The sequence below is a fragment of the Sceloporus occidentalis genome, unplaced genomic scaffold (assembly GCF_023333645.1).
Source record: "Sceloporus occidentalis isolate IW3139 unplaced genomic scaffold, rSceOcc1.0.p SCAF_29, whole genome shotgun sequence".
NCBI lineage: Eukaryota > Metazoa > Chordata > Lepidosauria > Squamata > Phrynosomatidae > Sceloporus > Sceloporus occidentalis.
Genome location: NW_028317009.1, coordinates 9253858 through 9542215, shown reverse-complemented (window position 1 = coordinate 9542215; position 288358 = coordinate 9253858). Strand labels below are relative to the sequence as shown.

General features: G+C 45.9%; 1 protein-coding gene and 3 pseudogenes across 1 annotated transcript; all 4 read left to right on the top strand.

The window, feature by feature from the left end:
* Window positions 1-54538: 54538 nt before the first annotated feature.
* LOC149299310 (zinc finger protein 507-like) lies at window positions 54539-59495 on the top strand (annotated as a pseudogene).
* Window positions 59496-64457: 4962 nt separating this feature from the next.
* LOC149299309 (protein C-mannosyl-transferase DPY19L3-like) lies at window positions 64458-81621 on the top strand. The gene is made up of 18 exons (XM_089486333.1): window positions 64458-64542; window positions 64764-64888; window positions 65229-65319; window positions 65773-65894; window positions 67178-67323; window positions 67585-67708; window positions 71511-71645; window positions 71953-72084; window positions 72603-72704; window positions 73027-73097; window positions 73269-73427; window positions 74405-74524; window positions 75004-75115; window positions 75947-76003; window positions 76995-77077; window positions 77902-78034; window positions 81190-81348; window positions 81451-81621. The coding sequence occupies exons 1-18, from the start codon at window positions 64458-64460 to the stop codon at window positions 81619-81621; spliced, it is 2127 nt and encodes a 708-aa protein (XP_089342459.1).
* Window positions 81622-102025: 20404 nt separating this feature from the next.
* LOC149299308 (neural-cadherin-like) lies at window positions 102026-174084 on the top strand (annotated as a pseudogene).
* A 43455-nt stretch (window positions 174085-217539) lies between these two features.
* Window positions 217540-253968, top strand: LOC149299307 (neural-cadherin-like; annotated as a pseudogene).
* Window positions 253969-288358: the final 34390 nt, after the last annotated feature.

Sequence of the window (288358 nt, the reverse complement as noted above, 5' to 3'; positions counted from 1 at the left end):
CGACTCCCATCACGCACCGAATTAGATACGGCACGTAAGCTTTTTTTTTATGCTTGAAAGACTCCTTCCAACACCATTTACATGGCATTAAAGGTAAATGAGAATAAGTCGTTTAAAGAGCATACTTTCCAATTAAAAAGTATGATGAGCTCATCAAAAAAATGATGCTCCCAGAACAAAAAAAATTACTCTTAAAATGCCATTGGGCATAAATTGTTTCTTTACGCCGCTAAAGAACTATCCCATTACAAAATATATATATATATATATATGGACCAGCATAAAGGATGTAGAACGCACCAATCTTAACTGGTGCCGGGGCTGGTTTTAAATGAAAGACAAGGGGTTAAAGCCTTTATTGTTAACGTCATGGTCCCTTTAGCACCTGTATTGGACGAGCATTTAGCGCCATGCCCCACGCCGATGTCCGTTCAGACCCTGGTGTCTAAATTCGGGAGAAGGACTGCAAGTCGGCGAGACTCCGTGATGAGTGATAGGCCGACAGGTGCGTATTAATTGAATCTAAACACAGACATAATGTTTGCGGGATGACAGATCGGACCTCGGCTGTTCATTCACTCATCCTGTCTAACCGTTCGGCAGCTCCCAGATAATGGACATTCACTCTAAACATTTATAGTTAATGAGAAATAATACATTTCCTGGCAGATGATAACCAGCTTAGGGAGTTTGAGGAATGGAGGAACTACTTGTTCTACCCAATCCGGGGATCATTTATTGCCTGCAGTGTATTCTCGCTGACAGCTTACAGCTAAACACGGGGCAGCACGTTTGCAAAGAGTAACGTTCCTCCAGACGCCGTTCCTGAACGCTCCTCATCGAGAACAGGGCTGAAAATTGACGGGCACCCGGCCAAACCGGACGCTGCCCTCCCATTCCTTCACCCCCAACATGCCATTAGGAGACGTCAAGGAGTCTGCTTCCCGGATCAAGCCGACACGGCTGCCCATACACTATATACTGTATATGATGGAGACATAAAGGCATCGCTCTCTCCGGCAAGGGTTTAAATGTGGCTGTGATGTCATAACTCAACACGCTTGGCCTCTCCGAACACGTGCGCTGCCACCGAGGAGGCTACTCCCCGGCTAGATCATGGAGGGTAGATGATGACCTTTATAGTTATTATACTGACCTTCTTTGCTTGAGCAGGGGCCCCTGAAAATGATTGCTTTGGTTGCTTATTCCCATTCGTCTACTAATTGTTGTTGCTTTAAAGCCACCATCCCCAAAATAGAACTCAAAAATTCATAAAAAAGACACCGTATTCTTAATTTCCCTTTTTTTACCGGTGGACTTTAAGGGGTCACGGACTGCCTAAACAAACCCTACACGTCTTGGGGAAAAGGAACTCCAATTAACCTGAAAAGATTGGGGATTTTTCCTCTATAACCATCCCCAACTCAGCTTGGAGATTTCTAGGTTAGTGAGATGCATGGACGACAAAATAATCCCCCCTCCCGAAAAAAAGAAAAAATTATCATAACTATCGACACCACCAACATCAAGTATGTGAATGTATTCATAGCCTCCCGCCGCCGTGGCCTTACAGACGCTTTACCCAGCATTATAATGGCTTGCTGAATCGCGCACGGTGGGAGATGGCATCCACGTTGCAAAAAATAAAAAAACAAAATAGCAAACGAAAAGGCAGAGAATTCACATTTCTGCATAAAAATCCCAGTCCGCGTCCCCGAAGTGGGGCAGCGGCTAATTGAAAGCCTGCCTTCCTGCTTGCCGTATAAAACGTTCGGTTTGGCTGAGAGATACTGCCGCGCTATAATGTTTTAATGAAAACCTAAAAAACTATCCACAAGACTGTGATAGATATGCAGACACAGGTGTCTCCGGTGTGCCCTTCTGCAAGAAGACTGATCCGTATAATCCCGCTTTTTATCTACATTATAAATTCTCTCGGCTATTTTGAATGTATTAAGTTCGTTCTCTTAAAGCCGTCTCAGAGATCCATTGCGTAAATTGGGTCCCAAACCCACAAACTTCCCGTACCCCTCTCCGCCGCATTTTGTCCCTTCGCTTTCCTTCAGCTGCCGAGGCTCGCATTCATTCTGCTCTGATGGCGTCGTTGATTTTGAAGCAGTAAATTATCACTGCTGCTAACGTTCAAAGAGAACAAGGAAACGTGCAATTTATGGACACTTCGACTCATTGTTAATCTGAAAATGAGGTTATTTGTATCATTTCGGGCATTGGCTGTAAGGTATGAGGGGCATTACGGTATCAAACATATATTAACAGGCACACAAATTGCTCTCGCTCCCTCTTCCTCCTCCTCCTCCTCTCTTCCTCTCTCTCTCTCTCTCTCTCTCTCTCTCTCCTCTCTCATGAAGCTTGATTCCTTATAAGTATTTATCCATGTGCCGAGTGGCGTGTTCCTCCTCGACTCCCATGCCATGAGTTTAGTAAAGGTTTGAAACGCCAGGTACTCCATCACACATCACAAGAAAAGAGCAGCGCCAAGGACCAGAAGCCGCCATGTCTTCATCTTCATGCAATGTCCCGGGGGGTCCACTTGGCCAGAGATTTATATTTGATCTGGAAATTTCCCAAACTTTTAATTTCAGGGTATCAACAAAACAATTTAATTAGGTTTTAGACTGTTAGTAATACTAGTTATAAACTAGCCTCAGGTCCCTGTTTGGTAAAGAGGATAATATGCCTGAAGTAGAGACCTAGATTGTCTCCAAAGCTTGCAATCTATTTATTTTCTGTTAGCCAAACAAATAATCATGTTTACCAAAATTGCGCTTTGTGTTAAATTACCGGCACTGGAAAGGGTTACAGGTGACAAATGGACTGTTCTTTAAAGAGACCCAGCATCGTTTTATCCCGCAGTCTGTACCCCGAATAGCTCTGCCGACCAAAGCGGGGTCCTGCTGTGAGTTGCTGTACGTCTCTCTCCTTTCTGTCTGTTTCATTCTTGCACTCAGGGGCTCGGTGACAAGCGGCAAAATGTGAAATGCACCTGGGAGCGGGCTGGATACCTGTCACCGGACCGGGAGAAAACAAACCGACCGTCGCGACCTTATGTCTCGCAAACTCCCTGTTTCTATTAGGTGCTGCCTGGAACATAGATTGAAGAATTACCCCCCCCCCAAAAAAAATGACACAGGGATCTCACGGAAGGTGCGGAGGGGACTGCGGCACGGCTGGGTTATTACAATTTTAATCAGATCTGGTCCCAGCAGAATCTACCGAACGGGGCGACTTGTTTCTATAGATCACAGTAAATAAAGAGTGTTGGGAAAGAACATTCTACCCCCAGCGGGAGAAATGGCCGGCCACTAATGGGGAGCTTGGCCACCGGCGAGTCATTCCTCGTAAAGCAGCGTATAATAAGCACAGAAACGGGCTAGATTACTTTATTTTCAGCCAGGATATAATGTGGGATTTTCTCCATTTGTCTGAAGCTTGTTTTCATGTGACGGAGGTCACGGCTTGACCTCTTCAGTCTTTAGGTAACCGGCGCCTGATACCTTGTAAGAACAGGGGCAATAGATTTCAGGAATTTGGTTCATTTACTCATCTGGTTCAATGAGCCTCTTTGGAAATTCCTTTTTGGTGTTCAAAAAAAAGCAAAAATCTTTTTTTTTTCCTAACCAGAAAAAGAGATTTGTGGAGGGAGAGAGTGAAGCCCACAAGCTCTTCATCAAAAATGTTTCACTTTGATCTATCCTCTTTTCCCGTCGGCCTTAAGATTGAAACACGAAGACAAATCCAGAAATGAATCATTAAATTTGTTAAACAAATTCTGGGTTTCTGAGAATCCGTGCAATGTGAATCTGAAATGCGCGTGGATAGAGTCGGAGTGTTTTGGCACATTTCAAGGAGCGGTATTACTGAAACTCATCAAACCATGAACCACACAGCGTGGTGGCTGGACGCCAAAGGTTAGCGGATGCGTTGACTTCTAACCAACTCCATAAAGGAATGAAAATCCATGTAACAATTCTTCTAGATCTGTACACTTGGATTGATTTTTTTCCCCCTATGTATTTATTATTCTTAGAAACATAATATTAGAGAAAGTGGAAAAAAATTATAATAAAATAAAAAGTAGGACCCCTTACTGAGCAGATCTAACCTAAAGCAAGGAGGCAAGATTGGTTGTTAGCCAAAAGAGTCACTTGGGCAAGAGCCGCATAGGAAATCAGAAGATATCTCCCCAAAAAAACACAACAATACTATAAATAATATAAACCATAAAAATAAATAATATTTTAAGAAAAGGTTTATGGTGATGGACTGATATTATTTATTTTATTTTTTTAATTAAATAAAAAAATAGAAATGACAGTTTGTTGAGCAGCCATACCGATGTTCTCATTTATTTGTTTCCTTCTGCTTTTTCAATTCATGACCTGCATTACTGATGGGGGATCATCCTAAAAAGGGTAACATTAGCCATCCAGTATCTTGTACAATTAAAATCCTGGCAGGCTGACGACTGTATATCTTATCTCATTTCACGCTAAATGAGAAAAGGGGTGCACTGATTAAACAAATACTATCAAGTCATAGTACACTAATTAAGGGACATGGAGTAAATAATCACTTTGTTTCAACGAAAAGTCACACAAAAAGTAAACGTATTGATTTGGTTGGGTCAATGGATGTCAGTAATCTTTAAAGCGTCCGTTTCCTGCAGCGTGTAGCAGAGCTGCAGCCTGCATATTGTACCGTGAGGGGGAAAGTCACATGCTCTATGCAGTGCTGATATAGTAGTACTCAAGACAATTAAAAGGCGGCTTTTCTGAATTTAACACTTTTATAACTAAATGCAGTGTTATAAACATCATTCCTGGTACTGTTTGCCAGTAAAAAAAAAAAATCCTCAATCACAAAACTTTTTTTTTTGCTGACACTCAATTATCACGCACAAAAGCAGCAACTGATAAGACGTTGCCTTTGAAAATGGAAGAGTAAACATTTATTGGCTCTATACACTAAAAGTCAGGCAGTTAGTCGGTTTAAGGATTAACTAGACTGGAATGATGGCAAATGCTTTCACATGCCAGAAATTACAAAGCAATTTGTACATTTACTAACTCATCAATGTGACATTTGTGTGTTACAGGTGAGGGCATGCGTGTTGAGTGACAGCTTGGTTGTTCTCGCCTGTAATACGCAAAAGCATTTAAAAAACAAACTGAGGCTCCCCTAACACCTCAGCCCTGTATTTGGTGGGTGAGATTGGGGTAAATAAAGAATAAACTTTGATGGGCTATAGGGCCTTTCTTTACCTCCCCTCATCTTCCAACCTGTGCTCACCGTTGGGGAGCTTAAAGTGTGTTTTTCATTTTTTTTAAATATGATATAAAAGAATATTCCGAGTTCTTGCCTTTTTTCTTTATTATACAAGAGAGGAGTGGAAGTGGGATGGAAGAAATATCCTTTATGAGAAAATGTATATGCAAAACCATAATGTCAGCTTTCGAAAGAAAATGTCCTCTGCGGTGCCGAGCTCCTTCTTTCTATACCTCCCCAGCAGACTGAGAGCAGCAAAGACAAAGAGTAGAACAATAAAGCAGGGAGCAATGAAAGAGCTTCGAGCAGAAACTATCATGTTGGCAGATAAATTCTACCCACAATTATTCATTCCCAGCTTCCTGACACGTAGATTAATGAGTTTGATAACCAAGGCTTCCAAGACATAGAATTCAACCAAGCGTCTTCCTCCCTAACTACAAGGAGCACCTCACTCTATTGACTTAAAAACACATAATAAAAATCGATACGTGTGCAGCGGTCATCAACATTTTTGCACTAAGTCAAAAAATAAATAAATAATAATAATAATAAAAATCTGGCAGTTAACGAGGGCTGATTCTTCCTGTGCTAGGAATACCCCTGAGGTGTGCGAGTCCTGCAGTAATTATCTGCGTCTGCTCCAGAAACATAAGCTAAGAGGGAACTGCAAAACGCAGACGCTGCCAGTTTTACCGCTCTAGATGATTTTTGGCCCTTTTGTCGGACAAACGCTCTTTTTCATCATAGTTACAAACAGATGCGGGTGTACAGGTGGCCCTCAGACGCGAATATCAGAAATGAGAATTACCAGCATTCCAAACCTCCTAAAACAGTGGGGGGTTTTTTTTTTTTTTTTTTAATTATCTGACTTTACAGCTTTAAAGAGCTCGTTTTCCATCACCCTATGCATGACGTTGTTTTTAACATTTACAATATTTCACTTTACCTGCCTGTTTCCAAAGGATAAGGAAAGGTCTACGTGAACAAAAAAAAATTATAAAATTAAAAAAATGTAAAAAAATGTTAACAAAAAAATAAATAAAAAAATACATTAAAAAAAAAAGGCCTGTAAAGCAAGAAAATTTGAATTATATAGTTATGGAAGTAAAGGAAAAAAAAGTTTCTTAGCAAAATAAATGGAGAGAGTGTAACCGTTTATTATTGTTCAAGCGCGCCTAGCACAGCGAAAATGTTTCTTCTTGATTAGTAAGCATCTTTAAGCTGCTTTTATTATACACCTGCATAAGCGGGGGCCTGGCCAGCTGTTCCAGATCTATTTCTTTTATTTGTACAGAGGCTGGCAGATTATACATTAGAGAAACGGAAAGATATCCCAATCTTAAAAGCGGTGCTTTGCATGCAGACCTCAACGCGCTCTTATTACAACAGCCCTGTTATTGCAAAGATGTCGATAACAATGGGTTTATTGACAAAGTATATCATTTTTACACGGTTTCAAATTCGCGTTGGGGAGAAAGGAAAATATCCAGGACGACCCTGTGACCCCGTCCAACAGTCTTCTTTTATTATCTTAAATAATACACGGCTATGTCCGCCTTGGTTTTCTTTTAGCGATTAATTAGCCGAAGCCTGTAGGTCGTCTTTGAAGACTTTTTATGGCCTTTAACATTTTGTCCGAGGTCCAGTGGTATTGGGTCTGCTAAGTAGTGAAAAAAATCCTCCCAAACTAACCCAAAATCCATGAATTTGTTTCTTTTGCACTCCTTGAATCCTAATAAAAGATGGCAAAAGGGGAAAACATTCTTAAGAATATAAGAGTCATCATCTCGGAACTTTACATTTCAGTTTCGTGTTGTTCATGAATAGCTTGCGTTCCAATCTCTGAACGTTTCGTCTACTTGTGCCACTGACTGCGTTACAAAAAGTGCCTGATGGGCAGAAAATCATATTTTACATTTAAAAAGCTCTGCAAGAGCTATACCATAAAGTATGAACCGGAAAACGTGTATGTTAATCAAAAGATTCTTTTTAGGGACTGTGTCCTCCTTTCTCCCCCACTTAAGACTCTCTTGGTGGCAACGGACATGGGAATGCCACTGACCCTCGAACTGGACCCTTTAACAATGATACAGCTGAATAATTCAAGGGGCTTCTTATTTCTCTAAGGGTCCCAAGCCGCATGGTGGACGATGAGCGTCTCACAGTATCCCTACTGTGTCGTCTCGTATAAAGCCCAGCAATGTTAAGGAACATATGTGTTTACCTTATGCCATAGACGCTACATGGCCAGCAATCCAGCTGGCTTTGGGGGAAAACTGGGATTACTGATAGTTTTTATATGAAAGGATAATGAATCTATAAGCCGAGGTGCCCTTCAGGGAAATGTATTGGATAAATGTCTTGTGAATCGCCTGACTGTCATTACAACCACGAAATGATAATGAACCATGAAAGGAATATAATTCCATATTCAGATGACAGCATTAAGGCCTTCATAAGCAAACTGAAATATTTATTACTAAAAATGTATCCTATCTTTTGCCTGAGATCGAGAAGAAGAAAAAAAACTAAATAAAAACAAATGAACAAAACATTTATAATAAAAATAGATTGGATGCCGAGGTAAAATCTGGTTGGCTGATTTTATTGCTCATTATTAAACCTTAGCAAAACAATTATTTTTTTCTTTTCATTAGGAAGACACCCAAATTAAAACTATGCCCCGAAGCTCAAATGTTTACAGTAGTGATTAAAACCAGGATATTGTGATGCATAGGGGGACCTGACAAAGGCATAATCAAATTAATTCATATTGTTCAATCTTTCTCTGACAAATATTTTCACAATGAAATCTTGGAAACAAAGACTCTTATTCCGGATGTATCAATAGAAATATTGTTGAGGCTGCATTCTACAGAAGGGAGCAGTCGACGCTGAATTTAATATTAAAGATACACTTAATCGCGATAATTGTTGGGAAAAAGGACTGCTTACTTGTTAAAATGCTGGTGCACAATTTAAATTCAAGAATAAAGATGCATTCTGTTTTCAGATCTGAAGCATTGAAGTGAGATTTATACAAGATGTTTGATCAGGAACCTACTAAAGCCCTTTAATGTTCTGCTACTTTAAACTGAAATACCCGTATTAACTGAAGTCTGGAGCAAGCAAACATATTGTATGCTGACCCGTTTGTTCAAGTAAAGCGAATTAAAGATGAACATATACGGGTGAAGCTAATGGCTTTTATCATAAAGATGGCGACAGTTTGGAGGATGGGCCTCACTCATCTAGCTATTTTTTTTTAAAAAAAGGAAGCTGGTCAACCTAGAATCAACTGGACTGGAAACTTGAATTAAGTTGCATGCCTTTGTGAGCTAAAATACTTGTATACAGTATGTGAGTTACAGGTGAGGACTTGCGAGTGGAATAACAACTTGCATGTCCTTGCCTGCAACACTCAAAAGCATAAAAAAAACTGGGGCACCACCAGACACTTTGTAAACAAAGGAGGTCCAATCACTACACCCCCTTCTCTGACCCTGTATTTTGTGGGTGGTGTGGGGTAAATAGGGAATTACCTGTGAGGCAATATAGGGCCAATCCATACACTCCCCTCACCCCCCAACCTGTGCTCATTAAATGTACAGTCCTGTGAAAGTGTTTGCACTTTTCCCGATTTCAGATCATCAAAAATGTTTATTAGACAAAGAACTCGTGTAAACACAAAATGCAGTTTTTACAAAGTTTTTATGTATATAGAAGGAAAAATGCTATCCAACTGTACATAGCCTCCTTAGTTACTAAATCAACCAGTTAACTGCAATTTTAAAAGCAGTTAAAAGCAGTCCATGATGCCATATCTAAAGAAAACTGTTGACCAAAAAGATAGGGCCATCAAGGGCCAAATCTTGATGGCCCCATATTCTGTGGACTGATTAGTCAAAAGTGGAACTTTCTGGCAGACATGGGTCCCGTGACAGCTGACGTAAAGCTAAAACAGTGTTCCACAATAAGAATATCCTACCATCAGTCACACGTGGTGGTGGTGGTGGTAGTGTGATGGTCTGGGTGATTAATAATTGATGGAACCATGAATTCTGCTCTACCTGAAAGTTCTGAAGGAGAATGTTTGTGACCTAAAGCTCGAGAGCAGTTGGGTTCTGCAGCAGGACAATTATCTGAAGCACACAAGTCAGGCCATCTCTAAACGGCTGATAAGAAACAAAATGAAGATTTTGGAGGCCGAGTCAAAGTCCTTGTCTGAACCCGATTGAGATGCTGCGACAGCACCTTAAAAAGGCAGTTCATGCTCGAAAACCCTCTAATGTGGCTGAAAACAATTCTGCCAAGAAAAGCAGCCAAAATTCCTCCACAGCGATGGAAAAGGCTCATTGTCAGATGTCAAACGTTTGATTGCAGTGGTTACTGCCAAGGGGGGCACAACCAGTTATTAGGTGTAGGGGGGGGGGGACTACTTTTTAACAGGTTTTGAAAAATAAATGAAATGATCGTTTAAAAGCTGCATTTTGTGTTTTTTCACGTTGTCCTTGTCTCATATTAAAGTTAGTTGGGTGTGACACATAAGAAGAAATCGAGAAAGGGCAAATACTTTTTCACGCCACTGTATGGGATACATGGATCAGGTACTTTCCTGAATGCCTCCATCCTCTGCCCATTGGTGGGGTTAAAGTATAACTTGCCCCCTGGAGAGGCATGGAGCCCACTGACCTGTGCATTAAGGTGTGATCTCCATTAGCTATTCCTGCGAACGATACAATATATCTGAACGCCAGCTCTGCAAATAATATGCCCAATGTACACCCCCCCCAACCCTCTAGGAATTGCATATTTTTGATATTTTGGCTCATCTCTCCTGAATATTAAAGTGAAATAATCATAAGCAAAAGAGCTGATACATATGAAGCATGTGCCTTGACCTTACTTTCACCTTATGGAGGATGAGGCGTATAGAATTCATTTAGTATACGAGCATCAAAAAGCATTTATCCTAAACACATTCTCCTTCCATCCCTCCCCACCAAAAAAAAAAATAGGGCTTTGAAGTGAATGAAAAATTAGATATTCAACTGACCACTATCAATTCTGCATTAAATTAATTAGAGTTTTGCATAGGAGACAAGCATGTAGATTTCACACAGTGGGTGTCATTTATCTTGAGCCGTACAATACACAAGGAGCTTAAAAGGCCAGGCCTGTTCCCACCCTGAAGTCTAACGCCCATCATACTTCGTGAACTACAAATGATTAACTTCAAATTATTCGAGAGATTACAGACACTTCGGCTTGAATGAAATTCGTAGGAACCACCGAAGAACAGATCTGGTGCCGTTTGTCAAAATCTAGCCAGACTATAAGTGACACGATGGCAGATAAATAGCCTGGTATCCTAACCATGAGTATGGAAATCTGGGTCTTCAAACTCTTTGGTTCTCTAATTTCTATCTGTCTTTAATTGTCTGCGGTAGATTAGCATTTTCACACAGCTGACGCTGGAAGATTTATTGGACTCTTATGACTCGTCCAATAGATGGGAACTGGTTTCGACAGAAGCCCTTAGAGTTTATGGTATATCTGGAAGAGCGTGTTTACATGGAGGAGGGAGAATAGTCTATGTCATGCCGTTTGCTACTTTAACATTGTGCTGACAACACGTTTATTGCGCTGTATGACAGCAATCTATCCCCGAGAATCTTCCGACAAGGCGCTTGTCAAAAAACAAACAAATAGATAATGCTAAACATCATTAAGAAGTCACGGGGAACTCATCAGCGGCATCAGAAATGGTCTTCAGCCAGTCTTTGTTGTTTGTTTTGATGACACGTGGTCATCCAAGCACAATTTTAGCTTTTTATCTGCGGTGTTATTATTATTAGCATTATTCAGTCTACAACAAAAGCCGTCTCAACAAAAGCCCTTTTTATGATATGTCCTATATGGCCCATAGCGCTTACAAGCTCTCTGCTCAAGGGCTGTATGTCTATTTAATTAGAGTCTTCTGCTCTTGGAACCAATATCAGACATGCATGGGATAGGCATCCGGTTCCTGAATCTAAGACGAGACCAATGCCAGTTACAATGTTATTGACAAATAACCAGCCAAAGTTCTAACATTGACTAAACCCCTTTATCGTTACGGATGACTGGCATACCTGTGAACTTGTGGGCTTCAGCTACCCTTGCAGGACGCGGCCACAACTACCTACGTTCCTGCTGACATCGCGGGGAAAAAAAGGGTAAATGGGCAGGGAGAGGGGCGAGTCAGGACCCCGCGACCCAGAGGATTTGTGTGTTGACCCGGAGAACCGGACAAGTGGCCAAACCCGGAGAGTTCCCAGGTATGAGGAATAGTTGAACGCTCAACCATTAAGTAGACAACTTCATGTCCACCAAACCAACATATGGGTTACAGGTACTACCCCCAAATCTACCCCCCCCCCCAACATCGCTGATCTGCAGATGTGTGGAGCAGGAACAGATATATAGAGAACTGTGGTCTTTCTCTTTCTCTTCCCATTCATTGCTGCCATAATGACAATTTAAACCCCTGAAACATTTTAATGACAGCGCACGATCAGCGATTATGTCTCCAGCTTTCAGTCTGCTTTTAAGGTGTCAGCTGTGGATAAAACAGCAGCGGAGCACCGCAGGAGGTAGGTTACCACTGAGTAATTGGCTTTCACGCCCTCTTAGGATTACGAGTTTATATACCCATAATTCAGTTTATCATTTCCACCCAAGAAATGCCTATTACGGTTACCGTAAAAAGATAAATATCTATTTTTTTTTTCCTTTTTATTTTATCTTTACCATAATGTTAATAATTTTAAATGGGCAGTCGCATAAAAGATTAAAGGCAGTGTAAACGTTTCCAAATAAGCATTCAGAATGGGTCAAAATAGTCTATATTCCCAGATGCCATAATTAGCAGAATTCTAGTAATAAAATAATAGAATTGGGATAATGACGCTCCATACAAGACCGAATAAGAGGCCACTCATTCCTTGTTGAGTGCATGCTCTTAGGCACAGAGTAATATGAATTAACTGGATACATGTTGGGGGGCATTTTATTGCCTATGCTAAGGGCCATTTCTAGTTTTAATTGAGCTCTGGCTTCTACCCCTAGGTTTAGAGAACTTTGCTGTATGCGTTGCACCTAAATCTGCATATTTATTATTTTTCTTAATATACCTCCAGGTGCAAACAAATCTTTAATGAGGATTTAGTGGCTTTTATGGTCTTTTATTGCCCCCAAATCGTTCCGATGTCGCGTCATCAGGCAATGTGAGCTTATATGAGCAATATGCTTGTCCGAGTCCATGCCAACTGCTGGACCGATAGCCATGGCGTCCTATGTCAGACCCAGAGCGGGTGCCAAGAGCTCAGGGCCAGTGTGTAATAAAGGATCCTCCGCCTCGGAAGCCCTTTCTGTCCGAGGGACGCACTAAATAACCTTGGCACGCATGCAAAATATTTCCTGAATAAATACGTACGTGTGGTTAAAAATGTAATAAAATAAACTATATTCTGTAAACAGCATTAACTACAGGAAAGTGGAGTTCATCAATGGGGCCGTTAGGCTTCCTGAAAGCCATTTCCATGCGCAATGCGGGGTGTTTGCTGAAGTCGGCTATCGCCAGAGGATTAAAGAAGACTCTCTGAAACATAAGGTGCTAAAAACATCGACTCTTTCTTTTAAATGCTGTATATAAAAAAATATTCAAAGAGGCCAGTTATGAAGGTCACCCCCCCTCAATTCAGGGCATTGTCACCTTAGTTATGCTAAAGAAGAAACTAGGCTGACGAGGTGCTAACTTTGGGGGTTCATTTATTAACCTGCCAGTTGCAGTTGAGCTTGAACATTTAATAATGTACACAAACATGATAGCCCGGCGCCTTTTTACCTAGGTCTAACACCTATCACAGGTCAGTCTGGGTTATCCCTCACACTTCCATACTTATTGTGTATTGCAACACGGTGACAATTATTGCAATTGTGTGTGTGAGCATAGATATGTAATTGTGTGTGTGAGCATAGATATGTAATTGTGTGTGTGAGCATAGATATGTAATTGTGTGCGTGAGCATAGATATGTAATTGTGTGTGTGAGCATAGATATGTAATTGTGTGTGTGAGCATAGATATGTAATTGTGTGTGTGAGCATAGATATGTAATTGTGTGTGTGAGCATAGATATGTAATTGTGTGTGTGAGCATAGATATGTAATTGTGTGTGTGAGCATAGATATGTAATTGTGTGTGTGAGCATAGATATGTAATTGTGTGTGTGAGCATAGATATGTAATTGTGTGTGTGAGCATAGATATGTAATTGTGTGTCCAAAGCACTCACAAGCTGTTTGGGGCAAAAGTGTCACTGTGGTGCTTGGTGAAGCTGGGATGCCCCGGGGCAATTTTTGCACCAGGGCCATGTGTTTTTTTTTCGTTACCCCCTACCCCTATATCTAAAAAGTATTTCAGTTGTCTATTGTCATGGCCCACGTGTGTATCGGGGAGAGATTTTATCTGCAAATGGACGTAATGTTATAAAAAATATATATATTAGTGAAGAAAGAACACCTAAATTACACTTATGATCCAAATACGATTTGATGATGGCACCCTCCGTGATCTGGAACGACACACACAGCACACGGCATGTAGTATAACAGTCTTTGCTTGTATTGCCCACAATGCCTCACTCCAGAAAGCAGCTAAATGATTACCCCAAAGTGTGCCAGATGAACTGGAAAAAAGTCTATTCAAACAAAGCTCATTACGCTCGATACCTCCAGGGCTATGAAAAATTAAGAGGCTGGCGAATACACTCTCGGTGGGGAAAAAGAAAAGTATATACGGCTGGGGGGGGAAGATAGGCGTCATTTCAATACATTTTACTAGAGAAGGTAAAATCTGTAATTAAGATAAGTGCAGAACGTCTTAATTAGGGATTGAAGTGCTCTAGAAAAATACATGTACTGTGTCTAATTTGAAGAATTTCGTCTCCCTTTTTTTTTATTTGGACCCCGTTTAAATCCACTTTACAGAACCATTATTATTAATTAATATTTTTATATAGCGCCATTATATTCCGTGGCGATGTACAATGAGTTCTTTGATCCATTGGGCACAGATAAATCACATCCACATGTACCATCAGGAAAAGTTGTGGTTGTGCTTATAATATGTAGTGTTGATAAAATAATATTTATAATATAATGTTTATAATATTAGAACTCAAGCTCAGTGACATTTCGCAATAATAGGGGAGAAGGCTTAGAAAGGGGACCATTTCCGCCATAATGCTCTAGTAACGCCAGTCGTGGAAGAAATAAGATTACCGATACATCGTATCATGAGATAATAGATAAATACCCTTCAGAATACAGCGATTTTCCTTGGCACTCTTGGTGGTGTTTGGGCTATTGCTGTTCAGTTTCATAGAACTGTTTAAAGTTTACTCTCATTGAGATTTATTTGTGCAACTACTTACACATAGCTCTCTACAGACTGCACAATAAATGTACAAAAAATGTAAAAAAAACAATTCCTGTGCATGTATAAAGAAATGATTGACTCCTAAGCAAATATTTACTGGAACTTAACATATATATATAATATAAATATTTATTTGTGCCAGCAGATGCAATAATTCTAAAAGATATATTATTATTATTATTATTTATTATTATTATTATTATTATTATTATTATTATATCAATATAAATATTATATCAATATTCATAATATTATTAAAATTATTTTTATTAATATTATTGTTATATCAATATTCATAATATTATTAATATTATTGTTATTAATATTATTGTTATATCAATATTCATAATATTATGATTAAAAATGAAGGTGTGAGGGAGAAGTCGGGGCATTGTTCAGCTGTTGCGAAATCCGGATCATGCAGATCAGTTGCCACGTCACGGGTTACATGTCCTTCGTATGTGCCCATGTTGCATGTCGATTTAATATTTGTCACAAGAGCTTTCCAATCAGCGACAAGGCTTTAGAAAAGTACAGATACTATCCTGCGATTCCTCCCCTGCACCTTTATATTATTTAATATTTTAAATCAAGAATATTCCCCTTGTAGATTTTTGGAATGATTGACCACAGAGGTGATTTGTGTTTGTACCGGATATAGAAGAATGGATAATACATTCTACTCTCACACATTTTGGGGGTATAGAATGAGTTTATTATTAAATGTATTAATGTATTCATGTTGGATACATTATTAATGAGTAGTTAACTCTTAGCAAAATAACAAAATAAGTAACCATTGTACAGCACTGTTGAATATGATGGCGCTATATGAAACAATACAAAATATTACCACTACTACTACTAAATAATAATAATAATAATACTTGTATTATTATTATTATTATTATTATTAACCTTCTTATGGGTCTTGCTGTTATGTTTGTTGCATGGCGTTTCAGATATAAAACTACAAAATTATCAGAGCACATGGTGATGTCAAGGGCATCGTCGGTTACGCAACTAAAAAGGATCTGCTAATAAAAATTCAGGGTGACTGGTTACTACAAGCACAAATCTTTTATTTATGTATTTATTTTTAAGGTGAATTTTCCTAGGTTATTTTGGAAAAAAAAATATAAAAAAAAAATATAAAAAATAAAGATTTCCATTAAAGTCCAGATCTGGAATCCAGCCAGTTTTAGGATATCTGTAATTACCGCGTAATCGTGCAATTAGCGTGTGTATCCCTCGGCAACGTTCAAGCGTCTTCCCAGCCCATAAGGACTGGAGCTGGACATCTCAGCTCTGGATGATCATTCATCTTGGATCTTGCACAAATGTAATTTTATTTATATTTAGTTTTTTTTCATGAATTAATGTTTTATAATATTATTAAGATTAATTACGAGCATTGAAATAAAACATTGAATATCCCTGGAATGGCGGATTATTAATGAACTGGGAATGTGACCTGAGATTCCAAAGATTAATTCGTTTTCTCTGGTGATTATGCAAATCAGCGGCAGTTGAACGAGCCGCTGGTCCTTTTATCGGGCGTCATCGCACGTTCTTCTTCACCCAAACCTGAAACCAATGAAGGGCTGGAGGTACAGATACATTATATGGATTGTAAACTTGGTCTGAATATGTATTGTTTGAACCATTCCTCAGCTCATGGAGATTTAAAAAGATAACCGATGTCTAAGAGATGCTGAGGTCAGACATACCTCTTATGACATCACACTGCTGTGACTACCGTAAAACTGTACCCGAAAAGCTACCCCGTGTCATCGATCTGCCTTGGTCTAGCGGAAATCATCACTACCCATAATTTATTACATACCTACGGAAAGCAGAAGCGGGTATTTACTAAAGAGGGCATTTTTTGCTACATTTTCAGTTGACTTAACTGAAGAGCTTCTCCTGCAGGAATAACTTGGGTGGCCCCATATACTGATACCTATAAAGGATATTTCTTAAAAGCCACCTTATTGATTTATCTATACATTATGCAAGACAAACTTTTCTTAAAGGAGAAGCTCACCGGGTCGGCCCTTTTTATATACATAATGATTTTAAGAAGCTGAAACCGCAGGTCTCTTTAATCTCCTGCTTTGGTAAATAAGCCCCGTAAAAAGATATTAATTCAAACAAGTATCGTTGCTATCTGTATATTACTAGACACCTAGTTCTTTTTTTTCCATGAAAAATGATGAAGCCCATCTGCTTATAGAAATAAAAAAATGGAGAATAAAAGTTTAAAATGTTAAAACAATTAAACGGTTTTATGTTATCTACGCACCAAAGCGCGTTGCCAAAACGGAATCAATCCCGTGGCTATTAATTTGATCATAATATCAGCATATGGCCGGCAGAAAGCCCAATTAGCTTTTAACACTCTCTATCCTACAAGCCTTTGTCTGAAGTTTTCATGGCTCTGGAATTATCACAGGGAAATTCGCAACAACTTTTTTGTTTGAGTGTCATAAAAACGTTACCGTGAAGCTCAGCCAGGCTGTTAAGAAGAAGCTCCGGCTTTTTGATACCACAGTCGACAAATGTTTTCCCGCATGCATAAAAACATGCAGAAACGATAAAAAAAAAAAAGAGAGAGAGTACGAAAGATTAAAAACAAGCTCGGAATCGTCGAATCATTGATGGGTCGAGGCATTTAAAAGGCTGATGTGAAAACGCATGTATTATGGCATAATGGGCGTCTTTATTTTGCCGGTAGAGACGTGATCGAGAGATGTTCGGTATATAAATATAAAACGTATAATTTAATTGGTGGTTTTATTTTTTCCATAATTTATTGGTGAATATCTTTTGTTATTATAAATATAATAACGTGGCCAGAGGGTCAGGTGGCTTTTAATGACTCCGGCGCTGATGTCCTGGTTTGGCCGTGGCCCGCTTAGTTTCATGAATGAAACGTATAGGAATATGAATGAGAGCACTGGGTATGGTGGAGTTTCCATTGGCTTCATCATAGCAGATGGGTTGCGCATACACACGTCCTCATGGTCACAAAATGAAAAGTGACTTAAACTGGTAAGTAAGCCATGCTTCCAATGGCTTACTTTAATGCCCCTGGAGCCTGTGGCAAAATACCCTAAACACCCAAAAGTACTTGAGTACTTGAGAAGGCTTTTTGGGGTATATGCCGTTGTTTTGAGGGGCTGCTCCTTACTCACTAAAAAAGTGTCTTGAGTAAGCACCAGACTTTCACCCACATACCTAGCCACAAAAAGGAAAAGAAAATATGCTAAAGCACCGAAATTCTAAAAATAATATAAATTGGCTTTTTGACATGATATAGTTATCTCTTATTGTTTGGGTTTTTTTTGGGAAGGTCTTTCTTTTTGCAGTCACTGACTGGCACACACAGAGTTAACCTCAGAGTTTCACCTATCCGGCAATGAGATGCCCATTTGCATGCGTTCACCCAAATCTCTGTCCTTCGCTCAATCTGACATTTGCACAAATGACCAGAATTATTCTGTGTTGCCCTCTTCAATATCACTGCCCTGTGCCAAGCATTAAAGACGGCTTTTATGTTCTTCTTTTTTATATCGCACCAGTGCAAATGATTCATGTTTTATGCAAATGGCGATCATATAAATTGATGATCATTTTACATCTTTGATAAAAAATTATAACTGCTTGATTACCATCTCATATAAAATACAATGCTCTGCAGAATTATGTAACGTCTCCCTCCCGCGTTTCATGCTAATCACGGAGAGGTTTGACAGTCGCTTGGAAGGGCGGCAAAAGGGGCGACAGGCGAGGCCGTCGGCAGACGTATCCAAGGGACAAAGCAAATAGGGCAGAGTGAAAGGGCAGATTCTAAGTCATAACTGTCAGATTTGCCTGGTTTTGGATGAATAGGCAGAACATGGGGGTCTCTGCATGAATACATGTGTTCTGGGGGTCTCATGATGAATAAGGGTTATTTTGGGCTGAATATGCAGAGATTTGGGGCAGATGGGCCAATACTCAGGGTCACCCAGTTGGAAGCAGACTTCTCCATGCTCATCCGCACCTCCAAGTAGGTTTTGTTTCCTTAGAGTATGTTTCAGATGTAATTCCTGCTTGAATGCAGGTCGCCCAGCAAATGTATGTAAATTTTATCTGCTGGAATGCCACGCGATGTAATAACACCTTAATGAAAATGGAAGAAACTCAAGATGGAAGAAAATGCTGAAAATGTGCACAATGACACATTGAGAAAGGGACATAAGTCCAAACTTTAAGAACCCCCCGATAAGCATTGTTTCCCAGCTCACTAGGATGATCTACAGAATTCTAGAACTCTGGCTTTTAATGCATATGAAGAACAGAATGTTTGTCTTGCATCGTTACTGGCTCCAATGAATTCAAATATCTTTTGAACTTCATTTTTTTTTTTTGACCAGGGCTTAGTTTTTGTTTTTCTTAATATTTGCATGGTATATAACCAGAGAACGCAATTGCACAGAAAACATTAGAGGTTACATTTATTTCTTTTTTTGTAGCACTTTAAGAAGCCAAGACCTTGCCCAAGTCACTTAGATGGACTTACATGGTGGGATCATTAGACCTTTTCAGATAGTTCTCGCTGTTACATTTTAACATACTCCTCTATGCTTCTACCTCCTGCATTCTGTTGAGCTGAAGGTCATGCTCTTTCTTAGATCACAGAGAGATATTACCAAGTTGCGGAATGTTCTATGGAGCATCAATATGGAGCTTTTTGTCGGGGACCAGCAAGGTTTCCTGATTCCACGAAGCTGGGAAAGGTGGCAACAAAGAGGTTTTATCTGCTAGACGCTCGCAACGGGAGATACTTGAAAATGAAGCTTTTAATTTAAGAAGAAAGATGACCTCAATGCCTTGAATGAAATATGATGTCACCAATAATTCATCCAGTAGCAGTGAAGCATTGACTACCCCTTCGAATTTGACCAATTGCATTCCAAATCCTTAGACAAATGAGTCCTTTTGTGATCGTGAATTAGTATACCCCCATTTTCTCCACGTTCAGCAAATTTGCACATTTAAATTCACATTTATCACAAAATGTAAACTTGAAAATAAAATAGGACTGCGTGATGGATTAATGACCTAACTAAAGCCCGGAAAGCACCGCAGTCTCTTCATATATGTTTCCAACAGCCCAGAACTGTCTCGACTTATGAAATAGATAACTCACAACTTGAATGCGATTATTGTCACTCGAGGATCTGTCTTGGTCTTTAAGTGACGGCACGTCGGGGGGATAAAAAAACCAAAAAACTAAAGAAACTGACCTCACACCACATAAATTGCGATAATGTTTTATGAATCTGATAAAAGCATGCATGGGAAAATACAATGTGGCTTTTTTCTAAATCGCCTCCTGTATTTATTGGGAAAATTAAATTAGAGCAGTCCGGACGCAGTATTTATGTGACTGCAAAAGTGAATCATCGACTTTTACTATTAGCGCAAACATCGCGGTGAAATGGAACCACCTGTATTTTTAAGATGAAATTACATTATAAAGGAGTGCGGCGTGAAGTCAGCATCAGGATGACATCCGAGAATATTCTGAGTTCTATTTATCAAGGACGCGAGCAAACGGCAAACCGAAGGCACTTGCACTGCTCTAGGCCTGGAACGTGTCATGTAAATGGTGTTGTTTAAGAAGTCCAGAGCCTTAAAGAGACAGTTTAATGTCTCCGGCAACTGCATTATAGAAGAATGCAACCAATGCACGGTGAGTACTTTAATATGCATTCTTCAAAACGTAAAAAAGTGTTTAAAAGACTAAGCCGACGTAGATGGGTCAGCCCTGTTGCTGCCCTTCCTGTCGGTGTTCTGACAGTTCTTGCCACTGATTGGCCGATTGAAGCATCCAATCAGTGGCAGGAATGCACTCCCACTGAGATCAATAGGAATGTTTGCGGCACATACGTACAGGGGTCTGAAGTAGTATATACAGTGCCGGGAGACGTGTTATCTCCCATACACAAAATAGCCGAGGAATGGGGTAAATGCATACGGGGCAATCTGCAGGATCCCCCATTCAGTCGCAAAAGCAACACCATGAAAACTTAAAGGGCCCACGCAGCTATAAAGTGCATAGGATGGCTGGAGTGTCTCTTTAGGAACCTAGAAAAGCCAAATTCACCCTTCCATGAATGGAGTACAATACCCCCTTTACATGACTTCCGTTACCATTGTAATTCAGCTTCCTGGGTTAGGCTTTAAGAAGACAACGTTGGCCCCTTTAAGGATTTAAACCACAAGTACGTCTCGCCTGCATTCACAAACTGCGATCTGACTCAGTGTTGCGGCAATAAAAGCAATATTGAAAATTCCAACATTTGGATAATTGGCTAAATCCAAATAGAAGATGTAACAAAACAATTGATTTTTTTTTTCTTCCAGTTAGGTAATTTTGGTTTAATAGACTTTCCTCGATGTTATAATCATATATATGACTGAATTTAGTTCATGTGTTAGACAGAAACACAAACACCAGTAATTTGAGTGCTACTTCACCAGGCGTCTGTAACTGCTGAAAAATAACGATACAATTACACTTTGCTGGGTTTAAACAAAGGGCTTCCAATGAAAGAACACACAAGACTTAACCCTCTTAATACCATTCAATAAAAGTAGTCTCCTGCTAAGACGGACAATATAAAAAATACAAACATTACTCACCTGGCAGAAAATTGCTACAGAACGAGCACGTTTCATATTATAATTATTGTTTTATATAGCGCCATCATATTCCGTAGCACTGTACAATGGGTAGACAGGACATAACAAGTAGTATATAACATTACAGTTTGATGTACAGAAACAGGAGAGGAGGTCCTGCTTACAATCTGGATAGGGGCCAGAACAGTTTCTTTGGCAAATTAAATTAGTAATAGAGTAATAATTCACGTTATTGCAGATTTTATGAAATTTGACAATTCTGAAAACGAGACCAGGCCCACGCGAGACGGGCGAAAACAAAGCAAGAAGCTAAGAATTTTCATCCAAAATTCACCGGTTCCTACATTCACACTCTCTGAATGGCTACCTACCTTCTCTGCCAACCACTTCCGCTTCCATGTCTTGCATCTTCCTGTTCATCATCTTCTTGATCTTCTCTTTTCTCTCTTCTTCCTTTATCTGCATCTGCAAGGACATGAGCTCCCAGCGAACTTCTGTCAAAATGACTTTCGGTGACATCTTCTACCTTGATCGCCATTTTGTGCAACAATAACCTTGTGAGAACTTCTGCCAAAATGTATTGGATTTAATGGTCTGGGGAGAGGATGTCAACGGAAGCTTCATCATTTTGTTGGGAAGTCATGTCCGTGGAAATGTGGATAAATAATTCTTATAATTTTTATTATTTTATTGTTATATATATATATATATATATATATATATATATATATATATATATATATAGCACCATCGTATTCTGCAGTGCTGTACAGTGGGTAAACAGGACATAATAAGTAGTAAATAACAAAACTATTTGACAGAAACAACAGGTAAGGAGGGCCCTGCTCAAACAGGCTTACAATCTAGAGGATAAACAAAAGAGAAAAAAACGAGAAGATGAAGAACAAGAAGATACGAGACACAGAAGCGGAGCTACAAGACACAGAAGCGGAAGTGGTCGACAGAAAAGGTAGGGAGACCTTCAGAGAGTGTGGGAGAGTGGAGTGAACGAGCCTGGGAGCTCATGTCCTTGGAGATGCAGATAAGGAAAGAAGAGAGAAGGAATAGAGATGATTAAGAAGATAATAAAAAACATACAAGACACAGAAGCAGAAGGGGTCGACAGAGAAGGTAGGAAGACCTTCAGAGAGTGTGAGAGAGTGGAGTGAAAGAGCCTGTGAATTTCAGGTGAAAATTTGTCTCCTCTTGCTTCATTTTCGTCTGTTTGGAAGAATGCGTGTAGAATGTATAAAACATGCAACGCTCACATTTAAAATATATATTGTAGATGCATGTAGTGTACTGCAGTTTACCATGTTTGGAATTGTGATGTCAATATGTTTCACCTTCCTTGTTTAATTTGTCGTCGTGATGACAGCAGCCTGAATTCAGCATCGAGAAACTTTATTGTCATCGTTTCATCATAGCAGCAGCACCGATGCACGGCTCAGTGAAATTGATAGGGTCCTCCTCATGCACCATAACGGTTCCAAAGGAAAAGGTTTAAACACACTCTTACACTAAATTCAGAAATTCTGTAAGAAAAAAAATATAGGATTGTATTATTTTATTGATATCAAACATATGTTGATATAAATCATTTCTTTCAATTTTAATTGGAAATTAAAGGGAATTATTGGTCGCAGAACTAAAAACTAGTTGAGTGGGGGGGGGGAGTGATGTGAGGTTTTTTAAAAAATTAGCCAAAACAAAAATACACCATAGAAAATGGTGGCCGTAGAACAAGAAAGGACCAATCACTGGTCGGCAAGCAACAAGTATATTTCTAAAAAGGGGGTGAAATGAAGACAACCGAATCGCCATCTGCATGGCTAAAAGTTTTAAAGTTCTCTCGCGGTTATACGAAATCCCTCAAAACCCAACCTCATCTCAAGGCCTGTCATAAGAATTATTCCACCTTCCTGATTCTGTTAATGCGATGCGAATGAATATTTTGAAATTCCAAATATACTGCAGCAATGAAGCCATTCACGGGGGTATAAAGACTTTCGAGCATCATTCATAAAATCCAGAGAACAAAATAAAAATGAATACTGTAGATCACGCAGGGCTTCTTTTTTTTTTAAATAAAACATCTGAAACTTCGACGAATGAACAAATTACATTCTATTTCTTTTCTTCTAATATAATCTTCAAACATGTAACTCAACCCGCGTGGCAAACATTGGGAACAGCTAAGCCAATTCCATTAATGTATACTTACAAAGCCCAGGGGAAGTGTTATGAATGGCTCCATTTTGAGGTATTAATTTAGATTTGCTGCCTTTCTTTAACATACATGATTTTTAAATTTACATTTAATACGTTTTGAATTGGCGAACAAAAGTTTGTTTAGAAACAGAGACGCGGTTGATGAAGTATCGAGAAGAAAGTTTCGGCGTCGCAGAAGAACCAATTGCTGCTACACTTTTATTTCATCATCATGACAATATGCTCGTTAAATGAAATGCGCTCACAATCCCATCCTAGACGAACATGTTTATTTTTAAAGATGTCTTAAGATATGCTGGAAACTTTCAAACCCAGCTAGATTGCTACAGGTTACCCCAGCATGCACACTCAAGGTCAACGTACATTCGCAAGCGTCTACAATTCTTATTAAGGTTTGCGGCTACGGAAGAAGCTCAAGGAGAACACAAGGGCTACTTGTTTGCCCTTTGATCCGCCCTAGCTAGCCTTTTTCATTACAAGATATACAAGATGCAACTTCCTACCTGCATGCCAGGTATTAAAGGTGCTGTTCCACCGAGACACTCCCAGCCCCCTTTAAACTAATAGACCTTTGAGCAAATGCCCCTTCTGTGATGTCAGGGCATTGCAGAGGGAACAAATTAAGAGGCCCGGCAGAAAGGTTTTGAACGAGAAACTACAGAAAAAAAGTATTTTAAAACAGGAATACGTAATATTCAAAATATTTGGGAGAGTTTGGGGAAAAAACATCCCAGTGGAACAGCACCTTTAATTAAACGCAAGGGCATTTAATGCAGTTATGTATATGGGGGACAGAATGTCATAAACCCTGTGCTTGTGGTGAGAGTTTTTCTATTCGATTTACTATTTGCACTTGTTTTATTATCGTTAAGTTGCAACATTTAAATAAAATAAAGATAATATAAAATAAAGATAATATAAAATAAAGATAATATAAAATAAGAGCTGAACTTAAGGGTTCTGCTGAAGAACCTTAAAATAAATAAGTCAAATTAAAAAGGTATAAAACAAACGTTCCAAGGGAATAGCTTCATTATATGCTTTTTAATTCCTCCCGCCGCCTCGATATCAAATTAAAACTTAAATATTAAAATATAGAGATAATATATATAGATATAAAAAAGAGATTATGCTTTAATGAAAAATTCACCCCGAATGTATGAATTGAACCAAAATAAAAAAAAAATCTATTTTTTTTTTCTATTAATTAAAAAGGCAGGTTTTTAAAATTCCTTTTTAAAATGTTTAATGTGGCTTGAGCTGGAACAAAATTCTTCTCGCCCATAGGAGGAATAATTGAAAATTGTACTATATTGTGCAGGCCTTCTGCTGACTCACAAATAAAAAAAAAAAATAATAATAAAAAAAAAGGTGAGAAAGCTATTAATAATAAAATTATATGTACGTATTAAAGCGCGTATTTACACCTATGTTATAAAGCAACGTTGCTAACGCACATGGGGTTATTATTATTTTCATTCCTGAGTTCATTCTTCACCACCTGAAGGGGCTGTTATGTTTTCTGGTTTCTCCGGCAACACAGAAGGTGTGGGGGGGGGGGGGGGAGTATATTTCTGCAAAGCTGAACGGCAATTAAAATCGCTGCATGTATGGCTCTGTCGCGGACCACAAAGTCTTTATAGTACACTTTTTTCTACGGTCTCTAAAAAAGAGCATGGCAAACGCGTAGGACGATAGAATGGCAGGTATCAGATTGTATCGAACGCCAACGATGCTACAGGATTCCATGTGGAAGCTGATGTACTAAGACGACTTGTATCGATACATTCTATTGTCTCGTGTTCCATCGCACTTGACGGTCAAATGAATTTGTCCACTCCTGTAGACAACAGATTAAATGCCAATCATAAATCATTGTAATGTTCTTATAAAGACATGAGATAAATGGAGATATTAAATGGGGACAGGGCTTGGACTGTTGTAGGAGAAAAAGGTGTCCCTGGGATAGTTAGCTATATCATTGGATACCAGACAATTCTCTAATTAGGAAAAAAATAAATAAAAAAATAATAATAATAATCAGAAACAAAAAGTTCACAAGAATGGAGATTTTTTTCTTAATTAAAGGAGGGTTTTTATATATATTTGGTAAATGTATAGTTTTATACGTGACCTACCCGCCAACCCCAAAGTGCGTGTATTTTTTTGGGGCGCTTAGTTCAGTATCAGCCAGTAACTAAGAAGCCTACTGGCCCCAAATATGAAGAAACACAGAAGACTCAAACTTGAGATTTTTTTTTCCATTAATTAACCTCTTTTTTGGAAAATGAATATTTTATTTGTAGTTTTTTGACAATCACAGCTAAAAATTATAACACGTCAATCTTACTGTAAAAAAAAGTACACACTAGACTATATATATATATATATATATATATATATATATATATATATATATAAATAAAACTTACCGAACGCCATGGAAACGCAAACTGCGTGTTCGCCTGTTATCGTTTGTTTTTACGAATAACAGCGGGATTTGTGGGACTTTACACACGCAGTCAGGTATATCTCCTCGGGCATCAGGAGGTTAGCGAAACGTTTACAGGAGACCCGATCCAATTATATTAATTAAAATGACTGAAAACAACAATAATTCACTGTCTGCAAAACATCCGAGAAACGAACGCTCCTAAACTTGTATAAAAAAACAAAAACCCCAGATGCTGCAGATTCCGATAAAAAAAAAAAAAAAAAAAAATGTAATTTAAGGCAATAAATATATCTGGAAAAGTACTAAAATAATAGATATTGTTCCTTAAGTAGAACCCACAAGATCACAATAAAATAAGTCTATTTTTTGCAACTTTTAATAATGGATCATATTTTATTTAGAATGTTTTTAATGGTAAATGATCCGAATATTCCACATTCTATAGAATTTTGCGTTTACGGAGATCAGACAATAAGATTTTTTATTATTTTTTTTTTACCTTTTTAATAGCGAGAAGCAGAATTCAAACAGTCTGTAAGATTGGCTTTAAAAGTCATCCAAACTTATTAGCATGGAAAGGCCACAATCTGAAGATCCTATAATTTCAATGATGATCATTTTGAAGCAGATTTACGGCAGACAATCCTGAGATCCTTGGGCTACGGCTGTATTTTCTCATCGTGTAATTTAATATTCTTTAAGGTTATTTTTGCAGATAAAAAAAAATAAATATATATAGCATCTCAAAGTCCGTCATTAAATACTTTAATAAGCGCAATAAATACGTTTTACAGTAGGAATAAATCTAAAAACAAAACACGACACAAATTGTTAATCTTGTACGTTTCTCCATTAATTGCAAAAACACAGGCATATGCTTTATACACAGATATTTGCGGGGATATAAGCATAATAAATAGGTTTTACCACCCATATTAATCTTAATAGTTACAAGCTGTTAATCCTATATATCAGATAATAATTTGTAATAAATAATTGTTTACTATCTTGATATCTGTGCGTCTTGGGTTTTGGCAATATGCAATAAAGGAATGTAATTTTAAATAATTTGATTGTAAGACTGCTGGGAAAATATTGTAAGGTATGATTAACGGAAGGCAAATTTTGTTTACGAATTGTGAGGATGTGGTTTAATATGAACACCCTTTCATTATTACTGCAATAAATAATTTAAAAGTTAAGTTTAGTCTCAAGCAATAATAAGGAATATTTAGAAGGCAAATATAAATGTAATTAGAGGAATATTTCACATTCTTTCATTTCTGTGCATAGGGAAGTACAGAGATCAATGACATAAAAGTAAAAATGGAACGTACAGAAACGTTTGCTTCCGAGGCGTACGATCCCTGGGAGTGGGCTGGAGGAAAGAAAAAAAAAAAACTACTTCTTTTTTTTTTATTTATTTATTATTTTTTTTTTATTAAATTCTTAATATTTTCTTTTTAAGTTCTGTCTTGAGGGTGCAGAAAGGCATTGGTCAGTATCCCATTGTAGAGGGCTGTGGAATATGATGTCGCTATATAAAACAATAAATAATAATAATATAGGGATAATGAACAAAACATTTCCAAAACATGTTTTTTTCCCCTAATAGAATGATGTGCTAAAATTTTATAATGGGTCTTATTTCAAATTAAACACAGTTCATATTTTAAAAAGTGAAAGGGGGAATGGACCATATTCTTAACATCAGAATGTCTGCATAAAGACTCTTACTGGTGTGTGTGTGTGTGTATATATATATATATAATTCTTTTTTTATAAATTTTTCATTCACATGCGAAAAAAAGTTTACCTCCTAGAATGGTCCAAAGAATATATACATAATTTTTTGATATTTTAATTAATTTTTGCTATGTGCAAGGGTGGGGCATACAGCTTTAATTTGGTATATGCCTGTTTTAGTTATATTTATTTTATACAGGAATTTAGTTCTTTAAGTTTAAAAGAAAAAAAATAATTCTTACATTAACTTGTAGTATGAAATATTTATGCCCTGAAACTGAAATATTTTAAACGCTGTCCTTTTTTTTTTTTTTTTAGCACAGAAAACTAGAACTCTGGGATACATAAAGTGCTTTGTCTTGAACATTTTATATATATACGCTATATATATATACAACTAGCGAACAGAGCGAGCGAAGGTGCATCTCCTGAAATGAAAAAAGCGACTTTCCTTTAGCCTACAGATGTAAAATGCAATATCAGTCCCTAAGTGGCATTGGTACAACTGTGGAGATCATACAGCCAGATGAAGCACATAAATTTCCCATATGAACAATTGTTTTCATTTTCCTCCCATGCCACAAGATATTATAAGTAGAAAGTAAAACACAAGTAAATATGTTCATTCCACTCTTGTGATCAGTGATAAATGAAGGGCTATTGAGCATGACAAAGGTCACTCCGAGCTCCAGTGAGCTTCCCTCGGACTCATAGCGATCGTCGATGTACCTGCACTCCCACCAACAGGCAGAGAGCGGTACTGCAGCCACGCGTCGGACCTGCAAAAACGAAGCATTAGCACATTTTTTCCCCCTTGATTTTAATGTTTGCTGATGTAAAGCACACAAATTTAGCTTTATTGGAGTATAGTATCCAAAGTATAAGATAACAAAAAAAAACACAAAAACATGTAAATGTGCAGGATCATGACTTTTTGGAGGTAATTATATTCCATTGTGTAAGAACATTACTTTACTAGAACTTTACTGCTTTAATAATTGGAAATTAGTCATTCCTTTCGTTTTCTGGGAGAAAAATAGACTGTATTTGTCCCTTTTGGTATTAGAAAAAAAATGGGTTTCAATAAGACAATTCCACAATCTGGGATATTCCTAATTTTATTTTCATTTAGAGCAAGATCTTCTGATAGGATATCGGGCGTCTCTAGAAGTTTTATGAATTTTTAAAGCGCTTGGATGTCGAATCGATGAACCTCTTTGATGTCTCTAAAGAAAATAGTTGTCTTTTTCCAAAGTCCTGATGAATAGCTTTTCGGCATTATGGATACTGGAAAATGCAGGGCTGTATCAAAAGGTATGGGGCATGAGAGTAGCCTTCACACCGATACGTGACAACTAAACACGATCAAATCCAATAATAATCGTGCAAACACAATCACAATCCCCAAAAAATAAAAGTGCAAATTTTGAAAAAAATTCTTCCAAATCCACCAAGACTTTTGGTTCTTTAAAGACCCAACTTCTACAAATGATACTTCCAATACTTGGGGTACACAACCATTCGCCCTTTGGTCATTTAGGGGTGGACAGCACTGTGCAGAGAAAGGGTTAAAGCTAATTTCCTGTCCGCAAGCTTCAGGGTAATGAGACCGCTTACGGTGTTTGTCCTCAGTTTGGTGACAGCTTGGCGTTTTATGAGTTTAATAAACTAGCAGTAAACAGCCCAGACTGGAGAGAAAATTTTTAAAGTGCAACTGATGTGGACAGGAAGATCGTTGATATTTTTATTGCATTCCACCCCCTCCCCCCCCATTATTCTTTAATAATTCCCATTAGTCTTCATACACTGGGAAATGACATTGTCCATGGGTGGCAGTTTACCTTTACGGCTCACGGTACATTTGCGTCTTCACACTCCCATCGTGTGTATCTGAATAACAAAACGTGTTTTCACCACGCTGGCCAAATGTACGTCCCGGAGTAGATCAATAGGGAGAGGTAGCGGTAAAGCGCCCGTGCTTTCCGAAAAATCATTTGAATCAGAGTTTTAAGCACATCATATAGAAAAAAAATGACAACTTCTGAGTGACCCAATAAACGCAAGAACTGGACCGAAAGTTCTTCTTAGTGAATATCAGAGAGGATCATTGGGTTATTCCCAACGGACGATCATCTGTGACAACCGGGCCGTTACTTTACCGGTCACCGCACTACCGGTGGAGAAGATATTCACAAACGTCCAGACAAATACAGCTATTTAAATGCTATTGGAATGTTAACCGCTTCTGTACTCTATTTAAAAACCAAACCGTACAGCTTAAACTCATGAAAACACTTTCTCGCGGCTTTAACGCTCCTCGCTCTTCGGAATATGTTACGCTCAACAAAACGTTTCGCTTTTATATCCAAGACGCAAAAGCGGGATGGGAGATAAATCATATTTGATCATACGGAGGAAACCTTTCAATAACGGGAACTGGAAGCCAATGATCCTTATTACCGAGGCACTGACAAATGACGACGCTGGGCCCTGGTTATTCATCAAGTAAAGTACGGGATTTCACCAAAGACAAAAAGAGAGCGAGTAATGTCTGACGGTACACCGCGGCGACGGAAAATGAGCTCATGGCTAATTCCTTCGTGTTTTCCATTTATTAATAATGTATTTATTGACTTTAAATTTCTGTCGCAACGTATCCGAGAGCGTAATATCTCAGTATGGTATTTCTTTGTGCTTCTAATTCAGTTGGTTTCTAAGCACCGATCAATTTACTAAAGGGAAAGACCCTCGTCTGCCACGGCTTGCTTGGCTATTCCGTCCCGCTACGTATCAATCACCCCGGCTTGCATTATTTATCGTGGCTGACGTGGGGTGAAGTGTTGGTAACAGGGTTTCGCAGGCCTTAAACGTCCCGCTTGGGATATCAGGAAATAACGTGTCGGAAGAATCGCGGTCTTCGACCGACAAGTTAACGGGAAGTAAAAGCTGGCGGAAGCGAGCTGCTCACTTAAGTGCGAGAGTGAGAAGAGCGTATTGTGTACTAGAATTCTGTGTGTAAAGACTGGCGAGGTCTTCTGTAGCCGTACCGGTACTACGTGAGGGTGGCTTCAAGGATAATATCTTTCTTTTTTTAAAGCATTTAAGGGATATTTTTCTGTCTTTTGTTTACTACAAAGTAAAATGCCAATAAACACAATTGTTTATATGTATATATATATAATTTTATATTATTAGTAGTATTTATTGTTTTATATACTGCCGTCATATTCCACAGTGTGTATATAGATATATATATATATATATGTATGTAGATGTAGATATATATATATATGTAGATGTAGATGGATATATTGTAAGCTGATTTGAGCAGGTTTCTGTATGTCATCTTGTTATGTTGTCCAGTCTATGATTTGTACATCTGATGGCGCTATACAAAACTATAAAGTATTTATATATACATATTTTATATATTAAAAGGGACAGCGTCTTCACTTAGAAAGCCCATCGTTGTCTCCCCTTGCGCATGGTTCAACGCCCCCGTTGCATTGTAATGCAACAGTCTTGCCGCCAAGTGTTACTTTAACAAACTGAGTTAGACATAATGTCCCCAGATATTGTTAAAAAAAATGCCATAAAACATGTACCGCAGTAGCATTGAAGTAAAAAATACATCCTGAAGAGAAAATATTTTTCTACCAGTGGTTATGCCGGAAATGTACACTTCTAGATTAAACATCTAGATTGTAAGCTCTTTTGAGCAGGGCCCTCCTCCCGTGCTGTCTCTGTAAGTCAACTTGTTATGATATATACTACTTGTTATGTCCTGTCTACCCATTGTACAGCGCCACGGAGTATGATGGCGCTATATAAAGCCATACTTAATAGTGATGAAAAGCTTCATCTCCAGTATCTATGTAGGCGTTCGTCTTCCAATGAACCTGTACTATTGTAAGGATATACTGCATATACTGGCCGTTCAATGCCTCCCTCGTAGATGGCTGCAGCGACACGTTGCTGGGTGCGCAATAAGCTGGCTTCGTACCTACCCAGCACTTTACGCGCACGCGCTTCCGCCGCATAAACCCACAAACATAATTACAATGGCAAATGGCAATATTGTTGCACGACGAAAGCCGCTGGGAGTCTATTTATCAACATTTAAGGACCACAACTAGTGCAAACGCGCCGTGCCGGATTACTCCGCGGAATCTTCCCCATCCATCCCAAAGGGACTGGCTCTTCTTGATAAATTAGGTGACATTTTTTTTTTTGCAGTGGCTTCGCCGGCAGGTGATGTTGATAAATGACCCTTTTTACGTTTACAAGAGTTCATTTGCCTAATGATGAAACCCGCATCTATCCCTTTTATCGTATATGTTTTTCCTTAATTGGTAAAATTGCTAGACAGAGTTCTAAAATAGCTGTTTTGTCAAAAAAAAAAAAAAATAATAATAAACAAATATATCTAACGTGTAACCATATAGAACATTCTGTCTACTATTATTTACCAATAATGCGAAAAATGCACTAATATTTATATTTAATGTTATTTGTACATAAACATATATAAAAACAAGGCTTCTCACACTGTTCTATTAGATACTTTCTCAGAATTCTGTCGCTCCAGGTTTCTCCTTACAAGCACCCTGAGGGATTATGAAAAATAAGATGTTTTTTTTTTCCTTCTTTTGTACACTTATTAAGCTCGCAAATATAATGCTATTCTAAAAATGAGAAACTGCAAGCGCTGACAAAAAAACTTGTCATAATACTAAATTATTATATAAATATAAAAGGAGCCCGTCTGTAAAATATTCACTCCCAAGGTGATGATTTGGCCACGTCGCGTGCCGTTCCTGAGAGATCCATAACGCATTTGGATTTGCCGTACGCCGTCACATGAATCAGAGACCTATTGCGGGTTCTTTATGGAGGCAGAATCGAACATGCCTTTAAAAAAAATAACAAAAAAACCGCAAAATAACCTGATTTCCCTGCTTTTGTGATCGTCAGCATAATTTAATGTCTTGGTTATCGCACCACATCATAACAGGGGGGGGGGGCATCCATGCTGCCCTATATAGTTATTTACAATATACAACTAAAGCTATGCAAATACATTTCCCTAAGCCTCTGATTTTATGGCGGAGGTCACCGACGCTTCAAATATTTCCAAATATATTCCCTTCATATTTCTATTATAGTGGCAGTGTTCAACGTATGCACGTAGATCTTCATATAGATCGGGATATTTTGTATCAATGGTTTCTGGCGATATATAATACTTTATGGGAGATGACAGCAAGCCGTATTTTTCCACCCCTGCTACTATCTATACCTCCATGTATAGAATTATTACTGTCTGTAATGATGCCGCTGTTCGTTGGGCACGGGAGTAAATATTTTGGAACGCTCACTTTTTTTTTTTTTTTTTTTAAATAAATGATCTCAATGATGCTTGTAGATTTGGAGAGGATTAAAGGGCAGCTCTAAGAGCTCGACGCTGTGGTTTATTCGAGTGGAAAGGCGGCAGGATAAACGAAGGCTACCTGACTGATCTGTCTGCAGGTAGATCCCTCGCCTGTAAACAGGACGAGGAAACTCAAAGCAAGAGGTCGCCATGAAAACCCAAGCAGCGGGGCCGCCGCCGGACACCTAGAAATGATTCACCAATTCATGTTCTTCTTCAGGGTTATACCCTCAAAGAAAACACATAGAAACATTCAATGTGCCGTCAGACCGGCCCCATTCGGCCCCCATCAAGTCTCACGTTTCTCCTGCTGTAAAGACTGGAACCTTAATCAGTCGCTGGTCTCGTCTTAGATTCAGGAGCCGTACGTCTATCCCATGCGTGTTTAATCCCCTCGCTGTATTACCCTCTACCACGTCTTCTGGCATGCTGCTCGACTTATCCACCACCCTCTCAGTAAAGCTTTGACCAACACGCATGCTTCTGAAGAGGCAGCAGATAGGGAAAGCTACCATGCAATGGCCTTCACAATGCGAATCCTACCAAGAACCCAAACCATAAACCAAAGAGGGCTACAATGTTACAAGGACATGGTTGGCTTTCATCAGTCCTCCATTTGTTGCTCCTATGTATCTTTAGAAAGCCGCGAAGCTACGTTTCTTGTTCCATAGGACGTCCTTCCAGTCCAGTTCCATAGTTAGTTGAATTCATTTAGCGTGCTCCTGGCTTGCTTTTTTTTTTTTTCTTTTCAGATCATCAAATCGCCAACATGAAAGTCTCCATTTTCAAACTTTTGACAGTTAACATCACAAAAGCCGCGCAAATCCCAGGGTTGTAGCTATTCTCCCAGAAGTACTTAACTAACAGCCGAAAATCTGAAGAATCACTTTAATACTTCAATAAAAAATAACCCAATTCAAAACATTTCCAAAGAAACAGCACTCTTTGCTCTAGGCAACCAAATAATGGCTGTACAAAAGTATATACGCTGTCACTTTCGATTAGACGGCTGTGCCCCTGCGCTTTGAATGAGTGGAGAGTCTAGTAATGGGAAGAAGGGATATTAAATTTACCAATATTACGCCCGGCGCAGGGTAATATATATTGGATATGGTATGCAATTTTGAAATTTGTATCATGACTGATCCTGGACATAGCTACGGTGGCATAAATCGGACGATCCACGTGGATTCGTATTGATGGTCATATGAAATAATTTAGAACCTTAAACCCTAAACTGCTGAGACTGGGAAAAAACTCCAAACCCCCCCCCCCCAAACAATAATCTCTGCGGTCATTACAAATAATTAGCCAGGAGACAGGGACACGAAAACATTAAATGAATTACTGTATGCCATTTTTTATTTATTTTTTGTCGGCATCGGTAGTTATGCGTCTGCATCAGTCACGTCCTCGCGGCACGTAACAGGATTCCTTCTCGAAATAAAAAGCTTACGCTTATCATTCTTTATTATGCGACATATCGACCATTTTCATGTGTTGCAAGCGTTTGTCTTTACCTAAAAAAAAAAAAAAAAAAATAGGAAAAAAAAAAATTCATAATAATAATAAAAAAAACAACAATAATAATGCGGTGTTTGTAAAATGACGTTCCGAAGGGATATAAGGAACACACAAAATTACACTTCTCGCTTCTATATTTCACTTTCAAAATATTTAAAACTTTGACAGATACGACATTATGTTTTCATTAAAACAGCTGATTTCGAAACGCTGCTCGGTGTAAAAAAAAAAAAAAAAAACCCGCCATAAACGCTATATGATGAAGTGGCGCTCGCTTAATTAAAGCCATAAATTCAGACAAGCAATATTTGTGCAGGCTCTGGTCTGACCTTTGCCTCGTGCTATCCACCACCGTAGCCGCCGCCGCCGCCGCCGTTTCCCTAACGCGACAACACCAGATGCGGGAGGTTTTAAAGCAAGATCCGAGAGGAACTGGAAGATAAAACGCAGGAAAATGCGCCATCGCTTTGTTGAAGTTTATGATTTATTCAGTTCGTATTTCACCATCTAGTTAAAAAAACAAAAACAAAAAAAAAACCCAAAAAACCTGCAGACTTTACGTCAACTACTCTGGCGCTCTGTAACGTCTAAAAATGGGTGATTCTTCTGGAAACGGCACAAAGTGAATTCACCGGGCGACGCGCGGAGGACCGAAACGCGGTTAATAATAAAATAAAAAATAATAACCCGTTACAGAAAAAAAAAGAGAGAGCAATTAGCTATCCATCTAAAATAATGACCCTATCACGAACATTTGACGGCCGGCCGTTTGCAATAAATAAATGGCTAGTAACAAAAACACCCAGCTCTCTCTCTCTTATCCTTACTAATAGATTTTGGCTCCGGCTAACCCCTTAAATCTATCAGGCTGGCTGTGTGAGCGCGGGGGTATTAATTACTCTGCTTTAATGAAAGGAGTATAGTAATTGTAGCCTGCAGACACAATGCCGAGTGAGTTACACTCTCAGACAAAGGCAGCCACGTTAAACGGACTAGCCTGATATACTATCTACTCGGACCAGACCAAAGTTCCGCGAAACCTTAGCGAAACCTTAGCGCCAAGGCCATATTTTAACTACCTGTGTCAAAGGAGAGGAGAAGACCTGCAAGGGTCCTTATTCTGCGTGGACGTACTGGGTCATGCACTCCAATGCCTCCTGTGTAATATACCATCACTCCTTCTAGATTATGAGCTTGTTTGCCCGGGGCCATCCTGACCTGTAAATGGAGATTGAAGGAAATGGTTAACAAAATGCAAGTCTCCGTTTAAACTATTTAATAGTAGCTCCATATTACATTCTATCAATAACGATCTAACGAGAGGGTTAATATTCTTGGGTCTTCTCACCAAAACCGCCTGATCCTTTCTCTTAGTTTTTCATTATTTAATATATTTTCCAGATTAAGACTATTATGATTTATCGTTTTATATAGCGCCATCCTATTCCGTAGCGCTGTACAATGGGTAGACAGGACATAAGTAGCATATAACAATTTGACTTACAGAAACAGGTGAGGAGGACCCTGCTCAAAGAGCTTACAATCTATTACTGTCTATTACAGGTACAATGTATCGATTCAATTATGTTCAATTGTCATTCGGTTTTTTTTCCTGAACTCCACGTTTCTTAGGGAAATATTAATATTAATATGAGCCGAGTTGGAATTATTTTGCTTCGACTAGATTGTAAACTCGCAAGAGCAGGGCCCTCTTCTCCTTCTGCAAATAGTATTAATAATCCAGATTCCAATAAATTATTGTAACCAGATTCCGTGCATGACTTGCCCATACCCCGGTCATGCCTTCTTACCTCTGAGATGCTCCTTCCAATTCCACGAAAAGGTCCACGCAACGTAGAGCGGTGGAGTATGGGTAAAATATCTTCATAACTCCCCATTTGCCGCTCGATATCGTTCTGCTGTACCTCTACGTTAAACTGCCTTCGCATCAACATCCTCTACGCCCTAAAGTATGTAAGAAAAAAAAAAACATAACACAAAGATTTAACATATCCATATTTCCTTTCTCCTGCTAATGGCAGTTCTTGTTATAAAAGATATACATCAAGCTCCCTATGTCAGTATGTGGACCGTCCTATAAATCAGAGGGAGATATTAGAAGACACAGCCTGTATCCATCATTCCTCCTGATCCTTCTTAATATTCCACATGGAGAGTGGGGAGAAGTGTCAAAGCAGCTAATATTCTTTAACAAATTCAGAGGGACAAGAAAACAATCGAGCTTATTACAGGAAGAGCGTGAACGGGAAAGGCCTCGGAATTTATTTTACTCATAATATTGTGTGTTACATCAGGAAGTATCAACTCTTTATTATTATTATTATGATTATTCTTTAACCATGTGCAAGGCAGATGGGTTCTGTATTCTAAAACTTTAAACCTCGACACAGCTCGTGGGCTAAGATCTGGACATGCAACATTTTGTTTCCATTAATTATATCTAACAAATCATCAAAAGCAGATACTTAATGAACCGGTAATAGAAAGTGCCGTTTATGGGCAGATCAGCCCAATTCTGCCCTTCTAGTCTGTCCGTTTCTCCTGCTGTAGAGACTCGAACCTTAATCGTTGGTCTCGTCTTAGATTCAGGAGCCATTTGCCTATCCTGTGCATGTTTAATCCCCTCACTGTATTACCCTCTACCACGTTGATGTTGATACTGGAAGCCAAAGCAAAAGCCCAGGTTAGGCACCAGTTCTGACAAACCCACTCCATCTGGCCTCGATGTAACCATCATACGAGCCAACGCCATCTGTGCCAATCCACATGGAAGAAGCAAGGCTTTGAGCGTTGGTGGCGGAAACATTTTCTGGAGCCAGGTGCCTGGCTAGGTTGTAGGGGTAGAAGCATAAGGCATAATCAGCTATGACGGTCCTCATATCATGCGCATGGAAAAGTGTCTGCTCAGCTCATGTGCCAGCTCACAGAGCCAGGATGGGGTCCAGCCTGGAACCCGTTTCCAGCTTGACGACGTCTATGATACAAAGCATTCCATTCCTTGCTTTCTCATCCCTTTAACTAACGCACATTTACTTTTTTAGCAATCAAAACGCTTGATGTTCTTTGTTGGCCACTTAGTTACCAACATTAGACAGGTTTAGGATTACCCCCAAGAAGTAAATGTATCAATTTTAGAAACCCCTCCCTTATACCAAACCAAATGAGAACACCTACCGTTAACATTAATGTTTACAGCGAGTCCTGAACGTTTGTTAACTAATATTGAGAACATTGGGAAAAAATTCTTAATTTGGTGTCATTTAATAGAACGGTGTGCTTGGGCGGGCATGTGGTTACCCCACTTCTCTGGCATCAGAAGCTTCTATGCACATATCGAACTATATTTCGCTGACATGAACTTAGTTTACACTTTATTTGCAGATAACGCTAACGGAATCCGACTATTTCATCCGCTTTGTCCGCAGGGAATGCCGAAATTAATTTTTTCTTAACGTCGTACACAAGCGTAGCCCATTTTATTAACAAGCGAGACGGTTTTATCCCCGAGTCCCCACGATTCTTATGCAAGTCAGCAGAGTAACCTAGTACTTCAAACTTCTGAACAATTACTGTCATTTATCAACCAGAATAGCAATAATCTACGAATCGACACCTTTCAGGAGGCAAAGGACCGGCTGGATCTAATGATATGCAAAGACATAGCAATCCACATTTTGAACTGTCTGCTTCCTATCAATACATCTTCAGCTACCTACAATTTGTCAATAGAAGTGTGGAATCCAATGAAGGCTCAGCGGGGAAGATAAATATAAACCGGGAAGAATGGAAACAAAAAAAAGAAAAAAAAAAGTTCACGAATGTTTAAATTTTAAATGATGAAACTTACGGCACTTTGATTTCACATGCAGGAACCTGAATAACAGACCTCATGAAACAATGGTTTATTTAACACTTAGGTAATAATTAAATCAAGGGTTAGCGAGAATGTGTGCGTTCTGGTATTGAATACGTTATATATGAAAATCCCCTAAAAAAATATATGTTGTTATTAATGGTAAGACATCTAATGTGACCAATTCAGAAGATAATTTAATATAGGCTCGCTGCGAACCTTATAACTTTTCAAATTGGGGGTGTGGTTAGAGGCGTGGCTACCAGTTGGGGCTTTACTCACAATTTATGTGACTTTGTGCCCTATTGCTGAGTATTTGTGCAACTGAGTGGGGCATTTAGAAGACAAATAAACGGTTTTATTAATGCCATTTAATTTATGAAGCCGTTTCTATACACATTATTGGGGGTTTTAGGGCGGTAGAACCCTGCAATACCCTCATACCCAGGAAACATTCTGACCCTAGAACAGAGGGCATCAAGGGAGGACAGAGGACACGTTAGGAAAAAGTGGCTTTAGGGGAGGAAAGGGTGTCATTCCTGTGGTTAATCTTGAAAAAGGCAAATGTGTATTGGGTAAACACAGGGTCAGACTGGGAATGAAAAGCAGCCCTGGCAATGGTTGGACACCAGCCCCATATATTTTATTGTATAGTTGAGTTCTTGTGCCCACGAGGCACATCCCTTATACATAATTATCTGAGTCACACTATTTGCTGCTCCCCAAACAGCCACCTTTGATTTCCCCAAACACTTATACATCGATTCAAACACACCCATACTAACACACTTATACATTAATTAACTGATTCATTCATTCATTCACTCGTTCATTCATACTCCTTAATGCACCCCTTATCTCACCTGCAGTTTTTTCTGTTTTGGGGACAGTTAGGCACATTTTGATATTCTGTAATATCTTCTGTGTTTCAGGTCATTCCACGTGTACTAAACGGAGTCACTGGATAGGCTGAAGCTTTATGGTCCAATCCTTACAGCTGATGTTCACCATGTGGGTGAGTTCCATAAACACCTTTTATGTTAACGTTACTTCTCCTACCTTTGGTTAAGGCCGCAGTTCTACTTGTGCTACACTTCAGAAAAATAATTCTTTCGTCATCTCAAGATTTGCCTTGTTCATAATTTTCAGCGGGAACACTTTGTCATGTGGCACAAACACAGGCACCGATAGGCTGTTGCCATAGAAACCGAAAAGGCTTCTTAGAAGAGTCCGCGTCACTTGTATCGGATTAATTGTTTCTACAATACAAATTATTGTGTGGAAAGCTGGAGTGAGGATAGAAGAGGTCCTACCCTTTTAACCGCACATCTAACGATGGTTCGCAAACTGTTGTGTTTCTTATATTTAAGATTAAAGCACTAAAGTATCCTCATTTTACAGATACCCAAGACTTGGGCTTTACTGCACACAGGAGGGGCAATAAAAGTTGGTATTTTGAGTATTATTTCACCCAGGTTCTCGATATGCTGTAAAAGATTTATCTGTTTCCTAAAGTCCACGTCGGGATATCTGATAACGCCGATGGTTGTTGTTATAACTCAGCGCTAACGGTCCTGTGTAAGTGGATACAAGGCCTTGGAGAGCGTGCAAAGAGGCACCCTATAGCAATAATCCTGCGATCTGCTTCCAAATATTTTATTGCAATGTGTTTTTTTGCCGTTGCCTTGTAAAGCAAATGGAAAATTTTAAATATAATTAAAATTCTCGAAATCCCAAAAAATACGTATAACATTCATGGAGGCACCACTCATCTGTTTGCAATTATATACGAAGAACTCATCTACAAAATGTAATTTTTGTTTTAATAACAAATTAAATGACACGTGGGTTTTTACTTTCCCCCTTAAAAAAAAACAAGGGGTCCCACAAGTATGCTTTTGCCACACTGTTGCCGACCACAATCATGTAATCCTGATTTCATTCTGCTTGCCGGAAACAAAGTAAAAAGGTTCCAAGAGGGACCCTTCTGATAACCCTGAGCCCGTGGAGGTTGATCACCGGTAATGCGATTAACAATGCAGGACAATGGAGCCTATAAAATATAAAAAACAAAACATTAAAAAACAAAATGTAAAAATAGTTTAAAAAATAAATAGAAATGTAATAACATTTAAAAATAATAAACATTCTAGTAATGTTACCATGAAGAGTAACCTTCCAAGAAAATGTAAAAGAAATTTTCTCTTAACTTTTTTAGTATGATTTCTTCTGAGGCCACTGACCCAGCATCAGATTTTGATGTTGGTCGGTTCACAGATCTAGTGACGTATCTGTGGCTACTGGTTCCCCTGCCACAAGTAGTCGTGGCGGTGCTGCTGAGGGGCGGGTAGTGCCTAATTGATATAGGCCAGCCATCCTTTGGGTTTGGGTTTCAAGCAGTGATATTACTTCCAAGTGGTGGAAGGTATGGAGTGAAAGGTGTATAAGCTCTGCGACAGCAAGACTGGGTATACTCAAGCCTTCAAGGTATAGGAGGGAAACCAGGTGCGTAGCTAGAAACCACAGGGCCCTGGAGCAAAAATGGCCCCGGCCCCCCAACAACTGGTATGTGCTATCATTGCCTCCAAACAATTTGTCTGTGTCTTCTATGTCCCTTGCCCCCCTTCCAACATACACTCTGGCACACATATTTAGACATCCTTGCTCACACACACAATTAGACATCCATGCTCACACACACAAATTACACATACATGATCTCTCTCACACAATTAGACATCCATGCTCACACACACAAATTACACATACTGTCGTACCTACCCGGCCGGCTGGGGTCCCTCGGCGTCCTTCGCGCCCGTCCTCCTCGTGTGTTGCCGTGCGTGCGGCGCGCACACGAGGGGGCGTGTGTATCGGGCAGGCACGCCTTCCTGCCACTGTCAGTCCTGATCGGGCTGCCGCTACATGTCAGCGGCTATCGAAGAGACGATCCGCCGCTACATGCTCGCGGCGCCCGACCAGTACCTCTTCTGCCTGTGCGGCGCCGCCGCGTCGCTCGCGGCGGCAGCACAGGCAGAGAGGAGATTGTGGTTAGCCGCCGCGGACATGTCGGCGGCGATCGAGTGTTCGATCGCCGCTGCCTGTCCACGGTTGCCGTCTCTTCCTCCCCTGCCTGTGTGGCGCTTCCGCGTCTTTCGCGGAGGTACCACAGGCAGTAGGGTTTGTTTTGGTTCGTTGTCATCGCGACGACGCTTCTCTTGCGCCGGTCGCGATGACGTCATCGTACCTGCTTTCCCGCCATTGGTCCTATTTAAACTTCCTGGTCCTGTGTTTCCTTGCCCGTTCAACGAGTCCAAATCATTGTTCTCGGGGTGTTTGTTTCGCTTGTGCCTTTTGATTGCTATTCTTGTGTACCAGACCTTGGCTATTGTTCCTTGACTACGATCCTGCGCTGCCCGTCCCGACCTTGGCTATTGTTCTTTGACTACGATCCTGCGCTGCCCGTCCCGACCTTGGCTATTGTTGTTTGACTTCGCTCCTGTGCTGCCTGCCTCGATCCCGGCTTGTTTATTGGATTTGCTCGCCATTTCTGCATTGTGGGTCCATCACCTGCGGTGCCTGATTCCGTAACACATACATGATCTCTCTCACACAATTAGACATCCATGCTCATACATACAAACATACATTCCCGCCCCCGCTTACCTCTCACCACTCCTGCAGATTTCAGACACTGACCCCCCACACGCTTCTGTATCCCCATGCCGGTTCAAAATAGTTTAGAAAATGCCCTTCCTGATAAAAGTTAGAAAATGTTTTGTTTTGGGTTTTTTTTTTGTTTTTTTTTACCATATTTTATTTTTTATAGTAAATTAGATGATAGAATCTAAGTAAAGCCCTTTTGTCCTGAAAACAATAAATAACTTGTATGAGTACAGTAAATGAGAAAAATACAGCTAAACAAGGGTACAAAAATATAACCAAAAACAATCCTGGGTTGAAGGGGTTAAACGCTATTTATGTAACGGTGTAGAACAATGTATTTTATTTACAGTTTTTATAAACCCGTTCTACGCATTATTGTAGGAATGTAGAACATTCTGAACTGCTAGAAAAGGGGGGCTGACCGAAGGACGTCATTTTTAATGCCTGCATTGTGTATGTAGAGAGAGGGGATGTGATAGAAACGTTTAAATTCTTGAGGGGGTGGTAGATCAGTGGAACATCCTCCCAGCAGTGAAGGGATTTAAACATGCACAGGATAGACACACGGCTCCTGAATCTAAGACGAGACCAACGACTGATTAAGGTTTGAGTCTTTACAGCAGGAAAAAAACGTGCGGACTAGACGGGCCGGCAGATTCTACGCTTCTGTGTTACCTTTATATCAAGTGCCAGCAGGTGGAGCCAGTGAGCTCTTTCTCTCTTTATTGTTTAATTCACTCAAGCAATGAAAATATTACAGATTCACTTTTTTATTTTTTTTCCCCCATTTTTTTTTTCTACTACTGAAGCTTTCTCTTCGTGCTGAAGTGATATATGTGTCTGCATGATCTCAAAGCCAGGGCAATTTAAAATAGGAATTTATGGGCTCCCTTAATGTATAAGAGGGCATAATTTTGTCAAAGTTTAGCACATATGTAGGCATTTTATGACAGTAATTTACTTCCTCACTCTATAAGTAATATGACTTGCAGATAAAAAACTTAGGTCAAGCATCTCAAAAATTAGATGAATCCCTTCAAAGAGACATAAAATGTAAATAAATAAAAAGCTAAGTTCTAGCTTACTTTGTATGATAGAATTATTCCACCAAATAAATCATAAAAAGTGATGTTTCTGTAAAACAAGGACATTGTGCAATTTTTTGACCTCTCCCCGGTGACATTATTATCACGGTGGCTTTGTGCTGTCTTCACATGGAATAGATTTTATATTTTATTTGTTTTAACTACGCAGCGTGGTAATGAATACAGATTTTCTTAACAATATTCTGATCGCTGTCTAACAAAAGAGCGACCGGGGAGGTGCAGACAGAGTTTGTTTTCAGTGGCACGTTGCATTTTATATGAAACCTCAAATTCTATATCAAAAATGCATTATATGTTTTATTAATGCTTAGGAGACAAAATATTAACATGTGGGTGAGATTGATTTAAGCCTCACTAATTCACTAATCTAGATTTATAAATCTGTACGACTGGGGATCTTTTTTAAAAAAAAAAAAAAAAAAATTATATAAATTAACCCCTGATGATCACATGATGACCTTAACCCCGTTATAGTTAGACGCTATTCCAGCCAGACAAACCACCCTCACCCTCTTTAAACAAAGATTCCTTGAATTATATTCTTAGTAAGAAAAATGAAAAGAAAAATGTAAAAAAAAAAAAAAAAAATGTACAAAAAAATTAAGGAGCAATCGAAACTTTTGCTATGGAAACGTGTTGGATAACGAGTGATTCCAATCCATTAAACGTGGCCTTATTGCCATGGAATGAAGATTCCATCGGTTGCTGCCAGTTTACATACTATAAATTGGACCAAACAGCTGAAGCAATTCATTGGTTGCTATGGTAACTGCACCATTATTGTCACCTTGGACAGGAATGGCACCAAAATTGGCATAGTGTATAAAATAGGATCTTGACGCAAAGTTTGGAAAGTATTTCTCAGGCTATATTGACATATAAACGTGTTATATATATTGGCGTATTGAATCTCATACTTTGCCTGCGGACAGTGCCACCACTGTTGCCGGGATCGTGGCACCCATCAGCCACGCTGGCACATGCCATGAAAGCATATCCAGGATGCTTACTTAGCCTTAAAACGGGTTTGATTTTCATTATTCTTTCCCAGTTCATCCGTACGACGCCTGGAAAAGTATTCGGCCAGCTTGGTGTTCCATGGAGTTCTTTGTCATGTAGAACACTGGGATATTTTATGCGATAGAGTTCCAGCTGGGTTTCAGACGTCCTTCGCGCTCGCTTAGTCTGCTGGCTCAGCGTGAGCGATCTTTATCTCTAAGATTACCTGAAACAGATCATTTACCTAATTCTGAGGCCAACAGTCGCACGTTTCTTGTGCCAAGAAGAGCGCACACAGTTAAAGGAACTCTCGAGCGCGTTCTAAGCGTTGTAAGATTCATAAACTCTGCAGTCAGATTGCTGGAGATAATATTCAGTCTGAGAATCCAATCACGGCACCTTCTCCACTTATTCAGAGTTTGGAAGCAATCAGCTCCGCGTACTGTACAAATCGCACATTGCGGCAGCTGTCCTTGTACAACCTTCCGATGTCATTTTCATTTCTTCTTGCTTTCCTTTCAAAACTTTTTAGCCATCGATTTTTCTCCTCTGCAGATTGGGGGGAAAAAATGCAATTTTATTTCGTTAAAGAGACACTCCAGCCATCATATGCACTTTAATGCATAGCTGAGTACCCCTTTAAATGTAAACACCCCAAATGCATGAAGGGATTTAAGCATTTTATTTTATTTTTATTAGTATATATATATTTATAAAAATACATTAACAAGCTTAAATCCCTATATATATATATATATATATATATATATATTTATTTATTTTATTTCCAATGTGACATTAAACACTGTTTATTTTACTACATAAAAATGTCTAAACATTAAGTAAAAATACAATAAACATAACGGCCATGTGAAAAAAATAACATATTAAAGCTGTGATACAATAGAGAATTTATCGATGCCTTACAAATAATAGAACAATATAGCAAAAAATGCTACTTTATAATTGTTTATACAGTTTTAATAGACAAAGAAGATTCCATCAGTCTCGATCTACAAATATACTCTTGAAATAAAAATAACTTTATATATCTTTTAACAGGTTACAGTCGGTTGAGATGATTTGCTCTCTGGCGGAAAGACTTGACGGGGAGGTTATTATTATAACCAATACTTCAAGGGTTTGATTCGCCCGTGGATGGGAAAATCAGAGAAAATTGGAAAATCTCCAGTCAATCTATGTAATAATACTTCTATATGGGATGTAGCCTGAATGAACACAAATAAAAATCCTTCTGCGTCTTGTTAATAACGTTATTCAGTCATTTAAGAGGCGGCTGGAATACGGCATGCAAAGTATCACTTGGGTTTTATTTACTTTTTTTATATATATATACACTGAAAAATGGAAGAAAATATATTGCATGTAAAAAGCTTTCTGTCTGTGTCAGATCGCTGTGGTTTACTGCGACAGTCATAAGATTTATGTTAATATGGATTAATATAAAAACGCAATATTTTCATGGCTTAAACTGTATTACCAGATGCTACAGACACACACAGACACGCACACATATACTCTATAAATAAATATATATATAAATATAATAATATAGGAAATAATAATAAATATAATATATATATATATAAATATAATAATATAAGAAATAATAATAAATATAATATATATATATATATATATATAAATATATATTTATTTATGGGACTTGCATGATTCTGAACTAAATTGAGCCCACCAGACTGGGACTGAATATGAATTTCAAATATACTTAATAAGTCATATAAAAAATGTAAACAGCGCATATGTCACAACAGATACATTGTATTGACTGAATACCCTGGTAATAAAATTATGACCATTATTATTTCTCCCCTGTACAGCACATTTTGGTTTGTTATTTTTATGGACAGTGCTGAAGCGCATTTACTGTCATTTTACTGCCATCTCAAGGTCATCCTTGGTTTATTTGTGTCTGCAGTTTTTTTTCTTCTTCTTATTCCAGAAAAGGTATATTGGAAGAAAACCGTTATTTCTCCCCATTTCTGTGCCATCTGAGATTTTAATATTGGGCATTTATATTCTTCTCCTTAAGTTGTGGTTGAAAAGAATGTGCTGCAAATTTTTTTTAGGAAAATGTAGTTCTTTTGGGGAAAATAAAAGATTTTTTTTCCCAGTTGCCATTAAAAAGTGACAAAGGGTCAAACAGGCAAAGTCATTTAAAAAGCTACTATTTGAATGTTTGATTTTTGTTTTTATGATAAGTCAGAGCGGTGCAATTTTTTTTTCTGTCCTCTGTCCAATTACTAAAAGATTTCATTATTGAAACATTTGTTAAAAATGGAATTAAATAATTAATGTGATTAGTTTATTATTATTATTATTATTATTATTATAAGATACATAGTTGTCCTTCATCATCTCTGTATAATAAGCATAATGTTGACCAAAATGGACGTGAATAATAATTCTGAATAATATTTCTTTTAGAATTTTCAAATACAGAGACACAGGCAAGAATATTGTAAATAGTTATAAACAGTACGTGATGGTAAATATTTTGTGCTTTTTGGAATTTTTTTGTTTTTTTAATGTTTTTTTTACTTGGAAATTCTTTTTGGATTAATTTCTCAAAAAAAAAAAAAAAAGCATAATATATTAAGCTACTCACTGTATGTTATAAAGAACCCAAGTTTAAGCTGCAATAACCGATCAGCAACTTTATTGCATGATCTGATAATGTAAAGTACCCAGGGCCGGCTGAAGGACTCTTTTGGGTTCCACGTGACCTATGGCTTGGCACCCTCTCATGTGTTTGGCATGGCTAAGCCTAAAAGGCTGTCCTCATGTAGCGGCCAGACTGCCGTGTTGTATCTACCATGCATCTGTGGCACTTTATCTGAGTGCTTGGATGACTAAAATAAATATCACGAGGGCGTAAAGACTTACCTGAGGAATAGAGGTGACGAGCGAGTAAGCTACATCCAGGCCTCACTCGCGTTAGACGTCCACGTGACCGCTATTTGGCACACGCGCAGGCCCATTGTGGGTGCATGTGTGAAAAGCCTTTTACCCGGTTCCACCCCTGCCTGACCTCAGAGATAAGGTACGGAAAGCCTCCGTCTGCATTCTGAGACTGCCCTTGGTGGGTGTCTTTTCCGTGTTGCTCCTGTGAATGCCGTGTAACCCAGTTTGGTGCATTTGACCTTGCTAGCTCTTGGACTTTGTGGTTCCTCATCCGTCTCTGACGTTCTCGGTTTTGGTTCTCACCCAGCGACCTCGCTCCCGTCTTCTGGTTTGGCTCCTTTCGTCTTCCTGCGCTGGCTCTGACCTGGCTTGTTCTGACTCGCCTCCTGCTTCCTGTTTGGCTGCTGACATTCCTGACTCCTGGTTCCAGACTCGGCTCGCTCCCACGACTGGTCCACTTGTTCCTGCGATTCCTTCCTCTGCTACGGGGTCCTACTAGAAATAGAAATGAGATTCACTGTGACTTTACTTTCTTACTTACAGACTAAATAAGGAGCCCGGCTCCAGTTGTGGTAGAAGCAGCGGCAGTAGAGTAGAGTTGGTTTTTGACGGTGAAACAGTTGGTTAACCCGCCGTACTATTATGGTCACCATCGCTTGTTCCGGGTACATTTGTGCATCGGAATGTCTTGCCTGTCCTGTATACATAATACGTTTAAGAACGTTGGCAATTTCAAAATGTAACTGTGGATGGAACGCGTCAGTCAACCTTCGAGGTGTCTCTGCTTGCGGACTGAAGGATCACTAACCGCCGCGGTTCTTGCACCGTCGGCGAGATTTCCCACGTGAACTCTTTCTGCCTCCGCAGAGCCCACTTACACAGAGCATCGCCTTCCGTACGCAGAACTCAGCCAGCTGCTTGGGTTGAAACAATGTAACTATTTTTAAAGCATATAAAAATGATATTATTAAATTCTTGCGCAATCTACACTTTGAAGCCAGAACTCAAAGTAAGTTTAAAACTATATACTTTCATTCCCCAAATCTGGCCAGTGGCCATATGTGCTCATAATTCCGTAACTTAGATGTCTCCTAATTCTTGGGTTTTTTTTATAGTTTGTACCTTCGAAACTCTTCACCTTAACACAGAAGACTGTAGAAAAGCCATAGTACAGAAGAAAAGCCAACTATTCCTCGGCTGCCGGGACCTGCACCGTATCACACAAGCGTCAAGCGCAACCCTAATCGTTCCCGCTTCCGCCTTTCTATAACGCTCAGCCGGCGACCATGTTTCCAACTGATAAGCGCCGACGACGAGACAGAGCTGCGCTTGTACGCCTTTCAAACGCTCTTGGTTCTTAACGGTTAAGGACTGGAGTCGGGAAAAAAACGCCTTTACCCCCCCCCCCTTCCGATTTACTTTATAAAACAGGGCTCTTTAAAAAAAAAAATGATTTCTCTGCCAACAATTTTGAGAATCTTTTTTGGCACGACATGAAAATTACCATGCGGTGCAATTACCCCGAATGCGCGCGGAGATATTTTATGCATATTGTCTTCAAGCGCACCTTAAGGCCAGATTTACTTTTCCGCTGTCACACCTGCCACCGCGTGACATTTAATGAAGAACGCTAGCTACGGGTGACAGCTGGGAATGAAATGCAGGGTAAAAGAGATACCCCAGCATCCCTCCTCGCGCGCCGAGCTCGCTTACATCGGAATAGTTTCACTCATGTCCACATGGAAGCCCCCTATGCATTGTTAGATTGTCACTCATAAATATTATAACCGATTCATTATAGTCTCGGCTTTTCATACCCAACCCTTAATGTCACTCACGTTAGCCAACAAACCATGGCAGGTTTGGATTCGAACGCCTAGCAAGTGTCCATCATTGTCACTGACAAGCATACATTTTTAAAAAATTGTCACTCAAGACCGAATAATTAGCCCACTTCGGCGCACTGATGTGTCACTCATAAAAACCGTAATTAAACGCTAATAATTATTCGGGGTGTCAGTCAGGTTATCAGCCGCCAGGGTAGGTCTTCAGCCTCCCCATCAAAATTTCATCGGGAAAGGGAAACTGTGGAAATGCCTCAAATTGGATCTATTTTGTGTTTTATTGTATTTAAAAGTCTGGATGAGGTAGAGGAGGAAGAAGAGGGGAAAAAAAAACCATGAAGTTTTTTTTGCAGTTCAGAATGAGGGTTACGCGGCGGCAGGCCATGGACGCGATAGTCTGACACCGGGCTTTCCGCCAACGAGAATAATAATCCCATATATCTTTTATTTATGTACGGGTAACTCATGATTTTGTGGCATAAGTCCAAAAAAAAAAAAAAAGGTTTCAAAATCCGCACTTTAATTTGAAAGTTTTTCATACGTTGCGTGTGCGTGCGGCATGTTAGAAAGAGGAACGTCAAACGTGTAAAAAACATGCCTGCCGTTTCCCGGGAAACACATAAAATCTAAATTTTTTTTTTTTTTTTAAACATATGTTTTTAAAGCGAGAGGAAACATTATTTACTGAAATAAACCCCAAACTTTAAACGCAGGAATGTGGCGTGGCCGGTAAATTCATTTCCAGCGGCTTTTACTGGGTTTTTATTTCTTCTCTAAACTTTTTACTTCATTTTTCATCCACTAGAGGATCTTTTTTTGCCCCAGGGGGGTGAGTTGTGTGAGTTAAGCCCCGGCTTGTGGGGGCTGTATGGGGCGGGCAGGAAGGCAGCAGCCGCCGGGGCACAGGGTGTGATCCAGATGTTGAGCAGGGGCTGCATGCCGTCACGCAGCGCTCGGTCCCGGGTTGCGCCGGCCCGGCCAGCACGCACACGCCGGCCTGGATGGCAGCTCTCCCTGTCGAGCCCCCAGTGACGTCACTGGGCCACGGCACACCTGATCTGGACAGCGCGAGTCACGTGATCCATCTCCCGAGCGCCGCCATCTTGAAACGCATTGGGACCGAGGGAGTTCAGGACGCTTTTTTTTTTTTTTAACGCTATTATTTGGATTTATGATTTTTATGGTTGCCATGGTTATGAAGTGAAGCGCGGATTACCTACCCCCCCCCCCCCGTGCCCTGTCATTCAGGGGTGTGTGAGAGGACGGACCGGTAGGTGAGTGCTGCTGGTGTGGCAGGCCGTTTGTTTCTGCTATGCTGGGGGTGTGTGGGGGCCCTGTTCTCAGCTGTTACTTGCCCCATATTGTGGGGGCAGACCCTGGGGTCAGGCTCGGTATTTGGATGTACCAGGCCTCAGCTGCTGCAGAACCTCTTGGAGGGCAGTGCTGTCAGTCACCGGGGAATAAATGGCGTGGGTACCTCATGTTACCTCGGTAATAACTCCAGGGGTAGTTACCGCAGCCTGCAGGATTCTCAGCACTCATCAGAAAGATCATTCACGCCCCAAAGAATGTGCCCGTTAATCTGCAGAACGATGCCGCTGCCAATAATAATAATAATAATGATTTATAATAATAATAATAATAAATTGTTTGACCGTAATAATCACAAAGATATTTTATTTGTTAATATTTTCCGTAGACGCCAAGGGCACTCGGGTTTGTTAATGGCGTTGGGGTCGCAGGGGGTTCCCTTTAGTTCTGATCAGAGCCGGTCGTTGCGTCTGTCATTGGGGCGTCTGTCATTGGGGCAGTTTAATGTCACGTGCCGCAGGTTACCTGACAGCTGCTGTTGGCTGCTCTCCGAATACGATAAGGACGCTCGCTTGTCAAATAGCTGCGCTTCCCGTACTCGATGCAGCTTCAATGGGAGCACGATGCTCTGGCTGGGCCACTAAGCTTACATTCTACTACAGAAATAATAGACGGGCAACCCATTCCACGTGTCCTTAATTTAGCACCCTAAATAACTCCTTCATTGCTATAGTAGATAAAGTCAGTTAAAAGCGAGGGATAGTTTTTTTTTATTTTTCTTTCTTTATTTATTTCCAGACAGAGCGTCGCTGGTTAAATTCTTCACGATGTATTTCCTGTTCGCAGGATACACGTTGTATTCGTACCCTTTCCTTATATTACTGTGAGGTTATAAATATCTCAAAACGCACAATGGGAGGCTTAAAAAAACAAAACAAAACCAAAAAAACCAACTTTTTCTTTTTCTCAGAACAGGAAGAAGTAACATCTTAGAATTCGTGGAAACAGCCACTTATATTCCTCGGGTTTCTGGGTAATAATATCCTAGAAAGTGAATGTAATTATTTACTATATAATATATATATTTATATGTGATAGTCGTCACCACGTCAATAACTTTGCAGAATTTTTTATTTTTTTTTTCGTTTTTTTTTATATATGTAAACCGTTCTTTCTGGTTTAAAACGCTAGAATCGCTGTGAAGTTTCACGAAGAGCGTAACGGGCCGGAATAGCTCTCGAGTCTAACAAGCAGCTCGTCCGCGAGTATCTGCTCGCTTTGCTTTCTAACTGGGAGGGAGCCGAAAATAGATCCCTCCTGACACGCTTTCTTTTTTTTGCGGAAACTCGCTGAAGATGGTTCTCAACAGCTGCTGGAACCTCGAGATCTGACAGTTTCTGTAATGTAGTTAACAGCAAGGCAGAGACGCACATCCAGAGTTTAGTGTTGGAGAAATCGGGCCGCTTTTACTGCTTTATTCAGAAAAAAAAAGAAAAACGGACGGACGATAAGAAGTTCACGTTCCTATCGTTGTATTCCAGATCCTTGTAAACTAATGCCCCTGATTGCCACGCGCATACTCAAATAACCATGGCCGCTTGGTCTTTAAATGACTTCTGTGTTTTAGAATGGTAGCAGAAGGTGCTTGTGCTGCTGGGGGAAGCAATTTTCAGTTGCACAGCTGACTTCCTGTGTGAAGGTGCGCTGGAATTAATAACCCCCCCCCCGTTATATGAAACAGGCAGTGTGAAAGCTTGGCATTACAGCCTGCTTTTTTCTCGTAGGAGAGCACACGTGCCGACAGCCAGGGGTAACAAGGAGCCGGTGAATCGTTGCATGGGTTCGGTTACCGTTCCGCCTCATCGAGCCGCCTGTTATATATGGCTGGCTTAGTCTTAGTTTGTGATAAAGCGCTTCTGTAAACCGCCACAGTTAGCCGTGTGCGATTTACCCGCTCATGCACGTAAATAGCTGTTTAGTGACAGATGATTAGCTTTTAGGTTCTCCTACATTTTATTTATTTATTTATTTTCTGCCCCGTTGCTTAGTTTGTCGCGTCCCGACGACAGGGTCGCTAAAAGAAAGTACACTGAAGGAGAAATCTAAAATAAAAACCCCACCTTTCCAAGCGCAGAGCCTGCAGGCGCGATTCATTAGAATTCCACCCCTGGAATTTCGAGGAGGTAACGCGGTATAATTAAGCGTTTGCCTTTGAGCTACGAGTTAAAATGCAATATTTGTTCTGTAAGGATACAGAAAGCTGGACGTTACCGGCAGTACTTCACTTCCCATTGTACGGCGCTGCGGAATATGATGGTGCCATATGATTATTTTCTATAGCGCCATCATATTCCGCAGAGCTGGACAGTTGGTATTATATAAAAAAAAACAAAAAACACAATAAGTATTATTTAACAGGACAATCAGAAGTAATTACATTTTAACAAAACCTCCTAAAAAAAACCAAATAGTGTGTTTTGCCCCCCCGAAATATAGCCCATGGGGAAGGTATGTTCTGTATGATGTAATAGGCGCGGCGTAGCTAGTGCTAGAATACCACGCGTTACGCATGTATTAGGCGAGATTGTACGTGCTAGTATGTTAAATAATATATATAATAATATTACATTTCCCTGTGTATAGAAGAAGCTGTATAGCGGGACGTTTGCGTCTATAGAAGACCCGAGCGAGATCACAAATGCATATTTATTTTACCATCATAAGACACAAAGCGTTTGTTTTTTAATAATATTATTTTATTATTTATCCTTTTAAATACACAGAAAGCTGTCGAGGTAAGGTCTGCCATGGCGGGGTGTCTGGGCAGTTCGTTATTATTATTATTATTATTGCCTTATATAGCACCATCATATTCCACAGCGCCGTACAACGGGCAAACAACATAACAATTAGAATTCAGAAACGAGCTTATGTTAATCAATAAGAGCGGGGATCTCCTTTCCTAATGTATTCATACCTATTGTACCCCGTAGGTCATGTTACTTATTATTTATCCCTCCCCTTAATTATACTATAAAGCTCTACGTAAATCTATTGGTGCTCGATAAATAAACGGCATTGAACAGCTTGATCCCCCCCCTCCCCCATAAAACAAAAAGTATCCATCGTGATTTTTGATTTGTCGAAGCCGGTGGGTTTCGCGAAACGTTCCATACATTAGGAGATGATCTGATTTAACGTTCTGTCCTTCTTTTTCTCGTAAGGCCCTCTTGGTGGGAACGAGTAAACGGCCCGTGCCGGGTGAAAAAAAAAAGAGAAGTTTAGCCTTTTATGGAATTAACGTTCCAAAGCGGATGATAAGCAGAGTAAACGCGACCGTCCGCAACCTCACATACCACAGGATTGTCAGCGGTTACTTCTGCGGCATCCGTACAGTGAGAGAAAAAAGGAACCGATCTCACACTTTCCTTTCAAATATGACTTTCTGATTACTTCCCCTTGAAATATATATATATATAAAGATAAATATATATATATATATAAAGATAAATATAGATCTATGTATCATATACAGCTATGTAAAGGAACTACAGAAGGATCTTTAGAAGCCAAACGATGTTAGTGGTCTGATTAGACACCCAATTTTTTTTTGTTCCATGTTAAATATCATTTGAATTTATTGTATTATATAGCGCCATCCTATGCCGCCGCGCTGTACGGTGGGTAAAGGTGACATGACAAGTAGTAAATAACATAACAATTTGACTTACAGAAACAAGCTCAAAAGAGCTTACAATCTAGATGATCACATGACTACTAAGTAGTCTGCGTTGGGAGGCGAGTTAAGTGTTTATCGCGTAGCTGTGCCCTGCGAATGTTTTCATTATTTGTTAATAATTTGATTTCTATCCATATTAAAATCCGAGTCTTTTCATTTTATGGTTTTTTTCCCCCCGCCCCCCCCCTCTCGCTAGATAGAATGGAAAATCGAGAAAGCTCGTCGGACATTATGCCAAATGCAGACGTGGCCGTCGTGCAACAAACACCCGAGGCCATCTTTTCCTCCCTTCTCACTGTGGACGGAAAACAAAAACTCAACGAGCCGCTGATTAATGTGATACAGAAGCTGTCCACGATGGTGAGGAACGAGAAAAGCTCCAAAAGCGTCGAAGGGAAGAAGCGCTCTTATCCAGGGGATTCCACATCGCTGGCCGAAGTCCAGGGGAGCTGCTCCGCTCCACCTAAACGCGTTGATTTAGTTGATCCGGGCCCAAAGCGAAGTAAGGGGGACAAGACCGACGACGCCATAGCGGATCACCTGTTACAAAGTAACAGAAAAGTGATGTTTTATCAGTGCAGCCTGTGTAAGTTCATGTCTCCATCTTTTGAGGTGCTCGCCTCTCACGTGAAAAGCCACGGACAGGAGAACGAGGTGGTTCTCATGTGCTCCGAGTGTCGTTTGACCTTTAAAAGCCACGACGACCTGCAAGCGCACATCAGGAAATGTTGCCAAGCAGGGGCCACAACGCCGTCGCAGCTTCAACACCAATCGCAACCTGGCAAGGAGACCTCCGTGTGTCCGGACACTTCCGTTCCGGAGAGGAAGAAATGGTATGCGCACGAAGCCTACGGGTTGTACCGCTGCCTGATTTGTAGGTACACCTGTGGTCAACAGAGAATGTTGAAGACTCACGCCTGGAAACATGCCGGGGAGGTCGATTGCTCCTATCCTATATTTGAGGAAGAGAACGAAGGCGCGAGTTTGCCAGATTCCACGGTAGCCCATACCCCGCAAGGGAGTGAATCTGTATTATCAGAAGACGTGGAAGGTAAGAGTCGCGTTCAGATGGTAGAATGTGAGCCCGTATCCTTGGAAGGAACCCTTAAGGAAGCCGCTATTTTAAGCCAAACTCCAGTTGCCATGACTGAGGTGGTTGTGGTGGAGGAAGCCTTACTGAGCGCAGACCAAGAGAACACGCTCACCGACAGCCTGCTTTCCTCTGCTCAGCAAATCGTTCACAGCGGGCAAAATAAAAAAGGTCACGCGAATGTTATTGTGGAACGATTGCCCGGTGCTGAAGAGACCGTTTCACAGAAGCCTTTATCGATCGCCTCCGAGCTCGGGGTTAAGAAAAAGGCAATGCCCCACGATCCGCCGCTCCCATGCGAGCCGTCGGCTGAGATTTATCATGCCGACAGGAATGCCGTCGAAATCGAAGAGATTGTCGTAGGCTGGGGCAATAGCGTGCAGAACAATGGGGAATTTCCAGCGACCGATGAAAACTCTGCCCCGGCTCGCCGGAGGACCAACTCTGAATGTTTAAGACTGCACTCTTTAGCGGCCGAGGCGCTGGTGACCATGCCGATCAGAATCGTTGAATGTCCCAAATCCAATCTTCGATGTTTCAGGGATCCCGACCCCGTCGACCCGGACACGGGGCAGCAGGAAGACGTTACCAAAGGCGCAACGTGTCCCGCCATGGATTCTTCTAACGTACCCGAAAAAGGTAACGCTTTCTCCCCAAAAATCCTCGACCAGGAGGAAATGTCGACGGTCGAAAGCGAGCTGACGGAGGAACCGATAAAAATGGGCATTAGCACGTCTCTGTTAAAAGTCATCGAAAAGTTAAAGGAGCGGGCGGATCAGAATGCCACCGACGAGGATATCTTAAAAGAGTTACAGGACAACGCTCAAAGCGAGTCCTCGAGTGACCGCTGCCCTGGCGGTAACCTCGTAGAGTACTTACCTCATACTGAGCGGCCTTACCGGTGCCGCCTGTGCCATTACACCAGTGATAATAAAGGCTATATTAAGCAGCATTTGCGGGTTCACCGGCAGAGACAGCCATACCAGTGCCCCATATGTGAGCATATTGCCGACAACAGTAATGACTTGGAAAACCACATGATCAACCATTGCAAGAGCAGGACGTACGAATGCAAGAATTGCACCGAATCGTTCTATTCTAAGGTAAGGACGCGGCTGATTTAAATACAGATATTGTTTTATTTTCGTGCTTCTTCACAGTGTAATCCCGAGCCCTCCTAGTGAGAACCTTGGATGGAGGGTATCGCCCTTCGGCGACCACGTTTATCGCTGATCTCACCCTAACCACGTGAACTCCTTAATGGAAAACAAAGTCCATCAGCGCTAAAGGGTTCTCTATATAAACATTCACCGAGCTATACATTTAGGGGCAGCTTCCTATCCCGTTTGCAAAATTGTACCTTTTACCATTATTAGTTGGGGATCCAGGATTCCCACGCTAAGGCTGGGGCCGTGAAGACGTTAAACCCGCCAGCTGCTCAGAGGAGACACATGGCTGACCTTTGTGATCATGTCATCCAGGAACGCATGGGGTCCACCCTGTCGCCAATAGGTGTTGTTTTGGCTCTTGAAGGACAAACTTTACCGAATCGTTTTCCATTTTTCTTTTCTTCCCGTAGAGCCAGCTGAGAAGCCACGAGAGGGAACATCACGGCCGTCCCGATGACTGCGCGTTAATCGCTTCTGCTGAGGAGCCGCAGGTCTGCAGCGATGCGGAGGAGACGGGCTCCCCGAAAGGTGCGCTCGGTGCTCCCCAAGTCCTGTATCTCGTGTATTGCGTAGCATGGAAATACTATATATATGGATTTCTTGGAAGCTGATATTTTTATTCCCTCCCTTTATTATTATTAATTCCATTTAATTCACTAGCATTCATAAACATGTCCATTTTTGGGGAACTGTGTAAGTAAGTTGGGTGTAAAGTCGAAATGTTGACTGTCCTGCGTATTCATCTGTAACCTGTCAGTCTATGAACGTCTTACGAGGGTCACCATGTGTCAAGATCATGTGCGAGTATTCAGTTGGTTTTTAACCTCTTGGTCCATGGTCTTCGTTGAATAACTTTGGGGTCCCCAATGTAACTAGGGGACCCTATTGCGGTCACATTTCTAAATGTTCTTCTTCTCTATCAAGGCAGTAAATCCTCTGCGCCAAAACTGTACCGATGTGACGTCTGCGGCTACACCAGCTCCACGTACGTCGGTGTTAGGAACCACCGAAGGATTCATACCGCCGTTAAACCCTACCGGTACGGGCTTTCGTTTTATTTTCTATCCTTTTCTGGTGCTGTGTGCTTGGTAACAGTAGATCTTTTTAGTAGGTTAACAACAGATAAGCATTCATGTATTGTTTTATGTTTTGCGTGTTGTTTTCTGAAATGTTTGACAAACTATATGAAGCTCGTGTCGTTCCTCGTGATCTTTACGTATAGTCTGAAAACGATCTGCTTTTAAACGTCCATGGATAACGGATACTCTCCTGCGGGTGTTTTAGTTCCGACTCGCCGTAAGCTCGGAGAGGGTAATCTTAGCTTCTTTCCGTATTTATCTGCTGTCCCACTAGCGCCATCTGATCTGTCTCGCAAACTGACTGCAGCTGGTACTTTATTTTTGTTTCCCAAGATGTCAAGTGTGCAATTTTGCCACTTCAAACATGAACAGTTTGAAGTGTCACATGAGACGCTATCCAGATCAACACCAAGCGGCCGAGCTGGTAGGACCGTACAGGTACGTACGCCGCAACTCCGTGTTCCGCTCCCTACTCGCCGCACGTCTCTCCTGCACCCTCAGACGTGTGCATAGCACCACGCGTGTTCATGGTGGGACCGGCGCGTGACTGCGGGTTAAGCAGCAAAGGCATTCTTTATAGACATAAGAATAAACATAGATGTGTAATCTACACGGTTAAAACCAACCAGGCGTTCTCTGTTTGCTTGAAGAGGTGCGTGCGGTTTGCGTTGTGATCCTAGGTGTAGAAATGTAGTCATTAAGCCCCGTGGTGAGCGTTGCCTGCCTCCAGGTAAGCATCTGTATTCCCCATGGATCGTTTGGGGGCTTCAGCCCTTTGAACCCTGTAGGCCAGGGGTTCTCAAACTGCTGCCCTCCAGCTGCTGCAGGACTACATCTCCCATACTCCTCAGCCAGCCCCTTAGCTGAAGGAGCATTATGGGAGATGTAGTCCTGCAGCACCTGGAGGGCCGCAGTTTGAGAACCCCTGCTGTAGGCTATCTTGGCTCCTGGCTTAACGTTGGGTTCTATGGACGCACTAATGCAACACCTTCTTCTTGAAAAGACCACTTGTTTCTAGATGGTGGCTACAAAGTAACCCACGATCTATACATTATCGAAAAGGAACGTCTGTTAGTTAACCATCCCCCGCTGATCGTTTAACTCTTCTCTGGCAGATGCTCGCTGTGCGGATATGTTTGCAGCCACCCTCCATCTTTGAAGTCTCACATGTGGAAACACGCCAGCGACCAGAACTACAATTACGAACAAGTCAACAAGGCTATCAACGAAGCGATGTCACAGAGTAACCGGTAGGCATCTCGGGTCTTTTAGCAACGTAACGATTACATTTCAAAATAATTGTAGCGCTGTCCGTGATGTCACATCTTGAAGACCTCGCTAAGCCCTCGTAGGCTGAAGGACTTCCGAGCCTCTGCCGCGTGCGCTTCGTAACGGATGCTGCTTTGTCTGCTATGAAGTAAGCAGAACACGTGATCCGACTCAAGCAAAGCAAATACTCCGTGTAAATGTTTAATCGTTTCTTGTATGTTGTTTATTCTTTTTCCAGGGCTCAGGACGAACCTTTAAAGAAGACTTTGCCAGATGATTCCAGCCCTAAAGGAGGCGAGGATCCCGCCGGCGGGTCTGCGGACGAAAGAACGGGTCCGGCAGAAAATCCAAAGGTCGACGCTTCTCAGATTACAGATAAATCGGAGAGCCCCGTCCGGCCCGGCACGGAGTTGTGCGTTCTCTTGTTCTGCTGTTGCGTCTGCGGCTTTGAGTCCACAAGCAAGGAACTTCTCATGGAGCACATGAAATCCCACGAAGGTGAAATCATTAATATAATCCTGAATAAGGCAGAATCCCCGTCGTCAACATAACCACGACACGAAAGGCCCACGCTGTTTTCTGCTTGTTTAATAAGTAAGCGTTATTCCCCAAACGGTTACGGAGAATGTTCCACGTGCGCTTCTGCTTTCACAGCCTCTTAACCATGTAGCAGTCTGACGCTGGGCCAGAGGATCTATAGCTACGTAGCTATTCACGGAGGTCTGTTACCGGTTTCCGCGGAGCGGGGATTGTACTCGGTACTAATAGGTTTGGACACGTTTTGCGTAACGAGGGTCTTTGTGCTTTCGGGGTTTTTTATTATTATTATTATTATTATTATTTAAATGCCCGTGCGATTTCCCAAGAATATTACAGCTTAATTAGATGTAATTTAATAATTGGATTTTTGTTAAGGGTGGCAGCGTTTTTCTCTGCGAGAGGCCTCGTCGTTCGGGTATCCGGGATCTCCGACATGAATTCAGGGGGATCCACCTGTGATCATGTCGGAAGACCCGACTCCTGCTCGTTGATCTTGACGATCATTTAGAATTTCCTTTGTTACATACATACTTTGTGTAACACACAGTGTATAGATACACTTCCCACATTTATTAAGTTATACGGCCTAGAAGAATACCCCCTTTTTCTTAAATACTGCATAAGTTCAAGTATACGCACTTGGCAGATGTTAAGCGGGAGTCCTTGCGTTACTCCGAATAATTTTCTTTGTTTTTTTCTGGCTTTGCAGAAATTCCTGCTCTCGTATATTGGGGATAAGTCCTATTCCTGAGTCTTTCTTTTTTTTTTTTTTTTGCTTTTTTAGGAATAGGAATGTATTTATCATATATTATATATTTTTTATTTAGTTTTTTTTGCTGAAAATCCAGTCCAAGGACGTTTAAAACAATGACTGACGTTGTTGGATGGAAATGCCCTAAGGAACGGGCACTTTGGCTGATCTGTGTCTTAAAAATGCCTTGTACTGTCAAAGGCTACCGACTGCCAATGGCTTTCCTGTTATATGGTATTTATAGCATGTGTGTTTTTTGTATAGTTATCAAGATATATATTTTTTTAGCGTGATGCAAGGTATGTCGTTTTTTCCCCTTATATTTATTATTGGGTATTTATATGTCCAAGTATTCACCTTGGTGCTATGTACGTCAAAAAAAGGAAAGCTCATGGCATATGGGCAGAGGCCGATCGCCGCGCTTCTGCCCTCGCGGAGGGTGGAAACTGTGGCTCCAGTGGCTTAAAACATATCAGATATGCCCTTAACTTATCATATGAGTGCTGACGGGGACCTATCGGGCTTATAATCACGGTGCGCATGGTGGACATAGGAACAAAGATCTCTGTGACCTCAGAACACTTGTTTCTAAAGTTTTTTTTGTTTTTTTTTGATGAAATTGTCTGAATTTGCTATTAAAAGTTTCAGAGCTGACCAATCTGGTGAAGCGACACATAATCGCGCATGCACCTCTATCAGTGATGTGTACGGAGATTTAGGCTGAAGGTGTGCACTTTTAGTTAACCCGCGTAGTGGAAATGGCCCCGCTCGACGCGTTGTTTGCTTTGGCGATACTTCACGAAGAAAGCAGGTATGAAAAAAAGCACCGGGAAGCACGATAACCAAAAATACATCCGCGTGAACGACTTCTGTCTGTACCCAAGTATACTGACGCCAGTGAAATGATACGATGAATGTTACGCTCGTTGATGTCAAATATACGGGAGCGACAGAATCCGAGGTCCCGCCGCGTCCACGTGAGCCCCTGCGCTCCAGGTCCCGCCGCGTGAGTTGGGTCGGTCAACGCAAGACACCCGTCTGTGTAATTATTGGCCAAAAAGTTCTATAATTGGAGCAATCGATGGGAACCTCTCCACGTTTCCAGCTTTAGAAGTACGACCCATGGGCCGAGACAGGAGGCGCGTGACCCGGGGACAGCGCAGTATGGACTCCGGCCGCTCGGTGGACGTTTCTCAGTTATCTGCACAAAGAACTTGGCCTCGGTCTCAATCTTCACCTGCTTTTCTGTCTTGACCAGAAAGTCACAGTTTCACCCCGTAAATAGTCCAGATTTTTACAGTTTTCTCAATTGTGCCTGCTTGACAAACTCGCGTCCGACATGAAAAGGTAACGCCAAATCGCACACATCATCGTCGCCATCGCTTCATGCCGCGTCGGGGGGGTTGGGGGACATATTTTTATTATTTTCTATTATTTTACATAAAAAGGTGGAATTCATATGGTGCTCTGTGATGAAATCTTCATACAGGAATATTTTTCTACTGACCCGGGGGATAACACTACAGCCAAAGCACCCCGACAGCCGGCATGTCCGCGTTTCATGAGTTTGCGAAGCCCCCCCCCCGGCTCTGTTGCCCTCTGCGTTCCTGAAGTAGCCCCCGTACCTTGCTCTGTATGCAGGGGAGGCCCCCGCGGCGCTCTTGAAAATACTGTCAAATGTTTAGAGTAACTTATTTTGCTTTATGAAGTTTGTCACACTGATTTTCAGATTGTATTTTGCTAATAAACACTTTTTAATAAAGCCGAGACACGCGAGGGGTCTTCTCTTCCCGACGACCCCGTGAAACACTTGGATTCTCTCGATGCCTTTCGGTGGTCTGGGATAGCATTCGTTCGCGCGGTAAGAAGAAAAGTCAAACAAGTCAATATATTTTATATATTCATTCATTTTATTAATACATTTTATTAAATATTTAATGATCATGTGACCCGTCGGTCCATCTATAAAGTCAATATATTTTATCCTTTTTTTTTTTTTTTTTTATATACATTTTATTAAACTATATAAAGTCCGTATATAAAGTCAATTTATTTTATATATTTTTTATACATTTCATTCTTGCGGACATAACATTGTTATCTATAGCGCCATCATATTCCGCAGTGGAGTACAACGGGTAGCAAATATTTTAACCCCTACCCTCCGCCACCAGACCCTTTTTTTTTTCTTCTTGGGGGTAGATTTTCTTCGGGCGGGCAGGAGGCTTCATGGGGCAACTACTGGGGCGTTCAGAGAATAATATGATTTATTTACACAATTTATAAACGCAGCTTGGGCCGAGAAGACATTTTAATCCCGCCTCGCGATCTGAGGGGCAGTTTGTGTATTAGGGGCAGGTGGCGGAGGCATGGGGGGGGGGTATATTATAGGACTGGGAGCCATTGATATAATTCTTAGAACTCTCTATTGTCTTCAGCTGTGTTTCTAAACATTATACAGGTTACTGTTTGTAAATATTCCATATAATTATGCTTCAAGCATTCTCAGCTACTGGAAAGGGGTTTGGGACTGGTCATACTGAACAGGGCTACTTGCCAAGTGTACCCCTGGCAGCGCTGGCTTAGTGAGCGGCCTGCGGTTGGGCTATGCAGGTTCCCGGGCACAGGGCCCTGCGTGCGTCCTCCGCCCAGCCCGGTCTGTCTGCCGCGGACTGCCTGCCAACACAGAGTTAGGCCAGGCCGCGGCTTGGGGCCTACATCGGTTGCCAGAGTAACCAAGCGCTGCTTCCGCCGCCCCGACATCGCGCTTCGGGTAGGCCGCAGCCAGCCGCTCGGGAAAACCGGAGCCCCGCCGCGCAGGGAGCCGGAGCCAGGTAATGACACGGGAGTGCAGGCGCGGGAGAGCCGGGGATCCGGGAGGCGCGGGCTGCAGCCCCGGTATTACCGGTAATAGGAGGCCCGGGGTAATGAATGGAGACGGTCCGGCCCCAGGGTAACGGCTGCGGGAATAATCATCATGATCACCGGTAGAGCGCTTCTGCCAGCCCGTTACACCGCATTAATACTCATGCAGTAATAATCATATAATACAGTAATAATAATACAGTAATAACAATCATACAGTAATGCTATAATCATACATTAATAATAATACTCTTACCGTGATAATGATACAGTAATAATTATACAGTATTAATACTCTCACAGTAATGATAATAATAATACAGTAATAATAATCAGTAGACTGCGTCTGCCAGCCCTTTATACAGCAATAATACTCATACAGTAACAATGATACAGCAATAATAATACTTCAGTAATGATACAGTAATAATACGCATTCAGAAACAATAATAATAATTATACAGTAACAATAATGATACGGTAATAATAATACTCATTCAGTAACAATAATGATACAGTAATAATAATACTCATTCAGAAACAATAATAATTATACAGTAACAATAATGATACAGTAATAATAATATTCAGTAATAATAATGATACAGTAATAATACTCATTCAGAAACAATAATAATAATTATTATACAGTAACAATAATGATACAGTAATCATAATAATACTCATTCAGTAACAATAATGATACAGTAATAATACTCATTCAGTAATAATAATGATACAGTAATAATAATACTCATTCAGTAATAATAATGATACAGTAATAATAATAATAATACTCATTCAGAAACAATAATAATAATAATTATACAGTAACAATAATGATACAGTAATAATAATACTCTTTCAGTAATACTAATCATACAATAATAATAATACACAGTGTCTATCCCTATTTTATATGTATATATAATGTATATAGTCACACAGCCATATGTTCGATACCCGTAGAGGTCTCGCTGTGATTCTTCATATATTTATATGACATACATTCTAATTATTATTTATGTCATCATTATACGGTTACTATCATCATTATTACATTAACGGCCGGACAATCCCTGGCACACATTTGCTTTGGCCGCCAATCGGTCCCATGTTCCGTGTGCACAGACGACGTTCGTACACATCCTACACACGCTATGTCCTACACGGGACACACGCTATGTTTAATGGTGGAAGGGGACGGGGAGCGACTCTGAAGAGACCCTGAAGAAGCAGCACTTCACCCGGAGAGTTCCCAGGTATGTTACTAATACATATAGAGACGTGAATCCTCTGATATATCTCCCTCTATAGGAATTAAATTGAAGCATCAAATGCGAGAAGCTTCGCCATAATGACGACGGTGAGACAGAGAAAGCGCGCGGGCGCCGCCGAGTCCAATCACCAGAACGCCAAGCAGGGCGTGAAAGGCATTCCAGGTACGTAGCACGAGCTAGAGCCTCCTGTGTATGCTGTTCACTAATGGAGAATGTAATATCCCCCCTTCCTGCATAGTGAATAAGCCCAAGCGAGAGTGTGTCACCAGTGATGTCATCACACATTGCAGTTCTAGAGTGATGTCACATCTCATACGGTATCCCGTTATAGGGTGAGATGTTCCGTGCTCGTCAGGGTTTTCGTTGTTGCTCTTTCTGTGCAGGTCCGACGTTGTTTCGGATTCTCAGTCATCTTATCGGAGGGACTCTCGCGCTGGCTCTTGGGCTGCTCACCACATACTATGTCTGCACGCTGCACGAAAACGACTTGTGGTTCTCCAGTATTAAGGTAGGACTCGTCTTACCCGTACTGTATGCGTCACTTTCCGATGCAGGTTCTGCCACCTGTGCCAGCGGTGCTTCGCGGAAGGCGTTCTAGATTCACGCATCACAGAGGAAGTAATAGGTATTGTTATAATAGCGAAGGAAACTTCTTGGAATGTGAAAGACGGATGGGGATGGGTTCTAGATGATTCAGACATTAAATACAGAGTCATGTAAGTGTTCCTCCACTCCGCATGCCATGGGGCGTTTATAATAATAATAATACTTTAAGGAGAGAATGCTACCTGCAGTATATCACCCGTTGGAGCTCCTGAAAGTAACAGTCCCTTCTTATGTTTCCCCAGGAAGTGGAGCGGGAGATTTCCTTCAGGACGGAGTGCGGCTTGTATTATTCCTACTACAAACAGATCCTGCGCACCCCATCCATCACACAAGGTGCGGAGTCTTTGCTGGTCACAGATAGATGACACGTTAAGGGTTTTTGTTTACTGTGCAAAATAACATTAGACTATATCCCGCCATAGTCCCGCGGAGTTGAAATCTTTGGAAATTTTCCAACTCTCCCCCCCCCATTCTTTTAATATTTTCTATATTTTTACTTATGCTAACACTAAGTCTGTTCTAAAATGAGCACACGCTCCTGCGTAATGCGGCAGAGCTTCCTGGGGTGAGAGGCCAGAGTCATGGACACGTTAGCATCAGCGACCAGTGGCTAATTGTTATGGTTCATTAAGTTGATGCCCTGCTCTCTCATTATTCTCAGATACCCAGAGGGCAGGTTTTTGGTTACAGTTGAGAGGAGCTGTAAGATTTCATGATGCATAAATCAGAAAGGCTGCCGGTACTAGGGGTCCATTAAGTACAGCATATTATATCATTCTCCCGTAGGTATTACTGATTTGATGTATGACAACAGGACAGAATCCATGAGAACAATTAATATCCTGGAACGGATGAATGTTTACCAAGAGGTTGTCCTCGCTGTGATGTACCGGACCCTGCCCTTCTGGGTAAGTGCGCAGCCATAGTACGAACTGCAAAAATTCCCATTGCCTATTGTCGCTGTAATACCCTTAGGCTGAGAACATATGGAGGTAGATTTGAGTTTGGGAGGGGGGCACTGATGGATTTCTGGGGAGAATCCTTGCCTGCCTGCCTAGCCCCCTCTTAAGCTCATTAGGGGGCACATTGTGACTGGAAAACCCTGTCTGTTCTGCTCTAACCAGACTCTCATGAACTAGCCCGCTATGAGGGCTCCATACGCTAGGAACCGTGGAGATGCCCACCAACAAAAGGAACTGCGTCACTACGGACACCTGTTGTCCCACCACGTCGCTCTTTTGGGGTTACACTATGCTCGTGGTAGGCAACACCATGTGGGCTCATGGTGGTTACGGAGAGAGAGCTCATTTGGGAACCCTGGTTTTATTACAATCTTTAAGACCGGGGTTCACCCTGCTCTGGCCTGGCTATCGCGCAGACTATTCCCGGGGACGTTTTCTGGCAACTTCTCAGGTCCTGAGGTCGGATCATGTCACTTTTGGACCATAACATCCTCGGACCCTGAGCTGTCCATTGGTACCCAGGGATTGATGCCACTCTCTTGGAATCATGCCAAAAATAGTGAGTTTTTGTCGGGGTGGGTATTGCTGGCCATGGAACTGTATGGTGGCGCTGGGCTATCTTGTAGTTGATGGAATTATACTCCTGATCCAGTTACAGTGCCACCGAGGTTCCTGAGAGGCTGTGTTTCCTGCTGTCTTCAACGCTATTTCCACCTGATGATCCAGGTCTTGTATTCCTGGTGACAATGGGCAAAAGGAAGCAACGTTCGGCGGGCACACCCAGTAGGTTGTACGGGTCGGTCCCGTCACTTTGGTGCCACCGGGATGTCCAAATCACCACCAGGACTTACAGACCTGCTGATCGGGGAGATGCAACACTAACAGCGGCAGCTATGGCAGAAGAAATGAGCCGGTGTCGGGAATGGGTAGTAGAGAAGTTCCACAACATACTGCGGAGAAGGTTGGCAATCTACAGAGCCCCTGGTGAAGCAGTCTAGAGGATGGCGAGCGAGATAAAGAGACAGCTCACCCGAGACCCGGATCTACGGAGGAATGCAATGCAGGGAGCTGACGATTACAAGTGGGAAGCTCTGTTGCTGGAATTCAATTAAATTCAAGCCTATGTCGCTACTGCATTTCCTCATTTACAGGGTGTTTATATTTTGTTGTTTTTCAGCCTTTGTTATTAATTTGTATTCTTGTTGTAACAATGTTGCTAAATCTTGCAGAAATACTTGGAGCCGGTTTATTTCTACATTTACACCCTGTTTGGACTGCAGACGGTGCACGTGGTGGCTCTCTATGTAACCAGCTGGCTGCTCAGCGGCACGTGGCTTTCCGGGGCATTAGCAGCGTTATGGTACATTGTTAACAGGTATGTGAGCTGATCCCAAACCCCAACGTTAATTCTCTCTTAGTTTTTGTCGAAGAGGACCTGGGGCTATTTATTTATATGTTTATTCTCCCAGCACATCCATGATTTTGTCTCCAAAGATCTAGTGAATGAGATTTAAAACCAGTAAACCTGCAGCGTTTCTCTCGCCAAACTGTCAGAAGTTTATTAGTGACAATGAGGTGCGTTGCGTGATTGTGTTTCTCTGGATTCACGGCCTGATGTGTTTCTTTTGTTGGACAGGATCGACACGACGAGAGTGGAATTCACAATCCCTCTGCGAGAAAACTGGGCACTGCCATTTTTTGCTGTGCAGATAGCAGGAATTACGTATTTTCTGAAACCGAATTTAACGGCAGCAAAGGAGGTGAGATTAAGACTTGTTCTGTTTTATGCCTGTTTTGTGTGTTTTTTTTCATTCCTGTATCTATAATACATATATTATATGAACAAAAGTACTGGGACACCTGACATTACACCAGTAGAGACTTTGATGACATCGATTTCTAAATACGTAGACATTACTATGAAGTTGGTCCCCCCTTTGCAGCTATAGCGGCTTTCTGTGGGTTAGTATTTGTGAGGTCAGGCACTGATGTTGGATGAGATGCCAAAGGTGTTCAATGGGGGTTGAGGTCAGGGCTTAGTGCGACCGGTCAAGTACTTCTACCCCTAACTCCTCCAACCATGTCTTTACGGACCCTGCTTTGTGCGCTGGGGTGCAGTCATGCCAGAATAGAAAAGGGCCTTCCCCAAACTGTCCCTACAAAGTTGGAAGCAGAGCACTGTCCAAAATGTCTTGGTGTAGTGAAGCATCAGGATTTCCCTGCCATCCTAGGTGACGCTACTGATTGACTCTTCCTCAGTACCTGAGATAGAGAAGGACTCAAACACTTAAAACCCTCTCCCCTCCCAGATAGCCACAGAGTTTTTCCTGCCCTACATCAGGTGCCTCTTCTCAGGCAGTGCGGGTGTTTCACGGGGTCAGGGCGGCTGGCACGCAGTGGTTGTAGAGATGCTCCGGTGTTCCCCGAGCCCAGCGGGATCCATGGCAGCATCCACCATGTCGATCCTCTTACTTCCGGGCGAGAGTGTTACCCACTTTCTGTAGTGCGTTCCTATCCTCGTTTCCGGATGATTTTGAAAACGATGCCGCTGTTGTGTCGTGGAGCTTGATTGCAGATGATTTAAGCGGCTGGGTGAGTAAGATACTGTTGTATTCCGTTCCCGCTGTTTTGTTCTGTATGGTGCTGTTGCATCCTGGATTAACATGTCTGCTCCTGATAACTCGGAGCCCAAGAAAGCTTTACTGAAAACTAAGCATGCAAAATGCTGCCACAAATCCTTATAAGACTCCAGAAAGAAGCGTTGCCCCCCTTGCCTGAAGTCCCTGGCAGACTCCAATGCGACCGGGGGGAAGGAGTTTCTTGCCTGACTGAAAGAGGAGATGCAGTCTATGCCTTTCGTCAGCAAGCTGTCGTCTTTCTGCCTTCGCCTCCCGGCGGTGCATGATCCCACTCTCCTGGTTCACTAGCCGTCCCAGTTTTCGAACTAAGAATTCGATTACCCTGAGGTGGAGGAGGTTTCTTCTGAAGAAGGTGAAGTCCTGGAGGACAGTTCTTTTATTTTTTATTCTTTGACAGATTCTCCTTTCCCAAAGCACCCCGGGACCCTAAGAGCTCGGCATGACGCCACTCCAATTCTGTGGGAGGACGGCTCAAGTTCTTCAGGGACAGCTGGTTCTCCATCACTCCAGACCCCTGGGTGAGGCGCATCATAACAGACAGTTTCTTTTCAGACCTCCAGATCATTTCTTGGTTTCCAACCTTCCTCAGGACCAGGCGAGGCATGCCTTCCTGTTGTCTGCCATCGATCAGTTCGGGGAACTGCAGACACTGGTTCTTGTCCTTCAACCAGAGCAAGGGCAAGGGGTTACATTTCCGGTCTTCCTGGTGCCCAAAGCCTCAGGAAGATTCCGTTTGATTATAGACTTGAGCTTTCTGAACTGCCGGTAATGGCGGCTCACTTCAGGCTTTAAGGGATTTCCGTCATCCCTTACCTAGACGACTGGCTTATCCATGCCCGTTCGGCTCCAGTCCTTCAGTCTCACCTTTTAAGAGTAGACAACACCTTGCAGGAGTTCAGTTTGGATTCTGAATTGGGACAAGTCAAGCACCATTCCCTCTCGGCACGCCATGTTCCTGGGCCTATGTCTGGATTCTCACTCAGGGACGGTCGTTCTTTCACCCTTCAAGATAAGCGACATTTGTTCACTGGTCTGCCAAGTGCTCTCTTCTCACAAGAGCTCTATAAGGACTTGTATGTCTCTGCTGGGCACAGTTCCTCGGTTTCTGGCCCACCCGAGGATTCTCCTCTTCTTCTTTTGCATCGTTGGAACGGGAGCCTGCTCGCCCTCGACAAGGTCACCTGCGTCCCTTCTCATGTCAGAGCTCTCTCACCTGTTGGCTTCGAAGGGACATCCTAGCAGCAGGGAAAATGCGGTCTTTATCGGCCAAGGAAATCCTGGCCACCGACGCAAGCATCAGAGGATGGGGGGCCACTTATCAAGACGGATTCGTTCAAGGCCTCTTGCTGTAAGGCAAGAACATCCTGCTACGCTCCGACAACAACAAGGACGTACCAGGAGCCAGGTTTCTCATATCTCTCCGGATCTCCGTCTGGGTGGAAGCCCGTTCTATTACCCTGACCGCGATTCACTTCAAATGCTCAGTAAACATAGCTCCTGTCCTGGCGAGTAGTCACTGAATCCTGTGGCCTTCGGGTTCATTGTCCTGCAGCGGGGACTGCCCCGTGTCAATCTGATGGCTTCCAGAAACAATGCTCAGTTCCCCATCTTCTTTTCCCTCGATTCATAGGACTGTCCTTTTGGCTGTGGACGCTTTCGCTCAGACCTGGAGTTTCTGGCTCGCCTACGTCTTCCCACCCTTTTCTCTGATCTCTAAAGTTCTGTTGAAGATCAAGAACAACAACGCATCAGTAATTCTGATGGCTCCAAATGGGACTAGACCCATCTGGTATACGGACTTGATCATTCTCAGTTCCCGGACCCCCTGAGACTTCCTGCTCGCAGAGACCTTCTTCATCAGGGCCAGTTTCTCGACCCAAACCCTGGAGAACCTTCCACCTGACGGCCTGGATGTTGAATGGAAGGTTCTGAGAGCTAATGGTTTCTATGTTCCAGTGGCTGACAGTTGGTAATAGGAAAAGGGTTACTTCTCTCAGATGCATTAAGAGCTGGAAGAAGTTTTGCACATGGTGATGTTGGAGAGGTTTTCTTCCTTCCTCTTGTTCCTTCCTCTTGTTCCCCCAGGTTGATTTTTGACTTTTTGCAGGAAGGTTTTGACCGTGGCCTTTAGCCCTCCACGATCAAGGTTCAGATTTCAGCCATCAGTGCTTTGCTGGCATTTGAAATCATCTCGTTACCAGTTGGCATTTTGCTAAAGCCATCGTCCGCTTGCGTCCTCGTCCTGTCACCAAGATGGTTCCCTCGGACCTTAATCTGGTCCTCCGGAGACTCCTGATGCCGCCTTTTGAGTCCCTTTGGTCTGTATACCCCCCTTATTTACCACTCTGCCCCCCAGATATGCCTCATTCCCCCCTATTTGCCAATCTGTCCCCCTGATATGTCTTATACCCCGTGCTCCAGACTCCTTGGTGTCAAGTGGGAGCAGCTGGTGCACGTCTGTGAGATGTGCGCGTACAACTTCTGCCGGGGCTTCTATGACTGAGCACCAGAAGGAGCACCAGCACCAGGACGGTGCTCCAGCACCAGGACGGTGCTCCAGCGGAAGTGTCCGGTAGCAACACAGTATGCGTGTTAGTTTCAGGGGGGCATGAAGCGATACTACACCCTGACGCCAGTAACCCTAGGCTTGCCCCTGTTCTCATGATGGGTGCATGATTGATGGGTGTGACAGTGGGATGGACACAGGGTATGCTGATGGAAGGGTCATAGGGGCCCCAAGATTTCTGATGCCGGCCCCGGAAAAGGAACGTGCAGACGTTGAGGTGCAGGTATGGTGGAGGGCATGGGGAAGCCGTACTGGGAATGGGCGTCCGGATAGTGAGTGCACCGCATGGCCCGCTCCGCTGCTTCATTCCCTGCCTGCTGGTTGATCCACGCTGTTTTATTTCTCCTTTGCTTCCAGAGACTGTCGACTATCGTGGTGTTTGTTTCAACGTTCATCTTCAGCCTCACCTGGCAGTTCAACCAGTTTGTTTTGCTGTTACAAGCAGTGGTGCTGTTCATCGTGGACACGCTAGACCTGGTCCCGTCCACTAAAGTAAGTCCAGGTCATCGGGTCGCTGCTTACGTGATGGGGGGGGGTTAATTTAGCAGGGTGTTATTCATGTAAATTTTTCAGGGCCAGTTTAATTAAATTTGTTTTCTGAGGAGCACCTTATAAAATACAAACGGGGAGAACACGCAGTAAGACAGACTTTAAGAATGTCTGAGAGCGACACCAGCCAGTCAAGAGGTTGTCCCACTCTTTTTCTTTAGATTAATGAAGTCTGTAATTCTAAACTGATATCCCCTACAAACTTGTACTGCCTAGAACCCGGCCCTGATCATTGTTTGCTGCGCTGTAGGTGACCAGACTGTACGTGATCCAGGCCGTCTCCCTTCTCCTGGTCTGCGCCCTGCAGTTTGTCAATACGATGATCCTGGGATCGTTGCTGATCAGCTTCATAGTGTCTGCGATGGTAGCCAGAAGATTTCAGGTAACTCATCGCTAACAAAGCCGTCATAAACATGGGGGGGATGTACACTGTAACGGGTGCACCAAGAGAGCAGTAGGAACTCCCGGAGATCACCCACATGTATCCTCCTGTTGTCCCCGGAATCACTTCCAGCACCAGCCAGCATGCGCACCTTGGAACCCTGCTATGTGTACCCAATAAGTAGACACAACTACCTTGAACTGAGTACAGCAGGAATGGACAGTTTATTGTTGTAAAACATAGACTGATATAGCCAGAGACCTTCATTAACATAAATTAACAGATACATGCATACAACCCAACCTTTAATCCCCAGGCAGCAATCCTACTGATGGGATTAATTAAACAATGGAGTTCCTGCCTGCGCTATCTTTGTGTGACAGCCAGGCTGGAGCCATCTCCGAGTACCTTGGGGCCTTGTATGACGGGTCATTCTGTCACATACACGATGTGGGGAAGAGGAGCCTGGCCTAACTAGGTAATCAAAAAGATAAATTTACGCTTTTCCACGTTTTCAGAGAGGGCTCAGGAACGGGCACCTTCTAAGAAGAATGGGGAATCTCGTCTTCCATGGCGTGTTGGTCCTGTCCCTGACGGGTCTCGTAAATAAGGCTATTAAGGTAAGCGGGCGCAGCGGGGTAGTTTCTGGGGTTCTCTGATATTGTCCTGAAATCGCGGGCTGCCCCCTAAAAGCATTCTGCCGTTTGTTTTATGTTTTGCCAGACGGCAGCCACTAAGGGTTGCGATCGCTTATTTCCTCTGATCACGAGATTAAGTCTACAGAGTCCACGACTCATTTGGGCTCTTTGTGACCTAAGTAAAGAAAGAAAAAGATATTCTTATGCTGAATGTGTGTGTGTTCATTCTCGTTGGTACATGGAGGTGCGCATGAAAGTACATCTTCTTTGTGTCCTTCATGTTTGTCTTTTCTCGTTCCCGCAGAAAATCCTCCATCTGCAATCAGACGAACATATCTTTAAGTTTATTCAAGCAAAGCTGGGCTTCGGAACAAGGTAGATTCACCCCGAGTATGAACTTATAACGTATCTCCTTTATAAGAAGGTTGGATTTATAGAAGGGTGATATTTGGTATTTATACAGGGTCTCAAGGAGACCCCCATGGCTACGAAACCAACTCAGTGCGAGCCCGATCTGACCTGGTATATTATGCTCTCTGTCCTCAGGGATTTTGACGCCAGTCTGTACCTGTGCGAGGAGCCGTTCCGTCTGCTGCCGCTTGATACATTTGAGAGGTTCTCTGACACTCTGATCTTGTACCCTTATATCTTCGTCCTCTTCATCTTAACGATCTCTGCGACAGTCGCCGTGTTTTGCAACCTCAGGTAAGTGATAACCGTCTTGGGTCTCTTTAAATGCTTTGCTCTAGGAATTCTATGGGGGTGATTTTCGCTTCTAAGTACCGTATTTGCTTGATTATAAGACGATGTATTTTTCAGAGCAAATGCTCTGTAAAAAATAACCATCGTCTTATATTCGAGGTCATCTTCTAATCAGACTACAAGACTACAGCGCTGCAGGGGGGCTGGATCCTCCTCTCTGGCGGCCGGTGGAGGTCTGCACGATGCGCACAGACAACCTCCGCTGCTGCGGGCACTTCTGCCGGGGCTTCTGTGACGGAGCACCGGCGTCACCTGACCTTCCGGTGCTCATTCATAGAAGCCCCGGTGGAAGTGCCGGCAGCAGGCTTCCTCACTAGACACCAAGGAATCTGAAGCACGGGGACAAGTCTAGGGATGCACTGGTAATTCGGGGTAGGGTAAGAGTGGCATATGGGGGGTATAAGGGATATCTGGAGGCAGAGTGGCATATAGTGGGTTAAAAGGAATATCAGGGAGGCAGAGTGCCATATAAGGGGGTATAAGGTATATCTGGGGGGCAAATGTGCATAACTGGGGGGCAGGTTGGCAAATAAAAGGAAATAAAAACAAAAAAAAGCATTTTTCTCAATCAAAGTTTTTATTAAATATAAAAATAAATGTTTACATGTGAATTAATATTTACTAGTAAAACTTTTTTCTTATATTCAGGATTTTTCTTTTTTTCCTAAATTAATATTCAAATTGTTTGGGGGGTCGTCTTATGATCGAGCGAGTGCGGTATATAAATATAAAATAGTACGTTATAGTCTATACCATAAAGTATGCCTGTTGTCAGCTAGTAACCATTTAGCTTGCGTTCTCTTTGGTCATTTGTATCCAAGTGGGTCCCCAACGCCGGATGGGAGGCAGGTTTCCTTTTGCCCCTTGACGGTCAGATCGTTTTACTGAAATGCATTCTCTCTCGTATCTGTCATTCACAGTTCCCCAAATTCAACGCAAAACGAAAAAAAGGAAAAAAAAGCGAGTTACGTGAAGCCGGAAGTCGCCTACAATTTAATGCACACCCTTCTGTTTGCGTGTTTGGGCATCAGCACCATGAGGTATTCCGATGATACACTAAAGGTTTTACACAGCTTCAGGCACTTTATAAAATAATAGTAGTAGTTTTTTTTTTTTTTTTTTTTTATTTTGTTTTTTTTGGTTTTGTTGTTTTTATGTATGGATTATATAGTAATTTTATTTATGTTAATTTTATATTATGTTAGAAATTTTGTCCTTGGTTGTTATATGTATATATACTTCTGTGGCATATTTTTCTGTTTGTTTTATTGTCTTAAAAGAAAATGGTAATAAAGATTATATAAAAAAAAATAAAAAAAATAATAGCTTGCCGACAAGACTCCGTCAGCGACGGGACCTGTAAGCTGGTCACACCGGGTACAGGTTTTACCGTAAGCACCCCGGTACTGTAATTCTCGGCATCGCAGGTCCCGGGGGTCTGCCACGGTTTGCTGTATTGTAAGGACAGATGCCGTGATAATAATCATAGCATACAGTAGTAACGGGCTTGTTCTTACAGGATGAAATACCTTTGGACCTCTCACATGTGCGTCTTTGCCTCGTTCGGGCTGGCCAGCGTGGACGTCATGGGAGCGCTGTTGAGATGTTTCAGAGTTTACAGCCCACAAAGGGTTAGTATCCATAAAATGGAACGCTTGGACTTTGCAATGTGTTGCCAGGAAATAATACCCCTACCAGGGCAGCGTCTAGAACAACGCAGGGAACGGACTCCGATATCTCAGACAACCGCAGGGGCATCTGTACACACCGGTGGGGGTATATAGCGCGTAATCAGAATATACGGAAACGCGTCTAACCCCCTGGCACACTGTTAGGGACTTCGGCAGTGCGGATATTCGCCCTGAAGTTTCAGTTTATTGCTTTATCCAGGATTCAAACCTTAGAATGCCGGCTTGTAATTCCAGGCGTATCCACCAGGGGTCAGCGTTCTGTGGCAAAAATAAATTTGTTTTTTTATTTCTTTATGCAAGCATTTAGTTAATAATAAACACGGTATCGTCATGTGGAAGATGTTCACAGTAGACCAAGGGGACAAACTATTCGTCACGACCCTCTAGCTTTATAGACTTGGGCTTATATTTTGGAGATTTAGCTTAAAAGTTCAGCTGGTGAGATCGGCGGCAGCCAGCATCGTGTCTCTCCCTTCTCCTCCTCTACCCTTACAAACTAATCAACAACATCAAGCAAAGTTAGAATATACATTCTCCGGGCTTCTAATAGACATATATTGCTTATTTTATATTGTACACTTAGTTTATATTGTTTTATTTAGTGTACAGACCTGTAACGTGGATACATTTAAAACGTAACCTACCTACGTAAGCCACAGAATCACTCAAGACCAAAAACTGATTAAAATCAAAGTCTTGACTGCAGGATAAACGGGCAGCGCATGATAACTTATTTGACACCTTGGCTGACCTCTAACTCCTATCTTCCAGGCGAACACGCTGAGATACACGCTGTCCGTCATGCTGGTTCTGTACCTGATCTTTAAGGTGAGGAGCCTCTTCTTTCTTCTCTTTGTCCAAAGCGTAATCATTAACCCTTGCACGCCCGTGATTTCCTAACACAAGGGATAATTAAACGATTGCCCTCCTTAATGTAAATCCTGACCAACGTAAGCTGTATCCCTCCATCTGACTGTTTCAAATGAGGTCTGACTGTGAGACTAAGATCCAGATCCCCCGCAGCGCTGCAGGGGACCCGGATCCTCCTGTCTGGTAACCTCAGCTGCTGCCGGCACTTAAACCGGGCATCTATCACCGAGCGCCGGCAAAAGTGCCTGCAGCAGCGGAGGTTGTCTAAGCACATCGCGCAGACCTTCCCCGGCTCCCAGAGAGGAGAATTCCCCGCAGCGCTGCCAGCCAGTAAACGTCTGCTCGATGAACGCAGACAACCCCTGCTACTGCTGGCACTTCCGCCGTAGCTTCTATGTCGCAGCACCGGTGGTACATGACCTTCCATGCTCATAGAAGTTCCGGCTGAACACCCGCTGCCCCACCCCAGACACCAGGGAGTCAGAAGCACTGGTAAGTCGGGGGGGGGGGGGTGTTGTATGGGTGGCATAAGGCTTTTCTGTAGGCAGAGTGCCCCATGATATGCCTTTTAACCCCCTGTATGCCACTCTGCCTCCAGAAATGCTCTTTAACCCCCTATATGCCACTATGCCTCCAGAAATGCCTTATACCACTCCCCTGGTATAGGGGGGTATAAGGCATATTAGGGAGGCAGAGCGGCAAGCCTGGGGGCAGATGTGCATAACTGCGGGGCAGGTTGGCCGATAAAAGGAAATAAAAACAAAAACAATATTTTTCTTAATCATAGCTTTTATTAAATAAAATTCAGTCTTTTTCTTTTTTTCCTTAATTAATATTCAGTTTTTTTTGGGGGGGGGGGGGGGTCGAGCAAATACGGTATTTGAGTGGCATCTGAATCGCGCGAGGATTTAATATTATGTGAACCTGACCGTTTGATGATCTCTTCCAGTTCTGGCCGAGGATAACGGAGGAGCTTTCTGAGCTGAGAGAGTTCTACGACCCGGACACCGTGCAGTTAATGAGCTGGATTAAGTGAGTACCTGGTCATTAGTCCTCGCTTATCGCCCAGAACGTGTCCTTTTTATGATGTGAAAAGTACAGAAGCCGCATCAAACGTGTTCCACCTCTGTGCTGCATTAAAAAGGATTACGGCTTTCCTTCCATCCATCAGATATGCGTTCTTCTGTGTATTTTAAGGAAAACGGCCAAAAACAAGACCCCCAGGTTGGGCAGTTTTCAGATGCAGAATTTTTTAACCCCCAGAAGCCCAGAGACATGACCATCCAGATTTTAGCGGAATTCCTTCCTAAGGTCCTCATAACAAGTATTCTTTACCGGGGTACGGGATGCATGAGCAATGGAGAACTGTAAAAACAAACAAAAAATGCATAGGGAGATCAAACCTGCGCGATTTTAGGCTCTATAATAAGAAGAAATCTTATTATTTTCAGGCCAAACAAACCATCCGTCTCTGATATGAACTAATTATTTTATTAGTGGATTTATGTTACGTCTGGATAATGAACTGGGTGCCAGGGCTGATTTCCTTCGACAGGAATATATCTTTACTTTCTTGGGCATGTTATATATGTAATGAAGAGTTACAGGGTGCCGAGAACTTCACTTTTTGGGGGTCTGGCAGGGGTGGGATCTGCTGCGCCATATACAGAGACCCCCAGTCACCCCCAGAGCAGTTTGTAGTGGGCTCCTTTCTTCACATACCGTTGGAAGTGATTCGGAGATAATATCCCCCCGACCCTCTTTATGTGTTTTTGTATCCTTGTTATAGTTGATTAATAGAAACGGTATATTCCCTGTTTCCAACCGCATGCTAATTAACACTTTGTCTGCCTAAGGTCCAACACCCCTAAGAATGCAGTGTTTGCAGGGAGCATGCAGCTGCTGGCAGGGGTAAAGCTCTGCACCGGGAGAGTGCTGACCAATCACCCCCATTATGAAGACAAGACCCTCCGGGACAGGACGAAGCAGGTACTGGTACTGGGGTCAGTCTGTGTACTTGGGGGATCATTGGGTGATCTTAGTAATAATGTGGCTGTCCGTCTGCCTGGGTATTCCTTTATTTTTCAGTTACACCAGCATTTCTGTACTGGGCACCAGCTTCTTCTGTATTGGGCACCAGTGGTTCTGTATTGGGCACCAGTATTTTTTGTATTGGGCACTAGTATTTTTTGTACTGGGCTCTGGCGTTTCTGTGTTTGGCACCAGCATTTCTGTATTGGGAACCAGTATTTTTTTATTGGGCACCAGTGTTTCTGTACTGGGCACCAGTTTCTTCTGTATTGGGCACCAGTATTTTTTTATTGGGCACCAGCGTTTCTGTACTGGGCACCAGTTTCTTCTGTATTGGGCACCAGTGTTTCTATATTGCGCACCAGCGTTTCTGTACTGGGCACCAGTATTTTTGGCATTGGGCGCTAGTATTTTTTGTACTGGGCGCTAGTATTTTTTGCATTGGGCGCTAGTATTTTTTGTACTGGGCACTAGTATTTTTTGTACTGGGCTCTGGTGTTTCTGTGTTTGGCACCAGTTTTTCTGTATTGGGCGTCAGTGCTTCCCTGCCACCTTAGGTGACGCTACTGATCTGAATGACGTCCAGGGCTTCTGCTCTCTAAATTGTGGCTAGACGAAGCCTTATGTCTAAAAACTTGGGTTGCGGATAATGCCTCTAAACACAGACTGCTTAATATCCCCCTTAAGGGTAAATCCCTGTTCGGTGAAGAACCGGAGTCCCTGTTGGAGAAGACTACAGGGGACAAGCACTGGAAGCCGCAGAGAAAACCAGCTTCCAAGAGAAGGCTTCAGTCCTTTCGGCCATACTTTCCTGGGCAGTCCAGAGGCTATGGTTCCTGATGTCCAGAAAGCGCCCCGGGACCCTAAGAGCTTGGCATGACGCCACTCACATTCCTGTGGGAGGACGGCTCAAGTTCTTCAGGGACAGCTGGTTCTCCATCACTCGAGACCCCTGGGTGAGGCGCATCATAAAAGAAGGGTATCGGTTACAGTTTCTTTTCAGACCTCCAGAGCGTTTACAGGTTTCCCACCATCCTCAGGACCAGGCCCTTGTGTTGTCTGCCATCGATCAGTTCGTAGAACTGCAGGCACTGGTTCCTGTCCCTCAACCGGAGCAAGGACAAGAACTGTCACCTCCGGTATGTCCGATTCCACTCTGGACACCTTATGCCTCCACGACTTCATGGTCTCCACAGACCTGAAAGATGCGTATCTTCACGTTCCTATCATCCATCTCATCAACGGATTCTATGCATAGCCATCTCTCAGGATTCAAGTATACAACTTTTCCAGGTTCACGTCCGTCTGTTTGGTCTGTCAGCAGCTCCCCGGGTCTTCACAAAACTCCTCGCAGTAGTGGCGGCTCACTTCAGGCTTCAAAGGGTTTCTGTCATCCCTTACCTAGACGACTGGCTTATCCATGCCCGTTCGGCTCCTGTTCTTCAGTCTCACCTTTTTAGAGTAGTCAACACCTTGCAGGAGTTCGGTTGGATTCTGAATTGGGACAAGTCAAGCACCATTCCCTCTCGGCACGCCATGTTCCTGGGCCTATGTCTGGATTCTCACTCAGGGACGGTCGTTCTTTCACCCTCCAAGATAGGCGACATTTGTTCACTGGTCTGCCAAGTGCTCTCTTCTCACAAAAGCTCTATAAGGACTTGTATGTCTCTGCTGGGCACAGTTCCTCGGTTTCTGGCCCACCCGAGGATTCTCCTCTTCTTCTTTTGCATCGTTGGAACGGGAGCCTGCTTGCCCTCAACAAGGTCACCTGCGTCCCTTCTCATGTCAGAGCTCTCTCACCTGTTGGCTTCGAAGGGACATCCTAGCAGCAGGGAAAATGTGGTCTTTATCGGCCAAGGAAATCCTGGCCACCGACGCAAGCATCAGAGGATGGGGGGCCACTTATCAAGACGGATTCGTTCAAGGCCTCTGGTCTCCTGCTGTTCGGCTCCTTCCTTCCAACTGCCTGGAGTTGCTTGCGGTGGAAAACGCCTGCGTCATTGGGAACCGCTGCTGTAAGGCAAGAACATACTGCTGCACTCTGACAAACCGGTCGTTAGTGGCGTATATCAACAAGCAAAGAAGTACCAGGGATCCCTTGTCTGCTTCCCATAACTCTCAGGATCTCCTTCTGGTCGGAAGCCCGTTCTACTACCCCGACCGTGATTCACTTCAAGGGCTCATTAAATACTCATGCGGATTTCCTGAGCAGAGCTCCCGTCCTGGGAGGCGAGTGGTCTCTGAATCCTGCAGCCTTCGGGTTCATTGTCCTGGAGTGGGGACTGCCCGATATCGACCTGATGGCTTCCAGGAACAATGCCCAGGTCCCCACCTTCTTTTCCCTCAATCCAAAGAACCGTCCTTTGGCTGTGGACGCTTTCACTCAGATCTAGGCTCACCTACGTCTTTCCACTCTTCTCTGATCTCCAAAGTTTTGCAGAAGATCAAGAACGACCACGCATCAGTAATTCTGATAGCTCCAAACTGGCCAAGGCACACCTGGTATACGGACTTGATCATTCTCAGGACCCCCCTGAGACTTCCTGCTCAGAGAGACCGTCTTCATCAGGGACAGTTTCTCCACCCAAACCCCAAGATCTTCCAGCTGACGGCCTGCATGTTAAACGGAAGATTCTGAGAGCTAAGGGTTTTTATTTCTGTATTTGGCACCAGCGTTTGTGTATCGGGCACCAGCGTTTCTGTATCGGGCACCAGCGTTTGTGTATCGGGCGCCAGCGTTTCTGTATCGGGCACCAGCGTTTGTGTACCGGGCGCCAGCGTTTGTGTATCGGGCGCCAGCGTTTGTGTATCGGGCGCCAGCGTTTGTGTATCGGGCGCCAGCGTTTGTGTATCGGGCACCAGCGTTTGTGTACCGGGCGCCAGCGTTTGTGTATCGGGCGCCAGCGTTTGTGTATCGGGCGCCAGCGTTTGTGTATCGGGCGCCAGCGTTTGTGTATCGGGCGCCAGCGTTTGTGTATCGGGCACCAGCGTTCCTGTACTCGCCTACGTTTGATCTAACATTTGAATAATGTTACTATTAATAATGGAGGGACTTGCTTTCATTCTAATACCGGCCCTTATCATCTAAGTAATCCTCCTCTATATGATCTTAGGTTTACCAGGTCTATGCGAAGAGATCCCCCGCAGACGTTCACAGTATACTGAGATCCTTCGGGACTGACTATGTGATCCTAGAGGACAGTATATGCTATGAAAGACGCCACGGACGGGGCTGCCGCCTGCGTGACTTGTTGGATGTCGATAACGGACACGTAAGAACGATGCTAATAAGAGTGCTTTTGGCTCCTTTTTGTTTGATTTCTCTGTGGTTGTAAAGTGCGGTCACCTTCTCTCCACGGGTTTCTCTGTAACAGATCATGGACGGACCCGGCGATAACGATCCTGATCTGAAGCCCTCCCCTCACCCTCGTTTCTGCGATGAAATTAAGAAAGACCTGGCTTCTTACACCAAGTACTTCACCAGAGTGTTTAAGAACAAAACATTTAATGTCTACAGACTTACGAGACAACCTGTTGTAAAGTAACGCGTGGACCTCGCGTGGAGCAGCGCATGCCCCGGACCCCCGATCCCCGTTTAAACTCTGCAGGGAGGGAAAGGGGTCTTCTGCTGGATCCAAGGTCCTTGGACGTATCTGGGATTCTTTTCCTGCCGTGGCCGGATCTCTTTTTATTGTTTTTTTTATGTGTTTGCGTAGAGAGTGGAGTACCCAGTGAATGTGGACCGTCAGACCTCCAGTATTACGGACACGCCGCAGCCGCCATCTTTTTTTTTGTGGGATTTGAGTGATTTTCCCACCATTCGACATAAGAACATTTGGCAAACCTTTCTTTTTGCCGCTGTGCGTTTCACGAGACATTCCCGGGTAGCAAAGCACGGTTGATGAATTATGATGAACGTTCATGTGATATTTTACAGATCATGAGCATTAACCCTTTGTTCCTGATACATTATGCATTAAATTAAAAGCACGTAAAGGCATTCATTGTATGTTAGTGAACTTATTACCGAAATGTATTAACCATTTATGTACCTGCATACCTCTTGTTTACATATTTTCTGTATTTTTTGTGTATACACTGGATGTAAAGGGTTAGTTACTGACCAGAAATGATGCAGGAGATTTGACCCAATTGGATTAACTCTTTCATAAATGTATAGCAAATTGGAATGCGGGGTGGGCTGCAAGTCTCATCATACACACACACACACACGCACCAGTGTGTGCATTAACCGCATGGTAGCCATTGGCTTGCCCCCGGATCTTAGCTTACTGGTAAACTTTCAAAGGATGATGGGTGTTGTAGTCACAATTGGAAAGTAGGCATTTTTATTCTGATGGCCACAGTGCATTAGAGGTCAGGTTAATTAAGGCAAAATTCTGGTCGCAGGTCCCTTTGAGGACATACACTTCATAGGATTTAGGCTATTTAATATTCCACGTGCTGTTGAAGAGGTTTGGAGAAGCGCCACGATTCCACAGGAGCCCCCCCGAACGCCGCGCGCATCATCAAAAGGGAACCGAAGAGTGCGTCGAGAAATGAGTTTCAGGAGACAAATGTACACCGTTAACCCATTGTGTTATGTGTTATAACAGTATCCATTTTTGTGTTTGTTTACATAATAAATTCTTAAAACTTTTCCCTGTGATCGTTTTTTGGGTATTTATGCAATAATTGCTGGTTTTAACTCCTGTATGCAAGTGTATAGTGTGGCTGCTTCCATCCCCATCGCTGCTGTAGTGTTACAGCGGCTGTGTGTATACCTTCAGGCATCATAACCCCATGGGGAGGAAGAAAGCCCAGTATGAAAGTGTAGTGTTATAGCGGCTGTGTGTGTGTATGTAAGGTTTTAGACCCCGTGATTATGAGTCAGGAGCAGGCAGGCATTATATGTCCATGGGGAGGAAGAAAGCCCAGCTGTCCCGCGGCCTAACAGTTACGTATACCCACCATACACATATAGCAAAGGATCACCGGAGCTGCTTATAAATGTGAACTCCACTCTGTAGGTAGCAACAATGGATATATAAAAAGCTCTCAATGAGAGAGACCGGGAAAACAGAGGAGTGAGTGGGTACTCACTGGATACAAACGTATCACGCTCAATCATGAATGAAAAGAAAGTAGAAAACTCAGCCAGGATAATTCTTTATTTCTGGAAACACCAACAAGTTTCGGTGTGAACAAACGCCCTTATCAAGGGGAAACATGACCCACCATACACAGAAATGCTGGTTCGGGGGCCCCCTTGTATAGAGTGTTATAGTGGCTGTATGTATATGTTAAGGTGTTAGCAGTGCATGTGATTATATTTGAGTCAGGGGCATGAAGGGGGTGTGTCCAGTTGTCTCGTGGCCTAGTGGTTCTGTGTAATGCTGGTGATGCGGGAGATCGCTGGTTCATTTCCCTCTGGAGACTTCTACATAAGTGTTATAAATGGCCACTAAAAAGAAAAAAATAACATATTTTTTTTTTTTTTTTTAAATACGTCTAAAAAGTGAAAGGCTAGGCACCCACCCCGCTCTATCCCCATAATTTCTGATTCAATCACACCTATACGTACACACACACACACGCACACAACTCATACTCTCAAACAGTCGCCAATCATCATGGGGAGTTGAGCCTAAAGCCATCTGCATGGTAGGCAGTGCACCTAGCACTTGCACCACAATTGCAGCAGACTGAACGTGCTCGTCCATAATAGATAAACTCAAATTCACCTACTCTGAAGACTTAGATATACGCGCAGCCGCTATAATAATATATATTTACCAGGAATAGAATCACCATTACGCCACAAGACAACTAGACTTTTTGCTGTTTTGCCATGAAACAAGCTATATATACACATATATTTTACTATATTTTGTACTATTTACCTCTCCATGGACATAAGATGCCTGCCTGCTCCTGACTCACACTGGTACCTCATTTCCTCAATCAAAAGTCTATTTAACCCGGGCGTTTCCCCAGCCTTCCAGCCAGAACTTTGTGTTGGTCCTGTGGAGCAGATGCTCTGGTCTTGAGCTTGACCGGCAAAGGTTTGTGAATTCTGTGATTTTGAAATGAATGCAGCCCTCTAGATCTACCCCCCAGAAGCAGAGATCGTTTCTTTAAGTCTCACATAGTCGGGGTATGCATAGTTTTTTGGTACAAGTTTATTTGCCTGTTTGTTACCTAATGCTGTGAAAGTAATTTCTTTGTTTTACATAAGTTTTTCAGTAGTTTGGTTACTTAAATGGTTAACTTCATACTTTTAGATGCTCTTTCGCAGTATACAGGAGCTCTCAAGGGCCATAATCCTGTTAAAAGCGGTTTTCTATATATATATTTTATTTGAAATGTGTTTGTCAAATATACTTTGAAAATGCAGGGTTTGCCCCCTATTAACACAAGCGGGCCCTCCTCACCTGTGTTTTAAGTCAAATTATGTTACATACGGCTTATACCCTGTCTAGCCATTGTACAGCGCTACTAAATATGATGGCGCTATATAAAACAAATATTGGGGCTGGAACTTACCATGTGCAGCAAAAATGGCCTCATGACGTTTTGGGGTGGTCTCCGATTGTTTCCATGGTTTGTTTTAATTGCCGGCCCCTAACAATGTTTTACTACAAATTGAGGACAAAGAGCCAAATAATCGTTTTACTGAGTTTATTTCAATCTTTAAAGGGTGAAAACAGAAGCGGGAGCTGGGGCTTTGGCACAGGTGAATGCATGCCGGCGGTAAGGCATGAACAGGGGGGGTCACGTGGGTGGGCCGAGTGAGCCCCGTAATGTTAAAATGAAATAAATCCTGTATCCTTATTGGGCCCTCGTAAGGAAATGGAATCCCAGTCCCGGGTGGAGCTCGTTAAATGGAGTCGTTAAAGCTTTGATAGGGGTGCGGTGATCAGACGTTAATTGGAGTCACGCGGGGGTATAAAGGGTAACTAGAGAACTAATGCAAGCTTCTTGTCCCGGCTCTAGGTTTGCAGATCTGTTTGCTGCTGTTCTGGACATCTTCAGACTCGGTCCCAAGGTGAGCGAGGGGATACCACTGGTTAGACTGTAAGCTCTTTGGTCCGCTTTCTCTCCTTTATTTCTGCAGCTTCTCCTGATCAAACCATTGTTGCTTTGGCTGCACAATCCTCAATGTTATCACCGCAAGTCTCTGCCAAAAGCATAGGATGTCTTTCCCGATCATCGCTCTTTCACTGCAGATCCTCGGCGGCCGTGTAAGAGTAGAGTTTAGAGAGAGTCACAAACTTTGGCCCCCACCGTCTCATCTCCTCCTCGTACTCCACGTCCCCCTTGGCTCCGGACGACGCCAGCGTGCTGAGGCTGCCCGCTGGGGAGCCGTCTCCTTCCACGTGATAGACCTTTAAGCTGTCGCATGAAAGCGCTTGCTGGATGTAGGCAGCTTCTTGGAACACGTCGTAGAAGTATCGGCCGAAATCTCCGCTGGTAAAAGAACCGCTCCGCTCCGACGCGTGGAACTTTGACGGCTCCTTCAGGCTGACAGACGTCTCGGAATCGCAGCTTAAGGGACCGTTTCCATGAAGCGCTCCGGTCTTCCTGCAGAAAGCGTGCGCGGCGCTGCTCCGATCACACAGCTGGAGCTCTGTCGCATTGAATGCGTCCTGCAGAGAACATTCACTCGAATTAAAACTGATTGGCAACTCGCTGAGACAGACGAACGAACCAAACGAGCATTCATCCAATTTAACCCGTCCTGCACCAAATCTGTGCTTACCTACTCTGTCCGGAGTCAGAGTAGATAAATGTATTTTCAATGTGGTTAAGGTAATTACGGCGAGAGCGAGAAGGCACCAAGGCCAGCGTGTCTATAAGCCTGCGCATGGGCATGTGATCCTCCGCTTATAATAGCCATCAAAAGGACTTAATGCCTTGGGTTACAAGACAAATACAAGTAGGTAAACCTCCCACCCGCTGCCTAAAATGTCTTGGACCAGGACCATCATTACTCAGTCATGGGTCGGCCCTTTCCATCACTGTACCTGTGACCTCTTGTACGCTCCCAGTTTTTCCTCCCCGGTCCCTTTCCCTCCAATTACTCAATCAATTTATCAACGTTCCAAAGCAGATTTCTTGCATCCAGTATCGGCGCGTTATTATACAGATCTGCAGATATAAAGTTATAATATAAAGACGCAGATATAAAGTTACGATATAAAGAGCCAAATCCTTATCACATTTGTTGCACGAAGTCTGAATTATCCGGGCGATTAAACACGGAACGTCCAGAACACGGCAGAGAACCGAGGGGCATCTAGGGGCGTGCGGGAGGCTTTAAATAACACATAGCAAACAAAAATGGCCGACGGCATTATTACTATTATTATTATTACTTATATACACAATATATACAACGTATCAGCACCAAGAACTTTACACACATGAGAGGGTAACCGGCACGCCGCGGCCCAGCGAGCGAATCAAACCCCAGAACATGGACATAAACTCTGCACAAAGGGTAAACAGCGCCACAGTATTAACCCTCTGTGTGCCACGGCGGCGTGAGGCCCATCGCAAGGCAAACACAATCGTATCGTTAGACATATAAGCGAGCGGCAAACATCTCAGATGCTACATAACAGCATAAAACACAGGGTTTAACCCTTTCGTCCCAGTTTGTATTTTAAAAAAACAAAACTATTTATTGATAAATAAAACCACATGCTTGTCTTGTAAACAAGCCACTCACCGGCCCTCCGTGTCCTTACTGTAACAGTTCAGCCGGAGTCCAAAAAATCCCTCCATGGGGTAGATTTTGGTGTAATAATCCAGACCCCAGAGCTCTGCCGATCTGGAACCAATATTATATTCCAGGGCCTTGGCCTGCTGCTTGATTGAGCAGATAATTCCCCAATTCACCCCAAACAGGCTTTTCTTGGGGGGCAGAAAGTTGACAGCAGCCCCCCCATGCAAACTTGTGGGGTCTTTGGAAATCACTGAACAGCCCAGCAGTCCTGACCCAGGTGGATCAATCAGGGCCGCCCTCTACCTGCAAGATCCACCTCCATTCCTACCAGGAGATCCTGACAGCCTGCGGGGGGCAGACCTCGCAGTAACAATACGTGAATAAACTGTGATATTCATCGGAGGACAGCTACAGGAGCTGTAACAGGGCACCTACCGCAGGGAGAGGGGCAATAATAGTCATTATTATGTATAACGGGGCAATATCTGCACTTTATGCTATAAGATTGGACTATAGCATGTGCTATATAAGGTTTCAGACATGGCGTCTGTTCATCCTCACCCCAGCCTCAGGGGGCACCGGGAAATTAATGGGGTTCATTGTCAACCAACATATTCAATGATGCAATATTAAAAAAAAATAAAAATGATTGTATCGATAACAATAATAATAATATTATTAATAACAATAATAAGAATAGCAAAACTAATAATAATAATAAAATATAACAATACTAACAGTAATAATATGATTAATAAAAATAATAATAGATGCTGGAATGTATTAGGGATATAACACTTTGTGTAATGTATCAACGTCCTCATTACTCGTGCTGCATTTTATTATAGATGAATCATTACAATTGTCTTATTTTTATGACCTCTCAAGTTCTTCTTGACCAGACGGGCTACAGTTCCTTTCATTCAATTGGATGACACCAGCAATAGCCAATAAATCCAGCTACAGACCAAGATCGCAAGCCTCTGTCACCGTCAGCCACAATCTTATACATGACCTCTGTGCTCAGAGAATTATCGGTGAAGACTGGATGGACCGTGATTAACCAATAGAGGGCAAAATGCTTTATTTCACGGGAACCCAAATGGTTAATGCAGCATAAGAATATCTTATGACATCCCAATGTTGTAGACCAACGGCATTGACGCGTTGGCACCTGTGACAGTATATTATCATAATGCTGTAGCAACCTATTCTGCAGCACTGCAGAAAATGCAGGCGATCTGCAATTTGCCTCCGCACACGCAGCGAGAAGACAAGAAAGCTACACTGTGTCTCATCTTCTGTTACTGTAACATCCCGAGAAGATTGTCCCGTGTTCCTCTCCTACTCTACCCACAGATGAGCGCGCCTACGTTCATCCTAGAGAAGACACTCGTGATTAGATGAAGGGACTGGATGTCTTTAAAGGGTTGCAGCAATAATCTTAATTGTCTTGCAGATGTTTCTTCCTTGTAACTATACTGAGGGATGTGCTGGCGTTCTCACCCTGTGACTGCAGAAGACAAACTTCCGGTGTTTTTTTTAAAGTTTTTAGAGGGTGTAAATGTGTTTCTTTGTGAATGCCCTCTGTATCTGTTCTGGCTAGAGGTGTCATCTTCCCAGGGGACCCCTGTGGTGATTCGTGGCCTAAGAGACAAGGACCCCGAGTTATAGGAATTTCATTCCTCTCTTAAGTGGAGGGGTTTCCATCACCTTTACCCCACCATAACTTATTGGCACATCAAAGATGGGACCCAATTCTTGGGGATGGTGTCATATAATCGGTCATATGATCAGAGGGGTGTGTTATTGAAACAGAGTCTGATTTAGGGGCAATGCAGGGACCTCCATGATATACTCTGATCGGAACAACATCATAAGAAACCGTCTGGACTTAAGGACTTAAGGCGAGAGGGGATGCAGAGTGTGGAGATGCAAAGTACAGGCGAGAGGGGATGCAGAGTGTGGAGATGCAAAGTACAGGCGAGAGGGGATGCAGAGTGTGGAGATGCAAAGTACAGGCGAGAGGGGATGCAGAGTGTGTGTGTCTGTGCGCACGAGAGAGAGAGGACGCAGAACATGGGCGAGAGAGGATGCAGAGTGTGAGCAGGGAGACGCAGAGTATGGAGACTCAGAGTGTTTGCGCCGAGGGGACGGGGAGAGTGCGAGGAGGGTCGCCGAGTGTGAGAGCTCCTGAGGAGGGTCGCCAAGTGTGAGAGCTCCTGAGGAGGGACGCAGAGTGTGAGAGCTCCTGAGGAGGGACGCAGAGTGTGAGAGCTCCTGAGGAGGGACGCAGAGTGTGAGAGCTAGTGAGGAGGGACGCCGAGTGTGAGAGCTCCTGAGGAGGGACGCAGAGTTACATAGTATGTCCACACGACGGCGCCAAAGTATAACAAATTCCAACTTAATATTGTTAATGGAACCGTCATGCAAACCAGTGACCAGCAGGGGTCAGCATTTTCATGACATGCAATTATATATGATATATTTGGGCCTTGCTGCCCTCTGGTGGTGATTATTGCACCGAGAGAAGCTTCTGGTAAAAGAAATAGTGAGTGTGTTCTTCATGCAGCATACAGATTATGGAAACAATAACATCACAGGGTAAATCAGACTCCATTAAATATATATGTATTCATAGGTTGTCATGCAGTATATGGTGTAATACAGTACATGATGATGCCAAAGGATAACAAATCCTAACTTCACACCATTTAACCTGACATGTAATTACATAGTATGTCCACACGACGGCGCCAAAGTATAACAAATTCCAACTTAATATTGTTAATGGAACCGTCATGCACACCAGTGACCAGCAGGGGTCAGCATTTTCATGACACACAATTAAATATGATATATTTGGGCAGTGCTGCCCTCTGGTGGGGATGGATGATCATTGCACCGAGAGCAGCTGGTAAATGAAATAGTGAGTGTGTTCTTCATGCAGCATACTGAATATGGAAACAATAACATCACGGGGTAAATCAGACTCCATATAGGTATATAGGTTCATATGAATATATGTATATGTATACATATCATAGGTTCATTGCTGCCCTGTGGTGGGGATGGATAATCATTGCACAGAGAGAAGCTGCTGGTTAATGAAATGCATCTGCAACAAATGCAATAAACGCCACTGCAGGTGACATGAAGGGTCCTGATGTCGGTTTATATTATTATTATCATCTTGTATTTATATAGCGCAAACACTGTATGCAGCGTTTCTTACAATGCATATATTCAAGGGGTCTGACAAGACTAGAAATGACAGACTGAGACAAACCCATGCATTTGGTGGAGAGCCCTGCCCATATTACCTGCCATGGAGAAAGGTTACTTCTCTAGCGAGGTTTCCTGCAGCTGGATGCAGAGGTAGCAGAGTTAAGCTCAGGATCGCCCCTGCCGTTACTCAGATTCTCAGACTACCTCTTTATTAAGGAGGCTCAATGTATCCGTCACATTTCTAGAGACACGTGTAATCTGGTGTAAACCAGTGGAAGTAGTCACACTCCATGTATTGGAAGAATCTGGTCTGCCAAAGCAGCATTTGACTACCATGCGTGAAACAAGAGATCCACGGAATCAACCCCTTCACTGCTGGACGGAACCCCTGCTGTATATTACTGGAGGTGGTGAGTGGGGTTGATGTGGAGATGAGTATCTGACATTCAGTTCTTCATAGACAGTTAAAGTTTAGCAAAGTCTTCAGCCAGCCTCAGCACCTCAGAGAGACAGCCTACATTCTTTCCCGTGGCCTGAGCAGACGTGTCCTTCCCTTTTCCATCCATCAATTCACATACCTGCTGCACCCATTCGCTGGCCTTTAGACCCTTATCTGCCGCTCCCTGCAAATCGACACAACGCACGTTAAAGAAGCCCCAGAAAGCTCGCTGCTTGGCAAGCCCATAAGTCTAATAAATGCCTTATAGTAGAACTCAGAAAAGAGATGAGAATTCAAAGAGATGCGCCTATTACCTGAGGCACCTGACACAAACACGTAATCTTCCCGGCATCGTTATCTACAGTAAAGATAATGGCTGCAGTGTTTGGCGACTGAGACTTCAGGAGTTTCAGGGATTCGTTCACAGCCTGTTTAAAAAAAAACAAAAAGAAGAGCGATAGATCAGAAGACGTCTTGGAGATGAAACCCGACATGCAAAGTGCTGCGAGGCAGCTCTGGAGACTGGTGCTGCAGCCACGCTCGGGGTGACCCTTCCAATCAAGCAGCCCCGCGGTGGCTCGTGTCTGAGCAGTACCTTGGCAGAAGCTCCACTCTCCAGTTGGTTGGGGTTGTTTTCAATCAGCTGTTTGGTCTTTTCCAAAACCTGACAAAATCAAACACAAGCACAAAGAATATTATTATTATTAGGTCTGTGAATTTACCGCGTATGTGTAATAAATACAAAAGCCGCAGCGTAAACCCTATATATATATATATATAACCAGAAAATTCCGGCCCCCCCCACTTAACCGTTTCTGAATGTCGGCTTTGCTGGCACGGTCCAGATCGTCCATGGCTTTCTTCAAGGTTTTTAGCTGCTCTCTGAGCTCATCCTTTTGCCACTGAGAGATGACGGCTGTGGCCAGAGTCTGAAAGAAGAGCAGCAGTGAAGAAGCCCCCCGTTAATCAGAGCACACACCGGCCCATCACCGGTACATCCCCCGCGCCCGTACCTCGCTGAGATCTGCTATTTCTATCTGCACGTCCTTGTTGGGGGAAGTCTGCTGCTTCACTTTGCCCTCCAATGTGGAGAGCGCAGCCTTCAGAGCCTCCTGTTTGCGCACAGCCTGCGATACAGGATCTGGGTTAGCGGGTAGCCATTCCCAGAGCGATCGTAGCGGGGCTCCTGTAGCGTGTGCGTCTTACCGACACGCTCCCGAAATACTCACCTTTACCACCTCGGCCCCTGTGACAGCCACGAAAGGTTTAAGGGCAGCGGTAGCCGAGAGGTACCGTCTCGCTACGCTCGGTATAGGAGTAATATAAATATATATCGGGGGCTCAGGGCGGTTACTCACGTTCCTCCGCAGAACTCCACTGATGTCACAGAACCGGCAGGACCAGAAGGGTTGGCAATCAGAGTCTCCACAGGGATTCCCACCGACACGACGCGTACAGGGTCAGGATACGTCTCGTCAAACACGGCACGCAGGCCCTGGATAGCTTTGGCCTTGGCAAGCGGGCAGTCCAAGGAGTACACAACCTGCACGCAAACACACCGATCAGTGACCGCAAAGGGTAGATGGGCTCGCAGGCCAGGGCCGGAGAGGGCCGTGCGCTCACCTTGTTCTCCTGAATTAACTGGTTTGCTATCTCCTCCGTTTTGCGGATCTCCTGGGTGCTCATCGCACCCTTAGCTGTGAAGTCGAATCTTAGTCTGTCGGGGACAACTAAGGAGCCCCTCTGATCGGCCTCCCCGAGGACGGAGCGCGGAGCAAAGTTCAGAATGTGGGTGGCTGTGTGATTGCTCATCACAGGACGGCGCCTCGATTAGAAGAAGGACAGAGAGCTGTCAGCGTTAACCCGACACTTAAAACACAGAAACAAAAAGCATTCAGCAACGTGCGGACTTCTGCAAAACCCACTGCATTCAATGGAATTTCTCCGTTTCTGACAAATATAATTATTTTTCCCACATTCTCCAAACTGTAGAATAAAGCTATCTGGAATACGGGTTTAGACGGTTCACAGTCTCACTGCTTGCATGGTCGGGACGCTCTTTGTTCATAAGAAACCCGCTGGGGCTTTTGTGAAATAAATATTTGTAATATTTATATTTTTCCACATAAACAAAGCAGCCCCCAAAAGAACCGTCCCCTTTCCACTTTGTATATTGCAGAAATCTTTAACATTGATACATATGTACATATGTTTTATTTATGACAAAACCTTCACTTATCGGCCCCTCTAAAATAATCCGGTAATATTTAGAAAGTTTGGTGCATTTTTAGAGGTTGTATGACTGGTGTTGGACTCCGAAGAGAGAGAGATCCCTTAAGAGATTTAAATCAGATCTATACCATTATAATTAACCCCATAAACAATGTACACGCATGCAAATATAAAAAAAATCAGGTTAATAATTCCATTAAAATATTTAAGGTTTCCCTGGTCAAGCAGCAACAAGATTAGGGCACAAAAATGTGCATTACCCAATGTCATCCACTATATGCCACTATATTCCGCTGCAGCGGAAGTTATCTACGCAAATCATGTAGAGCTCTACACGCTGGCCGGACTAAGCACCGGGGACTCAGAAGCACCGGTAAATTGGGGGGGGCATAACACAGGAGGATCCAGGTCCCCTGCATCGCTGCGAGGGTTCTGGATCTTAGTCTCATAGTCAAACCTATTTGAGGTCTGATTATAAGACGACCCCGATTTTAAGACGAGGGGTGTTTTTCAGAGCATCTGCTCTGGAAAAAACCTCATCTCATAATCGAGAAAATACGGGTAGTTTTTAAAAAAAAAATACAAACTGGGACGAAAGGGTTAATCCCTGTGTTTTATGCTGTTGTGATGAAGCATCTGAGATGTTTGCCGCTCGCTTATATGTCTTTAACAATACGATTGTGTTTGCCTTGCGATGGCACACAGGGGGTTAATAGTGTAGCACTCTTTGTGCAGAGTTAATGTCCATGTTCTGGGGTTTGATTCGCTCGCTGGGCCGCGGCGTGCCGGCTACCCTCCTATGTGTGTAAAGCTCTTGGTGCTGATACGTTGTATATATTGTGTATATAAGTAATAATAATAATAGTAATAATGCCTTCTGCCATTTTTGTTTGCTATGTGTTATTTAAAGCCTCCCGCACGCCCCTAGATGCCCCTCGGTTCTCTGCCGTGTTCCGGACGTTCCGTGTTTAATTGCCCGGATAATTCAGACTTCGTGCAACAAATGTGATAAGGATTTGGCTCTTTATATCGTAACTTTATATCTGCAGATCTGCGTCTTTATATTATAACTTTATATCTGCAGATCTGTGTCTTTATATTATAACTTTATATCAGCAGATCTGTATCTTTATATTATAACTTTATATCTGCAGATCTGCGTCTTTATATTATAACTTTATATCTGCATATCTGTGTCTTTATATTATAACTTTATATCTGTGTCTTTATATTATAACTTTATATCTGCAGATCTGCGTCTTTATATTATAACTTTATATCTGTGTCTTTATATTATAACTTTATATCTGCAGATCTGCGTCTTTATATTATAACTTTATATCTGTGTCTTTATATTATAACTTTATATCTGCAGATCTGTGTCTTTATATTATAACTTTATATCTGCAGATCTGCGTCTTTATATTATAACTTTATATCTGCAGATCTGCGTCTTTATGTTATAACTTTACATCTGCAGATCTGTGTCTTTATATTATAACTTTATATCTGCGTCTTTATATTATAACTTTATATCTGCAGATCTGTGTCTTTATATTATAACTTTATATCTGCAGATCTGTATCTTTATATTATAACTTTATATCTGCAGATCTGCGTCTTTATATTATAACTTTATATCTGCATATCTGTGTCTTTATATTATAACTTTATATCTGCGTCTTTATATTATAACTTTATATCTGCAGATCTGCGTCTTTATATTATAACTTTCTATCTGCAGATCTGCGTCTTTATATTATGACTTTATATCTGCATATCTGTGTCTTTATATTATAACTTTATATCTGCAGATCTGTATCTTTATAACTTTATATCTGCAGATCTGCGACTTTATATTATAACTTTATATCTGCAGATCTGCGTCTTTATATTATAACTTTATATCTACAAATCTGTGTCTTCATATTATAACTTTATATCTGCAGATCTGCGTCTTTATATTATAACTTTATATCTGCAGATCTGCGTCTTTATATTATAACTTTATATCTGCGTCTTTATATTATAAATTTATATCTGCAGATCTGCGTCTTTATATTATAACTTTATATCTGCAGAACTGTGTCTTTATATTATAACTTTATATCTGCAGATCTGCGTCTTTATATTATAACCTTATATCTGCAGATCTGTGTCTTTATATTATAACTTTATATCTGCGTCTTTATATTATAACTTTATATCTGCAGATCTGCGTCTTTATATTATAACCTTATATCTGCAGATCTGTGTCTTTATATTATAACTTTATATCTGCGTCTTTATATTATAACTTTATATCTGCAGATCTGCGTCTTTATATTATAACTTTATATCTGCAGATCTGCGTCTTTATATTATAACTTTATATCTGCGTCTTTATATTATAAATTTATATCTGCAGATCTGCGTCTTTATATTATAACTTTATATCTGCAGAACTGTGTCTTTATATTATAACTTTATATCTGCAGATCTGCGTCTTTATATTATAACCTTATATCTGCAGATCTGTGTCTTTATATTATAACTTTATATCTGCGTCTTTATATTATAACTTTATATCTGCAGATCTGCGTCTTTATATTATAACCTTATATCTGCAGATCTGGGTCTTTATATTATACCTTTATATTTGCGTCTTTATATTATAACTTTTGCATCTTTATGTTGCATCATTGAATATGTTGGTTGACAATGAACCCCATTAATTTTCCGGTGCCCCCTGAGGCTGGGGTGAGGATGAACAGACGCCATGTCTGAAACCTTATATAGCACATGCTATAGTCCAATCTTATAGCATAAAGTGCAGATATTGCCCCGTTACACATCGTTCACATAATAATGATTATTATTGCCCCTCTCCATGCTGTAGGTGCCCTGTTACAGCTCCTGTAGCTGTCCTCCGATGAATATCACGGTTTATTCACGTATTGTTACTGCGAGGTCTGCCCCCCGCAGGCTGTCAGGATCTCCTGGTAGGAATGGAGGTGGATCTTGCAGGTAGAGGGCGGCCCTGATTGATCCACCTGGGTCAGGACTGCTGGGCTGTTCAGTGATTTCCAAAGAGCTGCTTTGATGTTGCCTCTTAATCCACTCTTTCTATTAAGAAATGGAAACCCAAAAGACCCCACAAGTTTGCGTGGGGGGCTGCTGTCAACTTTCTGCCCCCCGAAAAGCCTGTTTGGGGTAAATAGGGGAATTATCTGCTCAAACAAGCAGCAGGCCAAGGCCCTGGAATATAATATTGGTTGCAGATCGGCGGAGCTCTGGGGTCTGGATTATTACACCAAAATCTACCCCATGGAGGGATTGTTTGGACTCCGGCTGAACTGTTACAGTAAGGACACGGAGGGCCGGTGAGTGGCTTGTTGATAAGAAGAGCATCTGGTTTTATTTATCAATAAATAGTTTTGTTTTTTTAAAATACAAACTGGGGCGAAAGGGTTAAACCCTGTGTTTTATGCTGTTGTGATGCAGCATCTGAGATGTTTGCCGCTCGCTTATATGTCTTTAACGATACGATTGTGTTTGCCTTGCGATGGGCCGCACGCCGCTGTGGCACACAGAGGGTTAATACTGTGGCGCTGTTTACCCTTTGTGCAGAGTTTATGTCCATGTTCTGGGGTTTGATTCGCTCGCTGGGCCGCGGCGTGCCGGTTACCCTCCTATGTGTGTAAAGCTCTTGGTGCTGATACGTTGTATATATTGTGTATATAAGTAATAATAATAATAGTAATAATGCCGTCTGCCATTTTTGTTTGCTATGTGTTATTTAAAGCCTCCCGCACGCCCCTAGATGCCCCTCGGTTCTCTGCCGTGTTCTGGACGTTCCGTGTTTAATTGGCCGGATAATTCAGACTTCGTGCAACAAATGTGATAAGGATTTGGCTCTTTATATTATAACTTTATATCTGCAGATCTGTATAATAACGAGCCGATACTGGATGCAAGAAATCCGCTTTGGAATGTTGATAAATTGAGTAATTGGAGGGAAAGGGACCGGGAACGTTCGTGCATCCGGTGACATACCCTGCGTATACTTGGTGGGCCCATGCGCGTAACCGGTACCGTGTATCCTGTGCACACGAGTTAGCATACCCGGTGCCGTGTATCCAGGGCACATACATGCCTCGGAACAGGCTTCTATCCTATGTGTGCCCGGTGCCATGGAACGTGCCGTGTTTCAGTGCACCTACGTGCGTATGCCCAGTGCCATGGAGCCAGGGACATCCCGGTGCCGTGCCTGAGCGATGGAACATGCGTATACCTTACGTGTACCCGGTGCCACTTAACAAGCATATCCCCTGTGCCAGGAAGCTTACACATGCCATGGAGCGTGCAGTGGACCTGTGCGCGTACCCGGTGCCGTGCTTCTGGTTCACGTACGTGCGCATACCTGCTGCCCATTGGACCCGCTCTCCATGGACCCGCTGCCCCTGCGCGCCGACCCGCGGACCCGTTGCCCCTGCGCGCCGACCCGCGGACCCGTTGCCCCTGCGCGCCGACCCGCGGACCCGTTGCCCCTGCGCGCCGACCCGCGGACCCGTTGCCCCTGCGCGCCGACCCGCGGACCCGTTGCCCCTGCGCGCCGACCCGCGGACCCGCTGCCCCTGCGCGCCGACCCGCGGACCCGCTGCCCCTGCGCGCCGACCCGCGGACCCGCTGCCCCTGCGCGCCGACCCGCGGCCCCTGCGCGCCGACCCGCGGACCCGCGGCCCCTGCGCGCCGACCCGCGGACCCGCGGCCCCTGCGCGCCGACCCGCGGACCCGCGGCCCCTGCGCGCCGACCCGCGGCCCCTGCGCGCCGACCCGCGGACCCGCGGCCCCTGCGCGCCGACCCGCGGACCCGCGGCCCCTGCGCGCCGACCCGCGGACCCGCTGCCCCTGGGCGCCGCCCCGCCTACCCGCTGCCCCTGCGCGCCTACCCGTGGTTCACCTGCCCACAGGGCCGCTGCCCCTGCGCGCGTACCCGTTGCCCATGGACCCGCTGCCCCTGCGCGCCTACCCGCTGCCCCTGCGCGCCTACCCGCTGCCCCTGCGCGCCTACCCGCTGCCCCTGCGCGCCTACCCGCTGCGCGCCTACCCGCTGCGCGCCTACCCGCTGCGCGCCTACCCGCTGCCCATGGACCTGCTGCCCCTGCGCGCCTACCTGCAGAGCAGTCCTGGATCTCTAAAGAGCACCTGGGGGCGAGAGAGCTCAGCCTGGGACTGGATGGTGTTTGAGAACTGATAGGTCGCTCTGGGAAAGGAGGTTCAGGTGTTGGGTGGCATTCCCTTCGGCCTTTCCCCCCATCTGAAGCAGAGTGGAATAGAATGGGCGCCTGGTTAGCTGAGCACCCAGTGTCCCTCTCTTCCGTACCACGTGGTGTTCCGCATGGTCTGGAATCTGGGATGGATTCAAAGAGTTGTGAACGTTCTGTGGTGCACATTGCCGGTGGATCCATATGTGGCCGGTCGATCCTGGCTCATGTTTAATACAATCAAGTTACTAGTTTTGGAAACCCTTATGTGTCATCGCAGAGGACGTTATCTTGTTAGACGTTAGCCGCAGAATACACACAGCAGGGATCCTTATTTATGGGTAATGGTTTTTGCATACATATCTTTAAGCGCGATTGATGACATCATCTTTATGAGGCCAGCCCAAAAAATAATTGCAGATGATAAAGATAAGAGCTACGTAGTCATTCTACGTTCCAAGCCTCATGTTCTGGGTAGCAGAACGCCTTTGACGTGCATGCTAAATTTCACGCACTGTATTAACCTCCATAATTGGGATGTCTGTAGATACAAAGTTACGGTTTTCCTTTTCTTGTTTGGGTGAATTTGTGACATTGCTGTCTGCGATAGGCGCTTCTTGGTGATTGCGCTGGAAGGTGGCGCTTCTTGGTGATTGCGCTGGAAGGTGGTGCTTCTTGGTGATTGCGCTGGAAGGTGGCGCTTCTTGGTGATTGCGCTGGAAGGTGGCACTTCTTGGTGATTGCGCTGGAAGGTGGTGTTTCTTGGTGATTGCGCTGGAAGGTGGCACTTCTTGGTGATTGCGCTGGAAGGTGGCGCTTCTTGGTGATTGCGCTGGAAGGTGGCGCTTCTTGGTGATTGCGCTGGAAGGTGGCACTTCTTGGTGATTGCGCTGGAAGGTGGTGTTTCTTGGTGATTGCGCTCCTTGGTGATTACGCTGGAAGGTGGCGCTTCTTGGTGATTGCACTGGAAGGTGGCACTTCTTGGTGATTGTGCTGGAATGTGGCGCTTCTTGGTGATTACGCTAGAAGGTGGCGCTTGGTGATTGCGCTGGAAGGTGGCGCTTCTTGGTGATTACGCTGGAAGGTGGCGCTTCTTGGTGATTGCGCTGGAAGGTGGTGTTTCTTGGTGATTGCGCTCCTTGGTGATTGAGCTGGAAGGTGGTGTTTCTTGGTGATTGCGCTGGAAGGTGGCGCTTCTTGGTGATTACGCTGGAAGGTGGTGCTTCTTGGTGATTACGCTGGAAGGTGGTGCTTCTTGGTGATTACGCTGGAAAGTGGCCCTTCTTGGTGATTGCGCTGGAAGGTGGTGTTTCTTGGTGATTGCGCCAGAAGGTGGGGATTTTTGGAGATTGCGCTTGCATGTAATTCTATAGCAGATGAATCCGAGACCCATTTCTCTTGGTTTCAGTATCTGCTGTATGTGAGCCTGAGCTGGTCCATCTCTGAAAGTATTTAGAGTAACATTTCACATCTCGTTCCCAAATGTAAGATAGTATGTCGCATAAATAACTGACGGGTAGACAGGGGTATCCAAGAGGGTCCTAAATTAGGCTACAGGCCATCCATGCGTTGATGATTGTCTCTGATGCTCTTCTCCCTGGTCGATAGTAAACTGTCTATGAGAGGCGTTTCCATTGACTTTAGGAGAGCCATTAAACAACAAACTATGTACTTGGCAGCAGTGGAACGCGCCTGCTTACTTCATGGATCATACTCCAATGATGCTCCAGCTCGAGACCTGCTTCCCTGCTGCCCTCACCATAATAGATTAGCGACCTACTCGCATTTAAACGCGACAAACCCATTCTCCACCCGTAATCATCAATTCCTCCTTAATGGTTCCCTAGAACTTTAAATGTAATTTTGGATTCCTTTAGCCCCCTACCATATAATTCCTCAGTTCACTTGAACATATGGGGATTTTTTATGTGCATTAGCCTTCTGCATGAAGTACAGATCCTCACGGTGTATGCTCTGCGCCTTCTCTCTGATTAGTATTAATGGCGTAAAGTTTACATTAAATTGTCCCCGTAGTAATAAAAGTCACTTTGTAGCAACGATACCCTGGGGATAGCAACATATTTTTGGCTACGGCTTCCCTGTTCTATTTGCATAGTCTAATAGTTAAGATCATTTTTATGTTCTCTCCGTCACAATGAGAATAAATAAATGAACTCCTATTTCTGCTGCAATCTGTTGCCAATTGTCTAAGATTCATATAATGAGTTACAGAAATACTGCTTCGGTTTTAGAGATGCCCTCAGATGTGCAAAGTCAGAAACCCACTCCAAAAAACAAAAAACTTGCCCCGGAGAACCATTCATCAGCCTGTGTGATCTTAATGGGACAGAGCAAGAGCCAGTGTGATGGAACCTGTTGGCTGCTGGGGTTGTGATGATGTACAAAGAAAAATAGACAAACCCTACGGCTGCTGCGGATCTTCTTTGGAAGCTAAGGTGTCGATGGCAGCAGTAGGGTACAAGTTGGGTTCTTAAGGGTTCCCACTAGTCTCATAGCGATGAGATTGTGATGGTTTACACAAACCAGACAACCCCTACAGCTGCTGCAGATCTTCTTTGGAAGCCAACATGTTGATGGCAGCAATAGGGTACAAGTTGGGTTTCAAATGGTTCCTATTGTCCTACAGCATCTAGCCTGTTGGCTGGTGAGATTATGTGAATGATGTAGACAAACCCTACAGCTGCTGCAGATCTTCTTTGGAAGCTAAGATGTTGATGGCGGCTGTGGACTACAAGTCGGGTTTCTCAGGATCTGCAGCAGTTATGAGCTTTACAAAGAGGATGGTTGATGACGGACAGTTCTGCTTGAGTTTGCATGAGCTCTGAGGTCTTTATGGATACCCCACGTTGACCTCGCCGAGTGGGATTGTAGATTTCATTGCCGTAGATATCATCGGATCTATTTGCACGCAGAGGAAAGATGAGGGTTATCTAAAGCCTGATTTGTGGTCTAAAAGCTGGCAGCCAATCTCAATGTGTAGCCCATTCGGAGAGGTAATAAACTGTAATGCACCTCAATAAATAGTACTTGAGAATAACTCCCCGGGGTATCATACACCAAAGACTGCATCGTACAAATGACATCGTAAGCGGCTTACGGCTCTACGAGTAATTACGTTTGCCACACATTATTTAGCCGAACGCTCACAGATCTTTTTAAGCTCCTATAGAAACAGATGGGCTTTGTCACTCTTCCTCGGAATCGGTCACACTGACAGTTTTAAGAGCCGGCCTCTAGATCTTTCCTTTCATAACTTTAATGGAAAAAATGTTGTGTCCATTAGGTTTCTGCGTAGAAATATCTAATAATGTTTCCAAAGGTCACTTGAAGAATAAAAATGTTACTGGGGGGGAAAAAATGGTCTTAAAGAAAAAAAACCTGACGCGTAACATTTTGAAAACGTTCTAGAACGAAAGAAAACGCCTCAAGTTCCCTTTTTTACGTTACAGGCAGAAAAATATCTTTTTTTTTTTGGATGGGTATTTTTTTAGGTCTCCCCCCCAAAAATTTTTGATGACTTTCTGGTTTGAGGACGTGCGATAATATCACCGATACGCGTAAATATAGAGAAAGGGGGACATTCTCCGATTTAACCTTGTTTACCCAAGTGGCAAAAAGACCGGCGCTGGCACACCGAGAGTTAACACATCGTATATTGTTCCCAATGGAAAGCTCACTGATTTAATTACAGGATGAATCTCAATTCCGCCGTTCTTTGCCTTGTTCTGTGGTAATTCTGAACGTTCTTCGTGCCCCGTCTCACGCATCGCTTAGTATATCAAAGGCTTGTTTTGGTAACTGAAATGCCCCCTCCTCTCCCTTCCCATCACATCCTAGCAGACCCCTTGATGTCTCTGCCACACACACAGAGCGGGCTGAAGGTATCCTTCTCCACCCATAGGGGTGCCCTAAACGCATCCAACTTGACCAAATCTCTGGCTTTCTGCATCAAACTGCCTTCAGCTCCAGGAGGATCGCAGCTGTTGCTGGGTTTTGATACGTTGTATCTTCTCGTTCCCATTTAATCCCCTTTTCCTAGCCTGCTGGGGGTGATGAGGACCCGGCTCAGCGGCTGCCTGCTCTGCATCCTCCTTTCCAGGTGCGCTCTGGTGTCTCTGGTCACCTGGACTGATGAAGGACCTAAACTCAGAAGACCTGTCTTCTCTGGGTCGGTGCAGGAGAACTGGCCCATAGGGACTAAAGTGAATGGGTTAAACATCCCCCTGAACAGGATCAGCCCCCAGCCTTGGTGCTCCGGGGTAACAGGTCGCCGGCTGCATCTGGAGCTGCTCGGGGACAGGGGGTCTCTGTTTGAGGTCTATTTCCACCACAGGTATGCCCAGCTGTCTCTGAAGACCACCCTGGTGCTGGACAGGGAGGAGAGCTCCCGGTATGAGTTCAGGCTGGGGCTGTGCTGCCAGCAGTGCTCCTCTTCGGGGCATGCTGTCAGCGAGCTGGCCGTGCTCACCGTGCACGTGTTGGAGAGAATGATAATGCCCCCCGGTTTGCCCCCGTAAACCGCTCCACGATCAGCCTGGATGAGACGGCGGGGCTGAGGTCCGTGGTGTTCAGAGTCTTTGCCCACGATCCGGATCAAGGTACCAACGCCGAGCTGGTGTACTTCGCCGAGCCCACCAGCGACTACTTCTTCATCGTCCCGAAGACCGGCCAGGTGGTCCTGGTGGGGTCCCTTCTCAACGTCAAGAAGCCCCTCAACCTGACTGTGTATGCCCGGGACCATGGCCAGCCCCCGCAGCGCAGCGCCCCTCTACAGCTGCGGATCTGCCCCAGGGCCAAGACGTTTTCGGTGCCCAGTAAAGAGGAGGCATCTTCAGGCGGAAGAGGGCATCCCCCGTGCCCCAGGCGTTCTATGCCATCTCCATAGCAGAAGACGCCACCCTGGGCTCTGCTGTGAGCGCCCTGGAACCTGGAGAACTCAATGGCTCCTCATTCCAGCCAGTCTCCCCTGGGGACTGTCCCATTGGGGTGAACTGGGAGACCGGCGCCGTGACCCTCTTCAGGACCCTGGACAGAGAGTCCATCGCCAAACACGCTGTCTCTTCAGAGTGCTGGACGGCACCGGTAAGGGGTCCATTTGGAACTCTGGTTTCCCCCTTTCTCTCTGTCTCCCCCTTTCTCTCTGTCTCTCTCTTTCCCCCCTTTCCCTCTCTCTCTGCTTGGAGTGATGCTGTGGGGGTGTTAATGCATATTTCGTTGTGAGGGGTATCGGGGTAATGCAGTTATATGAGGGTCTGGGTTCCCTTTCTGGTTATCTTCACTTATGAGTGATTTATTAACTCTATGGGTGTATTACCTCTATGGGTGTATTACCTCTATGGGTGTATTACCTCTTTGGGTGTATTACCTCTTTGGGTGTATTAACTCTTTGGGTGTATTAACTCTTAGGTTGTATTAATTATTTGGTTGTCTTAACTCTATGGGTGTATTAACTCTATGTGCTTCTCAATGTGTTAGGAGACTGTAAGGGTTAAATACCAGGAGCCCCTCTTACTTTAACCTTTCTCAAAATAAATATGAATTATTACTTCCCAATCTTCATCGGCTAGCTGACAAGTTACCTGCACTATCCAGTGTAAAGTAGTGGGTGCTGGCGTAAACTCCCAACACGGGTGGTAACGTATAATGAGTGATCCTGGCGAGACCCGCTTCTATCAGTGTAATTAACGGAGGTTTCAGGGCTGCTGATCCGGATTAGCGGAGTAACGGGGGTTCTTTCAGGATTATCACTAACACTTTGGATCCACACATTTCAGTTCATATGGTGCTCTGATAATCCTCTTTACTCACAGAGGGGTCTCCTGCCTCATACTCATCTGATACATTATCGGGGCGCTCGCACCTTCTGCGCGCTATACATTCACGCTCGCACCTTCTGCGCACTATACATTCACGCTCGCACCTTCTGCGCGCTATACATTCATGCTCGCACCTTCTGCGCACTATACATTCACGCTCGCACCTTCTGCGCACTATACATTCACGCTCGCACCTTCTGCACACTATACATTCACGCTCGCACCTTCTGCGCGCTATACATGAACGCTCGCACCTTCTGCCCGCTAGACATGAACGCTCGCACCTTCTGCGCGCTATACATTCACGCTCGCACCTTCTGCCCGCTAGACATGGACACTCGCACCCAGGGGCTTAACTAGAATCTGTTAAGGGCCCCCCACCCCCTCACCCCCTCAAAAAAACATGATTTTTACCCAACAATTTTTTTTCAACAAATTCAATTTACATATTGAATCATATCTGTAAAAAAATCAAAGAAAAAAGGGCGCATGTACAAAGGGCATAATCCAGGGGTGTCCAAGTTTTTTCTGCAGTGGGCCACTTCATCAGAATTGTATCCGTGCGCGGGCTGCACTCATTTTTCACTGTGACAAAAAATATGGCCTTTAATAAAATATGCAGATTAAAATAAAGTAAAATGACACAAAACCTTTACTCTTCCTCTCACTGATTTCTGGGCCTTGAAAGTTTTGCGACTACAAATTCAGGATTCCCTAGATTTATTCTAGGGATGAACTAAAATGAAAATTCTGGACCAAAACATTCAGGGTTCACTTAGCCAAAACCGAAAATGACCCCCACCTTTAAAAATAATAATAAAAACTCACATGTTTAATAAAAGTAGGTAACACACAATTGGACAAAATTAGCAATATGACTTGCCATGATAGGAGTGTGATTGCTAACAGGCTATCATACCCAGGCAACCAGTAAATGCTGGTACCTAGGCATGATGGGACTGTGCTTGCTGTGATTGCTGTTAGCAATCACACTCCTATCATGCCAAGTCAGCCAGTACATGCTGGTACAGGGTGGCTGTAAGTGATGTGCAGACCCCATACTGCTGGCAGCATCAATACACAAGGGGGGCAGCTAGCCAGGTTTCAGCATGTACTGGCTGACTTGGCATGATAGGAGTGTGATTGCTAACAGCAATCACAGTCCCATCATGCCTAGGTTCCAGCACTTACACATCCATCCAGTAAATGCTGGAACCTAGGCATTATGGGACTGTGATTGCTGTTAGCAATCACACTCCTATCATGCCAAGTCAGCCAGTACATGCTGGTACAGGGTGGCTGTAAGTGCAGACCCCATACTGCTGGCAGCATCACTACACAAGGGGGGCAGCTGGCCAGGTTTCAGCATGTACTGGCTGACTTGGCATGATAGGAGTGTGATTGCTAACAGCAATCACAGTCCCATAATGCCTAGGTTCCAGCATTTACTGGATGGATGTGTAAGTGCTGGAACCTAGGCATGATGGGACTGTGATTGCTGTTAGCATATAATCATTCATTCACAGATTCATTCCCTCAATCACACACACTCATTCAAACACCCTCCCCACCCCCTTACCTGAACTGCAGCTCCTCGATGCTGCTCACAGACTTCAGCAGGGAACTCTGCCTTCTCTGGTACTGCACAGAGGATGTGATGTAATGTCACGTGAACTCCGCTTCCTCTGTGCAGTCCAGAAGACCCTCCCACAAGTAAGTAGCAGGGCTTGAGGTGCGGCTCGCGTGAGATCGGTTGCCCTGGCTGCCGATCTTACGCGGGCCGCACCGCGGGCCACATGTTGGACGCCCCTGCCTTACTTAAAAAAAAACAAAAACGGAAAAAAGATTTCTGGCGGCCCCTTTGTTTGGGCCCCCCTGCCGCCGGGGCCCGGTTGCAGTAGCGACCCCGGTAGTTCCGCCACTGCTCGCACCTTCTGCTCGCTAGACATGGACGCTCGCACCGTGTGCGCGCTAGACATGCACGCTCGCACCTTCTGCTCCAGGTGTTACTATTGAGCTCCATGCCAGACACTGCTCAGAAAGGATGATAGGGATCAGAGTCCTCCAGCAAGCAGAGCTCTGCCCCAAACTGTATATTAGTTTAGCTCCCGTGGATTAAATGCAGAAAAGTGCACAGGAACCCGCTGGCGACCCACGAATCGCGACTTTCCTCCCATAATAAATAAATCCAAACAGGAGCCGAAACAAACAAAGGATTGCACTTTTCTGTTTGTTTAAGGAAATTGCTTTTTTCTAAGCCGTTTCAGCTGGAAATGCGTTTCCCTTTTGTTTCGGGTTTGTTTATTGATGATTGCCGCTCGAGACGCCGCGTGTACCTTGCGATGCGAAATCATTAACCTTTTCAGAGTGCTGAAAAACCGCAATTACGAATGATGTCAGACGCCCGGTGATGCGGAGCGGGGCGCGCCGGGCGCTAATCACTCTGCATTCAGAAAGGTGTTCACGGCGAGCGTTTCTAGAGAAATGCCACGGATCCCTATCCTTAATTACGGGCTGAGCCTGCGCGGGGCTCGTACCTCGGGAACTGAAATATTTCAAGGCTCTTCTGCACGTCGGAGAAAAGATTCTTCATTTTATGTGAGAAGCGGAGCTGAAGCTTCTCCTTTGGTGGACATGTTTCCTATGAGGTCATGACTCTTTGAAGAGTATTGTTGGGATGTTCCAGATTTATTAACCAAGATGATCCCATCCAGACAAGCCTGGCGGGGGCTGGCGGTCTTGCTAGATGCTTGCTGGGGTCACCTTTGGGGTCTCCGCTGTCATAGGGCACTATGGTTTGGGGCACCAGCTGGCCCTTCATCCGAAAACGTCCCGCGAGGTGCTGTACATGGAGCATTCATGCCGGATCGATGTACGTCCCGGTTTGCGTGGCCAGGTGGGATGTCGCGGCTGGTAGTCCTTCGGTGGCAGCGGTGGGTTTGCTCCAAGTCCGCTTATCCTTCTTGTCAAGTTATCTATGGGGTTCCTTTGGTGTGACAGAGACCCGTACTCCGAGTATCTCCGCCATAGAGATCTTTCTTTCCGCTGAAAGCTCAATTAGGAATTAACCCTTTGTGATCACCCAAGCTCTAGTCGAGACTTAGTGTAGGGAGCAAACAGAACAGCACAGCTATTTATACATAATTAGATCAGGAGTATACTCCCATCACTACCAGACAGCCCGACGCCTCCATAGCGTTCTTTGGTCACCAATGCCCAATGTATATTCCCCAGACCCCACGGCCACGCGAAACTCACCAATTCAGGTATATTTCCCATTAACTGTGTAATGAAACCATTCACCTGGGTAATGCGGATTAGGAAGCAGATGCGACCGCAGAACGAGGTTTATGGATAATTTAAAGCCTTGTCAGGGCCCCTAACCCCACGCATCGCCCGCGGTGTGATTTTCCGCTGGAGACGTTTGCGCAGAAATCGGCTCATTTAAAAGGGAAAGGACGGCTGGATCCGTAGCTCGTGGTGGCCCGGGGGCAATGTGATTTTCTAGATGTATGTAGCCGGAGCCATAGGCGGAAGGCGCCTGTCTGAGCGCAGCACGCCTCGGGTCCCCGCACACCGCTTGTCTGCTCTCGTGAACAACAATAATAATAATTGCTTTGGGGGGCATTTAAATCATTTGGCACTTCTGGGAACTGGATACTGTTACCAAGGATTAACCCATGTGCATACACACAACCTATCCCGTTAGTAGGGACTGCTTTTCAGTACAGAGTGCACATTAATCTTTAAAAAAAGATTTTAACTGCTTGGGTGGGTTAAATCACTTGAATGGTACAAGCTTATAATTAGCTGCTCTACAACACCTGATGTTTGAATAAAGAAGCCTTCAGGGCCAGGACAATGACTGGAGACACTAGGCCGGTATTCTAGGAATACCGGCCTAGCGTCCCTTCGGAACTCCGCCAGGAGCGGCTCTGTACCTCGTTCACCTGGAGCTGACCATGGTGGACGTTAATGACCAGAGCCCAGACAATGGAGCCCTCGCCTTTCCTGGCTGCGGTGTTACCTTCTGCCGGCCCGGGAACACGCGTGTATAAGCTACATGCTATGGATAAAAACGAAGGCATGAGCGGAGAAGTGGAGTATTTCTTATTGGAAGGTAATAATTCCAGAAACAGCATACGAAATGCACAATGTATATGATCCCGACACGTTCCTCTCTCAGATGTGTGCCCTTTCTGGTGGGTATCCCAGAACCTTTTCTGCAAGCCCCCTGTTGGCTTTCCAGGTGGAGAAGACAGATTTGTCGTTGACCGCAGCACAGGTTGGATACGGACAACTAACCAGAGTCTACAGGAAGGTCAGGAGTATCTGCTCAATGTGCAGGCCGCTGATAAGCTTGGGATGAGAGGTTCCCCGGCTGTCGTGTCTGTGATCGCCGGTGTCAGACCCCCACAATTTAAACAAGCTTCGTACACCGTACACGTTCCAGAAAGCGCTGCCCCGGGAAGCACGTAAGTCGCCATTCAACGGTCTCTTTCGTTTTGGAGCCGCAGCCCGCGATGGATTGACCTGTCCTCCGTGTTCTAGGTTGGTGACCGTATCCGCGATATCGCATCAAAGTAATCCCCTGAGCTACAGCATTGTCGCAGATCCCCAAAGCTTGTTCTCCGTGGACCGGATCACTGGCGAGGTGACGCTCATCAGGTGTAGATTTTGAGAGTGACCCGCACCAGTTTCTACTGGGAGTTACCGCTACCGAAAAGCCGACGGACCTGAAGAGCACCGTGCAGGTAGCCCGACAGACGGCGGACGGGGTCTAGGAGTATTTCTCTGTATATGCCGCAATGTACGCTGTTGTGTTGCCCCATATCTCATACATTCGTAGCCAGGTAGTCATTATGTTTTAATGAAGTACGAGATCAGGAAACAGAGCTCCTATAATGTTCTTCCATAATGTTCCTATATATTTTAATTAAAGTGCTGCACAGAGAGGCTCGCTAATGCCTGCACAGATGGTGGGAGACTCTTTCTAGCCCAAAAGGAGATAAAATAGTGGAATTTATGAATATCAGAAAGATGTCGGCTCGTGTGCTGGGACGTGCAACGCTGGCGCACGAGTTTGGGGAGAACGCACCCCGGCAGGAGACGTTTAGTGGCTTGAGATGTCTCCGCGCGCATGATATACATTTGGATGCGTTGCTATGTAATGCAGGTTGAATATTTTTCTCATTGAATATCTTGCAGGTGGCGGTTGAAATCACAGATATTAATGACTGCAAGCCGGAATTTCAGCAGCGAATCTATAGCAAGGATAACGTACCTGAAACAGTGCCTGCGGCAGCCGCTCTCTTACAAGGTTAATGTGATAGTCCTTGCTGGCGTGGGGGGGTCTTATAGCTCTCTACCCGTACGCCCCACGAGATAGAATGCACTTTTCAGGTGATAACTCTCACTTCTTGGTATATTAGGAGATAGCGGCTGAGAAGAGGATCTATTTGTTAATTACTGAAGAGGTAGAATTTTATTATGCGCTTAGAAACCGAGACTGACTCTTCTCCGTTCTGGGACTGGAAAACTTTCATTTTTTAAGACTTTGTCATATTTCTATAGTATAATATATACTATAATATATGGTATAATATATAGTATAATATATAGTATATGGTATAATATATAGTATAATATATGGTATAATATAAAGTATAGTATATGGTATGATATATAGTATAATATAATTATATAGTATTATATATGGTATAATATATAGTATAATATATAGTATTATATATGGTATAATATATAGTATAATATAGCTTTCTGCATCAGTCTGAAAGATGTCACCCATGCGGTGAGATACTCAGAGTATGTATATGTTTGTTTGTGTGTATGTATGTGTGTGTGTGTGTGTATACGTGTGTATACATGTGTGTATATATATGTGTGTATATATATATGGATGTATGTGTGTGTATATATGTTTATGTATGTGTGCGTGTGTATGTATGTGTGTGTGTATATATATGTGTATGTATGTGTGTGTGTGTGTATGTGTGTATATATATTTATGTATGTATGTGTGCGTGTGTATGTATGTATGTGTGTGTGTGTATGTGTGCGTATGTGTGTGTATAAGTGTATAAATGTATTGGGTAAAATGTAATTTTCCCTTTAAGGCTTCAAAATAATTTTCACCCAGTGATATCTGGGAATAAAAAAAGTGAACGTCGAGCGATCAGCAGCAGACTCAATTACAGCCATAATCCCCAAAACCGTACGGCTGTCCTACTATAGGGCTGTGTCAGCTGCCAGCTGTATTGATGTGTAATGATATGGTGTATCAGAGCGCCGCGCATGCTTATTGTTCTTGCTTCTAACCAGTGACAGCCACCGACTGCGACTCCGGTTTGAATGGCGAGGTTTCCTATTATTCTTTGAGCCCCGATTTTGGCATCTCCGAGGAGGGCGTTATCAGCCCCGTCCGGGAGTTGGATTACGAGAGGCCCAACCATCTTTACGAGTTTGTGGTTCTGGCGATAGACCACGGAGAAGACCCAAACACCGGGACAGCCACCGTCCGCATCCGTGTCTCCAACGTGAACGATGAAGCTCCGGAGTTCTCTCAAACCATGTGCAGCTCACGAGACTCTTCTTAGTTAGGGTAGGGCCGACATGTAGGTGGCAAACCTTTCCCCTTCACAGCGTGGAAGTAATGGATCCAAAACCGATTCAAACTTGAGAGGTTTGGGCAATCTTTCCCAAAGATTAATTGTTAAACTTTGGGCAATTTTCTAAGCTTCGCTTCCAAAGGGGAGGGCAATACAATGCTAGGTGATCATTTTAGAAGAGGGATAGTGTTGTCAGGTAATTAACAGCCACTCTATACTGCCCCCCGCAGGCCAGGGTGATGGTGCACGCGCTCCGCGAGGCGTATGAAATGCCGTTTCTGTTGTCCTGTATGTTGCACTCGCTCTACCCGGGGTGCCGTGTATAGCCCTGATTGTCAGAAGGATTGCAGGGCCATTAGTCAGTTTAATGAGCGTGAGATGGTCGTTTAAAGAGAGGCGTCTCGAGGGGCCAAAGTTTGTTTTGTTTTGTCCATTAACGCATCTCGGTGTATTGCCGGAATCCTTTCTTCTCTCCCTTCTTCTCCCCCATCACAAACTTGCACCTTCTGTAACTGATACATTGTTGCCCTACTTGTATTCTTTAAAGCCTCCTTTGTCTTGGGAGACCTTCCCGCGAAGTCACTTAGCTTTACAACTGTCAAAGCTAAAATCAATTTGCTCGTTAGACCGGAGGCAAAGACAGGGGCCTTGGGCTATAATTTGTTGCCGAGCGGCGTTAGCGTCCCTCCAGCCTGGTGCATTAAACGAGGGATTCACAAATAATCTCCTCTCCAGTCTCCTTCAATTTGTAGCCGTGTGATCCGGTGAGAGCAGAAGTCTCGGCGTAATGGCCGTTGGTTACCCTTTTTTCTCATTCAGGGTTTTCTCATTTCATATTTCTTCCGCTTGCACAAATTCATGCAATTTAGTTTTTTTCTTTTTTAACCTATTATTAACGATGACATGTCTGTAATTACTGCGATTCTTTGGAGCGCGATACGTTTTAAAGCCGGGCGTAGAACGTCTATTACGTCTCTGCCGGGGAGAAGGTCACGGTTCGGTCTTTTTTCTTTATGGTGTTAAATATTGTAGCTTCACTCCCATAACCTAATACATTGTAATACATTGCGGTTCATCAGGTCTCTCCCAACGAAGGCTCGAGAGTTTGTCCCAATACGATCCATAAATGAAAGGCGACTGCATAGACTTTATTTTATAACTTCTTTGCCAGGACCGGTGAGGCTGGGATGAGTTTTCGGCTCAGAAGACCTATAGGTTTGGTGTTGGCCGAGCCTCGGGGTAGGAGGTAGCACTGAATGGGTCTCTTGGCAGCGTTTCTCCGTTTTCCAGATACAGAACGTTTGTATCGGAGGAAGCTGCTCCCAACACCCTGGTTGCCACCGTACATGCCTTTGATCCAGATGGAGATCATGTGACTTACAACATTTCGGAAGGAAATAAAGAAGGGAACTTTATTATTGATTCCGAGAAAGGTACGTAGAGCTATATTTTGTATACATCCATAACTAACACCCCCCCCCCAATGCCACCGATGCTTTTTACAGATACCTGATGATTTCTCGCATATTCTGCTACATAAAGAAGAAAATTAGTCATCGAGATAAAATCGAGTTCCTCACCAGAATTCCGTTACAGTAACTATAACTTGAAGTTCCTAAATAGTTGAGTAGGGGGTATCACTTACCCTGGGTTAAGGATTTGTAACAATGAGACTGATTTACCCTCAAATCATTTAACAGGAATAATCCGTCTTGGTTCTAACCTGCTTCCAAAGCATCATGGAGCCGAGTATGTTCTGTATGTGACCGCCACAGATGACACCGCTTCGGGGGGTCCTCACAGCCTCACCAGCACTACTACGGTCGCCGTGAGAGTCGATGACGTCAACCAGAACAAGCCCGTCTTCCATCAGGTACCTCATACATTAAATCAAACTCCAGAAAACCGCTTAGGAGAATCATCCCTTACTGAACGCCAACAAACTAAAGCCGCGTTAGAACTGTCCTTGGCTCCAAGATGTAGCCGGATCCTAAAACAAATGTGTGGATTTAACGTTATTTCCAGTGTGCCCAGTACCGTCACCACGCCGTAGTCCTGGAGAACCGGCCCCCAGGAACGTCTGTGCTGCAGGTGGAGGCGAAAGACGCAGACGTTGGCGTCAACGGTCAAGTGAAGTACGGGATCGTTCATCGCGAGGGCTCTCTTCCTGCATTCAGCATCCATCCGGACACAGGTGCCACAGCCTCCTATACCTTAAAGCCCTTTAAACATTGTATGGAGAGACGGGCTGCGGCACGGTGACCGAGGACACACTTTCCTCCCAGTGTATTTGTGTTCTAGGTTTTTAATATGCTTTTTGCTGGATTGGTGGATACGCTTCTACCCTTCTACCCCAGGGTCAACAGCCAGAGGTGACATCATGGAGCTTCATTTGATTCTGTTAGAACCAGTGGGTCAGATAGGCTCGGCGATGCAGGTTTTAACCATGGTTGTAGGTCAGGTTAATCAGCCAAGCTTTTTTTCTCAAAAGCTTATGAGAAAATGTTCTTCACGTGTTATAGCAGGAATTGCCAGTCACATCGCCTCCGTGCTTTCTTTAACACGTTTCCCACGCAGGAGTCCTGACAACCCTTCAGAGCTTTGATCGGGAGAAGCAGAAAGAGTTCCCCATCGCCATCAAAGCCACAGACCAGGCGGCCGAGCCTCTCATAGGGCTGTGCCAGATCAACATACAGATCCAGGACCAAATTGACAACGACCCCAGCTTTGAGAACAACCACTACGAATGTAATTGAGTCTCCGTGGGTAGAGTATGAGATCTCTACAAGCACCAAGTCCCCATCATGTTCTTCTGTCCTCTTCTAATTATAGCTTTAAGTGGAATTCAGCGTTAAGAGTCTTCCTAGATCTGCTGGTCCACAAGAGCTTGGCCGGCTCGCCCATGGGGTATTTGGGACCCCAGTGGACAACATAGAATTCAAATGTTTTCATTCGTGTCCTAGATTTCCTGAGAGAAGATGCTGCCGTGGGAAGCAGCTTCCTCCGCGTTGCGGCCCGTGATGACGATTATGGCGTGAATGGAACGATCACGTACTCCGTGTCTGGAGAGGAACCAGTGGCCTTCAGCATTAACACCTCTACGGGGTGGCTTTATGTTCGCCAGCCAATATCTCGGGTAACGTAGCAAGCGTTTACATGCCGTGTTTAGAGAACCAACTTACATTTCAACAAGTGATAGTACTCTTAAATGAAAATATCGCGGGGTCACCTTCTGACCCCAGACCCCTTTATACAATATGACTTATAGTAGGATTGTAAACCACTATATATATATATATATATATATATAATGCAGTAATAAGATATGGCGCACTTGTATCTCTCTTTTGTTCCTAATATTAAGTAACCGGTTTAATGTACATGCGGACAAACTACAATGTATCTCTTATGACAGCGAGTAGCTTTGTGTTTGGATATTTCAACTTTATGAGACATCGGATTTTTTGTATGCTGTGGATCTGGATACTGCAGAGAACGGAGCCCCGTTTACTTTTACTTTGCCAAATGACCATCAGAATTATATCTTTACGTTCTCTGTCCCAGATGCATTATTTTACATGTTTCGGCTCAGAAATCTAATTTTCTTCTTGTCACCAAGTCTTTAATAACCCTTCCTATCCCCCCCCCCCCGAACATCAGTTTGGTTATACGTACTTTCTCTTGATAAAGAGGCAGGAATAATGTTTGTTTTTAAATTGATTATAGAGACCCGCGGCGAATGGTGGCTGTAAGATAAAGGTCGTTCTAGACATGTCATTTTTTGCTAGAAGATTTATAAATATGAATTTTTTTATATGTACATAAAATGAATGAATAATTTAAGCATACGAGAGATCGAAACAAAGGAAAAAATAATTAATCTCCTTGCCAAGGACAGACGCGCATGCCCATTCTTATTTTTTATTTATTTTTTTACATTTTTTAAGTAGGCTAATGACATGTAAAATATAAGAGTTGATATTTATAAGATCGCTTTAAATCTGCACAATGAGTTTACATCCAAAAATCCCTCCTGGGAAACGCCGCCAAGTGAAAGTGAGCAGCAACAGCGAATGAATAATCTTTAGCCAACGTTAATGGCTGTCAGAGTTATTTTCATTCCGCGCTTAACTGAGCTAATGTCATGCGCGCCGCCGCAGCACGTACCTCGGGTGCTCGCGGCGGCTCACTCCTCCATGCCGATGACGCCGTGTGGTCACGTCGGGGTCGCAGCTCCGCCCCCGCCGCGACCCGACGTCGGATAGGCGCGCCCGTCACCGCCACCGGCGCGGTAAGGTCACGTCGGTGTCGCGGCTCCACCTCCGCCGCGACCCGACGTCAGCAGGGTAGTCCTGCCTCCACAACCTCGCTCGGGGAAGTGCCGGCACGCCGAGGACGTGCAGGCACATCACCTCCTTTGCCCGCCGGGACCACGGATCGGATGTCTGCCGCGGCCGCTATGACGTCACGCGGCGCACGCCGCGCACGCCACGCCGCGGCCTAACTGTGAGTGCCTTCTCTATTTAAACGCCATTTGTTTTCATTTACGTTACCCGTTCAAAGTGTTTTGCTTTTTGGGTGTGCTGTTTGCCTGTTTTTTGACTACGACTCTGCGCTGCCTGCCTCTGACCCGGACCTGTTTATACCGTTTATGCTTCTGATCTGCCTACCTCGACCTCGGATACGTTTTTGACCTCGCTGTTTTGCCGTTGCCCTTTAACCGGACTGTTTACTGGACTGCGCTACGTCCACATATCTGCATAGTTGGATCCTCCTTCGCTACCTGACCCCGTGACAGCTAAACAGGAGGGACGTATTGGAAATTAGTCCTAGTTAATTCTCCGGCAGGGCATGCTGATCGTATATTGTACAGTTCCTGACAGCAGAATGTAGGACAAATGATTAAAAATACAGATGGGCACGAATGCAGACATACTTATGAATGTCTTACCATTTTTTCTTGTTTAAAACAGCCGGGTGGTCATCAGCAGAGATTGGGAAGGTCGTTGTGCTGGATGAAGATGGGATACAAAACACTATTCCGCCGTCTCTCAAATACCCAGGTGAGTTCCATGGCTCGAATAACACACGCATTTCATGGTCATTAATGCACTTCACTATTGACACGCAATGGGTTATAGGTTGACCATGTCGGCCGGTGGCTGACCAGTTGCTTAAAGAGGTCTCAGAGAAGTTGATGGATATTTATTCATCAATCCAGAGGTAAATTGGAATACTCTATGTCATGACAAGTGTTTGAGATGTCAGACTTTGAACATTCAGGTGGATCACTGCTAAGGTAGGACGATCTTTAGTGCCGGTCTGTAAGGTGTATGAAGGAACTGGATGACACGTCTGGTGTATGAAGGATTGAGCAGATGTGTCTGGTGTATGAGGGAGATAGATGTGTCTGATAAATGACGGAGTGAGAGGACATGTTATATAAGAGAGGAAGTAGACGTGTCTGGTGTATAAGAGAGGGAGAAGACGTGTCTGGTGTATGAGGGAGAGAAAAGATGTGTCTGGTGTATGAGGGAGAGAGAAGACGTGTCTGGTGTATGACGGAGCAAGAAGACGTGTCTGCTGTATGAGGGAGAGAGATGATGTGTCTGGTGTATGAGGAAGCGAGAAGACATCTCTGGTGTATGAGGGAATGGGATGACATGTCTGGTGTATGACGGAGCAAGAAGACATGTCTAGTGTATGAGGGAGAGAGAAGACACGGCTGGTGTATGAGGGAACGGGATGACATGTCTGGTGTATGAGGGATTGAGCAGACGTGTCTAGTGTATGAGGGAGATAGATGTGTCTGATGAATGACGGAGTGAGAGGACATGTCAGTTGTATAAGAGAGGTAGTTGACGTGTGGTGTATAAGAGAGGGAGAAGACATGTCTGGTGTATGAGGTAGAGAAGAGATGTGTCTGGTGTATGAGGGAGAGAAGAGATGTGTCTGGTGTATGAGGGAGAGAAGAGATGTGTCTGGTGTATGAGGGAGAGAAGAGATGTGTCTGGTGTATGAGGGAGAGAAGAGATGTGTCTAGTGTATGAGGGAGAGAAGAGATGTCTAGTGTATGAGGGAGAGAACAGATGTGTCTGGTGTATGAGGGAGCCAAAAGACATGTCTGGTGTATGAGGGAGTGAGCAGTCGTGTCTGGTGTATGAGGGAGTGAGCAGTCGTGTCTGGTGTATGAGGGAGATAACTGAGGTGTCTGGTGTATAAAAGAGGGAGAAGACATGTCTGGTGTATGAAGGAGAGAAGAGATGTCTGGTATATGAGGGAGCGGGATGACATGTCTGTTGTATATGAAAGGGATGGGACAACTCTGGTGTATGAGTAAGCGAGCAGACGTGTCTTTTTAATGAGGGAGAGAGAAGACGTGTCTGGTATATGAGGGAGATAGGTGTGTTTGTTGTATAAGAGAGGGAGAAGGCATGTCTGGTGTATGAGGGAATGAGAAGAAATGTCTGGTGTATGAGGGAGCGAGCTGATGTGTCTCGTGTATGAGGAAGATAACTGAAGTGTCTGGTCTATAAAGGAGAGAGAAGACATGTCTGTTGTATAAGAGAGGGATAAGACGTGTCTGGTGTAAGAGGGAGGAGATGTGTCTGGTGTATGAGGGAGGAGATGTGTCTGGTGTATGAGGGAGAGAGAAGACTTGTCTGGTGTAAAAATGAGAGAACAGATGTGTCTGGTGTATGAGGGAGTGGGATGAAGTGTTGTATAAGAGAGGGAGAAGGGATGTCTGGTGTATGAGGGAGCGAGATTACGAGTCTATTGTATAAGGGAGGGAGAAGACATGTCTACTGAATGAGGGAGAGAGAAGATGGGTCTGGTGTATGAAGGACTGAGAAGCCGTGTCTGGTGCATGAAGGAGAGGGAAGGTGTGTCTGGTGTATGAGGGAGCGAGAAGACATGTCTGGTGTATGAAGGAGCGAGAAGAAGTGTGTCTGGTGTATCAGGCAGAGAGAAGACATGTCTAGTGTATGAGGGAGAGAGAGGATGTGTATGACGGAGAGAGAAGATGTGTTTGGTATATGAGGGAGAGAGAAGACGTGTCTGGTGTGTGAGGGAGAGAGAAGACGTGTCTGGTGTATGAGGGAGAGAGAAGACGTGTCTGGTGTATGAGGGAGTGAGAAGACATGTCTGATGTATGAGGGAGCAAGATAAAGTCTCTGGTGTATGAGGGAGCGAAAAGACATGTATGATATATATATATATTTTTTTTTCCCTCATACACAACACGTCTTCTCCCTCCCTCATAAACCAGACATGTCTTCTCGCTCCCTCATATACCAGACATGTCTTCTCTCTCCCTCATCCACCAGACACATCTGCTTGCTACCTCATACGCCAGATATGTCTTCTCCCTTTCTTATCCAACAGATATGTCTTCTCGCTCCCTCATAAACCAGACACGTCTTCTCACTCCCTCATAAACCAGACACTTCTTTTCGCTCCCTCATACAACAGACACGTCTGCTCTCTCCCTCATATACGAAACATGAATTCTCCCTCTCTCATACACCAGACATGTCTTCTCTCTCCTTTATACACCAGACACTTCAGATCACTCCCTCATACACCAGACACGTCTTCTCTCTCCCTCATACACCAGACACGTCTTTTCTCTCCTTCATTCACCAGACACGTCTTCTCTCTCCCTCTTACACCAGACACGTCTTTTCTCTCCCTCATACACCAGTCACGTCTTTTCTCTCCCTCATACACCAGTCACGTCTTTTCTCTCCCTCATACACCAGACACGTCTTGTCCTTCCCTCATACACCAGTCACGTCTTCTCTCTCCCTCATCCACCAGACATGTCATCTTGCTCCCTCATACACGAGACATGTCTTCTCTCTCCCTCATACACCAGACACGTCTTCCCTCTCCCTCATAGAGCAGACACATATTCTCTCCCCCTCAAACACCAGACACATCTTCTCTCACCCTCATACACCAGACACGTCTTCTCTCTACCTCATACAGCAGACATGCCTTCTCCCTCTCTTATACAATAGGCACGTAATCTCGCACCCTCATGCACCAGGCACGTAATGTCGCACCCTCATACACCAGACATGTCTTCTCACTCCCTCATACACCAGACATGTCTTCTCTCTCTCAAATCCAACAGATACATCTGCTTGCTACCTCATACGCCAGCTATGTCTTCTCCCTTTCTTATACAACAGACATGTCATCTTGCTCCCTCATACACCAGACATGTCTTCTCGCTCCCTCATAAACCAGACACGTCTTCTCTTTCGCTCATACACCAGATACTTCAGCTCACTCCCTCATACATCAGACATGTCTTCTTGCTCCATAAGACATGTCTGGTGTATGAGGGAGCAAGAAGACATGTCTGGTGTATCAGGGTGAGAGAAGACGTGTCTCTTGTATAAGAGAGGGAGAATACATATCTGATATATGAGGGAGCAAGAAGACATGTCTGATATATGAGGGAGAGAGTTGAAGTGTCTGGTATATGAGGGAGAGAGAAGAGGTGTCTGGTGTATGAGAGAAGATGTGTCTGGTGTATGAGGGAACAAACAGACGTGTCTGGTGTATGAGGGAGAGAGACGACATGTCAGGTGTATGAGGGAGTGAGCAGACGTGTCTCTTGTATAAGAGAGGGAGAATACATATCTGATATATGAGGGAGCAAGAAGACATGTCTGATATATGAGGGAGAGAGTTGAAGTGTCTGGTATATGAGGGAGAGAGAAGAGGTGTCTGGTGTATGAGGGAGAGAGAAGACGTGTCTGGTGTATGAGGGAGAGAGAAGACGTGTCTGGTGTATGAGGGAGAGAGAAGACGTGTCTGGTGCATGAGGGAGAAAGAAGACGTGTCTGGTGCATGAGGGAGAAAGAAGACGTGTCTGGTGTATGAGGGAGAGAGACTAAGTGTCTGTTGTATGAGGAAGAGAGAAGATGTGTCTGGTGTATGAGGGAAGATGTGTCTGGTGTATGAGAGAAGACGTTTCTGGTGTATGAGAGAGTCAGCAGACGTGTCTGGTGTATGAGGGAATGAACAGACGTGTCTGGTGTATGAGGGAGAGAGACGACATGTCTGGTGTATGAGGGAGAGAGACGACATGTCTGGTGTATGAGGGAGTGAGCAGACGTGTCTGTTGTATAAGAGAGGGAGAATACATGTGTGATATATGAGGGAGAGAGCTGAAGTGTCTGGTGTATGCAGAGCCGGCCTTAAGTATTCTGGTGCCCTGTGCGGACTACTCTTCCGGAGCCACCCCTATCCCCTTCTCACTGCCCCTCCCCCACTCTGCCCCTTCTCACTGACCCCCCCCCTCTTCCCCTTCTCACTGCCCCCTCCTCTGCCCCTTCTCCCTATCCTTACTTACCTCGTTGCCGGAGTCCTGCGGTGGAAGCGGGAGGCGTCCGTCTTCCCGATCTGCCGCGGTGCGTGCTTCACAGCTGAGCGCCAGAATATTAAGAGTGAGGGGCGCCGAGCGGTCGCTGAAAACGTCACGAGCGACCGCTCGGCGCCTCTGCCAGGACTTAAATTGAAACATCGGTGGTTTTTTTTGTTTGTTTTAACTTTATTTAACATCATCCATGTTAAATAAAGTTAAAAAATACTTTATTTAACATGGAGGATGTTAAATAAAGTTAAAAAAAAAACCAAAACAGAAAAACGATGCTTTAATTTGAGGGAGAGAGAAGACGTGTCTGGTGTATGAGGGAGAGAGAAGACGTGTCTGGTGTATGTGGGAGAGAGAAGACGTGTCTGGTGTATGTGGGAGAGAGAAGGCGTGTCGAGGAAGATAACATTGCGTTGACAGTTTGTTTTCTGTAGGTATTTTTGGTTGAACCAAAACAACGCGACAATCCTAATGACCGAGAGACCTCCGCAGGGAACGTACAACCTCAATATTACGGTTTCTGACGGTGTGTGTGGCCAGATACCTTCTCTACTATCAAAATGTATGTACAAGAGATTGGAAGTGACGCCTTCCGCAGCTCGGTGTCTCTGAGACTCACAAGTAAGTAATAAGTGGTGCGGAGGGGTCTCAGGTAGATTCTTGTAGGACTCCGCTGGGACATTTGATGGGAAGACTGCCTGGTTTGACCATCATAGAGTTTGCACTAGATAAAGAAGTGATGTACAGGTCACCAGAGCTACATATATATGTAACCATTTCCCTGGACTCCTTTACATTGTACCATGAAGACATTAAAATGATGTAGTATCCCTGCATAGGGATGGAAGGAAATGGTGGGACAGGAACGCTCTTGGCATTAAGTGACCCCTGTCCTACTCAGTGCGTAACCCCAATTCCCTTCCCTGCTCCTATCTGGGTAAATACGTTACTATCTCTGCTTCTCAGTCGCAACTTTTTAACCCGCATTTTAGGCATTACAGCAGAGGAAGTCATAGAGAAGGATGAGTTTGGAGTCAGCAGACGTGACCAGCTCCAGGCCGTCCTGGCAGACGTGGCAGCTGCCCATCCCAGCCATATCCACATCTTCAGTGTGGTGAACGCAGAGGATAACGCGACCGACGTGACATTTTCAGTATGCGGAGCTGCCTCCTGCCACAAACCCGAGATCTTACCGAGCTTATTGACAGCCCAGAGAGAGAAGGTATGGACAGAGTGTTTATGGCGTTATTACTGAGTAAGAATAACGTTGGCTGTCTCTTAAAATTAATGATATTACAAAACGCAGAATATTTATCAGTCTCGTGATATCTAGATGTATCCTGTTTGTCTTTCAGAGTTTTGTGGAAATAATTCCCTTGATTTTGAATCTCTGAGGGTACAGCCGGGGGTTTATTACTTTATAACAAAAGTAAAGATCTAAGAGCGATGCGTTTTAATCATCTTTATCTGCGTTTGTTGTGGGAGGGAGATGGTCCTGGGGTGCCTAATGGCAATAGAACTGGGATGGTGTCTAGATAAGTTTTTGGTGCCGTCTTAACTGAGTTTTTTTGTATTCTTCTCAATGACAGATCCGATCAGTTCTGAAGGAAAGGAATTCCCAAGTATCCATTGAGTTCTGTTTGCAGGATGGCGGGTGCACAATCCATGGCGCAGTCAGCAGATCCCCGCCTCTCGTGGATGGAGGTAGCACCTCTTTAGTCTCAATTCCCCAAGTCGGAAACGTGTCCTGCAGATGTCCGGTACAGAAACAATTTTACCAGAACTGTTATTCTCTGCCCCAAAACCCTTGCCTGAATGGTGTGACTTGCACGTCGACTCTCACCGGTTACAGGTAGGCAGATTCTCTAGACCATGTTCCCGTGTGACTTATCCCTTACATCACCAACTTCAGACAGTCTACCTCTGAAACTAAAATATTTCCATTTGTCTTTCTAGGTGCCACTGTTTGACTTCCGTTCCTTGGGCCACGCTGCCAGCAGACTCAGAGGTAACGGCTATGCATGGATTCATCCTATCGGCCACTGCTCGGACAGCCATCTATCGCTGGAGTGCGTAAGCGACAGCACAGATGGATTATTACTACACAGCGGAGCGTCAAGAGACAGGAAGAACTTCATCCCAGTTGGTGAGTATCAGGAAAGGGCCTAGAGAGGAGGAGCATCATCATCAACTAGAGAGCGGAGGCAGAGCACCTTCTCTCCTTTCTATTATATATGGTTATTAAATTATTATATACCACCACCCCCCCCATATGCTTTCATTTGAGCTTTTTAGGAGTAAGAGAAACCTGTATGTTTCTCTGTGCTTTAATTGATTCAAACTGAGAAGAAATCGACAACTAAACCACTTTTATTGAATATCTACACAGTACAATACAGAGTCAAATCACAAGTAACAACAAATCACAAGTCAAAAAGTAACAAGTACAGTGCATTGAGTAACAAATCACAAAGCAAAGAATCACAAGTACAGTGCAATGAGTTACAAATTACAAGGCATAGAGTTACAAATACAATTATGAAGTCATGAGTAACATGAAGTGAAAGTAAAAGTAAGTCTACATTGACAATAATCAGTTGAATTACATTCTTAGTCTGCTCCGGGTCCAGCCGCACTGCTTTTAATGTGGTTTTGTTTCCATTCCCAAAGAGATTACGAGCGGTCAGCTCCTTCTCATCTTCAGACAAGACCTGACCACGCTGCGGCTTGGCTTTCCAGAGCAGGTGAACATTTCAGATGGAGAACGGCATCGGATAGACCTGCACATAAAAGATAAAGTTAATTAACACATCGTGAGCCAGACATGTAATTAATGCAGACACAGGAAAGCTTAAATATTCTCCTTTACTCACAGAAGTAGAATGAAGGCGAATCTTTAAGAGCAAACACAGAGCTGCATTATACTCAACTAACTGACCCTCAGCTAACTCTACATGGAACCAAGACAAGTCACAGCAAATACACAACGATTCGAGTCGCACGCAGTCAAATTTATTTAAGGAAAATGTCAACGTCGGGCAGTCAGGGAAGATGAATTACTGACTTCGGTGCAGGGAGTCAGCCTGACTCTGGATCGCTGCCGCACGGCTTTGATAAATGACAGATGGGAATCGGAGGAAAGCTACTTACAGAGGATCGAACGAGTTGTGAAGTCCACGGAGTCATCATGCAGGACAGAAGGCATGAAGAACATGGACGGCTTGGGCTGGAGATCAGGGCTGACTTTACTGCATTCACAGACAATAAACCAGGATTAATGCCTAGCGGCTGCTCCACTGGGTTTGCAGTCTGCGTGGATGAAGAGAAAGGAAGTGTTGAAGAGTCATGACAATTTTTATGCATGTTTATTATCTGCAGTAGTAAAGCCCCACACCACGTGTTACTGTGACCCGTGTCTGATATGCATGCCATTCTCTGCAGGTTTTGGGAGCCGGATGCCGTTCGGCAGCTCGGACGCGTTAAGCAGTCATCTCCTCGTTCCCACAATCTCCTTCCGCACAAACCCTTTAAAGGCTGTCTCCGCAACGTCGTTCTTAATAAGCAGGTAATGACTTTCTATCACGCAGAGTATCGCTTACCTCTTACGGCAGACGGCCGCTCTGTAGTGGACGTGGGAGCTGCGGATGCATCTGGTAAACTGGATCAGCTTCGGTACTTTGGGGGTCTCTGAGCAGAGGGACGCGGTATAACCAGGTGAGTTAGGATAGTCATGGCCGGTATCACGTAGGACAGAGGTTGGTAATGATTCCTTTAAGACACGAATAAATTAGAAAGTTTTGATTAGTAACGTATATTATTACCAATATTCAGTAACATACAACTTGCAGATATGCAGCCGGACTGCACGAGGAGCCGGGTCAATAGACATTCAAAGGGTAACAAAGGGTAACTAAACTGTAAGAACGCAACCGGTAGCGGGGTCCGTATCAAAGCTTTCCGCCGAGTTATCTGAGCTACTTTGTGCTGACCTGCAGAATGATATCTAATAATTTTCTTTATGGGGTGTGTGTGTTTCCTTTAACACAGGTGTATGATCTAGCAGCCCCACTGGAGGCCGTTAATAGCTCCCCAGGCTGTGCGAGGAAGGGTACAGCTTGCTCATCACCCGTACCCTGCGACTTTCCTTGCGTCAGTGACCCCCGGACCCCCAGCTGTGATTGCCCACCCGCTCACCAGGACTGCGGAAAAGGTACAGGCTTGGCTTTCACCGATGGGCTCACGGGTAATAACTCTACAAGAACATTAAAAAGAGAGACAAACCTGAATTAATTGTTCCACCACCTCGCTGATATCACAATGTCTCCCACTATAAAGTGTGTTTTATATTAAGCCATTTAGAAGAAGTGCTATTTCTCATGCCAATATTTGTTATATTAAAGAGACTCACCTGAACCGGGACATCTTTGTGAATGCCCAGAGTATAGTGTAGATTATTGGAAAATGGGGAGTCGCGATCATCAAGGAATCCATTCGAATGTTTGGGGCCAAAGTTCCGCCAGAAAGGACTCTTCATACATCACATCTGAACGCTCTGCCACCGCCTGGTGCTCTGCGGGGCGATCATTTCTGTATCATAGTGAATAGCGTAATCCGCATTATATACTCATCGTTTTGCAGATGTCCACGAACTTCTTCCATCCTGGAGGCCACATCCGGTACCTGCTCCCTCATTCTCTCCATCCGCAGCGGACACATTTTCAGGCAACGTTAAGAACACGCAACGCCGACAGCATCATCCTGCGTTTGTCTTCTAAGGACCGGAGCGAATCCATCCACCTGCAGGTACCAAATACAGCATGAAGTCCATACCGTGACAGGCGCCATGCTGCACGTTGGGTAGAGTCGCGTCCACATCTGAAGCTCCCGATTCAGAGCAGCCGGTAGATGGGACAGCTTTAGGGTCATTGTATTTCAGCCTGTAGATCATAGCGATGGTTCAGCATGACCCAGGGATCTAACGGCACCGTTTGTTTTGTCGATGTGAGGCATGGGCTTCTAACAGTCTCCTACAATCTCAGAGAGTGGAACAAAGCTGGCTTGGAAAGGATGCAGAACGAGTTCACGCTTCGCTTTAATGGAGGAGGGGAGCACAGAGACGACAGCAGCTCACGGGACCTACAAAGAAATTAAAGTCGTTCCGAGATGCGCGACTCTGGGAAGCATCAACCAATCGGGTTATCAAGGTAAAAAAACAATAGTTACAGATAGTAAGCGTTTACGCTTTCACAACAATGGGCTTCAATAAAACTAAAAGCATTTCTAGTGAATGTAAGAGTAGAAGCCATCTGTAAATCCATGGGGTATAAAGACTCTCCCTGCCCGTCATTACCTGGAATACACCATACGATGCTGAATTCTCACTGTCCCATCATGCGCTGATCTCCAATTCCTTCGGTGTAATCGGGAAGCATAAAGAACGCGAGACTGAACGGCTGCCGCCTGCCCATGGAGTACACGACGGCCTCGCCGGTGTCCGTTATAAGCCGGGAAGGAGTGACCGAAGGCTCCGTCTCCGACGTCTGTAGCAGCAGCCCCTGCAGCCGCGGCTTTGTCTGCGTTGATCTATGGATGAGCCACGAATGCAGGTATCACCCAACGCGTGCTGGGGTCACAAGACTTCAGAAGAGATTAGAGCTTTGGGGTCTTACCTTGTGCTTTCTAAGCATTCCCAGTTAAGCTGCACTCCATACACCGCATTCACTCCTCTCGATTGTTAAACCACCACTCCCATGTGTCGAGGGATAATGAGAATAGTTGTCCTGTATGAAAGAGGAAGAAACATTTTGAAACACTTTACCTGATTTCGTTTTACTGGCTTAAAATGTATCTGATCTTCCGCTGTTATGGTAGATTTAACCCCTTCTCTCCCTGTAACTCCACAAGTGCCCCCCAGGATACCTGCTTACAGAGAACAGCACAGAAGCTCACTGCGTCTACAGGGTATGTGCCAGCCACCCCTGCAAACACGGCACGTGCCACGCTCGCCAGCCAAATTCACCCACCTCTGCGCAGAGGGGTACGTCGGGAGCGGATGTCACGTCTTCAGCCCCGGACTCTGGTTCAGCACTCTTATGGCATCTTGATTTGCCTCCTGACGATCATAGGTAAATTTAACACACCGTCTCCCTCATTACCTCCAATGTAACCCAGGAGGGGGGCTCAGCACCACCTTTATGGGGATCGGTAATTCATTAACCCAAGGGCATTGGTTTATACAGCGCTGGAAGTCCTACCAAGGGTGGATCAGGGCAAGTTAAGATTGGTAGCAACCCTGTTATTCATGATGGATCAAGAAAAAGCATTAAAATATAAAAAATATTCAGTACCTTGCAAGCTTCAAGAGGATAATTCTTGTGTCTCCATTCGCAGCGCTGATCGTCTGAATTCTGTTGTGGTCTCGCTGCAAGAGGAGGAAGACCATAAACCAAGGAGTTTATCACGGATCTGGGCATAGCCAGGACCTTGAGGACACCAGAAAAAAACATCTTCCATTACAACGAAGACCACGTGAGTAAAGCTTTTGTGGGATACAATGTTACATTTTTTATATGTAGTTTGTAGCAAGTTTAAGACTTCGGTCCACTCACCAACTAATACCAACCATGGACAATTACAGGCCAGTAACGGGTGGGAGCTGCTGCTGATCCTGGAATTCTGATACAATCCGTACTCCATACGCCTTAAGCCGCTTCATACACAGCTGAACAGTTAAAGGGATAATTGCCTTGTGTAACGAGATGGAATGTTTTAATTACCTAATCGCACTCAAAATACATTTATGGGGGGGGGGGGTAGGCAAGCACAGATTTGGTGCAGGACGGGTTAAATTGGATGAATGCTCGTTTGGTTCGTTCGTCTGTCTCAGCGAGTTGCAAATCAGTTTTAATTCGAGTGAATGTTCTCTGCAGGACGCATTCAACGCGACAGAGCTCCAGCTGTGTGATCGGAGCAGCGCCGCGCACGCTTTCTGCAGGAAGACCGGAGGGCTTCAAGGAAACGTCCCTTAAGCTGCGATTCCGAGACAACTGTCGGTTCCCCGCGTCTGAGTGGAGCTGTTCTTTTACCAGCGGAGATTTCGGCCGATACTTCTACGACGCGTTCCAAGAAGCTGCCTACATCCAGCAAGCGCTTTCATGCGACAGCTTAAAGGTCTATCACGTGGAAGGAGACAGCTCCCCGGCGGGCAGCCTCAGCACGCTGGCGTCGTCCGGAGCCGAGGGGGACGTGGAGTACGAGGAGGAGATGAGACGGTGGGGGCCAAAGTTTGTGACTCTCTCTAAACTCTACTCTTACACGGACGCCGATGATCTGCAGTGAAAGAGCGATGATCGGGAAAGACATCCTATGCTTTTGGCAGAGACTTGCGGTGATAACATTGAGGATTGTGCACCCAAAGCAACAATGGTTTGATCTGGAGAAGCTGCAGAAATAAAGGAGAGAAAGCAGACCAAAGAGCTTACAGTCTAACCAGTGGTATCCCCTCGCTCACCTTGGGACGGAGTCCACCGAGTCTGAAGATGTCCAGAACAGCAGCAAACAGATCTGCAAACCTAGAGCCGGGACAAGAAGCTTGCATTAGTTCTCTAGTTACCCTTTATACCCCCGCGTGACTCCAATTAACGTCTGATCACCACACCCCTATCAAAGCTTTAACGAGCTCCATTTAACGAGCTCCACCCGGGACTGGGATTCCATTTCCTTACGAGGGCCCAATAAGGATACAGGATTTATTTCATTGTAACATTACAAGGCTCACTCGGCCCACCCACGTGACCCCCCCCCTGTTCATGCCTTACCGCCGGCATGCATTCACCTGTGCCAAAGCCCCAGCTCCCTCTTCTGTTTTCACCCTTTAAAGATTTAAATAAACTCAGTAAAATGATTTGGCTCTTTGTCCTCAATTTGTAGTAAAACATTGTTAGGGGCCGGCGATTAAAACAAACCATGGAAACAATCGGAGACCAGCCCAAAACTTCATGAGGCCATTTTTGCTGCACATGGTAAGTTCCAGCCCCAATATTTGTTTTATATAGCGCCATCATATTTAGTAGCGCTGTACAATGGCTAGACAGGGTATAAGCCGTATGTAACATAATTTGACTTAAAACACAGGTGAGGAGGGCCCGCTTGTGTTAATAGGGGGCAAGCCCTGCATTTTCAAAGTATATTTGACAAACATTTCAAATAAAAAATATATATAGAAAACCGCTTCTAACAGGATTATGGCCCTTGAGAGCTCCTGTATACTGCGAAAGAGCATCTAAAAGTATGACGTTAACCATTTAAGTAACCAAACTACTGAAAAACTTATGTAAAACAAAGAAATTACTTTCACAGCATTAGGTAACAAACAGGCAAATAAACTTGTACCAAAAAACTATGCATACCCTGACTATGTGAGACTTAAAGAAACGATCTCTGCTTCTGGGGGGTAGATCTAGAGGGCTGCATTCATTTCAAAATCACAGAATTCACAAACCTTTGCCGGTCAATCTCCAAGCTCAAGACCAGAGCATCTGCTCCACAGGACCAACACAAAGTTCTGGCTGGAGAAACGCCCGGGTTAAATAGACTTTTGATTGAGGAAATTAGGTGCAGGTGTGAGTCAGGAGCAGGCAGACATCTTATGTCCATGGAGAGGTAAATAGCAAAATATATGTAGATATAGCTTGTTTCATGGCAAAACAGCAAAAAGTCTAGTTGTCTTGTGGCATAATGGTGATTCTATTCCTGGTAAATATATATTATTATAGCGGCTGCGCGTATATCTAAGTCTTCAGAGTAGGTGAATTTGAGTTTATCTATTATGGACGAATGCACTTGGGATGTAGAAATAGTGAGGCAAACTATAGCATTGGGAATGCTGTTCTGCCAGTGACAGCAGACGAGAGGGATTTAGAGTAATAATTACTGATGACTTAAAGGTAAGCAGACAATGCCGTAAAGCGGTGGAAAAAGCAAGCAGGGTGCTGGGTTGTATAACAAGAGGCGTTGGTAGCAGGAAGAGTTTCTGCCTTGTATTGTAAATTATAAATCATCCAAAATGTTATACAAGGAAACATGCTTCTCTACGTATATATTTTGTGCTGTTCCAATAGCATGAGCATCCTGCCATCGTGTACTATTCACCATACATCAACGGGCCCATCAGGAAATACTACTTTACAGAAAGGGTAGTGGATGCATGCAATCACCATACAGGAGAAGTGGTAGATGTTAATACAGTGAAGACATTTAAGCAAGCATGGGATAGGCATAGGGCTAAGCTAGATATAGGATGAGGCCAGATACTAAGGAAAGGATTCAGAGGTTGGGCAGACTGGATGGGCCGAATGCTTCTTATCTGCCGTCACTTTCTATGTTTAACACAGGCAGCCAGAAGGGACCCTTGCGCTCTCTCGGAAACTTTACTAAAGGAGCCAGTCGACGTTGGGTGCTCATTGACTATTAGGTGCCTCAACATCGACATCCCTCACATCACAGTGTAAAAAATACACATCCTAACTGTAAGCAACGTCCACCATCCATTATATTTCCAGAATATGAACTTTACTTCCTAATCACAAATTCACCCGGCTTTTTGCAATCCATTTATTAAATGCAAGGTTTTTTTGTAATATAAATAAAAAAAGGACATATCTCTTACTAATAAAGCTTTTCGACGCGCTGGGATTAGAACCAGCAACCCTTTGGATGGAAGGTTGATCGCTCACCGTTACGCCACACGGCAGTCGCGCAAACGATTCTGTTTCACATTTATATACCGGCTCCGTGATCCAGGCACAGGCAGGCATTATATATCTACGGGGAGCGGGGCCGTTTGTAAGAACCTTGTGGCGTGATGGTTAAGTGGGCTACCTATGGTGTGCTGGGTTGTTGGTTTGATTCCTCAAGGTTGTGTTTGTGGAAAAAAGCTGCTGTGTAAATATATAATTAGCTGTATGCACCAAATATTTTTTTTTTTCAGCACAAAATATCTTTAGATAACGGCATAAAAACAGGTGCCTTATCTCGTGATTCAATTCCCATGAGTCCTGACATACACAAACACGCCATCACACACAAACAGAAACATACTCATACACAACCACACCGACTCATGCGCTCAACCTAAGGCCAACACCACCACCACGGACACCGCTACTGTTAGGGCTCATGGGAATTGAACCAGCAACCTTTTGTATGGTGCATAAGACACCTGACCATTGTGCCACCCGCGTGGCCAAGATTTTCAGCTTTCCGTAGTCCTCTTATACTCACATGCACTCGTTCTAAAACTTATATATAGTTACATAAGTCAAGCTGGGGGAACGAACCGGTAACCTTCTGTATCGGAGGATTTACACCTAACCTTTGCGCCACCACTGAGTTGAAAACTTTGACACCCCACAGATATATTACACTCGCCTGCCGCCCCTACGCACATCTCCTCAGGAACAGGCAGGCTTTATACGCCAAATGGGGAAACAAAGCGCATAACAGCGTTGTGGCATTGTGGTTAGGTGGGACGCCTACAAAGGACAAGGTTTGTGGTTCCATACCTAGGGGTTCTTGTACAGTGTGGTTGTGTAAATATGAACACAGCCACTCTAACCTATACACAGCTCACAAAAGTATTTTGTCTTATATTTTTAGAGCAAATATTTTTAAAAGTCAGGTGTCTTATCGACTGTTTTATACTTTCCACGATTCCTGACTTACACAGCCACTCAAACACACACACACACCAACACCGCAATGTTTATTTGAGCTATCCCTGTACTGTAAGGAGGGAGGAAAAAGGAGAGAGGTGCAGCTTAGTGAATGAGGGGACAAAGGGACTCTGGGGATGATTATGGGGGAGAGGACCTCCCAAGGTTACAGTATGGTCAGAACGATGGAAGACGGCATTAACTCTCACAGTCTTCACTTAGCCAGCGTGGCAAATATTTTATTTTGAGTTGTGGGAGCAGAGGGAGTGATTGCATGCTAGGGGGTGTGGAAGGCCCAAGTTTTGATACAAACATTGCACTGTTACCGGTGTTTAATATATTACTGCACTTGTTTGCGCTTGCACATAAACAATCTCTTATTAAACTATCGGTAGTTGTTTGTTACAAGATGTTTTCCTTACGTTTGTGTGGGGCGGCAGAGCCAGAGTAATCGTCTGCACGGGGAGCCTGAACATTCTAAGCGTAACCTTCAAACAGGGGGCGGAACCCAACTTTGATTGGCGTCAGCTGTCACTCAATTAACACCTGCAGGTTTGCCTTAAAGAAAAGTCCCACAACAAGTTGGAAGATAAACAAGCCCTCAATGAGTTGCCGTGACTCAAATTCAATAGTTTGATGTTATTTTCCTTGTCTCCACTACCATAATGGTGACAATGTAACTATATAGTTGGGGTTAACTGTTCCAGATTTTAAGGGTCGTTTTATATTATGTCCACAAGGCGGCGCTATATGTTCACTTTATAGCCTGATGAAACCCGTGCACATTTTAAGGGCCAACTATGACATTTTTCCATTATTTTTTAAAAGAACTAATGGCTCATCCAATTTCCAATGAGCAGAATTATTTGTAGATATTTAGTTTAAAAGAAAGGGAGCTGAAGGTGGCACAATTAAATACGCTTAATATGCTGAACGTATATATTTTTAAAGGGCTGCCGAAAATGGTTTATGGTCATAAATCTCTACTGTGTAATACATGTGGATACCCAAAAGGGATGACGGGGAAACCTTTAGCACCCAGGATCCTTATTCCTAACTCCGCAATGTAAAACAATAAAGATTTCAAGTGTCCTTTAGTCTCTTAATATCAACAAAATACTGTACGCGCGTATAGAGCGATAAAGTGATTATTATTCATTACTGATATATATAGCACCATCATATTCTGTAGCGCTGTACAATTGGCAGGTGTATCACCTAACAAGGTACTCTCTGTTTAATAAAGAGAGGGCTGGAAGGAGAAGTGCATTTCGCTGTTTATTAGGAAGGGTCCAATCCCGGGGTTTCCTCCAACAAGAAAGGTTGAGCTGGCCCTGTATAATGTATAACTCAATAGGCTAGGAGACTTTGGAGAAATCTCATAGATTTAACTATACATTACACAGACAGGATCTTCCTGCAGCAAAAGCTCACCAGGGATGAGCATTTATAGTGTATTAAAATCTATTACAGAGCCACCCAGCTTTGAATATGAATATATATTGCCCTCAGCACAGAAATCCAAAAGGCAGCTCTGTGCCGCCATATACCTGCAACCTACAGCATCAAACAACAGATAAGTAGCTTAGCAGAACATATTTTGTGTACATGCGTGTGTTCATGCGTGTAAACATGCACCAGGCTATACAGTTAACATATAGCGCCACCTTGTGGACACAATATAAAACGACACGTTAAGCCAAACCTGCAGGTGTTAATTGAATACATTTGAATTTGGGGGTGGAGTTGGGGGTAGATTATATAAGTGGCTGTTTTCCAGGGCTCAGCTTACTTGGTTGCGTGTCTGTGTGCTGTTGGGCTTTAGCTGGCTTTTCTGTTTTGCTTTCTGGCTTTTCTGTTTTGCTTTCTGGCTTTTCTGTTTTGCTTTCTGGCTTTTCTGTTTTGCTTTCTGGCTTTTCTGTTTTGTTTTCTGGCTTTTCTGTTTTGTTTTCTGGCTTTGCTTCTCCCCCACCCCTGCTGTATTTTGACCGCCCCTGCAGGTTGGTGGGTTGATTGGGACATGGAGGAGCTGCTCGCTGGCGTGCGGAAGGCTGCGTTGGAGCATGGCTCTACACTGGAGCCGGTTCGAGGGCCTGGAAAGCCAGTGAAGAGGACTCGTCTGCCGTGTCGGTTGAGTCCTGGAGAGGAGGAGAGGCCCGGCGAGGATCGTGGTGCCGCCTCCGGAGCCGGAGCGCCGGTATTTCCCAGGGAGGCGGCCGGGATTCGGAGGGGAGGCGGCGGACGGCAGGTGACGGTGGGACGTTCCGGAGCTGGTGGAGACCGAGGCCGGACAGGGAGCCAGCTCGCTCCCCAGACATAGGATCCAGTGTCCGGAGCTGCAGGAGAAGGAGCAGTCGTGCTAGGCTTCCGGGGCCTAGAGGAGGCCCGGATCAGGTGTCGTCTGGAGCAGAGTCCCTGGATCTGGAGACAGGGAGGAAGAGGAGCCGGATGGACGGCCGGGTGCATCCTGCATCGCGGTCTGCGTGTGCTGGGAGCAGTCGACCAGAGAAGTACGCGGGGCAGCAGGAGGTGGGGGGGGATGTTGCAGGTGGGGGTCCTGTGAGGGGTCCCCCTTTTCCATGGGGTCGTAAGGGGGGGTGGGTTAAGGTAGGAGGTCGGTGGGTATGTCTGTTTCCCCTGTGGGTAGCGTGTTTGGGCCTTGGCAGTTTTGTGGTATGTCGGGTTCTTCTGCTGATTTAGTGGGGGCAGGGGGTGCTGGCCCAGCGGGTGGTTCTCCCAGGTCTGGTGGGGCGTTGGGGGCGAGCGGTGCATCTGGCCGTTCTCAGCGGGTTAGGTGTTCTCGTTCCCTGTCCCGGCGTAGTTGGTTGGTGCGTCGTTCTTCTCGTGATGGGGGGGGTTTGCAGTGTTAGGGTCGGGGTGTTCAGATGGTGCGGGGTCGTTCTCCTGTGCGTCGGCGGGGGGGGGGTGTTTGGCGGGTATCTCGGGACAGGGCTATGGGGGTGCAGGCTTGGGGGGGTTGTTTCGTTGAGGTGGCGGGAGAGGTCATCGGGTTTGCGGTCTTTGGCAGCACATTCCAGGTGTCTTTCTGTTTCCAGGAGTCAGCGGGATGCTGAGGATCGCCGACAGCCGGCCTTACAGCCTGTGAGCGCGAGTTCGGTGGCAGCCACTCCACAGGTTCCCTCGACGTCAGCACAGGATTCTACGGCCCAGCGGTTCGGTGCAGCCGGGGGATCGGTCGGTGAGTGTCTATTGCAGTTGATTAGCGCGTTGCCCAGGGCGTCAGTGGGTCGGTTCAGGGTTTGTTGCAGGGGCTTTGGTTTTGTTGGAGGCCTGTGGGCAAGGGGCCAGCTTGGCCTCGGGGGTTAGGGGTGCGTGGGAGCCAGGGGCTCCGGTGGCAGGTGGTGCTGGGAGCGTTTGGCTGGTGAGGTACCCCCATCGGTAGGGCCAGACGTAGGGGACGCAGGGGCGTCTGCTGAGGTTGAGGTCGGCGAGGGTGTGGGTGATAAGGGGTCGTTGGCCGGTGTGGTGCCGGATGCGGCGCGGCAGACAGCGTATGTCTCTTGGGTCCATTGGGGGTGCATTTAAAGTCCGACAAGAGGTGGAGGAAAATTCCGAAGACTTTTGGGAAATTGGCTGCGGGCTTTTTGTATTTTGGCGAGTGTTATCGGGGAGAACGTGGGGGTAGTCACAGCCTGTCCAAGTGCTTTAAGCGTGCCGAGGCAGGTGCATGCTCGGGTCAGTCTGGGTCTAAAAGGGAGAACGCCAGTGAACCGCGTCGCGATACTGCCGTGGCTAAGCCGTTACGGTAGGCGGGCGGATGCAGCGTTTCTGCGGGACTTCTTTGTAGATTGTTTGGGGTGCTGCAGGGTATTTGTTTTGACGGTTTTGAGGTGCTCTTGTTTTAGGCGGTTTTTGCTTTGGCCTTTTTCGGGGTGTCGGAATTGGTTAGTCCCACTAAGTCTGTGCAAGGTGGTTTGGCTTTGCGGGATGTCGCGTGTGAGGGTGATTCTGTGGTTATCTGGTTGAGGTCTTCTAAAACGGATGTGTTGCGACGAGGCAAGCCGGTACGGTTGTATGCTTCGCCCTGTGCCGTGCGTGCGGCGTTATTGGGGTGTTCGGCCGGCAAGTGGGGTGTCATTCTTGGTTCATCGGGATTTATCACCAGCATCTCTTTCAGTTTTTGCATGTGATGAGGCTGGGGCTTGGTAATTTGGGTTGGCGTTGGCTGAATTTGGGATGCATTCGTTCCGGATCGGGGCGGCTACGGAGGCGGCACGTTTGGGGTTGGATGGTGGAGTCATCCGGAGAATCGGTCGGTGGGAGTTGGCTTGTTTTCGGATGTTATCAGGCCGTTGCTTTTGTTGAGTTGACTGTGATTTGTTTTGGTTGTTTCTTTCCTCTGCTCGTTATGTTTTTTTCAGTTTTTCCTTTGCAGGGCCTCATTTCATCGTTTGGATCATCGGCCACTCTTTTGTGTACTGGGCCCGACGGAGAGCCGCAGTTAGGCGCAACGGCCTCCACGCTGGGGATGATATGGGCAGGACCGGACTGGGACAAAAAAAAGGCCCGGACATTTCAGACTAAGCAGCCCAGTTTTATGAAAAAACATATGTACATACATACATAATACTTGGTCATTCAACATGGGAAGCCTGAAGCCACAATTTAGTGCGACTAATCCTTGAAATAAATATTAACGAGTAAATAATGCAATACCTTCTTTTCCACTAAATGATTTCAGGGCCTTCCTGTGACATCTTTGCCCCCTAAAACAGCCTGCCTGTTGCATCTTTGCCCCCCCCCTACACATCCATATTATCACACACACACACATTCACTCCTTCACAAATATTTATTCACTAATTCAGATAATCATTCACTCCTTCAGATATTCATTCATACGTTGATACTCATTCATTCACTCACTCCTTCACAGATGCTGATTAATTTACTCACTCAATCTCCCATTCTCCTTCATACAGCCTCCCTCACTTGAACTGATGATGTCCACGGAAGTCTGAGCGGAGCGTACAACCTGTTCTACTCCACAGGGGAAGCAGACGTGCAGCAGGGTCATGTGACGATGGCCAGTCCGGGCCTGGATATGGGGGTGATGTTGAGCGTTTGTTGGAGCTGGTTTGCTTGGTCGGAGATGATTCCGAGATGCAATTGGCGTCATGTGAGGGATAGTGCGGCTATGGAGCGTAGCCGTGGTAAGGTTAGTAAGTTAATGGCGAGTTTTGTGCGTCGGCGTCGCGAGGTGGTGGTTAGACATGTTGCATTGGAGGAGTTTTGCCCTAGTTTTAGTGGTGATGGGGTACATCTATCGGACTTGATTTCTTTAACTTGGCTACTACGGAGGGGATAGAAAAGGCCTTGTTTTTTTTCTTTAGGGGGGAGTCCATCCGGCTTAAGGTGTCAAGGGATGGGCTCTTGGCGGCAGCTTGCCAGGTATCCAGGGGGTTAATTTGGTGGTAAGTGAATTGTTGGTAACATCTGGTGGGAGGTTCTTGGCTGTCGGTGCTGGGAACCTCAGGTCAGGGTGGGGGCATCTGGGTATGTCCCTTAAGTGGTATTTGGTTATGGTACCTGGATTACTTGGCAAGCTTGGTGTGTGCATTGTGTTTATTGTATATATTTACATGTTTGTCTCGAGTCATTGTCCTTGTTAACGCGCCTATGTTTATTGTTTCAGGTTTTGGCGTGACAATGACTCAAATAAAATCGGCTGTGGCCTTTTCTCATCCATATTCAATGGAGTGTGGTGTCATTATTGGGGTTAATGGGGGGTTAAGCCTAGCCCGGAGAATCGAAGCTACAACTTCAACTACAACTTGAAATAATAGGCAAGGTGCGCAGTTCCATCCATTCTTACTGTAGGAACAAAGAAAAAAGTATCTCTCACACAGCTCACAAAAGTATTGTCTTACATATTTAGAGCAAATACTCTTACATAGCGGCATAAAAGTCAGGTGTCTTATCGACCCTTTAAACGTTCCATGATTCCTGACCTACACACAGAGCCGGCCTTAGGCGTTGTGGCGCCCTGTGCGGACTACTTCTCTGGCGCCCCCCCCTCACTACCCCCCCCTCTCTGCCCCTTCAAACTACCCCCCCATGCCCCTTCAAACTACCGCCCCTCAAACTACCCCTCCCCTCTGCCCCTTCAAACTACCCCCCCTGCCCATTCAAACTACACCCCCCCTGTCCCTTCAAACTACACCCCCCCTCTGCCCCTTCAAACTACACCCTCCCTGCCCCTTCAAACTACACCCCCCCCTCTGCCCCTTCAAACTACACCCCCCCCTCTCTGCCCCTTCAAACTACACCCCCCCTCTGCCCCTTCAAACTACACCCCCCCCACTTACCTTGTTGCCGGAGTCCTGCGGTGAGAGCGGGAGGCATCCGTCTTCTCTCTCTGCCGCGGTGCCGGCATTTCATGTTGAGCGCCGGAATAGTCCGGCGCTCAACATGAGATGCCGGCACAGCGACGGAGTCACGGAGAGTAAGGGGCGCCGAGCGGTTGCCGAGAACTTCACGAACAACCGCTCGGCGCCCCTGACCGGGACTTAGATTTAAGCGTCGTTTTTTTTTTAAAACTTTATTTAACATGAATGATGTTAAATAAAGTTTTAAAAAAACACACAAAAAAAAAACCGATGCTTTAATCTAAGTCCCGGTCAGGCGCCCCTGCAACCATGGCGCCCTGTGCGGTCGCACAGGTCGCACACCCCTAAGGCCGGCCCTGCCTACACAGGAACTCTCACATACACACACACCAACACCACAATGTTTATTTGAGCTATTCCTGAACTACAGGGAGAAATGTAAAAGAGGTGCAGCTTAGTGAATGAGGGGACAAAGGGACTCTGGGGATGATTACGGGGGAGAGGACCTCCCAACGTTACAGTATGGTCAGAACGATGGAAGACTGCATTAACTCTCACAGTCTTCACTCAGCCAGTGTGGCAAATATTTTATTTTGAGTTGTGGGAGCAGAGGGAGTGATTGCATGCTAGGGGGTGTGGAAGGCCCAAGTTTTGTTACAGACATTGCACTGTTACCAGTGTTTAATATATTACTGCACTTGTTTGCACTTGCACATAAACAATCTCTTATTAAACTATCGGTAGTTGTTTGTTACAAGATGTTTTCCTTACGTTTGTGTGGGGCGGCAGAGCCAGAGTAATCGTCTGCACGGCGAGCCTAAACATTCTAAACGTAACCTTCAAACAGGGGGCGGAACCAAACTTTGATTGGGGTCAGCTGTCATTCAATTAACACCTGCAGGTTTGCCTTAAAGAAAAGTCCCACATCAGGCTGGAAGATAAACAAGCCCTCATTGAGTTGCCATGACTCAAATTCAATAGTTTGATGTTATTTTCCTTGTCTCCACTACCATAATGGTGACAATGTAACTATATAGTTGGGGTTAACTGCACCGGTCCAGATTTTAGGGGTCGTTTTATATTATGTCCACAAGGCGGCGCTATATGCTCATTTTATAGCCTGATGAAACCCGTGCACATTTTAAGTGCCAACTATGGCATTTTTCCATTATTTTTTTATTTTAAATCTTTATTTTGTTTTGTATATAAAAAAAAAAACAGACACTCACAACATATTAATATAAAGACAAAGAATGGTCAGCACCTTTGTTTACAGATAGTAAAAAGGTGAGCGAAAAACTCTTAACATATGAATTGTCCTTATTTTCAAGTGCTAAACCCTCTAGGGGAAAGATCTGGATCTTAGTCTCATAGTCAGACCTAGTTGAGGTCTGATTATAAGACGACTCTGATTATAAGACGAGGGGTCTTTTTCAGAGCATTTGCTCTGGAAAAAAACTCGTCTTATAATGGAGCAAATACGGTATATCTTACAATACGATGTGTTTTTACAGTGGAAATGTAAAGATATAGCGCCCCAGATATCTGCCCAGTAGTTAACAACTTGCATTTTTCAACATTCTACATGGGGTTAAAAAATTTCCCCCATTGTACCAAAATATTAACAGTTGAGTCGTGTCACATATACCCCCCCCTTTATAATATCTTACAATACGGAAAAGCTTACTGTGGCAATTTAAAAATATAGAGCCCTACATTTTAACCCATTGGTTAAAAACAGACTTTTTTCTATATCAGAAAAGGGGTAAAAAAAATTCCTCCATTGGACCAATACATTTACACTACATGTACCTCATACACCCCCCCCCTCTATAATATCTTACACATAGGGGCAACTCCATGTGTACAATACTAATGGAACCGACAGTGAATTCCATGCAGGTTTGCATCAATATAGAACAAATAAAAATCATAGATGTCAACATGCAAGATAAAAAATATTCTTAGCCCTGGTGAAAGAACAGAAATATCCTGAGCAAGAACCTTGATTTATATGTAGTTGCGCTTCTTCTCCAGCAGAGGGCGACCTAACACTGCCTGCTTTTGGACATAGAACTGCTTCATTATTATTATTATTATTATTTATTATTATTATTGTTATTATTTCTGCAGCGCCTCATACAGTCCATACATTCAAAGGCTGTGACAAATTTAGAATTGACAGACCAAGACAAACAGATACATTTGAAAAAGAGGGACCGTCGTTTCCCTGCATATAAAACACTTTAAAACTGATATTCCTAAAATGGCCCACTGTATAATCTCCAATCACCTTCCCCTACTTCTGTATTCATGTTCCCGGGATGCATTGTTACAAATTGTATTGTATATACAGAACGATACACTCTGCAATCTGCGCATTTGTATAGCAGAGCAATCATCCACCCTCTCAGTCTGGAGGTATCATTAGCGGCTCGGAGATTGTCATAAATGGGACAATTTGCATAAAAAGCCTAAACACAAAGATTCCGCTGTAGCCGCAGATGAAGTATGTGCTTCCCTCATATTAAACCGTTATTATATGATATTATATATTATTATATATCCAATTATATTAAACACAAAGATTCCGCTGTAGCCACTGATGAGGCATGTGCTTCCCTGATATTAAACCGATATTATATATTATTATATATCCAATTATATTAAACACAAAGATTCTGCTCTAGCCGTGGATGAGGCATGTGCTTCCCTCATATTAAACCGTTATTATATGATATTATATATTATTATATATTCAATTATATTAAACACAAAGATTCCGCTGTAGCCGCGGATGAAGTATGTGCTTCCCTCATATTAAACAGTAATAATATCATATATTATATTATTATATATCCAATTATATTAAACACAAAGATTCCGCTGTAGCTGCGGATGAAGCATGTGCTTCCCTCATATTAAACCGTTATTATATGATATTATATATTATTATATATCCAATTATATTAAACACAAAGATTCCACTGTAGCCACGGGTGAAGTATGTGCTTCCCTGATATTAAATCGTTATTATATGATACTATATATTATTATATATCCAATTATATTAAACACAAAGATTCCGCTGTAGCTGCGGATGAAGCATGTGCTTCCCTCATATTAAACCGTTATTATATGATATTATATATTATTATATATCCAATTATATTAAACACAAAGATTCCGCTGTAGCTGCGGATGAAGAATGTGCTTCCCTCATATTAAACTGTTATTATATGATATTATATATTATTATATATCCAATTATATTAAACACAAAGATTCCGCTGTAGCTGCGGATGAAGCATGTGCTTCCCTCATATTAAATCGTTATTATATGATATTATATATTATTATATATCCAATTATATTAAACACAAAGATTCCACTGTAGCCACGGGTGAAGTATGTGCTTCCCTGATATTAAATCGTTATTATATGATATTATATATTATTATATATCCAATTATATTAAGCACAAAGGACAGCAGACAGGAGATGTGCTGCCGGAGAAATGTATCGTCTTCTTTAACACAAAAGCACTTCACTTACTGTGAAGGGGTAATGGGGGTAGGGGTTACTTTGGATGAAAGTACTTATCTTACTGCACGGTGGTCAGCTACAAATGCATGTGTTGCGGTGATTTACGGAGCTCATCCACCAAGCATTGAGCATAACAGGGGGGCATCCAAATGTCACATGATCACCAGCAATAGCGTGCGCTAGGGCTGCAGATAATGTAAGTGAAAGATAAAGAATCTTGTCATTTTGGAGAATTGTAACGATTCAGCTATAATAAAATGCAGCACGAGTAATGAGGATGTTCATGCATTTTTACAAAGTGTTACATCCCTAATACATTCCAGCATCTATTATTATTATTACCGTATTTGCTCAAGTATAAGATGACCCTGATTATAAGACGACCCCCCAAAATCTGAATATTAATTTAGGAAAAAAAGAAAAAGCCTGAATATAAGACGACCCTATAGGAAAAAAGTTTTACCACTAAATGTTAATTCATGTAAACTATGTGAACAATTTTTTGTTAATAAAAGCTATGATTGAGAAAAATATTTTATTTTAATTTCCTTTTCTTACAACCTGCCCCCCCAGTTATGCACATCTGCCCCCAGGCTTGCCACTCTGCCCCAGAAATGCCTTATACCCCCTATATGCCACTGTGCCCCATGATGTGCCTTTAAAACCTCTAAATGCCACTGTGCCCCATGATACGCTTTTTAACCCTCTATATGCCACTGTGCTCCATAACATGCCTTTTGACCCCCTATGTGCCACTCTGCCTCCAGAATTGCCTTATAATTGCCAGAGTGGCATATAGGGGGTTAAAAGGCATATTATGGGGCAGAGTGGCATATAGGGAGGTATAAGGCATTTCAGGAGACAGAGTGGAGTATAGAGGGTTAAAAGGCATTTCTGGAGGCAGAGTGGCATTAAGGGGGTAAAAAGGCATTTCACAGAGCACTCTGCCTCCAGAAATGCCTTATGCCCCCCGTTTAACACTCCCTCCCCCTCCCTCCTCCAAACTTACCGGTGCTTCTGAGTCCCCGGTGCTTAGTCCGGGCAGCGTGTAGAGCTCTACGCGATTGGCGTAGACAACTTCCGCTTGAGCGGAAGACGAGGGGTATTTTTCATAGCATTTGCTCTGGAAAAAACCTCGTCTTATAATCGAGCAAATACGGTACTGTTATTATTATTGTTATTAATAATATTATAACTACTATTAATAATATTATTACTATTAGTATTGTTATATTTTATGATTATTATTATTAGTATTGCTATTATTGTTATTAATGATATTATTATTATTGTTATCGATACAATCATTTATTTTAAAAAAATGTTGCATCATTGAATATGTTGGTTAACAATGAACCCCATTAATTTCCCGGTACCCCCTGAGGCTGGGGTGAGGATGAACAGACGCCATGTCTGAAACCTTATATAGCACATGCTATAGTCCAATCTTATAGCATAAAGTGCAGATATTGCCCCGTTACACATCGTTCACATAATAATGATTATTATTGCCCCTCTCCATGCTGTAGGTGCCCTGTTACAGCTCCTGTAGCTGTCCTCCGATGAATATCACGGTTTATTCACGTATTGTTACTGCGAGGTCTGCCCCCCGCAGGCTGTCAGGATCTCCTGGTAGGAATGGAGGTGGATCTTGCAGGTAGAGGGTGGCCCTGATTGATCCACCTGGGTCAGGACTGCTGGGCTGTTCAGAGATTTCCAAAGAGCTGCTTTGATGTTGCCTCTTAATCCACTCTTTCTATTAGGAAATGGAAACCCAAAAGACCACACAAGTTTGCGTGGGGGCTGCTGTCAACTTTCTGCACCCCGAAAAGCCTGTTTGGGGTCAATTGGGGAATTATCTGCTCAATCGAGCAGCAGGCCAAGGCCCTGGAATATAATATTGGTTGCAGATCGGCGGAGCTCTGGGGTCTGGATTATTACACCAAAATCTACCCCGTGGAGGGATTGTTTGGACTCCGGCTGAACTGTTACAGTAAGGACACGGAGGGCCGGTGAGTGGCTTGTTTACAAGACAAGCATGTGGTTTTATTTATCAATAAATTGTTTTGTTTTTTTTAAAAATACAAACTGGGCTGAAAGGGTTAAACCCTGTGTTTTATGCTGTTGTGATGCAGCATCTGAGATGTTTGCCGCTCGCTTATATGTCTTTAACGATACGATTGTGTTTGCCTTGCGATGGGCCGCACACCGCTGTGGCACACAGAGGGTTAATATTGTAGCGCTGTTTACTGTTTGTGCAGAGTTTATGTCCATGTTCTGGGGTTTGATTCGCTCGCTGGGCCGCGGCGTGCCGGTTCCCCTCTCGTGTGTAAAGCTGATCGTTCCAAGTTCTTGGTGCTGATACGTTGTATATATTGTGTATATAAGTAATAATAATAATAGTAATAATGCCGTCTGCCATTTTTGTTTGCTATGTGTTATTTAAAGCCTCCCGCACGCCCCTAGATGCCCCTCGGTTCTCTGCCGTGTTCTGGACGTTCCGTGTTTGCCCGGATAATTCAGACTTCGTGCAACAAATGTGATATTAATGGCTGTGGGTAGTTGGCTCGGCCACGCGTTACTTTCACTGGATTTGGCTCTTTATATCGTAACTTTATATCTGCAGATCTGTATAATAATGCGCCGATACTGGATGCAAGAAATCCGCTTTGGAATGTTGATAAATTGATTAATTGGAGGGAAAGGGACCGGGGAGGAAAAACTGGGAGCGTACAAGGGGTCACAGATAAAGTGATGGAAAGGGCCGGCCCATGACTGAGTAATGAGGGTCCTGGTCCAAGACATTTTAGGGAGCGGGTGGGAGGTTTACCTACTTGTATTTGTCTTGTAACCCAAGGCATTAAGTCCTTTTGATGGCTATTATAAGCGGAGGATCACATGCCCATGCGCAGGCTTATAGACACGTTGGCCTTGGTGCCTTCTCGCCACTGCCGTAAAGAGAAGGGATGCGTACCCGGTGGCGTGTATTCCCCGTGGGAATCCTACTGCCGTGGAACGTGCGTGCATCCGGTGATATACCCGGTGCCGTGCTTCTGGTTCGCATACGTGCGCATACCCGGGGCTGTGCGTCCGGTGCACATACATGCGTGCCGACCCGCTGCCCCTACACGCCTATCGGCCGACCAGCTACCCCTGCGCGCCTACCCGTTGCCCGCGAACCCCCTGCCCGCAGACCCGCTGACATTGGGCGCCGACCCACTGCCCATAGACCCGCTGCCCATAGACCCGCTGCCACTGTGCGCCTACCTGCTGCCCATGGACCCGCTGCCACTGTGCGCCTACCCGTGGACCCTGTGCCCCTGCGCCTACCCGCAGACCCGCTGCCCCTGCGTGCCAACCCGCGGACCCGCTGCCCCTGCGTGCCAACCCACGGACCCGCTGCCCCTGCGCACCAACCCGCGGACCCGCTGCCCCTGCGCGCCGACCCGCTGGCCCATTGCCCCCACGGACCCGTTGCGCGCCTGCCCGTGGACCCGCCTACCCGCTGCCTGCGGACCCACTGCACGCCTGCCCGCGGACCCGCTGCCCCTGCGCGCCTGCCCGCGGACCCGCTGCCCCTGCGCGCCTGCCCGCGGACCCGCTGCCCCTGCGCGCCTGACCGCGGACCCGCTGCCCCTGCGCGCCTGCCCGCCTACCCGCTGCCCATTTACCCGCTGCGCCCCTGCCTGCGGACCCGCTCCCCCCTGCCCGCGGACCCGCTCCCCCGGCGCGCCTGCGTGCCAACCCACTGGCCCATTGCCCCGGCGTGCCAACCTGCTGCCCCGGCGTGCCAACCTGCTGCCCCGGCGTGCCAACCTGCTGCCCCGGCGTGCCAACCTGCTGCCCCTGCGCGCCTGCCCACTGGCCCATTGCCCCTGCGCGCCTGCCCACTGGCCCATTGCCCCTGCGCGCCTGCCCACTGGCCCATTGCCCCTGCGCGCCTGCCCACTGGCCCATTGCCCCTGCGCGCCTGCCCACTGGCCCATTGCCCCTGCGCGCCTGCCCACTGGCCCATTGCCCCTGTGCGCCTGCCCGTGGACCCGCCTGCCCGCGGACCCGCTGCCCCTGCGCGCCTGCCTGCGGACCCGCCTGCCCGCGGACCCGCTGCCCCTGCTGCGGAGTATGCTCTGCGCCTTCTCTCTGATTAGTATTAATGGCGTAAAGTTTACATTAAATTGTCCCCGTAGTAATAAAAGTCACTTTGTAGCAACGATACCCTGGGGATAGCAGCAGATTTTTGGCTACGGCTTCCCTGTTCTATTTGCATAGTCTAATAGTTAAGATCATTTTTATGTTCTCTCTGTCACAATGAGAATAAGCACCGCGCACGTTATAAATGAACTCCTATCTGCTGTTATCTGTTGCCAATTGTCTAAGATTCATATAATGAGTTACAGAAATACTGCTTCGGTTTTAGAGATGCCCTCAGATGTGCAAAGTCAGAAACCCACTCCAAAAACAACAAAATTGCCCCGGAGAACCATTCATCAGCCTGTGTGATCTTAATGGTACAGAGCAAGAGCCAGTGTGATGGAACCTGTTGGCCGCTGGGGTTGTGATGATGTACAAAGAAAAATAGACAAACCCTACGGCTGCTGCGGATCTTCTTTGGAAGCTAAGGTGTCGATGGCAGCTGTAGGGTTCTAAAGGGTTCCTATTGTTCTAAAGCATTTAGTCTGTTGGCTGGTAAGACTGCGTGAATGATGCAGACAAACCCTATGGGTGCTGTAGATCTTATTTGGAAGCTAAGGTGTCGATGGCAGCAGTAGGGTACAAGTTGGGTTCTTAAGGGTTCCCACTAGTCTCATAGCGATGACATTGTGATGGTTTACACAAACCAGACAACCCCTACAGCTGCTGCAGATCTTCTTTGGAAGCCAACATGTTGATGGCAGCAATAGGGTACAAGTTGGGTTTCAAATGGTTCCTATTGTCCTACAGCATCTAGCCTGTTGGCTGGTGAGATTATGTGAATGATGCAGACAAACCCTACAGCTGCTGTGGATCTTCTTTGGAAGCTAAGAGGTTGATGGCAGCAAAAGGGTATATGTTGGGTTCTAAAGCATTTATCCTGTTGGCTGGTGAGATTATGTGAATGATGTAGACAAACCCTACAGCTGCTGCAGATCTTCTTTGGAAGCTAAGAGGTTGATGGCGCAGTGGGCTACAAGGTTGGGTTCTTAAGGGTTCCTATTGTTCCACCGCATACATGTTGGGTTCTAAAGCATTTATCCTGCTGGCTGTTGAGTTTGTAATGATGTACCAGACAAACCCTACAGCTGCTGTGGATCTTCTTTGGAAGCTAAGATGTAGATGGCGGCTGTGGAGTACAAGTCGGGTTTCTCAGGATCTGCAGCAGTTATGAGCTTTACAAAGAGGATGGTTGATGACGGACAGTTCTGCTTGAGTTTGCATGAGCTCTGAGGTCTTTATGGATACCCCACGTTGACCTCGCCGAGTGGGATTGTAGATTTCATTGCCGTAGATATCATCGGATCTATTTGCACGCAGAGGAAAGATGAGGGTTATCCAAAGCCTGATTTGTGGTCTAAAAGCTGGCAGCCAATCTCAATGTGTAGCCCATCCGGAGAGGTAATAAACTGTAATGCACCTCAATAAATAGTACTTGAGAATAACTCCCCGGGGTATCATACACCAAAGACTGCATCGTACAAATGACATCGTAAGAGGCTTACGGCTCTACGAGTAATTACGTTTGCCACACATTATTTAGCCGAACGCTCGCAGATCTTGTTAAGCTCCTATAGAAGCAGATGGGCTTTGTCACTCTTCCTCGGAATCGGTCACACTGACACTAATGTTTCCAAAGGTCACTTGAAGAATAAAAATGTTACTGGGGGGGAAAAAATGGTCTTAAAGAAAAAAAAACTGCCGTGTAACATTTTAAAAACGTTCTAGAACGAAAGAAAACGCCTCAAGTTCCCTTTTTCACGTTACAGGCAGAAAAATATCTTTTTTTTTTTTTGGATGGGTATTTTTTTTAGGTCTCCCCCCCAAAATTTTTGATGACTTTCTGGTTTGAGGACGTGCGATAATATCACCGATACGCGTAAATATAGAGAAAGGGGGACATTCTCCAATTTAACCTTGTTTACCCAAGTGGCAAAAAGACCGGCGCTGGCACACCGAGAGTTAACACATCGTATATTGTCCCCAATGGAAAGCTCACTGATTTAATTACAGGATGAATCTCAATTCCGCCGTTCTTTGCCTTGTTCTGTGGTAATTCTGAACGTTCTTCGTGCCCCGTCTCACGCATCGCTTAGTATATCAAACGCTTGTTTTGGTAACTGAAATGCCCCCTCCTCTCCCTTCCCATCACATCCTAGCAGACCCCTTGATGTCTCTGCCACACACAGAGCGGGCTGAAGGTCTCCTTCTCCACCCATAGGGGGTGCCCTAAACGCCTCTAACTTGTCCAAATCTCTGGCTTTCTGCATCAAACTGCCTTCAGATCCAGGAGGATCGCAGCTGTTGCTGGGTTTTGATACGCTGTATCTTCTCGTTCCCATTGAATCCCCTTTTCCTAGCCTGCTGGGGGTGATGAGGACCCGGCTCAGCGGCTGCCTGCTCTGCATCCTCCTTTCCAGGTGGGCTCTGGTGTCTCTGGCCACCTGGACTGATGAAGGACCTAAACTCAGAAGACCTGTCTTCTCTGGGTCGGTGCAGGAGAACTGGCCCATAGGGACTAAAGTGAATGGGTTAAACATCCCCCTGAACAGGATCAGCCCCCAGCCTTGGTGCTCCGGGGTAACAGGTCGCCGTCTGCATCTGGAGCTACTCGGGGACAGGGGTCTCTGTTTGAGGTCTATTTCCACCACAGGTATGCCCAGCTGTCTCTGAAGACCACCCAGGTGCTGGACAGGGAGGGAGGAGAGCTCCCGGTATGTGTTCAGGCTAGGGCTGTGACGTTTTCGGTGCCCAGTAAAGAGGAGGCATCTCCGGGCATCTTCAGGCGGAAGAGGGCATCTCCCGTGCCCCAGGCGTTCTATGCCATCTCCATAGCAGAAGACGCCGCCCTGGGCTCTGCTGTGAGCGCCCTGGAACCTGGAGAACTCAATGGCTCCTCATTCCAGCCAGTCTCCCCTGGGGACTGTCCCATTGGGGTGAACTGGGAGACCGGCGCCGTGACACTCTTCAGGACCCTGGACAGAGAGTCCGTCGCCAAACACCGCTGTCTCTTCAGAGTGCTGGACGGCACCGGTAAGGGGTCCATTCGGAACTCTGGTTTCCCCCTTTCTCTCTGTCTCCCCTTTTCTCTCTGTCTCCCCTTTTCTCTCTGTCTCCCCCTTTCTCTGTCTCCCCCTTTCTCTGTCTCCCCCTTTCTCTCTGTCTCCCCCTTTCTCCCTTCTCTCTGTCTCTCTCTTTCCCCCTTTTCCCCCTCTCTCTGATGGAGTGATGCTGTGGGGGTGTTAATGTATATTTCGTTGTGAGGGGTATCGGGGTAATGCAGTTATATGAGGGTCTGGGTTCCCTTTCTGGTGATCTTCACTTATCTGAGTGATTTATTAACTCTTTAGGTGTATTAACTCTTTGGGTGTATTAACTCTTTGGGTGTATTAACTCTTTGGGTGTATTAACTCTTTGGGTGTATTAACTCTTTGGGTGTATTAACTCTTTAGGTGTATTAACTCCTTGGCTGTATTAATTCCTTGGCTGTATTAACTCTTTGGCTGTATTAACTCTTTGGCTGTATTAACTCTTTGGCTGTATTAACTCTTTGGCTGTATTAACTCTTTGGCTGTATTAACTCTTTGGCTGTATTAACTCTTTGGCTGTATTAACTCTATGGGTGTATTAACTCTATGGGTGTATTAACTCTATGGGTGTATTAACTCTATGGGTGTATTAACTCTATGGGTGTATTAACTCTTTGGCTGTATTAATTTGTTGGGTGTATTAACTCCTTGGCTGTATGCAGAACCACAACTCCTATGGTGATCAGACAGTATTTGTTGAGTTCTCTGGCTCCGGATCATGGGAGTTATAGTCCATAACAAAATCAGCTAGCTATTTAACCCAGATGTTTTGTACAGAATGCCACCCCATCTCATTGTCCTAAACACTCTGCATTGGTGACGTGTTTCATGTCTCTCACAGTCACTGCGTGTTAACATGTGCTTCTGAATGTGTTAGGAGACTGTAAGGGTTAAATACCAGGAGCCCCTCTTACTTTAACCTTTCTCAAAATAAATGTGAATTATTACTTCCCAATCTTCATCGGCAAGCTGGCAAGAGTTACCTGCACTATCCAGTGTAAAGTAGTGGGTACTGGCGTAAACTCCCAACACGGGTGGTAACGTATAATGAGTGATCCTGGCGAGACCCGCTTCTATCAGTTTTAAGTGCGTTGGTATTGACTGGCTCCTCTCAGAGATAAGGGGAATGATGCGTTATCAGCTGGGTGACATCACAGCCTTCGCTGCGCAGTTGATCGCGATCACTCTGGAGTTAATGAAAGAAAGTGATTAATATGAGAATGAAGTGTGAGAGATGACGGCATGGAGCGGGACGCCATCCGATATTACGGGAATTAAATATGATGATAGAGCGTCTGCATATCCCGTTCCCTGTAATTAACGGAGGTTCAGGGCTGCTGATCCGGATTAGTGGAGTAACGGGGGTTCTTTCAGGATTATCGCTAACACTTTGGATCCACAGATTTCAGTTCATATGGTGCTCTGATAATCATGGGTGTAGGAAGCCCTAAAAATCTGGGGGGGGACAGCATTTTCCCCCATCAGATCCCCACTTTCTCACACTATCTACTCCCTCTCACACTTTCTTACTATCTACTCCCCTCCCTTCTCACACTATCTACCCTCTCCCTACCCCCCCTTCTCACTAGCTACCCTCCCTTCTCACTAGCTACCCTCCCTTCTCACTAGCTACCCTCTCCCTATCGCCCCCTTCTCACTAGCTACCCTCTCCCTACCCCCCCTTCTCACTAGCTACCCTCTCCCTACCCCCCCTTCTCACTGTCTACCCCAGGGGTGTCCAAGTTTTTTCTGCAGTGGGCCACTTCATCAGAATTGTATACGTGCGCGGGCCGCACTCATTTTTCACTGTGAGAAAATATGGCCTTTAATAAAATATGCAGATTAAAATTAAGTAAATGACACAAAACCTTTACTTTTCCTCTCACTGATTTCTGGGCCTAGAAAGTTTTGTGACTACAAATTCAGGACTCAGGATAATTAAAAATGAAATAGTTCTATTTATTCTAGGGATGCACTAAAATGAAAATTCTGGACCAAAACATTCACGGTTCACTTAGCCAAAACCGAAAATGACCCCCCACCTTTAAAAATAATAATAAAAACTCACATTTTTTATAAAAGTAGGTAACACACCACAATTGGACAAAAAAAATTAGCAATATGACTTGGCATGATAAGAGTGTGATTGCTAACAACAATCACACTCCTATCATACCCAGGCAGCCAGTACATGCTGGTACAGGGTAGCTGTAAGTGATGTGCAGACCCCATACTGCTGGCAGCATCAATACACAAGGGGGGCAGCTAGCTAGGTTTCAGCATGTACTGGCTGACTTGGCATGATAGGAGTGTGATTGCTAACAGCAATCACAGTCCCATCATGCCTAGGTTCCAGCACTTACACATCCAACCAGTAAGTGCTGTAACCTAGGCATGATGGGACTGTGATTGCTGTTAGCAATCACACTCCTATCATGCCAAGTCAGCCAGTACATGCTGGTACACGGTGGCTGTAAGTGATGTGCAGACCCCATACTGCTGGCAGCATCAATACACAAGGGGGGCAGCTAGCTATGTTTCAGCATGTACTGGCTGACTTGATCACAGTCCAATCATGCCTAGGTTCCAGCACTTACACATCCATTCTATCACACACACACTCATTCATTCATATACTCATTCATTCACAGATTCATTCCCTCAATCACGCATACTCATTCAAACACCCTCCCCACCCCCTTACCTGCACTGCAGCTCCTCGATGCCGCTCACAGGCTTCAGCAGAGGGCGCGGCCTCCCTCTACGTTCTCTGGTACTGCACAGAGGAAGCAGGATGTGATGTAATGTCACGTGAACTCTGCTGGGTTCCGGTTCCTCTGTGCAGTACAGAAGACCCTCCCACAGGTAAGTAGCAGGGCTCGAGGTGCGGACCGCGTAAGATCGGTTGCCCTGGCTGCCGATCTTACGCGGGCCGCACCTCGAGGTCTCGCGGGCCGCATTTGCGGCGTTTCTATTGGGGGGGTTCCTACGGCCCTGGGGGGGATTTCTTAATTATCGGTTACTGGGTTACTGGGGGGATCTGTCCCCCCCGTCCCCCCCGGTTCCTACGCCCATGCTGATAATCCTCTTTACTCACAGAGGGGTCTCCTGCCTCATACTCATCTGATACATTATCGCACCTTCTGCGCGCTATACATTCACGCTCGCACCTTCTGCGCGCTATACATTCACGCTCGCACCTTCTGCGCGCTATACATTCACGCTCGCACCTTCTGCGCGCTATACATTCACGCTTGCACTTTCTGCGCGCTATACATTCACGCTTGCACTTTCTGCGCGCTACACATTCACGCTCGCACCTTCTGCGCGCTATACATTCACGCTCGCACCTTCTGCGCACAATACATTCACGCTCGCACCTTCTGCGGGCTATACATTCACGCTCGCACCTTCTGCTCGCTAGACATGGACGCTCGCACCTTCTGCGCGCTATACATGGACGCTCGCACCTTCTGCGCGCTATACATGCACGCTCACACCTTCTGCGCGCTATACATGCACGCTCGCACCTTCTGCTTGCTAGACATGCACGCTCACACCTTCTGCTCGCTAGACATGGACGCTCGTACCTTCTGCCCGCTAGACATGGACGCTCGCACCTTCTGCGCACTATACATGGACGCTCGCACCTTCTGCGCGCTAGACATGGACGCTAGCACCTTCTGCCCGCTAGACATGGACGCTCGCACCTTCTGCCCGCTAGACATGGACGCTCGCACCTTCTGCGCGCTAGACATGGACGCTCGCACCTTCTGTGCGCTAGACATAGACGCTCGCACCTTCTGCGCGCTAGACATGGACGCTCGCACCTTCTGCCTGCTAGACATGGACGCTCGCACCTTCTGCGCGCTAGACATGGACACTCGCACCTTCTGCGCGCTAGACATGGACGCTCGCACCTTCTGCCTGCTAGACATGGACGCTCGCACCTTCTGCCCGCTGGACGTGCACGCTCGCACCTTCTGCTTCAGGTGTTACTATTGAGCTCCATGCCAGACACTGCTCAGAAAGGATGATAGGGATCAGAGTCCTCCAGCAAACAGAGCTCTGCCCCAAACTGTATATTAGTTTCGCTCCCATGGATTAAATGCAGAAAAGTGCACAGGAACCCGCTGGCGACCCACGAATCGCGACTTTCCTCCCATAATAAATAAATCCAAACAGGAGCCGAAACAAACAAAGGATTGCACTTTTCTGTTTGTTTAAGGAAATTGCTTTTTTCGAAGCCGTTTCAGCTGGAAATGCGTTTCCCTTTTGTTTCGGATTTGTTTATTGATGATTGGCGCTTGAGACGCCGCATGTGCCTTGCGATGCGAAATCATTAACCTTTTCAGAGTGCTGAAAAACCGCAATTACGAATGATGTCAGACGCCCGGCGATGCGGAGCGGGGCGTGCCGGGCGCTAATCACTCCACGTTCAGAAAGGTGTTCACGGCGAGCGTTTCTAGAGAAATGCCACGGATCCATATCCTTAATTACGGGCTGAGCCTGCGCGGGGCTCGTACCTCGGGAACTGAAATATTTCAAGGCTCTTTGGCACGTCGGAGAAAAGATTCTTCATTTTATGTGAGAAGCGGAGCTGAAGCTTCTCCTTTGGTGGACATATTTCCTATGAGGTCATGACTCTTTGAAGAGTATTGTTGGGATGTTCCAGATTTATTAACCAAGATGATCCCATCCAGACAAGCCTGGCGGGGGCTGCCGGTCTTGCTAGATTTTTTTTATTTTTTAACCTATTATTAACGATGACATGTCTGTAATTACTGCGATTCTTTGGAGCGCGATACGTTTTAAAGCCGGGCATAGAACGTCTATTACGTCTCTGCCGGGGAGAAGGTCACGGTTCGGTCTTTTTTCTTTATGGCGTAAAATATTGTAGCTTCACTCCCATAACCTAATACATTGTAATACATTGCGGTTCATCAGGTCTCTCCCAACAAAGGCTCGAGAGTTCGTCCCAATACGATCCATAAATGAAAGGCGACTGCATAGACTTCATTCCTTAACTTCTTTGCCAGGGCCGGTGAGAAGACCTATAGGTTTGGTGTTGGCCGAGCCTCGGGGTAGGAGGTAGCACTGAATGGGTCTCTTGGCAGCGTTTCTCTGTGGAGGAACTTGATTATGTACTCCGTTTTCCAGATACAGAACGTTTGTATCGGAGGAAGCTGCTCCCAACACCCTGGTTGCCACCGTACATGCCTTTGATCCAGATGGAGATCATGTGACTTACAACATTTCGGAAGGAAATAAAGAAGGGAGCTTTATTATTGATTGCGAGAAAGGTACGTAGAGCTATATTTTGTATACATCCATAACTAACACCCCCCCCCCCAATGCCACCGATGCTTTTTTACAGATACCTGACGATTTATCGCATATTCTGCTGCATAAAGAAGAAAATAAGTCATCGAGATAAAATCGAGTTCCTCACCAGAATTCCGTCACAGTAACTGTAACTTGAAGTTCCTAAATAGTTGAGTAGGGGGTATCACTTACCCTGGGTTAAGGATTTGTAACAATGGGACTGATTTATCCTCAAACCATTTAACAGGAATAATCCGTCTTGGTTCTAACCTGCTTCCAAAGCATCATGGAGCCGAGTATGTTCTGTATGTGACCGCCACAGATGACAACGCTTCGGGGGGTCCTCACAGCCTCACGAGCACGACTACGGTCGCCGTGAGAGTCGATGACGTCAACCAGAACAAGCCCGTCTTCCATCAGGTACCTCATACATTAAATCAAACTCCAGAAATCCGCTTAGGAGAATAATCCCTTACTGAATGCCAACGAACTAAAGCCGCGTTAGAACTGTCCTTGGCTCCAAGATGTAGTCGGATCCTAACACAAATGTGTGGATTTAACGTTATTTCCAGTGTGCCCAGTACCGTCACCACGCCGTAGTCCTGGAGAAGCAGCCCCCAGGAACGTTTGTGCTGCAGGTGGAGGCGAAAGACGCAGACGTTGGCGTCAACGGTCAAGTGAAGTACGGGATCGTTCATCGCGAGGGCTCTCTTCCTGCATTCAGCATCCATCCGGACACAGGTGCCACCTCCTCCTATACCTTAAAGCCCTTTAAACATTGTATGGAGAGACGGGCTGCGGCACGGTGACCGAGGACACACTTTCCTCCCAGTGTATTTGTGTTCTAGGTTTTTAATATGCTTTTTGCTGGATTGGTGTATACGCTTCTACCCTTCTACCCCAGGGTCAACAGAGGTGACATCTTGGAGCTTCATTTGATTCTGTTAAAACCAGTGGGTCAGATAGGCTCGGCGATGCAGGTTTTAACCATGGGTGTAGGTCAGGTTAATCAGCCAAGCTTTTTTTCTCAAAAGCTTATGAGAAAATGTTCTTCACGTGTTATAGCAGGAATTGCCAGTCACATCGCCTCCGTGCTTTCTTTAACACGTTTCCCACGCAGGAGTCCTGACAACCGTTCAGAGCTTTGATCGGGAGAAGCAGAAAGAGTTCCCAGTCACCATCAAAGCCACAGACCAGGCGGCCGAGCCTCTCATAGGGCTGTGCCAGATCAACATACAGATCCAGGACCAAAATGACAACGACCCCAGCTTTGAGAACAACTACTACGAATGTAATTGAGTCTCCGTGGGTAGAGTATGAGATCTCTACAAGCACCAAGTCCCCATCATGTTCTTCTGTCCTCTTCTAATTATAGCTTTAAGTGGAATTCAGCGTTAAGAGTCTTCCTAGATCTGCTGGTCCACAAGAGCTTGGCCAGCTCGCCTATGGGTTATTTGGGACCCCAGTGGACAACATAGAATTCAAATGTTTTCATTCTTGTCCCAGATTTCCTGAGAGAAGATGCTGCCGTGGGAAGCAGCTTCCTCCGCGTTGCGGCCCGTGATGACGATTATGGCGTGAATGGAACGATCACGTACTCCGTGTCTGGAGAGGAACCAGTGGCCTTCAGCATTAACACCTCTACGGGGTGGCTTTATGTTCGCCAGCCAATATCTGGGGTAACGTAGCAAGCGTTTACATGCCGTGTTTAGAGAACCAACTTACATTTCAACAAGTGATAGTACTCTTAAATGAAAATATCGCGGGGTCACCTTCTGACCCCAGACCCCTTTATACAATATGACTTATAGTAGGATTGTAAGCCACTATATATATAATGCAATAATAAGATATGGCGCACTTGTATCTCTCTTTTGTTCCTAATATTAAGTAACCGGTTTAATGTACATATTGCAAAACTACAATGTATCTCTTATGACAGCGAGTAGCTTTGTGTTTGGATATTTCAACTTTATGCTTTGCAAACACAGCTGGTGGCTTTTTAAGTGGGGTCGTAACGGGGCTTTTTGGATAGTTTTAAGGCATTGTCAAGCTGTCATGTTTGCTTTTTCTGAAATCAAAAGTCTCTACGGCTAGACGATGACATCTGGACACTGATTGGAAGGCCCCCGTGTGAGTCCCCGAGGTTACCGCTAAATGAGACTCTCCATTGCAGAATGCCAGCTGTTTGCTGGGAATCGTCCACTGTCTTTTTTTTCTTGTTTTTTTACGTGCCTCTGGGTAGCTCTGCAATTGGAAATTGGTTGGGCGATAGAATGAAAAACCCTCTAGGACAAGTACCATACAACTAAATAACACTTTGAGTACCAGAGTATGTGAGTGGTGCATGAAACTCCTCAACCATCTGTTACTCACAGCTTTTAAATCAATTGGGAGAGCATTTTTGGGTTTGTTTTTTTTGTCGGGGAGGTTGCTGAATGGAGAAGGTTTAAGTGAATGTAATTCATTTTTTTGTCTTAACCTTTTTTTCCCATCAGAAATCATTAATAACACTAGAGGTCACGGCCGTGGACGGAGGAAATAGAAGCACGCAGGTGGAAGTAGCCGTTCGAATCACAGATGCTCAGAATCAGCCTCTGGTCTGGGAAAAAGAAAGATATATGACCTGGTGATTCCTGAAAATACCATGAGAGATACGCCTGTTGTGGTATGACGTGACCTCTGACCTGGAAACCAGTGGAATTTTTCCACCCGTCGGTGGGAACTGTACAATGCTTCCAGCCATTGGTAGGAGTCATAGAAGGATTCCGCCCATTGGTGTATGATCTCATTTGAATATGGATTTCTCCCTCATGCCCGGCTACCAGGGATCATTCCCATCTAGACATCTGCTTCCCGTTAGGCCTGATATGAAACTAGTGAGAGGGAACGGGGTATGGAGACATCACCACTAAGGAGCCTTAATCACCCTTCTAATGTCTGTCATTTCCGAGTGGACTTCCTGCTGTTGAGGGCTTCTTTTTACTGTAATTCACTGTTAATTACACAATGTTCTGCCATTCCTACAGACCGTTAAAGCTTCCTCACTGCTGGGAGACCCTCGTGTGACGTACAATTTAGAGGAAGGATTGGTCCCGGAGACTAACATGCCCGTTCGTTTCTACCTGACGGTAAATCGAGAAGAAGGCTCTGCCTCCGTTCTTGTAGCTGAACCTTTAGATTATGAAACAACCAGGACATTTATCCTGAAGATCCGAGCTCAGACCGTTGCTGCTGTGCCATTGGCTGCCTTCACTACGGTGTACATTAACATTACAGGTAAAATCTTCGGATATCAATTCTGTGCCTGCGCTGCTAGAACAGCAAATGTGAAGCCGGACTTGTTTATATTGCAGATGTGAATGACAATGTGCCCTTCTTTACGTCGTCCATATATGAGGCCACCGTTACAGAAGGCCTTGAATTGGGAACATTTGTGCTCCAGGTGTCTGCATCTGACCAAGATCTCGGACTGAATGGAGAGGTGAGTTCATACGTGAGACCTCATCACACGCACACTCTGACTCCTATAGCTCTGTGTTCCTAGGTATACTAAATGCGGTACCAACTTATAAAATCTGCACCCATTGACGCATGTTCTTCAGCTATCCCTGGTCCTTCTAGCCATAGCATATATTCCTGTAATTTGCACATGTAAAACAAAGTGCTTTATGGCCATACCAATCCGTAGGACAGGGCCATACCAATCCATAGGGCAGGGCCATACCAATCCGTAGGACAGGTCCATACCAATCCGTAGGACAGGGCCATACCAATCCGTAGGACAGGGGCATATCAGTCTGTAGGAGAGGGGCATACCAATCCGTAGGACAGGGGCATATCAATCTGTAACACAGGGCCATACCAATCTGTAAAACAGGACCATACCAGTCTGTAAGACAGGGCCATACCAATCTGTAGGACAGGGGCATACCAAACTGTAAGACAGGGCCATACCAATCAGCAGGACAGGGTCATACCAATCAGCAGGACAGGGCCATACCGATCCATGGGACAAGGCCATAACATTTCATAGCATAGTGCCATACCTATCAAGAGGACAGGGGTGCATACCAGTTTATAGCACAGGGCCATTACGATTCATGGGACAGGGCAATACTGATTCATAGGATCAGGCCATACTGGTTCAAAGGACAGGGGTGTATACCAATTCATAGCACAGGGCCATACCGATCCATAGGAGAGGGGTGTATACCAGTTCATAGTACAGGGCCATACTGATCCGTGGGACACGGCCATACCAATATCTACACTAGATCAGGGGGTCAGCACGTTAATTAGAGTTACTAATGCCACATAGGGGGGTTTTCTCGCCTGATAACACTGTCTGGTATTAGGGCCAGATTGTTGATTGTCGAGGGGTCACGTGTCAGTTAAAGCCACAAATAAATAATAAAGAGCAGACAGACCTTTTGCTCATCGGATCGCAGCATTTCCTGCCCACCGGCATTACTGTTACGTTAATAATATATGTAGTCCTGGCAGAACGTGTTCAGTAAAAGCTTCCAGGCCTTTGCAACAAAGAGCATTAGTGGTTTTCCATCAGTTCCACCTCATATCAGCAAAGTGTTTTCAAGCCAGCCTGCGCTAACTGTGGTCTGATTGTCTTGCTCCAGATCACCTATTCTATTTTAGAAGATCGCAGCGGAGACCATGCTCTGTTCCACATCGATCCCCAGACGGGAGTCATTTACACAGCTGTCGTGTTTGACCGGGAGACCAAGGGCTCGTATCTCCTAGAAGTTATGTCGTCAGATGGATCAGAGTCTGCTCGACCTGGAAAACATGGGCAACCCAATTCTGGTGAGGATAATATGGGGTTTATTTTGGCACAGTGGCCTTACTGCTCAACCAAAATGCAGCATACATCCCAAGATCTATTCCTAAATAGTTGCCCACAAACATCCCCACCCCAAGGTCCTGCCGAGATACCCATAGCCCTCCCTACCCCAAGGTCTGATCCTGCGAAGTTGCCCACAAACCACCCCAATGTATGTTCACAAAGCAGTGCCCATAGCCCATAGCCCATAAAACCTCAATGCCTCATCCTGCTGAGGTGCTCATAGCCCTTCATACCCCAACGTCTGATCCTGCTGAGATGCCCATAGCCCTTCATACCCCAACGTCTGATCCTGCTGAGATACCCATACCCCTCCATACCCCTCCATACCCCAACGTCTGATCCTGCTGAGATGCCCATAGCCCTTCATACCCCAACGTCTGATCCTGCTGAGATACCTATACCGCTCCATACCCCAACGTCTGATCCTGCTGAGATACCCATACCCCTCCATAGCCCAATGTCTGATCCTGCTGAGATACCCATACCCCTCCATACCCCAAGGTCTGATCCTGCTGAGATATCCATGCCCCTCTTTACCCCAACATCTGATCCTGCTGAGATACCCCAAAGTCTGATCCTGCTGCAGTGCCAGAGGGAGGGTCAATTGTTACGTTGGTAACTCTCAGCCCTGTTACCTCCTCACCTTTTAAATATTTAGGGTTGGGCACACCTTTCAACATGTAAAGAAACCCCGGGATTAACTCATGCAGTTCTGTTCGTATAAAATGACTTTAAGCTGCCAGAAGCTTATGCAAATCATGTAACTTTTTGTGTATTTAAATTAAGTTATGCGCAAAAAATGAAATGTATTCTTTTATGCAATGCTAATGAAATTCACTAATATCATTAATTTATAATGGTGTTCAAAAGGATCTACGTCCTAACGCTCCTCTGAAGAGCAGCACGGTTTGCAAATGAGAACAAATTAACCCCAATAAAATGCGTTATTGGGGCGATTGGGCCAGAAATAATTTTTTTTTTTTTAAATGAGCAATTGACATGGGGAGTTATACTCGTGTTATCCATTGAAACAAATTCCCGTCCACATTCATCTCATCTTCAAGAGATTTGGAATAACGCGGCTGTATAAATTGTTTCCGAGCCGCAGGGTCTGTCCGCGGATTGTCTGCATATTAGTTTTCATTTAACATGCGGGCGGACAGTTTAAGGAATTGCGGCTGACAGAAGTGCCTCTGTGAAGTATTTTAATCTCCTGCCTCTCGTCTCTGCAGGCTCGGCGTACGTGAGCGTTTTCATCAGCGATGTTAATGATAACCAGCCGGCCTTCGCTCAGCGCGCTTACCACGTTAACGTGCAGGAAGACCAGGACGTGGGGTCCATTGCTGCCCTTGTCAGTGCCACTGATCTTGACGAAGGTGAAATAAGTGTGACCGAGTTGTAAGAGAGTTACAGAGCTCTGCCCCCAAAGAGTTATAAATGTAGGAATGTGACCAAGGATAGTTCAGCTGGGTCTAGGAATGTGACCAAGGATAGTTCAGCTGGGTCTAGGAATGTGACCAAGGATAGTTCAACTGATACCCCTAGACCAGGGGTTTCCACCCCTAGTTCTCAAAAGAGTAAAGAATGGTAATAAACTGATTTTTTGTACCAAGAAGAAATTGCTAATCTACATAAAGTCCATGTTACGGAAGTTTGGTGAGCAAAGGAATTATCAGTAACTAGTAATATCTCATTCAGTAATGCGGATCATTCATTTGACTCGACATACAAGTCATTCCGTTTAAAGGGAAGCTGTTTGGTTTGGAAGAAGCTCTCGGAATGTTTGTTTATGTTACAGGGATGAATGCAAAGATCCGCTATCAGATCACAGCTTGGAATAACGGGGGAGCCCTGGATGTAGACCCAGAAACCGGCGCTGTCTTCATTTTCCAGCCACTGAATTACGAGGAGGTGCCGGTCTATGAACTCACTGTGCTGGCGTCGGACGGGAAGTGGGAAGATTATACCACGGTCATGATCAACGTGTTGAACAAAAATGATGAGGCTCCGGTTTTCTCGCAGAACGAGTACCAAGGTCACATAATGGAAGAACTGTCACACTTACCGGTTTTGGTACTGGTACTTTGAACATGTTTCCAGAATTTGTTTGACTTCATCTTCCTTATAACTCTCAGAACAAGGGGGTTAGGGGTATTCTTCAAATGTTCTTGGCCAATAATAACAATACTACTGTGTTTACTCTTTGACGTATGTCAAGCGGAGCAGGTAATGTTTTTACCATAAATGAAACGACAGGAGGAATATTTGCCCAAAAGCCTCTGGATCGCGAGGAACACGCTCTCTGGAGGTTTGTGGTTCTTGCCACAGATGAAGGAGGAGATGGCCTCACAGGATTTGCCGATGTGATCATTTATGTAGATGATGTGAATGACCACGTACCGCATTTCATCTGCGAGAGAAACACCTGCAGTGGAGATGTGCTGGAAAACGCTCCTGCCAACGCGTCCGTCATGGAGATGAGTGCAGTTGAACCAAGGGTTCCAATGCTATTCTGACTTACTCCATCGTTAACAATCCCCTGGATTTGCTTAACCGAAGCATCTTCGGCATAGACTCCACCCCCGGTGTTATTTTTACAGCCCTCGGGAACCTAGACCGTGAAGAGACAGATACTTACTTTCTTCTTATTGAAGTTGAAGATGGCGGAGGAATGAGTTCCACCGGTACGGCAACTATTCATGTTCTAGATATAAACGATCACGCACCGGTGTTCACTCAGGATACGTGGCATGCTACCGTCTGGGAGACAAGTGAAATCAACTCTAACGTCCTTCAGGTGGTGGCAGTAGATGAAGATGACGGAGAAAACGCTTTATTGTCATTTAGCATCGTTGGAGGAGACCCAGGCTACGCATTCACTATTGAAAGCAACCAAAAGGAGAAACACGCGATAATTAAACTTAATAAGAAGCTGGATTATGAGATCCCTGAGGAACGGAGATTTAACCTTACCATCGAGGTCCGGGACTGTGATTTTTCTTCAGTTTCCCACTGCCTGATCCGAATTAAATGGACAGTTTGTTTATGGCGTTCACGCGGAGTCTGATGTCTTCGGTCAGTTTTATGTTGACCAAAGTGGGGCTGTCAAAGTGGTGAAAGCCCTAGACCGGGAGGTGACTTCCCAATACCTCCTGGTCATTGTAGCTTCAGACCGGGGTATCCCAGTTCAAACAGGAAGCGCAACTGTCATTCTAGACCTTCTGGATGTTAACGACAACGGGCCAGCATTGGCTGCTCTGTACAAACCTATTGTTTGGGAAAACATTGTAAGTGAGTAGCCTCAATAGTCTCTTCTCTGCTGTTGTGACCAGTATTGTAGCTATTAATTATATCTTTACGTTCTCTGTCCCAGATGCATTATTTTACATGTTTTGGCTCCAAGTCTTTAATAACCCTTCCTATCCCCCCCCCCCCCCCCGAACATCAGTTTGGTTATACATACGTTCTCTTGATAAAGAGGCAGGAATAATGTTTGTTTTTAAACTGATTATAGAGACCCACGGCGAATGGTGGCTGTAAGATAAAGGTCGTTCTAGACACGTCATTTTTTGCTAGAAGATTTATAAATATGAATTTTATATTTGTACATAAAATGAATAATTTAAGCATACGAGAGATCGAAACAAAGGAAAAAATAATTAATCTCCTTGTCAAGGACAGACACGCAGGCCCACTCTTATTTTTTATTTTTTTTACATTTTTTAAGTAGGCTAATGACATGTAAAATATTGATATTTATTAGATCGCTTTAAATCTGCACAATGAGTTTACATCCAAAAATCCCTCCTGGCAAACGCCGCCAAGTGAAAGTGAGCAGCAACAGTGAACGAATTATCTTTAGGCAACGTTAATGGCTGTCAGTTATTTTCATTCCACGGTTAACTGAGCTAAACAGGAGGGACGTATTGGAAATTAGTCCTCGTTAATTCTCCGGCAGGGCATGCTGATCGTATATTGTACAGTTCCTGACAGCAGAATGTAGGACAAATGATTAAAAATACAGATGGGCACGAATGCAGACATACTTATGAATGTCTTACCATTTTTTCTTGTTTAAAACAGCCGGGTGGTCATCAGCAGAGATTGGGAAGGTCGCTGTGCTGGATGAAGATGAATGGGATACAAAACACTATTCCGCCGTCTCTCAAATACCCAGGTGAGTTCCATTGCTCGAATAACACACGCATTTCATGGTCATTAATGCACTTCACTATTGACACGCAATGGGTTATAGGTTGACCATGTCGGCCGGTGGCTGACCAGTTGCTTAAAGAGGTCTCAGAGAAGTTCACGGATATTTATTCATCAATCCAGAGGTAAATTGGAATACTCTATGTCATGACAAGCGTTTGAGATGTCAGACTTTGATCATTCAGGTGGATCACTGCTAAGGTAGGAAGATCTTTAGTGGCGGTCTATAAGGTGTATGAAGGAACTGGATGACAAGTCTGGTGTATGAAGGATTGAGCAGATGTGTCTGGTGTATGAGGGAGATAGATGTGTCTGATAAATGACGGAGTGAGAGGACATGTTGTATAAGAGAGGAAGTAGACATGTCTGGTGTATAAGAGAGGGAGAAGACGTGTCTGGTGTATGAGGGAGAGAAAAGATGTGTTTGGTGTATGAGGGAGAGAGAAGACGTGTCTGGTGAATGACGGAGCAAGAAGACGTGTCTGCTGTATGAGGGAGAGAGATGATGTGTCTGGTGTATGAGGAAGCGAGAAGACATCTCTGGTGTATAACGGAGCAAGAAGACATGTCTAGTGTATGAGGGAGAGAGAAGACACGTCTGGTGTATGAGGGAACGGGATGACACGTCTGGTGTATGAGGGAGTGGGATGACGTGTTGTATAAGAGAGGGAGAAGGGATGTCTGGTGTATGAGGGAGCGAGATTACGTGACTGATGTGTGAGGGTGCGAGATTACGAGTCTATTGTATAAGGGAGGGAGAAGACATGTCTGCTGTATGAGGGGGAGAGAAGACGTGTCTGGTGTATGAGGGGGTCAGGAGACATGTCTGGTGTATGAAGGACTGAGAAGCCGTGTCTGGTGTATGAGGGAGAGGGAAGACGTGTCTGGTGTATGAGGGAGAGGGAACACGTGTCTGGTGTATAAGGGAGAGGGAAGATGTGTCTGGTGTATGAGGGAGCGAGAAGACATGTCTGGTGTATCAGGAAGCAAGAAGAAGTGTGTCTGGTGTATCAGGCAGAGAGAAGACATGTCTGGTGTATGAGGGAGAGAGAAGATGTGTATGACGGAGAGAGAAGGTGTGTCTGGTGTATGAGGGAGAGAGAAGACGTGTCTGGTGTATGAGGGAGAGAGAAGACGTGTCTGATGTATGAGGGTATGAGAAGACATGTCTGATGTATGAGGGAGCAAGATAAAGTCTTTGGTGTACGAGGGAGCGAAAAGACATGTCTGATGTATGATGGAGCAAGAATACATGTCTGATGTATGAGGGAGTGAGCTGAAGTATCTGGTGTATGAGCGAAAGAGAAGACTTGTCTGGTTTATGAGGGAGTGAGAAGACGAGTCTGGTGTATGAGGGAGAGAGAAGACATGTCTGGTGGATGAAGGAGAGAAGAGGATGTAACTGGTGTATGAGGGAGAGACAAAACGTGTCTAGTGTATGAGGGAGAGAAAATACGTGACTGGTGTATGAGGGAGAGAAAAGACGTGTCTGGTGTAAGAGGGAGAGAGAAGACGTGTCTGGTGAATGAGGGAGAAAGAAGACGTGTCTGGTATATGAGGGAGAGAGAAGACGTGTCTGGTATATGAGGGAGAGAGAAGACGTGTCTGGTGTATGAGGGAGAGAGAAGACGTGTCTGGTGTATGAGGGAGTGATCTGAAGTGTCTGGTGTATAAAGAAGAGAGAAGACAAGTCTGGTGTATGAGAGAGGGAGAATTCATGTTTCGTATATGAGGGAGAGAGCAGACGTGTCTGTTGTATGAGGGAGCGAGAAGACGTGTCTGGTTTATGAGGGAGCAAGAAGACATGTCTGGTGTATGAGGGAGCAAGATGACATGTCTGTTGTATAAGAAAGGGAGAAGACATATCTGGCGTATGAGGTAGCAAGCAGATGTGTCTGGTGGATGAGGGAGAGAGAAGACATGTCTGGTATATGAGGGAGCGAGAAGACATGTCTGGTGTATGAGGGAGCGAGAAGACATGTCTGGTGTAAGAGGGAGAGAGAAGACGTGTCTGGTATATGAGGGAGAGAGAAGACGTGTCTGGTATATGAGGGAGAGAGAAGACGTGTCTGGTGTATGAGGGAGAGAGAAGACGTGTCTGGTGTAAGAGGGAGAGAGAAGACGTGTCTGGTGTATGAGGGAGCGAGAAGACGTGTCTGGTTTATGAGGGAATGAGAAGACGTGTCTGGTTTATGAGGGAGCGAGAAGACATGTCTGGTGTATGAGGGAGCAAGATGACATGTCTGTTGTATATGAAAGGGAGAAGACATATCTGGCGTATGAGGTAGCAAGCAGATGTGTCTGGTGGATGAGGGAGAGAGAAGACATGTCTGGTATATGAGGGAGCGAGAAGACATGTCTGGTGTATGAGGGAGGGAGAAGACATGTCTGGTGTATGAGGGAGGGAGAAGACATGTCTGCTGTATGAGGGAGAGAGAAGACATGTCTGGTGTATAAGGGAGAGAGAAGACGTGACTGGTGTATGAGGGAGCAAGGAGAAATGTCTGGTATATGAGGGAGCAAGGAGACGTGTCTGGTATATGAGGGAACCGGATGACGTGTTTGTTGTAAAGGGGGGGTGAAGAGATGTCTGGTGTATGGGGGAAGCAAGAAGATGTATCTGGTTCATGAGGAAGCGGGATGGTGTGTCTGTTGTATTAGAGAGGAAGAAGTCCTCTGGTGTATGTACATGTCTGGTGTATGAGGGTGCGAGATTACGTACCTGGTGTATGAGGGTGCGAGATTACGTGCCTATTATATAAGAGAGGGAGAAGGCATGTCTGCTGTATGAGGGAGAGAGAAGACATGTCTGGTGTATTAGGGGGAGAGAAGACGTATCTGGTGTATGAGGATGAGAACAGATGTGTCTGGTATATGAGGGAGAGAGAAGACGTGTCTGGTGTATCAGGGAGCGAGGAAACGTGTCTGGTATATGAGGGAGCGAGGAGACGTGTCTGGTATATGAGGGAGCGAGGAGACATGTCTGGTATATGAGGGAGCAATCAGACGTGAATGAGGGAACGAGATGACGTGTTTGTTGTATAAAAGAGGGTGAAAAGATGACTGGTGTATGAGGGAAACGAGAAGATGTATCCGGTGTATGATGGAACGGGATGGCGTGTCTGTTGTATTAGAGAGGAAGAAGACATGTCTGGTGTATGAGGGAGTGAGAAGACACATCTGGTGTATGAGGGTGCGACATTACGTGCCTGGTGTATGAGGGTGCGAGATTACGTGCCTTTTGTATAAGAGAGGGAGAAGACATGTCTGGTGGATGAGGGAGTGAGAAGAAGTTTCTGGTGTATGAGGGAGAGAAGAGGACGTAACTGGTGTATGAGGGAGAGAGAAGACGTGTCTGGTGTATGAGGGGGAGAGAAGACGTGTCTGGTGTTTGAGGAGGAGAGAAGACGTGTCTGGTGTATTAGGGAGCGAGATGACGTGTCTGGCGTATGAGGGTGAGAGAAGACGTGTCTAGTGTATGAGGGTGAGAGAAGACGTGTCTGGTGTATGAGGGATCAAGGTGACATGTCTGTTGTATAAGAGAGGGAGTAGATATGTTTAGTGTATTAGGTAGTGAGAAGACGTGACTGATATATGAGGGAGAGAGAAGACGTGACTGGTGTATGAGGGAGAGAGAAGGCGTGTTTGGTGTAGGAGGGAGCGGGATCATATGTCTGTATTATAAGAGAAGGAGAAGACATGTCTGGTTAACGAGGGAGAGAGAAGATGTGTCTGGTGTATGAGTGAGCGAGCAGACTTGTCTCGTTTGTAATGGCGAGAGAAGACGTGTCTGGTTAATGAGGGAGACAGAAGATGTGTCTGGTGTAGGAGGGACTGAGATGCCATGTCTGGCGTATGAGGGAGAGAGAAGACGTGTCTGGTGTATCAGAGAGTAAAGAGACATGTCTGGTATATGAGGAAGCGATCAGACGTGAATGAGGGAGTGACATGACGTGTTTGTTGCATAAGAGACGGAGAAGACATATCTGGTGTATGAGGGAGCGGGATGAAGTGTTTGTTGTGTAAGAGAGGTTGAAGAGATGTCTGGTGTCTGAGGGAAGCGAGAAGATGTATCTGGTCCATGAGGGAGCAGGATGGCGTGTCTATTGTATAAGAGAGGGAGAAGACATGTCTGTTGTATGAGTGAGAGAGTTGAAGTGTCTGGTGTATACGGGAGAGAAGACGTGTCTGGTGTATGAAGGAGAGAGAAGACATGTTCGGTGTAAGAGAGAGGGAGAATACATGTCTGGCGTATGCGGGAGAGAGAAGACATGTCTGGTGTATGATTGAGCGAGCAGATGTGTCTGGTGTATGAGGGAGAGAGAAGACATGTCTGGTGTATGATTGAGCGAGCAGGTGTGTCTGGTGTATGAGGGAGAGAGAAGACGTGTCTGGTGTATGAGGGAGAGAGAAGACATGCCTGATGTATGAGAGAGAAAAGATTTGTCTGGTGTATGAGGCAGTGAGAAGACATGTCTGGAGTAAGAGGGAGCGGGATGACGTATTTGTTGCATAAGAGAGGGAGAAGACATGTCTGGTGGATGAGGGAGAGAGAAGACATGTCTGGTGTATGAGTCAGCGAGAAGAAACATGTCTGGTGTATGAGGGAGCGGAATGACATGTCTGGTATCTGAGGGAGAGCTGATGTGTCTGGTGTATGAGGGATTGAGAAGATGTGTCTGGTGTATGACGGAGTGACGAGACATGTCTGTTGTATAAGAGAGAGAGGAGACATGTCTGGTGTATGAGGGAGAGAGAAGATGTGTCTGGTGTATGAGTGATCGAGGTGACGTGTCTGGTGTACGAGGGAGTGAGGAGACATGTCTGGTATATTTTTGTTGTATAAGAGAGGGAGAAGACATGTCTGGTGTATGAGTGAGCGAGCGAGCAGACTTGTCTGGTGTATGAGGGAGAGAGAAGATGTGTCTGGTGTATGAGTGATCGAGGTGACGTGTCTGGTGTACGAGGGAGTGAGGAGACATGTCTGGTATATTTTTGTTGTATAAGAGAGGGAGAAGACATGTCTGGTGTATGAGGGAGTGAGAAGACATGTCTGGTGTATGAGGGAGCTAGAAGATGTGTGTGGGGTATGAGGGAGCGGGATGGCGTGTCTGTTGTGTTAAAGAGGAAGAAGACATGTCTGCTGTATGATGGAGACAGAAGGCGTGTCTGGTGTTTGGGGGGAGAGAAGGCATGTCTGGTGTATGAGGGAAAGAGAAGACGTGTCTGGTGTATGAGGGAGAGGGAAGACGTGTCTCGTGCATGAGGGAGAGGGAAGAAGTGTCTCGTGTATGAGGGAGAGGGAAGACGTGTCTCGTGTATGAGGGAGAGAGAAGACATGTCTAATGTATGAGGGAGAGAGAAGACGTGTATGAGGCAGCGAGATGACGTGTCTGTTGTATTAGAGTGGAAGAAGACATGTCTGGTGTATGAGGGAGCGAGATGACGTGTCTGGTGTATGAGGGATCGAGGTGACATGTCTGTTGTATGAGAGAGGGATAAGACATGTCTGGTGGATGAGGGAGTGAGAAGACATGTCTGGTGTATAAGAGAGGTAAAAGACATGTCTGATGTTTGAGGAAGTGAACTGAAGTGTCTGGTGTATGAGGGAACGAGAAGACGTGTCTGGTGTATGACGGAGATTAAAGATGTGTCTGGTGTATGAGGGAGCGAGATGACATGTCTGTTGTATAAGAAAGGGAAAAGACATATCTGGTGTATGAGGTAGCGAGCAGACGTGTCTGGTTTCTGAGGAAGAGAGAAGACGTGTCTGGTGTATGAGGGACTGAGAAGCCGTGTCTGGTGTATGAGGGAGAGAGAAGTGGTGTCTGGTGTATGAGGGAGTGATCAAAAGTGTCTGGTTAATGAAGGAGAGAGAAGACGTGTCTGGTTAATGAGGGTGATGGAAGACATGGCTGGTTAATGAGGGAGACAGAAGACGTGTCTGGTGTATGAGGAACTGAGAAGCTTTGTCTGGTGTATGAGGGAGCGAGAAGACAAGAATGATGTATGAGGGAGCAAGAAGACATGTCTGATGTATGAGGGAGCTGGCTGAAGTGTCTGATGTATGAGGGAGCTGGCTGAAGTGTCTGATGTATGAGGGAGCAGGCTGAAGTGTCTGGTATATGAGGGAGCAAGATGACATGTCTGTATGAGTGAGTGAGGAGACATGTCTGGATTATGAGGGAATGAGAAGACATGTCTGGTGTATGAGGGAGTGAGAAGACATCTCTGGTGTATGAGGGAGAGAGATGATGTGTCTGGTGTATGAGGGAGTGAGAAGACATGTCTGATTCATTAGGGAGGAAGACATTATCTCTGGTGTGTGAGGGAGTAAGAAGACATGTCTGATATATGAGGGAGAAACACAACGTCTCTGGTGTATGTGGGAGCGAGACAACGTGTCTGGTGTATGAGGAAGTTAGAAGATGTGTCTGCTGAAGGAGGAAGATAGAAGACACGTCTGGTGTATGAGTGAAGGAGAAGACGTGTCTGGTGTATGAGGAAGAGAGAAGATGTGTCTGGTGTATGAGGGAGTGAGGAGATTTGTCTGGTGTATGAGAGAGAGAGAGAGACGACGTGTCTGGTGTATGAGGGAGTGAGGAGATGTGTCTGGTGTATGAGGGAGTGAGGAGATGTGTCTGGTGTATGCGAGAGGGAGAATACATGTCAGGTGTATGAGGGAGTGAGAAGACGTGTCTGTTGTATAAGAGAGGGCGAATACATGTCTGATATATGAGGGAGCAAGATGACGTCTGGTGTATGTTGGAGCTTGATGACTTGTCTGTTATGTACGTGAACAACCACATGTGTCAGGTGTATGAGGGAGCAAGAAGACGTGTCTGGTGTATGAGGGAGTGATGAGATGTGTGGTGTATGAGGGAGCGAGAAGAGATGTCTGATGTATGACGAAGAGAGAAGATGCGTCTTGTGTATGAGGGAGCAAGAAGACATGTCTGGTGTATGAGGGAGCGAGCAGACTTGTCTGGTGTATGAGGGAGAAAGAAGACGTGTATGAGTGAGTGAGGAGACATGTCTGGGTTAAGAGGGAGTGAGAAGACATGTCTGATTTATGAGTGAGGAAGACAACGTCTCTGGTATATGAGGGAGTGATGAGATGTGTGGTGTATGAGGGAGCAAGATGAGATGTCTGGTGTATGAGGGAGAGAGAAGACGTGTCTGGTGTATGAGGGAGTGATGAGATGTGTGGTGTATGAGGGAGTGAGAAGAGATGTCTGGTGTATGAGGGAGAGAGAAGACGTGTCTGGTGTATGAGGGATAGAGAAGACATGTCTGGTGTATGAGGGAGAGAGAAGACGTGTCTGGTGTATGAGGGAGAGAGAAGACGTGTCTGGTGTATGAGGGAGAGAGAAGACGTGTCTGGTGTATGAGGGAGAGAGAAGTCGTGTCTGGTGTATGAGGGAGAGAGAAGACGTGTATGTGGAAGCAAGATGACGTGTCTGTTGTATTAGAGTGGAAGAAGACATGTCTGGTGTATGAGGGATCGAGGTGACATGTCTGTTGTATGAGAGAGGGAGAAGACATGTCTGGTGGATGAGGGAGCGAGAAGACATGTCTGGTGTATAAGAGAGCAAGAAGATGTGTCTGGTGTAAGAGGGAGCGAAAAGACATGTCTGATGTTTGAGGAAGTGAACTGAAGTGTCTGGTGTATGAGGGAACGAGAAGACGTGTCTGGTGTATGACGGAGATAAAAGATGTGTCTGGTGTCTGAGGGAGCGAGATGACATGTCTGTTGTATAAGAAAGGGAAAAGACATATCTGGTGTATGAGGTAGCGAGCAGACGTGTCTGGTTAATGAGGGAGATGGAAGACATGGCTGGTTAATGAGGGAGACAGAAGACGTGTCTGGTGTATGAGGAACTGAGAAGCTTTGTCTGGTGGATGAGGGAGCGAGAAGACAAGAATGATGTATGAGGGAGCAAGAAGACATGTCTGATGTATGAGGGAGCTGGCTGAAGTGTCTGATGTATGAGGGAGCGAGTCTGGTATATAAGGGAGCAAGATGACATGTCTGTATGAGTGAGTGAGGAGACATGTCTGGATTATGAGGGAATGAGAACACGTCTGGTGTATGAGGGAGTGAGAAGACATCTCTGGTGTATGAGGGAGAGAGATGATGTGTCTGGTGTATGAGGGAGTGAGAAGACATGTCTGATTCATTAGGGAGGAAGACAACATCTCTGGTGTGTGAGGGAGTAAGAAGACATGTCTGATATATGAGGGAGAAACACAACGTCTCTGGTGTATGTGGGAGCGAGACAACGTGTCTGGTGTATGAGGAAGTTAGAAGATGTGTCTGCTGAAGGAGGAAGATAGAAGACACGTCTGGTGTATGAGTGAAGGAGAAGACGTGTCTGGTGTATGAGGAAGAGAGAAGATGTGTCTGGTGTATGAGGGAGTGAGGAGATTTGTCTGGTGTATGTTGGAGCTTGATGACTTGTCTGTTATGTACGTGAACAACCACATGTGTAAGGTGTATGAGGGAGCAAGAAGACGTGTCTGGTGTATGAGGGAGTGATGAGATGTGTGGTGTATGAGGGAGCGAGAAGAGATGTCTGATGTATGAGGAAGAGAGAAAATGCGTCTTGTGTATGAGGGAGCAAGAAGACATGTCTGGTGTATGAGGGAGCGAGATGACGTGTCTTGTGGATGAGGGAGAGAGAAGACGTGTATGAGTGAGTGAGGAGACATGTCTGGGTTAAGAGGGAGTGAGAAGACATGTCTGATTTATGAGTGAGGAAGACAACGTCTCTGGTATATGAGGGAGTGATGAGATGTGTGGTGTATGAGGGAGCAAGATGAGATGTCTGGTGTATGAGGGAGAGAGAAGACGTGTCTGGTGTATGAGGGAGTGATGAGATGTGTGGTGTATGAGGGAGTGAGAAGAGATGTCTGGTGTATGAGGGAGAGAGAAGACGTGTCTGGTGTATGAGGGATAGAGAAGACATGTCTGGTGTATGAGGGAGAGAGAAGACGTGTCTGGTGTATGAGGGAGAGAGAAGACGTGTCTGGTGTATGAGGGAGAGAGAAGACGTGTCTGGTGTATGAGGGAGAGAGAAGACGTGTCTGGTGTATGTGGGAGTTAGAAGGCATGTCTGAGGAAGATAACATTGCATTGACAGTTTGTGTTCTGTAGGTATTTTTGTTTGAACCAAAACAACGGGACAATCCTAATGACCGAGAGACCTCCGCAGGGAACGTACAACCTCAATATTACGGTTTCTGACGGTGTGTGGCCAGATACCTTCTCTACTATCAAAATTTATGTACAAGAGATTGGAAGTGACGCCTTCCGCAGCTCGGTGTCTCTGAGACTCACAAGTAAGTAATAAGTGGTGCGGAGGGGTCTCAGGTAGATTCTTGTAGGACTCCGCTGGGACATTTGATGGGAAGACTGCCTGGTTTGACCATCATAGAGTTTGCACTAGATAAAGAAGTGATGTACAGGTCACCATAGCTACATATATATGTAACCATTTCCCTGGACTCCTGTACATTGTGCCATAAAGACATTAAAATGATGTAGTATCCCTGCATAGGGATAGAAGGAAATGGTGGGACAGGAACGCTCTTGGCATTAAGTGACCCCTGTCCTACTCAGTGCGTAACCCCAATTCCCTTCCCCGCTCCTATCTGGGTAAATACGTTACTATCTCTGCTTCTCAGTCATAACTTTTTAACCCGCATTTTAGGCATTACAGCAGAGGAATTCATCGAGAAGGATGAGTTTGGAGTCAGCAGACGTGACCAGCTCCAGGCCGTCCTGGCAGACATGGCAGCTGCCCATCCCAGCCATATCCACATCTTCAGTGTGGTGAACGCAGAGGATAACGCGACCGACGTGACTGTGACAGAACCCGCCATCACTGGGGCCCCTGGAGAGGCCTGAGAGCCAGCCTCCTCCCTATCGACTATGGGCCCAGGCCTTGTAGAGACTTCTGTGTGTGGATACAGGGGTTCAGTCTGCTGATGTACCCCATGTTTTAGCACTGGGCATCCTGTGGTAGGAAGAAGGCTGATTGTCTTAGCATTGATGATTGTATAGGTGTGAAGTGTTTCCCCTGTTATTGTGTGAGTTAGCCCTTGTCTTAAGACCCCCTGTAGGTATGACTTGGTGTCACTGCTGCATACCTAATTATCCATTACATAACAGGTAGCTGTTAATCCTGTGAGCTTCTGTTATCCCTGTGTCCTGGCCATTGTCTGTCTTAAGCCAATTATATGTCTATTGTCATTCCACGTCTACGTCGCCAGTTAATGTAATTATTTATGTCTCGTGTCATCCTGTCCTTCCCCCGGATATTGTGTTGCAGGATTTGATCTAATTACTTCCTTCCTGCCATGGTGGATCATGTGATATTTGTCTTGCCCCTTTTCTACTTGTGTATATATAGTTCTGTATTTGGCTTTAATAAATGAGTCCTGCTTTCACCTCAACATGAGTGTTGCCTGATGTTTGGGGTGGGCTGTAGCCACATTGTGTAGCTAAGCTTTGGATAGCCACAGTGCCAATGCGGCTTCGGTGCAGCGACGTCCCTCCTTCTATCTACAACGCTGGTTATGCCCGGTGCTGAAGGGGTTACTTGTTGGTGTCCCGTCAGGAGGAAGCAACGTTTGGCGGGAGTACCCAGTCGGGGTACAGGTCGGTCCCGTCACAAGGGTCTCCTGAGCAAAGTTGGCCCGGGGATGGCCACAAAAGGGCAGGGGAACCTGGGACACAGTCAGGGCTTGGGTCACAGTTAAAATTGCTCACCTGTGTCTTGTCCTTGAGCATGTCTTTTGCTCTCTGTGCCCGCTGTTGGATGACAGCTGCACAGTTCTTCGTGAGTGAATGTGAGTGAATTAATAAAAGAGTCCTGCTTTCACCTCAACATGAGTGTTGCCTGATGTTTGGGGTGGGCTGTAGCCACACTGTGTAGCTAAGCTTCGGATAGCCACAGTGCCAATGCGGCTTCGGTGCAGCGACGTCCCTCCTTCTATCTACAACGCTGGTGCTGAAGGGGTTACTTGTTGGTGTCCTGGCAGGAGGAAGCAACGTTTGGCGGGAGTACCCAGTCGGGGTACAGGTCGGTCCCGTCACAGTGACATTTTCAGTATGCGGAGCTGCCTCCTGCCACAAACCCGAGATCTTACGGAGCTTATTGACAGCCCAGAGAGAGAAGGTATGGACAGAGTGTTTATGGCGTTATTACTGAGTAAGAATAACGTCGGCTGTCTCTTAAAATTAATGATATTACAAAACGCAGAATATTTATCAGTCTCGTGATATCTAGATGTATCCGGTTTGTCTTTCAGAGTTTTGTGGAAATAATTCCCTTGATTTTGAATCTCTGAGGGTGCAGCCGGGGGTTTATTACTTTATAACAAAAGTAAAGATCTAAGAGCGATGCGTTTTAATCATCTTTATCTGCATTTGTTGTGGGAGGGAGCTGGTCCTGGGGTGCCTAATGGCCACAGAACTGGGATGGTGTCTAGATAAGTTTTTGGTGCCGTCTTAACTGAGGTTTTTTGTATTCTTCTCAATGACAGATCCGATCAGTGCTGAAGGAAAGGAATTCCCAAGTATCCATTGATTTCTGTTCACGGATGGGCTGTTTGCAGGATGGCGGGTGCACAATCCATAGCGCAGTCAGCAGATCCCCGCCTCTTATGGATGGAGGTAGCACCTCTTTAGTCTCAATTCCCCAAGTTGGAAACGTGTCCTGCAGATGTCCGGTACAGAAACACTTTTACCAGAACTGTTATTCTCTGCCCCAAAACCCTTGCCTGAATGGTGGGACTTGCACGTCGACTCTCACCGGTTACAGGTAGGCAGATTCTCTGGACCATGTTCCTGTGTGACTTATCCCTTACATCACCAACTTCAGACAGTCTACCTTTGAAACTAAAATATTTCCATTTGTGTTTCTAGGTGCCACTGTTTGACTTCGTTCCTTGGGCCACGCTGCCAGCAGACTCAGGATGAATCCATGCATAGCCATTACCTCTATCGGCCACTGCTCGGACAGCCATCTATCGCTGGAGTTTGTAAGCGACAGCACAGATGGATTATTACTACACAGCGGAGCGTCAAGAGACAGGAAGAACTTCATCCCAGTTGGTGAGTATCAGGAAAGGGCGTAGCGTGGAGGAGCATCATCAACTAGAGAGCAGAGGCAGAGCACCTTCTCTCCCTTATATTTTATACTTATTATGTATGGTTAAGTAATTATATGCGTCCTTTTCAGTTGCTTTAGGAGGAAGATAATGTTGTAGGTTTGTTTTTGTGCTTTAATTGATTCAAACTGAGAAGAAATCGAGAACTAAACCACTTTTATTGAATATCTACACAGTACAATACAGAGTCAAATCACAAGTACAATGCAGAGAGTAACAAGTAAAGTAACAAGGCAAAAAGTAACAAGTACAGTGCAATGAATTACAAATCACAAGGCAAGGAGTAACAAATACAATGAGTTAAAAATCAATGCAAAGAATCACAAGTACAGTGCAATGAGTTACAAATTACAAGGCATAGAGTTACAAATACAATTATGAAGTCACGAGTAACATGAAGTGAGAGTAATAGTAAATCTACATTGACAATCACAATTTAATTACATTCTTAGTCTGCGCCGGGTCCAGCCGCACTGCTGTCAATGTGGTTTTGTTTCCATTCCCAAAGAGATTACGGGCGGCCGGCTCCTTCTCATCTTCAGACAAGACCTGACCACGCTGAGGCTTGGCTTTCCAGAGCAGGTGAACGTTACAGACAGAACGGCATCGGATAGACCTGCGCGTAAAAGATAAAGTTAGTTAATTATCACATCGTGAACCAGACATGTAATTAATGCAGCCACAGGAAAGCTTAAATATTCTCCTTTACTCACAGAAGTAGAATGAAGGCAAATCTTTAAGAGCAGACACAGAGCTGCATTATACTCAACTAACTCTACATGGAATATATAACCAAGACAAGTCACAGCAAATACACAACGATTCTAATCGCACGCAGTCACATTTACTTAAAAGGAAAATGTCAACATCGGGCAGTCAGGGAAGATGAATTACTGACTTCATTTACTTCAGTGCAGGGAGTCAGCCTGACTCTGGATCGCTGTCGCACGGCTTTGATAAAAGACAGAGGGGATCGGAGGAAAGCTACTTACAGAGGATCGAACGAGTTGTGAAGTCCACGGAGTCATCATGCAGGACAGAAGGTACGGAGCACACGGACGGCTTGGGCTGGAGATCAGGGCTGACTTTACAATAAACCGGGATTAATGCCTAGCGGCTGCTCCACTGGGTTTGCAGTCTACCTTGATAACCCGACTGGTTGATGCTTCCCAGAATCGCGCCTCTCGGAGCGACTTTAATTTCTTTGTAGGTCCCGTGAGCTGCGGTTTTCTCTCTGTGCTCCCCTCCTCCATTAAAGCGAAGCGTTAACTCGTTCTGCATCCTTTCCAAGCCAACGTCATTCCACTCCCCAGTCTCTATTTTATGGTCTGGAAGTGTGACTGTGTTGGGACCATCACCGAGATTGTAGCAGACTGTTAGAAGCCCATGCATCACTTCGACAAAACAAACGGTGCCGTTAGATCCCCGGGTCATGCTGAACCATCGCTATGATCGACAGGCTGAAATACAATGACCCTAAAGCTGTCCCATCTACCGGCTGCTCTGAATCGGGAGCTTCAGATGTGGACGCGACTCTACCCAACGTGCAGCATGGCGCGTGTCAAGGTATGGACTTCATGCTGTATTTGGTACCTGCAGGTGGATGGATTCGCTCCGGTCCTTAGAAGACAAACGCAGGATGATGCTGTCGGCGTTGCGTGTTCTTAACGTTGCCTGAAAATGTGTCCGCTGCGGATGGAGAGAATGAGTGAGCAGGTACCGGATGTGGCCTCCAGGATGGAAGAAGTTTGTGGACATCTGCAAAAGGATGAGTATGTAATGCGGATTACGCTATTCACTAAGATACAGAAATGATCGCCCCGCAGAGCACCAGGCGGTGGCAGAGCGTTCAGATGTGATGTATGAAGAGTCCTGTCTGGCGGAGCTTTGGCCCCAAACATTCGAATGGATTTCTTGATGATCGCACCGCGACTCCCCATTTTCCAATAATCTACACTATACTCTGGCCATTCACAAAGATGTCCCGGTTCAGGTGAGTCTCTTTAATATAACAAATATTGGCATGAAAAATAGCACTTCTAAATGGCTTAATATAAAACACTTTATAGTGGGAGACATTCTGATATCAGCAAGGTGGTGGAACCATTCATTCAGGTTTGTCTCTTTTTAATGTTCTTGTAGAGTTATTACCCGCGAGCGCATCGGTGTAAGCCAAGCCTGTACCTTTTTCTGCAGTCCTGGTGAGCGGGTGGGCAATCACAGCTGGGGGTCCAGGGGTCACTGACGCAAGGAGAGTCGCAGGGTGCGGGTGATGAGCAAGCTGTACCCTTCCTCGCACAGCCTGGGGAGCTATTAACGGCCTCCAGTGGGGCTGCTAGATCATACACCTGTGTTAAAGGAAACACACACTGCATCAAGAAAATTATTAGATATCATTCTGCAGGTCAGCACAAAGTAGCTCAGATAACTCGGTGGAAAGCTTTGATACGGACCTACCCGTTACGTTCTTACGGTTCAGTTACCCTTAGAATGTCTATTGACCCGGCTCCTCACACAGTTTGGCTGCATATCTGCGAGTTGTATGTTAGTGAATATTGGTAATAATACACATTACTAATCAAAGAACTTTCTAATTTATTCGTGTCTTATAGGAATCATTACCAACCTCTGTCCTACATGATACCGGCCGCGACTATCCTGCTAACCCACCTGGTTATACCGCATCCCTCTGCTCAGAGATCCCCAAAGTACCGAAGCTGATCCAGTTTACCGGATCCATCCGCAGCTCCCACGTCCACTACAGAGCAGCCGTCTGCAGTAAGAGGTAAGCGATACTCTGCGTGATAGAAAGTCATTACCTGCTTATTAAGAACGACGTTGCGGAGACAGCCTTTAAAGGGTTTGTGCGGAAGGAGATTGTGGGAACGAGGAGATGACTGCTTAACGCCTCCGAGCTGCAGAACGGTATCCGGCTCCCAAAACCTGCAGAGAATGGCATGCATATCGGACACGGGTCACATTAACACGTGGTGTGGGGCTTTACTACTGCAGATAATATTAAACATGCATAAAAACACTTCCTTTCTTTTCAGGAAAAAAACAATAGTTACCAATAAGATAAGCGTTTACGCTTTCACAACAATGGGCTTCAATAAAACTGAAAGCAATTCTAGTGAATGTAAGATTAGAAGCCATCTGTAAATCCATGGGGTATAAAGACTCTCCCTGCCCGTCATTACCTGGAATACACCATACGATCCTGAATTCTCACTGTCCCATCATGCGCTGATCTCCAATTCCTTCTGTGTAATCAGGATGCATAAAGAACGCGAGACTGAACGGCTGCCGCCTGCCCATGGAGTACACGACGGCCTCGCCGGTGTCCGTTATAAGCCGGGAAGGAGTGACCGAAGGCTGAGTGTCCGATGTCTGTAGCAGCGGCCCCTGCAGCCGCGGCTTTGTCTGCGTTGATCTATGGATGAGCCACGAATGCAGGTATCACCCAACGCGTGCTGGGGTCACAAGACTTCAGAAGAGATTAGAGCTTTGGGGTCTTACCTTGTGCTTTCTAAGCATTCCCAGTTAAGCTGCACTCCATACGCCGCATTCACTCCACTCGATTGTTAAACCACCACTCCCATGTGTCGAGGGATAATGAGAATCGTTGTCCTGTATGAAAGAGAAAAACATTTTGAAACACTTTACATGATTTCGTTTTACTGGCTTAAAATGTAGCTGATCTTCCGCTGTTATGGTAGATTTAACCCCTTCTCTCCCTGTAACTCAACAGGTGCCCCCCCAGATACCTGCTTACAGAGAACGGCACAGAGGCTCACTGCGTCTACACGGTATGTGCCAGCCACACCTGCAAACACGGCACGTGCCACGCTCGCCACCCAAATTCACCCACCTCTGCGCAGAGGGGTACGTCGGGAGCGGATGTCACGTCTTCAGCCCTGGACTCTGGATCAGCAATCCTTAGATCATCTTGATTTGCCTCCTGACGATCATAGGTAAATTTAACACACCGTCTCCCTCATTACCTCCCATGTAACCCGGGAGGGGGGCTCAGCACCACCTTTATGGGGATCGGTAATTCATTAACCCAAGGGCATTGGTTTATACAGCGCTGGAAGTCCTACCAAGGGTGGATCAGGGCAAGTTAAGATTGGTAACAACCCTGTTATTCATGATGGATCAAGAAAAAGCATTAAAATATAAGAAATATTCAGTACCTTGCATGCTTCAAGAGGATAATTCTTGTGTCTCCATTCGCAGCGCTGATCGCCGGAATTCTGTTGTGGTCTCGCTGCAAGAGGAGGAAGACCATAAACCAAGGAGTTTATCACGGATCTGGGCATAGCCAGGACCTTGAGGACACCAGAAAAAAACATCTTCCATTACAACGAAGACCACGTGAGTAAAGCGTTTGTGGGATACAATGTTACATTTTATATATTTAGTTTGTAGCAAGTTTAAGACTTTGGTCCACTCACCAGCTGCTGCTGATCCTGGAATTCTGATACAATCCGTACTCCATACGCCTTAAGCCGCTTCATACACAGCTGAAAAGTTAAAGGGATAAAGGCCTTGTGTAACGAGATGGAATGTTTTAATTACCCAAATCACACTCAAAATACATTTATGGGGGGGGGGGGGGATTTTCCATTTTCTGCAGTAGTAGCTCTGACTCCGGACAGAGTAGGGAAGCACAGATTTGGGGCAGGACGGGTTAAATCGGATGACTACTCGTTTGGCAACTCGCTGAGACAGACGAACGAACCAATCAGTTTTAATTCGAGTGAATGTTCTCCGCAGGACGCATTCGACGTGACAGAGCTCCAGCTGTGTGATCGGAGCAGCGCCGCGCATGCTTTCTGCAGGAAGACCGGAGGGCTTCATAGAAACGGTCCCTTAAGCTGCGATTCCGAGACGTCTGTCAGCCTGAAGGAGCCGTCAAAGTTCCTCGCGTCGGAGCGGAGCGGTTCTTTTACCAGCGGAGATTTCGGCCGATACTTCTACGACGCGTTCCAAGAAGCTGCCTACATCCAGCAAGCGCTTTCATGCGACAGCTTAAAGGTCTATCACGTGGAAGGAGACAGCTCCCCGGCGGGCAGCCTCAGCACGCTGGCGTCGTCCGGAGCCGAGGGGGACGTGGAGTACGAGGAGGAGATGAGACGGTGGGGGCCAAAGTTTGTGACTCTCTCTAAACTCTACTCTTACACGGCCGCCGAGGATCTGCAGTGAAAGAGCGATGATCGGGAAAGACATCCTATGCTTTTGGCAGAGACTTGCAGTGATAACATTGAGGATTGTGCAGCCAAAGCAACAATGGTTTGATCTGGAGAAGCTGCAGAAATAAAGGAGAGAAAGCGGACCAAAGAGCTTACAGTCTAACCAGTGGTATCCCCTCGCTCATCTTGGGACGGAGTCCACCGAGTCTGAAGATGTCCAGAACAGCAGCAAACAGATCTGCAAACCTAGAGCCGGGACAAGAAGCTTGCATTAGTTCTCTAGTTACCCTTTATACCCCCCGCGTGACTCCAATTAACGTCTGATCACCGCACCCCTATCAAAGCTTTAACGAGCTCCATTTAACGAGCTCCACCCGGGACTGGGATTCCATTTCCGTACGAGGGCCCAATAAGGATACAGGATTTTTCATTTTAACATTACGGGGCTCACTCGGCCCACCCACGTGACCCCCCCCCTGTTCATGCCTTACCGCCGGCATGCATTCACCTGTGCCAAAGCCCCAGCTCCCTCTTCTGTTTTCACCCTTTAAAGTTTGAAATAAACTCAGTAAAACGATTATTCGGCTCTTTGTCCTCAGTTTGTAGTAAAACATTGTCAGGGGCCGGCGATTAAAACAAAATATGGAGACAATTGGAGACCAGCCCAAAACTTCATGAGGCCAATTTTTCTGCAATTATCTGCACTGGTGGTTATTATTGGGGCAGGCAGGGAGGTATATACAGTGCAGCTGAACAGTGTAAAACCACCCCATCACTATATAGGGGGCTTCAGCTAAGATGGGGGGGTAAATCCCCTGACACAGAGGAGGTGGAAGATAAGTGAAACAGCCCCCCAGCAGAAGTGGTAGAGGCTAATACAGTGAAGGGATCGTAAACGTGTGGGATAGACATACGGCTCCTGAATCTAAGACGAGACTGGACGGGGGCCGAATGGGGCTGATCTACTAATTTATCTGCGTTTCAGGCCAGCGGCTGCTGTTGGTGCAGCAATTCCCATCATGCTGAGCCGCTGAGGGTGCAGCGGGTTGGGTTTAATAAGTAAAGTGTTTGCAGTCCTGGCCTGGTGCATGTAACCCCGTGGCTGCAGCATGTATGTGTAATAAGGGCTCGCTGAGTGTAACCCCGTGGCTGCAGCATGTATGTGTTATAACGGCTCGCTGAGTGTCACCCCGTGGCTGCAGCATGTATGTGTTATAACCCGAATGAGCTCGTCCCTAAAAAATACTTATACTCAAACTCTAATGAGATTAGAACCTGTAACTTTCCGCACGGCGAGTAGCGCAACTTACCTGCGCGCCACACTTCCGATGAATGGATCTGCTCGTCCGTAATACAAATACTCAAATTCGCCCAATGTGAAAACATAATTTCACGTACAGGGCTCAACGGGATTAGAACCAGGACCAACCTGCATGGGATGTAACAAACACTGCCGCTGCGCCACCCTTGCAACAGACAAAGCTGCTCGTCCGTAATACAAATACTCAAATTCGCCCCCCCCCCCTGAAACCATAATTCTACACACTAAGCAGTTAGACACACTAAGCAATAGGCAGTGCACCTTTTAGATTGTGTGCATTATGTTAGATGTTATGTGTATTTGTGCATCACACGCAGGCGTCATATGTTCATGGCGACAAAGAGCTTTCAATCATCCGATGGTGTAATGGTTAGGTGCGCTGCCTGCCATATGTTGCGGTCCCGGTTCGATTCCCTGTAGCTCCGTGGGGAGCATCCAGCCATGCGGTGGTTTGAAGGTTCGGTGTGTTGCGTACTCGATGCTGCGGTCCCAGTCTGGTTTCGCTTGAAGGTTCGGTGTGTTACCTACGAGATGATGCGCTGATAGCTCGCTTCCGTGTGGCTCGGTACAGCTACTGACAATGTCTCTGTGCATACAGTGGTCTTACCCTGAAAAAAAAAAACGTGCGCTGCCGTATTATTATTTTTTTTTTTAGCATTTATAGAAAAAAGCATAAAAGGTGTTGTGTACTACCGACTGGCTCTAACCCCCAATCATCCTGACCCGCACATACGCACAGCACTTTCACACACCACCGAACATACTCATACGTCTTACACACCGCACCGAACATACCCATACGCCTTACACACCGCACCGACCATACCGCACCGCAACCACTCGCCAGGCCTCACGGGGATTTGAACCAGAAACCAAACCGCTTGGTAAGTAAGTACACTTGACACCTGCGCCACCCTTGTGGCAGACCGAATTTGCTCGTCCGTAATACTTATACTTAAATTCACAGAGTCTAAAAACATAACTTAATGTCTCTAGTCGCAGGACTTCCTGGGACTCGAACCCGGAACTCACGGCACAGTGTGTGATACACGCATCACACGCGCCACCTTCGAGATGGAGAAGAGTTGCTCATCCCTAATACAAATACACAAATTCACCCACTGGAAAAACATAATTTCACAAATATCCACCCTAACACGCAGGCCGCACAGGGATTAGAACCAGGAGCCTCACGCATGGTGAGCGATACACCTAACACACGTGCCACACACACGGCTGGATGGCCGCCCTCGTCCCATCCACATATACTCAAATTTACCTACTCCAAAAAACATAAAATAATACTTTATACAGGAATCACAGAGATTAGAACCAGGGGCCAGGAGCACGGTGATGAACACAGCTAAGACATGCGCCACCAGTACCACGGGGCAAAAGGGCCTTGTCTGTTATACAAATACTCAGATTCACCGACTCTGAAAACATAACATTAGTTTATATACAGGATACATGGAGAATAGAACCTGCATCCTCTTGTATGGATGGGGGGGGGGGGGGGGGGGGGTAACGCACCAAACACCGAGACCACCATCTCAACTGGGTCAGGAGGTTTGCCAGTTCCACAAATACTCTGATGTACCCGCTCTAAAAGATTAAGAATAAGATCATACAGCAGACCAGCGGGTGAGAACCAGCAGCCAACCACACGTTAGGCAATCCACTTAACCATCACGCCATTCCACCACACGAGATGGGCGCCCACCGCCTCCACATATACTAATATCTCCCGACTCTAAAAACATTAGAAATAAATCAGCCATGAAGCAAAGCGGGTTAGAAGCACTATACAGTTACCTACGGGAGCGAAGCGGGTTTGAACCATAAACCAGTCGCAGTTTAGGCGATACACCTAACCATTACACCACACCACGACATGGCGTCGGCCGCCCACCTGCTCTACATTTACTCATACGGACCCCCTCTAAAAACATAAGAAGAACATGCAGACGCGCTACACACGTAGATCCAGCTTTCATGGAGATTAGAACCAAAATACTTTTATATGGTTAGCAATGCATACGATGTCTGCCTGCTCCACATATAATCATATGCACCAAGTATAAAATGATACAAATACACAGATCCACTATAACAATCAACACAACCGCACCACACATTCACAGGGACTAAAATTATCATTCACAACATGAATAACGCACCCAACCTTTACGCCACCGCATGAACGGGAGCTCGCCGGCTGCCTGATACACATACATGCACCAAATATAAAATAATTGATTGTCCCCCAAATACTCTTATGTACCCCACTCTAAACACTTAAGAAAAAAAACAGTCAAGCCAACATCAAGTTACCGACAGGAGTTAAGGGGGTTAGAACCAACAACAAGAGAAACGGTAGGTGACGCACCTAACCGTTACACCACGCTGCAGCACGGCTCCTGATCTTCCCCTGCCCCACATATACTCATATATACCCCTCTAAACACATTAAAAGAAAACACACGGACGTGTTGCACACATCAACACGGGTTTCACGGAGATTAGAACCGGTAGCGTTTTGGGTGGTGGGTAACGCACCTAACATCTACACCACCGGCGCAAATTGATAGTTGCTGGCTGCTGTTTCCACAGCACAATACTCTCATGTACCCGCTCTAAAAGATTAGAAATCAGCTCATACAGCAGACCGACGGGTGAGAACCAGCAGCCAGCCACACGTTACACAATTCACTTAACCATCACGCCATTCCATTACTGGAGATGGGCGCCCACCGGCTCCACATATACTAATATCTCCCGACTCTAAAAACATTAGAAATAAATTAGCCACGAAGCGAAGGGGGTTAGAAGCACTATACAGTTACCTACGGGAGAAAAGCGGGTTTGAACCAGAAACCAGTCACAGTTTAGGCGATACACCTAACCGTTACGCCACACCACAACATGGCGTCGGCCGCCCACCTGCTCTACATTTACTCATACGGACCCCGTCTAAAAACATAAGAAGAACATGCAGACGCGCTACACACGTAGATCCAGCTTTCATGGAGTTTAGAACCAAAATACTTTTATATGGTTAGCAATGCATACGATGTCTGCCTGCTCCACATATAATCATATGCACCAAGTATAAAATGATACAAATACACAGATCCACTATAACGATTAGACTTGGGCACCAGGGAGCTCTTCGTGTTCGTCTTCAGGGGGGAAAAAATCTTCGTAAGGCTAGGTTTCCACTTGGGTTTTTGTCCTGCGTTTTTTTCTTGATGAAAAACGCCAGGAAAAACGCCAAGAAAACTGCCACTGCATTTTCCTGCGTTTTGGCGTTTTTTCTGGAGTTTTTTCTGGCGTTTTAGCCTTTCTGTGGAAATTGCTTTTTTTGACCTTAGGCAGTTTTTCCAGCCTTTACAAGTTAGAAGTTTTACCCAGCTAAAAGGGATTCGGATAAATGGCAAGTATCTGCCCTCTCCTGATGTCATTTACTTGGTAGACCCTTTTGTCTCTTTTCTGTGGTTTGTAAGGCATGCTTTATTCCGAATGTCTGCTCCTCTGGGAAGATTGGCCCCAAATGATGGTGCAAATTGTTTGCTGTTGCTTTTGGTGCGCAGGATCCAGTTGATGCGTCGGGTATGTTTGTTTGTAATGGTATGTTTGTTCTAAATGGTGTAAAATTCAATATGAACCAGTCCAGGACTTTGTTTTGTGTGAAACTGTTTGTTTTCAGCCTATTTCTCGTAGGACACACAGATACTGGGTCCATCCTCTGCATTGTAACTGTGGAAAAAACGCCATAAAAAACGCCAAGGCAATAAACCCACATGGCTTTTTCATGGCGTTTTTTCTCTCCCATAGACTTCTATTGGAGAAAAACGCCAAGATTTCCTTGAAAAAACGCCAGAGTGTGAACATGCTGCGATTGTGAAAAACTGCCACAGAGCCCAAAAAAGCAGAAAAACACCAAAGAGGACTGAAAAAACGCCAAACAGAAAAACGCCAAACAGAAAAACGCCAAGTGGAAATGGCATTTTGCGATTTCCTATTGAAGAACAGCTAACATCTGGCTGCAGCGTTTTTTCACTAAAAAAACACCAGGTGGCGCTATTGGCGTTTTTATGGGCGTTTTTAGAAAAAAAAAACCAAGTGGAAACCTAGCCTAACCCCTGCTACGCCGCCGGGAGAAAACAAAGATGAAACGAGCACGAAGAATGTCCACGAATATTCGCCCGAAAAGAAGACAGGAACGTTGTAGTGCTACCCTACCCAGCTATACCTACCTACGTGCACTAGTATACCTAGTTTAGCTAAATTTGATGGGACAGAACTGGAAAAAAGCAGGACTGTCCACAAAAATGTTGGGTGTGTTGGCAGGTATGCGAATGGAAAAATGTGGGACAAGAACTAAAAAATAGCTTAGGGTTAATGTACGGTTATGTTTAAGATTATTAGCAGTGCACTGTTTTGGTTAAGATTATACCCCCGCGTGACTCCAATTAACGTCTGATCACCGCACCCCTATCAAAGCTTTAACGACTCCATTTAACGAATTGAATGACAGCTGACCCCAATCAAAGTTGGGTTCCGCCCCCTGTTTGAAGGTTAAGCTTAGAATGTTCAGGCTCGCCGTGCAGACGATTACTCTGGCTCTGCCGCCCCACACAAACGTAAGGAAAACATCTTGTAACAAACAACTACTGATAGTTTAATAAGAGATTGTTTATGTGCAAGCGCAAACAAGTGCAGTAATATATTAAACACTGGTAACAGTGCAATGTTTGTAACAAAACTTGGGCCTTCCACACCCCCTAGCATGCAATCACTCCCTCTGCTCCCACAACTCAAAATAAAATATTTGCCGCACTGGCTGAGTGAAGACTGTGAGTGTTAATGCCGTCTTCCATCGTTCTGACCATACTGTAACGTTGGGAGGTCCTCTCCCCCGTAATCATCCCAAGAGTCCCTTTGTCCCCTCATTCACTAAGCTGCACCTCTCTCCTTTTTCCTCCCTCCTTACAGTTCAGGGATAGCTCAAATAAACATTGCGGTGTTGGTGTGTGTGTATGTGTTTGAGTGGCTGTGTAAGTCAGGAATCATGGAAAGTATAAAACAGTCGATAAGACACCTGACTTTTAAAAATATTTGCTCTAAAAATATAAGACAAAATACTTTTGTGAGCTGTGTATAGGTTAGAGCGGCTGTGTTCATATTTACACAACCACACAGTACAAGAACCCTTAGGTATGGAACCAGAAACCTTGTCCTTTGTAGGCGTCCCACCTAACCACAACGCCACAACGCTGTTATGTGCTTTGTCTCCCCATTTGGCGTATAAAGCCTGCCTGTTCCTGAGGAGATGTGCGTAGGGGCGGCAGGCGAGTGTAATATATCTGTGGGGTGTCAAAGTTTCCAGCTACCTGGTGGCGCAAAGGTTAGGTGTATATCCTCCGATACAGAAGGTTACTGGTTCGTTCCCCCAGCTTGACTTATGTAAATATATATAAGTTTTAGAACGAGTGCATGTGAGTATAAGAGGACTACGGAAAGCTGAAATTCTTGGCCATGTGGGTGGCACAATGGTCAGGTGTCTTATGCACCATACAAAAGGTTGCTGATTGTTCAATTCCCATGAGCCCTAACAGTAGTGGTGTCTGTGGTGGTGGTGTCAGCCTTAGGTTGAGTGTATGAGTTGGTGTGGTTGTGTATGTTTCTGTTCGTGTGTGACAGCGTATTTGTGTATGTCAGGACTCATGGGAATTGAATCATGAGATAAGGCACCTTTTTTCATGCCGTTATCTAAAGATATTTTGGGCTGAAAAAAAAAAATAATTGGTGCATACAGCTAATTATATATTTACACAGCAGCTTTTTCCAGGAGGAATCAAACCAACAACTTTGAGCATCATAGGCAACCCACTTAACCATCACACCACAAAGTTCTTACAGGGAATCACCCTCCCCGTGGATATATAATGCCTGCCTGTGCCTGGATCACGGAGCCGCTATATAAATGTGAAACAGAATCGTTTGCGCGACTGCCGTGTGGCGTAATGGTAAGCGATCAACCTTCCATCCAAAGGGTTGCTGGTTCTAATCCAAGCACGACAAAAAGCTTTATTAGTAAGAGATATGTCCTATTTATATTACAAAAAAACCTTGCATTTAATAAATGGATTGCAAAAAGCCGGGTGAATTTGTGATTAGGAAGTAAAGTTCATATTCTGGAAATATAATGGATGGTAGACGTTGCTTACAGTCAGGATGTGTATTTTTTACACTGTGATGTGAGGGATGTCGATGTTGAGGCACCTAATAGTCAATGAGCACCCAACGTCGACTGGCTCCTTTAGTAAAGTTTCCGAGAGAGCGCAAGGGTCCCTTCTGGCTGCCTGTGTTAAACATAGAAAGTGACGGCAGATAAGAAGCATTCGGCCCATCCAGTCTGCCCAACCTCTGAATCCTTTCCTTAGTATCTGGCCTCATCCTATATCTAGCTTAGCCCTATGCCTATCCCATGCTTGCTTAAATGTCTTCACTGTATTAACATCTACCACTTCTCCAGTATGGTGATTGCATGCATCCACTACCCTTTCTGTAAAGTAGTATTTCCTGATGGGCCCATTGATGTATGGTGAATAGTACACGATGGCAGGATGCTCATGCTATTGGAACAGCACAAAATATATACGTAGAGAAGCATGTTTCCTTGTATAACATTTTGGATGATTTATAATTTACAATACAAGGCAGAAACTCTTCCTGCTACCAACGCCTCTTGTTATACAACCCAGCACCCTGCTTGCTTTTTCCACCACTTTACGGCATTGTCTGCTTACCTTTAAGTCATCAGTAATTATTACTCTAAATCCCTCTCGTCTGCTGTCACTGGCAGAACAGCATTCCCAATGCTATAGTTTGCCTCACTATTTCTACATCCCAAGTGCATTCGTCCATAATAGATAAACTCAAATTCACCAACTCTGAAGACTTAGATATACGCGCAGCCGCTATAATAATATCTATTTACCAGGAATAGAATCACCATTATGCCACAAGACAACTAGACTTTTTGCTGTTTTGCCATGAAACAAGCTATATCTACATATATTTTGCTATATTTTGTACTGTTTACCTCTCCATGGACATAAGATGTCTGCCTGCTCCTGACTCACACCTGTACCTCATTTCCTCAATCAAAAGTCTATTTAACCCGGGCGTTTCTCCAGCCTTCCAGCCAGAACTTTGTGTTGGTCCTGTGGAGCAGATGCGCTGGTCTTGAGCTTGGAGATTGACCGGCAAAGGTTTGTGAATTCTGTTATTTTGAAATGAATGCAGCCCTCTAGATCTACCCCCCAGAAGCAGAGATCGTTTCTTTCAGTCACAGAGTGTCTCACATAGTCAGGGTATGCATAGTTTTTTGGTACAAGTTTATTTGCCTGTTTGTTACCTAATGCTGTGAAAGTAATTTCTTTGTATTACATAAGTTTTTCAGTAGTTTGGTTACTTAAATGGTTAACTTCATACTTTTAGATGCGCTTTTGCAGTATACAGGAGCTCTCAAGGGCCATAATCCTGTTACAAGCTGTTTTCTATATATATCTTTTATTTGAAATAATGTGTTTGTCAAATATACTTTGAAAATGCAGGGTTTGCCCCCTATTAACACAAGCGGGCCCTCCTCACCTGTGTTTGAAGTCAAATTATGTTACATATGGCTTATACCCTGTCTAGCCATTGTACAGCGCTACTAAATATGATGGTGCTATATAAAACAAATATTGGGGCTGGAACTTACCATGTGCAGCAAAAAATGGCCTCATGAAGTTTTGGGCTGGTCTCCGATTGTTTCCATGGTTTGTTTTAATTGCCGGCCCCTAACAATGTTTTACTACAAATTGAGGACAAAGCCAAATTGTTTTACTGAGTTTATTTCAATCTTTAAAGGGTGAAAACAGAAGAGGGAGCTGGGGCTTTGGCACAGGTGAATGCATGCCGGCGGTAAGGCATGAACAGGGGGGGTCACGTGGGTGGTCCGAGTGAGCCCCGTAATGTTACAATGAAAAATCCTGTATCCTTATTGGGCCCTCGTAAGGAAAAGGCCCCTGGGAATCAGCGTAGCTAAATGGACAGGGAGCATGTATGTGTGTGGGTGAGTGCATGCTCAGGGCATGTCCGTGTTTTGATTGGGGTATGTTAATTGAGGGGTGGGAGACCCTAGGTGATATAAGGTGCCCTCTGGGTGACCCCGGTCACTGTCCTTTTTTACAGACACGGCCAACAGTCTTACCTGCTTCCCTCCCTCCCTATTTCTTGTGTACTAACTTTCTTTCTTTTGTCACAGCTGGCGGTTTGTGTGTCCTTGCCGGTCTGGTTTTGGTAAGTGATGGAGTGTGGATGCTGGTGGAATGGAAGGCTCAATCCTCCCCTAACCTCTGGTGTTTTATTGGACGTGCCCACCGAGCTTGTTGGACGGCTGGTGGTTAGCATTGGTGGTGGGACAGCGAAAGGTAGCTGTCAATTTTGTTTGGACGAGGGGGGAGGTGAGTACCTGTGGTCTGGATTGTGCAGTGTGAGAGGCCGGCAAGGACGGGGTTAATTCGGTTCCTGTGTTGGTTATGTTTTGAATGTTACGGTAATGTGTTATGTATATTTGTATATTTGTATTTATTATTTATCGGTTATTGTATATTATTCTTATTGGTTTATGGTGTTTTGGGCCAACACAGTGTTTTATGGTTTTATAATAAAATTGTGCTGTGGCCTGCTTTATCCAATTTCGGTCTCCATGTCGTTATTTGGTGGGTTAAACTGGTATTGGGTTTACAATGCACGGTACACACTACCTACATACATGGAATCCCAGTCCCGGGTGGAGCTCGTTAAATGGAGCTCGTTAAAGCTTTGATAGGGGTGCGGTGATCAGACGTTAATTGGAGTCACGCGGGGGGTATAAAGGGTAACTAGAGAACTAATGCAAGCTTCTTGTCCCGGCTCTAGGTTTGCAGATCTGTTTGCTGCTGTTCTGGACATCTTCAGACTCGGCGGACTCGGTCCTAAGGTGAGCGAGGGGATACGACTGGTTAGACTGTAAGCTCTTTGGTCCGCTTTCTCTCCTTTATTTCTGCAGCTTCTCCAGATCAAATCATTGTTGCGTTGGGTGCACAATCAATGTTATCACCGCAAGTCTCTGCCAAAAGCATAGGATGTCTTTTCCAATCATCGCTCTTTCACTGCAGATCCTCGGCGTCCGTGTAAGAGTAGAGTTTAGAGAGAGTCACAAACTTTGGCCCCCGCCGTCTCATCTCCTCCTCGTACTCCACGTCCCCCTCTGCTCCGGATGACGCCAGCGTGCTGAGGCTGCCCGCCGGGGAGCCGTCTCCTTCCACGTGATAGACCTTTAAGCTGTCGCATGAAAGCGCTTGCTGGATGTAGGCAGCTTCTTGGAACGCGTCGTAGAAGTATCGGCCGAAATCTCCGCTGGTAAAAGAACCGCTCCGCTCCGACGCGGGGAACTTTGACGGCTCCTTCAGGCTGACAGACGTCTCGGAATCGCAGCTTAAGGGACCGTTTCCTGCAGAAAGCGTGCGCGGCGTTGCTCCGATCACACAGCTGGAGCTCTGTCGCGTTGAATGCGTCCTGCAGAGAACATTCACTCGAATTAAAACGGATTGGTTCGTTCGTCTCAGCAAGTTGCCAAACGAGCATTCAGCCAATTTAACCCGTCCTGAACCAAATCTGTGCTTGCCTACCCCCCCCCCATAAATGTATTTTGAGTGTGATTAGGTAATTAAAACATTCCATCTCGTTACACAAGGCAATTATCCCTTTAACTGTTCAGCTGTGTATGAAGCGGCTTAAGGCGTATGGAGTACGGATTGTATCAGAATTCCAGGATCAGGAGCAGCTCCCACCCGTTACTGGCCTGTAATTGTCCATGGTTGGTATTAGTTGGCGAGTGGACCAAAGTCTTAAACTTGCTACAAACTACATATAAAAAATGTAACATTGTATCCCACAAACTCTTTACTCACGTGGTCTTCGTTGCCGCCGCCTTCTTCGTTGTAATGGAAGATGTTTTTTTCTGGTGTCCTCAAGGTCCTGGCTATGCCCAGATCCGTGATAAACTCCTTGGTTTATGGTCTTCCTCCTCTTGCAGCGAGACCACAACAGAATTCCGACGATCAGCGCTGCGAGTGGAGACACAAGAATTATCCTCTTGAAGCATGCAAGGTACTGAATATTTTTTATATTTTAATGCTTTTTCTTGATCCATCATGAATAAAAGGGTTGTTACCAATCTTAACTTGCCCTGATCCACCCTTGGTAGGACTTCCAGCGCTGTATAAACCAATGCCCTTGGGTTAATGAATTACCGATCCCCATAAAGGTGGTGCTGAGCCCCCCTCCCGGGTTACATGGGAGGTAATGAGGGAGACGGTGTGTTAAATTTACCTATGATCGTCAGGAGGCAAATCAAGATGCTATAAAGAGTGCTGAACCAGAGTCCGGGGCTGAAGACGTGACATCCGCTCCCGACGTACCCCTCTGCCCAGAGGCAGGTGAATTCGGCTGGCGAGCGTGGCACGTGCCGTGTTTGCAGGGGTGGCTGGCACATACCGTGTAGACGCAGTGAGCTTCTGTGCTGTTCTCTGTAAGCAGGTATCCTGGGGGGCACCTGTGGAGTTACAGGGAGAGAAGGGGTTAAATCTACCATAACAGCGGAAGATCAGCTACATTTTAAGCCAGTAAAACGAAATCATGTAAAGTGTTTCAAAATGTTTCTTCCTCTTTCATACAGGACAACGATTCTCATTATCCCTCGACACATGGGAGTGGTGGTTTAACAATTGAGAGGAGTGAATGCGTTGTACGGAGTGCAGCTTAACTGGGAATGCTTAGAAAGCACAAGGTAAGACCCCAAAGCTCTAATCTCTTCTGAAGTCTTGTGACCCCAGCACGCGTTGGGTGATACCTGCATTTGTGGTTCATCCATAGATCAACGCAGACAAAGCCGCGGCTGCAGGGGCTGCTGCTACAGACATCTGAGACGCAGCCTTCGGTCACTCCTTCCCGGCTTATAACGGACACCGGCGAGGCCGCATGATGGGACAGTGAGAATTCAGCATCGTATGGTGTATTCCAGGTAATGACGGGCAGGGAGAGTCTTTATACCCCATGGATATACAGACTGCTTCTAATCTTACATTCACTAGAAATGCTTTTAGTTTTATTGAAGCCCATTGTTGTGAAAGCGTAAACACTTATCTTACGATCTGTAACTATTGTTTTTTTACCTTGATAACCCGATTGGTTGATGCTTCCCAGAGTCTTGCATCTCGGAACGACTAATTTCTTTGTAGGTCCCGTGAGCTGCTGTCGTCTCTGTGCTCCCCTCCTCCATTAAAGCGAAGCGTGAACTCGTTCTGCATCCTTTCCAAGCCAGCTTTGTTCCACTCTCCGAGATTGTAGGAGACTGTTAGAAGCCCATGCCTGACCTCGACAAAACAAACGGTGCCGTTAGATCCCCGGGTCTTGCTGAACCGTCGGGTGCTGAAGCTCCGCTATGATCTACAGGCTGCTCGCCATTGCTGCGGACCCGGACCACCTAACAGTGGAGCACTCTGGGCTCTCGCAGCGAACGCTGAAATACAATGACCCTAAAGCTGTCCCATCTACCAGCTGCTCTGAATCAGGAGCTTCAGGTGTGGACGCGACTCTACCCAACGTGCTGCATGGCGCCTGTCACGGTATGGACTTCATGCTGTGTTTGGTACCTGCAGGTGGATGGATTCGCTCCGGTTCTTAGACAAACGCAGGATGATGCTGTCGGCGTTGCGTGTTCTTAACGTTGCCTGAAAATGTGTCCGCTGCGGATGGAGAGTATGAGGGAGCAGGTACCGGATGTGGCCTCCAGGATGGAAGAAGTGTTCGTGGACATCTGCAAAAGGATGAGTATATAATGCGGATTACGCTATTCACTATGATACTGAAATGACCGCCCCGCAGAGCACCAGGCAGTGGCATAGCGTACAGATGCGATGTATGAAGAGTCCTTTCTGGCGGAACTTTGCCCCAAACATTCGAATGGATTCCTTGATCGCACCGCGACTCCCCATTTTCCAATAATCTAACACATTTTATATTGGGAGACATTTTGATATCAGCGAGGTGGTGGAACCATTAATTCAGGTTTGGGTCTCATTTTAATGTTCTTGTAGAGTTATTACCCATGAGCGCATCGGTGAAAGCCAAGCCTGTAGCTCTTCCATAATCCTGGTGAGCGGGTGGGCAATCACAGCTGGGGGTCCGGGGGTCACTGACGCAAGGAGAGTCGCAGGGTGCGGGTGATGAGCAAGCTGTACCCTTCCTCGCACAGCCTGGGGAGCTATTAACGGCCTCCAGTGGGGCTGCTAGATCATACACCCGTGTTAAAGGAAGCACACACCCCGTCATTTTGCAGGTCAGCACAAAGTAGCTCAGATAACTCTGCGGAAAGCTTTGATACGGACCCTGCTACCGGTTGCGTTCTTACGGTTTAGTTACCCTTAGAATGTCTACTGTCCCGGCTCCTCGTGCAGTCTGGCTGCATATCAGCGAGTTGTATGTTACTGAATATTGGTAATAATACACGTTACTAATCAAAGAACTTTCTAATTTATTCGTGTCTTATAGGAATCATTACCAACCTCTGTCCTACGTCATACCAGCCACGACTATCCTAACCCACCTGGCTATACCGCGTCCCTCTGCTCAGAGACCCCCAAAGTACCGAAGCTGATCCAGTTTACCAGATGCATCCGCAGCTCCCACGTCCACTACAGAGCGGCCGTCTGCAGTAAGAGGTAAGCGATACTCTGCGTGATAGAAAGTCATTACCTGCTTATTAAGAACGACGTTGCGGAGACAGCCTTTAAAGGGTTTGTGCGGAAGGAGATTGTGGGAACGAGGAGATGACTGCTTAACGCCTCCGAGCTGCCGAACGGTATCCGGCTCCCAAAACCTGCAGAGAATGGCATGCATATCAGACACGGGTCACAGTAACACGTGGTGTGGGGCTTTACTACTGCAGATAATATTAAACATGCATACATATTTGCATGATTCTTCAACACTTCCTTTCTCTTCATCCACGCAGATTGTAAACCCAGTGGAGCAGCCGCTAGGCATTAATCCCGGTTTATTGTCTGTGACTGCAGTAAAGTCAGCCCTGATCTCCAGCCCAAGCCGTCCGTGTGCTCCGTACCTTCTGTCCTGCATGATGACTTCACAACTCGTTCGATCCTCTAAGTAGCTTTCCTCTGATCCCCTCTGTCTCATTTATCAAAGCCGTGTGGCAGCGATCCAGAGTCAGGCTGACTCCCTGCACCGAAGTAAATGAAGTCAGTAATTCATCTTCCCTGACTGCCCGACGTTGATATTTTCCTTTAAGTAAAATTGACTGAGTGCGACTCGAATCGTTGTGTATTTGCTGTGACTTGTCTTGGTTCCATGTAGAATTAGCTGAGGGTCAGTTAGTTGAGTATAATGCAGCTTTGTGTCTGCTCTTAAAGATTCGCCTTCATTCTACTTCTGTGAGTAAAGGAGAATATTTAAGCTTTCCTGCGGCTGCATTAATTATGTCTGGCTCACGATGTGATAATTAACTTACTTTATCTTTTATGCGCAGGTCTATCCGATGCCATTCTCCCTCTGTAACGTTCACCTGCTCTGGAAAGCCAAGCCTCAGCGTGGTCAGGTCTTGTCTGAAGATGAGAAGGAGCCGGCCGCTTGTAATCTTTGGGAATGGAAACAAAACCACATTAACAGCAATGCGGCTGGACCCGGCGCAGACTAAGAATGTAATTCAACTGTGATTATTGTCAATGTAGACTTACTTTTACTTTCACTTCATGTTACTCTTGACTTCATAATTGTATTTGTATCTCTAAGCCTTGAAATTTGTAACTCATTGCACTGTACTGGTGATTCTTTGCCTTGTGATTTACTTGTGATTTACTTGTGATTTACTTGTGATTTGTTACTCTCTGCATTGTACTTGTGATTTGACTCTCTGTATTGTACTGTGTAAACATTCAATAAAAGTGGTTTAGTTCTCGATTTCTTCTCAGTTTGTATCAATTACAGCACAAAAAAAAACATACAACATTAGCTTCTTAAACACAAAAAACCCTAGGGGGGTATATAATAAATATTTAATGACCATATATAATAACTATATAATATAAGGGAGAGAAGGTGCTCTGCCTCTGCTCTCTAGCTGATGCTCCTCCTCCTCGCTACACCCTTTCCTGATACTCACCAACTGCGTTGAAGTTCTTACTGTCTCTTGACGCTCCGCTGTGTAATAATCCGTCTGTGCTGTCGCTTACGCACTCCAGCGATAGATGGCTGTCCGAGCAGTGGCCGATAGGATGAATCCATGCATAGCCATTACCGTGAAATGTTATGAGTCTGCTGGCAGCGTGGCCCAAGGAATGAAGTCAAACGGAAATATTTTAGGTCTGAAGTTGGTGATGTAAGGGATAAGTCACACGGGAACATAGTCCAGATAATCCGCCTACCTGTAACCGGTGAGAGTCGACGTGCAAGTCCCACCATTCAGGCAAGGGTTTTGGGTCAGATCTGTCATTGAGAATACGAAAAAACTCAGTTAAAACATCACCAAAAACATATCTAGACACCATCACAGTTCTGTTGCCATTAGACACCCCAGGACCAGTTCCCTCCCACAACAAACGCAGATAAAGACGATTAAAACGCATCGCTCTTGAAGACAGCCGCTGAGGGGTGAAAGCTCCGCCCCCTCGCACTGACCTTTCACCCCTCACGCTGCTCCCATCACTATGCGGCCATCAGACTGCTGGGAATGTAATCTAAACGGCCGATGCGTGCTGATGCTGCCGGCCGGCTCTGCTTTAATACTTTTTTTTTTTTTACTTTATATGGCAAGCCGATCCAGCTTACCATATAAATAAAAAAAAAAGTGTTAAAGTAGCTCCGGCCGGCATCGGCCGTTTAGATTACATTCCCAGCAGTCTGATGGCTGCATAGTGATGGGAGCAGCGTGAGGGGTGAAAGCTCCGCCCCCTCGCACTCTGGTGCAGCACCGGATGTCAGGTCAGTGACTTCCTGTCAGCATAGAGGAGAACAGTGTGCAGCTACCAGAGGACGGAAGTCAAGAGAAGTAGAAGGTGAGTAAACAAATGTATTTTTTGTACTGTATAATAGTTTTTTTGTATTTGTTAAAAACAAAACAAAAAAAAAATCGGCATGTGTGTGTATGTAAGTGTGTCCCCCTATATGGCACTCGGCCTCCAGAAATGCCTTATACCCCCCTATATGCCACTCTGTCCCATGATATGCCTTTTAACCCCCTATATGCCAGAGTTGCATTTAGGGGTATAAGGCATTTCTGGAGGCAGAGTGGCATAAACGGGGTTAAAAGGCATATCATGGGGCAGAGGAGCATATAGGAGGGTATAAAGCATATCGGGGAGGCAGAGTGGCATATAGGGGGCATAAGGCTTTTCTGGAGGCAGAGTGCCCCATGATATGCCTTTTAACCCCCTTCATGCCACTCTGCCTCAAGAAATGCCTTATACCCCCTATATGCCACTCTGTCCCATGATATGCCTTTTAACCCTCTATATGGCAGAGTGGCATATAGGGGGTTAGAAGGCATATCATGGGACAGAGTGGCATATAGGGGTATAAGGCATTTCTGGATGCAGAGTGACATATAGGGGGTCAAAAGGCATATCTGGAGGTAGAGTGGCAAAAAGGGGGTTAAAAGGCATATCACGGGGCAGAGGGGCATATAGGAGGGTTGAGGCATTTCTGGAGGCAGAGTGGCATATAGGGTATTAAAAGGCATATTATGGGGCAGAGTGGCATATAGGAGGGTATAAAGCATATCGGGGAGGCAGAGTGGCATATAGGGGGGCATAAGGCTTTTCTGGAGGCAGAGTGCCCCATGATATGGCTTTTAACCCCCTTTATGCCACTCTGCCTCCAGAATGCCTTATACCCACTATATGCCACTCTGTCCCATGATATGCCTTTTAACCCCCTATATGGCAGAGTGGCATATAGGGGATTAAAGGCATATAGGGGGTTAGAAGGCATATCATGGGACAGAGTGGCATATAGGGGGTATAAGGCATTTCTGGAGGCAGAGTGGCATATACGGGGTTAGAAGGCATATCAGGGGGGCAGAGTGGCAAGCCTGGGGGCAGAGGTGCATAACTCGGGGGTAGGTTGTCAAATGAAAGGAAATAAAAACCAAACATGTCTCAATCATAGCTTTTATTAAATATGGAAAAAAATAGTCTACATGAATTAATAAAGAAATAAAAGTTTCTTACCAGAATATCGTGAAGAATAATGTGATCAGTGTTTTGTTCCACTGAATAAAATGGAACTTTTTCATCTAAAAATGTTCGCAGTAGCAAATGTTTTGATCCCATTATGTGTAATGTATTTAATTTATTATTGCCTTTTAACACTTTTGCTTTCTGGCATTTTAATACAAATAATGAGATACAAAGAATGGCGAATAGTGTGACGCGGGTATGTATAAGGGGTGCGTGTGGGTATAAGAGCTTGACCGTGAGATAAACTATATGGGGCTGGTCTCCAAATTTTTCCATGGCTGCTTTTCAGTCCCAGTCCGGCCCTTGCTGTACCCTCAGATTCAAAATCAAGGGAATTATTTCCACAAAACTCTGAAAGACAAACAGGATACATCTAGATATCATGATACTGATAAAATTAATGATATTACAAAACGCAGAATATTTAAGAGACAGCCGACGTTATTCTTACTCAGTAATAACGCCATAAACACTCTGTCCATACCTTCTCTCTCTGGGCTGTCAATAAGCTCGGTAAGATCTCGGGTTTGTGGCAGGAGGCAGCTCCGCATACTGAAAATGTCACGTCGGTCGCGTTATCCTCTGCGTTCACCACACTGAAGATGTGGATATGGCTGGGATGGGCAGCTGCCACGTCTGCCAGGACGGCCTGGAGCTGGTCACGTCTGCTGACTCCAAACTCATCCTTCTCTATGAATTCCTCTGCTGTAATGCCTAAAATGCGGGTTAAAAAGTTGCGACTGAGAAGCAGAGATAGTAACATATTTACCCAGATAGGAGCGGGGAAGGGAATTGGGGTTACGCACTGAGTAGGACAGGGGTCACTTAATGCCAAGAGCGTTCCTGTCCCACCATTTCCTTCCATCCCTATGCAGGGATACTACATCATTTTAATGTCTTTATGGTACAATGCACAGGAGTCCAAGGAAATGGTTACATATATATCTAGCTCTGGTGACCTGTACATCACTGCTTTATCTAGTGCAAACTCTATGATGGTCAAACCAGGCAGTCTTCCCATCAAATGTCCCAGCGGAGTCCTACAAGAATCTACCTGAGACCCCTCCGCACCACTTATTACTTACTTGTGAGTCTCAGAGACACCGAGCTGCGGAAGGCGTCACTTCCAATCTCTTGTACATACATTTTGATAGTAGAGAAGGTATCTGGCCACACACCGTCAGAAACCGTAATATTGAGGTTGTACGTTCCCTGCGGAGGTCTCTCGGTCATTAGGATTGTCCCGTTGTTTTGGTTCAACCAAAAATACCTACAGAAAACAAACTGTCAACGCAATGTTATCTTCCTCAGACACGCCTTCTAACTCCCACATACACCAGACACGTCTTCTCTTTCCCTCATACACCAGACACGTCTTCTCTCTCCCTCATACACCAGACACGTCTTCTCTCTCCCTCATACACCAGCAGGGCCGGACTGGCCCACCGGGATACCGGGAAATTTCCCGGTGGGCCGACAGATTCGTAGGCCGGGCGGCTGCCCGAAATCTAATCTAAACGGCCGGCGCTACTTCAATTCTTTTTTTATTAAAGTATTAAAGCAGCGCCGGCCGGCGGCATCAGCACTCAGCGGCCGTGTGCGATGGCCGCCTACTGATGGGAGCAGGGTGAGGGGTGAAAGCCCCGCCCCCTCGCACGGACCTTTCACCCCTCATGTTGCTCCCATCACTATGCGGCCATCAGATTAATGGAAATTTAATCGAAACGGCCGATGCGTGCTGACACCGCCGGCCGGAGCTACTTTAATACTTTTTTTATTTTACTTTATATGGGAAGCCGATCCGGCATATTCAATTTAAAAAAAAAAGAATTAAAGTAGCTCCGGCCGGCGGTGTCAGCACGCATCGGCCGTTTCGATTAAACATGTCTTCTATCTCCCTCATACACCTGACACATATGGTTGTTCACGTACATACACTCCAACATACACCAGACATGTCTCCTCACTCCCTCATATACCAGACACTTCTGTCCGCTCCCTCATACACCAGACACGTCTTCTTGCTCCCTCCTTTATCAGACATGTATTCGCCATCTCTTATACAACAGACATCTTCTCACTCCCTCATCCACCAGACATGTCTACTCCCTCTCTCATACAACAGACATGTCACCTCGATCCCTCATACACCAGACACGTCATCTCGCTCCCTCATACACCAGACACGTCATCTCGCTCCCTCATACACCAGACACGTCTTCTCTCTCCCTCATACACCAGACATGTCTTCTCCTAATACAACAGACATTGGGTTGGCACGCAGGGACAGTGGGTACATGGGCAGGCACGCAATGGCAGCTGGTCTGCGGGCAGGGGCAGCGGGTCCGTGGGTAGGCGCGCAGGGGCAGCGGGTCCATGGGCAGTGGGTCGGCGCCCAATGGCAGCGGGTCTGCTGGCAACAGGTAGGGGCAGCGGGTCGGCGCGCATTTATGTGCACCGGACACACGGCCCCGGGTATGAGCACGTATGTGAACCAGAAGCACGGCACCGGGTACGCGCACAAGTCCACTGCACGCTCCCTGGCACGTGTAAGCTTCATGGCACCGGGGATATGCATGTTAAGTGGCACCGGGTGCAAGCACAGGTCCATGGCACCGGGTACACATAAGGTATACGCACGTTCCATCGCTCAGGCACGGCACCGGGATGTCCCTGGGTCCATGGCATTGCGCATACGCACGTAGGTCCACTGAAACACGGCACGTTCCATGGCACTGGGCACACATAGGATATAAGCCTGTTCCGAGGCATGTATGTGCCCTGGATACACGGCACAGGGTATGCTAACACATGTGTGCACAGGATACACGGCACCGGGTACGCGCATGGGCCCACAAAGTATACACAGGGTATGTCACCGGATGCACGCACGTTCCACGGCAGTAGGATTCCCACGAGGAATACACACCACCGGGTACGCATCCCTTCTCTTTACGGCGGGGGCGAGAAGGCACCAAGGCCAGCGTGTCTATAAGACTGCGCATGGGCATGTGATCCTCCGCTTAAAATAGCCATCAAAAGGACTTAATGCCTTGGGTTACAAAATACAAATACAAGTAGGTAAACCTCCCACCCGCTCCCTAAAACGTCTTTGACCAGGATCATCATTACTCAGTCATGGGCCGGCCCTTTCCATCACTGTACCTGTGACCCCTTGTACGCTCCCATTTTTTCCTCCCCAGTCCCTTTCCCTCCAATTACTCAATCAATTTATCAACGTTCCAAAGCGGATTTCTTGCATCCAGTATCGGCGCATTGTTATACAAATCTGCAGATATAAAGTTATAATATAAAGATACAGATCTGCAGATATAAAGTTATAATATAAAGACGCAGATCTGCAGATATAAAGTTATAATATAAAGACGCAGATCTGCAGATATAAAGTTATAATATAAAGACGCAGATCTGCAGATATAAAGTTATAATATAAAGACGCATGAATGAAGTAGCGTCCAGTTTCGGTCCCCCCCCCTTCTAAATAACACAAGAGACAATTCTTTATTTCAAAACTTTATTCATTGTCAACTATGGATTTTATTTGTCCGCAGTGCGGACCGCATATAACACAGCACCGCGACACTCAACCTTTATTAAATGTTTACATCATTGATAACTTTATAACCGTTTATTAGCCAAACATATTTTGGCCCAGTATATAAACATTTCACCGTCAAAATCACAACAACAATGATAACCAATCATAACCATGAAGTAACCTGCTGGTATGGGCGTGTCCACCTGTATCCCTGCTGGAACTGCCGGCGTCCCCCAGCGCGGCAGTCACATGACCATACGATTCACAGGGGCAGCTGCCCTGGAGTGTCCTGCACTTATACCTCTGTGCACCACAAGTAACCGCACCTAGATGGTTAACTCCTGCACCGTACCAGCCTAAAAAAACTGAGTCCCCGGCCAAGGCCGGTGAACGCGACCCCCTTGCGCTTCACCGGCTCCCCAACACAGCCGTGGCCCGTTCCAAACCTGACCGAACGTCAAGCAACCAGATATCCAAACCGATATCCGTCAGATGAACCCCATCCTCCCGAAATAACCCAGCCACATCACCCTCCAGGTCCCTATGCTTAACCACAACCCCGCCCCGAAAAGCCACAAAACGAGACACAGACCTGTTAACCTGCTTCCGAGCCCGCTCAATACCGGCCAACGAGTTGGCCCCACGCCAACACAATCGGCGCACAATTTCCTACCAGACAAACACCGTCTCCGGATAAGCAGCCCAAAGCTGAAGCAAGTCCGCCTTAATATCAGCAATCAAAACCCTGATAGGAACGGAACACAAATCATTCCCACCGACATGCAGGAGCAGGATCCATGGATCTGAACGTGGCGAGACACCTCCCGGGAGACACGACCCCAACGCAGACCACGAAAACCGAGCCAGCGGATTCTCAACAGCGCGGGAAAGCCAGCTGCCTCCCGTTCGGCCGCACAGCAGCACGCCTCGCCGCCCAAAATATATAGGAGTGCCCCAGGATCCAGACCGCACCTGCAAGAAACAAACAAAGAAAATTAAATCACCAACAACAGAAAAACATCACAGCAAATGAGGACAAATGTAAGACCGAAAACGACTAGACTCCCATCTCCCCATCCGCATGATCACCTCCTGACGCAACCCCCACCGGGCAGCCTCTGTGGCAGCTCCAATCCGAAAGGAATGGGACCCATAATCATCCACCGGTAAACCAAGGCCCACAAGAGCCCGCTTGAACAAAGTGATAAACTGGAAACGAGACAGAGGAGTCCCGTCCACATGCAACAGCAAAGGACCCCCACCCCTAGGACGCACAGCAAGATACTCCACCAAACAGCCATGAGGGCAAACAGGAGAACCAGGGAGATCCTGTAAGACTATAAAATGACCCCTACCCTCCTGATCCGTCTTGGACCTACGAATAGACAACCGAACACCCCCAGTAACAACCAACACGTCCTCGAACTGAATACCCGCGGGACGACCTTGCTAGGGCTCACCAATTCCCCAATCCGGAACGCGCCAAAGAAAGCCAAAGTGAAAGCCAGGCGAAACAACAGAAACTCCTCCCTGGACACACATGCCTCCTCCAAAAATGCCACCAAATCCAGAAGCAAAGGATAGGAAACCGGGCGCCTCGTGTCCCGCCGTACTGCACCCCTCCGATAACCCCGGAGAGCCTGACGTACCATAAAATGTTTCGTTAAATCAGGCTCCCCTCCCGCCTTAAAATGAAAAGCCAAAACCGCAATCCGGCAATCTAACCCAGCCACGGAAACCCCACTATTAAACGAGTAGCCCACAAGCCAAAGAAGACCCTCAGCCCTACCAAGACCCCGTTCCAAAACAGCCGCCTCCTCCCAAAACACAGACCATTCCTGCCAGACCTTGTCGTAAAACTGGCGCGTAGCAGGGACCAGTGAACGCTGTAGAAGGAACTCTACTCCGGATCGCCCAGACTCCACATCCACAGCGGAAATTCCGCGCCCACCTTGTCCGCCCCGGGCGCCAGAGTGAAGAACCGCTCCCACTGCAAACGAGAAAGGGAATCCGCTATACAATTATCAACACCCGGAACATGAGAAGCCCTGAGACACATATTAAGCTGTAAACAACGCAACACCAATCTCCGCAACAAACGCAGCACTGGAACCGAGGAAGAGGTAAGACTAGTAAGGGCCTGCACCACCGCAAGGTTATCACACCAAAAACGAACATGGCGATTAGCCAGCCGCTCGCCCCAAATCTCAACCGCGACCAAAATGGGAAACAACTCCAAAAAAGTCAAATTTTTCGTCAAACCCACCTGAGCCCAGCCGTCCGGCCAGCTCCCAACACACCAACTTCCCCTGAAATAAGCGCCAAACCCCACCGCTCCAGCGGAATCCGTCCACAACTCCAGATCCACATTAGACACCGCCTCCTCCATCCACAAAGACCGGCCATTGTAGTCACACAAAAACATGTCCCACACCGCAAGATCGGCCTTCAGAGACTTGGTCAGCCGCACATAATGGTGGGGGGCAGACACCCCAGCGGTAGCCAACGACAGACGCCTGGAAAAAACCCTACCCATAGGCATAATCCTAGAGGCAAAATTCAACTTACGTAGCCGCCGAAAACTCGCAACCAAAAAACGAAGCTCCACCACTTTCGCCTCGGGAAGCCGGTAAGACATGTCAACAGAATCAATTTCGATACCCAAGAAACTCAACGAACAGCACGGCCCCTCAGTTTTATCAGGTGCCAACGGGACACCAAAGAGCCGAGCCACCTGCTGAACTGTAGCCAGCAAAACAGCACACCTGGATGAACCTGCCGGACCAACACATAAAAAATCGTCCAAATAGTGGATAATGGAAGGCAGCCCTGAAACCTCCTTAACCACCCGCTCAAGGAACGTGCTAAATGTCTCGAAATAAGCGCACGAAATAGAGCAGCCCATAGGAAGGCACCTGTCCACATAGAAACCACCGTCCCAAAAACACCCCAACAAAGAGAAACTCTCAGGATGTACAGGAAGAAGACGAAACGCCGCTTCAACATCAACTTTCGCCAACAACGCCCCTTTCCCAGACACCCTCACCCAATGAGGTTGATACCATCATTAACCGACTCCTCCTTCGGATAAGACAAATGGTGGATCAACCGAAATTTCCCCGGCTCCTTTTTAGGAACCAGCCCAAATCAGGAATAGGCGAAGAAGGAAAAGGACCCGCCATCCGTCCCAACCCAACCTCCTTCTGCAGCTTCTCAGAAACAACGGCCGGATTGGCCAAAGCAGACTTCAAATTACGGAACCGACCAACAACCCCCTCAACCCTGGAAGGAATGCGGAACCCATCCCGAAAACCCTCCTCCAGTAAACGAGCAGCATCCCGATCAGTATATTTAGTCAGCCACGGCTGCATCCCTGTACCGGAAGCGCCGGCTCCTGCCTGAAAAGGCTGCGAAACAGACCGACCAGGTGTTATAACACGCAGCCACAAAGCAATATCTTTATGGTCCCAACGCACCCCAGGGCGCACGGCCATGCGCTGACGGAACTGCTCGTCATAACGCAACCAAGACTGCCCTCCGTACACCCGATACGCCTCCCCAATACAGTCAAGGTAGCAGAACAAACCCGAGCAATGCTCAGGCGCCTTCTGACCAATCACGCTGGCCAGAATCGCAAAAGCCCGCAGCCAATTGGTAAAAGTGCGAGGAATCAACCGGTATCGCCGCTTCTCATCATCCTCCTTTTTAGTGGCCTCATTCTTAGATGGCCGATCCAGATTAAATTTTTCAAAGGGAAGGAGGGAAAAAATTTCAACATATTCCCCTTTCCAAATCTTTACCCGCACCTCCTGTTTCAAATGAGTACCCAAGGGGGCCTCAAAACACACATAAATCTCCCCCCAGGCAGCATCCGCCAACCGCACAGGATCAACCTCCGCCCGTGAACCCGCAGCAGCTGGTTCAGCAGAAACACCACCAGAGCTAGCAGCCACCACCACAGGGCTTGGCTCCACCTGCCCCACCGCCCCAGACGGCACCCCAGCAGGAACAGGCAATCCGCCACTACCCCCAGCTGCACTGAGACCACCAGCCCCAGGCGTACCACACGACCCCCACACCCGTGCCGGCGATGAACCCGGACCACCTAACCCACAAGTAGCCACCAGGTCCCGAAAGACCGAAAGCAATTGAAGTGCAATCGCAGAGCCATCACCCGAACCCACAGGCGTGCTACCCATCAAAACAGAAGAACTCCCACTACTCCCATCCAACCCACTAACAGGCGTAGAGTGCAAAGCAATCGGAGAAATCAAAGGAACAGAATGCTCACCCTGAGATGCAGCGCCCCCAGCGGTGGATGTAGAAGGCATAGCCTCAGAAGGATGTGCAGGCGAATCACTGGGCCGAAACACAGCAGGAGTATCCAGGAGGTCATCATCCAGCTCAGGGCGTGGAGCAGCAGAGGGCCGAGCAGCAGGAGCATCAGAACCCTGAACCAGAATCAGAACCAAAATCGACGTCCCGGTCGCGGCCTGTACCGCCGGGACTACATGAAGGCCGGTCCGCACCGGCAGCTCCGGGCGCACCAGCACCGGACTCGCCTACAACGCCGCCCAGCTCCTTCCCGGAGCTGGATCGAGACTGCGGCGGGGAGACATGGAGGGGCCGAACGTCAGGGCGAGGCCTGCCAGCCCTACCGGACTTCGCTGGGCGGGAACTGCGGCGTTTTGTAGGCCCCGAACGTGGCGCGGAACGGGCCGGAGATGCGGCGGTCACCCTCCGACTGGACACCTCCGGGCTCAGCCTGTTGGGCGGACAGGAGACCCTGGATCGGCCCGAACGCGCCGTCCCCGGGTCAGAAGACGGGCCAGGAGTAGGAGCAGCAGACAGGACACCAGACAGACGCTCCCTGAGCCACTCAACGTCGCCCCCGGCAGCATCCTGCAGCTCCTGGAACAGGGACTCCATGCTGGATGCCATCAAAGACCTGCAACAGAAAAGGTAAAGTATTTTTTTAAAATGCTGACCCTATACCATAAACCCCCCCTTTATATATCCCCCTCAGGGAGGGCAATTACCCCCTCCCTTCTGGTCTTGCACGTGCCTCAAAGGCTTAACACCTTAGGTGCTTAAATTTTGCCTAGTCATGCCTTAACCCTAGGCTTTCAACGGGGTACCTCGTCCGGCACTTCATTCATGGGGCCCTTCATCCAATTCTTTCCCTACGGGGCTGTTCTGATCTGCAGATACAAAGTTATAATATAAAGAAACAGATATGCAGATATAAAGTTATAATATAAAGATACAGATCTGCAGATATAAAGTTATAATATAAAGACGCAGATATAAAAGTTATAATATAAAAAGCCAAATCCAGTGAAAGTAACGCGTGGCCGAGCCAACTACCCACAGCCATTAATATCACATTTGTTGCACGACGTCAGAATTATCCGGGCAAACACGGAACGTCCAGAACACGGCAGAGAACCGAGGGTCATCTAGGGGCGTGCAGGAGGCTTTAAATAACACATAGCAAACAAAAATGGCAGACGGCATTATTACTATTATTATAATTACTTATATACACAATATATACAACGTATCAGCACCAAGAACTTGGAAGGATGTGCTTTACACGCATGAGAGGGTAACCGGCACGCCGCGGCCCAGCGAGCGAATCAAACCCCAGAACATGGACATAAACTCTGCACAAAGGGTAAACAGCGCCACAGTATTAACCCTCTGTGTACCACAGCGGCGTGAGGCCCATCGCAAGGCAAACACAATCGTATCGTTAAAGACATATAAGCGAGCAGCAAACATCTCAGATGCTTCATCACAACAGCATAAAACACAGGGTTTAACCCTTTCGGCCCAGTTTGTATTTTAAAAAAACAAAACTATTTATTGATAAATAAAACCACATGCTTGTCTTATCAACAAGCCACTCACCGGCCCTCTGTGTCCTTACTGTAACAGTTCAGCCGGAGTCCAAACAATCCCTCCACGGGGTAGATTTTGGTGTAATAATCCAGACCCCAGAGCTCTGCCGATCTGCAACCAATATTATATTCCAGGGCCTTGGCCTGCTGCTTGATTGAGCAGATAATTCCCCAATTCACCCCAAACAGGATTTTCTTGGGGGGCAGAAAGTTGACAGCAGCCCCCCACGCAAACTTGTGGGGTCTTTTGGGTTTCCATTTCTGTAACAGTTCAGCCAGAGTCCAAACAATCCCTCCATGGGGTAGATTTTGGTGTAATAATCCAGACCCCAGAGCTCCGCTGATCTGCAACCAATATTATATTCCAGGGCCTTGGCCTGCTGCTTGATTGAGCAGATAATTCCCCAATTCACCCCAAACAGACTTTTCGGGGTCGGGCAGAAAGTTGACAGCAGCCCCCCACGCAAACCTGTGGGGTCTTTTGGGTTTCCATTTCTTAATAGAAAGAGTGGATTAAGAGGCAACATCAAAGCAGCTCTTTGGAAATCACTGAACAGCCCAGCAGTCCTGACCCAGGTGGATCAATCAGAGCCGCCCTCTACCTGCGAGATCCACCTCCATTCCTACCAGGAGATCCTGACAGCCTGCGCGGGGCAGACCTCGCAGTAACAATACGTGAATAAACCGTGATATTCATCGGAGGACAGCTACAGGAGCTGTAACAGGGCACCTACCGCATGGAGAGGGCCAATAATAATCATTATTATGTGAACGATGTATAACGGGGCATTATCTGCACTTTATGCTATAAGATTGGACTATAGCATGTGCTCTATAAGGTTTCAGACATGGCGTCTGTTCATCCTCACCCCAGCCTCAGGGGGCACCGGAAAATTAATGGGGTTCATTGTCAACCAACATATTCAATGATGCAACATTTTTAAAAAATAAATGATTGTATCGATAACAATAGTAATAATATTATTAATAACAATAATAAGAATAGCAAAAATAATAATCATAAAATATAACAATACTAACAGTAATAATATGATTAATAAAAATAATAATAGTAATAATAATAATAATAGATGCTGGAATGTATTAGGGATGTAACACTTTGTGTAATAATGTATCAACGTCCTGATTACTCGTGCTGCATTTTATTACAGCTGAATCATTACAATTCTCCAAAATGTTATGCTCAATGCTTGGTGGATGAGCTCAGTAAATCGCCCCAACACATGTATTTGTAGCTGACCACCGTGCAGTAAGATAAGTACTTTCATCCAAAGTAACCCCTACCCCCATTACCCCTTCACAGTAAGTGAAGTGCTTTCGTGTTAAAGACGACGATACATTTCTCTGTAGAAGCAGCGGGGTGGGAGCCGCTACTGCCCCCCGCCTCTCTGCTGCGCTCTTCAATGAATTACAGGCATCTTGAATGAATACCAGAAAATGTCACTTTCTCTGAGGGTTAAACAGGGCCCAAGCAATAACAATGGGTGACGTAGCTGACAGGTGGATAGAGGGGTGCTGGGTGACACGTGTATGACACGGCAACATAACAACAGAATCTGAAACATGCAAACATCAGGCAGGAGTTGGCTGCCATGTTTACTACCCAGAGATCATCATCTCTGTAAATTGCGCTGACTACACCCCCCCACACCATGGCAGGGAATAAAGTTTTGGAGTCGTAGGTTGAACAGGTTTGGGGTTAGCCCTACAGGGAGAGCAGTGAGTGACCCTGCTGGCTGTTTTTTCCCATTAACCCTTCCACATCCACGTTCCCCTATTGCATTTGGGGCTTCTGTGACACCACTCGAGTTAGCCAGACCACAGACTTGGCTGGGTTAACCGCCTAAATGGCTATAACTCCAGACTTAGGATATGGACACACTATCTGAGGAATGAGCAGCAGTGTCCCTCCAGCTGTTGGGAAACCACAATCCCTTAATACTGTACAAACCAGTGGTATGGGATATGTGGGTCACCAACAGCTGAAGGACCAACTTCACAACTTCACCCCACCTCACCCAAATGGCCTCTCATGTCAACAGCTCCTACACAACATGTCCCAGCAAATAAACTGTAAGACAGCTAGAATACTTAGGTCACGTCAATTGTCTTATTTTTATGACCTCTCAAGTTCTTCTTGACCAGACAGGCTACAGTTCCTTTCATTCAATTGGATGACACCAGCAATAGTCAATAAATCCAGCTACAGACCAAGATCGCAAGCCTCTGTCACCGTCCGCCACAATCTTATACATGACCTCTCTGCTCAGAGAATTATCGGTGAAGACTGGATGGACCGTGATTAACCAAAAGAGGGCAAAATGCTTTATTTCACGGGAACCCAAATGGTTAATACAGCATAAGAATATCTTATGACATCCCAATGTTGTAGACCAACGGCATTGACGTGTTGGCACCTGTGACAGTATATTATCATCAGGGCCAGCCCAAGGCAAAATGCCGCCTGGGGCGAATTTTAAAATGCTGCCCCCCCCTTATCTACCCTTCCTCTCCCTTAATTGTCTTGCCGATGTTTCTTCCTTGTAACTATACTGAGGGATGTGCTGGCGTTCTCACCCTGTGACTGCAGAAGACAAACTTCCGGTGTTTTTTTTTTTTTAAGTTTTTAGAGGGTGTAAATGTGTTTCTTTGTGCATGCCCTCTGTATCTGTTCTGGCTAGAGGTGTCATCTTCCCAGGGGACCCCTGTGGTGATTCGTGGCCTAAGAGACAAGGACCCCGAGTTATAGGAATTTCATTCCTCTCTTAAGTGGAGGGGTTTCCATCACCTTTACCCCACCATAACTTATTGGCACATCAAAGATGGGACCCAATTCTTGGGGATGGTGTCATATAATCAGCCATGTGATCAGAGGGGTGTGTTCTTGAAACAGAGTCTGATTTAGGGGCAATGCAGGGACCTCCATGATATACTCTGATCAGAACAACATCATAAGAAACCGTCTGGACTTAAGGATTTAAGGCGAGAGGGGATGCAGAGTGTGGAGATGCAGGGTGATGGCGAGAGGGGATGCAGAGTGTGGAGATGCAGAGTGTGTGTGTGTGCGCGCGAGAGAGAGAGGACGCAGAACATGGGCGAGAGAGGATGCAGAGTGTGAGCAGGGAGACGCAGAGTATGGAGACTCAGAGTGTCTGCACCGAGGTGACGCGGAGAGTGCGAGGAGGGTCGCCGAGTGTGAGAGCTCCTGAGGAGGGTCGCCGAGTGTGAGAGCTCCTGAGGAGGGACGCAGAGTGTGAAAGCTCCTGAGGAGGGACGCAGAGTGTGAGAGCTCCTGAGGAGGGACGCAGAGTGTGAGAGCTCCTGAGGAGGGACGCAGAGTTACATAGTATGTCCACACGACGGCGCCAAAGTATAACAAATTCCAACTTAATATTGTTAATGGAACCGTCATGCAAACCAGTGACCAGCAGGGGTCAGCATTTTCACAACATGCAATTATATATGATATATTTGGGCCTTCCTGCCCTCTGGTGGGGATGGATGATTATTGCACCGAGAGAAGCTTCTGGTAAAAGAAATAGTGAGTGTGTTCTTCATGCAGCATACAGATTATGGAAACAATAACATCACAGGGTAAATCAGACTCCATTAAATATATATGTATTCATAGGTTGTCATACAGTATATGGTGTAATACAGTACATGATGATGCCAAAGGATAGCAAATCCTAACTTCACACCATTTAACCTGACATGTAATTACAAAGTATGTCCACACGACGGCGCCAAAGTATAACAAATTCCAACTTAATATTGTTAATGGAACTGTCATGCGTACCAGTGACCAGCAGGGGTCAGCATTTTCATGACAGTTATATATGATATATTTGGGCCTAGCTGCCCTCTGGTGGGGATGGATGATTATTGCACCGAGAGAAGCTTCTGGTAAAAGAAATAGTGAGTGTGTTCTTCATGCAGCATACAGATTATGGAAACAATAACATCACAGGGTAAAACAGACTCCATTAAATATATATGTATTCATAGGTTGTCATGCAGTGTATGGTGTAATACAGTACATGATGATGCCAAAGGATAACAAATCCTAACTTCACACCATTTAACCTGACATGTAATTACATAGTATGTCCACACGACGGCGCCAAAGTATAACAAATTCCGATTTAATATTGTTAATGGAACCGTCATGCAAACCAGTGACCAGCAGGGGTCAGCATTTTCACGACATGCAATTATATATGATATATTTGGGCCTTGCTGCCCTCTGGTGGGGATGGATGATTATTGCACCGAGAGAAGCTTCTGGTAAAAGAAATAGTGAGTGTGTTCTTCATGCAGCATACAGATTATGGAAACAATAACATCACAGGGTAAAACAGACTCCATTAAATATACATGTATTCATAGGTTGTCATGCAGTATATGGTATAATACAGTACATGATGATGCCAAAGGATAACAAATCCTAACTTCACACCATTTAACCTGACGTGTAATTACATAGTATGTCCACACGACGGCGCCAAAGTATAACAAATTCCAACTTAATATTGTTAATGGAACCGTCATGCACACCAGTGACCAGCAGGGGTCAGCATTTTCATGACATAAAATTAAATATGATATATTTGGGCAGTGCTGCCCTCTGGTGGGGATGGATGATCATTGCACCGAGAGAAGCAGCTGGTAAATGAAATAGTGAGTGTGTTCTTCATGCAGCATACTGAATATGGAAACAATAACATCACGGGGTAAATCAGACTCCATATAGGTATATAGGTTCATATGTATATATGTATATGTATACATATCATAGGTTCATTGCTGCCCTGTGGTGGGGATGGATAATCATTGCACAGAGAGAAGCTGCTGGTTAATGAAATGCATCTGCAACAAATGCAATAAACGCCACTGCAGGTGACATGAAGGGTCCTGATGTCGGTTTATATTATTTTTATCATCTTGTATTTATATAGCGCAAACACTGTATGCAGCGTTTCTTACAATGCATATATTCAAGGGGTCTGACAAGACTAGAAATGACAGACTGAGACAAACCCATACATTTGGTGGAGAGCCCTGCCCATATTACCTGCCATGGAGAAAGGTCACTTCTCTAGCGAGGTTTCCTGCAGCTGGATGCAGAGGTAGCAGAGTTAAGCTCAGGATCGCCCCTGCCGTTACTCAGATTCTCAGAGTACCTCTTTATTAAGGAGTCCCACGTGACCATGCACTCAGTAACACAGAAGACACCGTGACATTGCATGATTTTTATTTTACATGAATGATATTCTACAACATACAATACTTAGAATGTTAGCACTGAGCCCGAACAGCGACGGCGGTACAGATTTTAACAGAGGGAGCCGGGTTCGAGCGGGGATGGGGCTGATTTTTGCGATGTCCCAATAGGAGGGATGGATTCGGCTCAATGTATCCGTCACATTTCTAGAGACGCGTGTAATCTGGTGTAAACCAGTGGAAGTAGTCACACTCCATGTATTGGAAGAATCTGGTCTGCCAAAGCAGCATTTGACTACCATGCGTGAAACAAGAGATCCAAGGAAACAACCCCTTCACTGCTGGACGGAACCCCTGCTGTATATTACTGGAGGTGGTGAGTGGGGTTGATGTGGAGATGAGTATCTGACATTCAGTTCTTCATAGACAGTTAAAGTTTAGCAAAGTCTTCAGCCAGCCTCAGCACCTCAGAGAGACAGCCTACATTCTTTCCCGTGGCCTGAGCAGACGTGTCCTTCCCTTTTCCATCCATCATTTTACATACCTGCTGCACCCATTCGCTGGCCTTTAGACCCTTATCTGCCGCTCCCTGCAAATCGACACAACGCACGTTAAAGAAGCCCCAGAAAGCTCGCTGCTTGGCAAGCCCATAAGTCTAATAAATGCCTTATAGTAGAACTCAGAAAAGAGATGAGAATTCAAAGAGATGAGCCTATTACCTGAGGCACCTGACACAAACACGTAATCTTCCCGGCATCGTTATCTACAGTAAAGATAATGGCTGCAGTGTTTGGCGACTGAGACTTCAGGAGTTTCAGGGATTCGTTCACAGCCTGTTTAAAAAAAACAAAAAGAAGAGCGATAGATCAGAAGACGTCTTGGAGATGAAACCCGACATGCAAAGTGCTGCGAGGCAGCTCTGGAGACTGGTGCTGCAGCCACGCTCGGGGTGACCCTTCCAATCAAGCAGCCCCGCGGTGGCTCGTGTCTGCGCAGAACCTTGGCAGAAGCTCCACTCTCCGTCTCCAGGAGAGTTGGTTGGGGTTGTTTTCAATCAGCTGTTTGGTCTTTTCCAAAACCTGACAAAATCAAACACAAGCACAAAAAATATTATTATTATTAGGTCTGTGAATTTACCGCGTATGTGTAATAAATACAAAAGCCGCAGCGTAAACCCTATATATATATATATATAAAACCAGAAAATTCCGTGACATCACGGCCCCCCACTTAACCGTTTCTGAATGTCGGCTTTGCTGGCACGGTCCAGATCGTCCATGGCTTTTTTCAAGGTTTTTAGCTGCTCTCTGAGCTCATCCTTTTGCCACTGAGAGATGACGGCTGTGGCCAGAGTCCGAAAGAAGAGCAGCAGTGAAGAAGCCCCCCGTTAATCAGAGCACACACCGGCCCATCACCGGTACATCCCCCGCGCCCGTACCTCGCTGAGATCTGCTATTTCTATCTGCACGTCCTTATTGGGGGAAGTCTGCTGCTTCACTTTGCCCTCCAATGTGGAGAGCGCAGTCTTCAGAGCCTCCTGTTTGCGCACAGCCTGCGATACAGGATCGGGGTTAGCGGGTAGCCATTCCCAGAGCGATCGTAGCGGGGCTCCTGTAGCGTGTGCGTCTTACCGTCACGCTCCCGAAATACTCACCTTTACCGCCTCGGCCCCGGTGACAGCCACAATCCTACGGATCCCTTTGGCAATGGCCTCTTCTGTGACGATGACAAACGTACCGGCATGGCCGGAATTCTGCGCCACGAAAGGTTTAAGGGCAGCGGTAGCCGAGAGGTACCGGCTCGCTAAGCTCGGTATAGGAGTAATATAAATATATATCAGGGGCTCAGGGCCGTTACTCACGTTCCTCCGCAGAACTCCACCGATGTCACAGAACCGGCAGGACCAGAAGGGTTGGCAATCAGAGTCTCCACAGGGATTCCCACCGACACGACGCGTACAGGGTCAGGATACGTCTCGTCAAACACGGCACGCAGGCCCTGGATAGCTTTGGCAGTCCAAGGAGTACACAACCTGCACGCAAACACACCGATCAGTGACCGCAAAGGGTAGATGGGCTCGCAGGCCAGGGCCGGAGAGGGCCATGCGTTCACCTTGTTCTCCTGAATTAACTGGTTTGCTATCTACTCCGTTTTGCGGATCTCCTGGGTGCTCATCGCACCCTTAGCTGCGAAGTCAAATCTTAGTCTGTCGGGGGCAACTAAGGAGCCCCTCTGATCGGCCTCCCCGAGGACGGAGCGCGGAGCAAAGTTCAGAATGTGGGTGGCTGTGTGATTGCTCATCACAGGACGGCGCCTCGATTAGAAGAAGGACAGAGGGCTGTCAGCGTCAACCCGACACTTAAAACACAGAAACAAAAAGCATTCAGCAACGTGCGGACTTCTGCAAAACCCACTGCATTCAATGGAATTTCTCCGTTTCTGACAAATATAATTATTTTTCCCACATTCTCCAAACTGTAGAATAAAGCTATCTGGAATACGGGTTTAGACGGTCCACAGTCTCACTGCTTGCATGGTCGGGGCGCTCTTTGTTCATAAGAAACCCGCTGGGGCTTTTGTGAAATAAATATTTGTAATATTTATATTTTTCCACATAAACAAAGCAGCCCCCAAAAGAACCGTCTCCCTTCCACTTTGTATATTGCAGAAATGTGTAACATTGATACATATGTACATATGTTTTATTTATGACAAAACCTTCACTTATCGGCCCCTCTAAAATAATCCGGTAATATTTAGAAAGTTTGGTGCATTTTTAGAGGTTGTATGACTGGTGTTGGACTCTGAAGAGAGAGAGATCCCTTAAGAGATTTAAATCAGATCTATACCATTATAATTAACCCCATAAACAATGTACACGCATGCAAATATAAAAAAAATCAGGTTAATAATTCCATTAAAATATTTAAGGTTTCCCTGGTCAAGCAGCAACAAGATTAGGGCCCAAAAATGTGCTTTACCCAATGTCATCCACTATATGCCACTATATTCCGCTGCAGCGGAAGTTATCTACGCAAATCACGTAGAGCTCTACACGCTGGCCGGACTAAGCACCGGGGACTCAGAAGCACCGGTAAGTTGGGGGGGGCATAACACAGGAGGATCCAGGTCCCCTGCATCGCTGCGAGGGTTCTGGATCTTAGTCTCATAGTCAGACCTATTTGAGGTCTGATTATAAGACGACCCCGATTTTAAGACGAGGGGTGTTTTTCAGAGCATTTGCTCTGGAAAAAACCTCGTCTCATAATCGAGAAAATACGGGTAGTTGTTTTTTTAAAATACAAACTGGGCCGAAAGGGTTAAACCCTGTGTTTTCTGCTGTTGTGATGTAGCATCTGAGATGTTTGCCGCTCGCTTATATGTCTTTAACGATACGATTGTGTTTGCCTTGCGATGGGCCTCACGCCGCTGTGGCACACAGAGGGTTAATAGTGTAGCGCTGTTTACTCTTTGTGCAGAGTTTATGTCCATGTTCTGGGGTTTGATTCGCTCGCTGGGCCGCGGCGCGCCGGTTACCCTCTCATGTGTGTAAAGTTCTTGGTGCTGATACGTTGTATATATTGTGTATATAAGTAATAATAATAATAATAGTAATAATGCCGTCTGCCATTTTTGTTTGCTATGTGTTATTTAAAGCCTCCCGCACGCCCCTAGATGCCCCCCGGTTCTCTGCCGTGTTCTGGACGTTCCGTGTTTAATTGCCCGGATAATTCAGAAATGAAATGTGATAAGGATTTGGCTCTTTATATCGTAACTTTACATCTGCAGATCTGCGTCTTTATATTATAACTTTATATCTGCGTCTTTATATTATAACTTTATATCTGCAGATCTGTGTCTTTATATTATAACTTTATATCTGTGTCTTTATATTATAACTTTATATCTGCGTCTTTATATTATAACTTTATATCTGCAGATCTGTGTCTTTATATTATAACTTTATATCTGCAGATCTGCGTCTTTATATTATACCTTTATATTTGCGTCTTTATATTATAACTTTTGCATCTTTATGTTGCATCATTGAATATGTTGGTTGACAATGAACCCCAATAATTTTCCGGTGCCCCCTGAGGCTGGGGTGAGGATGAACAGACGCCATGTCTGAAACCTTATATAGCACATACTATAGTCCAATCTTATAGCATAAAGTGCAGATATTGCCCCGTTACACATCGTTCACATAATAATGATTATTATTGCCCCTCTCCATGCGGTAGGTGCCCTGTTACGGCTCCTGTAGCTGTCCTCCGATGAATATCACGGTTTATTCACGTATTGTTACTGCGAGGTCTGCCCCCCGCAGGCTGTCAGGATCTCCTGGTAGGAATGGAGGTGGATCTTGCAGGTAGAGGGCGGCCCTGATTGATCCACCTGGGTCAGGACTGCTGGGCTGTTCCGAGATTTCCAAAGAGCTGCTTTGATGTTGCCTCTTAATCCACTCTTTCTATTAAGAAATGGAAACCCAAAAGACCCCACAAGTTTGCGTGGGGGGCTGCTGTCAACTTTCTGCCCACCAAGAAAATCCTGTTTGGGGTGAATTGGGGAATTATCTGCTCAATCAAGCAGCAGGCCAAGGCCCTGGAATATAATATTGGTTGCAGATCGGCGGAGCTCTGGGGTCTGGATTATTACACCAAAATCTACCCCGTGGAGGGATTGTTTGGACTCCGGCTGAACTGTTACAGTAAGGACACGGAGGGCCGGTGAGTGGCTTGTTGATAAGACGAGCATGTGGTTTTATTTATCAATAAATAGTTTTTTTTTAAAAATACAAACTGGGCCGAAAGGGTTAAACCCTGTGTTTTATGCTGTTGTGATGAAGCATCTGAGATGTTTGCCGCTCACTTATATGTCTTTAACAATACGATTGTGTTTGCCTTGCGATGGGCCGCACGCCGCTGTGGCACACAGAGGGTTAATACTGTGGCGCTGTTTACCCTTTGTGCAGAGTTTATGTCCATGTTCTGGGGTATGATTCGCTCGCTGGGCCGCGGCGTGCCGGTTACCCTCTCATGTGTGTAAAGTTCTTGGTGCTGATACGTTGTATATATTGTGTATATAAGTAATAATAATAATAATGCCGTCGGCCATTTTTGTTTGCTATGTGTTATTTAAAGCCTCCCGCACGCCCCTAGATGCCCCTCGGTTCTCTGCCGTGTTCTGGACGTTCCGTGTTTATTTGCCCGGATAATTCAGACTTTGTGCAACAAATATGATAAGGATTTGGCTCTTTATATTATAACTTTATATCTGCAGATCTATATAATAATGCGCCGATACTGGATGCAAGAAATCCGGAATGTTGATAAATTGATTAATTGGAGGGAAAGGGACCGGGAACGTGGGTGCATCCGGTGACATACCCTGTGTATACTTGGTGGGCCCATGTGCGTACCCGGTGCCGTGTATCCTGTGCACACGAGTTAGCATACCCGGTGCCGTGTATCCAGGGCACATACATGCCTCGGAACAGGCTTATATCCTATGTGTGCCCGGTGCCATGGAACGTGCCGTGTTTCAGTGCACCTGCGTGCGTATGCCCGGTGCCATGGACCCAGGGACATCCCAGTGCCGTGCCTGAGCGATGGAACGTGCGTATACCTTATGTGTACCCGGTGCCACTTAACAAGCATATCCCCTGTGCCTGGAAGCTTACACGTGCCATGGAGCGTGCAGTGGACTTGTGCGCGTACCCGGTCCCGTGCTTCTGGTTCACGTACGTGCGCATACCGGGGGCCGTGTGTCCGGTGCACATAAATGCGCGCCTACCCGCTGCCTATTGGACCCGCTGCCCCCGCGCGCCGACCGGCGGACCCGCTGCCCCCGCGCGCCGGCCGGCGGACCCGCTGCCCCCGCGCGCCGGCCGGCGGACCCGCTGCCCCCGCGCGCCGGCCGGCGGACCCGCTGCCCCCGCGCGCCGGCCGGCGGACCCGCTGCCCCTGCTGCCCCTGCCCGCGGACCCCCTGCCCGCGGACCCGCTGCCCCTGCCCGCGGACCCGCTGCCCCTGCCCCCGCCCCCAGGGCCGCTGCCCCTGCGCGCCGACCCGCTCCCCCTGCGCGCGGTTCAGCTGCCTGCAGGGCCGCTGCCCCTGCGCGCCTACCCGCTGCCCATGGACCCGCTGCCCCTGCGCGCCTACCCGCTGCCCATGGACCCGCTGCCCCTGCGCGCCGACCCGCTCCCCCTGCGCGCGGTTCAGCTGCCTGCAGGGCCGCTGCCCCTGCGCGCCTACCCGCTGCCCATGGACCCGCTGCCCCTGCGCGCCTACCCGCTGCCCATGGACCCGCTGCCCCTGCGCGCCTACCCGCTGCCCATGGACCCGCTGCCCCTGCGCGCCTACCCGCTGCCCATGGACCCGCTGCCCCTGCGTGCCTACCCGCTGCCCATGGACCCGCTGCCCCTGCGCGCCTACCCGCTGCCCCTGCGCGCCTACCCGCTGCCCCTGCGCGCCTACCCGCTGTCCATGGACCCGCTGCTCCTGTGCGCCTACCCGCTGCGCGCCTACCCGCTGCGCGCCTACCCGCTGCCCATGGGCCCGCTGCGCGCCTACCTTTTGACCTGCTGCCCCTGCACGCCTGCGCGCGTACCCGTTGCCCATGGACCTGCTGCCCCTGCGTGCCTACCTGCAGACCAGTCCTGGATCTCTAAAGAGCACCTGGGGGCGAGAGAGCTCAGCCTGGGACTGGATGGTGTTTGAGAACTGATAGGTCGCTCTCGGAAAGGAGGTTCAGGTGTTGGGTGGCATTCCCTTCGGCTTTTCCCCCCATCTGAAGCAGAGTGGAATAGAATGGGCGCCTGGTTAGCTCAGCACCCAGTGCCCCTCTCTTCCGTACCACGTGGTGTTCCGCATGGTCTGGAATCTGGGATGGATTCAAAGAGTTGTGAACGTTCTGTGGTGCACATTGCCGGTGGATCCATATGTGGCCGGTCGATCCTGGCTCATGTTTAATACAATCAAGTTACTAGTTTTGGAAACCCTTATGTGTCATCGCAGAGGACGTTACCGATTGTTATCTTGTTAGACGTTAGCCGCAGAATACACACAGCAGGGATCCTTATTTATGGGTAATGGTTTTTGCATACATATCTTTAAGCGCGATTGATGACATCATCTTTATGAGGCCAGCCCAAACAATAATTGCAGATGATAGAGACAGATAAGAGCTACGTAGTCATTCTACGTTCCAAGCCTCATGTTCTGGGTAGCAGAACGCCTTTGACGTGCATGTTAAATTTCACGCACTGTATTAACCTCCATAATTGGGATGTCTGTAGATACAAAGTTAGGGTTTTCCTTTTCTTGTTTGGGTGAATTTGTGACATTGCTGTCTGCGATTGGCGCTTCTTGGTGATTGCGCTGGAAGGTGGCGCTTCTTGGTGATTGCGCTGGAAGGTGGCGCTTCTTGGTGATTGCACTGGAAGGTGGCGCTTCTTGGTGATTGCGCTGGAAGGTGGCGCTTCTTGGTGATTGCGCTGGAAGGTGGCGCTTCTTGGTGATTGCGCTGGAAGGTGGCGCTTCTTGGTGATTGCGCTAGAAGGTGGCGCTTCTTGGTCATTGCGCTGGAAGGTGGCGCTTGGTGATTGCGCTGGAAGGTGGTGCTTCTTGGTGATTACGCTAGAAGGTGGCGCTTCTTGGTCATTGCACTGGAAGGTGGCGCTTCTTGGAGATTGCGCTGGAAGGTGCCGCTTCTTGGAGATTGCGCTGGAAGGTGGCGCTTCTTGGTGATTATGCTGGAAGGTGGCGCTTCTTGGTGATTGCACTGGAAGGTGGTGCTTCTTGGTGATTTTCCTGTAAGGTGGCGCTACTTGGTGATTGCGCTGGAAGGTGGTGCTTCTTGGTGATTGCGCTGGAAGGTGGCGCTTCTTGGTGATTGCGCTGGAAGGTGGCGCTTCTTGGTGATTGTGCTGGAAGGTGGCGCTTCTTGGTGATTGCGCTGGAAGGTGGCGCTTCTTGGTGATTGCGCTGGAAGGTGGTGCTTCTTGGTGATTGCGCTGGAAGGTGGCGCTTCTTGGTGATTGCGCTGGAAGGTGGCGCTTCTTGGTGATTGTGCTGGAAGGTGGCGCTTCTTGGTGATTGCACTGGAAGGTGGTGCTTCTTGGTGATTTTCCTGTAAGGTGGCGCTACTTGGTGATTGCGCTGGAAGGTGGTGCTTCTTGGTGATTGCGCTGGAAGGTGGCACTTCTTGGTGATTCTGCTGAAAGGTGGCGCTTCTTGGTGATTGCGCTGGAAGGTGGCGCTTCTTGGTGATTGCGCTGGAAGGTGGCGCTTCTTGGTGATTGCGCTGGAAGGTGGCGCTTCTTGGTGATTGCACTGGAAGGTGGTGTTTCTTGGTGATTGCACTGGAAGGTGGCGTTTCTTGGTGATTGCGCTGGAAGGTGGCGCTTCTTGGTGATTGCGCTGGAAGGTGGCGCTTCTTGGTGATTGCGCTCCTTGGTTATTGCGCTGGAAGGTGGTGTTTCTTGGTGATTGCGCTGGAAGGTAGGTGGCGCTTCTTGGTGATTACGCTGGAAGGTAGGTGGCGCTTCTTGGTGATTGCGCTGGAAGGTGGTGCTTCTTGGTGATTGCGCTGGAAGGTGGCACTTGGTGATTCTGCTGAAAGGTGGCGCTTCTTGGTGATTGCGCTGGAAGGTGGCGCTTGGTGATTGCGCTGGAAGGTGGCGCTTCTTGGTGATTGCGCTGGGAGGTGGCGCTTCTTGGTGATTGCGCTGGAAGGTGGCGCTTCTTGGTGATTGCGCTGGAAGGTGGTGCTTCTTGGTGATTGCGCTGGAAGGTGGTGTTTCTTGGTGATTGCACTGGAAGGTGGCGTTTCTTGGTGATTGCATTGGAAGGTGGCACTTGGTGATTGCGCTGGAAGGTGGCGCTTCTTGGTGATTGCGCTGGAAGGTGGCGCTTCTTGGTGATTGCGCTCCTTGGTGATTGCGCTGGAAGGTGGTGTTTCTTGGTGATTGCGCTGGAAGGTAGGTGGCGCTTCTTGGTGATTACGCTGGAAGGTAGGTGGCGCTTCTTGGTGATTGCGCTGGAAGGTGGCGCTTCTTGGTGATTGCGCTGGAAGGTGGCGCTTCTTGGTGATTACGCTAGAAGGTGGCGCTTGGTGATTGCGCTGGAAGGTGGCGCTTCTTGGTGATTACGCTAGAAGGTGGTGCTTGGTGATTGCGCTGGAAGGTGGCGCTTCTTGGTGATTGCGCTGGAAGGTGGCGGTTCTTGGTGATTACGCTGGAAGGTGGCGCTTCTTGGTGATTACGCTGGAAGGTGGTGTTTCTTGGTGATTGTGCTGGAAGGTGGTGTTTCTTGGTGATTGCGCCAGAAGGTGGGGATTTTTGGAGATTGCGCTTGCATGTGATTCTATAGCAGATGAATCCGACACCCATTTCTCTTGGTTTCAGTATTTGCTGTATGTTGATTGCGCTGGAAGGTGGCGCTTCTTGGTGATTGCGCTCCTTGGTGATTGCGCTGGAAGGTGGTGTTTCTTGGTGATTGCGCTGGAAGGTAGGTGGCGCTTCTTGGTGATTACGCTGGAAGGTAGGTGGCGCTTCTTGGTGATTGCGCTGGAAGGTGGTGCTTATTGGTGATTGCGCTGGAAGGTGGCACTTGGTGATTGCGCTGGAAGGTGGCGCTTCTTGGTGATTGCGCTGGAATTTGGTGCTTCTTGGTGATTGCGCTGGAATTTGGTGCTTCTTGGTGATTGCGCTGGAAGGTGGCGCTTCTTGGTGATTGCGCTGGAAGGTGGTGCTTCTTGGTGATTGCGCTGGGAGGTGGTGTTTCTTGGTGATTGCACTGGAAGGTGGCGTTTCTTGGTGATTGCACTGGAAGGTGGCACTACTTGGTGATTGCGCTGGAAGGTGGCGCTTCTTGGTGATTGCGCTGGAAGGTGGCGCTTCTTGGTGATTGCGCTCCTTGGTGATTGCGCTCCTTGGTGATTGCGCTCCTTGGTGATTGCGCTCCTTGGTGATTGCGCTGGAAGTTGGTGTTTCTTGGTGATTGCGCTGGAAGGTAGGTGGCGCTTCTTGGTGATTGCGCTGGAAGGTGGCGCTTCTTGGTGATTGCGCTGGAAGGTGGCGGTTCTTGGTGATTACGCTGGAAGGTGGCGCTTCTTGGTGATTGCGCTGGAAGGTGGCGCTTCTTGGTGATTACGCTGGAAGGTGGCGCTTCTTGGTGATTGCGCTGGAAGGTGGTGTTTCTTGGTGATTGCGCTCCTTGGTGATTGAGCTGGAAGGTGGTGTTTCTTGGTGATTGCGCTGGAAGGTGGCGGTTCTTGGTGATTACGCTGGAAGGTGGCGCTTCTTGGTGATTACGCTGGAAGGTGGTGTTTCTTGGTGATTGTGCTGGAAGGTGTTGTTTCTTGGTGATTGCGCTGGAAGGTGGTGTTTCTTGGTGATTGCGCCGGAAGGTGGTGTTTCTTGGTGATTGCGCTTGCATGTGATTCTATAGCAGATGAATCCGAGACCCATTTCTCTTGGTTTCAGTATTTGCTGTATGTGAGCCTGAGCTGGTCCATCTCTGAAAGTATTTAGAGTAACATTTCACATCCCGTTCCCAAATGTAACAAGATAGTATGTCGCATAAACAACTGACGGGTAGCCAGGGGTATCCAAGAGGGTCCTAAATTAGGCTACAGGCCATCCATGCGTTGATGATTGTCTCTGATGCTCTTCTCCCTGCTCGATAGTAAACTGTCTATGAGAGCCGTTTCCATTGACTTTAGGAGAGCCATTAAACAACAAACTATGTACTTGGCAGCAGTGGAACGCGCCTGCTTACTTCATGGATCATACTCCAATGATGCTCCAGCTCGAGACCTGCTTCCCTGCTGCCCTCACCATAATAGATTAGCGACCTACTCGCATTTAAACGCGACAAACCCATTCTCCACCCGTAATCATCAATTCCTCCTTAATGGTTCCCTAGAACTTTAAATGTAATTTTGGATTCCTTTAGCCCCCTACCATCTAATTCCTCAGTTCACTTGAATATATGGGGATTTTTTATGTGCATTAGCCTTCTGCATGAAGTACAGATCCTCACGGTGTATGCTCTGCGCCTTCTCTCTGATTAGTATTAATGGCGTAAAGTTTACATTAAATTGTCCCCGTAGTAATAAAAGTCACTTTGTAGCAACGATACCCTGGGGATAGCAACATATTTTTGGCTACGGCTTCCCTGTTCTATTTGCATAGTCTAATAGTTAAGATTATTTTTATGTTCTCTCCGTCACAATGAGAATAAATAAATGAACTCCTATTTCTGCTGTTATCTGTTGCCAATTGTCTAAGATTCATATAATGAGTTACAGAAATACTGCTTCGGTTTCAGAGATGCCCTCAGATGTGCAAAGTCAGAAACCCACTCCAAAAAACACAAAACTTGCCCCGGAGAACCATTCATCAGCCTGTGTGATCTTAATGGTACAGAGCAAGAGCCAGTGTGCTGGAACCTGTTGGCCGCTGGGGTTGTGATGATGTACAAAGAAAAATAGACAAACCCTATGGCTGCTGCGGATCTTCTTTGGAAGCTAAGTTGTCGATGGCAGCTGTAGGGTTCTAAAGAGTTCCTATTGTTCTAAAGCATTTAGTCTGTTGGCTGGTAAGACTGCGTGAATGATGCAGACAAACCCTATGGGTGCTGTAGATCTTATTTGGAAGCTAAGGTGTCGATGGCAGCAGTAGGGTACAAGTTGGGTTCTTAAGGGTTCCCACCAGTCTCATAGCGATGACATTGTGATGGGTAACACAAACCAGACAACCCCTACAGCTGCTGCAGATCTTCTTTAGAAGCTAACATGTTGATGGCAGCAATAGGGTACAAGTTGGGTTTCAAATGGTTCCTATTGTCCTACAGCATCTAGCCTGTTGGCTGGTGAGATTATGTGAATGATGTAGACAAACCCTACAGCTGCTGCAGATCTTCTTTGGAAGCTAAGAGGTTGATGGCAGCAGTGGGCTACAAGTTTGGGTTCTTAAGGGTTCCTATTGTTCCACCGCATACATGTTGGGTTCTAAAGCATTTATCCTGCTGGCTGTTGAGTTTGTAATGATGTACCAGACAAACCCTACAGCTGCTGCAGATCTTCTTTGGAAGCTAAGAGGTTGATGGCGGCTGTGGACTACAAGTCGGGTTTCTCAGGATCTGCAGCAGTTATGAGCTTTACAAAGAGGATGGTTGATGACGGACAGTTCTGCTTGAGTTTGCATGAGCTCTGAGGTCTTTATGGATACCCCACGTTGACCTCGCCGAGTGGGATTGTAGATTTCATTGCCGTAGATATCATCGGATCTATTTGCACGCAGAGGAAAGATGAGGGTTATCTAAAGCCTGATTTGTGGTCTAAAAGCCGGCAGCCAATCTCAATGTGTAGCCCATCCGGAGAGGTAATAAACTGTAATGCACCTCAATAAATAGTACTTGAGAATAACTCCCCGGGGTATCATACACCAAAGACTGCATCGTACAAATGACATCGTAAGCGGCTTACGGCTCTACGAGTAATTACGTTTGCCACACATTATTTAGTCGAACGCTCGCAGATCTTGTTAAGCTCCTATAGAAGCAGATGGGCTTTGTCACTCTTCCTTGGAATCGGTCACACTGACAGTTTTAAGAGCCGGCCTCCAGATCTTTCCTTTCATAACTTTAATGAAAAAAATGTTGTGTCCATTAGGTTTCTGCGTAGAAATATCTACTAATGTTTCCAAAGGTCACTTGAAGAATAAAAATGTTACTGGGGGGGAAAAAATGGTCTTAAAGAAAAAAAACCTGACGTGTAACATTTTAAAAACGTTCTAGAACGAAAGAAAACGCCTCAAGTTCCCTTTTTTACGTTACAGGCAGAAAAATATCTTTTTTTTTTGGATGGGTATTTTTTTAGGTCTCCCCCCCCTCAAATTTTTGATGACTTTCTGGTTTGAGGACGTGCGATAATATCACTGATACGCGTAAATATAGAGAAAGGGGGACATTCTCCGATTTAACCTTGTTTACCCAAGTGGCAAAAAGAAAGACCGGCTCTGGCACACCGAGAGTTAACACATCGTATATTGTCCCCAATGGAAAGCTCACTGATTTAATTACAGGATGAATCTCAATTCCGCCGTTCTTTGCCTTGTTCTACGGTAATTCTGAACGTTCTTCGTGCCCCGTCTCACGCATCGCTTAGTATATCAAAGGCTTGTTTTGGTAACTGAAATGCCCCCTCCTCTCCCTTCCCATCACATCCTAGCAGACCCCTTGATGTCTCTGCCACACAGAGAGCGGGCTGAAGGTCTCCTCCTCCACCCATAGGGGGTGCCCTAAACGCCTCCAACTTGACCAAATCTCTGGCTTTCTGCATCAAACTGCCTTCAGCTTCAGGAGGATCGCAGATGTTGCTGGGTTTTGATACGCTGTATCTTCTCGTTCCCATTTAATCCCCTTTTCCTAGCCTGCTGGGGGTGATGAGGACCCGGCTCAGGGGCTGCCTGCTCTGCATCCTCCTTTCCAGGTGCGCTCTGGTGTCTCTGGCCACCTGGACTGATGAAGGACCTAAACTCAGAAGACCTGTCTTCTCTGGGTCGGTGCGGGAGAACTGGCCCATAGGGACTAAAGTGAATGGGTTAAACATCCCCCTGAACAGGATCAGCCCCCAGCCTTGGTGCTCCGGGGTAACAGGGGTTCTCTGTTTGAAGTCTATTTCCACCACAGGTATGCCCAGCTGTCTCTGAAGACCACCCAGGTGCTGGACAGGGAGGAGAGCTCCCGGTATGAGTTCAGACTGGGGCTGTGCTGCCAGCGGTGCTCCTCTCCGGGGCATACTGTCAGCGAGCTGGCCGTGCTCACCGTGCACGTGTTGGATGAGAATGATAATGCCCCCCGGTTTGCCCCCGTAAACCGCTCCACGATCAGCCTGGATGAGACGGCGGGGCTGAGGTCCGTGGTGTTCAGAGTCTTTGCCCACGATCCGGATCAAGGTACCAACGCCGAGCTGGTGTACTTAGCCGAGCCCACCAGCGACTACTTCTTCATCGTCCCGAAGACCGGCCAGGTGGTCCTGGTGGGGTCCCTTCTCAACGTCAAGAAGCCCCTCAACCTGACAGTGTATGCCCGGGACCATGGCCAGCCCCCGCTGCGCAGCGCCCCTCTACAGCTGCGGATCTGCCCCAGGGCCAAGACGTTTTCGGTGCCCAGTAAAGAGGAGGCATCTCCGGGCATCTTCAGGCGGAAGAGGGCATCCCCCGTGCCCCAGGCGTTCTATGCCATCTCCATAGCAGAAGACGCCGCCCCGGGCTCTGCTGTGAGCGCCCTGGAACCTGGAGAACTCAATGGCTCCTCATTCCAGCCAGTCTCCCCTGGGGGCTGTCCCATTGGGGTGAACTGGGAGACCGGCGCCGTGACCCCCTTCAGGACCCTGGACAGAGAGTGCTGCACGGCACCGGTAAGGGGTCCATTCGTAACTCTGGTTTCCCCCTTTCTCTCTGTCTCCCCCTTTCTCTCTGTCTCTCTCTTTCTCCCTTCTCTCTGTCTGGGTTCTGGCTCATGCGCTATACGTCCGGGCTCATGCGCTATATGTCCGGGTTCATCCAGACCAGCATAAGACCTCGCTGAGAGAATGAAGATACTAACATTTTCTTTTATATGGTCGCTAGCAGCGTGTCTCGCGCAGGTCATTGTTCAGCTGACCGTCCTTTCTCAGGTTGGTGGAAGCAGATATCCTAACGAAGGCGAATCAAGAGAGGTCCGGAAACCCTCTAGGAAGAGATTCCCGGTGCATTGACTTTGTCTCATGTTAGACCCTCACCCGGTTTACCAGATACTTCATACCATCCTGAACTATAACGTGTCGCGGGATCGCCCCAGACGCAGAGACAGCACATTGTGTGGCCCTTGTCAGAGCCCCTAACCCCACGCATCAGATTGTGTGGCCCTTGTCAGAGCCCCTAACCCCATACATCAGATTGTGTGGCCCTTGTCAGAGCCCCTAACCCCCCGCATCGCCCGCGGTGTGATTTTCCGCTGGAGACGTTTGCGCAGGCTCATTTAAAAGGGAAAGGACGGCTGGATCCGTAGCTCGTGGTGGCCCGGGGGCAATGTGATTTTCTAGATGTATGTAGCCGGAGCCATAGGCGGAAGGCGCCTGTCTGAGCGCAGCACGCCTCGGGTCCCCGCACACCGCTTGTCTGCTCTCGTGAACAACAATAATAATAATTGCTTTGGGGGGGCATTTAAATCATTTGGCACTTCTGGGGACTGGATACTGTTACCATGGATTAACCCATGTGCATACACACAACCTATCCCGTTAGTAGGGACTGCTTTTCAGTGCAGAGTGCACATTAATCTTTAAAAAAAGATTTTAACTGCTTGGGTGGGTTAAATCACTTGAATGGTACAAGCTTATAATTAGCTGCTCTACAACACCTGATGTTTGAATAAAGAAGCCTTCAGGGCCAGGGCAATGACTGGAGACGCTAGGCCGGTATTCTAGGAATACCGGCCTAGCGTCCCTTCGGAACTCCGCCAGGAGCGGCTCTGTACCTCGTTCACCTGGAGCTGACCATGGTGGACGTTAATGACCAGAGCCCAGACAATGGAGCCCTCGCCTTTCCTGGCTGCGGTGTTACCTTCTGCCGGCCCGGGAACACGCGTGTATAAGCTACATGCTATGGATAAAGACGAAGGCATGAGCGGAGAAGTGGAGTATTTCTTATTGGAAGGTAATAATTCCAGAAACAGCATACGAAATGCACAATGTATATGATCCCGACGCGTTTCTCTCTCAGATGTGTGCCATTTCTGGTGGGTATCCCAGAACCTTTTCTGCAAGCCCCCTGTAGAGCTTTTAACTTGGCATTGGGGCGAGAGTGTTCTTGCTTGAAGGTTTGCTCTCGATGTACAGTTTTATGACATCTGTTGGCTTTCCAGGTGGAGAAGACAGATTTGTCGTTGACCGCAGCACAGGTTGGATACAGACAACTAACCAGAGTCTACAGGGAAGGTCAGGAGTATCTGCTCAACGTGCAGGCCGCTGATAAGCTTGGGATGAGAGGTTCCCCGGCTGTCGTGTCTGTGATCGCCGGTGTCAGACCCCCACAATTTAAACAAGCTTCGTACACCGTACACGTTCCAGAAAGCGCTGCCCCGGGAAGCACGTAAGTCGCCATTCAACGGTCTCTTTGGTTTTGGAGCCGCTGCCCGCGATGGATTGACCTGTCCTCCATGTTCTAGGTTGGTGACCGTATCCGCGATATCGCATCAAAGTAATCCCCTGAGCTACAGCATGGTCGCAGATCCCCAAAGCTTGTTCTCCGTGGACCGGATCACTGGCGAGGTGACGCTCATCAGGTGTAGATTTGGAGAGTGACCCGCACCAGTTTCTACTGGGAGTTACCGCTACCGAAAAGCCGACGGGCCTGAAGAGCACCGTGCAGGTAGCCCGACAGACGGCGAACGGGGTCTAGGAGTATTTCTCTGTATATGCCACAATGTACGCTGTTGTGTTGCCCCATATCTCATACATTCGTAGCCAGGTAGTCATTATGTTTCAATGAAGTACGAGATCAGGAAACAGAGCTCCTATAATGTTCTTCCATAATGTTCCTATATATTTTAATTAAAGTGCTGCACAGAGAGGCTCGCTAATGCCTGCACAGATGGTGGGAGACTCTTTCTAGCCCAAAAGGAGATAAAATAGTGGAATTTATGCATCAGAAAGATGTCCGCTCGTGTGCCGGGACGTGCAGCGCTTACGCACGCGTTTGGGGAGAACGCACCCCGGCAGGAGACGTTTAGTGGCTTGAGATGTCTCCGCGCGCATGGTATACATTTGGGTGCGTTGCTATGTTATGCAGATTGAATATTTTTCTCATTGAATATCTTGCAGGTGGCGGTTGGAATCACAGATATTAATGACTGCAAGCCAGAATTTCAGCAGCGAATCCATAGCAAGGATAACGTACCTGAAACAGTGCCTGCGGCAGCCGCTCTCTTACAAGATTAATGTGATAGTCCTTGCTGGCGTGGGGGGGTCTTATAGCTCTCTACCCGTACGCCCCACGAGATAGAATGCACTTTTCAGGTGATAACTCTCACTTCTTGGTATATTAGGAGATAGCGGCTGAGAAGAGGATCTATTTGTTAATTACCGAAGAGGTAGAATTTTATTATTCGTTAAGAAACCGAGACTGACTCTTCTCCGTTCTGGGACTGGAAAACTTTCATTTTTTAAGACTTTGTCATATTTCTATAGTATAATATAGTATAGTATATGGTATAATATATAGTATAATATAATTATATAGTATTATATATGGTATAATATATAGTATAGTATATGGTATAATATATAGTATATGGTATAATATATAGTATATAGTATTATATATGGTATAATATATAGTATAGTATATGGTATAATATATAGTATAATATATGGTATAATATATAGTATAGTATATGGTATAATATATAGTATAATATAATTATATAGTATTATATATGGTATAATATAATTATATAGTATTATATATGGTATAATATATAGTATAGTATATGGTATAATATATAGTATTATATATGGTATAATATATAGTATAATATAGCTTCCTGCATCAGTCTGAAAGATGTCACCCATGCGGTGAGATACTCGGTGCTCTATTTCTATAATGCTCCTACTTCTAGAAGTGGAATTAGCAGAGTATGTATATGTGTGTGTTTATGTATGTGTGTTTATGTATGTATGTGTGTTTGTGTGTATGTGTATGTGTGTATATATATTTGTGTGCGTGCGTGTGTGTGTATGTATGTATGTGTGTATGTATGTGTATATATATTTATGTATGTGTGTGTGTGTGTGTATGTATGTGTGTATATATATTTATGTATGTATGTGTGCGTGTATATGTATGAATGTGTGTGTGTATATATATATGGATGTATGTGTGTGTGTATGTGTGTATATGGATGTATGTGTGTATATGTATATGGATGTATGTGTGTGTGTATATGTATGTATGTGTGTATGTGTGTATATGTATGTATGTGTGCGTGTGTATGTATGTATGTGTGCGTGTGTATGTGTGTGTGTGTGTATAAGTGTATAAATGTATTGGGTAAAATGTCATTTTCCCTTTAAGGCTTCAAAATAATTTTCACCCAGTGATATCTGGGAATAAAGAAAGTGAACGTCGAGCGATCAGCAGCAGACTCAATTACAGCCGTAATCCCCCAAACCGTACGGCTGTCCTACTATAGGGCTGTATTGCCAGCTGTATTGATGTGTAATGATATGGTGTATCAGAGCGCCGCGCATGCTTATTGTTCTTGTGTTTGCTTATAACCAGTGACAGCCACCGACTGAGACTCCGGTTTGAATGGCGAGGTTTCTTATTATTCTTTGAGCCCCGATTTTGGCATCTCCGGGGAGGGCGTTATAAGCCCCGTCCAGGAGTTGGATTACGAGAGGCCCAACCATCTTTACGAGTTTGTGGTTCTGGCGATAGACCACGGAGAAGACCCAAACACCGGGACAGCCACCGTCCGCATCCGTGTCTCCAACGTGAACGATGAAGCTCCGGAGTTCTCTCAAACCACGTAGGTGCAGCTCACGAGACTCTTCTTAGTTAGGGTAGGGCCGACATGTAGGTGGCAAACCTTTCCCCTTCACAGCGTGGAAGTAATGGATCCAAAACAGATTCAAACTTGAGAGTTTTGGGCAATCTTTCCCAAAGGTTAAACTTTGGGCAATTTTCTAAGCTTCGCTTCCAAAGGGGAGGGCAATACAATGCTAGGTGATCATTTTAGAAGAGGGATAGTGTTGTCAGGTAATTAACAGCCACTCTATACTGCCCCCCGCAGGCCGGGGTGATGGTGCACGCGCTCCGCGAGGCGTATGAAATGCCGTTTCTGTTGTCCTGTATGTTGCACTCGCTCTACCCGGGGTGCCGTGTATAGCCCTGATTGTCAGAATGATTGCAGGTCCATTAGTCAGTTTAATGAGCGTGAGATGGTCGTTTAAAGAGAGGAGTCTCGAGGGGCCAAAGTTTGTTTTGTTTTGTCCATTAACGCATCTCGGTGTATTGCCGGAATCCTTTCTTCTCTCCCTTCTTCTCCCCCATCACAAACTTGCACCTTCTGTAACTGATACATTGTTGCCCTACTTTTATTCTTTAAAGCCTCCTTTGTCTTGCGAGACCTTCCCGCGAAGTCACTTAGCTTTAAAACTGTCAAAGCTAAAATCTATTTGCTCGTTAGACCAGAGGCAAAGACCAGGGCCTTGGGCTATAATGTGTTGTCGAGCGGCGTTAGCGTCCCTCCAGCCTGGTGCATTAAACGAGGGATTCACAAATAATCTCCTCTCCAGTCTCCTTCAATTTGCAGCCGTGTGATCCGGACAGAGCAGACGTCTCGGCGTAATGGCCGTTGGTTACCCTTTTTTCTCATTCAGGGTTTTCTCATTTCATATTTCTTCCGCTTGCACAAATTCATGCAATTTAGTTTTTTCTTTTTTAACCTATTATTAACGATGACATGTCTGTAACTGCTGCGATTCTTTGGAGCGCGATACATTTTAAAGCCGGGCGTAGAACGTCTATTACGTCTCTGCCGGGGAGAAGGTCACGGTTCGGTCTTGTTTCTAGACTTGGGCACCAGGTTCGTGCTCGTCTTCGGGGGAAAAAAAACCTTCGTATTCCGCGAATATTCGCCCGCTCCTGTCTTCTCTTCGGGCGAATATTCGCGGACATTCTTCGTGCTCGTTTAATCTTCGTTTCCTTCCCTGTTGCCTAGCAGGGGTTAATAACGGGGTTAACAACACATCAGAGCAGCAGCAGCTGCCGTGAAGGAACGTGTGTGCAACTCTATTGGTCGTTTCGGCAGGGGGCTGGTCTGGCATCGAGTGAATTGCAGAACGCACTTCATTCGTTGATGGCAGGCCAGCCCCCTGCAGAAACGACCAATAGAGTTGCACACACGTACTGAGGTGTACTGTACACAAAATGACCTAGAGACAAATGCTCCAAGGAACTTGGCCTCCGTTTATCATACACAATCACACATCCATAGATGTTTAATAAAAGAATAGGGATTATTTTACATTTTTAAATTGATTTTGGACCACTTGTAATACATGCCTAACATTTGCTACCTATTCACAATGGCATACTTTGCAACAACCCAACTTTTACTGGACAGGACTGGAAAAAAGCAGGACTGTCCACCAAAATCTTGGGTGTGTTGGACAAGAACTAAAAAATAGCTTAGGGTTAATCTTATGTTTAAGATTAGTAGCAGTGCACTGGTTTGGTTAAAGATGTATTATGTCTAAATAATAATTTAATTTTAATTTTAATGGGTTTTAAGAAAAAAATTAGGGGTTTATTTAAATGTATTTTAAAGTTAGATTTATTATTTAGTACTTTATTATATTTATTTAATGTTTATACTAGTGCTACCTACCGAGCTATAACTACCAACGTGTATTTGCATACCTAGATAGCTAAATTAGATGGGACAGGACTGGAAAAAAGCAGGACTGTCCCTGAAAAAGTTGGGTCTGTTGGCAGGTATGTGGATGGAAAAAATGTTATAGTATGAAGTGTGAGTTATAGCGTTAATGCTAGTGAGTGTAGAAGTGAAGGCCAGGACAAATAACAAGAGGAAAGGTCCTTGTGATTTGTGCATTGTACGTGTATGTGTTATGTGCGTTGTGTGTTATGTGTTATGTCACTGTGTTATTTGTGTTATTGTGTGTGCTATGTTTGGTTGGTTGGTTGGTTGTGTATCAGAAGGAAAATAATGAAATGGAAAAGGCGAATGAGTGGGCAATTGACGACCCACTTACCTGTTTCACCCCAGAGCAAAGCATCCAAACACTGTCAGTCCTTGGCGTTTGGGAGCGGACTTCCAGAGCTCAGACACAAGGCCCTAGCGTAAATTGGCTACATTGGCGGAGGTAGCAGGCATTGCCACACCGCAGCAAATGCAACCTGGGGGATTAACTACCCTCTCCATTAGGGACATTTGAGGCATGATTTCAGCCAGGAAGCGAACTGGCAGAAGATACTGGCACTACCACATGCAGCAGCGTTGGAAACGGGAAAAAGGTGAATGAGTGGGCAATTGACGACCCGCTCACCTGTTTCACCCCAGGGCAAAGCATCCGAAGACTGTCAGTCCTTGGCGTTTGGGAGCGGACTTCCAGAACTCAGACACTAGGCCCTAGCGTAAATTGGCTACACCGGCGGAGGTAGCAGGCGTTGCCACACCGCAGCAAGTGCAACCAGGGGGAGAAACTACCTTAAACATTACAGAGAAAAAAATGAACTTTCCAAGCAAAGAGCTGGCAATCTGCTCCATCAGATGAGGTGCCATGCGTGAGCGCTGTGGACTCAGTATGTTTCCAGTCATAGAAAACACGCGCTCACTTTGAACTGTGGTTGGCGGACATGATAGTAGCTGCTGCGCAACCCATGAGAGTGCAGGCCACACACTCTTCTTTTCATCCCAGTAGCTAAGAGGATCAACATTAGGCGCAGAAGGAACTTCACAGAGGTAAAGTTTGACCATTTCAGCAGCACTACTCTCCTTTCTGCTGCTAGCTCTGTCAGATGGTCCAACTATACTCCCAAGTGCCTCATTCCCAAAACGCAGCTGCTCCACTCAGCTGTGTTGTGCTGCTTGTGGCACTGCTGCTGCTGCTGCTGCTGCTAGGAGTAGCAGACCACATCATCTCTTCCTCCTCCTGCACCTTTCCCTCCTCGGACAGCATTCCCATTTTACGCTGCCAGTCACGCACCTTGTTGACCAATTGCTCCCGGTAGCTACTGAGAACATTAAATTTCAAAGCTAGCTTTCCCTTAATTCTTGGATCGCAAAGACACGCTAGCTGTACTTTTAGCAGATCCTTCAGCTTCCTGACTATGGCTGCTACGTCAGGATGTAGAGTGCCACCTTGAACAGCCTCACGGTTTCCAAGGAACACATCCATCTTGCTGCCTAGATGGGAGAACACTGGGCTTACCTGGGCCAGACTGGCAGTGTTTGAGCTTAAATTTTCTGTGGCATCCCTGAATGGTTTAAGGACTGCCACTAGCTGGGCGATCACTGTCCAATCCTCCCTATTCAATGGAGAGGTAATCCCAATATTGTGCTCTGAGGCAAGATTATGGATTGCCCTCTGCTGCTCCAAAATCCTCTCCAGCATGTCTAACGTGGAGTTCCACCGTGTACTGACATACTGACGTAGGCAGTGTATGGGAAGACCTGACCTCTCTTGCTCTTCCCTTAAAAGTTGGCTAGCCTTAACACTATGGTGAAAGTGCCCAGCGATCTTTCTGCAGCGGGACAGAACTACTGCTGCCACATTAGTTCCTTCTGACATTGCTGCCTTCACTACAAGGTGGATGATGTGGGCTGCATAGCGCACACCAACAATATGACCATCTCGCAGCGCTTTCACCATATTGGCACCTCCGTCAGTTACCACAAAACCAACTTCAACATTGGTGCCCCCCTCTGCTCCCACCCAAAGGCTAAACATTTTCCTCATTGCATGCAGAATATTTTGGGAAGTGTGCTTTTCATCCATCACTTCTGCATGGAGAAGGAAAGATCGGTAGCCTGCTGCAGCAGCTTCCTTAGACACACCGGGCTGCCACCAGTGTGCTGTCAAAGAAAGAAAGGCATGCTGGCCGCTAGGTGCACGCCACAAATCTGTAGTGAAATGAACAGACTGACCAGCAGCCTTGGAAAGCTCCTCTTTCACTGCTGCAACACAGGACCGATACAATGAGGGGACAATGTTCCTGCTGAAAGTGGAACGTGACGGAACTGTATATTGTGGAGCCACAGCCGCCATCAATTGTTTGAAAGGCTCCCCTTCGATCATAGAGAAGGATGCCCCTCCAACAGCAATGAACTGACCAATCAGTCGCGTTACTTTATTGGCCTGCTGTTTGGGCATTGACCTTTTGGATTGGAATTCCAGGGTGGGCTGGACATGCAGTGCTCCAACCTGCCTTGGTCTCTGGCTGCCAGCACTAGCTGCTGCTGCTATTGGCTCAGAAGAAGAAGCTGTTGGGGTTTTTCCACGGCCACCAGCTATGCTGCCTGCATTAAGTTTTACTTCTGCATCTTTCCCCAATAGCACAGCGTTGTGTTGAGTGCTGAGGTGATGCTTCATGCTAGCACTGGTAAAATGGCCAGACACTTTCCCTCTGCTTATTAGCTTCCCACAATGTTTGCACTTTCCATAGCGCCCTTCTTCAACATTTTCAAAGTGCTCCCAAATTGGGGCGCGCATAGCCTTGGAGTGTGCCTTGGGTGCTGCTCCTACTGCTCGGGGTAGATGAACAGAGGCAGAACTAGTGGTGGTGGGACTGGTGGTAACAGTACTGGCCATAGTGGGACTGCTAATTGCTTTAGCTTTAGATTTGCTAGATTTTGCTGCTGGTGGTGGCGGTGATGGTGATGATCGTAGCGGAGAAGGTGGAGGCTCAGGGGAAAATTGTGCACTAGTCATTTGGACACTGCTCCCTGAGGAATCTGATTCCTGACCACTCATCTCCTCTACTTCCTCTGGCTCATAGTCTAGCTCTTCATTAGCCAGATCGAATGGAATTCCTGCTAGGCTGGAGCTAAGACTGATATCGTCGTGAGACTCGTGACTAGTAGTAGTGCGAGCAGGAAGAATAGACTCTGCACTTGGCCTCTCAGTCTCAGGCTCCTCTGCTACCTCGCTAGGTGGAGTTCCACTATGTGTAGTCCTCTCTCTAACTGTCTTTACAAAAATTTTGTAAGGACTTGGTGGCTTGCTAGAGGTACTAGGAGGACATGGCGTGGCGGTACCAGTGGGAACAGTAGGCGCAGCACTAGTGGTGGTAGAGGCGGTAGAGGTGGGGGTGGTGGTGGTTTTCCCTACAAAGGAATGAGATCGCTTTGGTTTGGGACCCCTCTGAGTCTTGCTGCTAATTTGGCTCTGCTTGGTACCTTGCATGCTGCTTGTGGATGGGGAAGATGCTGCTTGGGGCAAAAGGCACTTCTTTTTAGTCACTGGGCTGGTACTACTTGTGCTACCCTTTAACTTTGAACGTGCTTCTGGTGCTTTAGGCTTTCCGTAAAAAACCATAGAGCTCGTGGGCCTAGCCGCACTACTACTGCCTGCTTTTGGTGCCTTTTCTTTACTTGATGATCCTTCAAGCAATGCTTCCCCAAATGATAAGCGAGAGCTTGGCCTACTTGGCCGACTAGACTGACGCAAAGGCTGCATCTTAGAACTGGTGGTGGTGCTGGTGGTGGTGGTGGTGGTGATGGTGGTGGTGGTGGTAGATGGAGCTTGTCCCTACTTAGTCCCAAAAGGAGGATCCATTTCAAATTTTGTGTTGTGTGTGTAGTGTAGTGTTTAAAAAACTATAAAAAAAAAAAATAAAAAAAAAAAAGGAAAAATGAATTAAAGACAAAAAAATTAGAGGAAGTTCTCTTCAGTGCTACTGCTTAAAAAGTAAAACTATGCACTACTGCACTGTGCTGTTGTGTGCAATCTGCCAAAGTGCTAAAGTTATTTAAATTATTAACTCAAGATTAACTATTTAATAACTAGCAGTATTTTATTTTTAGTTTGAATTTACACGGGCCTAAGAGCTTAGCCTACTACTATGCTAGCCTAAAGCTATATTTCCTTACTATAAGTCTACCTCTAGGCAGACGCTCTCAAACCCACTAAGCTAAAGTGAGGTTAAATCAGATTCAGTATATGATTTATTAATTAATATTACGTTATATAATATTAATAGATTAGAAATAATTTACTTATATATTATGTATTATAGATAGAAGAATATAGATTATGAATTAGAATTTAGAATTAGAATTACTTATATTATAGATTATGAGCTAGAATTGATGTTGTTATATTATTTATAATATATTATAAATTAAGATTAAAGAAGATTAGAATTATTTTAGTACTACAGCTAGTATCTTGAAGCTTTGCTTAGTACAGCTCGTCACACAGTCAATTTTTCTTGAAAATAATTAGAAATAAAATGTCACAGCAAAACAGCTTCACTGTTTGCTGAACAAAAACACACAGCACTTATGCGGCTGCACTCACTAGCCCAACAAGTTCACTTCACTGATGGACTGAGGTGAGCAAAACAAATGAAATAAAATGAAAGATTAATTAAGAAAAATTGACTTGGTCTCTTACTGTTGCTAAAACAAAGCACAAACTATAGAGCTGCAGCAAAAGTACTAATAAGATTAGCTGAACTATACGCTAGTAGTAATTAATTAATATTATTACTTTTATTTATAGTTAACTAATTTAATTAACTATTAAGATAAGAATTATAGAATTATTGATATTACTGATTTTAGATTAGACACTAGTAGATGTCTTGAATGTCTACAGTACACTCTACACTAGTATACTATTACTAACTATAACTGACAAATATATATATAATTTTATAATGAATTCAATTATTAATTATATTAATTAATATTACTGATTTTAAATTAGACACTAGTAGATGAATGTCTACAGTACACTCTACACTAGTATACTATAGTATATATATATATGACTGACAAATATATATATATTATATTATAATGAACTATTAAATTATAGATTCTATTAAATTATTATTTATAAATTCTATTTAATTTATTTAAGCAGGACAGGCAGTAGGCACTAGTGCCAGCCCAGGGCAAGGGCACCACTGAGACACCGGGTGCACTGTCAACTCAACAGCACTTACACTACAGTTGATGACAAATTAAATTAAAAAAAAATTAAATTAATCAAATTATTATTATTAATTATATTAAGTAGCACTGAAGTGAGGATGAAGTACACTGTGAGAAATGGCAGGCTAAGGCTTACCAGTCTCACACAGAACAGAACAATCTCTCTGTAACGCTCGGATGCAGCACAGCAGTGTTGCCAAAGCAGTCACAGTGAAAAATGAATGGATCTCTCAGGCAAGCTCTGGTCTTATAAAGGCGCCTTCAGAATTCAAAAAACAGCAGGACAGGCATTGGACGAGACCCTTAGCGTGACGTCACAAGAGTGAGCTGATTGGACAGACGAGATCAGCTCACTCCTGTTTGAAATTTTGGCGGCTGCGCGGCAAAAACGAAGACGATCTTCGTGGTTCTTCGATTCTTCGTGGTTGTGAGTCTTCGTCTTCTCCTACGTTTTGCCGGCACTGTATTCTCTTCGGCGTGTCTTCGGAACGAACAAAAAAACGGCCTCTTCGTGCTCGTTTTCATGTTCGCCCGAAGACGAATGCGCAAGTCTACTTTTTTCTTTATGGCGTAAAATATTGTAGCTTCACTCCCATAACTTAATACATTGTAATACATTGCGGTTCATCAGGTCTCTCCCAACCAAGGCTCGAGAGTTTGTCCCAATACGATCCATAAATGAAAGGCGACTGCATAGACTTCATTCTATAACTTCTTTGCCAGGGCCGGTGAGGCTGGGATGAGTTTTCGGCTCAGAAGGCCTATAGGTTTGGTGTTGGCCAAGCCTCGGGGTAGGGGTTAGCATTGAATGGGTCTCTTGGCAGCGTTTCTCTGCGGACGAACTTGATTATGTACTCCGTTTTCCAGATACAGAACGTTTGTATCGGAGGAAGCTGCTCCCAACACCCTGGTTGCCACCGTACATGCCTTTGATCCAGATGGAGATCATGTGACTTACAACATTTCGGAAGGAAATAAAGAAGGGAGCTTTATTATTGATTCCGAGAAAGGTACGTAGAGCTATATTTTGTATACATCCATAACTAACACCCCCCCCCCAATGCCACCGATGCTTTTTACAGATACCTGATGATTTCTCGCATATTCTGCTACATAAAGAAAAAAATTAGCCATCGAGATAAAATCGACCTCCTCCCCAGAATTCCGTCACAGTAACTATAACTTGAAGTTCCTAAATAGTTGAGTAGGGGGTATCACTTACCCTGGGTTAAGGATTTGTAACAATGGGACTGATTTATCCTCAAACCATTTAACAGGAATAATCCGTCTTGGTTCTAACCTGCTTCCGAAGCCGATCATGGAGCCGAGTATGTTCTGTATGTGACCGCCACAGATGACACCGCTTCGGGGGGTCCTCACAGCCTCACCAGCACGACTACAGTCATCGTGAGAGTCGATGACGTCAACCAGAACAAGCCCGTCTTCCATCAGGTACCTCATACATTAAATCAAACTCCAGAAAACCGCTTAGGAGAATAATCCCTTACTGAATGCCAACGAACTAAAGCCGCGTTAGAACTGTCCTTGGCTCCAAGATGTAGCCGGATCCTAAAACAAATGTGTGGATTTAACGTTATTTCCAGTGTGCCCAGTACCGTCACCACGCCGTAGTCCTGGAGAAGCAGCCCCCAGGAACGTCTGTGCTGCAGGTGGAGGCGAAAGACGCAGACGTTGGCGTCAACGGTCAAGTGAAGTACGGGATCGTTCATCGCGAGGGCTCTCTTCCTGCATTCAGCATCCATCCGGACACAGGTGCCACCTCCTCCTATACCTTAAAGCCCTTTAAACATTGTATGGAGAGACGGGCTGCGGCACGGTGACCGAGGACACACTTTCCTCCCCAGTGTATTTGTGTTCTAGGTTTTTAATATGCTTTTTGCTGGATTGGTGGATACGCTTCTACCCTTCTACCCCAGGGTCAACAGCCAGAGGTGACATCATGGAGCTTCATTTGATTCTGTTAGAACCAGTGGGTCAGATAGGCTCGGCGATGCCGGTTTTAACCATGGTTGTAGGTCAGGTTAATCAGCCAAGCTTTTTATCTCAAAAGCTTATGAGAAAATGTTCTTCACGTGTTATAGCAGGAATTGCCAGTCACATCGCCTCCGTGCTTTCTTTAACACGTTTCCCACGCAGGAGTCCTGACAACCCTTCAGAGCTTTGATCGGGAGAAGCAGAAAGAGTTCCCCGTCGCCATCAAAGCCACAGACCAGGCGGCCGAGCCTCTCCTAGGGCTGTGCCAGATCAACATACAGATCCAGGACCAAAATGACAACGACCCCAGCTTTGAGAACAACCACTACGAATGTAATTGAGTCTCCGTGGGTAGAGTATGAGATCTCTACAAGCACCAAGTCCCTATCATGTTCTTCTGTCCTCTTCTGATTATAGCTTTAAGTGGAATTCAGCGTTAAGAGTCTTCCTAGATCTGCTGGTCCACAAGAGCTTGGCCAGCTCGCCCATGGGGTATTTGGGACCCCAGTGGACAACATGGAATTCAAATGTTTTCATTCTTGTCCTAGATTTCCTGAGAGAAGATGCTGCCGTGGGAAGCAGCTTCCTCCGCGTTGCGGCCCGTGATGACGATTATAGCGTGAATGGAACGATCACGTACTCCGTGTCTGGAGAGGCTTTTTGTTCGCCAGCCAATATCTGGGGTAACGTAGCAAGCGTTTACATGCCGTGTTTAGAGATACGACTTACATTTCAACAAGTGATAGTACTCTTAAATAAAAATATCGCGGGGTCACCTTCTGACCCCAGACCCCTTTATACAATATGACTTATAGTAGGATTGTAAGCCACTATATATATAATTTAGTAATAAGATATGGCGCACTTGTATCTCTCTTTTGTTCCTAATATTAAGTAACCGGTTTCATGTACATGCGGACAAACTACAATGTATCTCTTATGACAGCGAGTAGCTTTGTGTTTGGATATTTCAACTTTATGCTTTGCAAACACAGCTGGTGGCTTTTTAAGTGGGGTCGTAACGGGGCTTTTTGGATAGTTTTAAGGCATTGTCAAGCTGTCATGTTTGCTTTTTCTAAAATCAAAAGTCTCTACGACCAGACGACGACATCTGGACACTGATTGGAAGGCCCCCGTGTGAGTCCCCGAGGTTACCGCTAAATGAGACTCTCCATTGCAGAAGGCCAGCTGTTTGCTGGGAATCGTCCACTGTCTTTTTTTTTTTTCTTGTTTTTTTTACGTGCCTCTGGTTAGCTCTGCAATTGGAAATTGGTTGGGCGATAGAATGAAAAACCCTCTAGAAAAAGTACCATACAACTAAATAACACTTTGAGTACCAGAGTATGTGAGTGGTGCATGAAACTCCTCGACCATCTGTCACTCACAGCTTTTAAATCAATTGGGAGAGCAATTTTGGGTTTGTTTTTTTTGTCGGGGAGGTTGCTGAATGGAGAAGGTTTAAGTGAATGTAATTAATTTTTTTTTCTTAACTTTTTTTTCCCCATCAGAAATCATTAATAACACTAGAGGTCATGGCCACGGACGGAGGAAATAGAAGCACGCAGGTGGAAGTAGCCGTTCGAATCACAGATGCTCAGAATCAGCCTCCGGTCTGGGAAAAAGAAAGATATATGACCTGGTGATTCCAGAAAATACCATGAGAGATACGCCTGTTGTGGTATGACGTGACCTCTGACCTGGAAACCAGTGGAATTTTTCCACTCGTCGGTGGGAACTGTACAATGCTTCCAGCCATTGGTTGGGCACCTTACAATGCTTCCAGCCATTGGTAGGAGTCATAGAAGGATTCCGCCCATTGGTGTATGATCTCATCTGAATATGGATTTCTCCCTCATGCCTGGCTACCAGGGATCATACCCATCTAGACATCTGCTTCCCGTTAGGCCTGATATGAAACTAGTGAGAGGGAACAGGGTATGGAGACATCACCACTAAGGAGCCTTAATCACCCTTCTAATGCCTGTCATTTCCCAGTTGACTTCCTGCTGTTGAGGGCTTCTTTTTACTGTAATTTACTGTTAATTACACAATGTTCTGCCATTCCTACAGACCGTTAAAGCTTCCTCACTGCTGGGAGACCCTCGTGTGACGTACAATTTAGAGGAAGGATTGGTCCCGGAGACTAACATGCCCGTTCGTTTCTACCTGACGGTAAATCGAGAAGAAGGCTCTGCCTCCGTTCTTGTAGCTGAACCTTTAGATTATGAAACAACCAGGACATTTATCCTGAAGATCCGAGCTCAGACCGTTGCTGCTGTGCCATTGGCTGCCTTCACTACGGTGTACATTAACGTTACAGGTAGAATCTCCGGATATCAATTCTGTGCCTGCGCTGCTAGAAGAGCAAATGTGAAGCCGGACTTGTTTATATTGCAGATGTGAATGACAATGTGCCCTTCTTTACGTCGTCCATATATGAGGCCACCGTTACAGAAGGCCTTGAATTGGGAACATTTGTGCTCCAGGTGTCTGCATCTGACCAAGATCTCGGACTGAATGGAGAGGTGAGTTCACACGTGAAACCTCATCACACGCACACTCTGACTCCTATAGCTCTGTGTTCCTAGGAATACTAAATGCGGTACCAACTTATAAAATCTGCACCCATTGACGCATGTTCTTCAGATATCCCTGGTCCTTCTAGCCATAGCATATATTCCTGTAATTTGCACATGTAAAACAATGTGCTTTATGGCCATACCAATCCGTAGGACATGGCCATACCAATCCGTAGGACAGGGGCATACCAATCTGTAAAACAGGGGCATACCAATCTGTAAAACAGGGGCATATTAATCCGTAAAACAGGGCCATACCAATCCATAAAACAGGGGCATATTAATCCGTAAAACAGGGCCATACCAATCCATAAAACAGGGCCATACCAATCCATAAAACAGGGCCATACCAATCCATAAAACAGGGCCATACCAATCCATAAAACAGGGCCATACCAATCCGTAGGACAGGGGCATATCAATCTGTAAGACAGGGCCATACCAATCTGTAAAACAGGGCCATACCAGTGTGTAAGACAGGGGCATACCAATCTTTAGGACAGGGCCATACCAATCTGTAAAACAGGGCCATACCAATCTGTAAAACAGGGCCATACCAATCAGCAGGACAGCGCCATACCAATCAGCAGGACAGGGCCATACCAATCAGCAGGACAAGGCCATACTAGTTCATAGGACAGGACCATAACATTTCATAGCATAGGGCCATACCTATCAAGAGGACAGGGTTGCATACCAGTTTATAGCACAGGGCCATAACGATTCATGGGACAGGGCAATACTGATTCATAGGATAGGGCCATACTGGTTAAAAGGACAGGGGTGTATACCAGTTCATAGTACAGGGCCATACTGATCCGTGGGACAGGGCCATACCAATATCTACACTAGACCAGGGGGTCAGCACGTTAATTAGAGTTACTGATGCCACATAGGGGGGTTTTCTCGCCTGATAACACTGTCTGGTATTAGGGCCAGATTGTTGATTGTCGAGGGGTCACGTGTCAGTTAAAGCCACGAATAAATAATAAAGAGAAATTAAATTGGTTTGCGGCAGAGCAGACAGACCTTTTGCTCATCGGATCGCAGCATTTCCTGCGCACCGGCATTACTGTTACGTTAATAATATATGTAGTCCTGGCAGAACATGTTCAGTAAAAGCTTCCAGGCCTTTGCAACAAAGAGCATTTGTGATTTTCCATCAGTTCCACCTTATATCAGCAAAGTGGGCCCCGGAGACACAAACATCAAAGAAGGGGCCGCATGATCAGGCCTGGATCATGCTAGGGGGGCATGATCACCTCATGGCTAGGTTGCCATAGGTCAAAAGTTTATGGTGGGGGTGGGGTTAAGGGTCTTTAAAAGTGGCTGTTTTCTCTGACCCTCTACCATTTTTCTTTAAACAGGAAGGAGAGGCAGTGAGAAGCGTTTACTTACCATGGCTGATTTGGAGGAGTTGCTGTCCAGGATCCGGGATTCGGCCCTGCAGCTGGGGACGTCGTGGCTGGAAGAACGTCTGGAGCAGCTGACCGGAGGACCTTCGCGGCTGGAGGACGGAGCAGCACCTGGATCTCCCGCGGCGCCGCAGAGGGCTACCAGAGCGAGGCGTGCGCGACCCCCCGAGAGGCTCAGCCCAGACTGGTCCACCGGCAGGCGGCAGGGTTCCGGAGTTGCTGGTCGGGCGGGCGTCAGCCCGAGAAGATCTCGTCCAGAGGAGGTGAACGTGGCGGTGCCGGAGCCCCGTGCGGCTCGCAGGAGCACCAGAGCGGCCGTGCGGCGCGACGGCCGGGGACGGCGTGTATCGTTGTTCATCTCGGCGGGCGGAGGCGGAGCCTGTTTTCCGGAGGCGGGACTCCCGGCGACCCGGCAGTGCTGAACGGCGGTCTCCCTCCCGGTCACGTGACCGCTCGTCCGCCGCGGCTTCCAGGGACCGGAGCAGGAGCAGGACTCGCTCCTCACGGCAGTCCGGTTCTCGACGGGCGTCTCCTCCCCGTTCCAGTGCGGGTGGCCGTTCTGATCCGGCTGTCCCTTCATCTGTACCGGCTGCTGGGCAGTCCAGCCGGGCTTCATCTTCTCAACGGCTGGCTGCCTCTCCTGACCTCTTCACCACTCCTGCCCAGGGCTCTCTGATGACTTCGGGAACGGCTGAGCAGACACCACATGGCCAGCCTGGTGAGTCTGCAGGGGATACTGGTCCCGCAGGGGTTGATTTGGCTGCACCTTCACCATGTTCACAATCTGTGACGGGGGTTGGGGATGTGCCTGGGGTTAAGCCAGGGGCTTGGGGTTCTTTTGTGGGGGCATTAGCTTCCCTTTTACAAACCTTCCCGGCCCCATCTCCGGGCGGTTCTGGGGTTGCGCCTGCGTCGCCGACAGTGGTGTGGGGTACTGGTACCTGTGGTACGGCGCCTGCTGCGCCTGTTGCACCCGCTGCTGTAGCTACTGCTGGGCCTGTTGCGCCTGCTGCGCCTGTCATTCCTGCTGCGACCACCGTGCCCACTGCGGCTACTGTTTCTGTGGCTTCTGTTTCAACTGAGGCTTCTGGTGCTTCTGGTGTGGTGGCGGCGGCCGCTGTGGCTGATCCAGTGCGTCCGTCTGATACGGCACAGGGGGAGGTGTACGTCTGTTTTGAGGGTCCTTTGGGGGCTCATTTAAAGCAGGAAGTGAAGGACAAGATTTGGAAAGGGGAGTATGTTGATATTTTTACCCTTCTGCCATTGGAGCGTTTTCAAATAGATAGGTCTTCTAAGTCTGATGAGAAAAAGAAGGAGGACGAGGAAAGGCGGAGGTATCGCCTGATACCTCGAACTTTTCAGAATTGGTTGCAGGCATTTGCTATCCTAGCTAGCGTGATTGGGGAGAAAGCTTCAGACCAGTGTTCGCAGCTGTTCTGTTACATGGACAGTATTGGGGAAGCTCACAGAGTGTATGGGGGGTTAGCCTGGCTCCGCTATGATGAACAGTTTCATCAGCGTAAGGCGGTGCGGTCGTCCATGCGATGGGACCATAAAGACATTGCGTTGTGGCTTAAGGTCACGGCCCCTGTTTGGCAGCCCTTTTCAGGGACTGCTGGCGGGGCCAGCAACTCGTCGCCGGCAGGACTCAAAAAAGGCTATTGCTGGCAGTTTAATGAAGGGCAGTGCAAGTGGGGTACCAGCTGCAGGTTTAAGCACGAGTGCTCCGGATGCTCCGGGTCCCACCCCCTGTCAAAGTGCTTTAAGAAGGGAAGGGGGGGAAAGGGGTCTGGGTCTGGCTCAAAAGGGGAAGACTCCAGTGAAGCTAAATGAAATGCTCCCTTGGTTGTCTCGTTACCCTGACAGGGCGGCTGCTGGGTTGTTGGAAGCTGGTTTTTCTGAGGGTTTTTTCATTCCGTTTACTGACGTTAGTGTTTGTGGCATTCCTAGGAATTTGAAGTCTGCCCTGTCCTTTCCTGAGGTTGTGGGGGAAAAATTGGCGAAGGAAGTTGCCCTGGGTCGGATGGCGGGCCCTTTCCCTACCCCCCCACTTGCCCATTTGCGTGTTTCGCCTTTAGGCGTGGTTCCCAAAAAGGAACCCGGGAAGTTTCGGATGATTCACCACCTTTCCTTTCCTAAAGGGGGTTCCGTGAACGACGGGATTGACAAGGAGCTGTGTACCGTTTCGTATGCCTCTTTTGACTCGGCGTTACACTGGGTTCGGCGTTGTGGGCGGGGGGCGCTGTTGGCTAAGACCGACATTGAGTCGGCCTTTCGGCTCCTTCCTGTTCATCCGGACTGTTTTCACCTTCTGGGTTGTTTGTGGGAAGGACAGTACTTCATAGATAAGTGTCTCCCTATGGGGTGTTCCATTTCCTGTTTTTACTTTGAGACCTTTAGCTGTTTTTTGGAATGGGTGGTCAGGGAAGAGGCTGGGGTTTCTTCTGTTATCCACTACTTGGATGATTTTCTGTGTGTTGGTCCCGGGGGGTCACAGGTCTGTGCCATGATTTTGTCTACGCTCCAGAGTGTCATGAGGCGTTTTGGGGTCCCCTTGGCCCCCGACAAGACGGAAGGGCAGGTGACTAAGTTGAAGTTTTTGGGGATCGAAATTGATACGGTGGCCATGATTTTCCAGTTACCCCTGGATAAGGTGACAGACTTGCGTTTTTTGGTTGGTCATTTTCGTTCGGTTAGGAAGGTGACTCTGAAGCAGTTGCAGTCTCTCTTGGGAAAACTTAATTTTGCTTGTCGCATCATCCCGATGGGCCGGGTTTTTTGTCGACGGTTGGCGATGGCCTCGGCCGGGGTTAAGGCCTCCCATCACTTTATCCGGATCACGCATGATCTGCGCGAGGATCTGGCGGTTTGGGATGTGTTTTTAAGCGAATTTAATGGGAGAACTGTTTGGATGGATGAGGCCGTTTCTAATGTGGATCTGGAGTTTTACACGGACGCCGCTGGTGGCGACGGCTACGGGGCCTTTTTGGGGGGCCGGTGGAGTGCCTCTCCTTGGCCCGCGGATTGGAGGGAGTCTGGCCTTTGTCGGAATCTCGTGTTCCTCGAGCTTTTTCCGGTGGTTGTGGCTGTGGAGTTGTGGGGCGATTTGTTTCAGAATAAGCGAGTGCGTTTGCATTGTGACAATTTGGGTGTGGTGATGGCCATTAATAACGTGTCGGCCTCTTCGCCCCCGGTCGTGGCACTGTTGCGGCATCTCGTTTTGCGCTGTTTGCAACTTAATATGTTTTTGTCGGCTGTCCATATACCCGGTGTTGAGAATTCTGTTGCTGATGCTTTGTCTCGACAGCAGTGGTCGCGGTTTCGACAGCTGGCACCTACGGCCCTTCCGGTGGGCTCGCCTTGCCCGTCCTGGCTTTGGACGATGGGGGACGTCGCGCCTTGCACCTGATACGTCGGTCGCTGGCTCCCTCTACTTGGACGGCCTATCAGACGGCTTGGGCGTATTGGGATGCTTTCCTGGGGACCTGCGGAAACCCTTCCTCTACTGAGGGCAAGGTGCTGGCGCTGCTGAGGTATTTAGGCGACTCGTTTGAAAACGGGGTGTCGGTTTCCAAGGTAAACCAGTTAGTCTCGGCTCTCTCGTTTCGTTGAAAACTGATGGGTGAGGCGGATTTTTGTAAAGCCTTTATGGTCCAACAGGCTTTGAGGGGTTTTCGCAAGGGTTTTCAGACGAGGGACTCTCGTCGGCCGGTTACTTTTCAGATACTGGGTGGGCTCTGCGACGGTTTGGATGCGGTTTGTAGGGACTCATATGAGGTTGTCTTATTTCGTGCTGCTTTTGTGGTGGCCTTCTTCGGGGCCTTACGCATCAGCGAATTTGTTAGTCCATCGCGTGGGGTCGGTGGTGGTGTGCGCTTGCAGGACGTGTTGATTGGGGTTGACGTGGTGAAGTTATTTGTTCGGAGGTCCAAGACGGATCAGTTGGGTAAGGGTTTTACGGTGTCTTTGTTTCAGTTGTCCGGGTCGTCCTTGTGTCCGGTGGTGTGCTTGTCCCGTTTTTTACAGTTGCGCCCTGATGTACAGGGGCCGTTTTTTGTGCACGCTGATGGCTCATTTTTGTCGCGCTATCAGTTTGTAGCGGTCTTTCGTAAGGGGCTTGCGCGGCTGGGGCTGTCCCCTGGGGCGTTTGCGTCTCACTCGTTCCGGATTGGTGCGGCCACGGAGGCGGTCCGGTGGGGCCTTTCTGATGAGACCATTCAGCGCATCGGGCGGTGGAGATCGTCTCGGTTTCGGTCTTACGTCCGGCCTCAGCTTGTCTGATGTTGTTGTTTTCGCCCCCTCCTTTCTGTTGGTTTGTTGTTAACCGGTTTTTTGGTTTGTTTGTTTTGCAGATCGTGCTTGCTGCCAGGTGTGGATTTTTGGCCATTCCTTTGTCTACTGGGCGGAAAGGAGGGCGGCTGTTCGGGAACGGGGTGCTCAATTGGGCCTTTCCGTTGACGACGCTCAGGTCAGCTGTTTCGGTTTTAGGGGCAAGCCCTGGGGGGATGTGCTCGCTGAATTCTACGCTAGGGCACGGTCCGGTTCTCCCCCACATGTTTTGGTATTGCATGGCGGTGGTAATGACCTTTGTGGAGTTCCGTTGAAGGTTTTAATTCGGAACATTAAATGTGATCTGTTGCGGTTGTGGACGCGGTTTCCGGGGCTGGTGGTGGTCTGGTCCCATATCACTCCTCGGCTTTTTTGGCGCGGTGCCCGGTCCTTACAGGGGGTTAACAGGGCCAGGGTTAAGGTCAACAAGGCGGTGTCTAGGTTTGTGTCCCGCTTTGGAGGTATTGTGGTGCCTCACTCTGATTTGGAGGGCGATAATGCGGCTTTGTTTCGCAGGGATGGTGTTCACCTGACCGACATTGGTTCGGATATATGGTTGCTGGACGTTAGGTGTGGCGTGGAGAAAGCGGTGTCTTTGTGGAGGAGCCAGCGCTTTCAAGTGGGGTCGAATGCGCTGGCCGTGGCGGGGAACTGAGGTTCCCGTCAGGTTTTATGGTCGGTTTATTCATGGTACGGGGTGAAATTGTCGCGGTTTTCATCCGAGGTATGGAATCCGTGGTTATTGTGAGTTATGGTGGGCCTTTTTTCCACGGGCAGGGTCCCATGGGAAAGGGAGGGCCTTCGTTTACACCACGAGCTAGTGCAGCTTTACGGCTTGTGGTTGGTGTACGCGGCAACATGTTGGTGTGAGTTACCTGTGTTGAGGTATCGATGTTAAGCACTTAGTTGTCGCACGGTCGGTGGTTGTAACCTCCTTGATTCTAAAGGGTTAAGTCTGGCGGTTCGTACGCTAAGGTTGGAGGTTACACAAGTTTAAGAAAATGTATGTTTTAAAGTTTGAATAAAGTTTTTTACGTGTCACAGTACTTTCATAAATAAAACTGTGGCCTTTCAAAATCCAATTTGGTGTCTGTCGTTATTTATTGAACATACACTCTCCACATGACCCACAAATGTATCTAGTGCCTTGATCAAGTGTTTTCAGGGCAGCCTGCGCTAACTGTGGTCTGATTGTATTGCTCCAGATCACCTATTCTATTTTAGAAGATCGCAGCGGAGACCATGCTCTGTTCCCCATCGATCCCCAGACAGGAGTCATTTACACAGCTGCCGTGTTTGACCGGGAGACCAAGGGCTCGTATCTCCTAGAAGTTATGTCGTCTGATGGATAAGAGTCTGCTCGACCTGGAAAACATGGGCAACCGAATTCCGGTGAGGATAATATGGGGTTTATTTTGGCACAGTGGCCTTACTGCTCAACAGAAATGCAGCATACATCCCAAGATCTATTCCTAAATAGTTGCCCACAACCCTCCCCACCCCAAGGTCCTACCGAGATACCCATACCCCTCCCTACCCCAAGGTCTGATCCTGCTGAGATACCCATGCCACTCCATACCCCAAGGTCTGTTCCTGCTAAGTTGCCCACAAACCACCCCGATGTATCTTCACAAAGCAGTGCCCATAGCCCATAAAACCCCAATGCCTCATCCTGCTGAGGTGCCCATAGCCCTTCATACCCAACGTCTGATCCTGCTGAGATACCCATACCCTTCCATACCCCAACGTCTGATCCTGCTGAGATACCCATACCCTTCCATACCCCATGGTCTGATCCTGCTGAGATACCCATACCCCTCCATACCCCAACGTCTGATCCTGCTGAGATACCCATACCCTTCCATACCCCATGGTCTGATCCTGCTGAGATACCCATACCCTTCCATACCCCAACGTCTGATCCTGCTGAGATACCCATACCCTTCCATACCCCATGGTCTGATCCTGCTGAGATACCCATACCCCTCCATACCCCAACGTCTGATCCTGCTGAGATACCCATACCCCTCTTTACCCCAACATCTGATCCTGCTGAGATACCCATACCCCTCCACACCCCAACATCTGATCCTGCTAAAATACCCCAAAGTCTGATCCTGCTGCAGTGCCAGAGGGAGGGTCAATTGTTACGTTGGTAACTCTCAGCCCTGTTACCTCCTCACCTTTTAAATATTTAGGGTTGGGCACACCTGTCAACATGTAAAGAAACCCAGGGATTAACTCATGCAGTTCTGTTCGTATAAAATGACTTTAACCTGCCAGAAGCTAATGCAAATCATGTCACTTTTTGTGTATTTAAATTAAGTTATGCACAAAAAATGAAATGTATTCTTTTATGCAATGCTAATGAAAACTATTCTAGAAGCAGCTTCAGGCTTCACAAACGGCTTAATATCGTGAATTTATAATGGTGTTCAGAAGGATCTACATCCTAACGCTCCTCTGAAGAGCAGCACGGTTTGCAAATGAGAACAAATTAACCCCAATAAAATGCGTTATTGGGGCAATTGGGCCAGAAATAAAAAATAAAAAAATGAGCCATTGACATGGGGCATCAGTTATACTCGTGTTATCCATTGAAACAAATTCCCGTCCACATTCATCTCATCTTCAAGAGCTTTGGAATAACACGGCTGTATAAATTGTTTCCGAGCCGCAGGGTCTGTCCGCGGATTGTATGCATATTAGTTTTCCGTGAAGAGACAGATACTTACTTTCTTCTTATTGAAGTTGAAGACGGCGGAGGAATGAGTTCCAACGGTACGGCAACTATTCATGTTCTAGATATCAACGATCACGCTCCGGTGTTCACCCAGGATACGTGGCATGCTACCGTCTGGGAGACAAGTGAAATCAACTCTAACGTCCTTCAGGTGGTGGCAGTAGATGAAGATGATGGAGAAAACGCTTTATTGTCATTTAGCATCGTTGGAGGAGACCCAGGCCACGCATTCACTATTGAAAGCAACCAAAAGGAGAAACACGCGATAATTAAACTTAATAAGAAGCTGGATTATGAGATCCCTGAGGAACGGAGATTTAACCTTACCATCGAGGTCCGGGACTGTGATTTTTCTTCAGTTTCCCACTGCCTGATCGAGTTACAGGACTGCAATGACCATCTGTTTTGCAAGTGCCCCCTTTCTTGGAAAATACCGTTACGGTCACAGCTTCTGACGCCGACTCCGAATTAAATGGACAGTTTGCTTATGGCATTCACGCGGAGTCTGATGTCTTCGGTCAGTTTTATGTTGACCAAAGTGGGGCTGTCAAAGTGGTGAAAGCCCTAGACCGGGAGGTGACTTCCCAATACCACCTGGTCATTGTAGCCTCAGACCGGGGTATCCCAGTTCAAACAGGAGGCGCAACTGTCATTCTAGACCTTCTGGATGTTAACGACAACGGGCCAGCATTGGCTGCTCCGTACAAACCTATTGTTTGGGAAAACGCAGTCTGGCCTCAGAGCGTCCATGTCAACGAGACATCGGATTTTTTGTATGCTGTGGATCTGGATACTGCAGAGAACGGAGCCCCGTTTACTTTTACTTTGCCAAATGACCATCAGAATTATATCTTTACGTTCTCTGTCCCAGATGCATTATTTTACATGTTTTGGCTCAGAAATCTAATTTTCTTCTTGTCACCAAGTCTTTAATAACCCTTCCTATCCCCCCCCCCCCCCGAACATCAGTTTGGTTATACGTACTTTCTCTTGATAAAGAGGCAGGAATAATGTTTGTTTTTAAATTGATTATAGAGACCCGCGGCGAATGGTGGCTGTAAGATAAAGGTCGTTCTAGACATGTCATTTTTTGCTAGAAGATTTATAAATATGAATTTTATATATGTACATAAAATGAATGAATAATTTAAGCATACGAGAGATCGAAACAAAGGAAAAAAATTATTAATCTCCTTGCCAAGGACAGACGCGCATGCCCATTCTTATTTTTTATTTATTTTTTACATTTTTTAAGTAGGCTAGTGACATGTAAAATATAAGAGTTGATATTTATTAGATCGCTTTAAATCTGCACAATGAGTTTACATCCAAAAATCCCTCCTGGGAAACGCCGCCAAGTGAAAGTGAGCAGCAACAGCGAATGAATAATCTTTAGCCAACGTTAATGGCTGTCAGTTATTTTCATTCCGCGCTTAACTGAGCTAATGTCATGCGCGCCGCCGCAGCACGTACCTCGGGTGCTCGCGGTGGCTCACTCCTCCATGCCGATGACGCCGTGCGGTCACGTCAGGGTCGCAGCTCCACCCCCGCCGCGACCCGACGTCGGATAGGCGCGCCCGTCACCGCCGCCGGCGCGGTAAGGTCACGTCGGTGTCGTGGCTCCACCTCCGCCGCGACCCGACGTCAGCAGGGTAGTCCTGCCTCCACAACCTCGCTCGGGGAAGTGCCGGCACGCCGAGGACGTGCAGGCACATCACCTCCTTTGCCCGCCGGGACCGCGGATCGGATGTCTGCCGCGGCCGCTATGACGTCACGCTGCGCACGCCGCGCACGCCACGCCGCGGCCTAACTGTGAGTGCCTTCTCTATTTAAACGCCATTTGTTTTCATTTACGTTACCCGTTCAAAGTGTTTTCCTTTTTGGGTGTGATGTTCCTTGAGATATCTCTATTGCCTTGTGTACCGACCTTTGCCTGTTTTTTGACTACGACTCTGCGCTGCCTGCCTCTGACCCGGACCTGTTTATACCGTTTATGCTTCTGATCTGCCTACCTCGACCTCGGATACGTTTTTGACCTCGCTGTTTTGCCGTTGCCCTTTAACCGGACTGTTTACTGGACTGCGCTACGTCCACATATCTGCATAGTTGGATCCTCCTTCGCTACCTGACCCCGTGACAATTTTGAACGGGTCTAACATGGATCCCGCGGATATGGCACGGCTGCAAGCACGGCAAGACCTCCAAGACCAGCGTCTCGCCGCGCAGGCCGCACAACTCCAGTCCCTGGAACAAAAGGTCGACGCCATGACAGACCTGCTGCGTTCCTTGACATCGCTCCCTACCGTGGGTACTCCCCATCGCAGAGACGCCTCACACGGGGGCCGTCGTACGGTTTCCTCTACCGGAAAAATATTCCGAAGGAGTGCCGTGGCTTCCTCAATCAATGCATGCTCCACTTCCGTAACCATCCCCAAGCCTTCCAGACGTCCTCCAAAAGGGTCTCGTTTATTATCTCGCTACTGAAAGGAGAAGCATTGCTGTGGGCATCTCCCCTTGTGGAGCAAGAATCGTACCTCCTTGAGGACTGCCCCGCTTTTATGGAAGCCATACGAACTGTCTTTGACGCTCCAGGTCGTAAAGAGACCGCTGAGTCCTCGCTGCTTGAACTCCACCAAGGCCGCAAAACCTTGGCTCAGTACACCGTGGAGTTCTGCACCCTAGCCCATGAGACCAACTGGGAGGAGGGCGCTCTCAAAGCCGCCTTCAAAAAGGGCCTCAATGAGAAAATCAAAGACGCCCTCGTCTTCCACGATACCTCCACGGATCTCGAGGATCTCATAGCCCTGTGTCTACGAGTGGATAAACGTATCCAAGAAAGGATGAACGAACACAACCGTGGAAGAAAAACAGGACTATTCACCTCCGGTCTCGCAAGACCTTCGTCTACTACTACTACTAACTCGTCCGTTGCGGATGAACCCATGGAGATCGGGACCGTTCGTCGACTCTCCGAGGCTGAAAAGAAACACAGACGGACACAGGGGCTATGTCTGTACTGTGGTCAAGCCGACCATCTTTTGCCCTCCTGTCCTACCAGACCGGTAAAAGACAACGCTTAGGCTGTACCGGAGAAGGCACCCTAAGGGCATACCATGTTACTTCTCCTCCCGCTACTCGCTTGACAGTGCCCATCTCCATCCGCTGGGCGGATCACATAGTGACCACCCGCGCCTTCATAGATTCCGGAGCTGCGGGCATTTTCATGGATCTCCACACCACATACCGCTTCGCAACAAAGAAGCGCCTTCTCTGGTGGCCTCCGTTGACGGCTCTCTTCTGGGATCAGGTCTCGTGACACAGGACACCATACCCCTAACCCTACTGGTGGGGGTGACCCACCAGGAACAGCTCACGTTTGAGATCATCAAGTCTCCTCATGCCTCACTCATCCTGGGCCATCCCTGGCTACGCCAGTGTGACAGGGCCAGGATAGCTGGCTCATGTGTCATATGAAGTTTAGCCGGGTCACGGAGCACTTTTGTGTCCGGTTCCGTATACCGTGACCCGGTAATATTTTATATTGTGTATTATTGTGTAACCGGCCCAGAGACTGATGTGGCTTCAGCTCCAGCCTTCAAAGAGACAATTCTATAATCTGGCTGGGGCTCTTAATCAGCCAGCACAGCCCTGTCTGCCCAGACGGCACCCGCACTACAGGGGGGATAACACAGGTGGGGGAACCCATTGTATTCTGTAATCCCCTCACCTGATACATCCCCTGTATACTGATGGGATTTGTGATGGGATGTGGTTGATGGGATTGGGGGTTGGGTTTGGTACACATTGCATTGAGATTGTATATAAATTCTGTGTGTTTGTAATAAAGAGAGTTCTTCTCGGTTTACTACAAATGGTGGTCTGGATGATCCGTGGATAGCTGAGTGCTATCCGTATGAGGGACTGACTGGTGATTCCTCAGCCCTCAAACAGGGGTACCCAGCCTTGGGTACGGTGACCCTGTAACAGCCAGCACAACCCACACATCGATTGGGAAAAAGGAGACATACTGGCATGGAGCAACCGATGCCAAGAGTCTTGTGTCGTGCCCTGTCGCCGACTCAATCTCGTCCTTGAGATCACACCCACAGACCCCAGAACCCTGGTACCAAAACACTACTGGGACTATTTGGATGTGTTTTCCAAAAAAGATGCGGAGAAACTACCACCACATCGGCCCTACGATTGTGCCATCGAACTGTTGCCTGGGTCCAACCCACCAAGGGGACGTACGTACTCTCTCCGAACCGGAAAACAAAGCCCTAGAAAAATACATCAAAGAAAGCCTAGACAAAGGCTTCATTCGCCCATCCTCATCACCTGCCGGGGCTGGATTTTTCTTCGTGGCCAAGAAAGAAAGCTCCTTAAGGCCATGCATCGATTACAGGGGTTTAAACCGTATCACGATTAAGAACCGGTATCCGCTCCCCCTCATCACAGAGATCTACGACCTCTTGAAAGGGGCTACTTATTTCACCAAATTGGATCTCAGGGGCGCCTACAATCTGATTCGCGTCAAGTCCGGGGACGAGTGGAAGACGGCCTTCAACACTCGCTTCGGGCACTATGAATACAGGGTCATGCCCTTCGGGTTGTGCAACGCTCCTGCGGTCTTCCAGGCCTTCATTAACGACGTCTTCAGGGATATGCTCTTGTCCCACGTCATTGTATACTTGGACGACATCCTCGTCTATTCCCCTACGCTCGGCGCACATCGGCGTCACGTAAAGGCTGTTCTGCAGAGGCTACGGGAGAACGGTTTGTACGCCAAGGCCGAAAAATGCGTCTTCGAGAAGACCCGTTTATCCTTCCTTGGGTACATCGTCTCCTCCGAAGGTCTTCACATGGACCCTGCTAAACTCGAGGCCATAACCGCATGGCCCCTTCCACTAACCCTCAAAGCCATCCAACGTTTCCTGGTCTTTGCCAATTATTACCGACGCTTTATCAGAAACTACGCAACCATAGCCGCTCCTATCACCGCTATGACCAAAAAAGGAGTTGACCCGTCTCTGTGGACCACACACGCCCGACAGGCATTCGACCGTCTAAAACAAGCCTTCGTCTCAGCCCCCATATTACGACAGCCGGATCCTTCCAAACAATATCTCCTAGAGGTTGATGCCTCCGAAACCGGGGCAGGGGCTGTGTTATCGCAACAACATGACCAAACCACAAAATACCATCCCTGTGCCTTCTTTTCCAAAAGCTTCTCCGCGGCCGAACGGAATTACGACGTTGGTAACCGCGAACTCCTAGCCGTCAAAATGGCATTCGAGGAGTGGCGCCACCTGTTAGAAGGCACAGAACAACCCGTAGTCGTCATGACAGACCACAAGAACCTATTGTACATAGAGAGCTCCAAGAGGTTAAGTCCTCGACAAGCACGGTGGTCGCTTTTTTTTAACCGGTTTAATTTCTACATCACTTACAGACCGGGCTCCAAGGACGTCAAGGCCGACGCACTCTCTAGACAACATGACAACCACAGAGACCAACGAGCCCATCATACCGTCCACACGCCTTAACGCCGGACTGTCCCTTCGCACGATGAGCAAAATCCGCATGTCCCAAGGGGCCATCCCGTCTTCCGGACGTCCTCCTCCGGGTCGTCTTTACGTCCCTCCCAGTCTCCGTACGGACGTCCTTCATTGGGGACTTAAGTCCTTTCTCGCAGGTCACTCTGGTTTTCGGAAGACAGACTACCTCATTCGGAGGTCTTTCTGGTGGCCATCCCTTGCCAAAGACATCCGAGCGTACTCAAGGTCTCCTGCATCCGCTTCCCATTCCCACGGTCCCATGGACACACGTGTCAATGGATTTTATCGTGGATCTACCCAAGTCGCAAGGTAACACCACCGTCTTGGTGGTCGTCGACCGCTTTTCCAAACAAGCACACTTCATCGCCTTATCTCGCCTGCCTTCGTCTCTGCAACTGGCCGACGTCTTCCTCAACCACATCGTCCGTCTTCACGGTCTCCCTCTCCACATGGTATCTGATTGGGGTACACAATTCATATCCCGCTACTGGAGACACCTCTGCCATAAACTCGGCATACAACTCCATTTATCGTCAGCATATCACCCTCAGACCAATGGCCAGACCGCAAAAACAAACCAAACACTCAAACAATACCTAAGGATGTTCAGCAACGAACGCCAAAACAACTGGTCTTCTCTCCTCCCGCTCGCAGAAATGACATACAACGGTTCTCTTCATGAGTCCATCGGCTGTACCCCGTTCTTTGCTGCCTTGGGCTATCACCCTGTCGTGTTGCCTCCTCCGTCTTCTAGCTCATCCTCCTCGGTGCCAGCAGTCGACAGTCGTGTGTCTGACTTGGACAAACATTGGCAGTATCTCCGGGATGTTCTCCTGAAAGCCCAACATCGCCATAAACGGTGTGCTGACTCCAAGAGAACACCTCCTCCGGATTACCAAGTGGGTGACCGTGTCTAGTTGTCAACGCGACACATTCGTTTACGTCAACCGTCCAAGTCTCTTGGTCCCCGTTTTATTGGTCCTTTCCGCATCCGTGCCAAGCTCAACGACGTGACGGTGTCCCTTGATCTGCCACCGACCATGAAAATACCTAGATCCTTCCACGTCTCTTTGTTGAAACCGTGTGTGACCAACCGGTTCACCGTTCCCATTAAGACTCCTGCTCCCCTCAACGTCCAGGGCCATGAGGAGTACATCGTCGACAGGATCCTTGATTCCCTTAGGGTTCGCAACGGCTTACAGTACCTTGTGGCCTGGAAGGGGTACGGTCCCGAGGAGCGGACTTGGGTGCCGGCTCGCTTCGTGCACGCTCCCCGTTGTGTCGGCCGTTTCCACGCGCTGTTTCCCTTGCGTCCGGCTCCGTCGCGCTCGGGGCGCGCTCCTGGTGGGGGGGGTACTGTCACGCGCGCCGCCGCAGCACGTACCTCGGCACGAGCTCGCGGTGGCTCACTCCTCCATGACGATGACGCCGTGCGGTCACGTCGGGGTCGCAGCTCCGCCCCCGCCGCGACCCGACGTCGGATAGGCGCGCCCGTCACCGCCGCCGGCGCGGTAAGGTCACGTCGGTGTCGCGGCTCCACCTCCGCTGCGACCCGACGTCAGCAGGGTAGTCCTGCCTCCACAACCTCGCTCGGGGAAGTGCCGGCACGCCGAGGACGTGCAGGCACATCACCTCCTTTGCCCGCCGGGACCGCAGATCGGATGTCTGCCGCGGCCGCTATGACGTCACGCCGCGCACGCCACGCCGCGGCCTAACTGTGAGTGCCTTCTCTATTTAAACGCCATTTGTTTTCATTTACGTTACCCGTTCAAAGTGTTTTGCTTTTTGGGTGTGCTGTTTGCCTGTTTTTTGACTACGACTCTGCGCTGCCTGCCTCTGACCCGGACCTGTTTATACCGTTTATGCTTCTGATCTGCCTACCTCGACCTCGGATACGTTTTTGACCTCGCTGTTTTGCCGTTGCCCTTTAACCGGACTGTTTACTGGACTGCGCTACGTCCACATATCTGCATAGTTGGATCCTCCTTCGCTACCTGACCCCGTGACAGCTAAACAGGAGGGACGTATTGGAAATTAGTCCTAGTTAATTCTCCGGCAGGGCATGCTGATCGTATATTGTACAGTTCCTGACAGCAGAATGTAGGACAAATGATTAAAAATACAGATGGGCACGAATGCAGACATACTTATGAATGTCTTACCATTTTTTCTTGTTTAAAACAGCCGGGTGGTCATCAGCAGAGATTGGGAAGGTCGTTGTGCTGGATGAAGATGGGATACAAAACACTATTCCGCCGTCTCTCAAATACCCAGGTGAGTTCCATGGCTCGAATAACACACGCATTTCATGGTCATTAATGCACTTCACTATTGACACGCAATGGGTTATAGGTTGACCATGTCGGCCGGTGGCTGACCAGTTGCTTAAAGAGGTCTCAGAGAAGTTGATGGATATTTATTCATCAATCCAGAGGTAAATTGGAATACTCTATGTCACAAGTGTTTGAGATGTCAGACTTTGAACATTCAGGTGGATCTCTGCTAAGGTAGGACGATCTTTAGTGCCGGTCTGTAAGGTGTATGAAGGAACTGGATGACACGTCTGGTGTATGAAGGATTGAGCAGATGTGTCTGGTGTATGAGGGAGATAGATGTGTCTGATAAATGACGGAGTGAGAGGACATGTTGTATAAGAGAGGAAGTAGACGTGTCTGGTGTATGAGGGAGAAGACGTGTCTGGTGTATGACGGAGCAAGAAGACATGTCTAGTGTATGAGGGAGAGAGAAGACACGTCTGGTGTATGAGGGAACGGTATGACACGTCTGGTGTATGAGGGATTGAGCAGACGTGTCTAGTGTATGAGGGAGATAGATGTGTCTGATGAATGACGGAGTGAGAGGACATGTCAGTTGTATAAGAGAGGTAGTTGACGTGTGGTGTATAAGACAGGGAGAAGACATGTCTGGTGTATGAGGTAGAGAAGAGATGTGTCTGGTGTATGAGGGAGAGAAGAGATGTGTCTGGTGTATGAGGGAGAGAAGAGATGTGTCTAGTGTATGAGGGAGAGAACAGATGTGTCTGGTGTATGAGGGAGCCAAAAGACATGTCTGGTGTATGAGGGAGTGAGCAGTCGTGTCTGGTGTATGAGGGAGTGAGCAGTCGTGTCTGGTGTATGAGGGAGAGAACAGATGTGTCTGGTGTATGAGGGAGATAACTGAGGTGTCTGGTGTATAAAAGAGGGAGAAGACATGTCTGGTATATGAGGGAGCGGGATGACATGTCTGTTGTATATGAAAGGGATGGGACAACTCTGGTGTATGAGTAAGCGAGCAGACGTGTCTTTTTAATGAGGGAGAGAGAAGACGTGTCTGGTATATGAGGGAGATAGGTGTGTTTGTTGTATAAGAGAGGGAGAAGGCATGTCTGGTGTATGAGGGAATGAGAAGAAATGTCTGGTGTATGAGGGAGCGAGCTGATGTGTCTCGTGTATGAGGAAGATAACTGAAGTGTCTGGTCTATAAAGGAGAGAGAAGACATGTCTGTTGTATAAGAGAGGGATAAGACGTGTCTGGTGTAAGAGGGAGGAGATGTGTCTGGTGTATGAGGGAGAGAGAAGACTTGTCTAGTGTATAAGTGAGAGAACAGATGTGTCCGGTGTATGAGGGAGTGGGATGACGTGTTGTATAAGAGAGGGAGAAGGGATGTCTGGTGTATAAGGGAGCGAGATTACGTGACTGATGTATGAGGGTGCGAGATTACGAGTCTATTGTATAAGGGAGGGAGAAGACATGTCTACTGAATGAGGGAGAGAGAAGATGGGTCTGGTGTATGAAGGACTGAGAAGCCGTGTCTGGTGCATGAAGGAGAGGGAAGGTGTGTCTGGTGTATGAGGGAGCGAGAAGACATGTCTGGTGTATGAAGGAGCGAGAAGAAGTGTGTCTGGTGTATCAGGCAGAGAGAAGACATGTCTAGTGTATGAGGGAGAGAGAGGATGTGTATGACGGAGAGAGAAGATGTGTTTGGTATATGAGGGAGAGAGAAGACGTGTCTGGTGTGTGAGGGAGAGAGAAGACGTGTCTGGTGTATGACGGAGAGAGAAGACGTGTCTGGTGTATGAGGGAGTGAGAAGACATGTCTGATGTATGAGGGAGCAAGATAAAGTCTCTGGTGTATGAGGGAGCGAAAAGACATGTATGATATATATATATATTTTTTTTTTCCCTCATACACAACACGTCTTCTCCCTCCCTCATAAACCAGACATGTCTTCTCTCTCCCTCATCCACCAGACACATCTGCTTGCTACCTCATACGCCAGATATGTCTTCTCCCTTTCTTATCCAACAGACATGTCTTCTCGCTCCCTCATAAACCAGACACGTCTTCTCACTCCCTCATAAACCAGACACTTCTTTTCGCTCCCTCATACAACAGACACGTCTGCTCTCTCCCTCATATACGAAACATGAATTCTCCCTCTCTCATACACCAGACATGTCTTCTCTCTCCTTTATACACCAGACACTTCAGATCACTCCCTCATACACCAGACACGTCTTCTCTCTCCCTCATACACCAGACACGTCTTTTCTCTCCCTCATACACCAGACACGTCTTTTCTCTCCTTCATTCACCAGACACGTCTTCTCTCTCCTTCTTACACCAGACACGTCTTTTCTCTCCCTCATACACCAGTCACGTCTTTTCTCTCCCTCATACACCAGACACGTCTTGTCCTTCCCTCATACACCAGTCACGTCTTCTCTCTCCCTCATCCACCAGACATGTCTTCTCTCACCCTCATACACCAGACATGTCTTCTCTCACCCTCATACACCAGACACGTCATCTTGCTCCCTCATACACGAGACATGTCTTCCCTCTCCCTCATAGAGCAGACACATATTCTCTCCCCCTCAAACACCAGACACATCTTCTCTCACCCTCATACACCAGACACGTCTTCTCTCTACCTCATACAGCAGACATGCCTTCTCCCTCTCTTATACAATAGGCACGTAATCTCGCACCCTCATACACCAGGCACGTAATGTCGCACCCTCATACACCAGACGTGTCTTCTCACTCCCTCATACACCAGACATGTCTTCTCTCTCTCAAATCCAACAGATACATCTGCTTGCTACCTCATACGCCAGCTATGTCTTCTCCCTTTCTTATACAACAGACATGTCATCTTGCTCCCTCATACACCAGACATGTCTTCTCGCTCCCTCATAAACCAGACACGTCTTCTCGCTCCCTCATAAACCAGACACGTCTTCTCTTTCGCTCATACACCAGATACTTCAGCTCACTCCCTCATACATCAGACATGTCTTCTTGCTCCATAAGACATGTCTGGTGTATGAGGGAGCAAGAAGACATGTCTGGTGTATGAGGGTGAGAGAAGACGTGTCTTTTGTATGATAAAGAGAGAAGATGTGTCTGGTGTATGAGAGAAGATGTGTCTGGTGTATGAGGGAACAAACAGACGTGTCTGGTGTATGAGGGAGAGAGACGACATGTCAGGTGTATGAGGGTGTGAGCAGACGTGTCTCTTGTATAAGAGAGGGAGAATACATGTCTGACATATGAGGGAGCAAGAAGACATGTCTGATATATGAGGGAGAGAGAAGAGGTGTCTGGTGTATGAGGGAGAGAGAAGATGTGTCTGGTGTATGAGGGAGTGAGAAGACATGTCTGATTTATGAGGGATTAAGACGAAGCCTCTGGTGTATGAGGGAGAGAGAAGACGAGTCTGGTGTATGAGGGAGAGAGAAGACGTGTCTGGTGTATGAGGGAGAGAGAAGACGTGTCTGGTGTATGAGGGAGAGAGAAGACGTGTCTGGTGTATGAGGGAGTGAGAAGACATGTCTGATGTATTAGGGAGGAAGACGTTGTCTCTGGTGTATGAGGGAGCGAGACAACGTGTCTGGTGTATGAGGGAGTAAGAAGACGTGTCTGCTGAATGAGGTAGATAGAAGACACGTCTGGTGTATGAGGGGGAGAGAGAAGAAGTGTCTGGTGTACGAGGGAGAGAGAAGACGTGTCTGGTGTATGAGGGAGAGAGAAGACGTGTCTGGTGTATGAGGGAGAGAGAAGACGTGTCTGGTGTATGAGGGAGAGAGAAGACGTGTCTGGTGTATGAGGGAGTGAGAAGACATGTCTGATGTATTAGGGAGGAAGACGTTGTCTCTGGTGTATGAGGGAGCAAGACAACGTGTCTGGTGTATGAGGGAGTAAGAAGACATGTCTGATGTATGAGCGAGAAAGAGGACATCTCTGGTGTATGAGGGAGCGATACGACGTGTATGGTGTATGAGGAAGTTAGAAGACGTGTCTGCTGAATGAGGTAGATAGAAGACACGTCTGGTGTACGAGGGAGAGAGAAGACGTGTCTGGTGTATGAGGGAGAGAGAAGACGTGTCTGGTGTATGTGGGAGTGAGCAGACGTGTCTGGTGTATGAGGGAGAGAGAAGACGTGTCTGGTGTATGTGGGAGTTAGAAGGCGTGTCTGAGGAAGATAACATTGCATTGACAGTTTGTTTTTTGTAGGTATTTTTAGTTGAACCAAAACAACGGGACAATCCTAATGACCGAGAGACCTCCGCAGGGAACGTACGACTTCATTATTACGGTTTCTGACGGTGTGTGGCCAGATACCTTCTCTACTATCAAAATTTATGTACAAGAGATTGGAAGTGACGCCTTCCGCAGCTCGGTGTCTCTGAGACTCACAAGTAAGTAATAAGTCATGAGGAGGGGTCTCAGGTAGATTCTTGTAGAACTCCGCTGGGACATTTGATGGGAAGACTGCCTGGTTTGACCATCATAGAGTTTGCACTAGATAAAGAAGTGATGTACAGGTCACCATAGCTACATATATATGTAACCATTTCCCTGGACTCCTGTACCTTGTACCATAAAGATATTAAAATGATGTAGTATCCCTGCATAGGGATAGAAGGAAATGGTGGCCCTTGGGACAGGAACGCTCTTGGCATTAAGTGACCCCTGTCCTACTCAGTGCGTAACCCCAATTCCCTTCCCCGCTCCTATCTGGGTAAATATGTTACTATCTCTGCTTCTCAGTCACGACTTTTTAACCCGCGTTTTAGGCATTACAGCAGAGGAATTCATAGAGAAGGATGAGTTTGGAATCAGCAGACGTGACCAGCTCCAGGCCGTCCTGGCAGACGTGGCAGCTGCCCATCCCAGCCATATCCACATCTTCAGTGTGGTGAATGCAGAGGATAACGCGACCGACGTGACATTTTCAGTATGCGGAGCTGCCTCCTGCCACAAACCCGAGATCTTACGGAGCTTATTGACAGCCCAGAGAGAGAAGGTATGGACAGAGTGTTTATGGCGTTATTACTGAGTAAGAATAACGTCGGCTGTCTCTTAAAATTAATGATATTACAAAACGCAGAATATTTATCAGTCTCGTGATATCTAGATGTATCCGGTTTGTCTTTCAGAGTTTTGCGAAAATAATTCCCTTGATTTTGAATCTCTGAGGGTACAGCCGGGGGTTTATTACTTTATAACAAAAGTAAAGATCTAAGAGCAATGCGTTTTAATCATGTTTATCTGCATTTGTTGTGGGAGGGAGCTGGTCCTGGGGTGCCTAATGGCCACAGAACTGGGATGGTGTCTAGATAGGTTTTTGGTGCCGTCTTAACTGAGGTTTTTTGTATTCTTCTCAATGACAGATCCGATCAGTGCTGAAGGAAAGGAATTCCCAAGTATCCATTGATTTCTGTTTGCAGGATGGCGGGTGCACAATCCATGGCGCAGTCAGCAGATCCCCGCCTCTCGTGGATGGAGGTAGCGCATCTTTAGTCTCAATTCCCCAAGTCGGAAACGTGTCCTGCAGATGTCCGGTACAGAAACAATTTTACCAGAACTGTTATTCTCTGCCCCAAAACCCTTACCTGAATGGTGGGACTTGCACGTCGACTCTCACCGGTTACAGGTAGGCAGATTCTCTGGACTACGTTCCCGTGTGACTTATCCCTTACATCACCAACTTCAGACAGTCTACCTTTGAAACTAAAATATTTCCGTTTGACTTCATTCCTTGGGCCACGCTGCCAGCAGACTCAGAGAACATTTCACGGTATCGGCCACTACTCGGACAGCCATCTATTGCTGGATTTCATAAGCGACAGCACAGACGGGTTACTACACAGCGGAGCGTCATGAGACAGTAAGAACTTCATCGCAGTGGGTGAGTATCAGGAAAGGATGTAGCGAGGAGCAGCATCAACGAGAGAGTAGAGGAGTGCACCTTCTCGCCATTATATTATAGAGGGTTATTAAATAGTTATTATATATCCCCTATGGTTTCTTTTGAGCTTCTTTATTAGGAAGATATTATTGTATGTTTCTTTCTGTGCTTTAATTGATTACAGGAGAAGACATAGAGAACTAAACCACTTTTATTGAAAGTCTACACAGTACAATACAGAGAGTCAAATCACAAGTCCAATGCAATGAGTAACAAATCACGAGCAAATCACGAGCAAATCACGAGCAAATCAGTAACAAGTCACAATTCAAAGAATCACAGGTACAGTGCAATGAGTTATAAATGACAAGGCATAGAGTAACAAATACAAATATGAAGTCATGAGTAACATGAAGTGAAAGTAATAATAAATCTACATTGACAATAAATCAGTCGAATTACATTCTTAGTTTGCTCCGGGTCCAGCCACACTGCTGTTAATGTGGTTTTGTTTCCATTCCCAAAGAGATTACGAGCGGCCGGCTCCTTCTCCTCTTCAGACAAAACCTGACCACGCTGAGGCTTGGCTTTCCAGAGCAGGTGAACGTTACAGACAGAATGGCATCGGATAGACCTGCGCCTAAAAGATAAAGTTAGTTAATTATCACATCGTGAGCCAGACATGTAATTAATGCAGCCACAGGAAAGCTTAAATATTCTCCTTTACTCACAGAAGTAGAATGAAGGAGAATCTTTAAGAGCAGACACAGACTAACTGACCCTCAGCTAACTCTACATGGAACATATAACCAAGACAAGTCACACCAAATACACAACGATTCGAGTCGCACGCAGTCACATTTACTTATAGGAAATGTCAACGTCGGGCAGTCAGGGAAGATGAATTACTGACTTCATTTACTTCAGTGCAGGGAGTCAGCCTGACTCTGGATCGCTGTCGCACGGCTTTGATAAAAGACAGAGGGGATCGGAGGAAAGCTACTTACAGAGGATCGAATGAGTTGTGAAATCCACAGAGTCATCATGCAGGACAGAAGGTATGGAGCACACGGAGGGCTTGGGCTGGTGATCAGGGCTGACTTTACCGAAGTCACAGACGATAAACCGGGATTAATGCCTAGCGGCTGCGGCACTCTGGTTGCAATCTGTGTGGATTAAGAGAAAGGAGGTGTTGAAGAATCATGACAATTTTTATGCATGTTTAATATTATCTGCAGTAGTAAAGCCCCACACCACGTGTTACTGTGACCCGTGTCTGATATGCATGCCATTCTCTGCAGGTTTTGGGAGCCGGATACCGTTCTGCAGCTCGGAGGTGTTAAGCAGTCATCTACTCGCTCCCACAATCTCCTTCCGCACAAACCCTTTAAAGGCTGTCTCCGCAACGTCGTTCTTAATAAGCAGGTAATGACTTTCTATCACGCAGAGTATCGCTTACCTCTTACTGCAGACGGCTGCTCTGTAGTGGACGTGGGAGCTGCGGATGGATCCGGTAAACTGGATCAGCTTCGGTACTTTGGGGGTCTCTGAGCAGAGGGATGCGGTATAACCAGGTGGGTTAGGATAGTCACGGCTGGTATCACGTGGGACAGAGGTTGGTAATGATTCCTATAAGACACGAATACATTAGAAAGTTCTTTGATTAGTAACGTGTATTACCAATATTTAGTAGCAGATGGGGGGCTCCTGCTGGTGGAACGCAGTAGAATTTGACAACTTGAATTCCACGAACATCGACAAATGCAATGAAGAGCAATAAAATACAACTCGCAGATATGCAGCCAGACTGCACGAGGAGCCGGATCAATAGACATTCTAAGGGTAACAAAGGTTAACTGAACCGTAAGAACGTAAAAGGTAGGTCCGTATCAAAGCTTTCCGCCGAGTTATCCGAGCTTCTTTGTGCTGATCCGGCAGAATGATATCTAATAATTTTCTTTATGGGGTGTGTGTTTCCTTTAACACAGGTGTATTACCTAGCAGCCCACTGGAGGCCGTTAATAGCTCCCCAGGCTGTGCGAGGAAGGGTACAGCTTGCTCATCACCCGTACCCTGCGACTTTCCTTGCGTCAGTGACCCCCGGACCCCCAGCTGTGATTGCCCACCCGCTCACCAGGACTGCGGAAAAAGGTACAGGCTTGGCTTACACCGATGCGCTCGCGGGTAATAACTCTACAAGAACATTAAAAGGAGAGACAAACCTGAATTAATGGTTCCACCACCTCGCTGATATCATAATGTCTCCCAATATACAGATGGGTTTTATATTAAAAAAAACATTCTCATGCCAATATTTATGTTATATTAAAGAGACTCACCTGAACCGGGACATCTTTGTGAATGGCCAGAGTATAGTGTAGATTATTGGAAAATGGGGAGTCGCGGTGCGATCATCAAGGAATCCATTGGAATGTTTGTGGCCAAAGCTCCGCCAGAAAGGACTCTTCATACATGACATCTGAACGCTCTGCCACCGCCTGGTGCTCTGCGGGGCGATCATTTCTGTATCATAGTGAATAGCGTAATCCGCATTATATACTCGTCCTTTTGCAGAGGTCCACAAACTTCTTCCATCCTGGAGGCCACATCCGGTACCTGCTCCCGCATTCTCCATCCGCAGCGGACACATTTTCAGGCAACGTTAAGAACACGCAACGCCGACAGCATCATCCTGCGTTTGTCTTCTAAGGACCGGAGCGAATCCATCCACCTGCAGGTAACAAACACAGCATGAAGTCCATACCTTGACACGCGCCATGCTGCACGTTGGGTAGAGTCGCGTCCACATCTGAAGCTCCCGATTCAGAGCAGCCGGTAGATGGGACAGCTTTAGGGTCATTGTATTTTGGCGTTCGCTGCGAGAGCCCAGAGTGCTCCACTGTTAGGTGGTCTGGGTCCACAGCAATGGCGAACCCCTGTAGATCATAGCGGCGCTTCAGCACCCAATGGTTCAGCATGACCCAGGGATCTAACGGCACAGTTTGTTTTGTCGAGGTGAGGCATGGGCGTCTAACAGTCTCCTACAATCTCGGAGAGTGGAACAAAGTTGGCTTGGAAAGGATGCAGAACGAGTTCACGCTTCACTTTAATGGAGGAGGGGAGCACAGAGAGACGACAGCAGCTCACGGGACCTACAAAGAAATTAAAGTCGTTCGAGATGCGAGACTCTGGGAAGCATCAACCAATCGGGTTATCAAGGTAAAAAAACAATAGTTACAGATAGTAAGCGTTTACACTTTCGCAACAACGGGCTTTAATAAAACTGTAAAAGCATTTCTAGTGAATGTAAGATAAGAAGCCGTCTGTAAATCCATGGGGTATAAAGACTCTCCCTGCCAGTCATTCCCTGGAATCCACCATACGATGCTGGATTCTCACTGTCCCATCATGCGCTGATCGCCAATTCCTTCGGTGTAATCAGGATGCATCAAGAACGCGAGACTGAACCGGGCAAGTTAAGATTGGTAGCAACCCTGTTATTCATGATGGATCAAGAAAAAGCATTAAAATATTAAAAATATTCAGTACCTCGCATGCTTCAAGAGGATAATTCTTGTGTCTCCATTCACAGCGCTGATCGCCGGAATTCTGTTGTGGTCTCGCTGCAAGAGGAGGAAGACCATAAACCAAGGAGTTTATGAGGACACCAGAAAAAACATCTTCCATTACAACGAAGACCACGTGAGTAAAGAGTTTGTGGGATACAATGTTACGTTTTTTATATGTAGTTTGTAGCAAGTTTAAGACTTTGGTCCACTCACCAGCTGCTGCTGATCCTGGAATTCTGATACAATCCGTACTCCATACGCCTTAAGCCGCTTCATACACAGCTGAAAAGTTAAAGGGATAAAGGCCTTGTGTAACGAGATGGAATGTTTTAATTACCCAAATCACACTCAAAATACATTTATGGGGGGGGTAAGCAAGCACAGATTTGGGGCAGGACGGGTTAAATTGGATGAATGCTCGTTTGGCAACTTGCTGAGATGAACGAACCAATCGGTTTTAATTCGAGTGAATGTTCTCTGCAGGACGCATTCAACGTGACAGAGCTCCAGCTGTGTGATCGGAGCAGCGCCGCGCATGCTTTCTGCAGGAAGACCGGAGGGCTTCATGGAAACGGTCCCTTAAGCTGCGATTCCGAGACGTCTGTCAGCCTGAAGGAGCCGTCAAAGTTCCCCTCGTCGGAGCGGAGCGGTTCTTTTACCAGCGGAGATTTCGGCCGATACTTCTACTACGCGTTCCAAGAAGCTGCCTACATCCAGCAAGTGCTTTCATGCGACAGCTTAAAGGTCTATCACGTGGAAGGAGACGGCTCCCCGGCGGGCAGCCTCAGCACGCTGGCGTCATCCGGAGCCGAGGGGGGCGTGGAGTACGAGGAGGAGATGAGACGGTGGGGGCCAAAGTCTGTGACTCTTTAAACTCTACTCTTACACGGACGCCGAGGATCTGCAGTGAAAGAGCGATGATCGGGAAAGACATCCTATGCTTTTGGCAGAGACTTGCGGTGATAACATTGAGGATTGTGCAGCCAAAGCAACAATGGTTTGATCGGGAGAAGCTGCAGAAATAAAGGAGAGAAAGCGGACCAAAGAGCTTACAGTCTAACCCGTGGTATCCCCTCGCTCACCTTGGGACGGAGTCCGCCGAGTCTGAAGATGTCCAGAACAGCAGCAAACAGGTCTGCAAACCTAGAGCCGGGACAAGAAGCTTGCATTAGTTCTCTAGTTACCCTTTATACCCCCCGCGTGACTCCAATTAACGTCTGATCACCGCACCCCTATCAAAGCTTTAACGAGCTCCATTTAACGAGCTCCACCCGGGACTGGGATTCCATTTCCTTACGAGGGCCCAATAAGGATACAGGATTTATTTCATTTTAACATTACGGGGCTCACTCAGCCCACCGCAATTCAGCAGAGCCCTGCTGTAAGACACAGACGTGACCCCCCCCCTTCATGCCTTACCGCCGGCATGCATTCACCTGTGCCAAAGCCCCAGCGCCCTCTTCTGTTTTCACCTTTAAAGATTGAAATAAACTCATTAAAATGATTCGGCTCTTTGTCCTCAGTTTGTAGTAAAACATTGTCAGGGGCCGGCGATTAAAACAAAATATGCAGACAATTGGAGGCCAGCCCAAAATTTCATGAGGCCATTTTTGCTGCACGTGGTAAGTTCCAGCCCCAGTATTTGTTTTATATAGCGCCATCATATTTAGTAGCGCTGTACAATGGCTAGACAGGGTATAAGCCGTATGTAACATAATTTGACTTAAAACACAGGTGAGGAGGGCCCGCTTGTGTTCATAGGGGGCAAACCCTGCATTTTCAAAGTATATTCGACAAACACATTATTTCAAATAAAAGATATATATAGAAAACAGCTTCTAACAGGATTATGGCCCACGAGAGCTCCTGTATACTGCGAAAAAGCATCTAAGAGTATGAAATTAACCATTTAAGTAACCAAACTACTGAAAAACTTATGTAAAACAAAGAAATTACTTTCACAGTATTAACAAACACGCAAATAAACTCCACAACAAACTATGCATACCCCAACCATGCGAGACACTCTGTGACTGAAAGAAACGATCTCTGCTTCTGGGGGGTAGATCTAGAGGGCTGCATTCATTTCAAAATCACAGAATTCACAAACCTTTGCAGCTCCTTCTCCAAGCTCAAGACCAGAGAATCAGCTCCACAGCACCAACACGCAGCGCCAAGAAACAGTTCTGGCAAGAAGGCTGGAGAAACGCCCGGGTTAAATAGACTCTTGATTGAGGAAATTAGGTGCAGGTGTGAGTCAGGAGCAGGCAGACATCTTATGTCCATGGAGAGGTAAATAGTGCAAAATATATGTAGATATAGCTTGTTTCATGGCAAAACAGCAAAAAGTCTAGTTGTCTTGTGGCGTAATGGTGATTCTATTCCTGGTAAATATATATTATTATAGCGGCTGCGCGTATATCTAAGTCTTCAGAGTAGGTGAATTTGAGTTTATCTATTATGGACGAATGCACTTGGGATGTAGAAATAGTGAGGCAAACTATAGCATTGGGAATGCTGTTCTGCCAGTGACAGCAGACGAGAGGGATTTAGAGTAATAATTACTGATGACTTAAAGGTAAGCAGACAATGCCGTAAAGTGTTGGAAAAAGCAAGCAGGGTGCTGGGTTGTATAACAAGAGGCGTTGGTAGCAGGAAGAGTTTCTGCCTTGTATTGTTAATTATAAATCATCCAAAATAAAGGAAATACTACTTTACAGAAAGGGTAGTGGATGCATGGAATCACCATACAGCAGAAGTGGTACATGTTAATACAGTGAAGACATTTAAGCAAGCATGGGATAGGCATAGGGCTAAGCTAGATATAGGATAAGGCAAGATACTAAGGAAAGGATTCAGAGGTTGGGCAGACTGGATGGGCCGAATGCTTCTTATCTGCCGTCACTTTCTATGTTTAACAAAGGCAGCCAGAAGGGACCCTTGCGCTCTCTCGGAAACTTTACTAAAGGAGCCAGTCGACGTTGGGTGCTCATTGACTCTTACTATTAGGTCCCTCAACATCGACATCCCTCACATCACAGCGTAACAAAATACACATCCTGACTGTAAGCAACGTCCACCATCCATTATATTTCCAGAATATGAACTTTACTTCCTAATCACAAATTCACCCGGCTTTTTGCAATCCATTTATTAAATGCAAGGTTTTTTGTAATATAAATAAAAAAAAAAGGACATATCTCTTACTAATAAAGCTTTTTGACGCGCTGGGATTGGAACTAGCAACCCTTTGGATGGAAGGTTGAGCGCTTACTATTACGCCACACAGCAGTCACACAAACATTTCTGTTTCACATTTATATAGCGGCTCCGTGATCCAGACACAGGCAGGCATTATATATCCACGGGAAGAAGGATTATTTGTAAGAACCTTGTGGTGTGATGCTTAAGTGGGCTGCCTATGATGTGCAGGGTTGTTGGTTCGATTCCTCATGGTTATGATTGTGGAAAAAACTACTATATAAATAGCTGCATGCACCAATTATTTTTTTTTTCAGCACAAAATATCTTTAGATAACGGCATAAAAACAGGTGTCTTATCTCGTGATTCATTTCCCATGAGTCCTGACATACACAAATACGCCATCACACACAAACACACTCATACACAACCACACCGACTCATACACTCAAGCTAAGGCCGACACCGCCACCACAGACACTGCTACTGTTAGGGCTCATGGGAATTGAACCAGCAACCTTTTGTATGGTGCATAAGACACCTGGCCATTGTGCCACCCGTGTGGCCAAAAATTTCACCTTTCCGTAGTCCTCTTATCCTCACATGCACTCGTTCTAAAACTTATATAAATTTACATAAGTCATGCTGGGGGAACGAACCAGTAACCTTCTGTATCGGAGGATATACACCTAACCTTTGCGCCACCAGGTAGTTGGAAATTTCTACACCCCACAGATATATTACACTCGCCTGCCGCCCCTACGCACATCTCCTCAGGAACAGGCAGGCTTTATACGCCAAATGGGGAGACAAAGCACATAACAATGTTGTGGCATTGTGGTTAGGAGCGATGCCTACAAAGGACAAGGTTTCTGGTTCCATACCTAAGGGTTCTTGTACCGTGTGGTTGTGTAAATATGAACACAGCCACTGTAACCTATACACAGCTCACAAAAGTATTTTGTCTTATATTTTTAGAGCAAATATTTTTACATAGGGGCATAAAAGTCAAGCGTCCTATCGACTGTTTTATACTTTCCATGATTCCTGACTTACACAGCCACTCAAACACATACACACACACCAACACCGCAATGTTTATTTGAGCTATCCCTGTACTGTAAGGAGGGAGGAAAAAGGAGAGAGGTGCAGCTTAGTGAATGAGGAGACAAAGGGACTCTGGGGATGATTATGGGGACCTCCCAAGGTTACAGTATGGTCAGAACGATGGAAGACGGCATTAACTCTCAGTCTTCACTCAGCCAGTGCGGCAAATATTTTATTTTGAGTTGTGGGAGCAGAGGGAGTGATTGCATGCTAGGGGGTGTGGAAGGCCCAAGTTTTGTTACAAACATTGCACTGTTACCGGTGTTTAATATATTACTGTACTTGTTTGCGCTTGCACATAAACAATCTCTTATTAAACTATCAGTAGTTGTTTGTTACAAGATGTTTTCCTTACGTTTGTGTGGGGCGGCAGAGCCAGAGTAATCGTCTGCACGGCGAGCCTGAACATTCTAAACGTAACCTTCAAACAGGGGGCGGAACCCAACTTTGATTGGGGTCAGCTGTCATTCAATTCGTTAAATTGAGTCGTTAAAGCTTTGATAGGGGTGCGGTGATCAGACGTTAATTGGAGTCACGCGGGGGTATAAAGGGTAACTAGAGAACTAATGCAAGCTTCTTATTTAGACGTAATACATCTTTAACCAAAACAGTGCACTGCTAATAATCTTAAACATAACCGTACATTAACCCTAAGCTATTTTTTAGTTCTTGTCCCACATTTTTCCATTCGCATACCTGCCAACACACCCAACATTTTTGCGGACAGTCCTGCTTTTTTCCAGTTCTGTCCCATCAAATTTAGCTAAACTAGGTATACTAGTGCACGTAGGTAGGTATAGCTGGGTAGGGTAGCACTACAACGTTAAATAAATATAATAAAGTAAACAATAAATATAACTTTAAAATAAAATTAAATAATTCATTTGTTGATGCCAGACCAGCCCCCTTCCGGCGACCAATAGAGTCGCACACACGTACCTTCACGGCGCGAACGCATCTGCTGCTGCGGCTCCGATGTGTTCTTAACCCCGTATTAACCCCTGCTACGCAGCCGGGAGAAAACGAAGATGAAACGAGCACGAAGAATGTCCGCGAATATTCGCCCGTTCCTGTCTTCTTTTCGGGCGAATATTCGTGGACATTCTTCGTGCTCGTTTCATCTTTGTTTACTCCCGGCTGCGTAGCAGGGGTTATGCTAGGTTTCCACTTGGTTTTTTTTTTCTAAAAACGCCCATAAAAACGCCAATAGCGCCACCTGGCGTTTTTTTAGTGAAAAAACGCTGCAGCCAGATGTAAGCTGTTCTTCAATAGGAAATCGCAAAATGCCATTTCCACTTGGCGTTTTTCTGTTTGGCGTTTTTCTGTTTGGCGTTTTTTCAGTCCTCTTTGGCGTTTTTCTGCTTTTTTGGGCTCTGTGGCAGTTTTTCAAAATCGCAGCATGTTCACACTCTGGCGTTTTTTCAAGGAAATCTTGGCGTTTTTCTCCAATAGAAGTCTATGGGAGAGAAAAAACGCCATGAAAAAGCCATGTGGGTTTATTGCCTTGGCGTTTTTTATGGCGTTTTTTCCACAGTTACAATGCAGAGGATGGACCCAGTATCTGTGTGTCCTACGAGAAATAGGCTGAAAACAAACAGTTTCACACAAAACAAAGTCCTGGACTGGTTCATATTGAATTTTACACCATTTAGAACAAACATACCATTACAAACAAACATACCCGACGCATCAACTGGATCCTGCGCGCCAAAAGCAACAGCAAACAATTTGCACCATCATTTGGGGCCAATCTTCCCAGAGGAGCAGACATTCGGAATAAAGCATGCCTTACAAACCACAGAAAAGAGACAAAAGGGTCTACCAAGTAAATGACATCGGGGGCAGATACTTGCCATTTATCCGAATCCCTTTTAGCTGGGTGAAACTTCTAACTTGTAAAGGCTGGAAAAACTGCCTAAGGTCAAAAAAAGCAATTTCCACAGAAAGGCTAAAACTCCAGAAAAAACTCCAGAAAAAACGCCAAAACGCAGGTAAATGCAGTGGCAGTTTTCTTGGCGTTTTTCCTGGCGTTTTTCATCAAGAAAAAAACGCAGGACAAAAACCCAAGTGGAAACCTAGCCTTACGAAGATTTTTTCCCCCCTGAAGACGAACACGAAGGGCTCCCTGGTGCCCAAGTCTAATCGTTATAGTGGATCTGTGTATTTGTATCATTTTATACTTGGTGCATATGATTATATGTGGAGCAGGCAGACATCGTATGCATTGCTAACCATATAAAAGTATTTTGGTTCTAAACTCCATGAAAGCTGGATCTACGTGTGTAGCGCGTCTGCATGTTCTTCTTATGTTTTTAGAGGGGGTCCGTATGAGTAAATGTAGAGCAGGTGGGCGGCCGACGCCATGTTGTGGTGTGGCGTAACGGTTAGGTGTATCGCCTAAACTGTGACTGGTTTCTGGTTCAAACCCGCTTTTCTCCCGTAGGTAACTGTATAGTGCTTCTAACCCCCTTCGCTTCGTGGCTAATTTATTTCTAATGTTTTTAGAGTCGGGAGATATTAGTATATGTGGAGCCGGTGGGCGCCCATCTCCTGTAATGGAATGGCGTGATGGTTAAGTGAATTGTGTAACGTGTGGCTGGCTGCTGGTTCTCACCCGTCGGTCTGCTGTATGAGCTGATTTCTAATCTTTTAGAGCGGGTACATGAGAGTATTGTGCTGTGGAAACAGAAGCCAGCAAAGATCAATTTGCGCCGGTGGTATAGATGTTAGGTGCGTTACCCACCACCCAAAACGCTACCGGTTCTAGTCTCCGTGAAACCCGTGTTGATGTGTGCAACATGTCCGTGTATTTTCTTTTAATGTGTTTAGAGGGGTATATATGGGTATATGTGGGGCAGGGGAAGATCAGGAGACGTGCTGCTTCGTGGTGTAACGGTTAGGTGCGTCACCTACCGTTTCTCTTGTTGTTGGTTCTAACCCCCTTAACTCCTGTCGGTAACTTGATGTTGGCTTGAATGTTTTTTTTCTTAAGTGTTTAGAGTGGGGTACATAAGAGTATTTGGGGGACAATCAATTATTTTATATTTGGTGCATGTATGTGTATCAGGCAGCCGGCGAGCTCCCGTTCATGCGGTGGCGTAAAGGTTGGGTGCGTTATTCATGTTGTGAATGATAATTTTAGTCCCTGTGAATGTGTGGTGCGGTTGTGTTGATTGTTATAGTGGATCTGTGTATTTGTATCATTTTATACTTGGTGCATATGATTATATGTGGAGCAGGCAGACATCGTATGCATTACTAACCATATAAAAGTATTTTGGTTCTAATCTCCATGAAAGCTGGATCTACGTGTGTAGCGCGTCTGCATGTTCTTCTTATGTTTTTAGAGGGGGTCCGTATGAGTAAATGTAGAGCAGGTGGGCGGCCGACGCCATGTCGTGGTGTGGCGTAACGGTTAGGTGTATCGCCTAAACTGCGACTGGTTTATGGTTCAAACCCGCTTCGCTCCCGTAGGTAACTGTATAGTGCTTCTAACCCACTTTGCTCCATGGCCGATTTATTTCTAATGTTTTTAGAGTCGGGAGATATTAGTATATGTGGAGCCGGTGGGCGCCCATCTCGTGTGGTGGAATGGCGTGATGGTTAAGTGGATTGCCTACCGTGTGGTTGGCTGCTGGTTCTCACCCGCCGGTCTGCTGTATGATCTTATTCTTAATCTTTTAGAGCGGGTACATCAGAGTATTTGTGGAACTGGCAAACCTCCTGACCCAGTTGAGATGGTGGTCTTGGTGTTTGGTGCGTTACCCCCCCCCCCCCCCCCCCCCATCCATGCAAGAGGATGCAGGTTCTCTTCTCCATGTATCCTGTATATAAACTAATGTTATGTTTTCAGAGTCGGTGAATCTGAGTATTTGTATAACAGACAAGGCCCTTTTGCCCCGTGGTACTGGTGGCGCATGTCTTAGCTGTGTTCATCACCGTGCTCCTGGCCCCTGGTTCTAATCTCTGTGATTCCTGTATAACGTATGATTTTATGTTTTTTGGAGTAGGTAAATTTGAGTATATGTGGATGGGACGAGGGTGGCCATCCAGCCGTGTGTGTGGCACGTGTGTTAGGTGTATCGCTCACCACGCGTGAGGCTCCTGGTTCTAATCCCTGTGCGGCCTGCGTGTAAAGGTGGATATTTGTAACATTATGTTTTTCCAGTGGGTGAATTTGTGTATTTGTATTAGGGATGAGCAACTCTTCTCCATCTCGAAGGTGGCGCGTGTGATGCGTGTATCACACACTGTGCCGTGAGTTCCGGGTTCGAGTCCCAGGAAGTCCTGCGACTAGAGACATTAAGTTATGTTTTTAGACTCTGTGAATTTGAGTATAAGTATTACGGACGAGCAAATTCGGTCTGCCACAAGGGTGGCGCAGGTGTCAAGTGTACTTACTTACCAAGCGGTTTGGTTTCTGGTTCTAATCCCCGTGAGGCCTGGCGAGCGGTTGCGGTGCGGTATGGTCGGTGCGGTGTGTAAGGCGTATGGGTATGTTCGGTGCGGTGTGTAAGACGTATGAGTATGTTCGGTGGTGTGTGAAAGTGCGTATGTGCGGGTCAGGATGATTGGGGGTTAGAGCCAGTCGGTAGTACACAACACCTTTTATGCTTTTTTCTATAAATGCTAAAAATAATAATAATACGGCAGCGCACGTTTTTTTTTCAGGGTAAGACCACTGTACGCACAGAGACATTGTCAGTAGCTGTACCGAGCCACACGGAAGCGAGCTATCAGCGCATCATCTCGTAGGCAACACACCGAACCTTCAAGCGAAACCAGACTGGGACCGCAGCATCGAGTACGCAACACACCAAACCTTCAAACCACCGCATGGCTGGATGCTCCCCACGGAGCTACAGGGAATCGAACCGGGACCGCAACATATGGCAGGCAGCGCACCTAACCATTACACCATCGGATGATTGAAGGCTCTTCGTCGCCATGAACATATGACGCCTGCGTGTGATGCACAAATACACATAACATCTAACATAATGCACACAATCTAAAAGGTGCACTGCCTATTGCTTAGTGTGTCTAACTGCTTAGTGTGTAGAATTATGGTTTCGGGGGGGGGGCGAATTTGAGTATTTGTATTACGGACGAGCAGCTTTGTCTGTTGCAAGGGTGGCGCAGCGGCAGTGTTTGTTACATCCCATGCAGGTTGGTCCTGGTTCTAATCCCGTTGAGTCCTGTACGTAAAATTATGTTTTCACATTGGGCGAATTTGAGTATTTGTATTACGGACGAGCAGATCCATTCATCGGAAGTTTGGCGCGCAGGTAAGTTGTGTTACTCGCCGTGCGGAAAGTTACAGGTTCTAATCTCGTTTGAGTATGAGTATTTTTTTTAGGGACGAGCTCATTCGGGTTATAACACATACATGCTGCAGCCACGGGGTGACACTCAGCAAGCCGTTATAACACATACATGCTGCAGCCACGGGGTTACACTCAGCGAGCCCTTATAACACATACATGCTGCAGCCACGGGGTTACATGCACCAGGCCAGGACTGCAAACACTTTACTTATTAAACCCAACCCGCTGCACCCTCAGCGGCTCAGCATGATGGGAATTGCTGCACCAACAGCAGCCGCTGGCCTGAAACGCAGATAAATTAGTAGATCAGCCCCATTCGGCCCCCGTCCAGTCTCGTCTTAGATTCAGGAGCCGTATGTCTATCCCACACGTTTACGATCCCTTCACTGTATTAGCCTCTACCACTTCTGCTGGGGGGCTGTTTCACTTATCTTCCACCTCCTCTGTGTCAGGGTATTTACCCCCCCATCTTAGCTGAAGCCCCCTATATAGTGATGGGGTGGTTTTACACTGTTCAGCTGCACTGTATATACCTCCCTGCCTGCCCCAATAATAACCACCAGTGCAGATAAGCGCAGAAAAAATGGCCTCATGAAGTTTTGGGCTGGTCTCCAATTGTCTCCATATTATGTTTTAATCGCCGGCCCCTGACACTGTTTTACTACAAACTGAGGACAAAGAGCCGAATAATCGTTTTACTGAGTTTATTTCAAACTTTAAAGGGTGAAAACAGAAGAGGGAGCTGGGGCTTTGGCACAGGTGAATGCATGCCGGCGGTAAGGCATGAACAGGGGGGGTCACGTGGGTGGGCCGAGTGAGCCCCGTAATGTTAAAATAAAATAAATCCTGTATCCTTAATGGGCCCTCGTACAGAAATGGAATCCCAGTCCGGGGTGGAGCTCGTTAAATGGAGTCGTTAAAGCTTTGATAGGGGTGCGGTGATCAGACGTTAATTGGAGTCACGCGGGGGGTATAAAGGGTAACTAGAGAACTAATGCAAGCTTCTTGTCCTGGCTCTAGGTTTGCAGATCTGTTTGCTGCTGTTCTGGACATCTTCAGACTCGGCGGACTCGGTCCTAAGGTGAGCGAGGGGATACCACTGGTTAGACTGTAAGCTCTTTGGTCCGCTTTCTCTCCTTTATTTCTGCAGCTTCTCCAGATCAAACCATTGTTGCTTTGGCTGCACAATCCTCAATGTTATCACCGCAAGTCTCTGCCAAAAGCATAGGATGTCTTTCCCGATCATCGCTCTTTCACTGCAGATCCTCGGCGGCCGTGTAAGAGTAGAGTTTAGAGAGATTCACAAACTTTGGCCCCCACCGTCTCATCTCCTCCTCGTACTCCACGTCCCCCTCGGCTCCGGACGACGCCAGCGTGCTGAGGCTGCCCGCCGGGGAGCCGTCTCCTTCCACGTGATAGACCTTTAAGCTGTCGCATGAAAGCGCTTGCTGGATGTAGGCAGCTTCTTGGAACGCGTCGTAGAAGTATCGGCCGAAATCTCCGCTGGTAAAAGAACCGCTCCGCTCCGACGCGGGGAACTTTGACGTCTCGGAATCGCAGCTTAAGGGACCGTTTCTATGAAGCCCTCCGGTCTTCCTGCAGAAAGCGTGCGCGGCGCTGCTCCGATCACACAGCTGGAGCTCTGTCACGTCGAATGCGTCCTGCGGAGAACATTCACTCGAATTAAAACTGATTGGTTCGTTCGTCTGTCTGTCTCAGCGAGTTGCCAAACGAGTAGTCCTCCGATTTAACCCGTCCTGCCCCAAATCTGTGCTTCCCTACTCTGTCCCGAGTCAGAGCTACTACTGCAGAAAATGGAAACCCCCCCCCTCCCCATAAATGTATTTTGAGTGTGATTTGGGTAATTAAAACATTCCATCTCGTTACACAAGGCCTTTATCCCTTTAACTTTTCAGCTGTGTATGAAGCGGCTTAAGGCGTATGGAGTACGGATTGTATCAGAATTCCAGGATCAGCAGCAGCTGGTGAGTGGACCAAAGTCTTAAACTTGCTACAAACTACATATATAAAATGTAACATTGTATCCCACAAACGCTTTACTCACGTGGTCTTCGTTGTAATGGAAGATGTTTTTTCTGGTGTCCTCAAGGTCCTGTGATAAACTCCTTGGTTTATGGTCTTCCTCGTCTTGCAGCGAGACCACAACAGAATTCCGGCGATCAGCGCTGCGAATGGAGACACAAGAATTATCCTCTTGAAGCATGCAAGGTACTGAATATTTCTTATATTTTAATGCTTTTTCTTGATCCATCATGAATAACAGGGTTGCTACCAATCTTAACTTGCCCTGATCCACCCTTGGTAGGACTTCCAGCGCTGTATAAACCAATGCCCTTGGGTTAATGAATTACCGATCCCCATAAAGGTGGTGCTGAGCCCCCCTCCCGGGTTACATGGGAGGTAATGAGGGAGACGGTGTGTTAAATTTACCTATGATCGTCAGGAGGCAAATCAAGATGATCTAAGGATTGCTGATCCAGAGTCCAGGGCTGAAGACGTGACATCCGCTCCCGACGTACCCCTCTGCGCAGAGGTGGGTGAATTTGGGTGGCGAGCGTGGCACGTGCCGTGTTTGCAGGTGTGGCTGGCACATACCGTGTAGACGCAGTGAGCCTCTGTGCCGTTCTCTGTAAGCAGGTATCCGGGGGGGCACCTGTTGAGTTACAGGGAGAGAAGGGGTTAAATCTACCATAACATGGGAAGATCAGCTACATTTTAAGCCAGTAAAACGAAATCATGTAAAGTGTTTCAAAATGTTTTTCTCTTTCATACAGGACAACGATTCTCATTATCCCTCGACACATGGGAGTGGTGGTTTAACAATCGAGCAGAGTGAATGCGGTGTATGGAGTGCAGCTTAACTGGGAATGCTTAGAAAGCACAAGGTAAGACCCCAAAGCTCTAATCTCTTCTGAAGTCTTGTGACCCCAGCACGCGTTGGGTGATACCTGCATTCGTGGCTCATCCATAGATCAACGCAGACAAAGCCGCGGCTGCAGGGGCCGCTGCTACAGACATCGGACACTCAGCCTTCGGTCACTCCTTCCCGGCTTATAACGGACACCGGCGAGGCCGTCGTGTACTCCATGGGCAGGCGGCAGCCGTTCAGTCTCGCGTTCTTTATGCATCCTGATTACACAGAAGGAATTGGAGATCAGCGCATGATGGGACAGTGAGAATTCAGCATCGTACGGTGTATTCCAGGTAATGACGGGCAGGGAGAGTCTTTATACCCCATGGATTTACAGACGGCTTCTAATCTTACATTCACTAGAATTGCTTTCAGTTTTATTGAAGCCCATTGTTGTGAAAGCGTAAACGCTTATCCTATTATCGGTAACTATTGTTTTTTTCCTGAAAAGAAAGGAAGTGTTGAAGAGTCATGACATAGTTTTTATGCATGTTTAATATTATCTGCAGTAGTAAAGCCCCACACCACGTGTTACTGTGACCCGTGTCTGATATGCATGCCATTCTCTGCAGGTTTTGGGAGCCGGATGCCGTTCTGCAGCTCGGAGGGGTTAAGCAGTCATCTACTCGCTCCCACAATCTCCTTCCGCACAAACCCTTTAAAGGCTGTCTCCGCAACGTCGTTCTTAATAAGCAGGTAATGACTTTCTATCACGCAGAGTATCGCTTACCTCTTACTGCAGACGGCTGCTCTGTAGTGGACGTGGGAGCTGCGGATGGACCAGTAAACTGGATCAGCTTCGGTACTTTGGGGATCTCTGAGCAGAGGGACGCGGTATAACCAGGTGGGTTAGCAGGATAGTCCCAGCTGGTATCATGTAGGACAGAGGTTGGTAATGATTCCTATAAGACACGAATACATTAGAAAGTTCTTTGATTAGTAATGTGTATTACCAATATTCACTAACATACAACTTGCAGATATGCAGCCAAACTGTGTGAGGAGCCGGGTCAATAGACATTCTAAGGGAAACAAAGGGTAACTGAACCGTAAGAACGTAACGGGTAGGTCCGTATCAAAGCTTTCCGCCGAGTTATCTGAGCTACTTTGTGCTGACCTGCAGAATGATATCTAATAATTTTCTTGATGCAGTGTGTGTTTCCTTTAACACAGGTGTATGATCTAGGAGCCCCACTGGAGGCCGTTAAAAGCTCCCCAGGCTGTGCGAGGAAGGGTACAGCTTGCTCATCACCTGTACCCTGTGACTTTCCTTGCGTCAGTGACCCCTGGACCCCCAGCTGTGATTGCCCACCCGCTCACCAGGACTGCGGAAAAGGTACAGACTTGGCTTACACAGATGCACTCACGGGTAATAACTCTACAAGAACATTAAAAGGAGACCCAAACCTGAATTAATGGTTCCACCACCTCGCTGATATCATAATGTCTCCCAATATACAGATGGGTTTTATATTAAGCCATTTAGAAGTGCTATTTTTCATGCCAATATTTATGTTATATTAAAGAGACTCACCTGAACCGGGACATCTTTGTGAATGGCCAGAGTATAGTGTAGATTATTGGAAAATGGGGAGTCGCGGTGCGATCATCAAGAAATCCATTCGAATGTTTGTGGCCAAAGCTCCGCCAGAAAGGACTCTTCATACATCGCATCTGAACGCTCTGCCACCGCCTGGTGCTCTGCGGGGCAATCATTTCAGTATCATAGTGAATAGCGTAATCCGCATTATATACTCGTCCTTTTGCAGATGTCCACAAACTTCTTCCATCCTGGAGGCCACATCCGGTACCTGCTCCCGCATGCTCTCCATCTGCAGCAGACACATTTTCAGGCAACGTTAAGAACACGCAACGCCGACCGCATCATCCTGCGTTTGTCTTCTAAGGACCGGAGCGAATCCATCCACCTGCAGGTACCAAACACAGCATGAAGTCCATACCTTGACACGCGCCATGCTGCACGTTGGGTAGAGTCGCGTCCACATCTGAAGCTCCCGATTCAGAGCAGCCGGTAGATGGGACAGCTTTAGGGTCATTGTATTTCAGCCTGTAGATCATAGCGATGGTTCAGCATGACCCGGGGATCTAACGGCACCATTTGTTTTGTCGAAGTGATGCATGGGCTTCTAACGGTCTGCGACAATCTCGGTGATGGTCCCAACACAGTCACACTTCCCGACCATAAAATAGACACTGGGGAGTGGAATGACGTTGGCTTGGAAAGGATGCAGAACGAGTTCACGCTTCGCTTTAATGGAGGAGGGGAGCACAGAGAGAAAACAGCAGCTCACGGGACCTACAAAGAAATTAAAGTCGATCCGAGAGGCGCGATTCTGGGAAGCATCAACCAGTCGGGTTATCAAGGTAGACTGCAAACCCAGTGGAGCAGCCGCTAGGCATTAATCCCGGTTTATTGTCTGTGACTTCAGTAAAGTCAGCCCTGATCTCCAGCCCAAGCCGTCCATGTGCTCCGTACCTTCTGTCCTGCATGATGACTCCGTGGACTTCACAACTCGTTCGATCCTCTGTAAGTAGCTTTCCTCCGATCCCCCTCTGTCTCATTTATCAAAGCCGTGTGGCAGCGATCCAGAGTCAGGCTGACTCCCTGCACCGAAGTAAATGAAGTCAGTAATTCATCTTCCCTGACTGCCCGACGTTGACATTTTCCTTAAGTAAACTTGACTGCGTGCGACTCGAATCGTTGTGTATTTGCTGTGACTTGTCTTGGTTATATGTTCCATGTAGAGTTAGCTGAGGGTCAGTTAGTTGAGTATAATGCAGCTCTGTGTCTGCTCTTGAAGATTCGTCTTCATTCTACTTCTGTGAGTAAAGGAGAATATTTAAGCTTTCCTGTGGCTGCATTAATTACATGTCTGGCTCACGATGTGTTAATTAACTTACTTTATCTTTTAGGCGCAGGTCTATCCGATGCCATTCTGTCTGTAACGTTCTCCTGCTCAGGAAAGCCGAGCCTCAGCGTGGTCTTGTCTGAAGAGGAGAAGGAGCCGGCCGCTCGTAATCTCTTTGGGAATGGAAACAAAACCACATTGACAGCAGTGCGGCTGGACCCGGCGCAGACTAAGAATGTAATTAAATTGTGATTGTCAATGTAGATTTATTATTACTCTCACTTCATGTTACTCGTGACTTCATAATTGTATTTGTAACTCTATGCCTTGTAATTTGTAACTCATTGCACTGTACTTGTGATTCTTTGCATTGATTTTTAACTCATTGTATTTGTTACTCCTTGCCTTGTGATTTGTAATTCATTGCACTGTACTTGTTACTTTTTGCCTTGTTACTCTCTGCATTGTACTTGTGATTTGACTCTGTATTGTACTGTGTAGATAATCAATAAAAATGGTTTAGTTCTCGATTTCTTCTCAGTTTGAATCAATTAAAACACAAAAACAAACATACAACATTATCTTCCTCCTAAAGCAACTGAAAAGGACGCATATAATTACTTAATAACCATACATAATAAGTATAAAATATAAGGGAGAGAAGGTGCTCTGCCTCTGCTCGCTAGTTGATGATGCTCCTCCACGCTACGCCCTTTCCTGATACTCACCAACTGGGATGAAGTTCTTCCTGTCTCTTGACGCTCCGCTGTGTAGTAATAATCCGTCTGTGCTGTCGCTTACGAACTCCAGCGATAGATGGCTGTCCGAGCGGTGGCCGATAGGATGAATCCATGCATAGCCATTACCTCTGAGTCTGCTGGCAGCGTGGCCCAAGGAACGAAGTCAAACAGTGGCACCTAGAAACACAAATGGAAATATTTTAGTTTCAGAGGTAGACTGTCTGAAGTTGGTGATGTAAGGGATAAGTCACACAGGAACATGGTCCAGAGAATCTGCCTACCTGTAACCGGTGAGAGTCGACGTGCAAGTCCCACCATTCAGGCAAGGGTTTTGGGGCAGAGAATAACAGTTCTGGTAAAATTGTTTCTGTACCGGACATCTGCAGGACACGTTTCCAACTTTGGGAATTGAAACTATAGATGCGCTACCTCCATCCACGAGAGGCGGGGATCTGCTGACTGCGCTATGGATTGTGCACCCGCCATCCTGCAAACAGCCCATCCGTGAACAGAAATCAATGGATACTTGGGAATTCCTTTCCTTCAGCACTGATCGGATCTGTCATTGAGAAGAATACAAAAAACCTCAGTTAAGACGGCACCAAAAACTTATCTAGACACCATCCCAGTTCTGTGGCCATTAGGCACCCCAGGACCAGCTCCCTCCCACAACAAATGCTGATAAAGATGATTAAAACGCATCGCTCTTAGATCTTTACTTTTGTTATAAAGTAATAAACCCCCGGCTGTACCCTCAGAGATTCAAAATCAAGGGAATTATTTCCACAAAACTCTGAAAGACAAACCGGATACATCTAGATATCACGAGACTGATAAATATTCTGCGTTTTGTAATATTAATTTTAAGAGACAGCCGACGTTATTCTTACTCAGTAATAACGCCATAAACACTCTGTCCATACCTTCTCTCTCTGGGCTGTCAATAAATTCCGTAAGATCTCGGGTTTGTGGCAGGAGGCAGCTCCGCATACTGAAAATGTCACGTCGGTCGCGTTATCCTCTGCATTCACCACACTGAAGATGTGGATATGGCTGGGATGGGCAGCTGCCACGTCTGCCAGGACGGCCTGGAGCTGGTCACGTCTGCTGACTCCAAACTCATCCTTCTCTATGAATTCCTCTGCTGTAATGCCTAAAATGCGGGTTAAAAAGTTGTGACTGAGAAGCAGAGATAGTAACATATTTACCCAGATAGGAGCAGGGAAGGGAATTGGGGTTACGCACTGAGTAGGACAGGGGTCACTTAATGCCAAGAGCGTTCCTGTCCCACCATTTCCTTCTATCCCTATGCAGGGATACTACATCATTTTAATGTCTTTATGGTACAATGCACAGGAGTCCAGGGAAATGGTTACATATATATGTAGCTCTGGTGACCTGTACATCACTTCTTTATCTAGTGCAAACTCTATGATGGTCAAACCAGGCAGTCTTCCCATCAAATGTCCCAGCGGAGTCCTACAAGAATCTACCTGAGACCCCTCCGCACCACTTATTACTTACTTGTGAGTCTCAGAGACACCGAGCTGCGGAAGGCGTCACTTCCAATCTCTTGTACATACATTTTGATAGTAGAGAAGGTATCTGGCCACACACCGTCAGAAACCGTAATATTGAGGTTGTACGTTCCCTGCGGAGGTCTCTCGGTCATTAGGATTGTCCCGTTGTTTTGGTTCAAACAAAAATACCTACAGAAAACAATCTGTCAATGCAATGTTATCTTCCTCAGACACGTCTTCTAACTCCCACATACACCAGACATGTCTTCTCGCTCCCTCATACACCAGACACATCTTCCCTCTCCCTCATACACCAGACACGTCTTCCCTCTCTCTCATACACCAGACACGGCTTCTCAGTCCTTCATACACCAGATACGTCTCCTGTCCCCCTCAAACACCAGACATGTCTCCTGTCCCCCTAAAACACCAGACACGTCTTCTCTCCCCCTCATACACCAGACACGTCTTCTCTCCCCCTCATACACCAGACACATCTTCTCCCTCCCTCATACAGCAGACATGTCTTCTCCCTCCCTTATACAATAGACTCGTAATCTTGCACCCTCATACATTAGTCACGTAATCTCGCTCCCTCATACACCAGACATCCCTTCTCCCTCTCTTATACAACACGTCATCCCACTCCCTCATACACCAGACACATCTGTTCTCTCACTTATACACCAGACAAGTCTTCTCTCTCCCTCATACACCAGACACATCTCCTCCCTCATACACCAGACACGTCTTATCCCTCTCTTATACAACAGACATGTCTTTTCACTCCGTCATACATCAGACACATCTATCTCCCTCATACACCAGACACGTCTGCTCAATCCCTCATACATCAGATACTTCAGTTTGCTCCCCTCATACATCAGACATGTCTTCTCTCTCCTTTATAGACCAGACACTTCAGTTATCTTCCTCATACACGAGTCACGTCTTCTCTCTCCCTCATACACGAGACACGTCTTCCCTCATCAGCTCGCTCCCTCATATACCAGACACGTCTTCTCTCTCCCTCATAAAAAAGACACGTCTGCTCGCTCACTCATACACCAGAGTTGTCCCATCCCTTTCATATACAACAGACATGTCATCCCGCTCCCTCATATACCAGACATCTCTTCTCTCCTTCATACACCAGACATGTCTTCTCCCTCTTTTATACACCAGACACCTCAGTTATCTCCCTCATACACCAGACATGTCTTTTGGCTCCCTCATACACCAGACACGACTGCTCACTCCCTCATACACCAGACATGTCTTTTGGCTTCCTCATACACCAGACACATCTGTTCTCTCCCTCATACACCAGACACATCTCTTCTCTCCCTCATACACCAGACACATCTCTTCTCTCCCTCATACACCAGACACATCTCTTCTCTCCCTCATACACCAGACACATCTCTTCTCTCCCTCATACACCAGACACATCACTTCTCTCCCTCATACACCAGACATGTCTTCTCCCTCTCTTATACACCAGACATGTCTACTTCCTCTCTTATACAACATGTCCTCTCACTCCGTCATTGATCAGACACATCTATCTCCCTCATACACTAGACACGTCTGCTCAATCCCTCATACACCAGACGTGTCATCCCGTTCCCTCATACACCAGACACGTCTTCTCTCTCCCTCATACACCAGACACGTCTTCTTGTTCCGTCATACACCAGACATGTCTTCTCCCTCTCTTATACACCAGACATGTCTACTTCCTCTCTTATACAACATGTCCTCTCACTCCGTCATTTATCAGACACATCTATCTCCCTCATACACCAGACACGTCTTCTCAATCCTTCATACACCAGACGTGTCATCCGGTTCCTTCATACACCTTATAGACCGGCACTAAAGATCGTCCTACCTTAGCAGTGATCCACCTGAATGATCAAAGTCTGACATCTCAAACACTTGTGACATAGAGTATTCCAATTTACCTCTGGATTGATGAATAAATATCCATCAACTTCTCTGAGACCTCTTTAAGCAACTGGTCAGCCACCGGCCGACATGGTCAACCTATAACCCATTGTGTGTCAATAGTGAAGTGCATTAATGACCATGAAATGCGTGTGTTATTCGAGCCATGGAACTCACCTGGGTATTTGATAGACGGCGGAATAGTGTTTTGTATCCCATTCATCTTCATCCAGCACAACGACCTTCCCAATCTCTGCTGATGACCACCCGGCTGTTTTAAACAAGAAAAAATGGTAAGACATTCATAAGTATGTCTGCATTCGTGCCCATCTGTATTTTTAATCATTTGTCCTACATTCTGCTGTCAGGAACTGTACAATATAAGATCAGCATGCCCTGCCGGAGAATTAACTAAGACTAATTTCCGATACGTCCCTCCTGTTTAGCTCAGTTAAGCGCGGAATGAAAATAACTCTGACAGCCATTAACGTTGGCTAAAGATTATTCATTTGCTGTTGCTGCTCACTTTCACTTGGTGGCGTTTGCCAGGAGGGATTTTTGGATGTAAACTCATTGTGCAGATTTAAAGCGATCTAATAAATATCAATATTTTACATGTCATTAGCCTACTTAAAAAATGTAAAAAAAATAAATAAAAAATAAGTGTGTGCATGCGCGTCTGTCCTTGGCAAGGAGATTAATAATTTTTTCTTTTGTTTCGATCTCTCGTATG

Coding starts and splice junctions, on each gene's coding strand:
- LOC149299309 (XM_089486333.1), top strand. CDS start 64,458: ATGACGACGGTGAGACAGAGAAAGCGCGCGGGCGCCGCCGAGTCCAAT. Junction 75,116..75,946: donor GAGTTTACAGCCCACAAAGG/GTTAGTATCCAT, acceptor CCTATCTTCCAG/GCGAACACGCTGAGATACAC. Junction 77,078..77,901: donor CAGTTAATGAGCTGGATTAA/GTGAGTACCTGG, acceptor TGTCTGCCTAAG/GTCCAACACCCCTAAGAATG.